Genomic DNA, 288,358 nt, shown 5'->3' with positions numbered 1-288,358 from the left:
CATATTTCAAAAGGGATATAAAATTAAAATGATAAAAAAATGATAAGATGTAACGGGAGTTTTGAATATTTTGAGTATTTTTAAACATAATAGCTGAAAATTGGGGGGGGGACTGATTTTAAACTAATTTTAAAAGTTAGCTAATAGGCAAAAAACCCTAGCCTGGATGTAGGAGAAGCTCATGCAGTCTTACCCTTGAGAAAAAGCTACAGGAAATTGATGCCAGCTAGGGGAGGGACGGTAAGTTTTCCTCAAGAATGTTCCAACCCAAAAGGTTATGCAAGGTCAGATAGATGGCCCCACACTTGGACATACAGAAGCAGCGCTGTGTGGACTAGGTGGATTGAGGGGAGGGAAGAGAGAAAGAAAGAGGATGCATGACGTTGGGGACAGCAGGGGGAGGGACAGGAGAGGGAATAGGATGTGCACTGATCAAAACACAGTGTGTGTGTGTGTGTGTGTGTGTGTGTGTGTGTGGTTAGATTCATAGAATTTGGAGAACTGTTGAATATGTTTTTGCCATCACAGCTGCACAATCAGAGGATCCCTATGCAAAACTGATGTTGTTGATGATGTAATTCTCTACAGTTTCGTATATTTCCGTACTCATCATGGTGAACGATGATTAGGAAGAAAAGAAATACCCTAATTCTCCTGTCAGCCTCATGTTCAAATTTCACGCAAACTACATAAAAAAACACATTGCTAATTACAAAAAAAAAAAACGCTGATTTAATACTAACTAAAATAAATAATGTGTATTCGCCTATTTTCAATGCACAGTGGGTTTTAACAGCTATTTATGTGTTCCCCATTTTACAGTCACCACTGGCTTTCACATGACTTTGGCTTGCACGTGTGAATTGCATGTACGTGTTGAGGCTTTCCTGGACAGCACACCTGCACCAGGTGATACTCAGCAAACAATAAGACCTACAGAGAACAATACTTTTTAAAACATTATAACTGAAACACTCCCAAATTTGATGAAAAGTATCAGCCAACAAGCCCAAGAAAGTCAATAACATCATGTGAACACAATTATATCAAGGCATATATGATGAAACTGAATGGCGCAATCATTTATTTGTCAGGGACACACTCACGGCAAAGTGCACATGCGGAGGTCAGAGAACAGTTTGCAGGAGTGAGTTCTCTTCTTCCATCATGTGGATTCCTTGGATGTTACCTAAGTCATCATCAGTGCTGTTGGCAAGCACCTTTACCCACTGGGCTATCTCAGTAGCCCAAAACCATTTGTAAAAGCAATCAAAATGCCCTAGAAAAACTCTTGCAGTGATGTGTGTATTTCAAAGGAAGAAACATTGCTACTGTGGAATTGGGGACCAAATACAGCAACTTGCATACAACAGGCAATCCTTCCATAACTGAACTACACCACCATCCCTCATGAAGACAGTGTCTTACCATGTAGCCCAAGCCGGCCTTCTCCAACTTTCACTCCTCCTGCCTCTGCCTCTGAATGCCAATGATACAGACATGTGCCACCATGCCTGGCTGAAAATACAGGAGAGTTTGAAGGGACAGGTCCCAGACACAGCACAGCCTGTGTTCATCTTAATCTCAGGTCTTTTTTGTTTGTTTGTTTGTTTTTCTTGTTTGTGGGTCTTTTATTTTTGTTTGTTTTGTTTAGGGTCTTTTTTGTTGTTTTTTTTTTTATTTACAGGTCATTCACTTGTATCCCAGCCGTAGCCCCCTCCCTTTTTTTTCCTCCCAATCCCACCTTCCCTCCCTCATCTCCTCCCTGCTCCCTTCCAAGTCCACTGATAGGGGAGGTCCTCCTCCCCTTCCATCTGACCCTAGCCTATCAGGTATCTTCAGGTATCTGCAATGTCCTTATCTGTGGCCTAGCAAGACTGCTCCTCCCTCAGGGGAGAAACGGGGAGATCAACAAGCCAGTCATTGAGTTCATGTCAGAGATAATGCTTGTCCCCCTTACTAGGGAACCCACTTGGATACTGAGCTACCATGGGCTACATCTAAGCAGGGGTTTTAGGTTATATCCATGCATGGTCCTTTGTTGGAGAAACAGTCTCATAGAAGACCCCTGTGCCCTGATATATTTGGTCCTCGTGGAGCTCCTGTCCCCTCTAGGTCATAATAACTACCACCCCCCTTCTTTCATATGATTCCCTGCACTCTGCCGAAGGTTTGGTTATGAGTCTCAGCATCTGCTTTGATACACTGCTAGGTAGAGTCTTTCAGAGGCCCTCTGTGGTAGGCTCCTGTCCTGTTACTTGTTTTCTCCTACTTCCAATGTCAATCCCCTTTGTTTTTCTATGTGAGGACTGATCATCTTACCCCTGGTCCTCTTTCTTGTTTATCTTTTCTAGGTGTACAGATTTTAGTATGTTTATCCTATCTTACAGGTCTAGTACCCACTTATAAGTGAATATATATACTTTGTGTGTCTTTCTGCTCCTGGGATACCTCACTCAGCATGATCTTTCCTAGATCAAGTACACAACAAGGACATTTGCTCACCCATGTTTGTAGCAGCTTTATTCATAATAGCCAGAACCTGGAAACAACCCAGATGTCCATCAACGGAGGAATGGATACAAAAATTGTGGTACTTTTACACAATGGAATACTACTCAGCAATTAATCTCAGGTCTTAACATCCCGTCTTTGGTTGCTCTATTTTGCCTCCACTCCTGTGTAACAGAGAAAACACACTGTATAAAACCAAATAACACACTGATGTTACCCGGAGAGGTGACAGCAGCCCTGGCTAAGAAATCAAAACAAGCTCTTTATGTTTTCATTAAGTGTCTTACCACTCTGAGCATGTTGCTGAAACATCCATGGAACCAGGTTTTCAGCCCCTCCACACACATGAGGCTGGACTGGACCATTTCTTTTGCTTACAGATATGTACTGTGTGTGTGTGTGTGTGTGTGTGTGTGTGTGTGTGTGTGCGTGTATGTGCTTACAGGTACATGTGTGATCCATGTGGAGGCCAGAGATCAATGGCAGGAGCATTTCTCAATTGCTTCTTCACCTTATTTTCTGAGACACAGTCTCTCACCAAGTCTGCTATGCCTACCACGTGTCTCTGTCTCCCCCACTGCTAAGATTACAGGAACACACTGCTTCACCTGGCTTTTAGATGGGTGTTGGAGATCAAAATTCAGGTCCCCACTTTGCCAGCTGAGCCTTCTCCACAGAACCCCAGATCATTTCTTAAATCCTTTTAGCATCCATGATTTCCTGTGACTCAGATCATGGACAATGCAGAAAGCCTTCTTCACCTGATGCTGATTTTAGAGTAGTCGGAATACATCTGGACACAGCTGAGTCACCCGCCACCGCGAAGGAAAAGAAAAATCAGTGAACACAGAAAAAATGTCTGGTACTGAGTCCCTAAGAGGTGATCCAAAAGGGAAAGAACCAGCCTGCAGATTGTATCAAATCAGCACCATTAAGGCCACAGTAACAAAGCGGGCAGTTCTGCTGCCATTCTGGATGAGACACACATGCCCACAGGGCCAGCCCAGGGAGACTCGCTCTGAATCACAAATGAGGGCTGTGGACTAAACAGTCTGTGGAAGCCCTCCTTCCCACTCCAACAGTCTGCGATTTGCATTTTTATTGTAAAATAAAGATTAAAATGGAAACAGATGAACATTTTTCACACCCAGTCCTGGTTTAACGGGAAATGTTTCTGCACACACACACACACACACACACACACACACACACACACACACGCAATGTTGAATTGCTTTGTACAAGTCCCTAAGATGATGGAATGCCCCTTCCCTCTCTCCAAATGTGTATGACTATTAACTCTGTTGTACAATACAGAAAACACACAGTTGTAGGATAATCTGGGAACTAAGTGTAATCAAGGATGGGACAGTATCACTGTTTCCTAAGCCAGAGAGCAGCACCTGAACGTTGCTGTACTCATCTCTCCTGTAGACTTCGGCCTTGATGAGAAAAGGAGGGTGGAGACACTCTTTCAGACCTGTCCGTGATGTATTTATTAGTGGATATGACAGATATCCCCATGGTTGTGCCCATCTGCCCTTCCTCTCCACCTCTCTGACCTCATGAAAGGTTAAGTACTTTCCCATTCTGTCCCTGAAGCCCGGAGCAGCCATGGGACACACACAGAAGTCACACAGGGGTTCTGGGAACTTTTGTTTTGTTTACTTATTTGTGTATGTTTGTGTGTATATAGTTGTGTACATGTGTGTTTGTGTGTATATTTGTATACATGTGTGTTTTGTGTGTATAATTGTGTATGTGTGTGCATCAGTGTATGCATGTGTGTTTGTATGTATTTTTGTTACACATGTACGATTTGTGTGTATATTCATGTACAGGTATGTATATTTGTGTACATGTGTGTTTGCCTGTACATGAGTGTGTCTTTGTGTGTGTGAGTGCACTCACCAGCCATGTGCACGTGGAGGCGAGAGGTTGACAACAGTTGCTTTCTCTACCATCCTCCCTCCATATTTTGTGGATTTATTTATTGTTCTGATTTATTTATTGTGACTTTATGCATGTGGCTCTTTTGCCTAAATGTGTGTCTATTGCACACATGTGCAGCACCCACAGGTCCCAGGAGAGAGTGTCAGATTCCCCAAATCAGCCCGGTGTGAGGCCACCATGCAAGTGCTGTAAACTGAACCCAGGTGCTTCGGAAGAGCAGCCAGAGCTCCGAACCACTCTCCAGCCCCAGGGACTCTCATGCCTTTCTCTTTTTTAAGATTTTTATACAATATATTTTTTTCTCTTCCCCAATTCCTCCCAGAGACCTCACCTACTCCCATACATATGATGTTCTTTCTCTGTCTTAAAGGCACACAAAATGATAGATAGATAGATAGATACATACATACATACATACATACACACATACATACATACATACGTATGTATGTACGTACGTACCTACATACATAACATGGAGTCTGTTTTGCGTTGGTCAGTGATTCCTGAGCATGAGGTCTGCCCTGGGTATGGTCACTCCATTAGAAGAAAATTGACTTTTCTCTCTTCCAGCTGGTATCAATTACAAACAGTGTCTCGGTTAGGGGCAGGGCTTTGGCCTGCTTCTCCTTCATGCTGGGATTTTGTCTGCCTTGACCCTGAGCAGATCCTAATGTGTGTGCCCTGAGTGTTTAGTCATGTGACTACGCCTCCTAGACGTGAGTGGGGATGTAAAACTGTACTATCATTTTGTCGCATAATTCTTTTTCAGGCGGGGTCTCACCAGGGGGCCTAGGTTGACCTTGAACTCATAATCCTCTTATCTCAGCATCCCTGCTCCTGGGATTTACAGACGACTATGCACCTCTACACTGAGTTCACATAGTTCATCCTAATAGTGCGGTCAACCAACTGTTGATGTGGACCGTTTCATGAATCAGTTGCTCAAGATTTCTTAATTCCTTCTCCTTTTTCACATTTGTGTGTGCATGCATGTGCGTGTGTTTGCTTGTGTGTGCATGTATCACAGCACACATGTGAACATCAGAAGATAACCCACCATCTGGGTTCTGGAAACCAAACTCATTCTATCTGGGTTGGCCCAAGCATCATGATGCGCTAAACCATCTTGCTATTTATCCATTTCTTAGAGAGAAAAAATTAGCCTCATTTCCTGAACAAAAGGCAGAATTACCACCAATGCACACTCTAAAACCACACTGGTACTGGCAGCTGATTATTCCCCCAAAGCTGCGTCCACAGTACAGAGGCCTTCTCTGTGTCTGTGCATTCTTCCCCAGGGCCTGCCCCATCAGGGGCTGTGTTTCTCATATGCCATAAAAACTCTGGCATGGTAATGCCCTACGGCGTGCTGGGTTGGCACATGATTTTCATCAATCCCTTGAGTTTCATCTGGTCACTAGAGAGATTTAGTCTCTTCTCTCTCTCGTAAAGAAACGAGCAGCACTTAAGCATTTCCACCGCGCCACTGCTCTGCCCTAGGATTGCTTCCTGCTGCAGCCCCTTACCTGACCTCAGGGCCTGGGGAGGGAGGCTGTGCCAGGGCCAGGCGCTGCAGCTCAGGAGACTTGTCAGCCTTTCTGGGGGACGGTAAGCTTTGAGCTTGGCCAGTGCCCGTCCGACCTGGGACCAGGTGTTTGCACAGAAAAGTGCTTTCTCCAGTGCTTCCTGCCACATTCACCTTAATGGGGCCTCAATGAAGACCGAGAAAAATTCTGTTACTGTAATAACTTTATTCACTTGAGAAACTGACCAATTTTTACCTCTGCCTAGAAGGATGTACACACAAGAGAGAAATTATACTCCCAAAGTGCCTTGTTTTCTCTGATATAAATATATTTACAAGGACATATTCCAATAGGTTCTTGGGTGTGTTTCCCACGTCAAGATAATATAGTCTAAAAATGGACCCTTTTCTCCTGAATGTTGGAAAGGAAAGGGAAGATCTGAGCAGTGAAATAAGGCCCTTTCTTCTGCCCTTCTCATACAGGTAACAGAATATCCACAATATTTTTTGAGGCAAGGTTTCGGATAGACCAGGCTGGTCTTGAACTTACTATACACCTGAAGATGGCCTTGAACTCCTAATCCTCCTTCCTCAATCATGCCTGGCTAGGATAAACCGATTTTTGTTTGTTTGTTTGTTTCAAGTCTGTTGCATTTGCTTCACTGCCACAAATGTACCACAAATGTGTCACATTTGTACTCTAGTGACCAGAAGGTTCCATGTAACTTTTACGTATACACGTGGATACTGTAAATGCCAACATTGCCAATAATTTGATAAAGTGGCCAGTCACCTCAAAAAAAAAAAAAAAAAGAACTGAGCAGCAGTGGGTGTGTGTTTGTGTCTGTCTGTCTGTGTGTCGTATGTGTCATCTGTATGAGTATGTCTGTCTGTGTGTGTGTCTATGTGTGTCATGTGTGTGTATCTGTGTGCCTGACTGTCTGTGTGTGTGTCATGTGTGTCATGTGTGTGTATCTGTGTGTGTGTGTGTGTGTGTGTGTGTGTGTGTGTGTGTGTCTGGGTCTATGTCCATGTGTACTATGCTAAGGATTGAACAGGGCCTTTGAACATGCAAGACAAGTCCTCTAACACTAAATGTTAGCTCAGTCCAGGACATGAAGAGGTTTTTGGGCTTTTATTCGAAAAAGCATTAGGCTAAAGAACATTGTTCCTTCATTCATTAGCAAAGAAACAGCATTATTTATTAAATTAAAACACATGGCTTCTTGTCTTTTGGGGGGGGTGAAAACATAACACCAAAGAATGACCAGGCTTTGTATCCTCATGCTGCTTTTATTAAATCTAGCTTCCACACCTTTGACATTGATAATTAACAAAAAATTGTCGTTTGTGATCAAATACTTTCTATTTGCTAAGGAGACCGAGAGACCGGTGTGTTAACAAGAGGCCCGACCAGCAACAGCCCACCTGACCCTGCCATGTCCTTCTGATTTACTGCCCTATCACCCTGACATAATTCCCTTCTGGAACTGGAGTTCTGCCCACGTTCCCATTATTTTTGGCTAGAGTCCTATTACATGAAGGTGACTTTGATTTCTGGGGTCAAGAAAAAGACTTTAGGATAGCTAGGCATTGTGGGTAGTGAAAGCTTTGCTGGCAGCCTCTGCACATAGCAACACTCTGAAAAAGATCGTCACGTGTTTACTATCTCACTTCATGTTGTCATCCTTCACTCCCAACGGTGCACAAACAGTGCGCAAGTCAGGTGTTTTACCACAGTCTGACAGATAAGATCTGAGGCTGGGGGGGGGGGGTTTTCAAAGAACTCGACCAAATTTCCTCTGCTAACAAAGAAGTGGAATTCCTTCCAGTCCCTGCCCTGCTCTCTCAGTTCCCGTTCATTCTAGAGCTTCCCCTCAGAAGTCTGACTCATTCTCCAGTGTCACAGCCTGGGGCTGGAAGGAGCACCTGGCAATGCAACTGACCTCTGTATGGACTTGAGAGCACCCGATGCTACCCCACTCTTTCCTTTCCAAGACGAGACTGGGAAGAGCCCAACTGCTTATTCCAGGCCAGGCGCCTTGTCTCTGAGCAGCGTCTCCCAAGCCTTGTTCCCATATTCTGGTGGATAGAGTTCATTCCGCCATGGCACCCCAGTGTTTCTAAATACCCGTAACACCCAAAACATATCTAAGCAGCCCGATTTATTTCACTGTAGTCTTCTCATATTTGCTTTTGTATTTTGCGTGTATGTCTGAGTATATGTGCATGCACGCACATGAGAGCACAAATACCGACAGAAGCCAAAATATGGGACCTAGAGCTTGAGTTACAGGCAATGGTGTGGGCACTGAGTACCCGCCTGATGTGAGTACTGAGACCGGAACTCAGGTTCTCTCAAGGAACACTGAGTGCTTTTAATCACTGAGCCACCTCTCCAGCCCCTGATTATAAATGTCTCCACGCAGAGAAAAGAGCATTGCTCACATTTTCACTTAAAAATTAAGGATTAATTGTATGGTATGATTTTTATGCAATTAAAGGTAATTTTTTTCTAAAACAGAATGTTCTGAGCAATTTGTTTTTGTTTTTTAATAATTCCTTCTGAGTGCTAGGTCCTGGAAGGCACTGTGTTCTGCGCAAGAAAACACACTGAGTTTTCCTTATGAGCTAAAACCTCAAGCCCTGCTCCCAAATCCAGCCTGAGTGAACTGGATGGTACGTTTCTATCAGCCACGCCTGTGAGAGAGCTCCATTATATAATCCGCATAATTAGGGCACAGACTTTGCCAAATGATGAAATTGTTGTAGTTGCCTTTTATTTCTTCTCCCCTTTCGTGGTACCCTGTCCCCTGGCACCCTATCGCTGTCATGTGTCACCAGACATGCCCACAGAGACTTGATAAACTTCAGGCTGCTCTTCTTTTCATCTTGTCTCGGTCAAAATGACCTATTCAGAGTCTCATTTTCCTAGAGTCATATGCTCTGTGTCCACCCCAAAATAATCCTATCTGTTAAATGGTGTAATTGTGAGTGCCTTAGTTATCTGCTCTCAGAGGCAGCAAATTATCGGCTTGTCTTCCAGGAATAAAGGTCACTGGTCAGAAGAAAGGGAATGGAGGGACAATGTCAGCTGACCCCAGAAGCACAGAAGGAACAGAGCTTGGCAAATGACCAGATGATACGGCAGATACAGATGGCAGCCTTCCAGCACCCAGGGATTCTACTGTCAGCTAATTGACAGGATAAAACAGCCAGGCAGGTGGCTGGAGGCATACACCCCTCCAACTAAAGGGAGGTAAGGCACAGGGTCAGAAAAGCAAAGAGAGAAAGCTAAGAATGGAGGAATCCACGGAACTGAGTAACTCAACTCAACGTGAAAGACGAGCTTACAGAACCATTCTCCTCCCTAGCTTCTGCAGTCTTTCCCCAGTGTGGTTAACAATAGGAATCCTAAGAACGAAAGGGTTGTGATGGGTGGAGAAGAAAGCCCATGGGGCAGTGTCTGAAGGACTACATCGCTGGGCTGATAAGGGGCTGAGCTCCATGAGCAAGCCTCGCCTGCCCATTCTCTCCAGAAGGGAAACATTTCTGACACAGCAAGAATGGCAAAAACTTAATCCCTACTAAACTCAAACCCAACCCCATTGTACAAGGAATGGGACACAGAGATTGATATCACCTCGCACGCAGCAAAAGCTTAAACAGGAATGGGGACAGACATGTCCCCAAGAGACATTGCACAAAGGAAATTATATTAGAGCAGTGGTTCTCAACCTTCCTAATACTGTGACTCTTTAATACAGTTCCTTATATGTAGTGACTGTGACCATAAAATTGTTTTTGTTGCCTGCTCATAGCTGTAATTTTGCTACTGTTATGAATTGTAATGTAAATAAATACCTGATATGCAGGATATCCGATATGCGACCCCCAAAGGAGGTCAACCCACAAGTTGAGAACCTCTGCATTAGAGCTTGCAAATACAGCACAAAAAGAATACAGTCATGTGGGAACAGCATTCTAAATTGGGGTGCAAGGTGGACAAAGGAGCGTGAAAGTACACTTCCTTTTTTTTTTTTTTTACTGGAGAAACTTCTTTATCGCATCTTTCTCGTTGTTTTCTATTCCTAAATGAAGCTCAAAATCATGAACTATTGGCAACTATTCAGAATGAAGTACTGTCTTACGTATCTAATAATTTTCATTTTGCTCTAGACACTTTTGAATCTTATCTCAGATGACAAATGTATGGATACAACATCTAGAACCTCGCTTGTTGTTTACATCCCAAGCAATTAAAAGTGATTTTTCAAAGTCAGTTTTGACTGTGTTATTTTCAGTCTTTACCAGCAGGATTATGATACAAATTCTGTTAATTTTCTGCAAGGCAAATTTCACCGGGCAAGTCCAGGGTTCCCATATGACTTTCAGTTCTGTTCTCCCATAGAATTTACAACTTGTTAAAAGAAGATGGTTGCTACCTGTGGCCAGCCATTCACTTTCATAGTTAATGTGAGCTTTCATCTCATGGTAGATGGTTATCCACGTGAAGAAATTGTTTATCAGTGGAAGCGCAGTTCTGTTGAAGTGGGTGACACAAGATCTTGGAGGCTCTATCAGTTTTCATTTGTTGGATTGAGGAATACCACTGAAGTAGTGAAGACAACTTCTGGTAAGATGCTCTTGAAGAGCATTTTAATTCACACACAAAGTTGGCAAAGTTGTTTGATGCACATCTGTAAATGACAGTCAGAAAGATCTCGGAGCAGATAAATTTCCTAGACAAAATGATACCGGGAATTCTAATAGAAAGCTAAATATACATGTGAAAGTACACTTCTTACACCCGTAAATTATGCATTGTCCATTGTGATTAAAACATAGATAATATAAGAAAAGTAAATGTGATTATATATATTTATATATATACACAAGTATGTAATTTCTGTACACATGTTTACATACCTATATCTACATTTACATATTAATTTATTCATGGTTCTCTAAAGGAACAGAACTGATAAAATGAACATATAGGGAGAGAGAAAGTAAGATTACAAGAGTAGTTTAAAAGCTATTCTAGCCAATCCAGCAACCTAAGAATCCAGGACTTGTTCAGTCCGCAAAGCCGGATATCTCAGCTGGTCTTCAGTATATGCCAAAATCCCAAAGAAGAGGGGCCTAGTGCCAGCGAAGGGGTGGACTCACCAGCGAGAGCGAGAGCAGGCAAAGAGCAAGCTTCCTTCTTCATGTCCTTTCTCTGGGCTGCCAGCAGAAGGCGTGCCCAGCTTAAAGGTGGATCTTCCCACCTCAAGAGATCTGGATCAAAGGCAGCTCTTCCTGCTTCAAATGATTTAATTAAGAAAAATCCCTCACAGGTGTGCCCAGCTGCTTTGGGTTTTGTTAATTCCACGTGTTTTCAGGTTGAAAAGCCAAGAATAGCCATCACACATATCTATTTATATACCCATAACAGACAACCAACCATGTTGTCAAAAATTGTTCAAAAATTGCATATACACTGAACATGTACATTGTTCTTGTCATCATTCCTTAAAGAATGCCGTATAACAGCTTTTTACATCGTACTAAGTATTGAAAGTAATCTAGAAATAGTATAAAGTCTCCAGGAGGATATGCCTAGGCCATATGCAAATACTATGCCATTAGATATAAGGGACTTGAGCATCCATTAATTTTTACCTCTTTAGGGGACTAGGATTAACCTGTGAAATACAGCAGAGGCAAATGAACATGCATATATGCACATATATTTACATTCGTGCTTATCTGTGTGTACACAAGTATGTATTCAAACAATTTATAATCGTATATAAATTTTACAATTGGATCACAAGCAGATTCACATACGCACACAATCCTGAGGAATAGAATTCTGTCTTCGGGGAATATATTCAAGGATTCTAATCAGGTAAAGTCAGTTGGTTATAAAAATACAAGCCAGAGAGAGAGCACCTAGGCCTAAGAACATTAGAGACCATCACAATAATCCACCCAGAAATGGCTGGACCAATGGATGGAGAGGGCAAAGCATATTCAGGAGACTTTGAGGATGCACTCTAGCAAAATGTCTGAAAAGGATGAAGGGAAAGAGGAGGACCAGCGTGACACTAAATTTGGTGGCACACAGTAAGTTAATCCATAACTACACAAGTAACTGCACAGACATTAAAATGAGTGTTAGCCGACAGACTGTTAAATTTCAAACAGGAGCAGGAAGGGAGAACCTGGGGGAGATCGGTGCAGATCCAGCCCTGATGTGTAAATCCTCCCACACTTACAGAGCCAACTTGCCTGGTCATGCCTTCCTGGAAGAATGAGAAAGGAATAATAATCTAGTGAGAAAGAAAAAAAAATATTCTTTTCAAGCTGTTGGTATGCGGTTCCATGCCACTGTGCTCCCACAAACACTTGCTCTGCCTTTTACTTACATCTTATCTATAGAATGCTGTTGCGGTTTGGTGCAGGCTGTCAGTCATGCAGTCAGTAAGGAAAATGCACCTGTGAACAAGGCAGCCAGTCTGCCATTGAAACCAGGTATCCGGCCTGGACAACAAATTACTGGAAATTCATTGATTCTGTTGTCGCCAAAACACTCCATGTAAATTAAGCCTTTGGGTTCTTTACATTCTTCTTGGTTGAGATGTAGTTTTTTGGGGTATTCACAGAGCAAATGATCATGATAGGAAACTTGAAGTTTGACCATATTCTCCAAAAGTTCATTGTCTGCAGTAATAAAACTGATCAAGCACTGCAGATGTGTTCTGTAAACCCTCAATTATTATGTAAGTTAACCATTATTAACAATACCATGTCTTTGGAGTTTTCTGTGTGGTTAATGATTCATGATTTAATGGCAAAGTGATTTTCATCTCATTTTCACCATCACTCACAAAACAGATAGTAAATTAACCAGAAAAAAAGATGTATGACATTGTAACAAATTTATATTTTGCAAAAAAAATCATAATTAAATAAATTATACACATTAAGATGACACTCCTATGAATATAGAGGGAGTTTGGAGTTGTCTCCTTAAAGCAGTGGTTCTCAACCTGTGGGTCGAAACCCCTTTGAGGGTCAAATGACTTTTTCACGGGGCTCACTTAAGACCATCAGAAAACACAGATATTTACAAAATTAAAAAATTACAGTTAGGAAGTTGCAACAACATAATTTTATGGGGGTCACCACAACATGAGGAACTGTATCAAAGGGTCACAGCAATAAGAAGGTTAAGAACTCCTTAAACAGATGTGCTTCGCCTATAGACTGTAAACTTATGTAGGATCCCCATTAAAGCTCGGTAAAGCAAAAGGATGTTAGTTACATTGTTATATTCTTCCAGGTGAAAGGATCAGAGCATTATTCCAGAACAAAAAAGAAAAGAAAAAAAAAAAAAAAAACTTGTTACAAAATGATTACCTATCGCTAGACAAACGCAGGAAAGCAGTTGTTCCAGACTCTGTCCTTTAATAAAAGCAGCTTGCCATGAGGGAGAGAACTCAAGTCCTTGAAACTGCAGTTCCAACATCTGTGTAAAAGGGGCTTGGGTGGAAAGGAAGCAGGGAAGGATACTGCTCAATGTTTAACCATTTTAAAATCAAAACATTCTAGCTCGTGGAAAACATAATGGTGAAACTAGTGAGTTCCAAAGAAAATGAGGGATGAAGAAAAAAATGGCAGTCAGGGAAAGTGAAGTAGATGTGGATTTTCACATTTCTTGGTCATGAGCAGAAACAAGACAGTTGAAAGTGAACTTGACTTTATAGGTAGCCTAAGTACTTGAGGCCAGAAATGTCATTTCTTGAAATAATTTCTTTTTGAGACAGTGCTATTATTAGATGTTTTCTGTGAAGAGGAAATGGGATTAAAACGCAGGGAGAGACAGAGCGAATCCTCTCCACCCAACAGGAAAGATGTGAAATAATACAGAGGTGCTGAAGAATGGGAGCATAGACCAGCCCTATTGCTCACAGTACTCAACTTTGCCAGGAACTTCACAGCCATTTCTTCCTACAGAGGACTAATAAGACAGCACATGCTGAGTGGGATGGCCATTAGCAAGGAAGTCTGCCAGGACAAGAATAAATCCCAGCTTTTTTCTTATGTGACCACAGGATAATTTTTAAGCACAAATGTTTTCTTTGATTTGGTGTTATGGCATCTAAGCCCATTATTTTAGAAGCTGAAAATGCATGGTTATATATTTACACCTAAGCACTCAAAAGGAAAGCAGACAGCTATAATTCTCAAACAAAGTAGACTTTTCTTTTCTAGGCCACACATCATGTTAAGTGGGGGCCATCAGGCAAATGAGCCCAGATCTGAGACACCACATTCTGTCAATGGATTTGCCTCCATTCAAGTTGAAGGCAAACTATCCTAAAACAATAGTATGTGATTCCACACAAGAACAAAATTATGGAGCTGAAAAAAGCAAATATTCCTTCCCATTACAACCAACTACTAAAGGATTCTGCAGAGGAAGTGCACTAAAATGAATTAGATGTGGAACTGTTGCTCATACATTAAAATGATTTAATAGCTCTACAAATGTCACGACATTAGCATTTTACACGAAGCTGTAACGGGAGCATGGGGAAGCCCTCAGCCGCCTCTGAAAGTCATCATTTGGAGGACAGTGTTTATGAGGCTACATGGTCACATTATGATACGAAATGGCAGTATCACTAGGGTAAATGTCCCTGGCTAGCTGGGTTTTTTGGAGAAGGCCATTGAAACACTGAGGCTGCCAAATTCATCTTTTGTTTGGATGGGCTTTAACAACCCATTTGCTGCTGGCTGACTCATCCTAAGTTGTCTCTAAGAAGAACACAACTTTTTGGAATTTCGCCTTAAGAAATTATTTAGTTACAATTTTTACAATATGTAAGGTGCTCCTGCCAGGACTACTTAAAAACTTCTTTACAGCCAGGTGATAGACAGACATGTCAAAGCAGAAGCCTAACAAATGAGTTTTGTAGGAAAGACAAGGACCATACATGAAATGCTTAGTCTACCAAGAGTCCACTCCAGCCTCACAGCTGTAAAGAAGCAAAAGGTCTTTTCATTCTCAGCAGAAGATAAATGGCCAGAGGCAGATGTTTAATAGAACAAGCACCTACTGATATTGTTGTTATTCATATTAAAAATGATTTAATGGTTAATATGCCACCATAAAGCTTTAAGAAAATAATGCTGTTTAAGAAGAGATTGGTTGAAAAATGCCACCACAACCAGTGGCTGGTTAAGTTCCCTCCCAATTTCTCCCTCATGCCCCTTTCCAAGGCTACTGATAGGGGAGGTCCTCCACCCCTTCCATCTGACCCTAGGTTATCAGGTCTCATCAGGATTGGATGCATTGTCCTCCTCTGTAGCCTGGCAAGGCTGCTACCCCCTGGGGGGAGGGAAGGTCAAAGAGCCAGCCACTGAGTTCATGTCAGAGACAGTCCCTGTTCCCCTTACTAGGAAACCCACTTGGATGCTGAGCTGCCATGGGCTACATCTGTACAGGGGTTCTAGGTTATATCCATGAATTGTCCTTGTTTGGAGTATCAGTCTAAGAAAAGACCCCTGTGCCCAAATATTTTGGTTCTGTTGCTCTCCTTGTGGAGCTCCTGTCCTCTCCAGATCTTACCATCTCAAGGAAATCATGAAATTTGCAGGCAAATGTTGGGATCTAGAAAAGATCATCCTGGGTGAGATATTCCAGAAGCAGAAAGACACACACGGTATATACTCACTTATAAGTGGATACTAGACCTATAATATAGGATAAACATACTAAAATCTGTATACCTAAAGAAGCTAATCAAGAAGGAGGACCCTGAGTAAGATGATCAATTGTCACTCAGAAAGATAAATGGGATGGACACTGGATGATGGAGAAAAAAGGAAACAGGATAGGAGCCTACCACAGAGGGCCTCTAAGAAACTCTACCCAGCGGTGTATCAAACCAGATGCTGAGACTCATAATCAAACTTTGGGCAGAGTGCAGGGAATCTTATGCATTTCTTTTGATGAAGGCAAACCACAATGAACTTCATTGAGGCAGCCCTGTTAATCCAGGGCTCAGCCTGTGTCTACAGTAAAAAGTACCTCTTCTTGCTGGTCTACCAGTCTCTCAATTTTATTTCTGGCAAGAGGCAAGCCAAGCAGCTCTCTGTACAGGAAGATGGGAGCTTCAGGGTTGTCAGTTCAAGGACTCCCAATGAAACGGAGGATGTGTTCCTGTCACTGGATGACTTCCCTGACTCCCGGGCTAAAGCAGATCTGAAAAATGACCAGGCATTCAGTGAACTGTTTATCATGCCCCTTCTGTCCATGACCCTGGTGGCCCCTGATGAATTGGAAAGGAACAACAGCCCCTTGGATAGCTGTCAGGGAGAGCTCTTGGCCAGCCGGAAGGATTTCAGGATGAACACATGTACCCCCACCCCCAGCCCAGAGGCTCCTTATGTTGGATCCAGTGGGGCTGTGTCCTGTGGAGCCTGTGGATGTATACCCCATGACAAGCCAGAAAGATGCTGAGGAGCAGCCAATGGAAATGCATAAGAATGGCAATTCAGTTCCTGTACTCAGCATCTCCCAGGAGCCAGAAGGCTCAGTGTTCAGCGGTAGAGATTAGGATGCAGAGGAAGTAGCAGAGCTTCCCGAGGTTGCTCTAGAGCCTGCAGAGCCCAGGACCTCATAGCAGAGTGTCACCTTGACAAGGAGATACATGCTGAGGGAAAGACAAGGGGCTCTGGAACCTGTCGCCTAACTACAGGAGACCCCAGGGCCCTGGCAGAGCCTGGACTCTTTTGACTCTCTGGACTTTAAGCTCTTCCAGAAAGGTAAGCCCTATTCTGTGCCATCCTGTGGAGGAGGCTCCAGGACAGAAGCACAAGAGTAAGGGTGTCACCAAGCTGCAGGAATTCCACCATTGGTACCTACCTGCCTATGCTGAACATTCTGATGGCAGGAGGCTTTGGCAGAAGGGCCCAACCTTTGCAGACACGGAAGTCCTGTATTGAAAACCTGTAAAAGAACAGCTAGAGACCCTTCAGAAGCTGTGGAAAAATAAGATGACTGAGAGATGGCTGCCCAGAGCCAAGGAGGATCTATGACCTGTAGAGAAGGAACGCTTGGCAGAGTCCCTAGAAGAACTAGGGTTAGCAGCAAGTGACTTTCTAGAGCCTGAAGACATGTTTTCCACAGCGGCCTCCAGTCGCGAGAAGGCCAGCGTGGAGCGGCACACCCCACAAACAGACTGCCCAGTTTCAAACTCTGCAAAGGGACATCACTCATTGAGCTGGGGGAACTGTGAAACTGACGGGTCCCCACAGGTGTGGATATCAAAGGGCATGTGTTGTTCCTGCTCTCGGAGATGGCTTACGCACCAGACCTACGCTGCCCCATCCATGGTCCAGCCTTGAGCACGGAAGGCTGAGGCATGGTTGGAAGGAGGTACATATGTCGAAGTCCTGTGCCCCTAATGTGCTGTGGGGCCGTTTGCTCCAGAGCTGCCTCCTGGCTGGCCTAGCCTAATAAAGTGGTGTTGCTACCCTAAAAGAAAGGGACAGATTGCAACAGGAAATAAGGAAATGCCATTTTTCTGCATTCCTGACATTATTTGCTCGTGATAGTCTTCTCTTTGACTCACATTTTCTAACATCAGTCCATCCATAGAAGGATGATATAACAGGGAAACATTTAATTTGGAATATTAAGATCCAGGTTGGAACTCCAATCTGAACCTAAGAAATTAAACATAGCATTCTAAATCTAGCGACTGGGTGCATGGGGTGGTTTGGGAAGATTTCCCCAGTCACACAGAAGAGCACAAAATCACTTGTGATTTGCCTTGAATAATGTCAATAGCAGTCACGGGGTATACAAAAGCTTCTGCATGATCCTTTAGCAGCCAGTCATTGTTGATAAAGAAATCTTGTCACGATGGATTAGGAACAGACCTTTCTGGCCCTTGTGATCTTACACCTATAATAAAGTAAACTTCACTCGTTGTCTTATGGTTCTAAGTAATACATTCGTATGGTTACTTTTAAATCCTATATTCTATTTGTGAGCTGTGCCAATACCTCTACTCCTTTGGTATTATAACATGAACTTTGAGTAAACTGAAGTTCATGATCTCATTACAAAGGTGACGGTAAAGAAGTCAGCCACGTATGCACAGTGGTTCTTAAACACAGTGCGCACAGCCACTCAGGAAGCCCAAGTGCAAGCTCAGACCCCGCCCCCAGATTTACAGACAGATCTGGGGATGCCGTCAGCAATATGGATTTTTTTTAGTAGCTTTTTGGGAATTCTGTACCATATGTTTTGATCATATTCACGCAGATTTAAACTACGTTGAGACTTCATCTTTACCCCAGTCAAATGGCTAAGATTGAAAAGAGAAGACAAATGTTGGCACAGATGTGGGAACAGAGAGACGCCTTTTCATTTGGAGGAGGGGGTGTCTCCATGGGAACCACAATGGACACTCCTCAAAACACTAAAACTAAATCTACCCCATTTCCCAGCATTGCCACTGTTGGTTATAGGCAAAGGACTCTTTACCCTACTATAGAGACACCTGCTCATCCGTGTTCACTGACGCTCTATTCACAGTAACCCGGAAATGATAATTACCTAGATGTCCATCAGTTGGCAAATCACTGAGTATGTAGTATCTTTCTACGATGATCTACAGCAAACCAGCATGAACACAAGTGGTTCTAATACAGAGTCTGATGACCACACACCAAGAAACACCTGGAAATGAGACATCCTGCTCTGGGTCTCACAGTAGGATTTGTCCAGTTCCAGTCTTGTGTAGACATGGAAGCTTCTGTGCTCTCATCTACAGACTGAAGATGATAGTAATACCTGCATGTTAGCCAGTTGTGAAAGGTGCTGGCCCTGTTATCATTAATGTCACTGAGCAGGAAACCGACCAGGTGCTAACTGGCTTCGCAATGTTCCTAGAGCTCAGAGGACAAAGAATTCCGGATAACAGAGACATGAAGAGCTAAACTAAGTCTGTTAGTTTTTAATCAATGCCAGAGACAAGAAGAAACTCCAAGCAAAGGAGAAATAACATACAAACTAGCAAGGACGTAGGGAATAGGTTGTGTGAGGCCATTAGGGGAAGTGGCTACCGAAGTGGGGAGTTGAGTCAGAGGAAGGTGAGAAATCTGACAAAAGACCGAAAGACCGAGAGCCTCACAAACTCGATTCTTCTGCCTCTCGGCTTAAAGCATCGTTTGTCTGTTTTGTTTGCTTTTGTCTTTCCAAGATGCTACTGATGGAACCCAGGTTCCCACACCTGCTAGGTATCCACGCCGACCCCCCCTCCTCTGCCCTTAAAATGCCAGTTATAGAAGGCAGCCCCGTTAGATCTGGCCCCACGAAGAAAAAAGATATGAAAAGACCAATTTATAGTAACCGTTCCTATTACAAAATGATTGTTTACAAATCAACTCACCGCAGGAACCTCAATTCATTGAGGATGTTGCTACACTTTCTTAAACATTTCAAGCGCTGCTGAGATGGCTCGGTGGGTAAAGTGACTCTCCACCAAGCTCAACGACCTGAGTTCACGCCCAGGATCCACAGCCTGGAGGAAGAGAGTAAGCCTACAGGTTGTCCTCTGACTTGCACACACGCCATGGCACACACATGCACACACAAACAAATGTAGTTTAAAAATCATTTCCAACTTGCTGAAAATACTTCAAACTTTCCATAAAATAACAGTCAGCTCTCAATGAAAACAAAGCAATATTTGCTTATTATAGAACCTCTGATTCTTGTACAGTTCCAGGAACAGATTAATAGCTTCAGACAGAAACTGGTTCAGTTAAACAGATATGTGTGAGTTTGTGTGTGTGTGTGTGTGTGTGTGTGTGTTTTCTGATTATAAATAGAATCTCCTTTTTATAAGAAGTGAACGTTGTTTATTAAAAAAGAATATGTGAATGACAGAGGATTGAAATCGTTGAGACTTTTACTTTCTTTTATTTTTTTTTTTTGAGATTATAATATAGTTACAACAGTTCTCCCCTTCCTTTCCTCTCTCTATCCTTCCCATGTGGCTCTCCTTGCTTTCTTTCAAATGAATAGCCTCTTTTGTTATTACATGTATATACGTATAAAGATGCATATTCCTAAATACATCCTGCTCTGTATAAGGTTTCTGTATGTTTGTTTTCAGGGATAACTATTTGGTCTGGGATAATCACACCAGTTGGTGTGATCTTCCCTGGAGAAGATGAATTTTCCCACTCTCTGCATTCCTTAGCTTTCTGTAGTTCTTTGTATAGGGCCGAGATCTCCTGGGCTTTCTGCTGTCCACTTTCTGCTGTCTGTGGTTGTCCTTGTTCACTTCACATTAGGGCGGTCGTGTTGATAAGGCTTTGTGGCTTTGTGAGTGTACTTTCTGACATTGCTAGGAAACACAATCCCACAGCAGACTTCCCGGTCCTCTGTCTCTTACAATATTTCAAGTCCTCATCCACAATGTTCCCTGAGCCTCTGGTGCAAAAGTGTTTTGAAGATGTATCCACCAGAATGGACTCCACACCTCTGCATTTTGGTTGGTTGTGGTTTTCTGTAATGGTCTCTGACTATTGCAAAAGATGAGTCTCCTTGATGAGAATGAAAACTATGCTTATCTGTGTGTATAAGGATAAATATTTAGAGTGTAATTAGGGATTGTGTTTATATAATAGAGTAGCTGTTGTAGGTTCCTCTCCAAGTTGTGTAATGTCACTCTCCATGGGTGACTGGCTAGGTCTGCAGTAGCAGGAAACGCTTCCTTCTTGTTGAGTGGGTTGGATATCCATTTTGTGAAAATGCTTTGCTTTTGTTTTCAGATGAAGCCATCGCTCCGAGAGTCCAACCAAAATCACTGTTCTTGTTTATAGTGAATGACCAAATTATACAAACAAAAGTTAACTAAACACTGTACATGTTACTAGTCAGCTTGGATCATCTGAACTTGAGTAACTTCACTAAATTCACAGTGTAAGAGCTGAAGAAAATATCACAAAGCGCTGACACACTAAAACCTATCTTGTCTGAAAGGAGGCTTTCAGACTTCTGTGCCTGAATCCTTACAGGTCAACCGATGCTCCAGGAAACATGGATGTATCTAAATCCAAAAATAGAAGTAACCTAAAACTATTTGCCATTGGCCATTAATTTTTCTGCTGATATAGGATTTTTATTTTCTTTTTTGGAATCTTTTGAAATAGTTTTGTTAATTCTTTGATAATTCCATACAGTATATTTTGACCATATTTGCCTCTTTATGTGCCCACTAATGCCTCCAAAACCCACCATTACATCCCTATACCTCCAACTTCCTGTCTCCTTCTTGTTAATAACTCACGGAGTCAAAATTGTACTATTCATATACTTCTGAATATGGCATGTAGTTGACCTGCCAGTGACAACACTCTTAAAGAAAACTGATTCTCCCTCCCCCAGATGCCGTCAGTTGTCCACACCTTTTCAGTAAAGGGTGGAATCTCATTAGCCCCTTCCTGCTCCATGCTAAAATGGTGACTGCCCTTTTTGTGCAGGTCTTGTACAGGAAAGCACAGAAGCTGTGAGTTCATGAATACAATGTCTTATCATGTCCAGAAAACACTGTTTTTTTCCAGTCTTTCCTAACCTCTGGATCTTAAAATCTTCCTGTCTGCTCTTCCACAATTGTCCCTGAATCCTGGGGTGGTGTAGTATCCCAGTTTTATGGCTACCACACCACTGACATTTATTCTCCATACTTTGATCAGTCCTAAGTGTCTGCATTACCCATTGGCAACTGCAGAAAGAAACTTTTCTGATAAAGTCTGAGAGCTGCACCAATCTCTGGGCAGAGAGATACAAATTAAGAGAGTAGTCTGATACTATGTTAACTTACCAGAGTAATAGTAGTGGGTTCACCTTTGGGGTCTGTGAGCCCCCAACTATTGGCTCATTGCCAGATTTACAGTAAAAGGCAAGTGTTTCTTCCTGTGGCCTACACCTCAAATCCAATAAGAAAACAGTGGGTCACCCTCATTACATGTGTTCCACTGTTACACCCATAAACATATCTGGCCACGATGGTCATTATCATTGTTCACAAGGTCTGCAGCTGGATAAGACTGACAAGTTTTTCCCAAGCAGCCTACATAGCACCATCCAGTACGTGGAAGCTACTCAGCAAGGACCAAAGTTCCCGGTGAGTACCACCTTGAATAGCCTGTATTGTTTCAGTGTTCTCCAAATACACCTCTGACCAACAACTTAAGGGGAGGTATTTACCCCTGGTACAGGGCTTTTTATTGGGTAACCCACAGCTTCAGGGAGGACCATTCTCCCAAGAGTAGAGTAATTAAACACTTGTATATGAATCAGATGTATGTGTGTGATTTTATATATTTTACATATTATATATTATTTTATATATTATTGTATTATATTACTATATATTATATGTTATATATTAAATATTATACATTATCTATTGTATTATATGCTTTATATATTTTATATTATACATATATTTATTATATATTATAAAAGAATAGGTTTTCGTACAACTTTTTAAAACTTCCTTAATGTTATTATCCCTTCTACCACCTCCTTTTTCTGCCCTACCCTTCCATCTCTCTCCTCATTACAAATATCACATGTTCTCACTCATATTCGGGCCTTAGAATCAAAACTTTAGACTTGTGTATTTAATTTGGACTACCTAAAGAAGTCAGGAAACTAAAAAGGGACCCTTGCTGGAAAGGGAGAGAAAGACCTGAATGCGCAGGGATATTGAAAAGTTGATTTTTCAACTTTTCTTTCCTTACCTTGAGAACACAGCACTAAGGAGCATATGACATACTTCATTTTTCTTCTCTGACTTCTGAAATCCTGTCCCCAAACTTACCTCATCTCATAAAGTTAACAGCAAAACATTCAAAGGTTGTAGGGGAGTTCACAGCGAGGCACCGACCTCATATCCAGAGAGCTGGCCATCTCAGAAGATGAAGGAAGCTGTGCTTATCATGTATGTAGCATGAAATAATACAGATCATGAGATAAGTCCCTCGGGGATCGCTAATCTAGGCAAGGGAGAATGCCCACATGGGACATTAAAATGCTAGTTGCATTAGAAAAGATTTACCCCAGAATAAAACATAGAAGAGAGGTGGGAAATCATTTGAAATATTTATATATTACTATGCCAACCAAACAAAAACTACATTGAAAACATCACACTAATAGAAGTGTTGCTCTCTGCCTATAGCCATATAACACAGGATAAACATACTAAAATCTATAGTTCTAAAGATGCTAAACAACAGGGAGGACCCTAGAGAAGATGCTCAATCCTCATTGAGAAGGGCAAACAGTATAGACATCGGAAGCAGGAGAAGGCAGAGAAGAGGACAGGAGCCTACCACAGAGGGCCTCTGAAAGGCTCTACCCAGCAGGGTATCAAAGCAGAGGCTGAGACTCACAGCCAAACTTTGGGCAGAGAGCAGGGAATCTTATGGAAGAGGGGGAGACAGAAAGAAACCTGTCTTTGTTCCCACTAGCATTCACTCCTTGCTTTTGCTAGGAATAAAATGAGCAGCTTAAGCTTCACTTCACAAATCTGATTCCAGCTAATGCCCCAAGGGAAGCTATCAGCATGTCTCCTTCAGTTGCCTCTAGGAACAAAGGAGAAATATTTGGCCTATTAAAAACAATGGCTGCACTGTCTTCTGTACTGGCCTGGTCAGGACCTGTGCTTCCGTTTACAACTGCCCAGTTCATTCAGTTCTTTGATTACCTTCTTTCAGTACATTCAACACCAATTCAAGCCATGATTGGGAAAGAATTAAATCTAGTGAAACAAGATCAGCTTCCAAGGTCATACCTGCCCAGTGTCACTCATTCCATTTCCATGCACGTAGGATTAACAGTCTACCAGAAACTTAAACTTCCAGCAATACAGAGTTGGCAGCCAAAGCTAAGGATTTGCCTCAAAGTGAGCCAAGACTAATTTGTGTTCCAGATATTACACTTATTAGTCAGTCAGTCTTTAGTGTATGGCATTAAATCTCTCTAAACTTCAACCTATCCATCCGCAAAGACAATAGTGCATATTCCATGAGTATTTAGACACAAAAAGCCTTCTGTGTGTGTGTGTGTGTGTGTGTGTGTGTGTGTGTCTTGTACTCAGCCAACTTTACTTTATAAACATCCCTTTAAAATGTTTAAATGAATATAATTTAGATCAGCTTGGAGTTAAACTATAGAAATGAAAAACCCAAGTAAAAATGGACTGAAAAATTAGAGAGTTTTGTTTTACACAAACTAGTTTTTTCTTAAGTTCAATTATGATTATAATTTGGTAAAAAATGATCATATAAGAAACATTGCATAATTCCACTTGCTTAGAAAAATCTACAATAGAAGCAGAGAGTAATATAATAATTGTCAGGTCTGTAAAAAAATTGAGAGTTTACTGAGTCCAGAATTTCATTTATGCAAAATGAATGAGTCTGGGGATCTTGTGTACACATACTCTGCCTATAGTTCGCAACACTTTCCTGTGCGCTTGAAACAGTTGTTAACAGAACATAGCTCATGTTAGCAATCTTATGCCAACAAAAGCAGTGCAGGAAATTTTGGGGGTGACGAACATGTTTATGGTCTTGCGCAGTCTCAGCAAACTGTAATATCAATACCGCCAGGTTTGTTTGTTTGTTTGTTTTGTTTTGTTTTGTTTTGTTTTGTTTTTACATCACCCAATAAAGATTTTTAAGAAGGAAAATAACTTAAGATGCTTAAAACACTTTATAAATCCTCTACACCACTGCCATCATCAAGCACAGATGAGCGCACCATGGCAGGATCTGGAGTTACCACTTGCTGCTTCACATAACTCAAAAGAGCCATTTACGGTTCCCTTGCAATTCTGCCTTCAATGATCAGCTTGGCCATCGTCTCCTCACATCGGTGTCCTCAGGACCTGCCAGGTGCAGTGTCTTACACAGGGCAGATTGCTGGAACCTTCTCACTTAAAAGGCAAGCGGCCCCAGAGTCCAGTGCATGAAGTCAGATTCTACCTCTGCCTCTTACCCACAGGCCTTTTCCAATGTGTGGCTCCTCATTAGAATCCTCTCATTATAGAAAACGGCATAATGATGAAACAGAAAACCAAGAAAGGCCAAGGTTGTGTCTGCATTCGTATTGACCATCTCTGCCTGCTACTTTTCTACATAGACAGGAGCTCAGGAACAACTTGACAATCCTTTGAGTAACCTTTTTTAAAAGGAAAATCAGGCGTCTTTGCTCTTACAAAATACCTTAGAAATAGTTGTACATTGCACTTCCACACCACATCATACCTCACAATACCCATCTGTAAAAGAGGTGTTTGGGGGTGTGGTGAGGGGATGAACTAATATTCAGGTTGGATATTCAAAGAGAGAAGGAGATGATCTTCCAAACCCTGCATCCTGGTTCAAAAACAAGAAGACCCATAGGACCGAGCGAAGGCCCCGAAGGAAGAAAGGCAAAGCCCTGAGCATAAAATGTCTATGGAAGAGTGTAATCTGGGCTAGTGGCCTGGAGTCAGAAAGCCTCAGACTCAGCATTTGTGGGTTTTGGTAACAGAACATACATTCTGATGCTAGGAGTTTCTCAAGACAAGTTTCTCATACACAAGGGTATGAACTGAAAAAATAAGATCTTAAAGTCCTGTGTTGGCATCACAGCAGTTGGAGCAGGAACTTAAATATTTGCCATGTTGCACAGGGAAGCAGCAAACGCTCATGTGGTTCTGTAGGGTCCATTTTACATGTCGATACCATGTGCTACTGTGAAGTGGTGACCATGCTTCCCATTGTCCCGTAAGTTTGCATTAAAAGAAACAATGCTTGTCAGTTTTGACAGGCAAAGTTTGGAGTTTCTTGGAAATCTTTAGGTGAGAGTAGGTGTTTCAAGGAAAAGAATACACATCTTCTGCCTGCAATCTTATGCAATTCACTTAGCAGAATTAAGGTGCTGTGGACACACTGATACTGTGAGCCAAGACATCTACATCCATTGTGTTATTGCAAAGAGAGGACCTGTGAGGCTTAACCTAATATGGAGCAGGTAGATGTAGCGCAGAGAAAAGACACTGAGCACCAGTGTCTCAGCGCAAGGATTCTCACCTTCCAAAGCCAGCTACTCAGTTTATTATCTTCTGTCTTAGAATTCCAGGAGAGGTAACATAGCGTGCCCCTATGTCCTGTATCACACCAATTTAAATTCATCAGAGAAAAAACGTACATAGAACTATGTGGTACCTTCACTCAAGAAACTCTAGGATATTCACAAAGCATTACACAGAGGGAGCCAGACTGAAAGGAAAGGTCGCTGCTCCCAGAGTTCTCTTGTGTACTGTACAAATTTTCCTAAGAAGCAGTGCGGATGACCTCGATATAACTTACTGAAAGAAGCAAGCAACTGAAGAAGGCAAGGGGCTCTGTGAGGGGCTCACACTTCGCATCTAACTGTCATCTAAGCTTTTGGGAAAACACAGCCTCTGAGAGGTCGCTCCTCTCAGAGATACTTACCCTCCCAGTTCACATTGAGAGGAGACTGCCAGACCCAGCTAAGGGCGAGAACATGGACATGGCCTTGGGAGCAGCTCTGGGATTGTCCTTACCGAACCTGAGCACCATAGAAATAAGCATGGCAACTAGTTCCCAGGGCTCTCCCACCCAGGATGCTGGAAACTGTGTGGAAAACTCTGGACCACTAACCTGTTCCCCTTCCTCTTTCTTCTTTAGATATTCCTAAACATGAGCTGAACAAGTGCTACCACAATACACATGCCAAAGTGAACAGAGGAAAGACCACTGGACCTCAGCCATGCACAAAGAGCTACAGGCACCTGAGGAATGCTAAGAGTGGGGGAAATCATCTTCCCCAGGAAAGAACATGACCAACAGTTGCCTAATACCAAATAGTCAACCCTGAAAATATGTGTGCACATACCATTGTGCAGACAAATTAGAACGTGCTGTATATATTCATACACACACACACACACACACACACACACACACATATATATATACATGTAACAACAAGTAATGGGGAGAAGAGGCCATGAATTTGGAAGAGAGAAAAGAAAGATATATGGTAGGGTTTACAAAAGAGAGAGAGAGAAGGGAGAAATGGTGGGTGTGGTAGCTTCTGTAGTCTCAGAACTCAGGAGGCAGACATGGGATCAAAGGACAAGCTGGGGAGCTCAGGTTCCACTGAGACCTTGCCTTAATACACAAAGCAGAGAGTGATTAAAACATCCAGTGTTAACTTTGGGCCTCCGAGTGTGAATACATCCCCCCCCCACACACACTTGTGTCCATAAACATATGCACGGGAAAATAAAAACAAATAATAAAAAGAGAGCAAATACATCAAATGCTGGAATACAGTATCAGCAAGCCGATGACTCATTTAACCAGGAACGTTACAGAGCTTGATTTGAAATGGGTGCTACTGCTTGGCAGATAGGTTTTCTCCTCTTTCCAATGAAAGCACAGCCTTATTGGGCGGAGCATACAAAAAAAATTGGGCCCTTCTCTGCATTCTGTCCCCACCATAGACGCTGCCCTGGCAAGCTTTGGCTCAGTGTGTACAAGCTGCGTGGTACACGTTGGAGGTGACACCAGACAAGACTGTGGGTTGAATGCGTCCCCTAAATGATCAAGTCCTTGGGACCTGTGGATATGATCTTATTTGTAAATCAGGTATTTACATCAAGTTAAATGGAGTCTTTAGGATAGGACCTAATCCAGTTTGATTGGTGTCCTTATCAAAAAGGAGAAATTCAGACCCAGAGGCAGACACTTACAGAGGAAGAAGGTGGAGAGGATGCCACATGTATGCCAAGGAACATCCGAGCTACCGGACACCAGTGGAAAGTCCTGAAGCAGATCCTTGATCAGAGCCCTGAAAAGGAAATGACCTTGCCTGCACCCTGAATGCAGATTTCCAGGTGCGAAAACTGCGAGACACTAAATTGTGGCGTCTAATCCAGCCAGCTTATTACGTGTCTTTATGGTAGTCCTGGGGAACTGAGACACCATCAAATGAACAGTGTTGGATATGTGTCTTGGTGGAAGAGCACATGCTAAGTGTGCAAAGGGCCATGATTTCAATACTAGTGCAAAAGTAGAGGGAAAACATCGGTTTAAAACTTGGTGTACAGGTCAAAACGAGACCACAAACCAAAGGGAATATGTAAAGAAAACTAGGAACTCCAGATAGAGTGTCAGAGAAGGTGGAACCCAGACAGAGAGGAGCAGAGAACACTGAAGGACTGGGGAGACAGGGCTGCAGTGTCAAAGCAGGGGTTAGCTGACTCATGAGCATGGCTTCAGCACGGTGCTTTCAAACAGAGTGGCACAGTGGCTTGCAACCTTCCTAATGCTCTGACCCCTCATGTTGTGGTGACCCCCCAAAAAAAACAAAATTATTTTTGTTGCTACTCCATAACTGTAAATTTACTCTTATTATGAGTCATAATGGAAAGAGCTGATACGCAGAATACCTGACATGTGACCCCCCGTGAAAGGGCCGGCCAACCCCACAGGGGTCCCGATGCATGGCTTGAGAACCGCTGGTGCGGCAGGTGCTCAGAGCTATCTGGGAGCTTAGGGGAGTCTTCCTGGAAAATGCAGCATCCGACGTCATTGGTGAAGACGGAAAACGCCGGCAGGATGTGACAGAAGAGAACTGCTTCCGTGCCTTCTCAGTACAAGACAGGTAGTGTATCTAAGAGGATGCGCTTTCAAAGGTTCCCACTCACACACGCTCGAACATACCGTGTCAAAAGCGTGACTCTGCAGCAAAAGAGATGGCTCAGGGGTTAAAGCCTCACACTGCTCTTCAAAGGAGTCAGGTTTGATTCCCAGCAAGCACCTAAGTCAAGAAGTTCCCAGCCTCCTATAATCCCGATTGAAAATGATCTTCCTTGGGCCTCTTCACTTGCATGCCCATACTCACACGTGGACGCAGACATATTCGATTAACAATAATCTCTCTCTCTCTCTCTCTCTCTCTCTCTCTCTCTCTCTCTCTCTCTCTCTCTTTTAAGGGTGGTGCTTCTGGAGCTGGAGAGCTCACACAGCAGTAGTCATCAGAGGCAGTCGCAGCGGCAGGACAGAACAGTAGCGGCCCGCGGGAACTGGCTCTGGAATGCGGAGACCTGAGAGCAGGCCGGGCAAGGCAGATGCCGTGTACAAACTGACTGTACTTTTCTCAGTGAGAGTGAGACACCGCACCGCTGGTGCTCTTGAGGATGAGCAGGAAAAGAGGATTTTGCAGGGGTTTGCGACAGCAGATGGGAGTCAGAGCCAGAGAAATAAAAATTTAAATAAGAGTCTCAGAGGCTTGCTGCGAGGAACCCAGAACGAATGAATAAAGCCAGGAAGATCTATCACCCCATCCTGTCTATCAACATTTCGTCCAATCTGCACTCGCGTTTATCTTATCATCTTGTGTTAATTTGTCTTCATTATCACTTACCAATATTCATTTCTTGAAAGCAACCTATTTTGGGAGTGATCGCTTCCTACCCACAAATGAGGCCGCTTTAATGACTCCAGCGAGTGGCAATCTAATGGGGCCGCCAGCGGCTGCTCGCAGGAGCCCAGACAGATGCACGCCGACCTCTTTTGTGTGGCGGCGCTCTGCTAATTGGGTCTAATGGAGTAGTTGGAGGCATTCTCCTTCTGTTTTCCCGATGATATTAACGTCTTCATGAGGTTAATGAAACCACTAACACCAGCCAACCGCGAAAGGTCTCCTGTATAATATAATCCACCTATTTGGAATCTTACACAAACACGAGTTAGTCTTGTCCTGGTTTTGCCTACAATGCGTAGTATTGGAATATTTACTTTTCATTTCCTAAAGACCAGAATAGGAGTGCAAAGGATTCCAAGATTAAGATTGTGCCAAGATTTGACCATAGGCTTTGTGGTCTCTACCGCCCCCTCCTGGCCAGATGAAGGAGGTCTTCAAGACCCCCTTGGGAGTACCAGAAGAGAAAGCATTAAGAGCCATTATTTTTATCTGGTTTTGTCTCTTTTTAACTACTTCTATTTTTTTGAGACTGTAATATAATTGCAGCATTTTTCCCTTCCCTTTCCTTCCTCAAACCCTCCCATACTCCCTTCCTCACCCTCTTTCAAATTCATGGCCTTTTTTTTTTTATTTTTCTCATTAGTTACATTTTGTTAATTCTGTGTCCCAGCTGTATTTCTCATTCCCTCCCCAATCCCACCCTCCCTCCCTCATCTCCTCCCTGCCCCTTTCCAAGTCCACTGATAGGGGAGGACCTCCTCCCCTTTCATATGGCTCGGATGTGACCCGTGATAGCTCAGTAATCAATTGGTTTCCCATAGTAAGGGGAAAAAGGACTATTTCTAACAGGAACTCAATGACTGGCTCTTTGACCTCCCCACCCCCCAAGGGAGGAGCAGTCCTGTTAGGCCACAGAGGAGGGCTTTGCAGCCAGTCCTGAAAATACATGGCCTTTTTTTTTTCCATTAATTGTTCCTGTATGTGTGTGTTTGTGTGTGTGTGCATGCATGTGTGTGTTCTTATATACATAAATACTTCCTACTTAGTCTGTATAATGATACCTACATGTATGTTTTCAGGTCTGACTATTTTGTATTGCATAAACAATTTGTGTGCTCTTCTCTAGGGAGGACTATTTCTCTCATCTTGAGTATTGCTCAGTTCCTTCAGTTTTTTGTATAGGGTTGAGGTCTCCCGGGTTCTCCCCCATCCACTTTGGCATGTCTATTGTTGTTATACTTGCTCAGCTCATGTTTAGGCAGTCATGTTGGTGAAGCTTTATGGGACATTCCTAGGAGACACAATCTCACAGCAAACTTTCTGATCCTTTCTTACAATCCTCTTCTTCAATGAGCCCTGAATTGTGAGAGTTATTTTAGATGTATCCATTGGGACAGAGATCCATAACTCTGTATTTTGATTGACTGTAGTTTTCTAAAATGCTCTCTGTCTCTTGCAAAGATAAGTTTCCTGATGAGGGGTGAAGATTACAATTACCTGCAGTATAAAGCCAAATACTTAGAGCATAGTTAGGGATTATGTTGGTTTGATAAAGCCCTGGTTGCATGACCTTTTCCAACATCCACAATTTCACTAGCCTCAGCTGGTTGGCTAGGTCAATGCTAGGCATGATTTCCCTCTTGCTACCAACGGCTCTCTAACTGGATTTAGACTGTTGGTTTCTGCCACAGAACACATGTCACTGCTGCACCTCTTGGGTTGTCATGCCATGATGTGTAGTTGAGGTTCATGGGCATCATAGCTGGGTAGGACTATTGGTGGCTTCCCTCCTTTGGAAGCTTCATGGCACCTTCTGGCATTATGAAAGCTAGTCCTCAGGGAGGATGCTTTCAGGTCACATCCAGCTCAGAGACCTCTGGGCCCTGGGTCTCAACTGCCTGGTGTCTTCAGCAAGAGTAACGGACTTTCCACCTCTGGGAGACAACCCAGGGCAATAATAATAGTCTGTAATGTTCTGAGAGTCTGTCTGACAGTCCTGACCAACATCTTGAAGGAGGACTTCTGTTCCCTGATGCAGGGGTTTTTGTTAGCTGGTCTTATGCCTTATGCTATGTTATTAAGAAGACATCCTTGCTATGTCTTCTTGACTAATAGTTACAGCATCTCTGTTGGGGGGTGTCTTATTGTTGAAGAAAAGTATGATCAGAGGACTTTTGATTTTAATCTCCTCTGTGCCATATATATAAGCTGATGTCTTCTATAAAATGTGAATCATTTAGACTTTGTAGGACTGTAGTGAGGGGTTTAACAGTCATGAAAGCATACTAGAATACCATGGCTGCCCATCAGACATCAGGTGCTTTGTGAAGTCAAAGATGGGAAATATACAAGATAATAGCCCCAGTGGTTGCTTTCATTCAGGTCAGCAGGAGGTTTGTAACTAGAAATCCAGACTAAAAAACAATACTAAAATGCTCAAATAATAATGGCAATACATCTGCATATCACTTACAGATAATTTTAATGTACATTTTATTTGATGATCACAAACATGTACCCATCCAAGCATAACATGTAGGAACATACTGAGCACACAAAACACGTGACTGGTTTACATCGTGACTGGTTTACATCGTGACTAACTTACTGTTACTTTCCCCCACTGTCCAGTGAGTAAACTGAGGCTCAGGGATGCTAAAGAACTTTTCCTGAAACACAATGTGCCAGGCAGCAGAGCTAAGACTTACAAGCTGGCCCATCAGACCAAAGTAATCATTTCTCTCAACCATTACCTTCCAGACATAAGCAGGAAAAGTGTGACATTTTCACTGTGTACATAGAGATGCTTGGACTCATATAAAAGTGAATGCACTTTGCTCAGAGACTCACAAGTGGTACTTAACAAGGTAATAAGTGGATTGGAAATTGACATGTTAAGACAAAAAATTGAAATGTTTTATCTTCAAACCAACATTGCCATGGAAAATGTCCAGGTGATAACTGAAGACCTTTGTGAAATTAGCTAATGTTCAAAACAGTTAAACCCAAAGATAAATGAGTAACAAGAAGAAAAGGACAATTGCTCTGTGCAACTGGAAGGAACTGAAGGGGGAAATGTTACCTTTGCAAATCTAGTTCAGAAATGACATTATAAACTAAAATCTATCCTAAATCACCTAAATGCATTGGGTAGACATCCACAGCCAAAATTACATTACCAAGAAACCGCATATTTTAGATTATTTTACAATTCCCTAGAAATCCCCTAGAGAGATAGTATTCCTTTCCGAGAGTTTAGTAGATTCACTTCTTATGTAAAATGTTCTAGAGAAGAAAAGCAATGCCTATATTCCTTAACCCTCCTGAATACAAAGCTCTTTCCATGAACTGGGGGGAAGGCATCTCCATCTTTCTCTTCAGGGACGGTCAGTGCCACAGTGCCCAACATGCAAAGACATACCTCGACATAAGTGTAACACGTAAATGCTAATTTAATGAGCTGAAGACCCTAGTCAAATTTGTGAGCATTGCGTAATAACAAAACAAATTTCAGCCATTATTAAGAAAAACATGAAATCAGAGGAGAAAGCAAGGCAGATACTGTGTAAAACTGTAAATGTCTCCTCGGATCATGTGTTGTAGGGTTAGTAACCAGCTCGTTAAAGCTAAGGAGTGCAATCTGATCTGGAGATTAACCCACTGCTAGCGTTACTAGGAAGTGGTAGAACCTAGCAGGTAGAGGCGACCTTAGAGGATGGGGGACACTGGATAGATGCCTGCAAGAGCATCATGGTCCCCATCCCCTTCTCTTCTGCTTCCTGGACACCATGAGCCACTCTGCTCTGTTACATGTTATGTGCCATGATTTTCTTCCTCATGGTAGTCCTGAAGCAATGGAGGCAGCTGATTCATGGGCCAAAACTGAGCAAAAGTAAATTCTCATCTCTTAAGAAGCTCATATCAGATGGTTTATGCAAAAGACACAAAGGTCTTTCTTAAACAGAAACTTTCTCATCTTTATGAATAGCTTAGGCTGCTGCTGTCTATCTTCTGATGTGCTTTGTATCCAAAATGAACAGTAAAAAGAGTATATATAATGTGTTCAACAATATTGTGTCTTTCAAAACTGAATATTAAATTACTGAAGATGTTATTTAAAATAAACCTATAAGCTAGCAGATAAAGGTACTTGCAGTCAAAACTGAGGGACCTGAGTTCAATCCCAGAAACTACACTGTGAAAGGAGAAAAACCAACCTCAGATTTTCCTCTGAATTTACACACACATACACACACACACACACACACACACTTGTAAAAATTCTAAATAAACTACAATTTAGCCTTCTCTTTATAAAGTTAAAAAAGTTTATTGTCAGTTCTCACAGCATTTTTAATCCTTTTATTGTAGATATTTTATTTCTCCAAATTTTTCTTTAATGTGAGAAAACACAATTTTGAGTTTGCCTCAAGCTGAAGCTTGCCTGCTTTGCAAAGATTGCCTTGTCTGTGACCAAAGCGTAAAAGGAGACATTCTTGGCCACTCAACAGCCCCGGGTTGAGTTACACCACTTATATCTCAAAAAGTCCATGGGTCACTGCAAGACCACAAGATGAGAATGCAAAGTGTCCAGAGCGGAGGGGGAAATACCCAGTCCAAAGTGAGCTGCTTTTATCGTGGGGGAAAGAAAGAAACCATCTCAACCAACAGCAGATACCCCTAACCCCTACCTTCTGCTCACTGAGCTGATGCCACCTTCTGATCAACCAAGCTGAGCAATGCCTTTCCTCACTCCTTGTACTCTTCTCCCCTCGGCTTTTGTGCCAGCTCTTTCTTGTTCCTGTTGATGGCTGCTGTGTGAGTCTTTCTTCAATCTGCAATAGCAGGTGCCTTTATTAGGAAGCCAATAGAGCTATATTTCCCTCTTGCTTGAAGTGTATCGAAAGCAGGAGTTGGGAGCATGTCTTTTCAGATGAGCCCAGAGCAGAACCATACGCCCTTCCACAGCTTAGGCTGGACGGCAACTAAGAAGGCCAGTGTCTCATGGAGGCCATGTGTCAGGACAAACCTTCTCACACATGACAAACATGCAGGGGGGATCTTGACAGCCTCTATCTAGCAGGCCAGAGAAAATGCCACATGGAAGGTTAATTTGGGTATTGCAATGTGTGCTTTTGATCTATGTGAACAAACGTCTTTCTTCTGGGAAAGAGAGAGAACGGAGATGGTATGGTTTTAGAAATCCTTAATGGGGTAAAAATCAACACGGCGGCAGAGAGAATTCTATAAATCAGATGCTAACGCTAAGATTTCATTGCAAGCAGGCTGAGAACTGGGAAGAAAGTGTGTCATGGGTTGTGTTGCTCCTTCCTGGTCTTGTACGGCAGGAATGCTCTGGACAAACCTCGGAAGGTTAGCTTCCGCTTCTGCAGACCGCAAGTCTAACGGGGAAGGCAGTGTGCTCTCCTGCACCGCTTCAGTCTACACTTATCAAAAGGACTTGATGCTCCTTTCCACTAATGCTGTAACGCCGCCATGCAGATGTTGATCACCACCTGGAATGAATGCAAGAAGACTTAAAGGGGAAATGACCCAGACTCGTGGTGTGCTGTGAAGATGGGACCTGGATTTGGAAGACCTGGCTTCCTACCTGTCTCCATGCTCCCAAGCCACCTCCTCCCTCACTCTCTCTCTGGCTCCCAGCTAATTTGCCTGTTGTTGTTGTTGTTGCTGTTTAAGTGGAGACTATAAGAGTGTCAAGCCTCTGGCTGGACACTCGGTGCTCCAAAAGTTGGCTGTAATCACTTTTCGATGAGGTGTGTGTTCTCTGCATGTTCAGGATGGTGTCTCATACCTGGTTCTCCTTTGCACATTTCTAATACACATTTAGCTCACGCTGAAGGTATTTTCATTTGAAATTACAGTGTCTCTGTGGATCTTCCCATGTCTTCAAGAACAGGAAAATCTAAGACCTGGTAAAGGTTGGCATCAGCTTAAGTAACCACTTTTCCTTCTGTGTGGAAGTCTCAGCTTGAGCTGCATCTAGAAAGTAAAGAAAGGCATAGAAACAGCTGGGAGGAGGAGGAAAACAAAGTGGAGCTCTATGAGGTATCGAACCGTGCTCTACAAGTGCAAGCCACTGCTAGAAATACTAGTAAGAGAAAGGACGACAGGGTGAGGGGCATGGCCAAAGACACACAGAGAGGATGTGTGATTCTCCCAAAGACCTCATTGCTTTGTCCTAAAAACTGGAGGGAGATGGGAGCAGAAGAAAGAGGTGTAGAAAGTGTTAGTCTGTCAGACTTCTAATTTAAGAACGATTCTAGTAGTTTCGCCATCGGGCAAAACTGTGCTTGCTTCCTTCATGAACCGGAATAGACCAAAGGCCAGATGCTGTTTGCATATGCAAATCACCGGAGAAGCCTGGCAAGAGCTGGCAACCTAGCCTTCCCGCTCCAAGCGACGTTTCTGTTTAATTAGTAAGGAGAGGTGTCATATAAAGTGAGGAGGAGCCAAAAGCAACCACTTCCTTTGTATTTTTAGAAACCAAAATCTGAAGCTCTTTCCCTTTAATAATTTTTATACAGCGTATCCATCTTCTCCCTGGAGTAGCACAGAATTATTTCAGACCCGTATTTACAGTTTCGCACCATCACCTCATCTAGATATAGAAACTTACCAACACCTTGAAAATAGAGGAGAAGCCGGTGTAAAGTAGGTCAGACCTGCTCACTGAGCCCGCTAAATAGCCTGGACAGAGAGGGAGATAAAGCAAGGCCCTCTCGGGGAAGACCATATTAGTTGCTGTCAGGAGGGCGCCCTCTGCTGTTTAAGAAAATGTAGACGCGGTTGAGAGGAGACGGGAAGAATCACTTCCGGCAATGACAAAATCTAATCTTGAGATGAATTGCTCCCTCATAAGCCAACAGCTGGGCTTAGCAATCATAAAGAAAGTACTCCCGCTCCATAGATCAATCTGGAAAGGGCTTCATTCGAAAACGATCCAGAGACATCAATCTCAGTTTTCAGGATTGATTACATCCAATTCAAGCCACAGGATCATTAGAGCGACCCTGAAATAAGTCTCCACACCCTCGGCTTAGGTGCTATGGTTTCGTCACGTGACCTGACGTTTAGCCTTTGTCTTCTTTCAGAAGTGAGAAGAAGGAAGTCCTACCTCAGACATAATAAAGATTTTGAGCTTGCTGCTGAGCATGCACTGCTCTGGATGCTTGCTTGCTTGCTTGCCTGCCCCAGAAATCATAAAACATTTAGGGACTCCTGGGGCAAGCTCATCATAAAATATTCAGCAACATCTGTGTCATATTATTTACTGACAGAGTAGACCCAGAAAATACGTGCCTGAATCACAGGCTGGCCTGCGTGATGTGGGCCATTAGGCTGGGACTGGAAGGCACTAGTTTATGGTCCTTCGAGTATTCTCTCTCTCTCTCTCTCTCTCTCTCTCTCTCTCTCTCTCTCTCTCTCTCTCTCTCTCTCTCTCTCTCATCTACAAACATACAAACACAACACCTAAGCCAAGGGGAAGGGGGGAAGGAGACTAATAATGATCCCGTGGCTTGGACTGGATGTAATCAATCCTGAAAACCGAGACTGATGTCTCGGGATTGTTTTGGAATGAAGCCCTTTCCACATTGATCTATGGAGCGGGAGTACTTTCCTTATGACTGGTAAGCCCCAGCTGTTGGCTTATGAGGGACCAATTCATCTCAAGATTAGATTTTGTCAGTGCAAACAGTGAATCTTTCTGCTCCCTGTCTATTCATAAACCATGTGTTTCCACTTTCTCCCTCTCTCACTCTTTCTCTCTGTGTGTGTATGTATGTGTGTGTGTATATCTCTGTGCTAGTGTGTATATATCTGTGTGTGTGTGCGTGTGCTCACAGTGTGACCACAGAAACCTAATGTCTCAGCAAAGAAGGTAGAAACTAGTTTCAAACTATATGTTAGTGTCTGTGTAGATATGTATCCGTAACACACAGTCAGGTTTCAACTGCTTTGTCCCCAAACCTACAGAATTCCATAGAAAGATTTTATTTTTATTCACCTTACATCCTTGCTGTAGCCCAAATCCCTCCTCCCCTCCCAGGCCCATCTTCCCTCCCTCCATCCCTTCCCCCTCTCTTTTCCTCGGAAAAGGGAGCTCCCTTTCCCATCTACCCCAGTTCATCAGTTGCATTAAGACTGAGCACATACTCTTCCTCAGAGGCCTGGCAAGGCAGTCCTGCCAGGGGAGAGTGAACAAAGAGCTGTCAAGTGAGTTCATGCCTGAAACAGTCCCCACTTCCCTTCCTAGAGGACACACATGAAGCCTAAGCTGCCCATCTGCTACATCTTTGTAGGGGGTCTAGGTCCAGTTTGTGCACGGTCCTTGGTTGATGCTTCCGTCTCAGCAAGCCCCTCTGGACACTGGTTAGTTGGCTCTGTTGGTCTTCTTGTGGAGATCCTGTCATCTCCCAGGTAATTTTCTCTTTCCCCCCACTTTTCTACAAGACACCCTACGAATCGCCCAAAGTTTGGCTGTGAGTCTCTGCATCTGTGCTGAGGCACCACCGGTGGGTAGCGCCTCTCAGAGGACAGCTCTATCAGGCTCCTGTCTGCAAGTTTATCAGAGTTCCATTTACAGTGTCAGGGGTGGGCACTCTCCGGTAGGGTGGGTCTTTGGTTGGTCCAGGTATTGGTTGGGCATTCCCTCAGTCTCTGCTCTATCTTTATCCCTGCACAGCTTGTAGGCAGGGTGAATTTTGGGTCAAAGTATTTGTGGATGGGTTGGTGCTCCCCTCACTCTGCTAGGAGACTGCTTTATTTAATGAGTGTCCTCTTCAGTCACTATGGCCTCAGCTTATAGGAGTATCTGCTTGGGTGCCCTTGCTATCCTCCCAGGAGCCTACCCTGACTTAGGTCTCAAGCTTATCACAGAGATACCCCCACATCTGTTTCTCTTTCCTCAATAGCGCTTCTATCCTCTCGCCCCTGCTCCCCCAAGGTCTGATCTCCACCCTCTTAACTCTCTGTGCCCCTTCTCCTACCTTGCTTCCTCTCTTCAGCCACTACCTCTGCCTATTCTATCGCCCCTTCCCAGTGAGATTTATGCATCCTCCCTTGGGTCTGCTATGATACTTATCTTCTTTGAGTCTGCACCTTGTAGTATGCTTATCCTGTACTATAGGGCTAAAATCCACTTCTAAGTTAGTATATATCATGTGTGTCTTTCTAGGTCTGTGTTACCTCACTCAGGATGATCTTTTCTAGTTCCATCTATTTGCCTATTTCCATGATTTCTTTGTTTTTAATAGATGAATAGTATTCCATTGTGTAAATGTACCACAGTTTCTTTATCCATTCTTCATTTGAGGGACATTTAGGTTGTTTCCAGATTCTGGCTATTGTGAATAAAGTGGCTATGAACATAGTTGACCAAATGTCCTTGTATGGTGGACCATCTTTGGAGTATATCCCCAGGAGAGGTATGGCTGGGTCTTGAGGTTAAAGCTATTTCTGAGAAAGAGCCAGATTGATATACAAAGTGATTTTACAAGTTTACACTCTCAACAGCAATGGAGGAGTGTTCCCCTTTCTCCACACTCTCTTGAGCACATGCTGTCACTCAAGATTTTTATCTTAGCCATTCTGACCAGTGTAAGATGGAATCTCAGAGTTGATAAGTGCTTCTCAGCCATTCGAGATTCCTCTGTTGAGAACTCTCTGTTTAGTTCTGTGCCCTGGTTTTTAATTGGCTTATTTTGTTTATTAGTGTTTGATTTCTTGAGTTAATTAATATTTTTTATTAGTTCTTTGTCAGATGTAGGATTAGTGAAGATATTTTCCCAGGCTGTAGGCTGTCATTTTGTTCTATTGACAGTGTCCTTTGCCTTGCAGAAGCTTTTCAGTCTCAAGATCTATTTTTTTTTTCATTTCCTTAGTGTCTGTTGTTATGTTCCCCTTTTAGGTTCTAATTTTGTTAAATTGGATACTCTCCCTCTGCCTTTTAGTTAGCTTGGCTAAGAATTTGTCTATCTTGTTGATTTTCTCAAAGAACCAACTCTTGGTTTCACTGATCCTTTGTGTCATTCTCTTTGTTTCTAATTTATTGATCTCAGCCCTGAATTTATTTCCTGTCATCTACTCCTCTTTGGTGTGTCTGTTTCCTTCCTTCCTAGAGCTTTCAGATGTGATAATAAGTTACTAGTATGGGATCTCTCCAATTTCTTTATGAAGATACATAGTCTATGAACTTTCCTCTTAGCACTGCTTTCATAGTGTCCTATAAGTTCAAGTATGTTGTGCCTTCATTTTCATTGAATACTAGAAGGTCTTTAATTTCTTTATTTCTTTCCTGACCCAGTGATCGTTGAGTAGAAAGTTGTTCAGTTTCCATGAATTTTTAGGATATTTGTTCTTTCTGTTGTTGTTCAGTTCCAGCTTTACTCTATGGTGGTGTGATAAGGTACAGGGGGTTATTTCAATCTTCTTATATTTGTTGATGCTTGCTTTGTGACCGGGTACATCATCAGTTTTGGAGAAGGTTCCATGAGATGCTGAGAAGAAGGTATATTCTTTTGTGTTTGGGTGAAATGTTTCGTAGATATCTGTTAAGTCCATTTGATTCGTGACATCTATTAGCTTCTTTATTTCCAAGATAGTTTCTTCCTTGGTGATCAGTCCATTGCAGAGAATGGAGTATTGAACTCTCTCACTATTAAGGTGTGGGGCTCAATGTATGATTTAAGCTTTAGTAGTGTTTCTTTTACGAATGAGGGTGCCCTTGAGTTTGGGGCATAAATGTTCAAATTGAGGCAGTCTTGGTGGATTTTTCCTTTGATGAATATCAAGTGTCCTTCTCCATCTCTGTTGATTAATTTTGGTGAAAGTCTATTTTATTAGATACCAGAATAGTTACTCAGTCTTGTTTCTTGGGTCCATTTGCTTGGAAAACCTTCTTCCAGCCCTTTATTCTGAGGTAATGTCTGTCTTTATTGCAGAGTTGTGTTTCTTGTATGCAGCAGAAAGATGGGTCCTGGTTTTTTGTTTTGTTTTGTTTGTTTGTTTGTTTGTTTTTATCCATTCTGTTAACCTGTGTCTTTTTATTGTGGAATTGATACTATTAATGTTGAGAGGTATTAATGACCAAGTGTTATTACTTCCTGTTATTTTGATGTTAGTGGTGGTGTAGTGTGTGTGTGTGTGTCTTTTGGTTTTGCTGATGTGGGGTTATTTATTACCTATGTTTTCCTGGTTGTAGACCGCCTCCTTGGGTTGGAGTTTTTCTTCTAGTATCTTCTATAGGGTTGCATTTGTGGATAGTAATGTTTAAATTTGTTTTTGTCATGAAATATCTTGTTTTGTCCCTCTATGGTGATTGAAAGTTTTGCTGGGTATAGCAGTTGGGAATAGCATCTGTGTTCTCTTAGTGTCTGTAAGATAGCCGTCCAGGCCCTTCTGGCTTTCAGAGTTTCTGACGAGAAGCCAGGTGTAATTCTAACGGGTTTACCCTTATATGTCACTTGGCCTTTTTCCTGTGAAACTTTTAACATTTGATCTTTGTTCTGTACATTCAGTGGTTTGATTATTATGTGGCAATGTGATTTTTTTTCTGGTCCAATCTATTTGGTGTTCTGAAGCTTCATGTGTGTGTGTGTGTGTTTATGTGTGTGTGTGTATGCTTCTCTTTCTTTAGGTTTGGGAAGTTTCCTTCTATAATTTTGTTGAAAATATTTTCTGGGCCTTAGAGCTTGGAGTTTTCTCTTTCCCCTATTCCTAATATTCTTAGGTTTGTTCTTGTCACAGGATCCCAGATTTCTTGGATATTCTATGTCAGCAGCTTTTTAGTTTTAACATTTTCTTTGACGGATATATCGATTTCTTCAATCATACCTTCTACCCCTGAGATTCTGTCTTCCGTCTCTTGTATTCTGTTAGTGATATTTGTGTCTGTAGTTCTTGTCCTCTTGTCTGGATTTTTCAGCTCCAGGATTGCCTCAGACTGTGTTTTTACTGCTACTAGTTCCATTTTTAGGTCTTGAACAGTATTATTCATTTCCTTCTCCTGTTTAATTGTCGTTTCCTGTATTCTTTAATTTCTTTAAGGGATTTGTTCAATTCTTTCACCTGTCTGATTGTGCTTTCCAGTGCTACTTTGAGAGCTTTATTTTTCTCCTTTAAGGCCTCTATCATTTTTGAACCTCAGATTTAGAAATTTTGAACCTCAGATTTAGAAATTTTTCTTGTGCTTTGGGTGTAATAATATCTCCAGGGTTTGCTGTGCTAGGACCACTGGTTTCTGGTAGTGCCATGTGGTCTTGAATTTTGTTGCTTGTGTTCTTATGCTGACCTCTTGCCATTTGGTTGACTCTGGTGTTAGAAAGATCTGCAAGCTGAAAGCTGGTCCAGCACTAAACAGGTCTCCTCAGGATGGAGGACAATGGGGATTGGGTCCTGTACTCAGCTCACCTCTATTGGGCTCTGTGTCTGTGACTCTGGTGGCCAGGCAGATGGGGAGCAGGTGGAAAGATCTCCAAGCAAAACCTAGAAAGAGTTAAGGCAGTCCTTTAGAAAGTACCTCGTCCTCAACTTCTGTGTCAGGTCCTTGCTGGCCTCTGCCACAGTGTGCTGCTAGCACATCTGCATCAGAGTTTTGATATGAGACAAGAAGAGAGTAGATGGCCCCTTAGCAATCAGTAAAGAGAAACATTAAATCCCTGCCTTATCCAGTCCCACAGCTGCCCATCCACATCACTCTCAGTGCCCACCCTAGAAGCTGCATGCTTACTCTGAAACAGTCCCTCATAGAACATGGCCTGTTCCCTTTGAGACCCACCAACTTAGATGCTTGTGAAACAGAGAAGCATGCATCTGGTTTATTAGGCAATGTCACAATTTGCACCCAATACCCAGCTATTTAATTAGTCACACCTCCTCTCACTCTTAGAAGCACCCTAGTTTGGGATGTAAATCACGTGGTCACCCTTGCACAAGCCCTTGCAGAGTCACCGTAACTTCAGTGCATCCTCACAGAGGATTTAAGAGCTTCTAGAGCCTTCCAAACAAAAACCTCCCCGATGATTTTGAGATTCCCAGTTGTAATATCACAAGGCAGCAGCCAATCTTGGAAGCCCGTCTCCTTCTAACAGGAGCATCAGAGTCTCTAGTGGAAAGCTGTCTCCATCTCCAAGGACACCAGCCATGGGTGAGGCCCAACACACAGCATCATCTGCATTGCTCCCTGTTCTATATTGGATATAGAATGGGAAGAATCCCACACACCTCCTTGAGCTTTAGACAGTCAGGAATCTCAGAAGCAAAGACAGGCAATTCCTAGAAGCCTTTCTTGCAAAACTTCTTTTCTCAGTTCTCATTGGCCCTATTTGGGAGGCCGCAAAATGGCCCACAATCAACCAGTCCCAAGTTCCAGGTGCTTCTCGGGCTCACCATGTTGTTAGGGGCCTATTGCTTTGTTTTTAACATCAATCCAACGTACTGAATCAGATTTCATATCAAATTGGTGACATGCTGAAGGATCATTTGAAAAAGACAGATGTTAAACTGTCCAGAATTTTGTGAGTGGATGTTAGATGTAACTATAAGCTTGCATTGTGTAAGTTCTATTAAACTGCTTAACTTACATACTTCATATATTTTACACGTAGAAAATACATACGCAGAATAATAAACTCTCTTAAAAACAGAGGCAATAATTAGATGTCAGTGATGATTGTACAACTGAGTCAATATGCAAAATTCATTAACTATCCAATGAGAATGAGTAAAGGGGAAATTTTACAAATTGTACATTTTATTAAACTGTATCAAAATAAAAACTTTGAAATTTTTAACTTATCTCTTGCTTATTACTTTAGTATTTACGTAAAGTCATTTACTTCTATTGTGGTCTGAGGGTGTATATAGTGTCTGGTGGAAGGGGACTGTATCCACAGGGGCCAAAAGGGGCCGCTGGGTGTCATTCGAGTTCCGGGCCCTGCTGCCGGAACTGCACACTACTCTTGGAGGTTCAGGTGTTGCTGGCTTCCAAGATGGGGAGGTGAAACCTGGGAGTCTCAGGTTCCACTTCTCTCAGGGGCAGCTAGAGCGCTCAGAGAGGTCCACGCGCAAGATGCCAGGATCTCACCAGGGGTGTGTAAAAGTTTTCCACTGTGTTACAATTACCTCTTTTTAATGAGGCTTCTGGTACCAGATGGCAGTGGAAACTCGGGCGTTCTAAAGCTGGTGATGATGCCACATGTCACAGCCCTTCCATTAAGCTGCTGTGCTAATGGCAGAGGATAAATGCCCATGCCGATGCCAGTGCCTTGTCAGTTCATGGCCAAACAAAGTCCGACTGCTGCTTTGTAGGCAGTCACTGACAAACGCTCTAAAAGATGGGACAGGCTTCAGCGGTGACTGAGGTAGCTATGGGTGCCTGACTAGAAGTCAAGCCCCAGGAGTCCAACAGTGAATTCTTCAGGGAGGAGGGGAGCCCTTTCTTCCCCAGAGTAAAAGATGAGTCTCAGGCAGTCATGGTGAGTAGATGATGGTTGCCTGTTTAGTTCATGTTAAACAGGGACTTATAAACCTCGGGAAGTGGGAAGGATTCCAGGGGTGAATGTGTTTGATTCTGTGGGCCTAAGGGTGCTTCATTTACATGTTGTAGTTCCCCTTTCTTAAGAAGGGGAACACAGTGCTTTTTTAAATAATTTTTATTTTTTTCTATTAATCACAGGTTATTCACTCTGTATCCTAGCCGTAGCCCCCTCTCTCATTCCCTCCCAATCCCACCTCCCTCCCTCCCTCCCTGCCCCTTTCCAAGTCAACTGATAGGGGAGGTCCTCCTCGCTGTCCATCTGACCCTGTTTTATCAGGTATCTTCGGGACTGACTGCAATGTCCTCCTCTGTGGCCTAGCAAGGCTGCTCCTCCTTTCGGGGAAGGGGGTTGGTCATAGAGCCAGCCATTTAGTTCATGTTAGAAATACTCCCTATTCCTCTTACTAGGAAAAACCCACTTGGATACTGAGATACCATGGGCTATATCCAAGCAAGAGTTCTAGGTTATATTCATACGTGGTCCTTGGTTGGAGAAACAGTCTCATAGAAGACCCCTGTGCCCTGATATATTTGGTCCTTGTGGAGTTCCTGTCTTCTCCAGGTCATACTAACTCCCACTTCCTTCGTATGATTCCCTGTACTCTGCTCAAGGTTTGCTTATGAGTCTCAGCATCTGCTTTGATACACTACTAGGTACAGTCTTTCAGAGGCCCTCTGCAGTAGGTAGGCTCCTGTCCTGTTACTTGTTTTCTCCTACTTCCCATGTCCATCCCATTTGTCTTTCTAAGTGAGGATTGATCATCTTACCAGGGTCCTCTTTCTTGTTTATCTTCTTTAGGTATACAGATTTTTAGTATGTTTATTCTATCTTATAGGTCTAGTACACACTTATAAGTGAATATATACCATGTGTGTCTTTCTGCTCCTGGGATACCTCACTCAGGATGATCTTTTCTAGATCCCACCATTTGCCTGCAAATTTCATGATTTCCTTGTTTTTAATTGCTGAGTAGTATTCCATTGTGTAAAAGAACCACAATTTCTGTATCCATTTCTCAAATGAGGGACATCTGGGTTGTTTCCAGGTTCTGGCTATTATGAATAAAGCTGTTACAAACATGGTTGAGCAAATGTCCTTGTTGTGTACTTGAACATCTTTTGGATATATACCTAGGAGTGTTATAGCTGAATCTTGAGGAAGCAGTGTTCCTAATTGTCTGAGAAAGCACCAGATTGATTTCCAAAGTGTTTGTACAAGTTTACATTCCCACCAGTAATGAAGGAGGGTTCCCCTTTCTCCACAACCTCTCCAGCATGTGTTGTCACTTGAGTTTTTTATCTTAGACATTCTGATGGGTGTAAGGTGAAATCTAAAGTCCAAATGGATCAAAGACCTCAACATAAAATCAGATACACTAAATTGGTTAGAAGAAAAAGTGGGGAAGAGCCTAGAACTCATTGGCACAGGAGACAACTTCCTGAACAGAATACCAACTGCACAGGCTCTAAGAGCAACAATCAATAAATGGGACCTCATGAAACTGAAAAGCTTCTGTAAAGCAGAGGACACTGTCATCAGAACAAAACGACAGCCTACAGACTGGGAAAGGATCTTCACAAACCCAAAATCTAACAGAGGGCTGATATCTGGAATATATAAAGAACTAAGAAGTTAAAAGGCAATAAATCAAGCAATCCAATTAAAAAATGGGGTACGGAGCTAAACAGTGAATTCTCTGTAGAAGAATATGGAATGGCAAAGAAACACTTAAAGAGATGCTAAACATCCTTAGCCATAGAGAGATGCAAATCAAAAGGACCGTGAGATTTCACTTTACACCCATCGGAATGGAAACACAGTTCTTCAATTATTCTCCAGGTACATTTAAAGGTCATTTACTGAAAGCTAAGGTTCATTAGCATAGGGTGGGGTATTGCCCCGACCCTCAGGGCTTCAACAGGGTTCCTATGGTGGGGGGTAGGGACAAGAGACGCAGGAATAAAAGCCAAGTCTGTTTGTCTGATCAAGGCTTCCGTTTATTAGAAATTTTTCCCAACTTATATAGGGAGAAGGCAGGAAAGGGGGAAGGTTAATTTACTGCTGCAGGAGATAGGAAGAGTGCTTTCATGGGTTGAATATTGCACCTACAAGATGCCATAAGGATGTTTTCTTAAGCTATCTCACAGATGCTCTTAAACTAACAGACGGATGTTCTCACAATCTATCACCCATGATTTTGGGTCCTAGGTAACTCTTCAACTAAATAGCTTTAGGTCTCCTCTAAATGACCTTTGCTCACTACTTGGCTTTGGCTTCAGTAAATAGCTTTGTCTCCACTAGATAGCTTTGGCTCACTGTTTGACTTTGGCTTCAGTAGATAGCTTTGGCTCCCGGCAGGGTATGTCCAGGAATCCCCAGGTGCTTCCTGAACAAGTTCTACTGGGAGAAAGGGAGTTGGACCTGTTTTTCCCTAAGGACTACCTGACATTCCTCAGGTAGAGAATGTAGAGGTTCAGGCTCCCCAGATCAGGCAGAGGAAGAGCCCTGCTGACAAAGTGAGTCTGTCATTTTTGCAGCAAGCTCAGGAGTTATCTAACAATGCCAGACTTCAACTCTAACAGTAGGGTCCCACAGTCAGGACCCCTAAAACTGGAGTTATAGGTGGTTATGACCCACCAGTGGGTGCTAGTAACTGAACTCAAGTCCTATGCAAGAAGTCCTCTCAATGCTGGGCCTTAGAGACCAAAGAATTAAAAATTAGTTTGTTTGCTTTTTGTTTATTTGTTTGAGTTATTGGTTTAAATTAAAGCACAAGCCTGAACAAAGGCTAGATTGGTGGAGACACGTCCAGCAACCTGCTGGGAGGAACCAGCCTTACTGGTTACTTCTTTTTCTGCTCACTAGAGATACAGTTGCTAGGAAACCGACCCAGATTGCCCCTCTCCACTAGAACAGCCAAACAAGGGAAGCCAGACTGTTAATGGTTTTGGCACCTTCCTATAGCCAATCAGTTTAAAATGCAACATCATTTTTTTGTGTGTGTTTCAACCAATAGACACTCATCAGGCTGGAATTCCCCTGTTTTGAGCATGCTGGGAAAGACTGGGATCTTTAAATCTCCCACCTACCCTTGCGTACGCAGATCAAGAGACCCCAAAAGATCAACAGAAGTCAAGTCTGTTGCAAAACACAGATCTTTTTATTATAAACTCAAGCTAGGGTCACAGCAATCTCCCTGGTGAAGAGGAGGAGTGCAGCCCCACAGTTTAGGGGAACAAGGTTTTTAAAGGGCAAAACTGCAAGCAGGGAATTATATACCTTGGCATTACATGATTGGGTGAGGGAAATGGACTTTTGAAATGATTGGTTTACTTTAGGTGCCAAAACCATAAAAGGTTCTGGCCTGGCCATCTGGACTGGTTTCCTAGCAACCGTATCTCTAATGGGCAGGAAAGAATGCAGCAAGGCTAGTTCTTCCCCTCAGGGCATTGAGGCTAGTTCTTCCTCGAAGGTAGATAAACATGTCTCTACCTGGCTGGCCTTTGTTCAGGCTTGTGCTTTAAACTTTAAACCAATACCCAAACAAACTAAGTTTTAATTCTTTGGTCTCTCACCCTGAGCTCAGGACTCTACTCTCAACTGCTGTATTGGTGAGAGTGTGCGCCCAAGCTCTAGCTTGTAATAAAGAGACCCCCTGTGTGTTTTGCATCAGACTACTGTTACTAGTGGTCTCTTGGGTCTTATGATCTAGGCATAATAAGCCAACTTTCCAGCTTCTTGTTCTCTGATTTTGGCTGTCTGGGTTTAAGAAAGCAGTGGGGGAAATATTAATAATGACTACTAAATTTGAAGGTATATCTTACCTCAAATGTTAACTAGCACAAAAATCCAAAAAGCTGTTCTTCCAGGACTTGAAAGCTATTATCCATCTGAGAAGAAAAGAGGCTGCCTGGGTCATTTATAACTGAGTGTAGTTACATGAAGGCTGCCTGGTGTTTTCATTTATCAAAATGAAAACAGAACAAGGACCTGTTTGGAACTATACCCACCAGCAAGCTTTTGTTCACATCAGGTCAGGCAACTGAACTATATAAAAGTTGACGGTGGATCCAAGAATGTAATATATGCAAAATGTGTATGTTATATATATGAATATATATGTATGTAAAATGTATGTGTAAATGTATGTGTATATGAACATACATATATGTCAAATGTATATGCTACATATACAAATATACATGTACGCAAACATTGCTGTTAAGCACTTACCAGGCACATCCTTGACAAAAGTTTTCATTTCCAGGCTTCCTTTTAGTATAAACCCAATACTATTGCCCATGTGCCCACCTGGTAGCTGAAATTCCTGGAGCTACAGTAATGTGACTGTCTCCCTCTGGAGGAAAACTGGTCTCCAGCATAGGCCCCACTGCCTTCTGCCATTTCCCAGTGCCCCTCATGTTTTGAGCATTCTCTAACTCCAGTGAACCTCTGAGTTTGAAGCCCCCCTTGAAGACCTTCTCCATAGGTACAGAAATTCCATCTGGAAACAGCACAGACCTGCTGGAGTGGTGTGCTGACAGAATGCTTCTAAAGGTGCCTACCATCAGATATCCCACCCCAGGCACCTGTGACTGTGTTGTTTGCCTGGGGAATCCAGCTGTGCCGCTGTTGTCAAGTTAAAGATCTATTCCTGGGGAACAAAGCATGATGGCCTATCTTCATGCTTGATGTGATCACAAGATCCTCCAGACTGGAAGGTGAGAGATTCAGAGTCAAAAAGAAGTAAGGTTAAGATGGAGGAAGACACTGTGAGCCAAAGAACACCATCCTCCTCAAGAAGCTAAGAAAGGCAGAAACTCACTTTGCTCTGGAACACCCAGAAGGACCATAGCTCTCCTGACACTGAGTATAGCATCATAAGAGTCATTTCGTATCTCCAGATCTTTAAGATAATTGGGATAATTGTGTTGTGCTAAGTCATGTTTCCACTAATTTGTCACAGAAGCAATAGGAAATAATAGCCCTTCTAATATGCCTATCCACGTTTTTGTCTCCCTTTTTCACCAGCCACATCCCATCTGAAGTTTATAACCAGGCTCTTACTGTGATCTTGCTTAAAACATGGGTTTCAGTTGTTTAATGACTGGAAGCCCAAGCGAGATCAGGCAGGGATCCAAATCTGGAAAACGCCCCCACTCTCCAACCTACCACCACCTTTGGTACTTCCCATTCTTTCTCAGAAGGAGAGTGGGGTTTCCCGAACCTCAGTTTAACCTGTCAGTACCTCTTTCTTCCTTGGGCTATCCCAGTTCCAACTCTTACCTTTTTTTGCCAACCCAATTTGGATTCTCCATCTCCTTTCTAATTTTTCCAGGCCAACCAACTCTCCGATTTAGCCTTTGGCAGTAGCTCGCTTCTAAATTCTCCTTGCCATAGTAGCTCCAGGCACTGGTAAGAAAGACTTAAAGCAATCCTTGGTCTCTCCCTGGAACCTCTCCCTATTTCATGAATACTCCCCCTAATCCATTTCCCTGGCAACTCCTCAGTACAGCTACAAAAATGTGCAAGTGTTTAGACGCCATGAAAATGAGAAATTGCTGAAGTACATCCTCTTTCTGAGTAGAGACGTTTGAGAATTAAGATCCCCATAGTAGTTTGCCTGTATCCATAACATAAATAACAATATACCTTCTCAGTCCATTAAATTCATTATGTGACTATAACCCAGTGGAAAATTCCCTGTTTCAAGAGCACAGACTACTGTAGATTGCTAGGCTCCAGGTTGGCACAGGTAGAATTGTGAAGTGTGTTAAATGATTTCTTTTTCCTATCCCCTTGCACCACATCTCACCTGCCCTTGTAGATAATATGAATTCTGCATATTAACCACCACTAAACTGTATACTGAACTGACTGAACTGTCCCATGTGGTAGCCACATGTGGCCACTGAGTGCTTGGAATTTAAAGAGTTTTTTTTTTTTTAAGGCAGATTGTTTTAAAAACATAAAATAATTTCATTAGTATTTTATACATTAACTAGGTGTTTTATTTATATCACTTAAGGCATGTTGAGTTAATAAAACATGTGTTAAAGTAAACCTTACAAAATTTTGTTTTGTTTTAATATGGCTGTGTAACAAAGTAACTCCTTCAGAGAACACATAATCTCTTAAAGGTGACAGAAAGTCTTTATTCATCAGCCAACAGGCTACATGGGAAACTTGTCCAAATCACGTAGCCGTGAGCCTTGCTGTCCTTGACTTTCTATGCATAGAAGCTATATAGGGATTGGTACACTTTAGTTAGAAGAACAGTCAGCAATAAGCAGAGCTACAGAAACCCAAAAATAAGCTTAAGACATTTAAGGACTTTCTCAGAACTATGGACTATAATATATTAGGTCTTTGTCTTATTTTTGCCGGTGTTGGGGTCTACATGCTGGGCTCTTAGGTTAGGATTATGCCTTGGTACCTCTAGTATAATGTCAGTTGTACTAGGGCTGGGATGGGGCGTTGCTTAGCATAGTTACAGCTGCTAGAAATAAGAGGATTAAAATAATGGACAGTGTTGCATTTGTAGCTCATGTTGAATTTCTATTGAGCACCAGTGCACTGGGCCCTGATACCCAAAGTGATCAGCAACTGAGTATCGTCTGGAACAATCTGAAAGCAGAGTATCAGCATCCAACCCAGGCTTTCGAATTAGAGTCTGCAACTTGACAACGTTCATAGGAGTCTCCTGTGTATGCTAAAACTTGAAAATCACAGCTCAGAGAATAAATATGTTTGACTAGTGGTGAATAAATATTTTTGACTAGTTGTGACACCACAATGTTGTGTCACCACAGTAGATTTTGGTGTCATCACACTGCTGCCCTGAACCAATACAGTGGTGAGTTGTAACATCCAAATCCTCAGTTGTTTGATCACAATGGTGCGCTGTGCAATCCTAGGACTGCATTATCACCACAAGGCTCCATCGTGCCACCACAATGCTGAGCTGTGATGTTCTACCACCATATCCACTGCCATTGCAAACTTCCATTGTGCCAACTCAATGGTCCACTGTAATATCACAATGACACGCTGGGACACTACAAGTGTCCATTATGTCATCACATTGTTACATTATGACATCATAATGCTCCACTGTACCATCACAATACTCCATTATGGTGTCCTTGTGCCATGTGACTCTAAAATGCTTCACTATGTCCCCATGATTGAGGGCTGTGACATCAAAATGCTCCATTGTTTCATGAGACTGCGGCACATGACATCACAATGCTATATTGTGTTATCACCATACTTCATTGTACCATCACAATGATGATTTGTGACATCACCATCCTTTGTGACATCATAATGCCTCATTGAGCCATGGCAATGAATTTTTGCCATAATAATACTCCGCTGTGACACCACAAGGCTGTATTTGAACATCACATTGCTTCAGGGAGCCAACACAATGCTGAATTGTGATATGGCACTGCTAAAGTGTGCTACCATGATGCCTTATTGTGCGTGCCATCGTAACATTTCCCTATGCTGGCACGCTTCTGATTGTGCAATCATATCACTCCATTGTGCCATCAAAATGAGGCTTATGCTGTCACAGTGCTCAACTGTGAGCTCATGGTGTTTGGAACATGTCATTCCAGTGTTGAAATGTGTCATCGTGAGGCTCCTCTGTGTCATCGCCATAATTCACTGTGGCCACTGCAATGCCGACTTGTGACATCAAAATGACCCAGTGTTCCTTCACAATGTACTTTTAGCTATCACAGTGCTCTATGGTGAAACAAAAGTGCCATGCTGTACCTTCACAGAACTGCATTGCCACAGCATAGTGCTCTAGTGCATCAACCCAGCACTGAGACATGTGACACTGCAATAAGGCAGCCCAGCGCTGAACCGTGCCGTCACGGTGCTGGTTAGTGACATCACAATGGTGCCATGAGTCAACACAATGTTTCCATTTTCCCTCAACAATGATGAATTGTGGCATCACAATTAAGAATTGTAGCATTAATGCTGACTTTTAATATCACAATAGTGATTTCTGACATCACAATGATGATTTATGACATCACAGTGGCCAACTGTAACATCAAACTGACCCACTGAGACTCACAAGGGTCCATCGTGCCATCAAATTGCTTCACTGTGATACCCCAATGCTCCATTGTACCATCACAATACCACAGTACATCTGTATGCTACTTTGTGGCCTTACAATTATATCCTTACAACTGTGAATTGTGATGTCACATTGTGCCGAGGTCCAGCCCCAGGTGACGTCAGGGCCTGAAGAAGGGTAGATACAAGAATGACAAGGAAAGAACGAGTCCGACACGGGGATGGGGAGTAGTTTTACATCCTGACTGACTGGCAGTCTGGGTATGTCTTTATTTATACAGAATTTAGTAGGCAGGGATAGATGCATATTGGTCCATATCATTTTTGTTCCCAGACACGTTTAACTTCCTCTCGGTCATAAGTTTCATCCATTGTAAACCTTGACAGAACAGAATTATCTTCTACAATCAATTTCCCTGATCAATCACACAATATTTTAGTTTCAAGGGCGTATTTTGCCAAAGCATGACAGCCTGTTCTCAAGCTGGTAGCTCCTGCAGTTTCAAGAACACTAGTAAGAAAGAAAATCTTCAAGTTGGCCTGGGCAGATTGTCATCTCCCAAGCAGTGTATTATCAACTTTTAATAGTCAGAGTGATAATTGTCATTAGGCCCAAGAAAAGTCTTCAGGCCAAAGCTGCTGCAGTTATTATTTAATTTCTGTCATTTATATTTTATAAACTGTAGAAATTATTTATATGTCTAATCTTGGTATTCTTTTCTTTTTTGGCCATACGACACCAAGGTGGCCCTATGTGAGTTTACTTTTTCTTCTTAGAATTCTTAGGGAAACTTTAGTATTTTATTCTTCTGTCATTTATCCACACCATTCTTTGTCCATCCATAGTAGGAGCTTTTTATTTTATCTGCTGCCAACCTCTCTAGCCCACCGAATATTGTTTACCTTTTCCAGTTTACTTTGTTGTGATTATCTTGTTCCTGAGTACGTGCAGGGGCAGATGTGCCAAGAGTATCTTTGATCCAGAACCTCATAAGGAGGTCTCTGGCATAATTATTTGAGTCACAAGTACCTCCAGGGTGTAAGGAAGACATTCAAGAAGGCCCAGATAAGGATGTATTCGTAAGAGCAGGAGGGATAGCATAGTCAGGACATTCCTGGAGAAGCTTAGAAGCAATACTCCTAGGAGGAGGCATAAATGATTCGTAAGAAAATTTCCATCGACCAATACCCCCAAGTTGTACAAATAATAAAAGAACCCCAAGTATGTGACACATGGAGATCAAGGCCAAAAGAGTGGGAGACTGCACCACAGCGACTGCATCACTCAGCTCAGCTTCACTGGATCTTGGTCAAGCAGCTGTGATGCCTTTATGATTTTCACTGTCTCCATCAGAAATGGCTGTGCCAACAGTGTTTCACTGTTCCATCAGAATGTAGCATTGTGACATCACAGTACTGTGTTGTCATGTTACTATGCTTCCCTGCACCATCACAATGCCTCATTGTGCCACTCAATGCACTTTTTGCCATAATAATGCTCCACCCTTCCATCATAATTCTCCATTATCTTGTCCCAATGCTGAATTATATCAGTGCTCCATTGTTCCATCATAATTTTGCCTTGAGACATCACAATTTTCCATTGTGACTTTGCAATGTTGCCTTATATCAGTATGTTGCATTTTTACCTCACATTAATTCATTATAATATTGTGGTGGTTCCATAATGCTATTTTGGTGACCAGTGGAGTAATGTGTTGTCACAATTTAGTAGTCAGACAACACAAATAATTCAGCATGGTGAGATCACAGTGCTACATCGTGATATCACAGTAGAGCTTTGTGGTGTCAGAACGAAGGCTGTTACAGTGCAACAAGGCATTGTAGTGGCACGTGGTACATTTTCCTGGCACAATAGGGCATTCTGATAAAACACTGAAACATTTCACAATGTAGAAGTGTGGTAGCACCTGAAGACTTGAGACATTATAACTAGGCATCGTGGTGGCACAAAGAAAAAGCATTCTGACATCGCAATGTAATTTGTGACATCACCATTCAGCATTCTGACTTCACAGTGCTGTACTGTGCCCTCCCACAGAGCTTCGCAATGCTCCATCACAGTGATGCAATGTGACATCAAACTGCTTCATTGTGACAGAATAATGTTCCATTGTTCCAAAATGCTGCATCACAATGATGAATGATAGTTTCATGTTACTCATTTGTACCATTCCAATGATCCATTGTTATATCACAAGGTTGCATTGTGACATCATGATACTAAATTGTGCCACCATGATGCTGAATTGTGATATTACACTTTATCAAAATATAATGAATTCACCATGCTGCACAGTGATATACAATGATCCACTGTGCCATCACAGTTTCACATTATGACATAACAGTGCTCCATTGTGCCATCACAGGGCTGAACTGTGACTCACAATGCTGAATCACAACATCACAGAGCTGAAGTGTGACATCACATGCTTCACTTTGCCATCACAATGCTTTACTGTGCCAAAACAATGCAACACTGTGACAACACAATAATGTATAGGTTCATTAAAATGCTGTGTTATGCCATCACAATGGTTAGTTGTGACATCACATTGCTCCATTTTGCCATCAAAATTATGTGCAGAGATATCGCAATGTTGCATTTTGCCATCACAGTGCCTCATTGTGACATGACATCACATTGTTCCATTGTAGTATACAGCATTTTTTGCCATCACAATGTTCATTACATCATAGTATTCCATTATGATATCACTGTGTTGATTTGTAAACCCACAGTGCTGCTTTGTGCCATCACAGTGTACAATTGCTCAATTGTACCATCACAATGCTGCATTTATATTATTAAAATGTTACACTGGGGCCTGAGATATGGTTTAGTCAGCAAAGTCCCGCATCCAAGTTTAGCCATCTGCGTTTGAGTCCTGGGACTCAAATGATAGAAAAAAGAAAAACAAAACAAAACAAAACAAACAGCTCCTACAAGTTGTCTTCTTCCCTTTACATGTGCTACCATGAAAATTTTCAATATTATTCTGTGTTGTTTTTAACTGGTGAACTCTGTTGTTATATATCAATGACTGGGTGTAACCATCTTCCCTTCAAGGATTATTACAAAAGTGGCCATACCGAAGCTAGTGATTTCTAAACCTGAATTTGTTGACAATGCAGAAGCAGCTGGTTAACACACTCTTTCCTGGGCCAGCCCCACCCTCAGTAGGCTGAAGGTAGCAGGCTCTGGAAATTTGCATTAACCAAGCTTCCAAGTGATTCCAATGCTACTGGAGCAAGGACCACACTTTGAAAACCACACTGTAAGATAACAGCTTACAGTTCAGCTTACAGTTCTGGCTGCCCACCTTCAGAATCATGGAGGCGTTTTTGTGTTGTTTTTGTTTTTTCTTTTGCTTTTTTAAGCACCAGTCCCTGTATCTCATTCAAGACCAATCACATCACAATTTGGTGTGGGCCCCAGGGGCATTGATGTGAGGTCCACAGTAATTCTAGTATGCAACCAAGCAATCTTTACATTACAGAAACACAGCTATTCCTTAGGTGACCTTGCCAGCGACCTTCGAACACGTGTTAGATGTATTTATAAACTAGCTTGCAACTCCTGTGAAAGAGCTGGTGCACCTGAACACACCCAAGACTTTTTTCAATGGAATTTCTATTACATTCTCAAATGAAGAGAACACATAGAGAGGCTAACCATGCAGGAACCGTGGAGTTAGCCTGGCCTAACTGCCTTAAGAGGCAGTCAGGGGTTGTTCATGTTAAAGTCTATGGATCCTGGGGCACTGTGTACCTTTTAGTTCCTGAGAAAACAAAGCCTGATATCAGGGTGTTGAATGTTTCTCTGTTCCTTAAGTAGTTAAGGAAGCATGGACACTTGACAGGACGATTGGTCTTAGACATTACTCTGTGTGCCCTGTATAATTTCCAAACATCATTGTGTTAGTATTTGGGCAGCCTGCTTCTGGGTTGCCCAGCAACCTATGATGTCATCATGTGTCACCTGCCAGGTAGGTGGTTATGTTGCTCCTTAAAGGGACCAACCTGCCACTTTGTCTCTCTCTCGGCTTTCGGCTCTTGCCCTCTCCCCTTTCTCTGTCACTCTTCCCCCATCCTGTCTTGCTCTCTCCTTCTCTCTCTCTTCATCTCCATCTAATAAACCTCTTTCATATAAAATCTGCTATGCCCATCATCATCATCATCATTTTATTTGGTCCTAACACATTGTATACTAGCAGCTGCAGCTGTATTGATCCTAGTGATTGTCATTATTCCATAGATGGCCAACACAAAAGGAACTCAATGGTATTTGGAAAAATTTTTTTGTCTCATATTGTTTTGTTTAGGTATTTTTTTTTAACATCACCGATCGTTTGCTTGCATGTAATAATTTCTGTGTTACTTTGTTTTGTTCTTATTTGGTATTTTCTCTTTTGGATTTTTGTTGTTGTTTGGTTTTTTTTTTTTTTTTGGTTTGGATTAGTTGGTTTTCATTTTTTTTGGGGGGGTTGCTTCTGTTTTTGTTCTTTGGGGTTTTTTTTTGTTTGTTTTTGTTTGTATGTTTGTCTGTTTGATTTCCTAAAAGAGAAAAAGAAAGAAGGCATGGAGTTTGTAAGAATGGGAACATAGGGAGGATCTGGGAGGAAATGGAGAGGAAAACATTATATATATTTTTTAAATATTCATTTTCAACTTCATGTCCAAACCACAATGAAGCATCATCTCAGACTATGGAATATGATAATAAAAGAGAGTCCTATGCCCTCACTATGGCCATGGCAATTCACACAGGAAAGGAGTGTGTAGGCTGCTCAAAATCTTTTAAGTGGAGCTACCTTCTGATTCATCTATCTCATGTCTAGGTATATATCAAAAGGAACTGGAATCAAGATCTTGACAAGATGTATATACTCTCATATTCCTTGTGGTATCTTTCATACTAGCTAAGATATAAATGCACCTGCTGATAAAGACATAAAATGTAAGAAGTATGGGGTGTGTGTTCATGATTCAGCATTACAAAATCAGCTCCTCCATTTTGTGGCAATGTAGATGGAATCAAGTCTATTCACATTGTTTCAATATTTTTCATGGAAATTAACCAGACACAAAAAGGTAAAACTACTTGATGATTTCATTTATATAATATGAAATGTAAAATAGTCAAACTCAAAAGCAGAAACTTTGTTGGCAAAGTCTAGTGTACACTTTAGACTTTTCAAACACCAACTTTATTTAGGGTTCTTAAATTCCTTTACCTCCTTTCCAACCCCTAACCTTAGGTAGGAGATTAGTAGGAAAAGGGGTTGTAGACCTCTTTTACCTACTTCCTGTTGATAAGGGTAGATGGGTTCTTTGGGGATTACCAAACTCAGTCCTCAGGATACCAGCAGTCTACTCAAACAACAAACCAGCAGCAGCAATGCACATCAGCAGCAGCAGAATGATTCAGTGGAAGCGGCTAGACTCCCACCCTAAGGGCATGAGTCCACCAAAGTGGCAAAACTCCACCAAAGCAGCCCCAGAAGTTTTCTGGAGTAGTTTTCTTTGCAAAGCCCAGCAAAGGATGTGAACAGTCGCAAAGAATAGCAATGCAAAAGCACAGAGAAGCAGAAAGTGTTGTCTCACTGTCTGTGAGCTTCTGCTTATCCCTTCTCAGAGTCCACACAAGGATGTTTTCCCACTCACAGAAGCCATGCCCCTTGCACTAGGCAGTTTTCAGCTGACCGACATCACACACCTTTTCAAGGGTGGCTGTTTTCAGCAGGGGCAAAACATCCCCACATCCCACACTTGGCACTCAAACAAAAAAAAATATAGTCACATGACACAACTGATTCCCAAAGAAACCAAAAACTTCCACTTTGGTCAGGGGTGTGATGATTGGCGGGAGGTGTCAGTTAAAAGCAAAGAGTTGGGTAATACTCAAGAGCATACCACCTGTAGCAAATGATACTCTGTTGTATTCTTGAAGTTTGCTAAGGGGATAGATCTTATGTTACTCTATTCTTACCACAAAAACAAGTAGCTAAATAAAATAATGTTAACAGTAACAAAGGGAATAGGAGGAGCCTTTGGGAAGTGGTGAATACCTTCGCTACTGACATAGTGGAGAGGAATTCATATGCACACCTATCCCCCAAATCATACGGGAGTATATTTTAAATTTGTAAAGCTTTTTTATAAGTCAACAGTGTCTCAATGAAGTAATTTAAGAGAAAAACATAAAAACATCACTCATTTTCTCTCACATGCAGATTGTGTGTGTGTGTGTGTGTGTGTATGTAAAGAGAGTCATGAGAGGAGAGGAAAAGGAGACTGTTAGGGGTGAGAAGGAAAAGGGATAACCAAATATAAAGACAGAGGAACAAAAGAAGTGCAATTGAGAGGGGATCAGCAGGAATGGGGCAGTGACTGGAGGAGGGAGTGGAGGAGAATAAGAATGAGGTATTCGCGAAAACAACACAATAAAACCTACTATTTTGTATGCTGCTTTTAAAAACTAATTAAAAATAAACGGTGGAAAGTTCCCTTTCCATTGCACAGAACATACTTTGGTTACGCTCACTCCCAATCAACTTAAAAACAGCTGTAGAGTACTAACTGTTACTTCTCTTCACTGTGTTCATTTTCTTGGAGAGGGTGTCATGTGGATTCCTGATGAATTCACAATTACTCACCCTCTCCTTCTCTGCATATCTCTTATTTGCATCACAACTCTGATAGGTATATGTCATGTGGGTGGTAATGAAGAAGCGATGAAGCAACCCATCAGAGCAGCCAGAAACCAGAAGCCTGGGTTGAGAACAAGCACACAGCGTATCAGGTGTGCCCAGATTTCAGCTGTCCTGCGGAGAAGTGAATTGGGAGGGCAGATAGCATTCACTCTATGACTGTTTGAACAAGCAAAGAGAACCTGTCTGTCCCCTTGCCTGCTTCCTCCCACACCATGCAATTTGTGCTCCTGTTTTATGCATTTTCCTTTGCTTACCTAGATGATGAAAGGATATGCTATTTCTATTCTCCTCTTCTGTGCTTGTAGTGCAATTTTAGCTCCATCAGCTGGCACAGTTTGACCAGCATCCGAATTCAAGAGTCCCTTTTTCACTTTGAGCTTGTAAAGAACCATTTTCTAGGATCTGATAGGGCCATCTGAAATCAATTATTCTGTCGGAAAAGGAGTATTTTGCTCAAAGTTCCACAGGCTACGTGGTAGCATGTTGCAAAAAGAAAATGTTACGCTGGAAGGAACATGGGGGGCGGGGCCTCCTCAAATAGCAGGAACTGTCCTAGAAGCCACACATCTACCTTAATGCGCGTAACCCTTACTGCTCTGAAACACAGTCAACCGCCCATTGCAAAAATTAGGGAACTAAGACACAGACGGCTTCAGTTAAATTGTTCGAGGTGGCACAAGAGTAAACCAGGACAAAAACTAAGGTCGCCCGCCACTACAGTCCATCACCTTCCGCGTTGTAGTGACTCTTAGAAATCATCCGTACAGCAAGGACAGCCACCACCCAGAAAACAGGAAGCGTGGGGGTCACATCCCTGTGTTTGAGAGCGGTGTGGCTCTCCGTCTTTACTACCACATATAACTTTGTAGAATCCACGTGCATCTGTAGATATTGTGAATATTCAGTCGTGCAAAGCTCTCCAGGTATTTGCACTGATTACATCTATTCAAGGTGAAATTGCTGGCTCAAACACTATTTGGTTTCTTTCTAGCTAATTCCAGATAATTCTTGAGAATGGTTAGTTCAGCTCCTAACCCCACCATAGAGAGCCCTGTTCGCTCACAGTTGAATCACTGCATATTATCTTTTTAAATCTTTTATTTCACTTTAACGAAGAAAGTAAATTTTGTCATTACTTCACTCATTTGTATTTCCCACATGAAAAGTCACAACAGGCAAGCTTTGTTGTAGAAATCCCTTATTCACACTATTAACCTCTTCATCAACTCTACATTAACATATCTAAGTATTGCAAACCTTGCTTATATTTGAAATTAAAACATGTGTATGCCCCTTTTTCTTCTTTCAATTTTAATAAGACAATTTTTAATTACATGTGTCTTCTGTAAATATAAGTAATTAGATTATATTTGCTTTGCAATCAGAAAGGCTTAGTCTCTTTTTTTTTTTTTTTTTTTTTTTTTTTTTTTTTCAATGCAGTTTATTCAGGAACATTGAACAATCCTCGGACCCCGGGGAAAGCCAGCCCACAGCTTAAATAGCCTCTGGGTAGCCAATCCAGGCGTGCCACGGGGGCAATGCAGATAGGTCCACATACATGGAAGCAAGCCAGATCCTCGGCCTTAGCCAAATGTGGAGTTGTTCGTGACAGAGAGCACTCACCATCGGGAAGGTGGAAGGCGGAAACCAGCTCCATCTTTAAGGCATAGCATTCCGCAGCTCTCTACAGTTCCCCCTTTTTGTTTTAGACGCATCAGGCAAGAGTAGAGGTCTGATCTCTGATATTAGAAATAAATTGGGACTTTGTACAGATGTTCATTTAGGTGTCATCCACCCAAAGAGCATCAGACCGTCCGATACCTTTTTCTCAGAGGCGGGACCTGGGGCATCAACCCGCATGCAATCAGACATGCTCTTCTCTGGGTCCAAAGCGGCTGACCCTGAGTGCAGTGCTTAGCCTCGCATCCTGAGCGTATCATTTTAGCTTTTTATGGTATCCAACCATGCTTGGGGAGAATGTCCTGCTTCAATGGCTGTAAAGGCCTGAATGATCATGGCTGCATCACACTGTTGTGAGACTCTAATCTTGCATATATACCACAGGCAAACCAAGGAGACCAACACCAGAAGGCCTGCTAACACTCCCATGCCCGCCCATTCCTTCAGATGATTCATGGCTGCAGCAATCCATGTTGATAATCCTGTGGCTAGTCCTGCATCTACTCCGGTAGAATTTACTGTGACAATGGCCACTCTCAGCTGCTCCATTGTAGTATCGAATTCTCCAGTCCAATTACCTAAAATATAGCTCGACAAATTGTTTAGACAGATTTGCAGCACAGGAAAAATTCTCATGTTGTATGCTAGTGACACAAAGTCCAGCATACTTTCATTGACAGCCAGGTTGAGCGATTTGCCATAGGGTATCAATTTGCTCCTGCAAGAGGTCAATCCTCTGATTGAACACCATCAAGCTTCCTTGTAGTTGAGCATTAATTCTTTTATGTACAACTAAGGCATGAGCTACATTGGCTAAATGATTATTCAGGGTCTGAGCAGTCTGCCCAGTATGACTCATGGCTAATGCCCTGGTGGTAGCTCCAACAGCCGTCAATGAGATGGTAGTATCAATGGTGGCTGTAGTTCCAAGATCCCTTTTCTGTCTGAAGAGAGTCATAGCGTGAGGGGCATCAATGGGCATAGGCACCCAGTGAGGCATGCGAGTAACCAGGGCATACCTAACTTTACTAGCATTCCAGCATTGGGCAAAAAAGCAAGTATCATTACCACAATTACTTGGCTCTATCTGGCTAATAATGAATAAAAATGGGGGATATAGACAAACAGGTGTGGGCTTATAGGAAATATTATGAGAAGCCTTAACCCCTCATTGGAACATCCTGCGTCAGTTCTAGAACTAGCAGTGGTGGTGTCCGAGGTCTGAGTAGGTTCAGGAGACCATTGCCCCCAGGGGCGAGACGTGCTCCATGCCAATTGACTAACTCCATGTTTTCCTCCAATTTTGAAAGTCATTTAAGGTTCTTAAATTATTTTTTCCCTTTTTTCTTAAATTTTTCATCAATTACACTTTATTCATTCTGCATCCCCCCATAAGCCCCTCCCTCCTCCCATCCCAATCCCACCCTCCCTCCTCCCTCTGCATGCATGCCACTCCCCAAGTCCACTAATAGGGGAGGTTCTCCTCTCCTTTCTGATCTTAGTCTATCAGTTCTCATCAAAAGTGGCTGTATTGTCCTCTACTGTGGCCTGGTAAGGCTGCTCCCCCCCCCCCCCCAGAGGGAGGTGATCAAAGAGCAAGCCAATCAGAGTATGTCAGAGGCAGTCCCTCTTCACATTACTATGTAACTCAATTGGACTCTGAACTGCCCTGGGCTACATCTGTGCAGGGGTTCTAGGTTATCTCCATGAATAGTCCTTGGTTGGAGTATGAGTCTCTGGGAAGTTTCCTATGTTCAAATTTTCTTGTTCTGTTGCTCTCCTTGTGGAGACCCTGTCCTCTCCAGCTCTTACTATTTCCCAGTTCTTACCTAAAATTCCGTTCACTCTGCCCAACAGTTGCCCATCAGGCTCAGCATCTGCTTTGATAGTCTGAAGGGCAGAGGCTTTCAGAGGCCCTCTGTGGTAGGTTCCTAGGTTGTTTCCTGTTTTCTTCTTCTTCTGATGTCCATCCTCTTTGCCTTTCTGGATGGGGATTGGACGTTTTAGTTAGGGTCCTCTCTCTTGCTTAGTTTCTTTAGATGCACAGGTTTTAGTGGGTTTGTCCTATGTTGTATGTCTATATGAGTGAGTATATACCATGTGTGTCTTTTTGCTTCTGAGACAACTCACTCAGGATGATCCTTTCCAGATCCCACCATTTACCTGCAAATTTCATGATTTCCTTATTTTTCATTGCCGAGTAATATTCCATTGTGTAGATGTACCACAATTTCTGCATCCATTCTTCAATTGAGGGGCATCTGGGTTGTTTCCAGCTTCTGGCTATTACAAATAAAGCTGCTACAAACATGGTTGAGCAAATGTCCTTTTTGTGTACTTGAGCCTCTTTTGGATATATGCCCAGTAGTGGTATGGCTGGATCTTGAGGAAGCGCTATTCCTAGTTGTCTGAGAAAGCGCCAGATTGATTTCCAGAGTGGTTGTACAAGTTTACATTCCCACCAGCAGTGGAGAAGGGTTCCCCTTTCTCCACAACCTCTCCAGCATGTGTTGTCACTTGAGTTTTTGATCTTGGCCATTCTCATGGGTGTAAGGTGAAATCTCAGGGTTGTTTTGATTTGCATTTCCCTAATGGCTAATGAGGTTGAGCATTTCTTTAAGTGCTTCTCTGCCATTCGGTATTCCTCTACAGAGAATTCTCTGTTTAGCTCTGTTCCCCATTTTTTAAGTGGATTACTTGGTTTGCTGCTTTTCAGCTTCTTTAGTTCTTTATATATACTGGATATGAGTCCTCTGTCAGATAAAGGGTTGGTGAAGATTCTTTCCCAATCTGTAGGTGGTCGCTTTGTTTTGATGACGGTGTCCTTTGCTTTACAGAAGCTTTTCAGTTTCATGAGGTCCCATTTATTGGTTGTTGCTCTTAGAGCCTGTGCTGTTGGTGTTCTGTTCAGGAAGTTTCCCCCTGTACCAATGAGTTCTAGGGTATTTCCCACTTTTTTTTCAAGCCGATTTAATGTGTCTGGTTTTATGTTGAGGTCTTTGATCCACTTGGACTTCAGTTTTGTGCAGGGTGACAAGTATGGATCTATTTTCATTTTTCTACATGTAGACATCCAGTTAGACCAGCACCATTTGTTGAAGATGCTATCTTTTTTCCATTGTATGGTTTTGGCGTCTTTGTCAAAGATCAGGTGTCCATAAGTGTGTGGGTTTATTTCTGGGTCCTCTGTTCGGTTCCATTGATCCACCATTCTGTTTCTATGCCAGTACCATGCAGTTTTTAAAACTGTTGCTCTATAGTACAACTTAAGATCAGGGATGGAGATACCTCCAGAAGATCTTTTATTGTAGAGGATTGTTTTAGCAATTCTGGGTTTCTTGTTATTCCATATGAAGTTGAGAATTTTCCTTTCCAGGTCTGTAAAGAATTGTGTTGGTAATTTGATGGGAATTGCATTGAATCTGTAGATTGCTTTTGGTAAGATGGCCATTTTTACTATGTTAATCCTACCAAGCCATGAGCATGGGAGATCTTTCCATCTTCTCATATCTTCTTCTAATTCTTTCTTCAGAGATTTGAAATTTTTTTCATACAAGTCTTTGACTTCCTTGGTTAGGGTTACTCCGAGGTACCTTATGTCATTTGTGGCTATTGTGAAGGGTGTTGTTTCCTTAATTTCTTTCTCAGCCCTTTTGTCTTTTGTATACAGGAGGGCTACTGATTTTTTTGAGTTAATTTTGTATCCTGCCACTTTGCTGAAGGTGTTTATCAGCTGTAGGAGTTCCCTGGTAGAGTTTTTGGGGTCACTCACGTATACTATCATATCATCTGCAAATAGTGATAATTTGACTTCTTCCTTTCCAATTTGTATTCCCTTGATCTCCTTCAACTGTCTTATTGCTCTAGCAAGGACTTCCAACACTATGTTGAAGAGATATGGAGAGAGTGGGCAGCCTTGTCTTGTCCCTGATTTCAGTGGGATTGCTTTAAGTTTCTCTCCATTCAGTTTGATGTTGGCTATAGGCTTGCTGTATATTGCCTTTACTATGTTTAGATATGTGCCTTGTATCCCTGATCTCTCCAATACTTTGAACATGAATGGATGTTGGATTTTGTCAAAGGCTTTTTCAGCATCTAGGGAGATTATCATGTGGTTTTTTTCTTTCAGTTTGTTAATATGGTGGATCACATTGATGGATTTCCGTATATTGAACCACCCCTGCATACCTGGGATGAAGCCTACTTGGTCATAGTGGATAATATCTTTGATGTGTTCTTGGATTCGGTTTGCAAGTATTTTATTAAGTATTTTTGCATCAATGTTCATAAGGGAGATTGGCCGGAAATTCTCTTTCTTTGTTGAGTCTTTGTGAGGTTTAGGTACCAAGGTGACTGTGGCTTCATAGAATGAATTTGGTAATATTCCTTCTGTTTCTATTTTGTGGAATAGTTTGAAGAGAATTGGTGTTAGCTCTTCTTTGAAGGTCTGGTAGAATTCTGCGCTGAAGCCATCTGGTCCTGGGCTTTTTTTGGATGGGAGACTTTTGATGACCGCTTCTATTTCTTTGGGGGATATAGGTCTATTTAGTTGATTTACCTGGTCCTGGTTCAGCTTTGGTAAGTCAAATCGATCAAGAAAATTGTCCATTTCATTTAGATTTTCAAATTTTGTGGCATATAGACTTTTGAAGTAAGTCCTAATGATTGTTTGGATTTCCTCAGTGTCTGTAGTTATATCCCCCTTTTCATTTCTGATTTTGTTGATTTGGGTGGTGTCTCTCTGCCTTTTAGTTAGCCTGGCTAAGGGTTTGTCGATCTTGTTGATTTTCTCAAAGAACCAGCTCTTGGTTTCATTGATTCTTTGAATTGTTTTATTTGTTTCCAATTGATTGATTTCAGCCCTGAGTTTGATTATTTCCAGCCGTCTACTCCTTCTTGGTGTGTCTGCTTCTTCTTTTTCTAGGGTTTTTAAGTGAGCCATTAGGGTGCTTGAATGAGCTGTCTCGAATTTCTTCTTGAAGGCACTTAGTGCTATGAACTTTCCTCTTAGCACTGCTTTCATTGTGTCCCACAAGTTCGGGTATGTTGTGTCTTCATTTTCATTGATTTCTAGAAAGACTTTAATTTCTTTCTTTATTTCTTCCCTGACCCAGCTGTCATTTAGTAACAAGTTGTTCAGTTTCCATGTGTGTGTAGGCTTTTTGTTATTTCTGTTATTGTTGAGGTCCAGCTTTATTCCATGGTGATCAGACAAGATACATGGGATTATTTCAATCTTCTTGTATCTGTTGAGGCTCGCTTTGTGACCCACTATGTGGTCTATTTTGGAGAAGGTTCCATGAGGTGCTGAGAAGAAGGTAAATTCTTTTGTGTTTGGGTGTAAAGTTCTGTAAATGTCTGTTAGGTCCATTTGATTCATGACCTCTGTCAGAGACATTGTTTCTTTGTTTAATTTCTGTTTGGTTGACCTGTCCTTTGTTGAGAGTGGGGTGTTGAAGTCTCCCACTATTAATGTGTGTGGATCTATATGTGCTTTAAATTTTATCAATGTTTCTTTCACAAATGTGGGTGCCCTTGTATTTGGGGCATAGATGTTCAGGATTGTGATGTCTTCCTGGTGGAATTTTCCCTTGATGAGTATGAAGTGTCCTTCCCCATCTCTTTTGATTAATTTTGGTTGAAAGTCTATTTTATCAGATATTAGAATGGCTACTCCTGCTTGCTTCTTGGGTCCGTTTGCTTGGAAAGTCGTCTTCCAACCCTTTACCCTCAGGTAATGTCTATCTTTGTGTCTTAGGTGTGTTTCTTGTATGCAACAGATTGCTGGGTTTTGTTTACGTATCCATTCTGTTAATCTGTGTCTTTTTATTGGAGAGTTGAGTCCATTGATGTTGAGAGAGATTAATGACCAGTGGCTGTTAGATCTCTTGATTTTGATGTTGGCTGTGGTCATCAGGTTGTGTGCTTGGTTGCTTTTTGTTTTACTGAAGTGAGGTTATTTATTTCCTGTGTTTTCTTGAATGTAGCTAGCTTTCTTGGGTTGTATTTTCCCTTCCAGTGTCTTCTGTAATGCTGGATTTGTTTGTAGGTATTGTTGAAATTTGTTTTTGTCATTGAATATCTTGTTTTCTCCATCTATGAGGACTGAGAGTTTTGCTGGGTATAGTAGCCTGGGCTGACATCTGTGTTCTCTTAGGGTCTGCATGATATCTGTCCAGGCCCTTCTGGCTTTCATAGTCTCTGTTGAAAAGTCAGGTGTGATTCTAATGGGTTTGCCATTATATGTTACTTGGCCTTTTTCCCTTGCAGCTTTTAGTATTTTTTCTTTGTTCTGTATACTTACTGTTTTGATTATTATGTGGCGGGAGGATTTTCTTTTCTGGTCAAATTTGTTGGGTGTTCTGTAGGCCTCATGTATTCTAATTGGCCTCTCCTTTAGCTTGGGGAAATTTTCTTCAATGATTTTGTTGAAAATATTTTCTGGGCCTTGGAGAAGGGAGTCTTCTTTTTCCTCTATACCTATTATTCTTAGGTTTTGTCTTTTCATATTGTCTTGCATTTCTTGGACGGTCTGTGTCAGGAATTTTTCAGATTTAACATTTTCTTTGACAGATACATCGATTTCTTCCATTGTATCTTCTACACCTGAGATTCTTTCTTCCATCTCTTGTAGTCTGTTGGTTATGCTTACCTCTGTAGTTCCTGTTTTCTTCCCTAGATTCTTCCTTTCCATTATTTCTTCCATTTGTGTTTTCTTTAATTTTTCCAATTCTATCTTCAGGTCTTGAGTTGTTTTGTTTACTTCCTTCACCTGTCTGATTGTACTTTCCTGTTTTTCTTTTAGTTCCTTCAACTCTGTTTCTTTCATTTCATTCAGTGTTTTAAGCATTTCCTTTCTAAAGGCCATAAACTGTTTGGCTGCAGCTTCCTCTATTTCTTTACGGATGGCAATATTCTGTTTGAGTTTATCTTCCTCTATGTCTTTACGAATCTTATTTGTTTCCTCTGTTATCATCTTCATGAGCATACTTGTTAGGTCATCTTCTTGGATTTCAGTTATGGTGGGGTGTCCAGGGCTACTTGCCCCTGGGTAACTGGGTTCTGGAGATGCCATATTGCTCTGTCTTTTGTTGCTTGAGCTTTTACGCTGGCCTCTACCCATTGTGTTATCTTAGGAGTTTGGGGTTATTTTCTGGTGGTTCCTGGGGATCCTGTGGTGGAGAGAATCCCCTTTGCAGAAAGCTGGATTTTCCTGAAGGATGTCTTCTCAGCTTTTTGGGTATAGTCCCTGGATGGCTGGTGTTTTTTCAGGAGTTGCTCACCTCAGGGATATAGACCTGAGTGGTAACTGTGGTCTTTGTTAGTCGAGAGGGTTCTCCTCTCACCCAGGGAAGTCCTGAGGGCAGCTGCCCTGTTTCTGGGTTTCTTGTTGCAAATTTAATGATCAGCTGCTGTGACCCAGTTGGACATCAGGCGCGCCTCAACTGTTTGTGCTTGTGTCTGGAGCACAGCTGAGTGCTGGCGCCTCGGCCCCACTAGACTGCTAGACTTTTTCTAGGGAAGGATTGGGTGATTTAGATCAGTACAGTTTCCTTCCTTCCCCGTGGATTCTCTGGAGACACGGACTCCTAGTGTCTTTTTTTGCCCTGGTGCACACTGCTCAGTGTCCGCCAGCTGGCTGGCCACAGAAATTTGCCTGTGCCTGGAGCACAGCTATGTGATGGCGGCTCAGTCTCTGCCAGCTGTCTGGTGCGCAGAAACTGCCTGTGTCTGCCTTTGTGGCTTTTGGGAGTCTGAGTGGCTCCCTAAGCTGGGTAATTTTCCGGGGACCTTTTCAGGTTGGGGGTGAGCTGAGTGCTCTGAGATCAGACCCGCCGTTTCTATCTCTGGCGGCGAATCAGGCGCGCAGGCAGGCAGGGCTCTGTGCTGGAACCTGGGTCCCCGGCTCTGGCTCCGGGCTGGCTCCTGGGGTGCCCGTGGAAGCCGCCCGAGTCTTTTCCAGGGGATGTCTGGGTGACCTAAGGCTGGTCCCAATCGTTTCCTGTACCCTGGGGTTATCTCTCGACTGAAAATTCCAGTCTCTGATAGTGTGGTGCCCAAGGTTCAGTCTGGGACCGTGACCAGAGACACTGGCTTGTGGCTCTGGGCTGGGGCTGGGGCTGGCGGCCGGCAGCCAAGTGTCTGGCGGAACCGGGATCTCTTCCGCGGTTTAGCCGGGTGAGTTAAAAGCTGATTGAATCCCCCACCGTGGAGTATCCTCTCACCTGGGAAACACAATGACTGTGTTTTATGGCCGAGAGTTCTGATTGCTGTTCGCTGTGCTGATCCTGCTGTGCTGCTGCTCAGAATGAGAGTCCTCCCGGCGCCGCCATCTTGCCCCTCCCCGGCTTAGTCTCTTAATAGGGAGAGTTTAGCCACTTTCAGTCACTCTTGGACCTGGCATGTGTCTTTATTACATATCCCCTGGTATTCTAGAAGCACTGACGGCATAGCTACAATAGTGTCGTTTGTATTTTCTAAAATATTTTGAACTGAATTTCTCTACCTATAAAAATTTAAATGATTAACTATCCTTAGAGTGAAGCCAGTTTAGACATACTTAGTGCAAATTATAAACTTTTGCTTTCCTGATGAGCTAGACTTTCATTCTTGGTATTTTTCAACTGCTACGACTTTCTGCCCTATTCTTTTTTTTTTCAGAAGGGCTATTTTGACTTTTGCATCAGGTTTGATGATCTGGCTGTCTGTTTTCTGTGCCCCACTATGCACTCCTATCCTTCCTCCTGCTCCCACAGAGCAAGCAGGGAAACAGGAGGCTGATTAAGGAAGCTAGCTGGCTTCATGCTTGCTAAAGAAGAAAGGTCGGTCATTCCTGAGGAAATCCTTGGGATCTGCACAGGATGAAGGGGCTTAGCAAAGGGAACTTTGAGAATTTGGGGAGATGCCTGTCCTACAGCTGTTCCAGGGCAGAAGTCACTGAAAAAGGTCTTGACAGGAATGAGTCTAAACTTATAATCAAGAAAGTTAGGGATATATAGGTGCTCTCTTCTTGGCAATATAATGGTTAGTCACTGAGAAAATGGCAGGTGATCAGATCAATCTGTAGATCTGAATGAGCTGTTTTCTTTCAAATACCAGGGCTCAGTCCTGATCTTAATAACTTTAGACACTATATCCCTGAAGATTATTTCGATTACCACAGAAATCTTAATTTTTACTCCAACTATTTGTGGTTGGTATATGCCTTCTGAAATTGTTGGAAATGAAGAATGCCTTGTGGATTACTGAATATATGACCATTATCTTTTCTTATTAACCCCACCTCATGTGGCATTTATACTGGGGTATAAATTCTTTGTCATGGCCCTTTCCTAATCTGGTAATTATTAAATTCAGTTGTCCAGAGATAGAGGGAAATGTGTGTGTGTGTGTGTGTGTGTGTGTGTGTGTGTGTGTGTATGTGTGTGTGTGTAGGGGCAAAAGGCCAGCCTCACATGCCTTCCTCAGTCACTCTCCTTCCTGGTTTTTGACACAAGTTCTCTCAGAGCCTGGGGCTCACAGGTTCGGCTAGGGTAGGAGAAGAAAGCTAGGCTAGACGCAAGGATCCTCCTGTCTCTGATTCCACAGTGTTGGGACTACAGATACTCACCCACATCACTGCAATTGCCTTCAGTTTTGCTTTGTGTGGTATGTCAGAATGGAGATTCGAATTCAGGTCCTTCTGTTTGGGCAAGCACTTTTCTTACTGAGACATCTCTCCAGCTCCACATAACAATGTTTGAATCCATTAGTTACTGTTATTATTATTTCCTGAATACTTGAAAATTTATTTTCTTTTTACTTTCGAAAACTTTGTTGTTGCACAGTTTACATACAGATTTTTTAATACTATTTGAAATACAAGAGGCCATTTATCTATATACAACTGTATCTATTCAACTCAGAACATTTTAACCATTGCTGTTCTATTTGATATGTTTTCCTGAACATACACCTGCAATTCCCAGATTCACTTATCAACCTGTTTGCTAATTCCTTCCTCTTCTGCTTCTCTCATCTTGCTCTTCCCCTTTCCTAAGCTTCTGTATTTCAATTGTCAGTAGCAGTTACTTCTAACTGCCTTGAAGACAGCAGCACACAGGCAGACATGGCACTAGAGAGGTGCCTGAGAGTTCTACATTGGTATCTGTGGACTTCGGGAAGACAGAGCAACACTGGCCCTGGCTTGAGCACCCACCCCAGCGACATACTTCCTCCAGCAAGGCCACACCTCCTAAGCCTTGCCAAGTAGCCTCACTTCGCTAAACATTCAGATCGATAAGCTTCTGGGGGCCATTCATTCAAACCACCACATGGTGTAAGGCATAACGTCATGGCAGGGAGGGTGCAATGGAGTGAAGTGTAGCACCTAATGGTGGGCAGGAAACAGAGATAAACAGGAAAGAACCAGAGACAAGATACTCTTCAAAGCAACACCCAGTGACCTAGTTCCTCCAACAAGCCCCTCCCTATTAAATCTCTACTCCCACCCAATAACACCATTGAATAATACTCCATCAATGGACTAGCCCACTGCTGGGGTAAGTGCCCTCAACTCCATCAGGTGGCAACCATGACTTTTTTTTTTTTTTTTTTAAAAGAAATCAAAGCCTTGATTTATTTTTTTTTTAAAGATTTTATTTATTATGTATACCATGTTCTGCCTGCATGTATACTTGAATGCCAGAAGAGGGCACCAGATCACATACATTATGGATGGTTGCGAGCCACCATGTGGTTGCTGGGAATTGAACTCAGGACCTCTGGAAGAGCAAGCAGTGCTCTTAACCTCTAAGCCATCTCTCCAGCCCCGGCAACCATGACTTTAACCCATGAACTTTGGGGGAAATTTCAGGTTCAAACTATAATAGAACCTTGTGCCTAATGCCTTGCTTTAGTAGGTGGGACATTTTGCAAAGTAGTATAAAGTGAGCTGACTTGTCCCTCCTACCATATGTGCATGAAAGGGGGGAGTCATTCTGAACCAGAACAAATCCTCACCAGACACCAAATCTGCTCTTTACCTCAGACTGCCTCACCACAAGAATTGTAAGCAATTATTTCTAATAAGTTACGTCGCCTGCATTTTTTTAGCCCAAATGGACTGTGAAAAATACCCACTACATGCCAACACTGTGCAGGGCCAGTCTCAGAGCCACACAATAGTTCTGCAAACAAACAAGGTTATCTACAGTACACATGAGAAAATTAGACTCAGAAAGAGCAAACCTCTTTGCCAAAACTGTTAAATGGGAGAAATAAGATTCTATCCCCAATCCATCTGTTTCTTTGCTTCAGGCAAGATACCCCTACCAGCACCTGTCCTCTTTTTCTAAATTCATAGTTTCCTAGAAATTATTTGTGTGGACAGTTAAAGAAATATGCAATAGTAAAAGAGTTTTCTATGGCCATAATAAAAATCACTTTTGTAGAAATGTCTCTCAGACCCTGGATCTCTATGATAGAAGGGTCTCTATGATAAGAAGGGTCGTGGTATTTTCCTTGATTTCTGTTTCTCAAATAAGGTCTGTTTCTTGAGACCTGGAAGCATGCCCATCAGAAGGGAAAGTGAGTGGGATCATTTCACCTACCTTCTATCAACAGTCTAAGTGTAATGCCTTTTCAGGATGTTATTTTGTACTTCCTCAGTCAATTTTCCTGCAAACCTAGGAAAGATCATGTCAGAGGGCTGTGGATCTGATGTTATTTTTAAGCATTGCAATTTTCCAGAATTGGGCCCAATTAGGAGGTCTGTGAGTGCAAGGAAATACAGGCGACCCTGCCCCTCGTTTCCTCACACAGGCTTCACAAGCTACAGAATCATAACCAAGAAAATCATTAAATCAAGGAAGACGAATTGGCTACAGGTGTGCAGCCATGATTTCTAAACTACTCCATGCATTAAGCTGAGGTTAATTGGAAGAGTTGGAGGACACCAAACTCCTCTGAGTAAAAGAAATGACCCCTAAGAGTGTGTCATCAAAGGTGACAGAGGACTGATGGTCACTCATCCATGTTGTACTTGCGGTTAAAATTGTGTCTATTCATGTGTGCTCTCGTGATTTTCTAACTGAACCACAGAATTTGGAGAGAAGTAACTAGAATCCAAAATCAGCTTTCCCTTTCAAACATGAATACATGCATCCTTCAGATATTTTTCCTAGAGAAAATATTAATTGAATAAAGAGACTACTGAAAGATCAGACTATAACCTGAGTTGTAAATTAATAGCTTAGACCATTAAAAGAGGAGGTTCATTCATTAGTGGGCTAAACACTAAAAAGAACATATTTCATTTCTTCCTAGGCACTTGATGAAATATTGATACTTGAGCATGCTCTGAGAAAGAACACTTCCTTAACTCAGCCCTTTAATAACTAAGCACACTATTTAATTCCGAGGAGTCCTGTGATCTGCCCTTTATGCTCTTGCTCGTCACAGTTCTGCACTTGAAACTATAAGTTACTAAAAATATTGATGGCATTACACAGCTGCTCAGAGCTGAAACCCTCTGCCCAGAACCTGCAACTGGCCTGGAAATCTCCCGTCATCACTGTGTCGGTCATTTGTGTGCATGTCTGCCAGGGAGCAGCCATCATTTGGTGCCAGATTTAGCAGGTGCTCAGCTCTTGTTCCAAAGTAGAGAGAGTCTCTTTAAAAATATCTATTTTTCTTGTTCACCAGGCACCGCATTATTCTGGGAATGAATGCATTTCTAGTGACAATAAGAGACGTGTGTATTTGTTTATCTTTGCACCATTTCATGCTCAAAAAAAAAAAGATAAAATGATTTGTTTATGCCACAGCTTGAGGTGGAAAATACAACTCAATGTCTGAGACACTGTAGTCCACAGATGCTGGAGGGATAGAGTCGAGCGAAGCAGCTTGGACTCTTTCCCGGGAGTTACACTGAAAAATCCTCTGTGCCCCAGGCACCTGGCTTACTTTTAAGTTTCAGGCATTTCTTGGGCATGCCTATTTATTTTCTTGACACTCTTCCTTACCTCAGTATCAGACAGGAGTAATTTGTCACAAATTTATTGAAAACTGGATCTTTAGCTGGAGGATAAGTGTAATTAAGAAAGTTTTTTAAATTAAATTATAAAGTAATGGTGTCCATATTTGTTATTCATACATGATTGATTTCCCTACACTATCTCTTCTCCTTGTCCTTCCCTGCCTTCTCTACTGTTCCCTATTACCTCCTCCATTCTTCCCTCCCTCTTTATTCTATAGTCTTCCCTTCATCCTCTCCCTTAGAAACCTCTTTTTTTTTTTCCAGTTTCATTGGCCCCTTCTAATTTCCTAGTATTTTTCCATAACTACTCTGCCTGGTCACACAATTCTTACAGTTACTAGAATCTGCCAACCAAGGACAATACATGGAGAGAACCTAAAACCCTGGCTCAGACGTAGCCCATAGACTCAATCTCCAAGTGGGTTTCCTAGTAAGGGGAACAGGGGCTTTCTCTGGCATAAACTCAGTGGCTGGCTCTCTGATCACCTCCCCCTGGGAGGTGCAGCCTTGCCAGGCCACAGAGGAAGACAATGCAACCAGTCCAGATGAGATCTGATAGGCTAGGGTCAGAACTAGGGGAGGGGCATAGGGGGAAAAGAGGGAGGGAAGGTTGGATTGAGAGGAGATGAGGGAGGGGGCCACAGCCAGGATACAAATTGAATAAATTGTAATATACTATAATATTAATAAATCCAAAACTCATAAAAAAAAGGAGAGAGAGAAAGAGAGAGAGAAAGAACATGAAGTATTTGTCTTTCTCAGCCTGGGTTCAAATAATGTTTTCCAGTTTCATCCACTTGCCAGCAAGCTTCCTAATTTTATTTTTCTCTGTAGCTGAATAAAATCCCATTGTGTATATGTACTACATTTCATTATTCAATCATCATTTGATGGACATCTAGCCTGGTTCCATTTCCTGGCTGTTGAGAAAAGAATATCAATAAGCATGTTTGAGCAGGTACATCTGTAGTATGTTGGAAAGTCCTTTGGGCATATGCCCAGGGATGCTAATATCCAGGTTAGGTGATTCTTTAACTTTTGAAAAGCCTCCATGCTGATTTCCATAAAGCTGCTACACTAGGTTACATGCCCACAGGTTACAGGCTCGTTCCTTTCTATTCTGTGGAACAGTTCTTTTTTTTTTAATTCTCTTTACATCCTTGTTGTAGTCCCATCCCTCCTCTCCTCCCAGTCTTGCCCTCCCTCCTTCCTCTTTCCCCTTCCCCTTTTCTCTCAGAAAAGGGGGCTTCCTTTCCCATCTACCCCAGTTCATCAAGTTGCATCAGGACTGAGCACATACTCTTCCCCTGAGGCCTGGCAAGGCAGTCCTGCCAGGGGAACGTGAACAAAGAGCTGTCAAGTGAGTTCATGCCCGAAGCTGTCCCCACTTCCCTTACTAGAGGACACACATGAAGCCTAAGCTGCCCATCTGCTACATCTTTGTAGGGGGCCTAGGTACAGTTCATGCATGGTCCTCGGTTGGTGCTTCATTCTCAGCAAGCCCTTCTGGGCCCTGGTTAGTTGGCTCTGTTGGTCTTCTTGTGGAGCTCCTGTCACCTCTGGGTCCTTTTCTCTTTTCTCTGACTTTTCCACAAGACTCCCAAAGCATCGCCCAATGTTTGGCTGTGAGTCTTCGCATCTGTTTTGAGGTGCTGCTGGGTAAAGCCTCTCAGAAGACAACTCTGTCAGGCTCATCCTGAGTGAGGTAACCCAGACCCAGAAAGACACACAGAGTATGTATTCACTTAAAAGCAGATTTTAGCCATTTAGTACAGGATAAGCACACTACAAGGCACAGACCCAAAGAAGATAAATAGCATAGAAGATCCAAGGGAAGATGCATAAATCTCACTGGGAGGGGGAGCTAGAATAGACAGAGGTAGTGGCTGAAGAGAGGGAACAAGGTAGGAGAAGGAGCACAGAGAGTTAAGAAGGTGGAAATCAGACCTGGAGAGCAAGGGTGAGAGGACAGAACAAGGCCTCTAGAGAAAACAGAAACAGATGGTGGGGGTATCTCTGTGACAAGCTGGAGACCTAAGTCAGGGTTGGCCTCTGGGACAATATGAGGAGGATTCAAGCAGAGACTCCTAGTAGCAGAGCTCTTTGAGGCTGAAGAGTACGCCCTCTAACTAGACTAGTCTCCTGAGGGAGGGGAACATCAACCACCCACAAAAACTTTGTTCAAAAATTTACCCTGACTACAAAATGTGTAGGGATAAAGATAAAGCAGACAGAGCAGAGAATTGAAGAATGCCAGCCAATGACCCATCCTATTGGAGAGTGCCAACCCCTGGCACTACGAATGATACTTTGCTAAGCTTGCAGACAGGAGTCTGTGGAACAGTTTGAGAAGTGTTGTTATTAGGTCTTCCTTGACAGTTTGGTAGAATTCAGCACTAAATCTATCTGTTCCTGGACTTTTATTTATCTGCCTTCCTTGGTTGTGGCAAGCCGTGGCTATTAGGCTATTAAGTTGCCGCGCCTAAAAGATGGCGCCTGCCGGATGTACTGACTGCTGATAAACAAGTCCATATTTGGTCAAGGCGAGCGTGGCACTGGCCCATTGGCTGCCTGCTGCAGGTCTGATGAGTGAGCGTGGTTGGCTGTGATTGGCTGATGCGGTTGCCTATATAATTGGGAAGTGCCCGGGGTACAGGGGGAGAAGAAGCTTACAAAGGCCTGAATAAACTGCTTGAGGAAGAGCTGGTGGTTGCGTCTTCCTTGCTGGTCGAGGAGGGTGCGACGCTTGGTCACCCAGACACTGCGTTATTGTAGGAATGAATGCATTTCTAGTGACAATACAGTACTGTGTGTTTGCTTATCTTTGTACCATTTCATGCTCAAAAAAAAGGACAAAAAGATTTGTTTGTGCCATAGTGTGGGGTGGAAAGGTAACTCAATGTCTGAGATACTGTACTCCACACATTTTTAAATGGCACTTTTAATTATTGCTTTAGTTTCATCATTTGTGATGGTATAGCAATCACTTTCAAGGCTCATAATTTATCATTCTATGCATTCCTAGCTTGCAGGGTTACCAACAACAGACAGATCTGATGAGGCCATCTCAGCCTCTGTATGCTATTTGGCAATTTTCTTTTATAAATTTTTGTATTTTTATATTCTTTGTATTTTGATATCTTGATTCTGATATATTAGTAAGAGATTATTCTCTGGTCACATCTTTTTGAAGTACTAGATGCTTTCTGTATTTTGATTTTTTTCTTCCAGCTTTGGAAACATCTTGGCTATAATTTCAGTGAGAAGTGTGTATGAACTATTATCTTTGGGTCATCTCTCTCTTACATCCCATGAGTGAACCCAGACTTCTTGGAGCTTTGCTGGTGTTCATTAACTTTTTTCATATGTGTGTATCTATGTGTGTTGTTGTCTTGACCATGTCCACTATCCTGATACTCTTTCTTCTGCTTGGTCTTTGTTGATGATATTTTCTGTTGTATTTTTTACTGGGTCTTTTCCAGAATTTCCCGAAATTCTGCTTAGCTACTTTCAGTGTTTCTCTTTCCTTGATGAAATTTGCCTCCACACTTTTATGTTTTTCCTGAAGAATACTGAATCTTTCATTCACTTTGGTAACTTTCAGGTTTCTCTTCCATGTCTTGGGTTATTTGAATCCTCTGGTTGGTCTTTGAACCTTTTTTCAACTTTTTTAGTAGTTTATTTATTGTGTGTGTGCATGCATATGGAAGTCAGAGGACAACCTAAGGAAGGCACTTCCCTTTCTACCATGTGAGTTCCAGGGTTCAAACCTGTATCCGCAGGCTTATCACCCGTGTCTTAACCCACTAAGCCTTCCCACCCTCTGTTCTTAAACCTTTAAAAGCTAGCCTTTTGGGCTGGAGAGATGGCTCAGAGGTTAAGAGCATTGGCTGCTCTTCCTAAAGGTTCTGAGTTCAGTTCCCAGCAACCACATGGGGCTCACAACCATCTACAATGAGATCTGGTGCCCTCTTCTGGAGTGCAGGTGTACATGCAGGCAGAACGCTGTACACAAAAGAAATAAATATTTTTTTTTTTAAATGAGCTAGCCTTTTGCTAGCACTTTAGTTGTTGCATCATCTTTGTTTTCTGGTGTTGTGAAGCTGTCAGTTTGTGGAGCTGTCATAGTGGAGAGCTGTGTTTTGTCTTTCTTTGCTTTATTTCCTACAAATGTGGGCTGTGGATGTCCTCTGGTTTGTGTGGTTTCCCCCTTTTCCCCCACAGTTATTGCTTGTTTGTTTTGTTTTATATGAGTCCTCCAAGTGGGTTTTCTTTGCTTGGATTTATATTCTGGGGGATATTGACTCTAATAAAACTATCATGGTGGCGGCTGGAGAGATGGCTCAGAAGTTAAGAGCCCTGGGCTGTCCTTCCAAAGGTCCTGAGTTCAATTCCCAGAAACCACATGGTGGCTTACAACCATCTATAATGAGATCTGGTGGTCTCTTCTGGCCTGCTGGCTCACACATAGACAGAATACTACATTAGTAAACAAATAAATCTTAAAAAATAAAATAAAACTAGCATGGGCTGACAAATGCCTCAGTGTTAGCTGTGATAAAGATACTATACTCCTGTGCCCAAGAGATTTGTAGGCAGATACACTGGAGTCATGTGGGTCTGTCTTGGTTGACAGAGTTCTATTGTTCTATTGCTCTGAGGTTCCTAAGCAGTTTGCAGCCAGTTTCCAGCTCAGCAGGAAATGACACCAGCTCCTGCTTCAATGGCCCTCTGAGCAGCCTGCTCCCACTTGTCTGCTCTCAGACCTCCAGTCTTGTTCTTGGCCTGCTCACTGTCAATTTCACCATTGCCCAGTGGCCCTCCTGGCTCACCCCCAGGAGACAGTATCCATATGGCTGTCACTTGACAGTAGTTTTGCAAGCAAAACTTTCTATGCCAACACAGTCTCTTAGCTTCTGGCCTGCCATCCATGCCCTTCTGAGCATCCTTCTGCACAATCCACCTCAATGGCTTGGCCACTGCTCAAGCCATTTCATCCACGACAGATTGAACTCCTCATCATTTTACAACAGTCTGTCTCATTTAAATCTCAACTCAAAAATCACCTCTGTAGTGTGAACTTTTCCTGAGGAGATTAATAAACATCTACCAACTCCAGATAGTGTGCTAGTAACAGACCAAAATGATCATTTCATACACACTCGGTTTGCTGAAGCAATGAGTTTAGACTAGTCAGCAAAGACAGATTACAAGCGGCTACACCACCGAAGGAAAAAAAATCTCTCTCACAGCAACAACTAACTGGCACTAAATTCTCAAGGAGGAGTGGAGCCACCTGAGCCCCTTTCCACAGCCGAACATTAACGGTCCCAGTTGTGTGCAGGTGTTGTGTGAGTGAACGTGGCTACTGAGAGTTCAAGAGGGCAACAGCCATGTCACCCCCAGAGAACAACATTACATAGCAATCCACCCCCAAGAGACACTCATCTCTCCCTATTTACCTTCTCTCCTAAACATGTATACACAAGGTCTGGGCTGGGGGGGTATTTCTAGTCTCCTTCCTTTTTAGGTGCTTTGATGATCATGTTCTGTGTCTTTCCTTAATTGCAAATGTCTTCATGACAGCACCTGTTCTGGCTTTTGGATACACTCCTTTCTCTGCCCCTTGTTAAGGAAATTTGGCTCTTGAGAAAACCAAGCAAGATTCAGAAAGTTGGAGAATTCCAGCTTTTTGTTTGTTTGTTTGGTTGGTTGGTTGGTTGGTTGGTTTTGGTTCTTTGTTGTTGTATGTTTCTTTGTTCATTCGCTTTTTTAGACAAGCTCTCACTATAGCTCTGTTCTAAAACTCTCTATATAGGCTTCAGACCCACAGGGAATTCAATTTTATCTGTGTCTCACTAACAAGCTTTGGGATGACTGAATACCCAGGAAGAGTCTGACACCAACCTGAAGCTTCTTACATCTTTTATGGTTTGAGCAACAGTGTTAAACTCTCCACCCATAAGACCACCTGAGCGTGTCTCTGGGTCCCATGACTGAAAAAAGGTTTTATTGCAGGTTAGGCATGTTTACAGAGGCAGGTATTACAGGCAGCCATTAGGACTTCCATTCTTTAGTAAACGGGGTCTCAGGGTCTCGTTGTTTAACCAGACGGTGCTGTCAACCATTTTCTAAGACAGCTTTGTAAGCACTTGTTTTCTCAAGATAGGAGGAAGGAGGTTAAACAAAAACATGAAGGAGAAACACAAGAAGCATAACTCTGTATAAAAAATTAGAACCCCTTGGCCTCTACTTGATTCTGTAGCTCCCAGGCAGAAACTATTGAACTATCGTGGTGCAAGGCAGTAGCTAGACTACATTAAGTGCATACAACACTATTAACATTCAGCGTGTGGACTTCTTCCCTCCTTCACCCTCACAGCAGCAGTCCCCTATATTCTCTACAGTGAGAACACAATGGACACAGCAAAGCTCTGAGACATGTTTCCACAGCATACCCTCCAAAGCTCAAGGCAAGTTTTGTTCTTCCCATTCCGTCAGGAAATCTATTCAGCCCTCTGATTCTCTGTCTTTTCCATCACGCATTTTACAAATATAAATTTTACTTAAGGGCACAAACCACACTCTGATGAGATAGTCCAAACACTGGTCTCCTATATGGCCTTCTTGGAAAGCACAGGAAATAATTTTGTCAGAGAACCATGCCTGCATATTCTGTGTCTCAGGCTTCGCTCTGCTTTTCCAGTGCAACAATAGGCTCTTCAAGGGAAAGATGTGGGTTGGTAAAAACCAACCATGATAGGATGTCTTTGTATTTTATCCTTGTACAGAGGAGAAAATCAAACACCATCCTGCTCCAGGTTCTCAAATACTACTACTAAAAGAACTCAGGAAGAGCTAAATAAAGGCAAGTAGTGGATGCAATTTTCCTCCAGTGTAATGGAAAGCCAGTAGAGTGCTTTAAGCAAGGCCAGGGCTTGCTTAAGAGCCACTCAAGCTGTTAAGTGGGGAGCACACACTAGGAGTAGAGGACTGTGAGGGCCTGCGAAGTGACCCACACAAGAATGACTCAGACCATAACAGTCTTTACCAAGAGAGTGTTGAGAAATAACTGTTAAGACTATACAGGTGGAGAATTACAAAGTTAAATGCATTTTTTTTTTAATTCAGCCTTGGAGAAAGCTCTTAAGAATAGAACTGAACAGAGAAACCTCCACATTTCTGTAGTATTTGTGTTTGAGAAAACCGGGCAATATCCATTGGATCTAAAAGAGCAGGTCAGCTTGTGTTTCCGTGCTCTGACGTTTGGCTTATGTCCTTATAATGATGGATGGGACTCAGGGGAGCTCCTTATCTATTGGGTAGGTGGCTGGCTATATGTCAAGGTTTCTCCCTGAACAATACCAAGCTGACAAGGCAATTTAGAAGCTAGCAGAGTTTTCAGCTCACACTCGGTACCTGTCACTCTGAAAATACAGGGATCAACTGTCTTTAAGAACAAGCTCCCTTGTGGTCATAAAGCATCCTTCCATCATCGGTGTTAACTACCCAAAATTGGCTGTGTCCATGAAGCTAACCACATAACATCCTTATACTGCATATGTTAACAACCCAAAATTTGGCTTAAGGTATGTAGAGAAGAAATTTTTTACAAAGGTAAGGGAAATAATATGTATTGATTCTCAAGCCCTGGGAGTTTCATACTTTAAATCCATTTTTTGATTTCTTCAATTGAGTCCACAAGTCAGCTGAGTGTACCTCATTTCATAGAAAGTAAACTAAACTAAAGCCCAGAAGAGCTAGAGGCCTACTGCTAATGAGTAGCAGGAGCAACATTTGATTACAAAGCTTTAATTTTATAAAAGCCAGCTAAATAACATGGTTTTGATTTTTCTCAAGGAATGTGGAACAGTTGAGGCTTGTAAAAGTGAGCAATTATACCTTAAAGTAAAATAGCTTTTTACAAAATATTTTAAATGCATGTTCATGTACATAGGTGTCAGGAGCTTGACCCAGGTTGACCCAGGTGACCTAGGTTGACCTTGAACTCATGATCTTTCTACACTGGGATTATAGGTATGCATCATACCTGATTATCCCTCCATATCTTTACCAGTTTCTAATTGCCATCAAACCCATACACAATGCGTTTACCCAAACTATCAGTCAGTTCCATGGATTCAAAATATGTTTTAAATCAACATATGTGAAAGAGATGGGGGAAATAAGAGTAACATGAACAGGGGAAGGGAAAGAGAAGAAGGGTGAAGTTCAGTATAAAATCTTTAAATGTGACAGGAAATGTTTGTTTTCACATCATGAGAAAGCAGCAGGATGGGAATTTGCATGCATCTGCTCTATAAATTGTCTTATTATACATCTGTGTACTCTGCTCCAGGCAGAGAGCTGACTAGAATTTTCTCCTCTTCTAATAAACTAATAAACATTCTACAACTCTTAGTCCTGGTTTTCTCCAAAGCTGTTCCTGCATCCTTCACCTTGCCTTCTAGCTTAGCATCACTGGACAGAATTACTCCTTCTTCCATCTTCCACTGACCTGAACTTGAGCCTCTGAAGGATCCACTGTGAATATGTGAGTTCATATTTCTCTCCTCTACTGAATCATAGGCCCCAAGACAGCTCCATGGCTTATTAATCCTTAAGCCATGAGCACAGACATCCTGGCACAATGTGCAATATAACTCTGGAGCAAGAAAAAAAAAAACAAACTTGTTTATATATTGAATAGAGAGACGGTGCAGTACATAGAAAGTGGTCTGGAGTGTAGCCACATTCCCCAGGTTCAAAACCTGCTGCTCCCTTTACTGACTGTAACTTGGACCTCTCCATTCTTTTTTTTCCTCACTTGTAAAATAAGATATTGATGGCATCTACCTCTTGGTATAAGAATGTGAGGAGAGCAAGAGAACCAAAAGTCTGGGCCCAGGGGTCTTTTCTGAGACTGATACTCCAACCAAAGACCATGCACGGACATAACCTAGAACCCCTGCACAGATGCAGTCCATGACAGGCAGTCTCCAAGCGGGTTCCCTAGTAAGGGAAACAGGAGCTATCTCTGACATGAACTCAGTGGCTGGCTCTTTGATCACCTCCCCCTGAGGGAGGGGAGCAACCTTACCAGGCCACAGAGGAGGACAGTGCAGCGAGTTCTGATGAGACCTGATATACTAGTGTCAGATGGAAGGGGAGGAGGACCTCCCCTATCAGTGAACTGGGAGAGGGGCAGAGAAGGAGAAGAGGGAGTGAGGGTGGGACTGGGAGGGGATGAGGGAGGGGGTTACAGCTAGGATACAAAGTGAATACATTGTAATAAATAAAAACATAAATTAAAAAGAATGTGAGGGTTTAATGAGGTAGCATTTCTAAAACCTAAGAACGTTTAAAATTAAATACTTAGAAATGGCACCAAAATGCTCATTTAAAGATATTTATTGACAAGGTACATATTATTCAACCACATATCAGTGCCATTCAAGAGAAGAAATACTAGTCTATCTTCCCCCAATTGTTTCCACCAGGTGTTTGTGTGGTCAGTCAAATGGACCACTGATGCCATCTCTCCTGCAATCAGGGACTTGGTGACTGGCACTCACTTCAGAGGTCACTCAGTGACAGTTGCTCATTGAATGGGTGGGGAAACCAAGGCTAAATATCTTCCTGAGGGCACTGCTTATACATAACTGCATTCCCTTGCCAACCCAATGCTGTTTCCACGTTCTTGGGCAGCACCAGAAAACCTGAGATAAAGTGAATTAGCAGTTGTTCTGTGCAAAGCAGACTCCATTATTTCCTGACCGAAGTCGTATTCTGTTCATTCTCGTTCCCTTCTTGGACAAAATTACCACGAGTTTCAGAAAATGCTTCTAATTGCTTAATGAGTGACAGGAAGAATTACAGAAAGTTAAATTGCCTCAGTGTCATCTGGGGAGAATTTCTTCCATTTTATTCTTTCCATGGGAGAGTAGAGATGATTGTTAGTTGTTGCAACAAGCCCGGGGGTATTATGGAGTAGAATGCAAAATGTGCTTGCTCTCTTTTTAGATTCCAACCGGCACCACAAAGAGATGCCTGGCTTCTGAAGAGGGTGCTGCAGGCCGTGCTTCCTTCCTTGGGAGACCAAAATCAAGACCCTCTGTGCTTGGGGGCACCTCAGCAGAACATTTTGGCATAAGCCTTAGGTTATCTGATAAGAACATGTAGAAAAATGCCAGAAAATATGCTAATACTTAAGCCTGCCTGAGGACTGGTGGGAGACAGGTCCTGAAAAATAACCAAGCCATCATTCTTTAAACATGAACTATGAAACATCTTGCTGCCAAGATGGACAACCTAGTTATCTACAAGCCTACATGGTGCAAGGAGGGGCAACTCTGAGAGCTGTCTTCTGACTCCCAAAGGTGTTCCATAGCACACAAACACACACTCGTTACTTAGTCAATTAAACTTAAAATAGAGGTCTTAGTTATGCTCTGTATCACTGTGATGAAACACCATGACCAGAAACAACTTGCAGAAGAAAGGGTTATCTCATCATACAATCCACACTGCATCCCTGAAGGAAGTGACGGCAGGAATCTGGATGCAGAAACTGAAGCAGAAGCCATGGAGGAATAGTGCTTATTAACTCATTCCTCAGAGCTCGCTTAGTATGCTATCTTAGACAATCAGAATCACCTGCCGACAGTTTACTCCACCCACAATGGGCCAGGTCCCCCCCACACACACACATCCATTACTAACCAAGAAAATGCTTTACAGGCTTGCTAATCTTCTGGTGATATTTCTCAATTGAGAGCCCCTCTTCTCAAACGACTGTAGCTTGTGTCACAAACTTAAAACTACCTAACACAATAAACATAAAACATCACTAACATTTTGTACTTATCTAATTAAAATTCCATCTCATCCAGGCTTTATTCATTTGTCTCAAGACTACGGTGCTTGTCATTCGGCCATCACCATTCTAAACAATACCTTATAAAGCGCTAGGCGTGGTCCAATGACTTTAGAAGTGACTTGAGAGACTTCCAAGATGGCAGTGACCAATGTGTACATTATTTAGGGAAGATCAGAGCCTGTGAAACTGGTGAGTAAACAGACGGCTGCATCCAAGACACCAACTTTGGTGCTTCCTAGATGGGGTGGGACATCCCAGAAGATGAGGACAATCAGATCCAGACTCCAACCCCACTCCTGGCCATCTCAAGGGTTCAGGAGTCACAAACTATGAGCTCCCTGCCCTTTCCACCTATTCAAGCAAGTACAGGCCCCCAGTTCCAGAAATCCTCTGCTCCAGCAATCAGACCTCAGATCCCTCCCACTCCCCTGACGGCAGCATCTGTATTCCAGAAACATCATCCCAACCTCCAATCCACAGTTCTACTGGCCCCCCCTGTGGAGACCAAGTGGTGAATAAAATCATAGGGAATCCTGGATCCAAGATGTCAGAATCCAGACGCATCTGAGTGCCAGAAGCACAGGGTCTGCTAGGCCTATAAGCCTCAGCTTAGCTGCCTTCCAAAACTTCAGCACCCCTGCTGCTGCCTTCTGAAACACCCACGCCCCCATGACTGCCTTCCAAGATTCCCACATAAGCATCCCTGCCCTTTGAGACACCTGTGACCGCACACCTGCCTTCCGAGGCACCCACATCTGAGACCCTGCCTTCCAAGACTCCTGCTCCCATTCCCCTGTCCTCTGAGACACCCATGCCTGTGCCCCTGCTTTCCAAGACACCGGAGCTGCCTTCTGAAACATCCATACCAGTGCCAGTGTGGCTGCCTCCAAAACGCCAGCACCCTTTTGTGTTCCTCTGGACCTCTTTCGCCATCCTGAAGACTACTCCAGACTCCAGAGGTGAGCAGATCCAGTCTTAGGTGCAGCTCTACTAGTTGAGGAGACTAGCAGGAGCTCACCTGATCGTAAAGGCCAGAGAAACACAGCAGGTTCCAAGAACAATCAGACAAGGTTACCGACAAACAGATGACTAAAGGCCAGTGTACAAACACAATCAACAAAACCAGGACATCACAGCTCCACCAGAAACTCCAAAAAATACCGTATATTCTAATGCAGCTAAAACAGAGGGAAATGACCTTAAATCTATGCCCATGCAGTGATTACAGAAATATAAAAAGGAAATGAATGAACTCCTCAAATATAGATAAATACAATCAAATATATAAAACATATAAAAGTCATCAAAGGACATACAGGAAACCACAATCAAACAGGTGAAGAAAACAAATGAGACATTTCAAGACCTGAAAATGGAATTAGAATCAATAAAGAATCAAAAAACTGACGCAGGAGATTGCAAACTTAGAGAAGAGATCTGGAACCATAGAGGTAAGCATCACCAACAGAATACAAGCGATGAAGGAAAGAATCTCAGGCATTGAAGACACAACTGAAGAAATCAATACATCTGTCAAGAAAATATTAAAATGGAAAAATTCATGACATAAAACATCCCAAGAAATCAAGGACACCATGAAAAAGATGAAAACCTAAAAACAATGGAATAGACAAAAGAGAAGACTCCAGGCTCCAAGGACCAGGAATATTTAAAAAAAAAAAATCATAGAAGGAAATTTCCTCAACCTAAAGAAAGAGATGCCTTTAAACATACAAGAGGCTTACAGAATACCAAATAGACTAGATCAAAAAACAAATTCCTCCTGCCACTTAATAGTCAGAACACTAAATTTACAGAACAAAGAGAAAAATTAAAAGCAGCAAGGAGAAAAGGCCAAGTAACATATAAAGGCAGACCTATCAGAATCTCACCTAACTTCTCAGTAGAGACTATGAAAGCCAAAAAAGCCTGGGCAGATGTCATGCAGACAATAAGAGACCACAGATGCCAGCCCAGAATACTATACCTAGCAAAGCTTTCAATTACCATACTTGGAGAAAAGAAAATATTTCATGGAAAAAAAAAAACTAATTTAAACAATATCTGTGTGCCAGCCCAGGCCTAAAAAAGATAACAGAAGGGACACTCCAATCCAACAAGATCAACTACACCCCAAAACACCACAGGATATTGGTAACTTCACAACAACAAAACCAAAAGAAAACAAGTACATAAAGCACACTATCACCACAACACCACAACAAAAGGTTATAACAATCACTGGTCACTAATATCTATAAACATCTATGGACTCAACTCTCCAATAAAAAGACACAGGCTAACAGAAGCAACAAAGGTAAACATTACCTCAGGGTAAGGGGCTGGAAAAAATATTTTCCAAGCAAACATACCCAAAAAGCAAGTGGGAGTAGCCATCTTAATATCTAACAAAATAGTCTTTCAACCAAAATTAATCAAAAGAGATGGGGAAGGACATTTCATTTTCATCAAAGGAAAAAAAATCCACCAGGAAGATATCACAATCCTGAACATCTATGCCTCAAATACAAAGGCACCTGCATTCATAAAAGAAATATTATTAAATCTTAAATCAAACATCAATCCCAATATATTAATAGCAGGAGATTTCAACACCCTACTCTCATCAGTGGACAGATCATTGAGACAGAAGCTAAATAGAAAAATAATGAAGCTATCAGAGGTCATGGATCAAATGGACCTAGAAGATGTCTACAGAACTTTTCACCCAAAAACAAAAGAATATTTTTTTCTCAGCACCACATAGAACCTTCTCCAAAATTGACCATACAGTCAGTTACAAAGCAAACCTCAACTGATAAATGAAAATTGAATTAACCCATTGTTTTTCATCAAATCACCATGGAATAAAGCTAGAGCTCAACAACAGAAATAACAAAAGTCTGCACACTCATGAAAAGTGAACAACTCCCTACGCAATGATCAGTGGATGAGGGAGGAAATAAACAAATAAACAAAAGACTTTCTAGAATTCAATGAAAATAAAGGAACAACTTACCTTATGCAACACAATGAAAGTAGTGCTAAGAGGAAAGTTCATAGCACTAAGTGCCTTCATAAATAAATTGGAGAGATCCCATGCTCGCAACTTAACAGCTCACTTGAAAGCTTTAGAAAAAAAGAATGAAACACACCCAAGAGTAGCAGACAGCAGGAAATAATCAAACTCTGGGCTAAAACCAGTAAATTAGAAACAAGAGAATAATCCAAAGAATCAACAAAACCAAGAGTTGGTTCTTTGAGAAAATTAACAAGATAGACAAACCCTTAGCCAAAATAACTAAAAGACAGAGAGAAAGTACCCAAGTTAACAAGATCAGAAATGAAAAGGCAGACATGACAGCAGACACTGAAGAAATCCAAAGAATCATTAGCTCTTACTATAAAAGCCTGTATTCCACAAGATTGGAAAATCTAAAAGAAATAGATGGTTTTCTTGATAGATTTCACTTACCAAAGTTAAATCCAGATCAGGTAAACAGCTTAAACAGCCCTATAATCCCTAAGGAAGTAGAAGCAGTCATCAAAAGTCTCCCAACCAAAAAAAAAAAAAGGTCTTAGTGCAGAATTCTACCAGACTTTCAAAGAAGAGCTAACACCAATAGTCCTCAAACTATTCCACAAAATAGAAACAGAAGGAACATTACCAAACTCATTCTATGAAGCCACAGTCACACTAAAGACTCAATAAGAGAAAGTGAATTGCAGGCCAATCTTTCTTGTGAACATTGATGCAAAAACTACTCAATAAGATACTTGTAAACTGAATTCAAGAACACATCAAATACATCATCCATGAGTAACTGTAAGTCACATGACCTAGACTCTGCCACATAGCATTCTTCCCCTGTACACTAGAAGGGGTTTCAGATATGACCACGTGGCCCCAGAAGAGCCGGTTTAGGAACTGAGTACACAGATTCTTCCCCACCCACCCTGAGGGTCATCTGTGAAAACCTGAAGCCACAGGTGGCCTGCTTTGTGAGGAGACAGCCTAATAGCAACAAAGGAAAAGAGATGAAAATGGGAAAGGAGACAGAGACCTGCTGCCATCACCCGAGCTCCAGTGGGATCCCCTTGCCATTTCTTTTAACCAGCTCCTTTCGGCTTAAGAGAGTTGAAGTTAACTCCAGTTGTTGATACTGTATTTTTCTTGTTTTTTTTTTTATTTAATTTTATTTTTTGTATTGTTAGTTACATTTTATTAACTCTGTATCCCAGCTGTATCCCGCTCCCTTATTCCCTCCCAGTCCCACTCTCCCTCCCTCATCTCTTCCCTGCCCCTTTCCAAGTCCACTGATTGGGGAGGATCTCCTCCCCTTTCATCTGACCCTGTTTTATCAGGTATCTTCAGGACTGGCTGCAAAGTCCTCCTCTGTGGCCTAGAAGGACTGCTCCTCCCTTGGGGGGTGGGGAGGTCAAAGAGCCTGCCATTGAGTTTATGTCAGAAATAGTCCCTGTTCCCCTTAACTATGGAAAACCAATTGGTTACTGAGCTACCATGGGCTACATCTGAGCAGAGGATCTAGGTTATATCCATATATGGTCCTTGCTGGAGTGTCAGTCTCAGAAAAGATCCCTGTGCCCAGATATAGTTGGTCCTTGTGGAGCTCCTATCCTTTCCACGTCATACTAACTCCCCTTTTTTCACATGATTCCCTGCACTCTGCGAAGGTTTGTTTATGAGTCTTAGTATCTGCTTTGAAAAACTGCTAGGTAGAGTCTTTCAGATGCCTTCTGCGGTAGACTCCTGTCATATGTCCAATGCACATCCCATTTGTCTTTCTAAGTGAAGTTTGATCATCTTACCCCGTGTCTGCTTTCTTGTTTATCTTCTTTAGGTGTATAGATTTCATTATGTTTATCATATCTTATAGGTCTATATAAACGAGTATATACCATGTGTGTCTTTCTCCTTCTGGAATACTTTACTCAGAATGAGCTTTTCTAGATCCCACCATTTGCCTGCAGATTTCATGATTTCCTCGTTTTTGATTGCTGAGTAGTATTCCACTGTGTAAAAATACCACAATTTCTGTATCCATTCCTCCATTGATGGACATCTGGGTTGTTTCCAGGTTCTGGCTATTACAAATAAAGCTGCTACAACAGTGCTAACTCCAGTTCTCTCCAAACTATTCCACAAATTAGAAACAGAAGGAACATTACCAAACTCATTCTATGAAGCCACAGTCACCTTGATACTTAAACCACACAAAGACCCAACAAAAAAGAGAACTTCAGACCTATCTCTCTTATGAACATAGATGCAAAAATACTCAACAAAATACTTGCAAACCGAATCCAAGAACACATCAAAGATATCATCCACCATGACCAAGTAGGCTTCATCCCAGGCATGCAAGGGTTGTTCAACATATGAAAATCCATCAATGTAATCCACCACATAAACAAACTGAAGGAGAAAAACCACATGATCATCTCTTTAGATGTTGATACATGGTATTTTGTTTTGTGGTGATGGTGTTCTTATTTTCATTTTTTTTTAATTTGGAGTCTTGTCTGCATGTATGTACAAGCACCTTAGGGGTGCTGTGGTGCCTGCAGAGGCCAGAAGAAGGTATTAGACCCTCTAAAACGCCCTAAAACGCCATGTAAGCAGCCATGCAATTGCTGAGAAGCAAACCCAGGTCCTCTACATACACAGCTAGCCTCTGCTCCACTTCTCTTCCCCTCCCTTCTGACCACCACATACACACACACTGGGGTAGCCACGTGACTGGTGGGCTGTGGGTGACATGAGAGGATTCATTTTTAATATGTTTGTCCAGCAAAAAAAAAAAAAAAGAAAGAAAGAAAAAAGAAAAAGAAATTGTGCATTTCTCAATTTTTTCTACTTGTTATTTTCAATGCCCAAACACACACACACACACACACACACACACACACTTTGCTTCCGCTTTACAAGAGCTCTAGGGACAGCCTTGCAAAAGGCTGATGGTTTCCTAACCTCTTGCGAGAAAACCTGCCTACCGGCTCAGAAAGATCTGAATGCTCACACATGCAGCTGATGAACCAGCCAGTCTCCATCTTACAGTGAAGACAAACTAGGCTCACTCCTGTTTATGATTAAGTCTCTCAAGGATTGGGCTGTGCCCCACCTGTAGCCTTAACTACACATGGCTCTGTAGTGCCTGTTCTAGGAAAGGGAAACCATGTCTTTGCTTCAAATGTTGGTATGACCTCCTGTTCTTATGACTATTTTATGTCTGCCTTGAAATCATGTATTTGCTTCAAAGGGTTGTTATGACCAAGTTATTATGCTAATGTCCTGTTTCTATAACCCAGTCTATACAACCTCTGCCATTTGGAAACCCCCTACCCCTGAGCTATAAAAATCTTATGTTACCAACATACAAAGCTGACCTTTTGAACCCCATCTAATGTGGAGGCAACCCATGTATATGAATAATAATAATTTTAAAAGTCTACTTTAACTAATCGCTTGCTTCAATTAATTTGGCCATGATAATTTGGGTAGGTGATCTTTCTCCTCCCATTTGATATTATATCCAAAAGAAAACAAAAAAACAATGCAGGATCTCTTGGAGAAAAAACTCCTGCTCTGCCATGTCCATTTTGACAAACATAATGTGTGAGTGGGAAAAAGCTATTTCCACAAATGTTTCATCCTCCCTCCTCCAGGCACCGCATCCCTGAAACATGAATTATGACGCTTGGCCATTGGAGACCCTTCTCTGAGTGCATCCTTTCTCATTTGCCTTCACAGGAGTGCCTCAGATGGTAGGAGCCCATGAACAGAACTCACTGCCAAATAAATACCCCTGGCTTCTGCATTGGCTGAGCAATTCTAGCCTGAAAGTTTAATCAGCTATTGATTTACTTTTTTCTCAAAGCCATAATGAACAGGGTTTTCATTTCTATTCGGCAGCAAATATGGAGAAATCCTACTTCCGCTTTTTTTTAATAATTTATTTTTATTGTATGTGCATTGATGTTTTGCCTGCATGCACATCTGTGTGAGGATGTCAGATCTTGGAGTTACGGACAGTTGTAACTTGACATGTGGGCGATGGAAATTGAACCGGTTCCTCTGGAAGAGCAGTCAGTGCTCTTAACTGCTGAGCCATTTCGCTAGGCCCTCCCCTTCCACTTTTAATGCTTGCTCAGTGATCAGCTTCTGTACCCATTGTGCTACATTTAAACTCAGATATATAGATATATCAACATATACTGCATTTGAATATATATGTATATATGTGTGTTTGTATGTATACACAAATATATATTTACATATTGTATACATATATGTATATTTATACACATGTATACATATATGCATATGTAAATATACACATAATGTGTGTATATATATTTATACTGACTTTAAACATATGTCAAAACACTTCAGATTTCCAACTTTTTTTCAGCTTTATTGACTTTTTTATGGATGGGCTCCACTCCCTGTTAGCAGATTTCCTCAGCAGATACCCCACAGCTCTGGCATCTCCAACATTTTGTAGTCTCCAAGGCAATCCGGCTTCACCTTCACAGCTTTCTACAATGGTTTCTTTAGGCCTCCATGCCGAGATGCCCCTAACATGTGCCCAGCCTCAATGGCTTTCCTTAGTCACAGAGGAAGCTTCCATAAGCCCTTTCCTGAATCCTTGACTCCAGAGCCAGAACCATGGCAGAAGCTGCCAAGTTCTGCTGCTTGCTGAAGCTGGAACATGGACCTCAATTACATCTTCACCAGCTATTTTTGATGGTTTCCTTCACTGCCTAAGCTTGGCTGTCCTAAAACTTGATCCGCAGACCAGGCTGGTCTCAAACTCGGAGATCTGCCTGCTTCTGCCTCCTAAATCATTGATTAAAGGCTTGTGCCACCCCATGGCCTCTAAACTATTCTTTAATTCCTTTCCACAAATTGGAAGCTTAACTGAACTTAATCTTGCCCTGAGATCACCTCTCCATTTATTACACTTAATATCAGTGGAATTACTCTGTTTCTCTCTTTGAACGAAGGACTTAGCTCCATTCTGCTCACTGGTGCACCTTTTTTCCTCAATCTATACATTTGTGGTTTTACTTGCTCAGATTTCTCCTTTTCATCATAGATCTGCATCAGACTGAACACTAATAATCACATGACAGAATCAACACTAGGCTGTTTTGAGATTTCCTCTGCCAACTCTTCAATTTAGCCCCGGGTAGATTTTTTCAGACAAGGGCAAAAAGCAGCCACATTCTTAGCTAAAATATTACCAAGAACAGTCTCTAGGATGCATGTAAATATTCTTCTCCTCTGAAACCTCTTGAGCCAGTTGCCATAGTTCACATCACCCTCAGGACCACTGTCTTCCATGCTCCTATCAGTACAGCCCACTAAGCCTCACCTAAAGCATTCAACTGCTTCTTTTTCAGTGTTTGTAAGGTTTTATTTTATGTTTTTCCTCTTTTTGAATTTTTTTTACATCCCAACCACAGTTCCCCCTCCTTCCTCTCCTCCCAGTTCCTCTCAACTGCCTTTCCAATCCAATGTTTCAAAGCCCACATTCCTCCAAACAAAAACACGGTCAGGCTTATCACAATAGCAACTTCTGTCTTAGTTAGGGTTTTGTTGCTGTAAAGAGATACCATGACCACAGCAACTCTTATATAGGAAAACATTTAATTGGGGCTGGCCTACCATTCAGAGGTTTAGTCCATTAGTATCACTGCAGGAAGCATGGTGGCACACAGGCAGACATGGTGCTAGAGAGGAAGCTGGGAGTTCTACATCTGGATCTGCAGGTAGCAAGAAAAGACTGCCCCTCCAGGGCCTAGCTTGACCATCTGAGACCCAGTGACACGCTTCCTCCAATAAGGTCACACTTACTAATAGTGACACTTCCTGTGAGCCAAGCATTCAAACCCCAGAGTCAATGGGGTCACACCTATTCAAACCACTACTATTGCCCTACTTCATAACATAGAACCATCCACAAAAGCCACTTTGTTTATTGAAATGTCCTCACAATATACTTTCATGATACTTATGAAGTTCAAATCACTGAGGTGGGGGGAAGAGTCATCTATAATGAAGCCCCCTTTATAAGATAAAGCAAGATGCCTTCACCCTGAGGAGATGGCACTCCCAAGGATTCTGTTTCTCCTCCTAGAGCCCCAGCCCAGCTCATCAGCCCAGTCAGCCACCCGGCTCAAAACTGTTCTCTTCTTCAATATCTTAACTCCATACTCAACCTTTACCGGCCTAAGTGTTTATGTGTCCTCAGCCCCACTGCCAGCGTGTTGATCTAAGCTGCCACTATTTCTCCTCAGTGCTGAAGCTCTCAGCTTGGCTCCCCAACCAGAACATGGCCATCCCCTAAGAACTTTTCAGACTAGCTAGTTCTTAGACTTCACCCCAAAACCCCTGGAGCAGGTCCCAGAAATCTGTGTCCGACAGGCTCTCTGGGAGTTCTGATATCTACAAATTCCAGGGTTGTTCTCAGTACAATGGAATCCTGCTACCCTGCCTCTTTGTTGCCTCCCTCCTCAATACATATGCTGTGTATGAGCTTCCTAAGGGAAGCAAGCATTGCTTAGGTCAAATGTTTATCTCTTTCTACTTTAAGATCCTGGCTTCTCAGAATAGCATCTGAGTTCTTCCTACTCAGTGACTCTCCTCTTCTTCTGCAATTGCAGCCCCCCTCTGCATGTCCTACGACATTGGATATCTGGAATATGTCCATCCAAGTGAATGTGGTCACCACAGTTGCAGAAGACAGCATGAACAAAGTGTTATGAGTTCTTTAACTGGATCTTAAAACAAGGGAGATGGGGGCTACTCCACGTACATGCTGACAGATACATGGGCTACTGAGGCACTACTCACAGGCCTATTATATAAAGGACTCCATAATGTCTGGGTTCTAGAATCCAAAATCTGGGTTCTAGCCGCTCTTATAAGGCAAAAGCTCATGGCCAAAAGTACGCCCAAAACCAATAAGTCTATTCAGTTAGTGCTTTGTATTCACAAATGTTTGTTAGTGTCTTCTATGTGACAAAGTGAAGGGAAGTATAGAAAATTTTTGGGAAGAGGCCTTGCATGACTAGGAAATAGTACAACGTATAGAAGGGAGTTGGGAGCTAGCAACATCTTCAACAGCTTGTCAACAGGAGACGTTACTGGGTAATTACCTCTGTGCCTCTGCTTCCTTATTTATAAAATGGGAAAGGATACCAAGTATATATGTGTATATAGATATAGATATATCTTTCAGATTTGCAGCAAATAGGAGTTGTGATTCTGAATGCATATTATTAAGCGTAGCTTGGCACACAGTAAGAACCCTATAATTAATAACCATTATTTCCAATAGTGTAAGGTCCTCCTGTTGCTACGGAGTGTATATGTGGGGGAAAAAGAACCTAAATGGGACTGAATATACTGTGAAAAATCAAAGGACTATATAACAAGATTCAAACTTCTGGGTCAGCTAAGTTTTTGCACTTTTTCCCTATTCATCGCACATAGAAATTTATTGGAATTCCTCACTTATAAAGCTGCCCAGGTCTCAAAGAATTTAGTCCAAAAATTTGGGAAGATGACAGATGTCTTAGGGCTTCTATTGCAAGTTGTGGAGGAAAGGGTTTATTTGGCTTACACTTTCACAGCACTGTTCATCATCAGAGGAAGTCAAGACAGGAACTCAAGTGGGACAGGAACCCGGAGGCAGGAGCTGATGCGGAGGCCATGGAGAGGTGCTGCTTTCTAGCTCGCTTCCCATGGCATGCTCAGCCTGCTTCCTTGTAGAACCCAGAACCACCATCCTAGGGAAGGCATCAAGTAAGATGGGCTGGGTCCCCTCCCATCAATAACTAATAAGAAAATGCCATACTGGCTTGCCTACAGCCTGATCTTCTGGAAACGTTTTCTCAATTAAGATTCCCTCCTTTCTAGTTTGTGTGTCAAGTTGACATAAGACTAGCTAGCACAACAGGTAAATTTTTCCAAAAATTTTATACAGTGCAGCAGTTAAAATGGAGATAAAGGTGGGCCTAGTCTTTAATGAGAGCCAGTCACTGAATGACACTTTCTATAGAGTTACATCAAGTACAATGCGACCGATGGGTTCTATCATTAATAACTGACAAAGCCAGAAGCATTTCAATACAAGTAAGAGGTTGTATTGGTTATTTTCCTCATCATTGTGAAAAACACTTGACAAATGCAGCTTATTTTAGCAGGTAGCTTGAGGGTACAGTGGCACCAAAAGCAGCTGGCCACGCTGCATGCACATGAAAAGTAGAGAGGTGACTAGGAGGAGAGTGAGCTATAAAAACCCAGGGCCCACTTCCTCCAGCTGGCAAAAATGGCCCTACCAGGTGGTGTCCAAGTTTTCAAACACATGAGCCTATGATGGGCATTTCACATGCAAATCACAACAGATGTATCCTGTCTTTAAGTTCCTCTAAAGCAGTGGGATCTCTTTACAGACAAATGACCCTTTCACAGGGCTCGCCTAAGATCATCATAAATATCAGATATTTATATTACAATTCATAACCATAGCAAAATTACAGTTATGAAGTAGCAACCACCCTGAAAATGTAATAATTTTATTACATTTATTAGGATTTACCACAGTATGAGGGTCACAGTATTAGGGAGGTTAAGAACCGCTGCTTGGAACAATAACCTAGTTTGACAAGGCGCACAGCACAACTGAAACCAAATAAAACCACTCCTCTCCTAGCAGCATGTCTTGGGAATAAATCCTCCATAATAATTAACCATAGTGAAAAGCATTTCTCCAAAGGAGTTGAAGTTTCACTCTACTCATTTTAGGGTGTGTGTTTCCTGTTGGAGTCTATAATTTTGTGGTTGAGAAACCCCTAAGTGATGGAAATGGAGCTAAGGCTAGTAATTGACATAACTGAGCTATCTGAAAAAGAATTTCTGTCAGTATTGTAGGAGCCGTAACAAAACCCATGACCTAGGAGCAGCTATAACCCTCTCCCTCCTCTCAGGAACAGTGTAGGGGTCTTTGTGTGATTCGTGAATGCTCACTATGAATTTCCATCTACCCCTAATTGGGTCAAATTACACACTTGGCTTCTCAGTAGGATTTGAATTGCCATAAACATAAATCATCCTTAGCCATAGCGGAAGGGAACTGGCTTTGAAAGAAGGGCCTTCTTCTGCACTTATGGAAAGTCTCTATGTCCATGGTAGCAACTAGCATTTGTTAGATACCACATCTGCTCTACAAATCACGTTAAATTACCTTTGTGGATTCTTTCTTTGGATCTTTCCAACAAAGCTACAAGACTTCTATCAGTACTAGCACCATAATATGAAGAGAGTGGTATTTAGAGAGTTTTAATTTGGCTAGAGACCAACCGATGGCCACTGTGAGATTAAACAGTCAGACGTGAGCAGCCTAGTTCATGGAGCCTCAAATTTGAATCATTGTGCTACCATGTTGGTTCTGAAAGCCTGGCATTAAATCTAGAGCCTCCTATCCCCCAGAACAGTGAGAAAAAAACTTGTATCTTGTATCATTTATAAGCCATTCAGCCAATGGTGGCTTATTGCAGCAGCTAAAACAGAGCAAGAATATACAACAAGAAACCTTAAATCTTTTTTTATTATTATTATTTCACCTTTGTAGCTAAGAGAAAAGAATTGAGACTTTTCTTTTTACGTCAATTGTCCTAAAAGCTAAACATTAGAAATTTTAAAGTCTGATTCTCAAACGATGCCCTTCCCTGTGCCCGCAGACATCCTGACCAAGAGACTCAGAACAGTGCTCAGGGTCAAAACTCTAAGGACTTCCCTGGAGAGCTACCTCACCCTAGTTCTGTGTGTCTCTCAGGAGCACCCTGTCTCCTACTCCCTTCCTACTTATTCCTCTTATCTGACTCTCTAGCCTATAACTTTTTCAGATAGAAAAATGATCAAATGTAATTCTTTTCCACACATTTTTAGTGACAGCAAAAGAAAGCCAACATCCTTTAGTCGATTTAAATGAACACAATCCTTCAGTAATTGAATGATCATCAAACAGTAGTTTTGATAACAAATGGTCCCACTTGCAGTCTGTCATTAATCCATCATCAGGTTCATTAAGCTAGGATTGAATTTTCCAGGTTCTGGCAGAGCCTCCACATGGTGATCTATGGGGCTGCCCTTTGATTTTTTCCTAATCCGAGAGCAGAATTGCCATATATTCTGAAGGTACCCGCATGGAAGCAAACAGCTCCATTAAAACCTGAAACACTGACACAGTTATTCTGAGCCAATAGGGTCATTATGTACACAAAACAAGATGAATGGTCCGGCCTATGAGGCCAAGCTTCCAATGAAGGTGAAGAAGACACCTGATTTACTGCAAACGCAAAGGGGCAATTGTCATTCCGTGATAGAGTCACTGGTCTTCACTGCAGACGATGAGGGAGTGATTCAATCATGTTAGCTGGGCGTTTTTACTTTTACCATAATAATTATTATTGACAGATTCATTTGGGGTAAGAAATGGTCTTTCTGAAAAACACCGGGGATGGTAGCCGAGCCCCGGGTGGGGGAGCAGATGTGCACCACAAAGCAATATGCGGTGTAATGAGAAAAAGCCTTCTTCCCTACCCTATTAATTGTGGACGCTACCTAGTAATCAAGAAGTGCTGACCCTTCCAACCCCCAGCCAGCAGATATCCGTGTGCCGTAATGCACCGTGGCCCAAATACGAGCCCACGTGAATGTACTGTTGAGAACTTGCGTGCCAATGATTCATCTGAGCCCTACCTGTCCACCTCTGCACTGTCTGAGAAGAACTCGTCTGCACTACACAGACACTTTGCACAGGTGAAGGTTCACCAGGTGACACGATGCAGCTGATAAACAGCTGGGGCGAAATTTTAATCCACAACCGTGAAGATGACTTTTAAAATATGGGAAGCGCTCCCATCGTGAGATTACATGATCACAGAACACGAAACTGTCAGACGTTAAAGATATATAAGAATGCAGCGGGGGTGCGAGCGAGGAGGCACAGGCTAGCTGTTGTACTGATGGGAGGATGGCAGGTGATTTATTTTTAATGTCCTCCAATGTTCACATATTCTTATAATATGAATTGTTTTTTTAAATCAATCCCACCACCTCATGTGAAAGATCTACCCCTCACTGTAAAATCCATAGACTAAAATAAACCGTGCATTGGATAAATGCTGAAACATTTTTTTTTTCTAAGTTCAAAAATAGTGCTGGATTCTGCTAAGGAATGGGCTCACATTATTCAATGTCAGATGCATTTACACTCATATGTATTAGTAATTCCTTTGGTTGACTTTGCCTCGCTGTTGTCATGACAACCATTTCCACTGCCATTAGTACCTCTAGGGCCCAGGACTGTTCACTTATTTTTAGGCCATTTCTCTTCTAACAAAGCAATTAATACTGTGGTGTGTCTGTATTGAAAGCTCTAGTGAACTGTTCTGCCTTTTCGGCTGCTGAATGCGCACTTTCCTTCCCTCCGCCCTGAAGGTGCTCTTGTTTATATCCTTGTGGTTCACTTTGGTAAATAAGTTTTTATCGCTTCTAACTATAACATGTTTGGATTTACAGTTTCATTGTTTTCCCATCATGCTACCTTCCTCTCTTCATCATCAGCGAAAGGGCACATGTTCATTAGTGGTTACTTGGGACTGCTGCCATAGAAGAAAGTCAAAACACCTTAGGGCAAGATTCAAGGCCTTCAAGGCATTCTGTACCGGTGAGACATGGTTATGTAGTCTGGGCCTGCCTGTCTCCAATTCCAAGAGGGCCACAAAACCTCAAACACCCCCCTGTATTTTCTGGTATTTGGAGTCATCTAATGGTCCTTTGGGGCTAGTGACTACCTTTTGTATATGTCAAGTTAACTTTTAAATAGTAATGTTTTATATGGTGAGGTTTAAATAGGAGGTGGAATTATTCTTATGTTGTTATCTATATGAAGGGATATAAATTTGTGCAAATACTCATTAAGTAATACCGGGTTCTCTGAAAGAGCAGAACGCACTCCAGCCCTCAAACTTACTTTTATAAAATTATCGCCCCTGGAACCCATTGAAATGGCTCAGTGGGTAACAGCAGTTGCTGTACAACCTGAAGATCTGAGTTCAAATTCCCAGAACCCATATAAAAAGCCAGACTTGGCTATGCTGGAAACCAGCTCTGTAACAGATGAAGACAGAAGGAGCTTGATGGCCATGAGCCGAGTTCCAGGTTCAGGGACAGTGCCTGTTTCAAGATAATTAGGTAGAGAGTAATAGAGTAAGGCACTGGCCATCCTCCTCAGGCATCTATGTGTGTGCATGGACACACACACACTCAAACATACATGCGTGCAAGCACTGCATATGTGTACACCACACATATGTACACACACACACACACACACACCACAAAAGAAACAAGAAACTACCAAAACCCCTCTCCCATAATGACACTAACTTGTTCATGAGTGCAACACTCTTTTCCACTTATTTATTTAGTTTGTTTGTTTGTTTGTTTGTTTGTCTGGACGAGGTCTCACCATTGAACTCTGGCAGGTCTAGAACTCACTACGTAGACCAAGCTTGCTTCAAACTCACAGAGATCTGCCTGCCTCTGCCTCCAGAGCATGGAGCAAGCACCACCAGGCTTGGCTCTGTTAGCCTTATCACATCTTTAAAATCTCTCCTTTCAGCTCTGTGGCTACAGCAAAACCTTTCCGCCTTTCTAAATACACAGGCTCTTTAAATTCTGCCATCAAAGCCATTTAAAAACTCTAGTAGGGCATGGTAGCATGTGCCTACAATCACAACACTTTTTAATCTGAGGAACGTATATGAGCTCAAGGCAAGCCTGAACTACAGAGGAACACCATGTCACAAAACAAAACAAAACAAAACAAAAATCAAATTTAATCCACACTGACTTTCTAAGAAGCTGCAGTGAGCAACTGTCTAAGTGTGGACTGCCACTGTACCTGACAGACATTTGCTGGACCCTGGCTGTACCTATGTGCATGTGAGCTTGTACGTCCACACATTCACAGGCGCCTAATAATTAGACTCAGGATGGGTGTGACCAATACTCAGCAGCATGTGTGTATATGTGTGTGTGTGTGTCAGAACATTGTGCAGAATGTCACATGCCAGCTAGAATTGCCTGGCATTGTGGGGCTATCTTTTATAGTATTTTTAAAAGCTTCAAAATTGAAGTTTATTGCTAACAGATAAGAGAGTAGCAGTTTTCTAGCCTGGTAGATGGGGTGGGTTTCAAAGGATATTTGTTCTGCTTTTAAGGCATACTTGCAAAATGCACCAAGAGAGAGCATTTTTAAATATTTCTTTTTGATAACGGCTGCCCAATATTAGCCTTCCCTCTGCCAACGCATACACAGGGGAGACAAACTCAGCAGCCTATCAAAGCGCCAGCTGTCAGGAGAGGCCGACACATTGCAACCTCGGTTAATTCAGCCATGAAAATGCCTTCACTTGGGCATCATGCTCTGTCCCTCCCTCCTCCTGTGGCCAACCCTTCAGTGGCACCAACCATTTCCCCTGGCCCCGCAGTCCTTTTCACTTGGTCCTTTACTGTGTTTAGCACATTTCCGTCGTGAGGAATATTCAGACTCCCAGCCTCAGCATGTCAGTGTCGGACATGCATAGTTTCCCCGAACCGTTTGTAGGAAAATTCCCTCGACCAATTCGTTCCAGGAAAGGAACTTGCCCTCACGTCCATGTCCCTAGTTCCCTTAATAAGCTCTGGCAAGACTACAACATACATTATATCTCCAAATGCCTTTTCTCACTGATTCATCATAGGGTTACTAGTCCATACTATCTCCATGGCTCAGGTAATTGAATCGTGCTGACTGACTTTATCCCATTTCTCCAGAAAAACTGAACAAAAAGTGAGATTAAATCACACATGAGAGGAAATCTAGAGACAAAAGAAATTTTTGAGCATATATGGTAATAAGAATGGCCTCCAAAGGTTTGTGTTTTTGAATGCTTAGTGGAACTGTTTGCAAGGATTCAAAAGGATTAGGAGGTGTGGCCTTGTTGGAGGAAGCGTGTCACTGGGGGTGGTGGGCTTTGAGGTTTTGAAAATTCACACCCAGCTCAGTCAGCCTCTGTCTGTCCTTCGGTCTCTCTGTCTATCTCTCTCTGACTCTCTGTATTTCTGTCTCTATGTCTGTCTCTCTGTCTCTCTCTCTCCCTCTCTGTCTCTCTCTCTCTCTACCTCTGCCTATGTATCAGGACAGACCTCTCAACTATTTCTTCAGCACCAAGCCTGTCTGTTGCCATGCTCCCCAAAATGATTATAACAGATTCACCTCTAAAACTTTAAGCAAGCCCCCAATTAAATGCTTCTTTATAAGAGTTGCCTTGGTCATGGCAAATCTTCACAGCAATAGAATAATGACTAAGACAGCATATAAATCAGATGTTCCAACAGTTTCTGTGAAGGCTGCAGGATACCAATCTTCAGAGTTCTTCAAAAAGGAGTCACTTCTCCCTAGACACCTACCTCCTCACAGTAGTGATCATAAATTAATGACCTCTTGATTTTTCCCTCACAGAAATTCTGTAACTAGAAAGTATGAAAGCAGGATGTGCTGCTAGCTGCCTTTCCAATGTCCATTCTTTCCTTTTCCCTGGATAACAGGCCATCTCCATGCTGGAAGAGAATGGCATATAAACTGGTCAGTAAGATATAAGTAGAGGTGACTAGGAGGAGCTTCTAGAGACTTCTCAGAATGTGAACCGCGCACGCACACGCACACGCACACACTTTAAATAGGCATCTGACGTGTTTTTATCATATTCATTCTCCACTCCCAACCCAGTCTTTCCCCGGATCCACCTCCACCCACCCCATGCCATTTTGACTTCATGTCCTTTTTTTAAATTTTAATAACCCGCCAAGTCCAATTCGTGCTGTCTAGATGCCCACAGGTGTTGGGCCATTCACTACCCTCCCCCAAAAGCCATCAGCTGTCTAGCACTTCTCAGCTAGGGGTGGGTCCTCGTGAGCCACTCCCCTCTCCATGCTGAAATACCACCGCAGTGACCCTGTGCAGGTGTTGTGCTTGCAACCACAGCTGCTGAGAGTTCGTGCGTGCAAAGAATCTTCCCTCTGACCCTCCCTGTTCTCTGGCTCTTACAATCTCTCTGTCCCCACTTTTGTGATGCCCCTAACTTTTGGCTGGGGTAGAGGGAAGGCTGCAATATGGGGATTCTTTTTTTTATACCAAAAGGTACTGGCGGAAGGAAGTCACCAACAGTCTTATTCAGCTGTGAACTCGCTGAATACAGTAACGACCAGTGTGGTAAGATCTCCCCATGGGTGAAATAATAGCGTTATGGGGCTAACCATCCACTTTCTGCTTGGATTCTAGCCTGTTTCACAGGAGGAAACACATGCCTAGTACTGAGCTCAAAGGCCCTCCCATTTTGCTAAATGGACAGAGTATCAAACTTCCCTGAAAACTCCTATCTCTGTTAAAGTTTCCTTGTGCAGAGGACAGCAGCTAACAGATGGACCCTCGCCTGGGCAAGTGCAGGGAGTAAGTGTCTACTGAGCGCACTATTGCAAGTGGGCCACCTCCCTGGCTTTTCTCTACCTAAAATGCTCTCCTGCTCTCCTTTCCCAGCCTCGAGGTCTTATCTCAGCTGTCACCTGCTCAGGGATCCTGCCCTGTATAAAGCTGTTGTTCAGTCATTCAGCTAAATCTCTCCCTGTTTTAATTCTTTGCAAGACACGCGTTCTTATCTGGCATTTTCACTATGCGCTTATTTTGTTTTCGTTCAGGAAAACATAAAAGCCTGGACAGCAGGGAGCTTGTTGTCCTCTTTGTTGCTCTATGCCCAGGTGTTTGAAAACTGCCTGACACAAAGTAGGCATTCGCTCAAGGTTTGTTTTCTGAATGAAACATTTGCTGGGACCTGCCTTTGTGGTCTTTGTGGTTAGGAGTCGCCCTCCTCTAGACATCAGTACAAGAGATTTTCCTCTATCATTACACACAACAAGTCAGCGGCATTTCATTTCTCTGTTGACTTTTCTGTGTCCACTACGTAACAAAAAGGCCTCAAAAGTGGCACTTAGGAGACGGATACAGTGAATGACTGGGGCATTTCAGGAAGTCACTTGTCATGATTGAATGAATAAAGTGAGCAATTAATAAATCAATTAATGAAATCACAGACAGTAAGAAGAGAGTGTCTTGCCCTGTCACGACATCTTCCATCTTCATAGAGAGTCAGAAAAAGATGCAAATTGAATCACCTGTAGCAAACACATGTCAGAATAGGCTGGGCAAGCCTGCAATGGATGAGCTGCTCTGTGACTTTGCCTTTCCACCTTGACTGGTCCAATAGTCAGATAGAGTCCACCTGAACTTAGAATCAGTGTAGAATAACACCCAAAAGAGTATATACTTAAAACATCACAGTAAAGATAGATGGACATAGTGGAGTTGCATGAGCATTTCTATAGTTAACATGGTAAAGAATTTGCTTGGATGCAGAAACTCCATTGAGTGTTTTACATGAGACATATTTTCATTTCTCCTGTTTTACAGATAATGTTAGCCTAGGAAATTCAAGCCTATAGGGTTATATTATTATTATTTGATAATTTAGCACACACACACACACACACACACACACATATACCGATTTGGGTCATTTACCGACATTACCCTTGGATCCCTTCTCTCTCCACTGAAGTCCTTCTTTCTATCTGCCTGCTATTGTGATTTACTTTGTAGCCCACACATTTAGCAATGGTTGCTTGCAGAACATGAGTTGGGAGCTACTTACTACAACATGAGCAGCCTGCCCGTGGCTTCAGTACGGAAGAAAAGCATTGCCCCTTCCCCAGCACCTATTAGCTCCCAAAAGTCCCCCAGGGATGGGTTGGGAAGTGCATGAGATTCTCTCCCATGCATGCTGAAGCGGTGCTGGCTCCAGCCTCGTGTTGTAGGTCTTATGCTGGTAACTACAGCTGCTGTGAGTTCGCGGGTACAGTGGCCAGATCAGGTCCAGAAGACTCTGTTTCTCAGCGCTCTTCCCCAGCTTCTGGCTCTCACATTCTTTCTGCCTTCTTTTCCTCAATGTCCCCTGAGCCTTGCAAGAACTGAGAAGAATAGTCACTTCTTCTCTGCACTTTGGCCAGCTCTGAGTCTCTGCATTAACCACTGCCTTGTTGAAAAAAGAAGCTTCTCTGATAAAGTTGAGAATAATAATAATCCATGGATGTAAACACAAATTTAGAAGACAGTTTTACACTCTCTTCATTTAGCAAAACAACAGTATCAGGGTCTTCCCCAGGGCCTGTGAACTCTCCACCACAGTCTTTTGGCTAAGTATACAAAAACTGGTCATAAATTACCTCCTGTGTAGCAGACACAGATCCTATCAGAAAGCTCTTGGTTGCCCCAATAGCCAGCTGACATGCTGCTATCACTTCAGTGAGCATATCTCGCCAGGCAGGCCATCATTGTGGCCAGTGATACCCACAGCTGGGCATGGCCATAATGACTTTTCTATCCAAGAAGCATGCATAGCTATGAAAACTAGCACTGGGAAAGCTAGCCAGCAGGGAAGAACCTTCCAGCTTAGCTCTAGTTCAATTTTTTTTAATATCCAAGAGCTCAAGTGTATGGAACCATCAGCAATAGAGTCTAACAATCTGCTTCTGACGGACAACCAAGGGCAATGTCAGAATCTTATAATGTTGAGGGCCTCTGAGGTCGCCTTGATGAACAATTCACAGAAAGGTAGCCCACATCTGAGACTGAGTTTTCACTTAATAATCTTTCACTTCTTAAGATTTCGTTACCCATCTATGAAAGGTGCCACCATTCAATTTTTTCTCTAATTTTTTTTAATAGCTGCACCAAACAGTGCTTTTTTATGGGTCTTTTTCATACATTATTCACTTTTGTGGATGCTTCCTTCCAAATTCTCCTCTCCCGTGCTTTCCAATTCCTGCTTAAACTTTTCAACACCAGTATTTCTTTTTCTAATGTGTTTTTTTCTTTGAGAATTCCATGCAATATATTTTGATTCTATTCATATCCCTACCCTAACTCTTCTTTGATCCTCTCCTACCTCTCCCCACCCTCCCAACTTTCCTTTCTCTCCCTTAAACATGCACACACACACACACACACACACACACACACGCGCGCGCCATGTAGTCTAGTTTATAATTGCCGACTACTCTTAGGCATGAGGGTTGCCTGAAGTCTGATCAATATACCAAGTGCTACTCCACTGAAGAGAATGACTTCCCCTGGACCAGCAGCAATCAAATGCCAGACATCAATAGCTCTTTGACTAGGGGCGGGATTTTTGCCCACCTTCCCTCCTCCACGCTGGAACTGTGGTGAGCTTGAGCTTGCACAGGCCTTGTGCATGCTCTCGGGGTCTCTTTGAGTGTATGCAACCTCAGTGTTTCCCCACCTCTACGCTCATACCCCGTTTGTCATATTATCACTTTGCCCCTTTATGGCCTCTTCTCTCAAACCCATGGGTCCCTTTTAGTTTCTTGACCTCTACAGTCACTCCAAATTGAACACATAAATAAAAAGATTCAAAGCTAGCATCCAACCAGGAGAACTATTACTGAACACATGTTTATGTGCTTATTAGAGGGAAGTTGTGAAATATAAACAATGTTATTCAGATTCCTGAGCCCATATATCAACTCTTCTCTGCGTGGTGACATGCCCAGCACAGCCTGTTCTCTACTGGGGTAGTTAGATATTTTATGGTTATTCTGGAACTCTTAGTACCAATATTTCAGTCTCTGCCTTGTTTTACCACATCTTGTGGTAGTTTCAATATCAAATGTCCTCCACAGATACTCACACACTTGGTCCACAGATGGTGCTGCAGTTATGGAAGTGCGGCCTTGTTGGAGGAAATTGTTCACTTCAGGCCTGTTTTGAGGCTTTGTAGACTGGTCCTATCTCCTCTTTACTCTCTGCTTCCTGACTGAGGAGGCAACGTGACCAGCCACCTCACACTCTAAGCCACCATGGTTTCTCCCACGGTGATGGTGATGCCTTAAACCATCAGCTAAAATAAAATTTTCCTCCCTTGAGTTTCTTCTTTTCGGGCATTTGGTCATAGCAAAAAGACAAATATCTAATGCATCTCCTGAGTCCCTGGGCATCTGGATTATTCTCCCTCCAACAGGGTCTTGGTAAACCTGGAACAGATATTTGAGACTAGAACTCCATGTCCCTCTGAGGTGGGTTGTCTGCAGCTGGGCTTCCCAGTGTGGGTTTTCTAATGTGGCCCCTTCTCTGTAACTGAGATCTGGCAGCAAGATTGCATATTTCAAAGTTCCTTTGATATACCAGCTTGAGGTAGAAGGTTAAAATGATTCCTTCAGAGGGACTGCCTCTGACATAATCTGATTGGCCTGCTCTTTGATCACCTCCCCCTGAGTGGGGAGCAGCCTTACCAGGCCACAGAAGAGGACAATGCAGCCACTTCTGATGAGAACTGATAGACTAAGATCAGAAGGAAGGAGAGGAGGACTTCCCTTATCAGTGGACTTGGGGAGGGGCATGTGTGAAGAAGGGGATGGGAGGGTGGGATCGGGAGGGGAGGAGGAAGGGGCTTATGGGGGATACAAAGTGAATAAAGTGTAATTAATAAAAATAAAAAAATGATTCCCTCAATGGACAGAAACAAGAAAAGAATAACATTCTCTTTAAGACACTCTCTAACCCCATGTAAAATGTTTGATTATTCTACTCCCAATTTTTCATGTGTTATTGTAGAATACTTTAATGAGAACATATTTCTTAAATCACATCTTCTCGTTTCTAAATCGAAGACACTAATAGACAAAATCACGCATTTCTTAATCATTTCAATCTGCCACTCTGAGAAGAAGCCTCACTGTGCTTTTTTCCTTAGACCATACTTCCCTGGAGCAGACGGTATTACGTTTGTATTGCTTTGTCATTTGGCCACTTACAAGCATAAAGGCAAGGATGACAACAATCATAGGCGGAAACATGAACTCATGCTAACTTTTCTCTCCCAAAGGGAAGATGACTCGGCATGGTGGCACGTGCTTGTAATCTCAGCGCTGGATGGTGGGGGCAAAGCAGAAAGGTCATGACCCCAAGTCCAGCTTGGCCCACTTATTAAGACTCTATCTCAAAAGAAAACCAAAAATGGTAAATAGTAAATAGTAAAGGGCTGAGGATGTCCAGGAAGTGCAAAGCCCTGGTTTTGGTCTCTAATTCTGCACACTTTAAATGTGTGTGCACACACATGTATGTGGTTAGTGTCATACATCTTTGCTTTGGGCCCATGACACTGAGGTATTTAAAAAGCTCCTGGGAGAATTCTAACAGAAAGTTGCCAAGTTGAGTCATAGTTATCAGTTGTGTTTCCAAGCATTAATCAGTATTTTTTTTAATATCAAAGAAAAGAGCATGTGACTAAGGGATACACTGAAAAGCTAGAAGCAATGCATCTAATACCCACGCCACTAAAACCTCCTTTTTTACCAACTATAGCAGCAAACTTCTGAATAAAGACTCTGACTAGATGAAAACAAAGATTCTGACATATTAGAAACCTAGCTAATCACAACTGTCAAAACAACTCATGTCTAGTTTGCTTAGTGTCCAGTGTTTATGTGCAAAAAGAAATATCAGGGCTTTGTGATTCTCAGCTCCTCACAGCTGTCAGAGGCCAATTTCCTTATCAGTCCAGCAGGAATGTGTAATTAAAGACAATAGCCTGAGCAGCTGTATTGGCAAAACAAGTCATTTGTCTCCCCTTCCCCCATGCCTTCTGCACACAGATCATCAGCTCCACTCTCAAGGCTCCATTAAAAGGCAGAGCAATAGAAAACACAGATCCACTTCCCACTGTGCGTTGCAAACGTCAAAGAAACAATGTAAGTGAGTGAGAGCTGGATATTCAAAAGTTCCTGAGATACGGAAGTGTGGGGGAATAATAAAAATTATCCTGAGACAGTGATGGACTGAAATATTTAACAGTAGCCTCTGCTAGGGCAAAGCCCAATTTAGAATATTTTCCAACTTGGGTAGTTTGCATCCTCCCACAGAGATGATTTTTAGCTATGACTGTACATGTGTACACAGAATCTGAAGAGAGTTGGGAAGAGACATACCAGGATGCTATGACAGAATTTCTGCTACACACACACACAACAGACATGAGTAATCTCGTGAGCACAGGCAATAGCAAAGAATAGTAATTGAGGAAGCTATGGTTTTGAATATTTATTGCCTCTGTAATACAATGTAATTTATTAAAATTTTATATCATTTAATTTTCAGTAATAGCTAGGTTTAATTACCACTCTTCAGAATTCCTGAAAGCAATCATCTCTCACCCTGGCTCCAGGCCACCACCGTCTGTCTGTACTACACACTGGCTGCCGTGTCACTACAAGTAACAAATGGCATCCTGGCTGTTAACAATGAAAGAGAATGCATAACAACATTCAGCTCTCATGGCAGAAAGTGTTCAGTTCTTTAGTAACTCTCCTCAGAACTACCTTCCCAGAATGATCTCCCTGAAGCCAGTAAAAGACTCATTTAGAACATGTGTTGTTATGAAAACAATGAAAACCCAGGTTCTTCTCATAATAAGAAATGTTATTTTTCAACCCTTTCTTCACATATGTGTAACCAGATGCTAATAGGAAATTTGGCCAAAAGCACTGAGACAATAAATTCAGAGTGAGGTAAAGGGGGTACTGGGAACTTAAAAAAAAAAAAAAAAAAAAAGATGTGACCTAAAAATAAACAACCACATATGCTTAAAACAACTGTTATCCAGGCTCCAGTTTCTGGAAAGATGAAAATGGTGTCATGCTTATCCCTGTCATCCTAAAACAACTAAAAACTCTGGCAACTATCATCAAAGGAACTGAACTGAAAAATAGAGAGACAGAGAGGCCAGAGAATGTGAGCTGGTTGGCTGCTTTTTCACCTCCTGTGTCTCAGGGTGAGAGGTGAAGAAGCAGCTGGCAACCCTAAAACCAGTGAACACAGACTAGACCATGCTCTGGTGTGAACTGTCTCAGCAGAAGATGTTGGGGTTGATCTGATGCTTTATTCTGGCCCTTAAGATCTGGTCACTCCCCAGCACACCTATCCTTGTTGTGTAAACCTGCCTAAGACATTACACCTGATTGGTTAATTAAATGATCTATATCTGGACAGGGAAAAATGAGATAGGCATGGCTAAGGTTCCTGGGCTTTGGGTTCAAGAGAATCACAGCAGATAGATGGATGGGAAGAGAGGAGGATGGAGGATGTCACGATGGGTTATGATGGAGAAGGGGCCATGTGGGCTGGAAGGAAGGACTCCAAGGATGGCATGGATGGAGAAAACACCAAGATAAAAAGCATAAGCAAGTGTTTATAAAGTTATGGATGGAAGGTCGCCCAGCTGAGGATGTTTAACGCAGATGGCATTGGATGGGAGCTGGGAGGTGAATGGTGAGGTTATTGACACAGCGTAGGTAGAACTACCTGCCAGCCCAAGACAGTTATAAAATCTGACAGGTGTCTGTGTCTTATTATTTGTGAGAATGGGTTAAATAATACCATCGCAATAATTACAGGGCTAATAATAGTAACATATAGCTCACACTCATTTTTTTAAGATTTATTTATTTATTTATTTATTTATTTATTTAGTATGTATACAATGTTCTGCCTACCTGCATGCTTGTCATTCTAGCCGCCATGTGGGTGCTGGGAATTGAACTCAGGACCTCTGGGCGAGCAGCCAGTGCTCTTAACCTCTGAGCTATCTCTCCAGCCCCCAACACTCATTTTTAATTACTACCACAGGAAGACGCGGTGATGTAATGCTGTCCGCCATCTTAACTGCATGGATGTCAACATGCTAGTAGCCATGCTTTGCCTCTGCAGTCTTTGTCTGTCTATTCACATTCACGTCTGTTCTCCCCCATATTGAAGGGGAGCGTGCGCACATGCGTTTGCATGCACCTGTGTATACAGGTACAGGGAGGCCAGAGACTGGTGTTGGAGTACTTCCCTCAATGGCTTCTTCTCAGCTGTGTTATTTAAGACAGTGAGATCCCAGGAGCCACCCGCCTCTGCCCCCCACCCACCCGCAGCATGGGGATTACAGGTGCGTGCAGCCGTGCACAGCTCTTGCATGAGTGCTAAGGATCCAAACTCAGGACCGAGTGCTTACAGGTAAGCCCTTCTCCCACTGAGCCCTGTAGTGGAAACTCTCCTTAGCCTTTTAAACATTAAAATAATTTTAAATGTCACGTAAAAAAAACTATTAAAAAACTGTTCAAGTTTAATGGAGTAACATTTGGGTTTCTGTGGCAGAGATGGACATGAAAACATAGAAGCCAGAAGTTCCCCTGAAGTGTGCTGAGAACACCGAAGCCTGCCAGACAGTACATGCTTTTTATTACAGTGAAGTCTGCAAGGTCTAACAACACACTGAGGCGTTGGGAAATGTCACCATGTTGGTCTGGAAAACAGCTCTGTAAAATTCATATGTCCTGGATCCTAAGCACAAGTTCCCAGAATCTGTCATGTGGAAAGTCTGCAAAGCTGGGGCCCTGGATGCCAGCTCCTGAATGGGTCTTCTAAGGGGCTGAGTGGACAGATGATCTCCTAAGAAAACCTGCCTACTTGGGAAGGTCACACTGGAGGGAATGGTGAAGACCAGGGAGGCAGAATCCTAAACTACACTACAAAAGATGTTCTCTGAGAAAAATGTCCAGATACAGTATCTCTGAGATAGAAAGAAAACCAGGCTTCTGAGCTGGGGGCAACACAGGCTCCTGGAGGCTGAGGTGTCAATAGAGTGAGGAAAGGCCGGACAGGTGAGGGTGGGGTCTGTGTGATTCCCTGATACACCCACTGGCTAGCACCTCCTTCCAAATAAAACCCCATCACAGAAACTCAGACTAGGTGGGATTGGATAAAATGTGACATCTGAGTACAGTGTGCCTGTGTCTTCAAAATCTCTAATAACGGCTCCACCTAGAACAATTAAGAGGAAAAAATGGATACATTCTTTAATTATAACTCATGCTCTCAGATATTATAGAAAAAGGCGAAATGTAATTGTTAACTGCCCAGTGCTTGCCTAAGGCTGATTAACCTCAGGAAAACACCAGACAAGATATTAATGAGGCCATGGCCAAGGGATGAGTTGTGAAGGCTGTTCACAGTCACTGTTTCAGGACGTACACCCGATCCTCAGTACAGCAAGGCAGGAAGACAAAGAGAGGAAGTAGCCCCATAAAGGAGTTACACCTCCTTCATAGACAGAGAAAACCAGGATTAGGACAAGGCTGACATTTAATGAGTAATTCAGGCACATGTCGTACAACTTCATACAGTGTGATTTGACGTGTTTCTCCCTTCACTGCCACACTGGACACATGGACATTTCCTGTTTGCATTCATGGTTCTCCTGAAAGATGAGGAATTAGCGAGTGTATGCTTCAGAGAACCACACAGACACCACCCTTACCTGCCCATGGTTCCCTCACTATACAGATATCTGCCTTCTCTGCCTGCAGAAGCATATTTTGCTCCAAGTCAGGAGAAGCCCGCTTTGCTTTCTTTCTCAGAGATACTGTATCTGCACATTTTCTCAGGAAACAGCTTTTGTACTTCAGTTTAGGACTCTTGTCTCCCCAATCTTCACCCTTCTACTCAGCGTGACCTCCCTGAGCAGACACAGTGTTTTCTTAGAAGATTTCCTGTTATCCCTTGAGAAGAGGAAAAATAGTGAATCAAAGCACCCCATATGTCTGTTACAAAGTTGTATGGCTCCTCTGAGCTCCTCTGGCAACCGTCCTCTGGGTAAGAGACAGTTCCGGAGATGGAGATGACAACACCATTCCATAAACACTCAAGCTGTCTTTGAAGAGGAGATGGAGGTGTGTGAAGCTCTCTATAGGCACAGAGGACAACCAGAAGCAGAGTATCACCATGACACGAAGGTAAGGGCAGGATCCATGTGATTCTGTGATTCAACCATCCTTTATCCCATCAGTATTGCAGTAATGAGGGGAAGACAGCTTGCTGGTTTGAATGTGAAATATTAAAGGGATAATCGCATCAAATTACTAAGTGAGGTTTGCAAAATATATTAGGTGAAAGCCAGGTAGAGATGAAATACAATTTGTGAACAAAAGGAAAAGGTATGCTTAAATATTACTTGAAAATGCTTAAAATACTCACAGGATATGCTATAAGCAAAAAGCATAGGAATACCTCCCAAGAAGGTGAAACCTGGAAGATCCTCACAAAATAATTTCTTCTATGTTTTCTGTAGTGATACATTTGTGTCTCTTGACTCCCCAAAAAACAGCTTTGATAGACCTCATACATCACTCTGTTGTGACATCATTTAAAACTGTGAACGTAACTTGCTGTCCTACTGTTTACTCAGTCAATTAGTTTAACCTGCTGTTAAGAAAACAGTGTAACCAACCTTCCTCTGCCTGAGTTCTCATAAAATCAGCTTTTACAACTAAGCTAATGCATAACTTTGATCCCATGTACTCTGCCCCTGACCCAGAATAGTGTATGTGTGTGTTTGTGTGTGTGTGTGTGTGTGTGTGTGTGCATTCTAATCATTTGCTGTAGACAGCAAATAGAGTGAAAGCAGCCTTAAACAATAAATATCCCATAAATGTTGGGAACAACACGTGGCTATAGCTTGATATATTGATATTTGTGTGTTGGCTATTCTGTGTCAGTTGGGTCAGGGAAGTGACTTCCTCCCTTGAAACCTGCTAAGGATTCCTGTAAAGAAGCCCTCAGTCCTTTCTCTGCCATGCTTTCTGTGCTGATCAAAAAGTACAGAGCAAAACCCTTTGCTAGGCACACACACACAGGACCAGATCAGACAACACACAACAGACAGGCACAACTCACAGGCATCAGGCACAGACACACACTGCAGACAGCTCACAGACAGACCAGTAACTAGTAACTACAGACACACAGAAGACACTGGGAGAAGGGTGTAGAATTCAAATCGAGCTTAGTCTTAGTCAAACAAATTCAAGAGGAAGTTACTCTGCTTTCATTCCTTAGTGAGACATCAGTGCTCCCTCTGCTGCTATCTATGTCGCGCTAGCTAACTGACTGGCAGGGTTCTGGAGATGCACCTTTCCTCTCTTAGGCCCTCTCCACATGACTATATTTATTCATTACTCAGGAGACATGGCTTCACAGCAGACAGGCTTTGGCATGAAGACTCTGTAGAGATCATCAAAATCTCTATCATGAGAATAGGACCATCCTCCCTTACACTCACTTCACTCTGCGCCCACCTACCCACTGAAGGACCATGAGCTTGAGGTGTCTCTGGCATAGATGACATAAAGAGACTCTGAACTAGTTTCCTTCTTTTCTTCCTTCCCCTTCCACCCCACCCCTCTTCACACAGAGCATTTCTCTTCTTAAAGCAGCATTGTGTGGGGCAGCAAAATGGCAAAGGAAGTAAAGGAGCTTGTTGCCAAGTTTAATGACCCGAGTTCAATTTCCAAAACCTACATGGTAAAAGGAAAATGACTGATTCCTGCAAGTTGCCCTCTGACCTCCACATACTTGCTATACCATGAACACACACTCACACATACAAACACACACCAATCATTTAAAATAAGTAAAGTTTGAAGAAAGTTCCTGATGAATGGTTACTACCTTGTTGATTATTAAATTGGATTTAAAGTATATTAAGAAGACGTGATAGAAACATCTGACTCATCCTCATGTTGATCTGGTCTAAAATTCTACTTGTCAGGATGATGGCATTAGGAGATGATGTGGTTTGGGAAAATTATTAGATCCTAAGACTACGCGGGTCACAACATCTGGTGCCGAAACCCGGGACGCCGGGAGCCTGCCATTGCCGGTGCCGAGGAGACCCCCCGTTCGAAGGGAGGATTCAGAACTGCAGCATCGAGGTAAGTTCTGAGAGGTATGTTTGGTCTTGATTTATCTCATCTTTTACCTCAGCTAGCAGGGGCCCTTATTGCTTTCCCTGTTGTGACTGTTGCCCTCGTCCTTTTTCTTTTGGTTTTGTACAAGCTTGAGGGCGATCTCGAAAGGGAAGAGATTAACGGAAAGCTAAGAGCAGGCACTAGGTCACTGTGGCTTTTGGTTAAATCTTGCTTGGAAGATGAAAACTGTCGTTCCTCTATTAAGGCTGGTCAGGAAGTGTTGGAGGAGATACAAGACAGCATGTCAGAAACAGAATGGGATAAAAGGTTAAGAGCTCTTACAAAAAAGGAAAAGGGTGTCTCTAAAGATGTCCCTAAGGATAAAGACCCTTCCACGGATGGTAAAGCCATGGGAGCGAAAGGCAAGGGAAAGGACACCCTGGGAGAGAAACATGATAAGGAGAAGAAAAAATCTAAAAAGGAGCCTCTCTATCCGACAAATGAACTAGAGGCTTTAGAAATTGGCAATTCTGAGTCGGAGGAGTTAAGTCCCTCCGAGGAGTCAGATCTAGAGGAGGAAGCAGCCCGCTATGAGGAAGAACGATACCACCTGGATGAGTGGCCACTACTGAGAAACAGGAAGCGTGCACTTTCTCAGTCGGCCGCTCCTGTTGTCCCTAGTGCTCCTCCTCCTCCCTACATCAGGAGGTACTGCCCTGACTCCTTCTTTTCAACAAAAGATAGACATAAAATTTTTCAGACTTTTCCAGTATTCAAAGACGTGGAGGGAGGCCGTGTCTACGTGCCTATAGACTACCCCCTAGTCAAAGAACTGGCAGAATCAGTTAACAAGTATGGGGTGGATGCTAATTTTACAATCATGCAGCTTGAGAGGCTGGGCTCTACAGCAATGACCCCAAATGATTGGCAGACTGTAGTAAAAGCTGCCCTCCCCAATATGGGAGTGTATTTGGAACGGAAAGCTTTATGGCATGATGCCTGTCAGTCCCAGGCTAGGGCTAATGTTAATGCAGAGGACAATCAACGAAATTGGACCTTTGACCTACTAACAGGACAAGGTCCACATGTTCAGCGACAGACAAATTATGATTGGGGAGCGTACAGCCAGATTTCTGCCGCTGCAATTAAAGCATGGAAGGCCCTTTCAAAGAAGGGTGGGACCGAAAGCCATTTAACTAAAATTATCCAGGGTCCTCAGCAGTCATTCCCAGAATTTGTGGCCAGAATGACAGACACAGCAGGCAGAATATTTGGAGACCCGGAACGGGTCCGACCAATGATAGAGCAACTGGTGTATGAGAATGCTTCGCCAGAATGCAAGGCAGTCATTATCCCCAGAAAGAGCAAAGGACTAACAGATTGGATTAAAGTTTGCCGAGGACTCGGAGGCCCGCTTACCAATGCTGGCCTGGCAGCAGCCATATTACAGAGCAAGAACCGCCCAAGTTCTGGAAACAATAAAGTTTGTTTTAATTGCAGCAAAAATGGGTCATTTAAAAAGAGACTGTCGTATGTCTGCGCAAGCCGCTCCCTGTAGAGCCTGATAGGCCTAAGGAAATGGTCAAATGGAAGGATGTCTTGACTGGTTAATGGAAAGGCCCGGATCCTATCTTAATAAGATCCAGGGGAGCTGTCTGTGTTTTCCCACAGGAAGAAAACAATCCATTCTGGGTACCGGAGCGCCTCACGCGAAAGCTCGCGGCAGCTGAAGATGATCTTTCAACGAATATACCTGCAACTACTTGAAGAGCTAAGGGCAGCGGTGGTGACCATTAATTCTACTCGAGTGGATTTATCGCTCACAGATGGCTTATTATCCTGGGTTTCTTCCGCCTTTTCTTATTTTAAGGAATGGGTGGGCGTTGGGATGTTTGGCACTGCCCTGTGCTGTGGTTTAATATTTGTCCTCTGGTTGTTCTGCAAACTCAAAACCCAACAAAAATGTGACAAGGTGGTGATCGCACAGGCGCTAGCCGCTCTGGAGTAAGCCACCTCCCCCAATATTTGGTTATCTATGCTGAAAAATTAATGTTTGACAAGGTTGCCTCTGTCTTTGCAGGCACATGCCACAATCTGGATTTACAGCCCTTGCACTCCCTGGGGATCTGTTTCCCATTGCACGGGGATGGGTGTAAATCACAATTTTTCTCTTGCCAAATGATCTGGAAAGTCAGTGACGGAAGAGTGCAAATAAGTCTTCACCGACCTAAGACAGGACAGCCTCACAGTGAGGAGGTTGCTCCAATGACGGGCAACGGCTGAAGCATTGCCTTCCACCAGGCTCAGACGTTGGCTTTCTGGCATAATGCTGTATTGACAGTAGGAAGCTTACTGTTCAAACAAAATAAAAAAGGGGGAGATGTGGAGAGCCGGGGTTTGGTCGCCATGGCGCTGGCTTCCACCCTCAAAACTGGTAAACAAGTCCTAGAGCGCATGACCGTTTGGCAATAGTGCACCATATCACGAGCCCAGCCCAGGGCGTCATATGGGGTGATGGGTGAGCAGCCAATCAGGGAATGATATGTCATCTCACACCACTCTGGTGCGAGCAGGGCTTATATAAACAGCGCCACTTCGGGGCTCGGGGTCTTCCTCCTTTCATCACTTGATTGCAATAAAGCTTGCTGCAGAAGGATCCTGTTGTCCACGTGCGTTCTTGCTGGCGAGACGATTATGCGGGTTGCAACATAAGACTGAAGGCCTCATGAATGGAATCAGTGTCCTTGGGTATGAGAGATTATTTGGCTCCTACAATGAACAGACACCCACCCACAGCGCCAGAATGCCAGCAGTGTCCAGGCCTAAAATCTGCAGATGTCACCATCCATCCTCTTAAACTTTACAACTATGAGGAAGAAGTATGTGTTCATTATAAACCACTCAGTTTATGGCATTTTCTTATAGCAGCTCAAATGTTAATTATTGTATCTTATTACTAAGACATATATAATTATTAATTAATATTAAGTTATTATTAATATTTAACCACCTATGATTTAAATATCCCCCCAGTGAGTAAACTGAAGACTTACTAGTCTTCTTTAAGAAGGCAAAAGACAGTATTTTGCATGTAATGTGCCTCCTCCATCAAGCACTTCCCAGAGGAAAATATGCATCCTTGAGTTTAGGAAGAACAATGTGATCTAAGAATCAGTCGCTACAGCTCAGTCTCAAACTCTGATGCAGCACTGAAAAACCTGCTCCTGTAGTAACTAAAAATCAACTGACAATGTTAAGAGCAAAATGAAAACGTGAGAACGAAGCAACAGTCAATACCTCATATTTCTGAAGAGCTGGAATTGACATTAAAATGTGTTGTTTGCTTTGCAGCTCCAATGCAGGCAACTGTTTACATTCTTCCTTGCAGAAGAGTTAATCCTCATAGTCTGCCTTGACCTCCTGGAGGCAGAGCACATCCGCCTGCCTTCTTTAAAAAAGAGTGCTGTGATCTTGGTAGGAGATGTATTCTTGGTAGGATATGTCTTCAGTTTGGATTCCAAAATGAAGATTCATGGAAAAGAGCCCAATGGAGCAGAGCCCCAAGGAAACCCACAACAGCAGGGGAGGCTGGACCCATCCATGGAGGACCATGGAGTTGCTGTAGGCCAAATTTTGTTCTAAGAATTTTTTGTGCAATTGTCCAACTTGATGCCTGAAATATCTTGAGATGGATCCAGGAAGCAAAACCCCAGGGTTCTGTGACCTTAAGAGCTGGCCTGTCACAATTCTTTGCTAGAACCTTTCCCAGAGATAAAGCCCACAGCATTACAGCATCACCTGTGATTGCCGCACTGTCAGAGGCATCAGCTTGAGCTCCAGGTTTCCATGACACTCATAAGAACCATTTTCCAAGCTGACTACCTCCTAGTTCTCCAGTGCCTGAAGCTTACTTTAGAGAATGAGCCGATTTTTATCTCCTATTTCCATCAACTTATCATTATCTAGATACTAAGAACCTTGGGTTCTCCCATTTTTACAGGCAATCTTCAATTAAAATGTGATTTCCTTATATACTATCATGAATTTGATGATGGTGCCTGTGAGTATAGAAATATTAATATAAATCTGATCATTTGTCTTTTCCACATGCTTATCAGTATGAGGAGTTATTATCAAAGGCCCTCAAGCCTTCAGAACCTAAAATCATTAAAAATCAATATTGTCATCTTTAATGACACATGGTCATTCTCCTAAGAAGGAGACTACATCTGTAGTTTCAGTAATACATTTCAAAGGAAAAGGCAACTAATCAGTTGAATGTAAAAGGAAGCCTTTAAAGGCAGGAAAGTCAAATGCAACCAGCTGAACAAACTTCTTTACATCTTTTCCTGTTTAAAAGAAAAACACTGGTAAAGGTGTCTCTCACCTTTCCAATGATGTTAATGTTTTTTAAATATCTTAGATGACATTTCATTTGTATAGTTTTGGGAAAGAATAGGAAATCTATAAGCATGTAAGTCATTTAAATTTTATAATAAGCATAAGAAGTGGGACCAGAATTTGTTAATGTGGTATTAAAATTAATAATTTCGGGTATTTTGTAAAGCATGCCAAAATTCAATGCTATGAGCAATTACTGCACACAAGTTTACCATTCCATCTGTACATGAAACAGGAATACAGATTAGAAACTTTTCCAAGTTTAGATAAGATAGTCACAGGCAATGTTTTATTATTGTTATAATAATATTTTAAACAATGACCAATAACTGTTGGTATTAGTGTCCTCATTTATAAGCTAATGTGGATTGCCTGGATATGTTATTGACTTCAAAGAACTACGAAGTTAGTACGAAGTTGTAGGAGCAAATCTAGGCAGAAAGGAAATATGACAGACATAATTCTATAATTTACCATCCTGAAGACAGCTTGCTGATTCTGAAAACGAAGACGACAAATGAGAGGACAAGAAAGCGAGCACCGTCCTCTCAGGGTTTAAGGAAATAAATATTTGAGTTCAAGACTGCCCAAGGCTCCCTGGTAAATACTCAGCATTTTCTGTGGAATTCCACACAAAGATGGATGGGCAAAAAGTGGACTGGCCTTCACAGGGGCTAAAGCCCAGAACTGAATCATCTCAGTTTCTGAGAGGATTGAGTTGATCTGTCCAGATGAGCTGTTCAGAGAAGCTAAAAAGAATCTTGCTCAAAAAAATAAAACAATGTCCAGAGCCTCAGATTATCTTTAAGATTCTTCATGAACAACAGCTGGCACTCAGTGAAGAAGAAGAGGAGGTGCATGGTAGCGGGGAGAAGATGAGGAGGCTAAAAGGCAATTATAAGGTGAATATTTGCTTGAAAAATTGAGGGGAACTAATAGAAACAAATTAGAAAGAAATTTGAATACTGAAGAATCAAAGGCAGGTAAGTCAATTAAATAGAAGGCAGAGAATTGATTTGAAAATCAGGAAATAAGTTAAATAAAAAGTCTAGATCTGAAAGACAGCACACAGAGAGGTGAAACATGAAAGATGAGTGAATGAAAAGAATAGATGAGCTACAACCTAACAACAGATAATTCCCGAAGTAAAACCTCAGAAGAAAACATGTAGGCTGATGAACACAGACTCAGAATAATGGAAAGATCCAGAAAAGACAAAAGTGTAAAGTAGCTCAAGAAAACAAAAAGAAGGAGAAGATAAAGCAGAAATAGTATTTGAAGAAATAATACACAAGTTTCTCCAAAAACACCAAAAAGTACAACAAGCTCTAAAAAGAACAAATAAAAAACAATCGATACCTGAGCATGTCACAGTCAAGCTTCTGAGTAACAATGACAACGAAAACCATAAAATCAGTCAGGAGATATAGTCACCCCTCCTTATTCAAATGTTCCATGTGCCCAGGTTTGATTGTTCTGACTACACACAAGATACATTGCAATAATACACTGTATGGCATTGTATCCGTCAGTACTAGGAATTTAGACAGACTGATGCCTGCAGGCAAATATGTGGAGGTTATATGCAATTGTTACAGAAATAAAACATATGAGACTTGGATAACTTCAGGTCCTGGTATGTGTGGGGATCCTGGAAGCAATCTCTCCACACACTACAAGGGACAGTTACATTGGCTTGAGCAGAATGGCAATTAAACAGCAGCTGACTACTCAACAGGAGCAAAGAGCAGTAAATCAAAGATAGATCTTCAAAAGGCTGAAAGAAAGTAATTCCCAACAGGAATTCTGTGTCCACAAAAAAATGCCCTTCAAATATTAAGGCAAAGTACTTTAATATCAAAATAAGAGCATTGCTGATCAGCAGAAATAACACTAGTATGTACAGCTATAAAAGGAAATCCCTCAAGGAGGAAAATAATTTCAGGAAGAAACCCTGAGATGCATAGTGTGATACCTAACAGTGGGAAGGAGACAGCACACAGCATCTGTTGGGCCTGGTCATCCAGGTCTGTGGTCCCAGCTACTCTGGAGATGGAAGCCAGAGGGTCTTAAATTCAAGGTCACCGTGAACAACCTAGTGAGACTTTGCCTCAAAACTAAGATGACCGGGGACTTAACTCGTGTGGTACAGTGCTTGCCTAGCATGCACAAAGCCTGGGTTCCGTCCCCAGCACTACATAAACTGGGCATGGTGGTGTATGCCTACAGTTCCCAGGGCAATATAGACTGATCAGAAGATTCCATCTCAAAATGGTGGGAAGTATAAAAACATAAATACCTCAATCCCTAGAAGAGGTAGGCTGAGTGAAGCTGAGAGTAGTGAGAGGGAAAAATTAATATTGGCCATGTCAACACAAACCAAGAGAAGCTGATGAACCTCCACTATAAGACAAAGCAATCTTTAAGTATCGAAGTATTGCTAGAAACAAAGATGGAAATTTTATCAGCTAGAAAGGGAAATTTTTGAGAAGAAAATATGAGGTAGAGTTTGTATCATTCTAAGAGCTCGATGACCTGACTGTAAGCTGACCCCTGAACACGCTATCCAGCTGCATCATTACCCTGGCTCTGAGCAATGACAGGATGTCCAAGAGGAAGAACAGCTCGATCTTGATTGGACCTCCTTGAAAGAGTTCTATGATCTGTGCTGCGTCTGGAGGCCATGTTGGTATCTGTGGTCTACTGCCCCAGGCTATGGTGAAGCCAGAGGTTCATGAGGATGATCGAGGTGTGGGCTGCCACTGAAGGCCAGGTGGGAAGCTATTTTTGCCAATCTGGTGGGACAACCCTAATTTTGCTTAATCGTGTTCATAAAATTAATAATTAATCCTCTTTTGTGAAAATCCTTCAAAGTCCTACAAAAGCCCTGGCAAAAACATGAAATTGTACCCAATTCAATGAGACACAATAAAATAGAATATCAGAGCTTGAAAAACCAGAGTAACAAAAGACAGGCAAATTACTCATTCAGCTGTAAAATGGGTGTAGGATTTAGTCTCTGTTTTGACAAAATGGCTTTGTCTCTTCTAAGTACAGCTGCAAGAATCCAGGCCCTGGCTCTCTTCAGATGCCACAGGCATAGAGGCATCTTGATAGCAGCATTTCTCAAACTTATTTTGCAGAGAATCCTGATGCAGAGAATCCAGAACATATACATTGTTTAAGACTGGCCTGGGAAACATCATCTGACATTAATTCTGTAGTATTTGATGACATGCACACAAATTGTCACCAAGGTCACAGTCAGCTATTTAAGATATTAACAACAGGCTGAAGAGATGGCTTCAAGGCTCAGAGCATATACTGCCTTTGCAGAGGACCTGAGGTCAATTCCCAGCACCCATGCACAGCAGCTCACAATCCCCTATAACTCCAGCTGCAGGAGAACCAACACCTCAGGACGCCTCAGGCAGCTGCACTCATGGGTACATACATACCCACAGACATGCACAAATGCACACAACTAAAAATAAAAACAGTTTTAAAGACAGTAACAATTGCATGTCTCATATATTTGAATTTAATATAAAATAGAGTATGTATTTTGTCACCACATCTATACATGCAGTCAGTCTTCATTGTTCGTGACTTCCACATTTGCAAATTCATCAATTTGTGATAATCCAGGACTTGGCCTTCCTCAGTCATTCTCAGGACATAAGAGCCATGAAATGATTTTGGTTTGAGTTTTGTTTTTGAGACAGGCTCCCACACTGCAGCTCAGGCTACTTTAGAACCCACTCTACAGTCTACACTGGCCTCAAGCTTGCCTCAGCTGCCTAGGTGCTGGTGTTCTGGGCATGAGATACTACATCCAGCTCTTCAGTGGCAAGAACTGTGAGCCCTTCCACATGCACAGTTTCTCTTTATGTCAAACAAGATGAAATCTGTCTTTTATTGTACCACAATTTTTTAATTTTTATTTTTATTAATTACAGTTTATTCACTTTCTATCCCCCTGCAGCTCCCTCTCTCCTCCCCTCCCAGTCCCACTCTCCCTTCCCCTTCTCCACCCATGTCCCTCCCCCATTTCCACTGATAGGGGAGGACTTCCTCTCCTTTCTTCTGATCCTAGTCTATCAGATCTCATCAGGAGTGGCTGCATTGTCTTCCTCAGTGGCCTGGTAAGGCTGTTCCCCGCTCAGGGCTAGGTCATCAAAGAGCCAGCCACTGAATTCATGTCAGAGACAGCCCCTGTTCCCATTACTATGGAACCCACTTGGACACTGAACTGCAATGGGCTACATCTGTGCAGGGGTTCTAGGTTATCTCCATGAAATCTGTTTCAGGTTTTTATTCTTGGGATGTGTGTGCGTGTGTGTGTGTGTGTGTGTGCGCGCGCGCACGCACACGCTCTGAATGAGCATATCCCCCATAGGCTCACAGGTTTGAATATTTAGTCTCCAGATGTAAGAACTATTTGGGAAGAATTAGGAGGTGGGGCCTAGCTGGAGGAGGCGTGTAACTGGAGGCAGACTTTGGGGTGTGGAAAGACTCCCACCATTCCTATTCCCCCTCAGTTCTCTACCTCGTGGTCATCTCAAGGTGTGAGCCCCCAGCTGCTGCTCTAGCGTCACGCCTGCTGCCTGCTGCCATGTTGTGCACCAGGGTGGTCATGGACTCTAACCCTCTGAAACTGTAATCCCAAATAAGAGTCTTTTAAGTATAAGCTGCTTTGGTCATTGTGTCTTATCACAGCGATATAATAGTAACTAAAACTATGTGTGCGTGTGTGTCTGTCTGTTTATATGCATATGATCAGCCTTAAGCTTAAGCCATTAGGCTTAAGCTACATTTCTACCATGAGTTTGATCAATGTTAACATATCAACAACAATATTACATACAATGTCTCGGAACAGAAACACATAAATTAATTATATAATGACATGGATAAAGAAAAATGTTACTAAAGACCAACAGCCTACCCCTGTATTTCCTCTGAGAACATAGCTCCATATTGACTAATTCAGAGTTCACCTAGCTTCATCGACTACAGCTAGTACAAATGATAAGAATGAGATAGACAGGCAAATGAGTCAGACATTTATGATATTTGCTTTTTAACTATTTATTAAGATGTTATCTTATGTGATAATTGTTTTGCCTGCATGTTTGCATGTTAGCCAGCCACGTGCGTAACTGGTGACCGCACAGGCCATAAGAGGGGATTAAATTCCCTGGAACTGGAGTTATAGACAATTTTGAGCTGCCATTTAATACCAATTAAATATTTATTGGAATACATTTTGAAGCTGGACAGGCAATATATTTGCCTAGCAGGTGCAAATTCATGGGTTTAGTTGCTGGTACCACACGCTAAACCATCTATATCTCGGGTTCTTTTTTTTTTTTTTGTCTATTATATCTCGGGTTCTTACGGTGTGCTGGATGTAGGGTGGTGTAGAGACACAGAAAAACAGTAAAACATATGGCGCTTTGAATGTTATGTGCTCCGAACCAAAACACATCCAAGAGTTCCCAAGAGGCACAGCTTCTCTCTCGCCTTCTCCTGCCTTCCATCCCCTATCCCTCACACTCACCCAAAGCAGTTACCAAAATCAGAACTTTGCTTCTCCCAAGGATTTTTAAGACTAAGTCCCCTTTCCCCAAAGCAAGCCATAAAGACTAAAATTGTTATTCTAACCATCCCCAGCTGTGCCATAAAGAAATTCTCTGACCTATCTTTGCCTGACAGTAGATAATCAGACTCATTCTAGGAGCCCTGCCCATACCTACGAGACAGAAATACTGTGCAGTAAGGGCAGAAGAAATCTGAACAAATAGGCCTTGTTGAGTTCCCCATCTTGGCCTGTTACAATAAGTCATGTCCATTTTGTCTAATTATATTTCTGCATGAATGCTTATTCTTCATCAAACCTAAGCATAAAAATGTCTAATCTTCCCTAAGTCCTTGGTTCTTCGACCTAAAAGTTGCAATGTCATATAAAGAGGGAGGATATAGACACATATAGTCAAGGCTGGCCTTGAATTTTGTTCCTTCTGCCATCACCTCCCTGAGCTCTGGAATCACAAGGATCTGCCACTGTGAGTAAATTTCCCCCATTATTAATTTCTTTCTTGTCCTCATAAGGCAGATAAGGGGCAGGAAGTATCATGGAGGCCCCTACATTGCAATGCAACTGCAGACATCACTCTGACTTCCCAGCTGTACTGGCTGGTTTTGTGTGTCAACTCGACACAAGCTTGAGTCATCCATCACAGAGAAGGAGCCTCAGTTGAGGAAACACCTCCATAAAATCCACCTTCGAAGCATTTTCTAGATTAATGATCAACTCAGGAGGGCCCAGCCTTTGTGGGTGGTGTCATCCCTGGGCTGGTAGTACTGAGTACTGTAAGAAATCAGGCTGAGCAAACCATGTGAAGCAAGCCAGTAAGCATCACTCCTCCATGGCCTCTGCATCAGCTCCTGCCACCATGTTCCAGCCCTTCTTGAGTTTCTGCTCTGACTTCCTCCAATGATGGACTGTAATCTGGAAGCATAAGCCAATAAACCCTTTTCTCCCTAACTTGCTTTTTGGTCATGGTGTTTCATTGAAGTAATAGAAACCCTGACTAAGACACCATCCATAGGCCAGTCTGAAGGACCCATGATTTGCCTATTCTGTATTGTGTCTGGTTGGAGTAGTGAATACAATCTTAACCAATAATCACATTAATTAATTAATTAATTAGTTAGTTAGTTAGTTAGTTAGTTAATAGTCACAACCTGGATGAGCAGCTGACAAAGAAGCTCTGCAATTTAGAGGAAGATGGGACACAGGTTGTTCAGCCCAAAGGTAGGAACAATGGCAGAATGTACATTCTGTAGAAACAGAGGCAGAACCACTGTACCCAAAACAACAGATAGAAAAGACAAACGGCCCAAGCAGCCAGAGAGGCAGGGAGGCAGCAAGCCAGCCCCAGCTTTATAAGCCAAGAAATGCCGGGCTTATTCTGAACAACCACTAATGAAGGGTGATTCGATGGTATTACCTGAAAAAGAGCATTTTGTAGCAGCATTTAGAGAGAGGGTGGTCGGGAGCTGTGCAGAGAGAGCAAACCAAGTCCTTGGGGTGTCCTCAGGATAAGGTCAGGCTGACAGCCTCACAGTTGTCTGGAAAGCCTGACCTGGCACAGAGGAAGGACAATGATGAAATTCGCATCTCTTATTCTAACAGCTAAATTCCACTGCAATACCGTGTCTTTCCAGTTATAACCCCGACTTCCCTTTCAGATGCTTCCTTAATCTTTTCCCACTCGATTCCCTCATTTTCAGAAGCTATAATTAAGTCTCCCTTTGAACTCATACTTCATCATTCCCCAGACGACTTCCAGAAAATCTGCTTACATCACTTTTTGAACGTATGTTACACAGATTCATATGACTACAAGGACACCCTCCTCTGTGAATACAAAAATAATTTCTAGGAAGCTAGAAGTGGTGAGAAGCTTTGAACTAAACCCGTGGATTACAAGCAATCTACTCCAGGCCAGCAAAATGACTAGTGTAAAGGCACCTATCGATGAGTGAAGTTGGGTACCCAGGACCCACAGGGTGGGAAGAAATTATTCCTGATAGCTATTTCTGACCTCCATATGCTTGCCATAGAACACATGCGCTCACACAAAGGCACACAAGCAAATGAGTAAATGAGTGATAACATAATAATGTTTTTAAGTGATCCACCCAATTCAAGATCTGACGCATCTGGCTTAGGGCTGTGGATGCTCGCCTCTCACTTTTCCATGGCTTATAAATCCATAGAAACCATTCAAAGAAGACGGTAAGAAGAAGAAGTACAGCTGAGGAGAAGGGGAAAAAAGGAAATGCCTATAGAACTCTATGTGGACCAGCAACTGTAAACAGACATTTTTAAAACTAGAGAATCTGAATATGTATGATAGGATGCTACAACATTTTATATAGGTCTGAAATATTAGTGATAGTTAAATGCATGTGTATATAAACATCATTAGAAAGTATTCAATTTACCTACAAACTGGCATAATGCATATAGTTTGATAGATAAATAGCTAATAATTGTTGAAGCTGGGTGATGGGGCACAGGATTTATTATGTTTTCCTCTTTTCGTGAGCATGTGCAAATGAAGGAGACATGCTAAATTACAGTGAGCAGAGGAGAGACAGAAATGCTGTATGGCTCTGCCATGCTGATGTCTCCCGTGCATTGTATGAAGTGCCTGGAGCCCTGCAATCCTGCAGATGCAGACAAGGCTGATTGGCAACAACGAAGGTGACTGGTCAATGTGTAACGGTGCTTTTGAAGTCCCAAACACAGCATAGGGACGCATGCAAGCAAGTGTTCAGTGGGATGAGCATCCAGGTACTAAAAGGGAAGGTCCTTCCTTGAGGCTGGACAACCAAGGAGCCATGAAATTAGACATGCATGCAAGAAACAGCAGACACAAAGCACTCTGTGAGCTGAGGACTACTTTCTTTAGATATGCCAATTTAACTCTAATCAAACAACACGTAAATATTCTGATCCTTAAGTGAAAAACTAAGGAACAAAAAAAAAAATTGTCACTTGTCCAATCAAGACAAGAAGTTAAAAACCTAGAATTCAAACCCAAATAATCTAATTCCAAAGCCTATACTTTTTTGGTTCTGTTTTGGGTTTTGTTGTTGTTTGTTTGTTTTGTTGTTGTTGTTGTTGTTTTGGTTTTGTTTGGGTTTTTCAAAACAGGGTTTCTCTGCTGGATTCAATTTGTAGACCAGGCTTGCCTTGAACTCACAGAGATCTGTCTGCCTCTGCCTTTCCGAGTGCTGGGATTACAGATGTGAGTCACCGAGCCCTGCTCAAAGCTCATGCTTTTCCCTCCTGTTCATTAATTTCTCTCTTCCCTCTCTCTCCCCCTTCTCTCTCTTTTTCACTCCTTCCTCTCCTTTACCCTTTGTGAGTTGAATATTTCCAAGGTATAGCTTTACTTTTTTAATCCATTAATATTAAGTAAGGCTGCCTCCTTAAGACCCCTCAAATTACTGAGTTGGTTTGTTGTTGCTTTGTTTTGATTTTTTTCCTTCTGGAAGTGCGTTTGGTCTGAGCTCAGGAAAGGACACGGCTGAAACAGAAAGGAGTTACAAAATAGAAAATGTGACCATGAGCATGAAGGTGTATTAGAAAACCCCCATGTGGTTAGAGACCACAGAATAGGCAGATGAGATGGGCAGAATGTGGCCAATTACAAAAACGACCAAAGGGATTCAGGCTGCCCAAGTGCCACATATTACCAGGAGCAGCTTTTTCTCTTAACCTGTCTCCTTCCACTTGGGACTGGTCAGGTCTCAGCCCAGTCCCCACAGATATCCAGTCATATTTGACACAAAGTCCCAGGGCCAGTGTCTGACCACCTGGGACCCCCTATTTTCTCTTGAGACCCGGGACCTGTCCATAGTGCCAGGGAAAACTTGTTCAAGGCTATTTGAGCAAATTGTTGAAGACAATGGACCACAGCAGAGAAACAGAAGATCTGGATAATTGCAATCTCAATCCAGACAAACAGGAAATCAAGATTCCAATCTTTCTGTGAATTAACCTCATCCTGAATATTGTAAACTCCTCAGCCAAAACTTGAACAAAAAAAAAGAAAAACTCAACCAACAAACTTACTCAAGATGCACAAATCTCAACATAGAAATAGAAACATGAAAAATCAAAATAGCATGTCGCCTTCAAAAACTAAAAGCCCAATAGTAATGGTTCCTAATGGGGGAAATGTTTATGCTATTGTTTTTAATCCCAATATCCACACCCCTTGGCAATAAAATGGTATAGCCCTCAACCACACACACCCTCCACCAACAGCCAGCACTGAAAAAAAAAAAAAAAAAGAAAAGAAAAAGAAAAAGAAAAAAAATAAATTCCAGTACTCAAGAGGCTGAGATAAACAGTGCTCTGTGAATCCAGGGCTACATAGAGATACCCTGTCTCAAAAAATAAAATAAAATAAAACAAAAAAAAAATAAGAAAAAACAATCTAAGCCTGTTGTGGTGACACACACCTATAATCCCAGCCTTCAGGAGGTTAAGACAGGATTGGGAGTTTGAGGGCCATAGAAAACCCTGTCTCAAAAAATAAAAATAAGTCAGAGGTGAGAGGAGAGGAGGGGGCATGAAAAGAAGCTCTTTACGGCCTTCCATGAAGACTTGTATGGATCTTAACTTGGCTAACAACACGAAGGTGTGACAAAAGCAAACCGGAAAGCCCCTTGGCCCCTAGGACTTGCTCTCTGCTGCTCTACAGTCCTTAAGATGCTGAGTAGATAGACTGAGAGAGGCCTATTTGAGATGAGAAACCACACAAAGAAAACTGTGGCTGTGACTCTGCCTTGTGGACAGCCAATAACCACACATGAGAGGCCACAGGCCACAATTGCATGAGAGCTGGGCTGGACCGGAACTTTCCTGCCAACCCAGCAAATCATGAACCACAGAAAAGTTTGTCTAAGCCACTCTTGCTTTGGTGGAGCATGCTGCATAGCAAAGACTCACAAACGACTGACTCTTACCTGTTGTTCTTAAGCTAAATGTGGTTGTGTGGTGTTACCAAGAGCCGTATTCCATCCAAAGGGCAGGTAAAGGCTGAACACTGCTTTCTTTTCTCTTTGTTCCATAATATCTTAGTGGATTTGTGAATGCCTCGTTAGGCACCTCATCGCACCCACTTTCCAGTCATCACAGGTCAGCACCCCCACCTCTGTGGTCTCCCCCAAGAAAAAGAAGAAAGAGGGGAAGGAAAAAAGAAGTTTTGTGTTGCCCATCACAGACCACCAACATGGCAAGACCTGTGTCTTTGTTTTCACCAGCACCAACCCAGGTAAATAGCATAGGCAAAGGGCACATTTGCTACAGGAAGGGAAAAATTAGAGAGCCGCTCATTACACAGACAGCAGCTAGCCTCCTGGTGTGATAGCATAAACTGTGATAACCACAAACTGGATCTCTTCTCTCTTTCTCACAGCCACTGAGACGTTCTTGCTTTCCAAACACCACAGAAGACACTTTTTCTATGCATGAACATCTGACCAAACGTAAGGGAAGTCCCAAAAGGGTTTTCTTGTCAACTTGATCTCTCAGTTTAATCACTAAAGTTTTTTTTTCACTCTCTTCAAATGCTAAGGCTCCTCTAGCTTCCTCCCTTCCACCAGATAATGTCTCCTTCTGCCACACAAAGAAATGGCTTAGACTTGAAGTCAGGAGGTTTTTCCACCTTTGTTTTTTGTTTTGTCATTTTGTTTTATTTTGAGATAAGGGTCTCACCATGTAGCTCTGGCTGTCCTGGAATTCATTAGGTAGTTCAGGCTAGCCTCAAACTCATAGGTATTTTGTTTTGGTTTGGTTTCTTTTGTTTCAGTCTCATGTCTTAAATTTATACAGATAACTGCCGCTAAGATTACAAATTCACAAAAAAGACTTTGTAAAGACATCTTTACACTTTAGGAACTTGTTATCATTGTGTGCTTTTGATAGGTGAGTATGGGCACATGTATCAAGGTATACATGAGGAGGTCTGTGGTGGTTTGAAGAACAACCTTCAAGTCTCTTATATTTGAATGCTTGGTCAGCAGGGAATGACACCATTTGAAAGGATTAGAAGGATTAGGAGGTATGGCCTTGTTGGAAGAAGTGGGTCTTCTGAGAGTCGGCTTTGAGATTTCAAAAGCCTGTACCATGCCCAGCATCTGCATCTGCCACCATGTACTTCAGTACTTCATGTACACCAGTACTTCAGTATCTGCCTACATGCCACCATGCTTCCCTCCATGAAGAAAATGTGCTAAGCCTCAGAAACTGTAAGGCAGCCCTCATTTAAATACTTTCTTTTATAAGAGTTGCCCCGGTAATGGTGTCTTTCCACAGTAATAAACACTGACTAAGACAAGGTTATAGGACAACCTTATGGAGCTGGATCTCTCCCTCCTCCTTCACATGGGCTCTGGAGCTCAACCCTTCCTCCTGCTGCCAGGCTTATGCAGAACTCAGGTTTCCAGGCATGTGAGGCAAGAGCTTTTTTTTTCCCCCCATATCTGATAAACCTTTATTAATTAAGGAGTTTATTTATTTATTTATTTCAATTTATTCACTTTGTATCTGAGCTGTAGTCCCCTCCATCTCCTCCCAGTCCCACCCACCCTCCCTCTTCTCCCCCTATGTCCCCTCCCTAGTCCCCTGATAGAGGAGGGCCTCCTCATCTTCTATCTGATCCTAGCCTATCAGGTCTTGCCAGGACTGGTCGCATTGTCTTCCTCTGTGGCCTGGCAAGGCTGCACAACCCCCCACCATGGGGAGGTGATCAAAGAGCTGGCCACTAAGTTCATGTCAGAGACAGTCCCCGTTCCCCTTACTAGGGAACCCACTTGGAAACTGAACAGGGGTCTAGGTCCTCTCCATGCATGGTCCTTGGTTGTTGTATTGGTCTCTGCAGGACCCTCCTGAGCCCAGGTTTTTTGGCTTTGTTGGTCTCCTTGTGGGGTTTCTGTCCCCTCCAGATCTTTCTATCTCCCTCTTCTTCTATAAGGTTTCCAGCACTCTGCCCAAAGTTTGGCAATGAGTCTCAGTATCTCCTTCAGAGGGCCCCTGTGGAAGGCTCCTGTCCTGTTCCCTGTCTTCTCCTACTCCTGATGTCTATCCTGTTTGCCCTTCTGAATGAGGTTGAAGCCTCTTCCCTAGTGTCCTCTTTGTTGTTTAGCTTGTTTAAGACTATAAATTTTAATATTTTTATCCTATATTATGTGGCTGATATCCATATAATATAATACTCATATAATATGAGTATAACCATATGTGTCTTTCTACTTCTGGGTTACCTCACTCATGATGATCTTTTCTAGCACCCACCATTTGACTGCAAATGTCATGATTTCCTTGTTTTTAATTGCTGAGTAGTATTCCATTGTGTAAATGTACCACAATTTCTGCATCCATTCTTCAGGTGAGAGACATCTAGGTTGATTCCAGATTCTGGGTATTATGAATAAAGCTGCTATGAACATGGTTGAGAAAATGACCTTGTTGTATGGTTTGGCATTTTTCGAATAAAGGCCTAGGAGTGGTATAGCTGGATCTTGAGGAAGCGCTATTCCTAATTTTCTGAGAAAGCGCCAGATTGATTTCCAAAGTGATTGCACAAGTTTATATTCCCACCAGCAAGGGAGGAGGGTTTCCCTTTCTCCACACCCTTGCCAGCATGTGCTGTCACTTGAGTGTTGGATCTTAGCCATTCTGATGGGTGTAAGGTGAAACTTCAGGGTTGTTTTGATTGAGGCAAGAGCTTTTTACCCACTGAGCTATCTCACTGCCTGCCCCCCACTTTTTGGAAATAGTCTTGGTAGTTAGTCAAGGCTGGCCTCAAACTCATAATCTTTTTGCCTTAGCCTTCTGAGTACTAGGGTTACAGCCATGAGCCATTTAACTACAATAGTCTAAAGGGAAATCTAAGAAGATATGGCCAAGAATATGGCTCCTGAAGAAGGTATGACCAATAATATTTTTCTTGATACTGTCCCATGCCCACTTTCCTTTCTTGGTAAACAGAAACATGCTATTCTAAGGTTACTCTGAAATAAAAGGAATATGCATATCTGAAAGGCCAGCAAGTGTCTTATAAACATATATACACACACTAAATATACCTAATAAAAAAAGAACATTTCATATAATAAAAGCTGACCTGCAAAAATTTTACAATTAAGAGAAAAAGAGACAGCCTACCTGGGTTACTTTGGTCTTGTTTGTTTGTTTGTTTTAAACCAATACTCTGAGAGCTAAGAATTCTCTTCCTGGCAAGGACCTTCCCACAAGGGTACAACCATCATTTACATAAATAAGGAGAGTCTAGCAGGGTCTAGCTACACTGTCTGTGTGAGCTCCAGAATAATTAACTTGTTTCTTGTTTCTCTGGTTTCGTAAGTGTAAAAACACTTAGAAGACTATAAGAAACAGCCACTCTCTTTACTCAAACGGTTTGGCAGGAAGATGATCTGTGTGGATTGTATTTAATCATGTAAACCTTACAAAGTGAGTTAACACTGTCCTGGCTGAGGCAAACCTGGGAGATTATATGCTCATAATTAGACCGCAGAGCTATGCCAAAAATATTCTTGAATGAAAGGTAAATAGCTACTGGGCCTTTGATTTCCATCTTGATAAATGAAGCAATTAGTCAAACAGCCCTGCTCTGGGAAAGCATGCTAAGAAACTACAAGAAGTCACATCACATCATGTCTGTTTTGTTCTTCCCTTAAAAGCTGAGAGGAAGCCAGCTGGCCAGGTGGCTCAGTCCCTTAATCCCAGCAGAGGCAGAGGAAGGCAGATCTCGGTCAGAACTGTCTGCCCTGCAAGCTCCAGGAGATCCAGCGCCCATGAGAAAAACCCATGTCCAAGAGCCCTCAGCAATCTGTACCATCCTACCCGAGCATGTACACTTCTCAGAAAGAAGTCACACATCTTCTCCTCAATCTTGCCAAATTAGCTAAGTGCTGATTAGATATTAAGGCTTCCCAATGGTTTCCAAAAATTTAGACCAGATAATCCCAATTTTGCAACAGTAAGTAGTATTGACTCTGATATGATCTCTGTCTTGACTGGACACTGTGGTGGTGGCAGCCCCATTTAAAATTTGTTTACAAAGAAGGGAAGAGGCCAGATTTGTCCTGGGCCGCTTACTCCACCTTCCCCTCCAGAACTTATTCAGAGCAAAGCCTGGGGAGCAGCCACGACACAGCCATGTATTCTGGTTCCTTTGCAAACCAGAGGTCAGAGCGCTCATGTACTCCCTAAAACTCATGTCTAAACAACGCAATGCCCCTTGGTTCTCCAGGGAGTCTCTCGCTTTGTTTTGCTTGCTAGTATTCCTAACTGCTCCTCAGTAAGGGAAGCAGTGGAGGGTGAAGGCGCCGTTTTCAGAGAAATTTGTGACATTGGATTCACTTACTTCAAAGGGATGTTCTTCTGGCTCAAGCCATTTAAACCTACACCCCTAGATTTTTTTTCCTCTCTCTCTCTAAGGAGACAAAGCGCCAGTGTGTCTCAGCCTGCCACCTTGTGGCAAACTGGAGCATGGCTAAGGATCACAGGAGACCAGGACAGGAGGAGCAGGTGTGAGCTTTGTGACAGGTGTTGTTAGATCCTGCAGCCCACAGGGCCAAGAAAGCCGCAGTCCCTTGCTTCACATCGCTTATAGCTCATAAAGGCGGGGATGGGTATCAATCCAAATGATTATCGACGCATACATCATGCTCCGGAAGTGTGTAAAAGAGGAGATGCAACGGAGGGGTGTAACAGAAGGGTTAAAGTGAAGCCGGATTGAGAACTGCAGGAGAGAAGGAGAGCGAAGATGAGTGTGGTAGCTCACGCTGGTAATCTCAGCACCTGAAAATCTGAGGAGGATTGCCATGGCTACAGAGAGACATTTCATCTCAAAAAAAAAAAAAAAAAAAAAACACTGAGGGAACGGGATTCTTGAGAATGATGTCTGTAAAACATCGTTTTAGATCTGATCAAGAGGGAGGACTCTTGCTAAAATGCTCAATTCCTATCCAGAAAGGCAAAGAGGATGGACATCAGAAGAAGGAGAAAAGGGAACAAGTCAGGAGTCTGACACAGAGGACCTCTGAAAAATCTCTGCCCTGCAGACTATCAATGTAGATACTGAGACTTATGGGCAACCTTTGGGCAGAGTGCAGGGAATCTTAGGAAAGAAGTGGGAAATAGTAAGATCTGGAGAGGACAGGAACTCCATAAAGAGAGCAACAAAACCAAAAAGATCTGAGCACAGGGGTCTTTCCTGAGACTACTATTCCAACCAAGGACTATGCATGGAGTTTTTGCATAAAGACTAAGACCTCTGCACAGATGTAGCCCATGGCAGTTCAGTATCCAAGTGGGTTCCATTGTAATAGGAACAGGGACTGTCTCTGACATGAACTGATTGGCCTGCTCTTTAATTTCCTCCCCCTGAGGGGGAAGCAGCATTACAAGGCCACAGAAGAAGACAATGCAGCCACTCCTGATGAGACCTAATTGACTAGGATCAGAAGGAAGAAAAAGTAGTCCTCCCCTATCAGTGGACTTGGGGAGGGGCATGCAGGCAGAGGGTGGAGGGAGGGAGGGATGGGGATGGGAGAAGGGAGGGAACCACGGGGGGGGGGGGATACAAAGTGAGTAAAGTGTAATTAATAAAGAAAAAAAAACACATCGTTTTAGGAGTAGGAAGGAGAGCGGGACTGTGATGTGAAAGGAGAGGCCAGGAGATAAAAAGGAGATAAAAACAAGCAAAAGTGGGGGCTTTTCTTACCCTGTGAGCAGAGCGGGGTAAAACAGTAAAGCGGTCCTGAGGAGGAAGAACAGACTCACTTCAAAGTAGGTCACAGTGTGGATCTGTAGAGATCTAATCAGGAGTCAGACACTCAGCAACAAGTTTAACCGGGAAAGTTCGGGAAAATAACCACTAACAGGATTGGAGTCGTAAAGAATTCAATCACGAGCAATGAAGAAAAGGAAACAGAGAAAAAGAATACAAGATACAAGAGTCATCCACCATCAAGGCGAGCTTCCCGCTCCCAGACCCAAATCATATGCAGTTGGTGAAATCGTGGCCAGGATGGCAGAGAAGGCTCAGTAGCAAAACTTCCAGGGCACCAGGGAAAGCCACTCCAAAACAGGTCGCTCTCTGGAAGCATTCTTTATACCCCAGGAGAAGGAGGCCCTTTGCAGCTGCTGTCTCTCTAGAGCCCTCTACCGACAACGTTTAGTATAGTCTCAATAAAATATTCGTAGAGCCCAGGCAAACAGTCAATGGCAGAGTAGATTTGAAGATGAGAGACTATAAATGTATTTAAAATACGAAATAAGAGCCTCCTCCATTACAAAACAGAAACAGGTCAAACCTGAAATTTTAAAATTTAGCACTGGTTTTTTATTATTCTTAATTGTATGTGTCAGTGTGTGTTACGTGTTCAGGAGAGCACATGTGTGCACATGTGTGTGCATAGGGAAGCCAGAAACCGCCTCAATTGTCATTCCTTGGGATCCATCTTTTTGTTTTTTTGAGACAGGACGGCTCTCTGGGACCTGACCTCCCCACTGGTCGAATGGTGAGCAAGCCCCAAGCATCTGCCCGTCTCCACTGTCTCAGTGCTGGGGTTACCAGCGTCAACAGCCATGCCCAGCTTCTTCACCTGGGGCTGAGGCTCAGACACAGGTCTCCATGCTTGTACAGCAAGCGCTTTGTCAAATAATCACCAAGCCCATAAATGAATTTTTACAGTACCTACCACTAATGGTTCAAATTATTAGTTTATCGTGGAATTTCATACATGGATTCAAACTCAGCTTGATCATAGTCACTCCCGTTTACCCTTCTTGTCTCCTGACAAATTCCCCCGGCTCCTCTTCTTACTACACACACACCATTTCTTAAAATCTGTATTCTCCACATGAAAGTCGGTCCTCTTTGACTTTCTTACCTTGCTCAGCATGCTGACCTTCAGCTCCATCCGTCTTCCTGAAACAGCACGATTTTGCTTTCCTTTACAGCTGTGTAATGTTCCATTATTTATACATTTCCCTCACCTACATATCTGTCGGTGGAGGCCTTGACTCTTTCCATAGCTTGGCTCTCTCGAATAGTGCCAACATAAAAGTATTCAGTGACCTTGATTGTGGGCTGATTTGATTCCTGTGGTGGTTTAAGTAAGAATGGCCCCCATACGTAGTGTGATTTGTTTTGTGTGCCTGGCTCTCTAAAGGATCCCCAGTTGACCCTATGACACTGTGTTGGTTGACGCTTGGACTTCTGGGAACAGGAGAGGCTATAAAAAGCCAGCTAGGCTGGGGGTAGGAGGAGAAGTAGGGTCCAGATGGCAGAAGAGGAGGGTCAGAGAGCAGAATGAGAAGAGAAGCCAGTCGGTACAGGAAGAAAGACGATGGAGCAGGGCTAGAGAAGAAAGGAGACAGAACAGGGTGAAAAGAGGAGACAGCTGAACTGAATTGGGCCAGCAGAGTGAGAAGACAGCTGGTAACCGCTGAGCCAGGAGAAGCTGAGCTGAGCAGATAGGCTAGACCAGCTGTTAGAGTTTGGAGCTGCTAGTATTGGGAAAACTGAGAAGTGACTGTTTAAGAAGAATGTTGAGGGAGGAACGGTTGGGAGAAATGTTTGAAGGGGCTGGGCTGGGAACTGGGAAGAGGGCTGGAAGGGGTTCAAGAGAACTGGTTATAGTTTGTAAGAAAAGAGAGTAAAAGAAACATTTTCTTAAAACCACACATTTTATACCCATAAGCTCATATATTTGAATGCTTAGTCACGAGGGAATGGTGCTATTTGAAAGGATTAGAAGGATTAGGAGGTGTGGCTTTGTTGGGGGGAATGTATCACTGGAGGTGGGCTTTGAGATCTCAAAAGCCCATGGCAAGCCCAGAGTGTCTGTGTTTACAGATCAGGATATGGCTCTCAGATACTTTTACACAGCATGCCTGCCAGCCATGGTGATAATTGACTAAGCCTCTGAAACTCTAGTAAGCCCCCAATTAAATGTTTTCTTTTATAATGGTTGCTTTGGGATTGGTGTTTCCTCACAGCAATAGAAGAGGGACTAAGACAATTCCCTTAGGCACACTTGCAGAAATGACTTATCTTGATCATATGATAGTTCTATTTTGACTCTTCAAGAAACCTCCACACTTAACTTCCATAGTAGCTGGGCTATTTTACATTGCCATTGACATTATGTGAGAATGTCTCCTATCCCTGCCCTGCACATTTTCACCAGCATTTATTGTCTGGTTTTTTTTTTGTTTGTTTGTTTGTTTTGTTTTTTTAACGATAGCCATTCCCAGTGCCTTTGAGATGGAATTGTATTGTAGTTTAGATTTGCACTTTGCAGATGGCTAAAGATGTTGAATACTTTTTATTGAGAGACCACACATTTTTGACCAGCACACCTTGACCTGTATATGTGGAGAGCTTTGTGGAAGAGCAAGAGCTGCTGAAATGGACCAGTATGGGTGCATAAGTAGACCAGGAGAGGTTGGGAAAATCCACAAATACAAAAAAGATAAAAACAGTAAACAAAAATACCCATACACTGCAAGTCCCTTGTGGAATGACAGAAGGACACCAAATAGCAAGGTTCATGTGCTCATGTCCCTGGGCTCAGTGGACTCACTGGAATAGCTTCCTCAGAAGATGTGGGTAAAATAGCAAGCTGGGTCAGTCGTCACAACTCCTAAGACAGGGGATTGAAAGCAACAGCTGTGCAGTCAGTTCCTGGGATAGGAAGCACACAGGAACAGAGCTGCTCTGAAAGGCTTAGCAGCCTTATCGAGGACATCACATGCAGGAAAGCTACAGCCACCAGTCCACACAAACTCTGCCGCAAGCAAGTTTCCAAGGGGGAGAGATTGTGCACCTCAAAATTTTCTAAAGTAAAGATAGTTAGTGACAATTTAACATGCTTTCAAGTTTTTGGCAATTTCTTAAAAAAAAAGCCAGCCTGGCTTTCTGCAACTTTGTGCTGGCCTTAATTCATCCGCTGTTTCAAGATAATACAGGAGCAGGGTCCAGGTGAGGAGTAGTGACACAGTGCATGCCCCAAAAGGCCCCATCCTCTACCTACAAAATTGAGGCATCACCAGTGGTTAGAACTTGAGCACCTCAGGGTTGAAGCAACTGTCAGCAACTATGACTCACTACTTAAGCACAAAACAGGACATTAAAATGCTCTAGGTGAGCGGAACTATAGATGGGGAGTGGAACAGGGCAGGTAGGTGACTGCTGATGATCTGATACGTGTGTGTGTGTGTGTGTGTGTGTGTGTGTGTGTTCCACATTGTATATGCACATGTTCATATGTAGAAAATCCGAAGAAGGACACCAAGTATCCTGTTCTCTAACTTTATCTTATGTCCTTGAGACAAGGGTCTCTCTCTCCCTGACCCTAATCAGCAATCGAAGAGCAATCCTCTTATCTGAACCTTCCACAGTGTTGGGATTACAAACACATATGCAGGCACAGAGCTTTTCACATGGGTGCTGGAAATTTGAACTTGGGTCCTCAGGCTTGTGCAGCAAGCACTCTCACCCACAGAGCCATCCCCCATCCCTGACTGCTGCTCTTTAATAAATCTTCTGCTTAGATTTATTTATGACAATAAATTGTCATAATTTCTGTGCAGTTTAAAAACTACTGAAAATGCCAGTTGTCATTATGGTTGGTGGTGGCTCACACCTTTCATCCCAGTACTCTGGAGGCAAAGGCAGGGGAATCTCTGAGGTCGAGGCCAGCCTGATCTATAGAGGGAGTTCCAGGACAGCCAGGGCTACACAGAGAAACCCTGTCTCAAAAAAGAAAAAGGAAGGAAAGAAGGAAAGAAGGAAGGAAGGAAGGAAGGAAGGAAGGAAGGAAGGAAGGAAGGAAGAAAGGAAGAAAGGAAGAAAGGAAGAAAGGAAGAAAGGAAAGAGGGATGAAAGGAAAAATAGAAAAGGTTTTTATTGGGAATAAAAGAAAGAAAACATTCAGAGGCACCTGGAGGAGTCTGGAGTATATAAACTGATGAATGACCACTCGGTGTATGGTTGTGGGTAAATCTTTTATTGTAGATATGGGGGAGATAACAGCAGGGACATCTGGAAGAGTCCAGAGCAGAGAGAGAAAGTAGTAGACTAAACATGGCCAGCAGACTGGGCCTGGCCATGAGAGAAGCAGGGGGTGGGGACAAGGAGGAAGGAGATGGAGAGCAGAAGATAAAGAGTGAGCAGAAAGACCAGGGTTAGAAAGAGGATGAGTAGCCAGGGGGGGCTAAGTTTTGGGGTTTCTTTCCCATCGTGTTAAATTTAGGCCGAGTGATGATGAGTGAAGTTTTTCTAGGCCAAGTGAGTCAGGGGCAGCATGTGGGAGTGGTGGCCATTTGGAAAAGACCTTTTCTTAGGTGGCTCTCTTCCTGGAGGTGAGGAGACCTCAGCAGAGGCACTGTGACAGGAACAGAGCAATGGGCCCACCACACCCCAACTTTCAATGTTCTTCTGGGGTCTGGTGGGGCTCACCTATGTATATACTTCAACAATGAATGTTCCCAAATCATGTATCAGGAGGCTTTCCTGGTCAGAGCACTGGAAAGGAGGACAGGAAAATGTCCCTGGATAAACAAAATTTGAACTGAAATCTGAAAGGTAAACAGGACTTAAGAAGTCTGTGGATGGGCAGTGCAGGTAGAATGCAAAGGTCCTGAGAATTGGGGGATGAAGCTGTTAGACCAGCAGGCCTGGAATGCAGAAACAGAGTGAATAATAAGAGATCAAAGTGGAGACACAAGCAGAGGCCAGATCACATGGAGCTAAAGCCACTGAATGGTTATAATACCTATAGACCATAATAACATATCAGAGCCAAGTAGACTTTACAATTACAGCCCATCAAAACAGAGTAAACGGGTCGTATTGTAATAGATACAATAAAATGCCTTCAATTCTGCTGATGACAAAAACAAATTTTCACATGGATATTACAGTAGATGGCTCCTCTAGAGGTTACCTGTGTCTCCTCTAAAAACTGACATCCATCTGTGAAAGCTGAATAAGAACTACTGTGTTGCTCAATTTGCATCAATTACCTGCCTTAATAAAATACCCTTACAAAATGGATTCTAGAAACGAAATATAAAGAATGTAACTTGTCCAAGTTCTCTGAACTAGTAAATGGCTGAAACGTGAATCTGGGCATCCAGCTGCAAAGCGAAAGTTTTAAAGGTACAAACACCTGAATACTGGGCAAAGAATGAGCCAAACACATTGTAATCTCCTAAGAGAACCGGGCAGTCCGGTCCTGAATAAGGGTTAGGACGAAACAGACATATAGACAACAATCAGAGTGTCCACTAGATGTCAGACTTGAGTTGCAATGGAGTTTCCTAGACCAGAGAGGCAGAACCAGCGCGCTAATTGAAACATGAATTCCTCACAAATGCAAATACTAAGTCAAGGGTGGCAGTTACCTTTCTGAATAAAGCAGTGTGATTTGTTTTTTCAACAAGTAAAAAGGCAGCCGGGTGCTGTGGCACACGTCTGTAATCCCACCACTCAGGGAGGCAGAGGCAGATGGATCTCTGTGAGTTCAAGGTCAGCCTGGTCTACAAAGTGAGCCTAGGACAGCCAAGGCTACACAGAGAAACCCTGTCCCGAAAAACCAAAAACCAAAACAAAACTTTACAAAAAAAACAATAAGCAACAAACAAGACTATGTCACTGCTCTGTTCAACCTGAACCCTCATTTAAGAAGAAAACCCAAGTCCATAAAAATGCCTCAAGCATCCAAGTCCAGGCACCTCAATCTTCACTCTCTTCAGCCACCTGTTCATAAATCCCCTCGTGGTCGACACAGACCTCAGACATGGTAGCCACAGTATCAGAATAACGTTTCAGATACCATAAAACAGCCATAGCTGCTCCTCTGCCCATAACGCTCTACTCTCTTACTCTGACTTAAGTTTTCTTGGTAACACTTGGAAGTTCAGGTAACTGTAAGCTACATTGCTTCCTGTTACTCTCTGGAATCAGTTGTCTGGTAAGTACTGTGTAGAACCTCAGACAGTATGAGGGCTATGGGTGCTTGTCCTGTTTTCTTTCTTTTGTCATGATAGCAACTCTTAGCAAAGGTGACTTGGGAGAGGAAAAGGGTTGGTTTCATCTTACACTTCCAGGACACCATCGGTGATAGAAGTCCAGACAGGAACTCAGGCAGGAACCTGACGGCAGGACCGCTTGCCATTGCATGCAGAACAGCCAATCTGCTGATAACTGCCTGGGTCTGAGCAGTCCCTCAACTGCAGCTCTATTATCAGGCTGAATTGGTGAAGCTAACTAGGACAGAACTTAATATCAATGTAAAAATATTAACTGTAAAGCAAAGATGTTTACAGAAGACACTAGAATTCAGAGACAGAATATTTACCTAATATAAAAAAGACATTGAATGCAGGGAAGTAGAAGACATTATCTGTGATTAAACAATGCCCCCATTGCTCTGAACCCCCAGAATCTTAGTGTTCGCACAGCATCTTGTCAAAGGTCTTACAAGTTATGTGATCATGGGAGTCACTGCAGAAACACTGTGGAACCAGAATGGGTGTGTCATTCATCTGAGCACCTCACTCATTTACCTGCCTCCAAAGCCACAATTGTTCAGTCCTTAAGACCTTTGCCCCTGCCCTCCATCCTTCCGAACTACAAACCTATTTTCTTTTGTTCTCAATGACAACAGAGACCTCTCAGGCTTCTCACAGTAGCAAGGCATTTGAAATGCTCCTGGCATGGAACAGTTAAGTTTTCTGGGGTTTTTTGTTTTGTTATGTTTTGCTTTTTTGTCTTGTTTTGTTTTAACTGACTTGTAAACTTAACCATATGACTAAGATTCATGGTGGGGTTTTTTTATTTTCCTTTTCCATTCTCCTCATTTCTGCATCTCATCAGAGCCATTGATTTTTTTTTTAATTTAATAGTTATCATCTCTTTTAAACAAAAATTTTGAGCAAGTCAGAGAAAATAATCTATTGAATGCATTATAGACTGGTTTCCATCAAATGTCAGGCTTCTGTGGACCCTAGTCAATTTCTAGTTCCTCTACCCTCTCTGCCTAGAAAGGAAAGGTAAGCCTAACCAGATTCTCACCAAAAATTATTTTTTAATGTTTTTGAGATTGTAATATAATGACATCATTTCCCACTTCCATTTCCTCCCTGAAAGCCTTCCCATATCTTTCCTTGCTCTCTTTCAAAGTCCCGGCCTCTTTTATTGTTGCATTGTTGGTCCTCCTCCTAAGAGTCCAGCCCTTGGGTGAGGACAGGGGAATCAGGGCCAGGCAGTGAGAGGCACAGAGTCGTCACACAGACACCTGGAGTTGGGTGAATGCAAACCGAGGACAAGTGGCTGCAGACTCGCTTATTCTGGAAGACAGATTGTGTTATATAGCTTTGGGCGACCAATCAGGTTCCTCCACATCATCTCCAAGCCTGCCATCGGTTGTTCGTTGGTCTCTGGGCCGACTTTCCCACATCAGGTCACATACTCTGTCTGACTACTTGGAAAGTCAGTCAGCAGAAGCTGCCCCAGGCCATGAGCCCTAATGGCCCTTTGCTGGGAATGCTCACCTTGTAAACAGTTACTAAGGAAAGAGCTTGTAGTGCCAGTTATGAAGTATAATGTTGATGATATTGGGTTTTTTCTTACTCTTTAATGTGTTTTCCCTGCATGTATGCGTGTGTACGATTAAGAATGCCAGGTGTCAGGTCCCTGGAACTGAACCTCTAGGTGCTCATTGGTCCTCTGCAGAAGCAGCAAACCAAGCCATCTCTCCACCCTGTTATTTTCATGTGTGTGTATGAGTGGGTGCCGGTGTGTGTGCAGTGACGTCCTTGTGGAGAGCAGAGGACAGCACCCAAGAGCGGCTTCTTACCTTCTGCCTGCTTGAGGCAGGTCTAAGGAGCTGCTTCTCATCTTCTGCCTGCTTGAGGCAGGTCTAAGGAGCTGCTTCTCACCTTCTGCCGCATTGTGCATGCCAGATTAGCTGGCCCGTGGCTGTTGGGAAATTCTCCTGTCTCTGTCTCCCAGATCCCGGAAGGAATGCTGGTATTTCTGATGCAATCCGGCACAGTCGGGTTTGCGTGTAGGTGGTACAGATCAAACTCAGGTCACCAGGCTACTGCAGAAATTGTTTTTAACCCAGAGACATCTCCCTGGCCCCAGATGGTTTTGTTTGTTTGTTTTAACTATGAAAAGTAAGCGTGGGTCATTTACTCTTAAAAGCAGATTCCCCTGAACTACTATTGTTGTTTTTAATTTTAAAAGATGAATTTCAATTAGAAAATATCTGGTGCATTTTCCTCATGAATTCACAACCCATGGCTTCATTTGGGTATTTCCTATTAAAGATTTATTCCTATATTTTGACGGTTGAAAAGCGCATCAGCATTTCCTTTATAACCTTTCCCTTCACTTTGACCTCAACTTGTTTCTTCTCCTTGTGACTGTTTCAAAGGTGTTCATACAATTTTTAAAAAGCCACCCATTTCAGTCTTTTTTGTTTTATCCTTAGAAATGTATCTATACAGCTATGGCTTGGCAATTGAAAGCTTGTTCTGACTGCTATAATGGAAGTTTTGGTTTCCTTGTATGTTAAATAAAGATGTTTTTGTTTTAATCCCAAGTGTGGGATTGTAGTTGGGTTATATTTTGTCCACACCTGTTAATTGTCACATGAGGAGCTATTTGCCATCTGGTAACAGCCTCCCATGTGCTGCATGGAGAGGGCCGAGGTCCAGAGTACCAATATGAGGGCCCAGAAAGAGAAGCTGGAGCTCTAGAGTGGCATTCTGTGTGGTGGTCGGTGTTGGCCTGTGGCGTGGAGCAGTTTGGAGAGACCAAAGACCAGAGACCGTGTGGAGGTTTGGAACACAAAGACAGAGAAAAATCCTTCGGGGCACAGCGGCGTGGAGGAGCCAGCTAGCTGTGTCTGCGGCTGATGGAGATTGATATAGAACCCTAAGAGAGTCCCGTGGCCCTAACTAGCCAGGAGAAGTAAAGAGGTCTGGGCCTCTTCTCACCACTAACCTTTTCTCTCTCCTACTTAGGGTTGGGGGTTGGTGGAAGGGAGGTAGAGGCTTAAACACCCCAAATAAAGTAGCTTTTTTTTTCTTTTTAAACCACGGCAGGTGGCTTTCCGCTAGACTGTAGGTCTAATGAGATCCTAATAGATGATGAATATTGACCCGTGAGCTCATTAGGAACTTGGGTGTTTTACAATATGACACAGTGGACAAACCAGCCAGGAGTGACTCCTGCATGGACCCAGCAAACCCTGCCCACTGCGGCATCTGTCACACATCAGGATCCTCTTGACATAAGTTTGGGAGAGGGAGCGCCATGTCCGAGAGACCCCTTGCTCTTCCAAATTAATGATGTAGAAGATAACCAAGGCTCTGATTTCCCTGAAAAAAGAACTCAGTTTGGGATTTTGTCAGCTATGAAAATCCCTTCCTTTTTAAACTGTCAGAATTTTCTGATGAAAACCCACCACTTCACCTTTTTTTTTTTTTTTTTGTCAGTAATACACCAGGCTAGATATGTAGCTTGGTTGGTAGGGTGCCTAGCACATGTAAGGCCCTGGTTGGAAACAGGAAGATCAGAGATTCAAGGTCATTTTTGGCCACATATGTAACAAGTTTGAGGGAGCATGAGAAACCAACCCCCCCACACAAGAAAATGTGTGTCTCCCAGCCTCTCCTCTAAGCTTTGCCCCCTCCATCGGCCCTCACTTGAGATCAGCACTTCAGTTCAGTGTGTCCAAAACAGACCAAAATAAAGGGTAACAGCCAAGTTCACCGGGCCTCTGAATATGTTTGTGCAAACAGGTGCCTACGAAGTTCAGAAGAGGGCACTGGAAACCAAACACTCTTGCAAGACCCAACAAGTGTTCTTAACCACTGAGCCATCTCTCCAGCCCATAGGTGACATTTTTTAACTCTGCACATTAGGACTCGAATCAGGCAGTGCCTTCAAACTGAATCCTACTTTCACGTGTGGTGGTGCCCTTGTTCCAGCCTCACACCTTCTGACTCCTTAACACCTCCTGGGGGGCCTTGGGTTCACCTCAGAGGGGACACTTTCATTCCAGCTCTGAGTGACAGGCCTGTAGGCCTCAGATGAAATGGGATGTCCTCGTCCAAATCTTGCTTCCTCCTGAAGCTACACTAGAGCATGAAGTTCCCCCAAGGAGACACAAAGGTCTACCTCCTGTCATGGCTGCATGCTACCTTTGCCAACAGAATTTTCATATGCCCTAGATTCGGAAGAGTTCCTGCACATACACAAAGCTTGTAGTAAGGACGGTCTCCAGTTTGCTGCTTTGTGTGGAAAGCAGGAAAGGGGAAGAATAGATTGTACAAATGCATCTTAAATCCCTAATACATTCTGGTGCCTTATGCTGATTCAGATCCAAGATGACAAACACCAAAAGATGATGGTGAAACGAAGGGTCTTGTGCAACCAAGGCTGAGCTGAGCAGCCACGTGTAGCTGGATAACCGGCCCTGGCCAGCGTGGTGGGTTACGGTGGCTTTTATTGAAGTCAATGGAACAAAGCATTGTGTAGGCTGGGATTTTCGGGTGTCACACCACACACAAGAAAGCCCCCCCATGTTAAGAATCAGGAGCTGCTTTTCTTTGGAACACACAAGCAGGCAGAACTCTGGCCTTGAACAGTGAATAGATTGAGGGCTGTGGCCTTCCCTCTATAAGGCAGCTTGACTTCTCAAGGGCACGGCTGTCCTAGAGGGAGGGCAGAAGAGTGAGGAAAGAAGCCCAGCAGCAGCATGGGTAGGCGAGCCCTAAGAGACTCAAAGGGAAGAAGCAGCTGTTCTAGATCTCCCAGCACTGCCTGATTCTGATCTAAGAGGGGCGGCATAAGTGCTGGGGCATCACCTACTCAAAGAGGTCACAGGAGTGACCCCAAAACAAAGCAGGGAGCTCCTTCACTATAGACCACAACACACCTCAAAGAGGAAGAACTGAGGATGGAAACATGATGATCCTTCCCCTTATTTAAAGATCAAAACCTCAATTTTCTTACTAGACTTCAAAAACCAGAAGCTACAGAAAACCTGTCCCAAGAGAAAAAGAAAAGGGGGTACAGTGATTTTATTTAACCAAAGTGCAGTTCACATGGTTCTGAGGAGCAGTTTGCATAACATGACCCATGACTTTAGCAGCTAAGAACCACAATGAGGGGTTGAGAGATGGCTCAGCAGGTAAGAGTACTTGCTCTATAACTGTGGGGATCAGAGTTCAAATCCCCACTCACAAAAGCAGCTCCCCTGTGAAAGACAGCAGAGATACAAAGATCGCTGGAACTCGCAGGAAGAGACCCTGCCTCCAAAGACCAGGTGACATGATAGAGGATACCTGATGACCTCATCTGGCCTCCACACACGTAAGCATACACTCATACACAGACATGCATAAATAAGTCTTTTTAAAAAAATCACCATGATGACCAGGCCTGTTCCAAACCAACTTCTTTAATGTGTACAAAAGACAAAGAGTCAAGTCAAAATGGTTATATTTTTAATTTGGCTTATATCTTGTCATTCATGAAAACTTGCTTTTTGGGAACACACACAAGTCTGCTCTTGGCAAGGGGAACGTCCATGCACACTAATGTTCGATTCTCTAGCCTCAGGACACCTGGATCATCACAGGCAGGAGACGGGCCTGCATTTCCCCGTCTACCCTGGAAGAGTTTCAACACCAGCTCCCCACCCCTGGTAGCTACAGCTGTTGTTCTGCTCTGTCTCGTTACGAGAAGGGAGTAAGGGTGTGGGTACATTATTTAGAGGTTGATATGTGTAATTCTGCACTGCAAATGAGCAAGGAACCTGGTGTTTCCCCAGTGTTCATCAAAATAATGAACACTGACTAGAATATCACTTATATTAAATGAATGTGTGAATTTTGCAGCCCTTTATCTTCGCACCATGAAAGCAGGATGAAGGTACAAGAAATTATGTGTGTGGAATTTAGGAATATCCTAAACACAGAAAGACGCTGATACATATTTACGGCAGCGGGAAAATCCTGGCAGTGAGAATGAAGTACAGGATTATGGTGAGCCTCCAGCAACAAGAGACATTTAGTGTTTCTGGGGTCACACAAAGTCTAGCAAGACGAAAGCTGACCCGGTCCTAACTGCTCCTCCATCAGACTCTAACACAGCTGCAGGAGCAATGCTTTGTAAGATGTCCAGGCTGAGTATTAATGAGTCAATAAACAAAAGCCCTAGATATTTGCAGAAAAAATATGTTGGCCAACTGAAACAAACTGAAAACAAACAACTGTAATTTCTCTATTTCTCCTATCCCTCGATTTACTACATCTGTAACTTCTCTGTCTTCCTCCTATCCTTGGTTCACTATATCATCCTTCATTTGCATATTGCTGTTTCCATTCATCACTGGTTTAAAGATTTACAACCATAACACTGGCCTCACATTTCGCAATAACATCATTTTACATTCAAATTTATTCTTGGACACACAATCTCCTTCTAAGCTGTTATAAAAATGTTTTTGGAATTATTCTTTCAAAGTTTTATTCAATGCTGCACATGCTTTAGTTTGTAATATAAAAAAATAGCAAGATGCCGAGTGGTGGTGGCACCTGGCCTTTAATTCCAGCACCAGAAGCAGAGGCAGGCAGATCTCTATGAGTTCGAGGCCAGCCTGGTCTGCAGAGCGAGTTCCAGGACAGCCAAGGCTGCACAGAGAAACCCTGTCTTAAAAAAAACCAAAAAGATAGCAAAATGAACATGTATTCAAGGCTGAGTGAAAAGAAAACGATGCCGAACCATACGGATGAAGAGAATCCATGCTTATTTAACTCTGCTTGTGAGTGCTGGGGCAGCAGGCACGCAACCCCATGCCTGCATATGTGTAACTACTACATGATTATTAAAAAGCAAACTGAACGTGAGTGGAAAAAAAAAAATCAAAATTTCTACCATCGCTTCCATCTCAGAAAAAAAAAAGAAAGAGACTGGAAGATTTCAGTGTGCTGGTGCACAGAATCAGTGTAACCGGCCCTCAGCAGTGGTAGCTGCTTCTTGGCTGCACAGATCTAAATCTGAGAGCTAAGTTGTCTCTGAGGTCCTCCGAAGCGGCTGTGACAAATGTTTATGGGCACTGTTCTGGACATGTTAGCCCTAAAGGGTTCACTCTAGAAAAACAGGAGTACTGGAGGTCACTTCTATGCCCACCACATCAGGGCAAACTTCAGAAAAGCCGTTTGACAACTGAGCCTGACTTCCGCCTCACGCTGTGCACCAAAACTGTGCTTGTCTACCCCACATCCAAATCTAAAGGCAAGCAGAGACGATGTTAGCTCGCGGCGAAAGACCCAAGGGTTGGTTCCAGCTTTTAATGAAAAGGTGCTCATCCAAGCATTTATTTTTCACTCCTCACTCTGTGAAAAGACTTGTGCAGAACAACTTCAGCTTCTGCTCAAGTCTGGCTTCACTGCTCGGACCAACGGCTTCTTCACAGCTGAAACTGTTCAGCTCTGGTTTTGAGGGACCAGTGTGGTTCGTGCTTATCCACTGGATGTGTGCCTTGTCCTCACACACTCTGTGATGTACCCCTCAGATCTCAAGTCCTTCAAGAAGTACAGGGCCAGCAAGCACCCTCCCCCGCCCCCAACAAATTTCTATCACTGGACGAGTATCTCACTAGCAATAAAGTTATAATGCCACAGCTAAATGCTCAAGCCCAAAACTTCCGGGATTTCCCCCCCTCACAAAAGAGCTTCATAAGGGATATATGGCTACTGCTTCACTAATGAATATCCAGATGTGAACATCTGGGTAGCACAGTGTACTCACTAGCTGCTCCCTCTTGAGACTGGACTTGCTAATCCTGACCCAAACCGACAGTTTGTTGCTGAATGATGGACACAGATTTGTCCTTCCTAGAGACCAAGCATCTAACTGACCTGAGCCACACAATTATTTTCTCACTGGACAAGAGTTGCTCCAAAAGACTTGACATAAGAGAAAAAAAAAAAATTCTGTCAGAGTCGTATAATCTCAGGAAAATAGAATTTCCAAGGAAATTATAAGAAAATTGTATATATATATTTCTATAATCTTTAAGATTTTAAAGGTAAGAAATGAAGCTTTTATACCGACTGCCTTTCTATTGGACATGAACATAAATGACTACACTATTCAAACTATGACCACCTGATTTAAAGTGATTGATGCTCACACTTAACTCCTCTCTACGAGGACTGCTTTAAGTCCAACAGGAGGGACTCATCATCCTCTACTCTCACCTGGGGTTTAAACGTCACCTTCAAAGGCTCAGGAGTCTGGGGGTCCCCTCCTTCTTGGGGAATGTACCCTACCTTGGCCACCTCCTTTTCTGTTTCACTGAATTCATCAGGGTGGAACTCATGGATGGGCCCCAGCGCCAGGCTACCTGTGATGATGTCCACACCCATCCCTCTGTCTCCCTCCTGGCCTTCCACCTTGGGATCCTTAGGTTTCCTGAGGCTGCGCATCTTAAAAGCTTCCTTTGAGGGGGCAGCATTTGAAATCGACTTCTTAAATCTTTCCCCTGACTGCTTCAGCCTCTCTCCCGACTGCCTCAGCCTCTCTCCTGACTGCCTCAGCCTCTCTCTCCTCTCAGGCGTGACTATTCTAGTTCTGATTCCACTCACTTTCTTGTCAAGATTCTGCCGTGTCTTCTGCATGTTTTCTTTGGAAAACGCCTTCTTGATATGATCAATGTGCTCCTTGCCTGACTTTCTAAACCTGGCAGATCTGCTTTCTTCAACATAGTATTCTTCATCCGATGAGAGCTCTATTGGGGGATCAAAGACTTCCTCGACCTCTTCCTGGCTCTCAGGCAGGCTCCTGTCTTTAACAACAGACAGGGATGAAGGGCACCGAATATCCTCCTGAAGGAGAAAAAAACAAGGCATGTAAGTGTTTCCTGTGTGGCAGGCATCAGCCTTTACTTCTAGCCACACCTTACAACCTATCTCCATGCTGTTTGTCTCCAGCCTGTATTCCTCAGGGTCTCTCTCTCTCCTTGGCCTTTCTCTCACAATACTGTATCTTCATTTCTCCACTGCAAACATAACAGATTTCTCCATGTAGATATAGCACAGGCACATTTCAGTTAGAGGCGCAAACCTCAGGCCCATCGTCATCCTGTCCACTGACATTGCCGTTCCTGTCCCTCACCCAGATACATCCTCACCCTCTTGTCCCATAGTCAACTTGGCCCTAAGTTCTAGCAATAACAGTGAAAAACATTGAGTCTGCTTCCCACTCCTCTATTCAAGTCTTAATCAGCTCCTCATCACCTCAGGTCTGAATGTGGGCCATCAGTCTCCTCCAATCCCTGCCCTTCCGGACCATTAGCTGAGAATTTCCTGAGAAATGCTTCTATAGCACAGTCTGGTTATAGCCCACTGAAGACTTCCGAGAGCCCATCAGTGGTCACAGAGGAAAACTGAACCTTGCAGGATGCTTAGAAAGCTCTTGACCTGAACCTACTCTCCCCCTTCCCCAGCCCAGAGATGAAGACACACAGTATTGAAGTTCTTCAAACACAAAATATTTTGAACCCTCTAACAAGATAAGTCCACCCTATAGCTCCCTGGATGTAAATCTCAGGATAGCTATGGATGTGTCCCAACAAATTTGCAGATGGCAATGTCATATCTCTGTGTCAATGTCAGATAACCACATTCTACACCTTTGTGTATGTGGCTGATTCTCTCTCCCATGCCCCTTTACCTCATTTTTAGCTTTACAAATGATAGCTTTTTTAAAGAATCAATTCCAATGCCCCAACTCCCCCCAAGTAGAGGTAAGGAGGCCAGGTCAAGAGGGGTTCTGTGGCGAATAGTGAAGACAGTAGTTATGATTCTGTCAGGAAGACTTCTCAAGGTTTTGAAGACAACGGTGACATGATTTGACTCATGCTGTGTAAGAGTCACTCTGCTGAGGGCAAGCCTCAAAGGTAAGATGAGCGAGGAGGATGACAGAACAGCACTGAGTTTAAGCTAAGGGAAGGTGGACCAGGCGGTTTGTGGACATGGGCAGGGGTGAGAAGTCTTCTAAGTGCAGATCTGCTCTCAAGGTCAGAATCCATAGGACCCATTGCTAGAGCAACAGAGGGAGGAACCTGTCAGGCACAGAAGCAAGAGGAGGAACCTGGAGGGGAAGGGAGAGACACGGTCTTTGAACTGCACACTGGGTATGCAGGCAGAGAGGCTGAGCAATGAGGATTCAGGAAGAAGGTGAGGGATGGAAATGTGTACTCAAGAACCATTAATGCAGGGATGGCCTTAAAGGTCAGGAGACGCTTGCACTGGAGAGATAGCTCAGTCGGTGAAGAGTTTGTCACACATGGGAACCTAAGTTCAACCCCCAGAACCTGCATGATAAAAAGCAAGGCATAGCGGAAGAGTTTGGGCTCAGAAGGTGAAAACGGGCCAAGCAAACCTGATGACTGGAGTTCAAATGGAAAGAGAAAATCAGTTCCCATAAACTGTCCTCTTGATTCCATATACATGCTGTAGCACACTTGTGTCCACACTTGCACACTTGCACACACACACACACACACACACACACACACACACACACAGCAAAATCAAGAAATCAGAAGACAGAGTAGTGTTTCATTCAAAACTCCTCAAAGGCAAAGGGTACCTCAAAATTCAGAATGAAATATACTTTGGAAATATCTACCATGGATATTATGTATTATTCCCAGAATGACTTCAGGTCAAACAAAGTCTCCTATCAAATGAGTTATTTAAAAAGTTTTATTTTGCTTCCATGGTATTCCATGCCTATACCTCCAGTTCTTACGAAGATGAGGCAGGAGGATCACAAGTTCAGTACCAACCTGGATTACACAGTAAAACCCTGTTAAAAGAAGAAAGGGAAGAAGAGAGGGAGGTAAGCAGGGAGAGAGAGGAAGAGAAGAAAGAGAAAGACAAAGAGGGAAGGAGGAAGAGGAAGGGAGGGGAAAAAAGATGGAAAAAGAAAGAAAGGAAGAAAGAGAGGGAGGGAGGGAAGGAAAGAAAAACATTTAGGTTTTGGTTTTTTTTTTGGGGATTCATTGTTACAAAATCATGGGTTTTGAATCTGTACATAAGAAAAGAAAGAAAGAAATGGAAAATGCCATCTAGTAAAAAAGCCAGGAAGCAGGACCCTAAAGGATAAGGACAAAGCAGCTTAAGAGAGAATCAGCTCTATCAAAGGTGTCAGAAGAGAGCCAGTTAGAGACAGGGCAGCTCAGGGCACAGGTAAAAGGAACCCACTGTGCCACTTAAAGATTATTCTAAAACACAACAGGCAAGACCTAAGGAATTATGAGATTTTTAAAAACCGGGCCATAAGTTACAATTTCTAAATGAAACAGTATTGATACTTGAGATCCACGTTGATTCCACTCAACAAAGATTCAACAAATACACAAGGAGGACGTTTGCACATACTTTGAAACATAACCAGCCTGATAGTCAAGAAGGCGTCCTTAGAATGGAATTCCTTAACTCAAGTGACATTTTTGGCTACAGGATCAGCGTGCTCATGAGCCTCCTTCTCCCCAACAGAGGAGGCAGAAGTGGGTGTCTCATGACTCTGTGATGAATCAGTTAGAGGCAGTAAAGTTATTCCTCTCCCTTCCTGACACCTGCTGTGGGGAGCAGCCTCAGCATCTGAGTGGGCTGGGCGTGCCTGAGAAGGTATAATTAGGACAGGAAAGAACCAAAGAGTACTACTTGGTAGGCAAAGATCCCTACAATCTTCAGTGAAAGCATCAGACACAGGGAAATGGGAAGCACACACCCTTCTCTTCAAACACGCAGACAGTGCAAAATCAGGCTTACCCACAAATGCCAACAGGGCAAGGGTGGAAAAGGGCCTTGCTGGGGAGTCTATCACAGCCCCTCTGCGTCAGCGCTACTGTGAGGTAAAGGGCAGCACACTGTTAATAATGCAAGGCTGGAGGGGTAAATTAGAGCTGGCTTCTGATTGCAGTCACATTTGTGTATGAAAGTCCAGGTAAAATTAGCTTTCTGTTGTTTTGGGGGCAGGGTCTCACATAGCTCAGGCATGTCTCAAACTTGCCATGTATCGTATCTAAATTCCCAATCCTCCTGCCTCTAGACCTCACAAGTGGTAAAACTATTATAGGTGTGTACCACCACACCTGGTTTAAAGAGACGTTTTTGTAACAGAACGAATACTATGGGTCAGAGTTAAGTGGGAATTGGTATAAAACTAACACAGATTGGGACATTTTGGATACCCAGAAATCTGGGAGTTATCATTAGAGGATGTTCAAATCTTACTTGTGGTTACCAAGTCACTGGAATTACGAGAAGGTATGCTCATGCCATGCACAATGAGAGGAGCCACTAGGGTGAACAAGTGTTCAAAGAGAATGTCAGACAATTTCTAAATACCAACATCCTGAATTTGGTAAAAGTTTAGACATATGCAACTATAGAAAATAGGATACCAATAAAGATTATCAACAAAAGATATGCCCAGGAAAAACTTAGGAAAAAAAACCTGAAATGGAATTGAAGACATACTTTAGCTCGGCTTAAAAATAAAATTTAGAAGGGACAATCTTCAAATAACTATGAGAATTATAGATAATTTTAACTACTAAAAATAACCATGTAAATGTCATACACATCTATATACATTCTAACATATAACAAGTACATAAATCTGAGTCCAGTGTACACAACATGAGACTTCAAAATTTCCCTGTAGGCTTATAAAAGATAGCAATTGTTTTTTTTTTTCTGACAAATTGGTGCATAATTTGAATAACTTAATATCATGTAGTCTTCAAGATATCCTATCTTAAAAGAGGTTTATCATTATCTTTCAGTTCCCTTATGATACGACAAGAACAAAACCCAGAGGGAAACTACTAGTAGGTTACAGGGCAGAGAGACAAACAGAGAATTACATGAGCAGAATTACATTACCAGTTGGGATTTTTCTGTTTCTTTGCTGTAGCTTCTGTGAATCCTGAGGGAACCCCAGTCCATCGCTTTACATATAGGTCCCCAGACACATGGGACCCCAAGTGCACTTCCTGACATAACACATGAGAGCAAAGGGTGAGCGCCCAGGCCCCGGAGGGTGAGTGGATTCATTTTCCAGTCCCCTGCCCAGCTCACCACTGTCTGCACCAACACTGGAACTGATACCTCAAGTCCGGTGACATCTTTAAGCCTAGAGAAAGGAATCTGGGAGCCTGGAAGGAAAGGGTGATGGGGAAGGAATTCTAAAGACACAGGGCCACTCTTCTATCTTTGAAATAAGCACCGCATCTCTCTCCTCCTATTTTTTCCTAAATAACCTGTGTACTCTTAAAAACAGATCCAAAAATACCACTCGCCCATTCCAGTGTAACTTGACCACTGGAGAGAGAGCTCCAGGACTGACTAATGCGCAAGGACCGTGAAGGCTACGGGCCCTGAAGTTTCCACCAACTGTGTCCTTTCGTTTTGTTTTTATTCTTCCAGGTTCTATGCACACGGACCTCCACTTTTAAAAGTATATAGCTGTGCATATGTACTGACGAACATTCCCACCCATGCCTGATTTTATGTTTAGAACAAAGTCTCTGACATGAAATTTGGAGGCCAGAAGGTTTGGAGATTTTCAAAGTTCATAATACACACTATCAAAAATGCCTTTCAAAATGTTGTGCCAACTAATTCTCCCGATAGCAGAATAAGAAGGGCTGTCGTCTCCAACCTTCACACTCTGGATTTAAATAATAGCTATTTAAGAATTTTGTTCTTACCTTTTTTGCTTTTATAAACGTTCCAGTTATCACTATTCTTTCTTAATGTGGGGAAAGAGTTCAACTTGTCCATTTTAATTTATAAGAGTTTAAAAAAATATACTATAGACATTATGCATTTGCCATAGGTATATTCCAATTTTTAAAGTATTGAGCAGTTATAAGAATGCAGCAAAAAGAAAAAAACAAAAGAGGCTTTTCGAGTAAGGAATCATCCAAGGAATTTCTGAATTATTAAAACATAAAACTTAAATTGAAGTTGTGGTTCTTATCTATAATCCTAGCTCTTGGGAGGCTGGGGTCCTCCATAGTTTGAGGAGGACCTCCATAGTTTGAGGACAGCCTGAACTACTACATGGTGAGGATTACATCAGCATGAACTACAGGCTAGATGGTCTCACAAAACCAGGAAAAAAATGTTTAAAATAAATAAATGGCAGATTATTCACTTAGAAGCAGGTAACGTTACGTATTGTGATTAATACAAGAAAATGATGGACAAATTATATTCAGGGTAGTTTTTGTTTTGCTGGTTGGGTTTCTAGGCTGCCTATGGCAAGAATAACACCATGAACATGCAGGGGTGCTGTTTCCTTGTTTTCTTTTAGGAGGACGTTGTGTATCAAGCTCTAGCCTCAGCCACGTGGGCGAGTGTTCTACCACTGAACTGCATCCCCTGCCCTTCCCAGCAAAGACAGTTTTTAAACTTGACATTTCTTAGGACCCTTTTGGTTCCAACATTCTAAAGTCTACTGGGTCACTGTGCTTAACAGGATTCAAAAGCTGAAAGAACCTGATGGTATTAGGTTTCAAAGGCAAGAAATAGCCCGAGCCACAAGCCACAGTTCGCATTACATGACCAGTAAGAAGCTCGAGAAATGGATGAGAGCGTCAGTTAACGAGAGATGGCTCTTTCCTGGAGCGACGACTCAGGGAGGTCCACATTACCATACACCACGGCAGAGATGTGACGGAGCAAACCTCTGTGGCCTGAGGACAACGGATGAAAGATTATAGTCACCAAGCTGACCCCACGTGCAAGCTTACCTGGAATATTACCACGCGGAATTTGTTTTTCTTCATTATTTCTTCTTGCTTGGTTGCAACCTTCGTTACGTGAACCTGTTGCTTCTCCACCCGGGCCTTCACGTCTTTAATGTGTGCACTGACTTTCCGGGTCTTCTCAAACAGCTTGTTGACAATGTGGCCTGTGTTGCCGTGAGACTGTGAGAGCTTCAGCAGGTCGATCTGGACGGACTTGATAGCGTTTTCCATCTCCCGGTGCCTCTCCTCTATTCTCCTCTGGCTGGCCTGCACACTGTCCACCACACTGGCCACCTTGTCCAGCACGGTCACGATGGTGAGAGCAGCATCTTGGTCTTCATCTTCAGTCACACTCGACAATCGATTCTGGTGGCTTTTACCAGGGTTTGAAGCAGACCCGTTGTGCTCCATTTCACTTCTTTCTCAGCAGAAGATGTCCTATAGCAATGGATTAACCCTACACGTGAAGCCAGCAGTCAGGTTGGTAGCAGGCGACGAAGCTGCTTTCAAGGCTGAAAGCGGCACCTGGAGAGTGGTCAAGTATTTATAACTACAAATGCCCATACGTGACTGCCCTGCAACACGAGCCCTTGCAAAGCACCGGGGCGGTTCCAAGCATGCTTGCTGACTGACTAAGGGCCTCAAATAGGACTGTGTGGGTGGCAGGGAAAGCTGTCGGAAGAAGTTCACTAAAGCCTCTGTGCTGCTCATACTAAGCCCACAAGCCAAGGAACTGCAAACACTGAGCAAAGTTTTTCTCTTTGGATCATTTCAAATTATAATGTTTAAGGGAAGAAGAATTCTTGAACTGCAATCTTCAGTACTAATAGACCAATATCAAAGAATACAATAAATAAACACACAAAACATACCATTTAGTGAAAACATTATATTATAACATGCTTTACCAAATCAAATAATTAAAATTAATATTTAAGTTTAAACATAGTATTTAAATTCTACATGCATAATTTTGACGGGCTAAACTACACGTTAAACACCTCAATACATTCTACTCACATTTCAGACCTTTAAACACCAACAATCTATTAATAGAGCTACTACAGGACAAATTTGAGTTAGAGGTCTTAGGTCATTTTTAAGCTCACTCTCAGAGCACCAGTGATTAACAATTATTTCTGCATTGTATTCACAAACACTGATACAATTTGTATATTTATATTAAAACAGATACAATGTTTGAAAAATAAATGTGTATTAAAGTCATTTAACTGATACTGTAGGTTTTATTCCAATCTGCTTATTAAACAGCCTTCTTGACAATATCTAAATCTATGCTCAGTGATCTTTTCCCAGGTGCCTTTCCAAATTGTTGAGCTACTACAGGACAAATTTGAGTTAGAGGTCTTAGGTCATTTTTAAGCTCACTCTCAGAGCACCAGTGATTAACAATTATTTCTGCATTGTATTCACAAACACTGATACAATTTGTATATTTATATTAAAACAGATACAATGTTTGAAAAATAAATGTGTATTAAAGTCATTTAACTGATACTGTAGGTTTTATTCCAATCTGCTTATTAAACAGCCTTCTTGACAATATCTAAATCTATGCTCAGTGATCTTTTCCCAGGTGCCTTTCCAAATTGTTTATGTCTCCAAAGAGAGAAATCCTCAATTCCAGTCCGAACAGCTTATAAATCTGTTACGTCTAACACACACATAGCTTTGCAGCTCATGCAACGGGGGCAGGTGTCTAAAAAAATCAGGTACTAAATCTCAGAAACATTGAAATATCTATTTAAACACAGTGTCCTCTAGATTTTTTCTTTTTTTGTAAGAAAAGTAATCTGTAAACATCTTTAGTTCATGCTTTGTTGTTTGCTGTGGCCACTGGGGAGGGAGTACAACATCACAACCCTGGGAAGCGGGTCCATCCGTCTCTGCAAAAATATTACACTCCATGGGTAAAGAGCGGGTCTCGGTATTACCATGTGGCACAATTCCGTGAAATCAATTTCTGTGTTTAAAAAACATAAAACAGAGACTACCGAACAGTCCAAAACTGTTGTAGCTAAATAGTCTAAATACGAGCCAACAGTACTACACTAAAAATGTCCAAAAATAAGGCCTCTGAAATAAATATTTCCATTCTTTAAAAAAAGACATAATAAATGTACATCACATGGTCAGTGTGCATATAAAAGTCAGCGGCTCAAACCATTCTGGATGAAGTATCTGAAGTAAAATGACCTAGGTTTTGCTTCTGTCGACGTCCTCTGTTGTTCTTGGGGCATTTCCTGTTACATGAAAATGCAGAAAGAAAATAATTTTGTTAAGGATATTTAAAGCATGTTAAAGTAACACACAGTTCTCGCACTGCACCCAGTTAGAAGAGGAGACAGGAGACAGTTCAGGGCAAAATGAGGGCAGCGTAGTGGTGGGTTGCTCTTTGCTGACAGCCGGGAGGGAGCTCACGGTGGACTAGAGGCAGTGCCCACACTGCTGAGACATTTCTGAGAGGGACACCTGCCTCTCTGGCCTGCTAACTCCTCAGTTCAGTGACTGCTCACTGTGACGGTGGAAAGGATGCTGACCTGGGCACTTTTCCTTAGCATTATCCCAGCACCAAAACTACAAGAAAAGCTTAGCTGGAGACCAAGAAGCACAGTGCTGAGAAGCACGGTGCAGTCAAGTCCTCTCAAGAAAAAGATTCCGAAGGAACTGGTGTAGAGCCAGCTGCAGAATGCCACAGAGCCACACCGGAAACCGTGACCCTGCAGGTGAGAGGTTCCTAGACTCTACTCTTAGGTTATGATAAATATGGCCATGGTGTGGAACAAATGTCAGGACGGTGTAACTGCCCCTCTCCCTACCTACCAGACTGCACACTCAGCTTGTGGAAGGGAGCGTGTTAATGCAGAGTGCAGGTGCTGAGATGAATTCTGGTCCTTTGGAGTTTGGATCCTCCGGTCAGGATTAGCCACTATTATTAGCAGTACCCACCTGTGCAAGTTCAATATTCCTGAGTGGAAACAGTATCGTTGGAAGACACTGTATTTGCTCTAATGTTCCACATTTTCACTCCATTTTAAAGAGGACTGCTTTGCCTTAACTTAAAAGCCTTAATGACAACGGTTTCTAATCCTAACGTTTATAATCCTTATAAAAATAGTCTGATGTAGACAGGGCTGGGATCATATCCATTTCATAATGAGGGAGCAGGCTGACAGGCAGAGCACCCGGCTTTAACTGCCACTAACCCACCATGACCGGGAGGAGCTCCAAGTTCCGGGGACAGGGTTTTTTCTTCTCTACAGTAAAGAGTTTGGCACACACGTGTTCAAAGTCCCTACCAATCTGTCATTCTAGGAGTCTGAAAACATAAAAGAAAAAATATGGCTCACAGATAAGTGGGGCAGTAGGAACATCCATTTAAAGGAAGATCCTTCACAAGCAAGAGCCATCATGAATGAACAGCTGTTCTCTAATGGACTACATGGGAGAGGCGTGCCTTAAAAATTCAATGGTGTGGCCCATAAACAAAATATTCTACATATAAGACAGCAAGCCACTCAGGGGCAGGAACGGGGAAAGGCTGGGTTTCTTATATTACAGGAAATGTGGCCCTAATGTGGAACAAATGTCAGGGCAGTGCAACGGCTCCTCTCCCTACCGCACTGTGCTTTCCTCTATTAATGCCCTAAATCCCCTCTTATCACACAGCTGCCCTAGTCCAATCAGTTCTGCACATCACGTGCAGTATGGTTCAAACACTCTAAACCCTAACAAAATCAAGGTTGGTCCCTGCCCCATGCAACAGTCATATTTGACTGACCTAGTCCCAGCACAACTCACATGGCCCTGTCTCTCGATGGTTCAGTAGAAAGAATCAAACAGCAATGAATCCAAACACAGGCACTTCCCTTTGCTAGCTGAATGACCACAGGCGAAGCAGTTAACCTCTGAGCCTGTATTAAACGGCCACAGCCATCCAGGCTGTTAAATGTTTTTTTTCTCATTTTCTTTTCCTGTTGTCATTGTTTGTTATGCTGTTATGTCCCTACTTTGATCTACTGCCCAATTTTATGCTCAGTAATCTTGCCTAAAGGCAGCTCATCTGTTCTGTGGAATAAAGCATGCTGACTTTAGTGCCTAAACTTCATGAAAAGTATCAGCTACTCAGAGAACATTTTTCCATCATTTCTAGATTTATCATTTTGGCTCCAGGGTGCTAGAACTACTTGAAGGTCTTTTTCCAGGCCCTGGATAGAAGGCCTATGGCCTATACATCCAATTAGCTTGTCACTATCTGTTTGATGTGCTATGACTCTCTGCCAGAAAAACAAAAACAAAAACAGAAGAATACAAATATAATGCTTTGGAACATGAGAACCAATCCTTAAAGGAGATAGAAAAAGGTGAGGAAGAAGCAAAGACAGGGGATGGAAAGGCAGGACAAATCTACTCTGTTTTGTTTTGTTTTGAAATTCCATTTGAAAGGCATCCATTTATTGTCAGTAGTTCTGCAAATAGATCTCTTAACATATGATAAATCCATATATTTATTCAGTGCATGGTGTGTGTGTGTGTGTGTGTGTAGGGCAGAGGACAACTCTGGGGAGTTGGTTCTCTCCTTCCACTATGGGGGTGCCAGGGATCTAACTCAGATCATCAGGCTTGGTGGCACAGGCCTTTACCCACAAACCATCTCACTGGCTCTGTGCTTTATTTTTAACACAGCATTTTAAAGTCTTTCAGTTACCACTAATAGGAAGTAATGCTAAGTCAATGATACAGTCAGAAAAGGTTGTCTTTAAAGATGATGGCTGCTTTCTTTCCTACCACACTTACTATGGGTAACGTGTATTCTGAGAGCATAAAACACAGCACAATTCTGTAAGACTTCAAGTGCTGTAACATAGCTTTTCTATGAATCTTCCAGAAACTCTGCTACAACCATTGTCCCTGAATTTTCAGACTCAGTACACAGTTCTAAAACCCCTAGCCTCCCTGATTTCATGGACTGTTCTCACACCTCCTCTACCTTTAACTCAGATATGTCCGCTAGCTCTGGGAGTGAGTCCTATACATACTCTAAAGAGGTGGAACAGGGAGAAGTGAGACCCACGTGGAAATTCTGTCTAGTTGAGCCAAACATTAGAACTGGGACTGATGGATTAGGACTGATGGATTGGCCCCTAGCACAAGAATTATGCTTTAAGTCTTCCTCTGATTTACCACTGCCAGTGTCTAGTTCAAAATCGACATTCTCAGTTATTACCCACCTTGTTATGCACATGACAATTGCTACTATAATGGCAATCTGTACAGCTCCAATAATGGCTGCGATAAGAACATGAGTGAGCTTCTGCCTGCTTGGTACTACATAGAGAATACTAAAGTCCGTCTTTTCACAGTGCTGTCCAGTGTAACCAGATTCGCATCTGCAAGGGAAAAAAAGCAATCCAAGTAAGAATTACATCTTTAATATACTACCTTTATTCTCTGAGAATTTCATACATGCATACAATGTATTTTGATCATATTTACCCACCCATACTCTTCTCTCTAGCTTCTAGATCCACCCTCTACCTCCTCCCAAATTCATGTCCTTTTTCCTTTTTTCTCTCTTTTTTATTAATAATCCACTGGGTTCAATTTGTGCTGCCCATATACACATGGGCATGAGACCATCCCCTGGCACATGTTTAACTTCCCAGGAACCGTTAACCTCTAAAGAAAACTGACTCCCCCTCTCCTAGTAGCCACCAACGTCAGCAGTGCTCAGTCAGGGCTGGTGGCTCATGAGCCCCTCCCCTTTCTATCCTGGGATGCTGACTGCACTGATCTTGTACAGGTCTTATGCAGACAATTACAGCTAATGTGAGACCACAAGTGCAATGGACCAACCATATCCAGAAGACACTGCTTCACTCAAGTCTGTAGCAGCCTCTGACTCGAACAATCTTTCTACCCTCTCTTACACAATGCTCCTTGAGCCTTGGGAAGAGGGTGTGACAAAGATGTCTCAATTATGGCTGAATACACCACAGACACATGAGAATTTTTTTTTGAGATGAGGTCTCAGAATGTACCCTAAGCTGGCCTAGAACTATTGATTTTCCTGTTCCCACCTTCCAGGAGCTGAGATTATTAATACGTACTGTCACACCTGAAAGAAATTACAATTTTATAATAAAATTATATATTATACTATATGATATACTATATACTATATAGCTTATATATTTATTTATATACTATATGTTATATTATATACTATGTATAACATATATACTATGATATAATTATATTAATATAATATATAGTATATTGATATATTATATATGTGTTGTTCTATTATATATAACTATATTATAAATTTACATGTTAAAAATTAAAATGTTTATATTTAAACTAAAATACAAAAGACCAAATGTTTCAGAATATTTGATCCCATTGTGAACCCCAAGACTGTGGTTCATAAAAGCCTGTTTCTTCTTTGATGTGGCTCAGCACTAACACACACTTTTAATCCAAGAACTTTCTGTTTATTGTAAACAGGTGGTTATGCTGTGGCTCAGCCCCAGTACACACCTTTAATCCAAGAGTTTTCTGTACAGAGACTTAAATGAAGTTAACCGTAGGTCAAAAAGTGGAGCAAGAAACCAGCTGACAGGGAGTAAACAGGAGGGGCTTTGAGTTGAGGGTATTTAAGACAGCGTGGAGAAGAAGGGGCTTTTGGCTTTTTCCTTCTGAGATGTGAGCTGAGTAAGAAGATCAGCTGGGTGCTTTCTCTGCCTCTCTGAGCTAGCAAGTTTTCACCCCAGCATCTGGCTCTTGAGTCTTTATTGGTAAAATAGAATGGTTAGGATTTTACTGTTTTAAAAGCAACAAAACAACAAAACTTAAACAGGAGTATAAAAATCACTTCACTGCCATTGGGAGAAAATGCTGTGTTTTTTTCATGTCTGTTTTGAGTGCTAATTCCATCATCCAAATTAATCACTTCACTTTTGAAGTTAACAAACTTGTCTTTATCACCATCATTTAAACCAGAATCACAATCATGGAAGAACTAACTTATCCATTCTGAGCTCATCAGTTATCTCCAGGTTTCACACTTAAAAGTAGGATAAAGTAAGAAGCCAATGAATGTGCACTTTTCCATTTAGAGCTAGGAAAGATACCTGGGAATAAGGCTACAGAATAAAAAGGAAGAAATATTTACAGGTCTCTGGACATAACACCAACTATACTCAAGACGCCTTTCAGTGTGAACATCATAAGCACTTAATATGCAAGGGAGATGGAAACAAGTTTTAAACAAAGCATTCAAGTGGATGGCTCATCTCAGAAACTACCTAATTCCAATCAGAAGCAAATATAAAGACACCATCATCTGCTGATGGTGGTGGTAATTTGATAAGGAAACACTTAGGATATTTAACTGAAGAAAGATTCCTATTTTAAACTGATAGGAGTGGGATGCATAAATTAGCAAGACTTTGACCGGAAGCCATGAATAAAGCATATGCCATACGGACACGATTGTGCTCTCCGTGGTCATCAGTGTGTATTCACAGTCGTCTTGCAATCTCAATGAAAGGTTTAGAGCAGTGTTATCAAAGTGCAAACAACAACAGAAAAGAACCCTGGGCACAGGGCAACAGGGGAAGCCAGGGTAAACTGGGCTTGCACATTCACTCTCCAGGGCTCTTGGACTCCCTCGCAGGAAGTCTGAACTGGGTTCTTAACCTGTGGCTACCCTCTGTTTGACAGAGGTATTAGGGTGAGTCAGTAAAGAGGGAACCGAGTCTTCAGAACATGATGCTGAGAAACTGGGGTACAAGCAGAAGAATGAAGCTGAACCGCCTCCTCACAACAACCCCCAAATTAACTGCAAGAGGTTGCTCTCTTAGTTTTTGTCAACTTGACAGAGGGTAGCCTGGGAGGGGAAACCTCAACTGAGGAATTACCTCCGCTTGACTGGCCTGTAGACAGGTTGTATGGCTTTTTCTTTTTTAAACTGTTGATCGGTGTATGAGGGCCACTGTGGGCAGTACCGTTCCTGGGCAGCTGGGCCTGGGACGCATAAGAAAGGTGAGCCTGAAGACAAGCCAGTAAAGCAGTGTTCCCCATGGCTTCTGCTTCGGCTCCTGCCTCTGCATCCCTCCTTAGCTCCCGCCTGGACATTCAGAAGCCCTCTCCTCTACAAGCTGCTTTTACCACAGTAACGGAATACAAAGTAACAGCAGTGGAACACAAAGTAAGACAACGAGTCCCAGGTCTGGATCTCAAAAAAAGAGCTAAAGCTACAGAGAAAGTGCTCACAAAACAAAAACAAAACAAGAGACAAGGTTTCACCACCCCAGATCGGGCAATAATTTCTTAGACTTGACACCAAAACAAAACTGTAACTGCAGCAAATAATAATAATAATAATAATAGAAGATAAAACTGAGATAAATCAAAATTAAGATTTTCATGGTTAAGGGCATTATCAAGAAAGCAAGGAGACAGCCCATACAAAGGAAAACAACAACTGCAAATTATGTACTTGGCAAGAGATGTGTATTCAGAACACATAAAAACAAGTAAGGGGCTGAGGAGATGGATTGTCAGCTATTGCTACATAAACCTGATGATCCAGGTTTGATCCCTGGGGAAAAGGCCAAGTGCAGTGGTTCACATCTGTAATCTGTCATACAGGGAGATGAGGGTGGAGGGAGGGACAGGGACCGGTAGAAGGGATAGTCCAGAGCTGGCTTGGAGAGCAGCAGCAGAAACAAGGTGGAAGTCAAGAACTGACACTGACACACACACACACATACACACACACGCCTTTTTATAATTAAATAAAATATATTTTTCAGGCGCGGCATTACGCAGCTCTCTACAGTTCCCCCTTTTTGTTTTAGACGCATTAGGCAAGAGTAGAGATCTGATCTCTGATATTAGAAATAAATTGGGACTTTGTACTGATGTTCATTTAGGTGTCATCCACCCAAAGAGCATCAGACCCGTCCGATACCTTTTTCTCAGAGGCGGGACCTGGGGCATCAACCCGCATACAATCAGACATGCTCTTCTCTGGGTCCAAAGCAGCTGACCCTGAGTGCAGTGCTTAGCCTCCCATCCTGAGCGTAACAAAATATATTTTAAAGCATACATCCTAAAAAAGCACCCAGTAATTAAGAAATGGTCAGAGAATATACACTCCATTTTCCAGAGAAGATATACAACTTGCCAAAAAGAAGAGTCAAATATGGTGGCACATACCTGAAATCCCACCACTCAGGAGGCCGAGACAAGGATTTCAAGTTCAAAGACTACCTGTGAAACATAAGACCCTGTCCCAAAACCAAAAAAAAAAAAAAAAAAAACAACAAAAAAACAAACAGAAACAAGGACACACAACGGGCTACCACCACATACTCCCAGCTCTGCCTGGATCAGAAAGTAAGGGGACTACAAATGCTAGTGAAGATTGTGCAGAAGATGGGAAATAGGAAAAATGCTTTGAAAACAGACTGGCAGTTCTTGAAAACTTAAACAGAGTTAAGCGTTTGACCTAGTAATTCCACTCCAAAAGATTTCCCCCCATAAAGCAAAGCACGTGTCCACACAAAAACACCTGCTCAGGGTTGCAGCACTCAAAACCATCAAATAGTGTTCATCAGCTGACAACTGGATTTAAACATGGGATCCAATTCCCAGAGCAGAGTGCTCCCTGGCTAAGGTCAGCCTGGGCTACATAAGACCTTGCCTCAAGACAGAGTAAGAAATGTCTAGAATAAGTGACTTACAGAGACAGAAAATAGATTACTGGTTGCCTAGGTTCGGGTCAATAGGAAGATTTGGGAACAATGGGAATTTCAGCATGGGATTTCAAAAATGTGCTAAAATTGATTGTGGTAGTGATATATTAAAACCACTGGATTGTAAAGAAGGGGGAGAAGGAAGGAGAGGAGGAGGGAGGAGAGGAAGGTAGGGAAGGAAGAGAAAGTACAGGAGGAAAGGAGGAGAGGAAGAACAGGGGAGGGACAGATGAGAGAGGGAAAGAGTATGGACACAAAAAGCAATCTCCATAAAATAAAATCAAACAAGTCATTTCAAAGGAGCAGTAACTACTGTTATTAAACTCCGGGGAACTTCCCTTCTCTGGTCCTCATTTAAAGGAGGCACCTTCTGATATAGAGACTATCGTCTCAACAACACAGCGGCAGTAAATCCAATCCTGTAATGAAGACCCATGGGACTTTTAAAATAATGTCCTTCATGGTAGGCTAATGGCTCAAAGTCAAAGCTCAGTAAAATCAAAACAGCTCCACAGAGAGCTATAACAATGCCCTAGATGTGTAGCTCTCAGACAGTTTGGCTTAATTCAAAGATGAAAATCAGAATATCAAAAGGGACTTTTAGAACACATTCCAGTCAAGTCATCCCCCTGGATATTACTTTCCACGACTGACTTTTATACTCTCCAGCATATAGAGTATGAGGTTCTAATGCTGTTGCTTCTTTTGTTACTAATGGCAGATCCAGGGGTTCCGCCCACCAGAAATCTCATTCAGTCCCAGGGCTTCACACCCTGATTCATTCACTCATCTTACTCAGCATTTACTGTGTGTCTGCCAGGTGTCAGGTACCGCTGAAGGAAATATTCAGGAGAAAAGGCACCAGAAGAGCAGAATCCCAGCTGTGGAGATGGCTCAAGGGTAAAGCACTCGCCATGCCATGCGAGCATGGAGACCTGAGTTCATATTCCCAGAACCCATATAAAACCAGACATAATGACCCCTCAGAGACCCTGTGGGGAGACAGGAGGCAGAGGCAGGAGGATCCCCAGAAGCTGCAGGCCAGCTGGTGTGCCTACACACCAATGAACGATAAGAGACCCTCAAATCTCAAAGGAAATAGAAGGTAAAGATGAAGGAGATCTGAGACTGTCCTCTGGCTTCCACTTATGGGCCACAGCCTGCATGTGCCTACAAATATTTTTAAAAGATACTTATTTTTAGTAGAAGTCCAAAGGCATAATGAGTAAATGGTTATGTTAAAAGCTGTGAGTTTGTGTGTGTGTGTGTGTGTGTGTGTGTGTGTGTGTGTGTACATGCAATCGCATCTATTCATACATGCATGCATACATAGAAGGCTGTGGTTCCTGCGCTGAGGATGGCAGTTGATAAAATTTAGTAAGATATATTCAGAAATAGACTAGCTGAGAGGACTTCCCATATCTAAAAACTATAGGGAGACCATGAGAAAAAAAAGAGTTGAAAGTAAGGTGTGCCTGTGGTATTCTGTCAAGTGAAGAGACACAGCTGCATCCCGAGGTGGAGAGAGCTGTAGGTAAAGCCAGGGCTGTGGTGGGCAGGGAAGCAGATCTGTTTTTGCCCAGGTGAAACTTGGCCAGATATCATAGGAAATGTAAAGGAACCAAAGACTAGAGTCTCAAGAGATTCAAGAGAAAGTACTAGAACTTATGTAAATTAGGAGCCACCTACAAAAGACCCAGAGACTGAATCCAGTCACTGGGGAAGAGCAGAAGATGGAATCACGGTGAGGTCAGGGAGCAAAGGGGAACCAAGCATGAGTGGAATGTCCAGTGAGACCAGAGAAAAACAAATTTCTGTCATCTTAGAAGCCAAGAGGATGCACAACACATGGGAAAGGCTGCCAACAGCTTGAATGTGATTTTAACAGTAAGACTTGACCACTGACTTCAGCCGTAAAGAACAAGCTCTGTAGGATGCTGAAGAAGAGAGAACAGACATGACAACTGGAGACAGAGCAGGCAACTCAAGTTCTTCTGCAAAAGAAAGGAATGCAATGGAAGAGATAAAGTACTCACAATATATTTATAAACGTGTAAAATACATTTATACCAAGATATGTGATGGAGAAGGGAAGGCTGCTTGGGTGACAGTGACAGCCTGTGGAAGACCTTGTCGTACTGCTCCAGTTTTCTCAGTTATCCTTGAAACAAGATCATCAGCTGCCAGTGAGGAAGAGACAGGGAGTGCTGACAGTTCTCTGAGGAGAGGAGTGACTGCAGCCATCTCAGCAACTACAGTTTTGTCAATGTGATGAAGCAAGAGAGGAGCAGAGGTGATTCAGGAGATCAACTACAGGGAATGATGGATGCAGAGGGCCTCGTGGGCAGGATTGCTATATGGACGTTAGAGGGAATGTGCTAGAGATGAAATTATTCTCAGCCTACTTCTCCAACTTGTATCTCCCATGAATTTTCAAGTCAATTATCTTGAGCAGCTTAACAGACATCCATAAATAGAGACCCCATAGGCAAACCATCATGTGAAACTGAATACATCATTTCTCCAAAACCTCTTTGCTCTAAAATCCTCCTGTTCAATTTTGTAATAGCCAGAAGCCTTTCTCCTTCTTTCCTCAGCTACCTCTATGTTTTGTGTTGTTTTGAAGTCCCAAATTGTCTCATGCACATGTATGGATGACAGCATTGCTCATTATATTTTGGTTAAAAAAAATTATTTTCTGAAGACAAGATCCTTAGATTCCTGTCATACGTAAGCTTAACATCCTAACACCATAGAATCTGGTAGAAAGAATAAACCAACCTATCAATGGTGGGATAACACTAGATTTTAGTCTAATAAAAGGGTTATGGTTGATACTGGCTAATACTATAGACACATAATAGTTTAGCTTGCTTCTTACAAATGCTGCGAATACACAATACAAAGATATGAGCTGCTTCCTAGGAATTATAAATACATAGGGAAGAAATTCTTTACCATTTCTGAAATCCCTCTGGTCTGGGGAAGATGGGAAAGCTGATAATTATCACATTATTAAGAAACATATTTACTGCAGACCTAGTAAGCTAGGTACAGAAAGATAGTAATAATTAACAAAAAGGAGTCCTTGATATAATGGGTTTATATTATTGCTATTTATTAAATAACAGCACAAACAAAATGCTGTGAAATAAACATCTAATAGATGCATCTTGTTACCACCATTGTGGTTTATTGTTGCAGGCTTTTGAGAGAGCATCTCACTACACAGCCCTGTCTACTTGGGAGCAGCTATGTAGCTTAGATTGGTATAGAACTCATGATCTTCCTGCCTCATCTTCCCAGGAGTAGGATTACAGACAGCACCACCACATAGCTTCATGTGGGAATCTTAAAAGATGGCCCATCTTACACCACGAGAACCTGAAGTTCTATGAGGATTTCTATACCACTGTGTGAGAAACATAAAGAATTCATTGTGTGCTTTGCATTGCTTGCATTGTGTAGTCTTTTGTATAGTTGTTGTTTTGAAACGTTTGAGGAGGGTACAGGGAAGTTATCTCCTTCACAGACAAGAGAACTGCCAACGGGGGAAAAAGACAATGGTTTTACAAAGAGCTGTTCAACCATTAACAGTGAAAGCATTTGCTCTGCTTTTCACCTTATGAAGGAGAAAAGGGGAAGCGAGCTAAAAAAGAGGGATGCAAGAGGCCTGGGACCAATAGCTTCCTTTTACACCTAGAAAAGAAAAGAATCTCCACCCTGCGAGTAGACAAAGAAAAGGCAAACTATAACGACTCAGTGCGTTTCGATGTTTTGCCTAAGAGAGGGAAGCAGAATGTCCCACCTTGTTGTCTACAAGCAAACCGGACCTGGCTAAACAGACACTCAACAGCCTACAATTTGTGACCGCAACAGCAACACACACACAGAGCAAAAAGCACTGAGATCCTCAGGTTGTGACAGACAATCTGAGGTCTAGCTTCTCCTCAGGTCAATTTCCAACTTGCTGTTGACCTTGAACAAGTTACATAAAGTCTCTGAAATACAGGAGTTGAAGGAAGACTTACACTCTTTCCACTTCCCTCTCACAATTCACACCTGGCTCTTCATCCCTACTCCTTTATTTTTAGACATCTATTTTAGTATATGTTGTATTTGAGTTATTTCTTCTCTACTCGTAATATATTCTTCAGTCGTTCAACCACCTTGTGACAGATTGCCGAAAGATCAAAATAGCATTGGAATAAGGCAAATTAATATTAAAATGCCATCCTAAAGATGTTAAGCTCACAGCCTCCAAACGCTAATGCAGCCTGTTTCCCATCTTTCCATATTTCTTGCCAGGGTTTGGGAGGATAGATGGATGATTGTTGGCTTATTTTAAATTTATTGATTGCAAATAACACTACTTATTTGGTACTATTTAGTCTATAAAGCAGCAGCCACTGATAGAAAAAAGACCCTCAGCCCTGCTCATGAGCCACCAACTTACCTACAAGAAGCCTTCTGAGTAGAGTAGACAAATTCACACTTCCCGTGGATGCAGTACCCATTAAGGTTTTCAGGGCAAGGCATGTGGCTTCCAATATAAACATCTTCCCTTTGATCACCTGCATCTTAAAAGAACACAAACCGGGTCACTGAATACTGAAAAGAAAAATGGAAAATACAAATCTTTTCAAAGGCTCAGAAACAAATGAATTCACCGTGTCAATAACCAGCTGGGCAATTTAGAAAAGGAGACTTATCAGAGAGGGTAAGTGAGATCTGAGGTCCCTTGCAAAACCCACTATGCCATAACCATAGCAAGCAGACAGAGGAATTAAACTGAAAGCACACAAAAACAGTTGCAGAACATGACCACTATGAACTACTGCTATATTAAAAAGCAATCTGAAAAAGAAAAACATCTCCGCTAAATTATACATTGCAGGTTTAGAAGGAAATTCACCCTGAGTCAGAGATGGTGTACATGATAATGTCTTTAGAGAGGTGAAGCTACTCATTTACCAAGAGCCTAGGAGACTGACGATCAATGGTATTGGGAGAGAGCAAGTTAAGGGATTCTGAAACTTTAAGATAAAAGAGTTAGATGTTTCAAATGATAACAGCTATAGCCAGGCATGTTAACAAACACTTGTAATCTCATCCCCAAGTTTAAGGCCAGCCTATGCTACACGTTAATACCCAATCTCAGAAACAAGGTAGGAAAGGAGAGAAGAGAGGAGAGCTGGGAAGGCGAGGGACAGGATACCTTTGCTAGGTTTTTTAAAGTAAATGTTCTTTGTAAAAAAGTAAAATAAAAACAAAAAAACCTTTAAATAAAAATAACAGAATGTGACAAAATGTCTTACAGATTCTGCACATGACAGCAGTGTGAACTTTATCATTCTACTCTCCTTAACCATAGAATTCCTACCTGTGAAATCGGGATAACATAGCCTATACTTCATGTAAATTTGAGAGGATTACATAAGATAAATTACAATGCCAATAAAATAACCAGCTACTTACATGACACATCAGAGAACACTAAGGGGCTTATCTCCCCCAAAGCACAAAGTGTAATAAAATCTGAAGAATGTTAATAGAAACGGATTAGGAAGGATCAAAAAAGGAGGCTATAGGAGCCCTCATCCCTATGTCCTAGTCTCTTTGGTGTGGGAGGGTACTCTGCAAACTACCTACCAAAAGCGGAACATGGACACCAACTCAACCACAAAACCTTTAACCTACAATCTGCTCTGCCTGCAAAATACGCTAGGACAATGGCAGCACAGGACTTGTGGGAGTAACCAAGCAATGTGGGATTTGACTGAAGGCCCGCTCCTCAGGAAGGAACCCATACCCACACCGCTTGGGTAACCAGAACCAGAGACTAAATAACCCAGAGACTACGGTAAAACCAAACAAAACTGGTCAAAAAATAAAAAACAGTAAAATGATTCCTAATGATATTCTGCTGTACTCATAGATCAGTGCCTTATCCAGTCATCATCAGAGAGGAAAAGGGGAGCTACACATGTATGGACATGGGAAGATAGGAGGAGGAGTGCCAACTGTTTTTGAAAATACAGATTTGGGGGGGAGGATTTATACGTCCTAATTTAACTTATGCAAGAAAGAGAACTGCGTTAGAATCCAGGCATAAATCCTCAATCTTAAACTCATCTCTCCTGCTCTGTAAACTCAGTCACATCATTTATTCTCCAACAGATACACACGATGAGACAAAGATATATTTTCATTTTCTATTTACCATTAACCATGTTCTAATGTAAAAAGAAACATAAATCAATATTAATCGTACAGTTTGGTGAATATTAGCGTTTCAATATATCAATATGAAATTTGAGGCACCTTACATTTGTTTCCAAGACCTCAATTCAGTCTAGCCCAACTCCAGTCACAGTAGAAACAAATGTCTAGTGGGTACTGCACTGCATTGAACAGTCTAGAACTGATGGCTAAATTTGTTGATCTTCTACTGACCTTCCACAGGCCAAACTTGATGCTAAGTCTGGGGACACAAACACAAGACATATCTTGACCTGCAAGGGGTCCCAGGCTCTCCTGCAGCTCCCTCACGACAGTTCTGTGTGGTAGAAGCAAGCAGCCGCTTTCGGGATGCTACGGACTGAGCACCCCTCCCGGCGACACATGCATCACAGCGTGGAACAGCTGTGCGGACGTTAATCTCAGGAACCTAGATGTCCTCAGTGTCTGTCGCTGTGTAATTTCAGTTCTGTGAAGGGAGATGTGCACTCTACACATCTGGTCACAATACTCCCTAACCCTATGACCCACAGGCACAGCCTTCCACTTCCTAGTCTGAGAAACAGAGATAACTCAGTCCGCAGGGTTGATTCGAGGCCTGGTGAGGTAAGCTCTATCGTGTTAATACTAGTAGGTGAGTTTGTAAAAACTTTCTTTCTCTTTCAGAGTTACTTGTGAGAGTTTTGCTGGCATGTGCACTCTGGCGAGGGCAGAAGAGGACACTGGGTCCCCTGCAACTGTAGTTATGTGGATGAGTGAGCCACCATGTGGGCACTGGGGACAGACCCTAGGTCCTTTACAGCAGCAGCAGGTACGCGTAACCACGGAGCCAACGCTCCAGCCCCTTTTATGGAACTCTAAAAACAGTCCCTGGCAAACAGTAAGTGCTTAATGAATACTACCAGCTGTTACTGTGTGCTTAAAGAACACTGTGGGAATGACCCACAGCCTTCACGTGCTGACACACTGTGATGCGAGCACAGCTGGCTGCGTACAACGGGAATGTACTTCAGCAGCAGGTTTGAAGTTCTGGGTTCATTCCCCGCAACAGAAATGAAAAAAAATAAAATTTATGGATTGAATCATCTTTGATTTCCATTTTAAAAACTATCCTAGCGACAATATAAAAGATTTCCACTTTGAAGCTCCCGTTCGGAAAGAAGCTGCCTTTAGCAGTCATGCCCCGGGTCTCCCAACACAGGCTGGAACTTAATTAACAGATTGCTTGTTTACAAACACTTGTGATCAAAGCAGAAGGCATGCCTCAAGCAATCAGCACTGATGAGAACTAGTTGAACAGAAACCAACTACGCTAAAACAAATCTACTTTTCCTGCTTCAGTCTGCAGCTAAAAGTGGGGTTCAGTGTTCCCACGCAAGGGTTAAGTGTGCAAGGAAGGCAGCCACTAACTGCACTAAGAACACGGGACATCATAGTGGGACACCATCAAGTACGTATTCATGAGACCAGAGTGAGATGCAAACCCTGTATAACCCTAGGTGTATAACAATAGGACCGAGTTGCTCTGTAGAGGTTAGGCAGTGTCCTAATCAACCATAAGAAAGCCCTATACATTGCACCAGTTGTCAGGAATGATGGAGAGACAAAGGCTGTCAGAAAACTCAACTACATGAGAGCAGTAAGAAAAACTAAAGGGCGTTTGAGAAATTAATGGACAAAGGGTGACACTAATAAACACCAATTACATAGATCCATGAGAGAAAGTGGGCCTATGCTAAACTCCAAGGGAAGCTGCAGAAAACAAAGCATATCTAATAAGGCTGGCTGGCAGACAAATTCAGTTTTCCACCAGGGCCGAAAGTACCAACACATTCTTCTTCCAAGCTCTTTTGTACACAAGGCCCAGCTACCCAGAGAATGCCAAGGGGAAGTGAGCATGCCCAGGCCTTCAAGAAGCTTACCACCAACTTAAGGAATGAGCAGATGCATGGAAAGATGACCAGCAGCCAGACCAGGATGGCAGCTTATAACTAAAAGAAAATTCACAGCCAAAGCCCCGGAAAAGGACCTACAAAGTTGACTGGGCAGGACTGAAAGTAAGGCCCAGAAGTGTAGAGAGCTTTGGACGGTGAGATACGGAAGTCACAGAGAAGGTGCACAGCAGAGCAGCCTCAAAACTCCAGTCAAGAGCAAGGACTGGCTCAGACTGCAGAACGGTACACATCAAAGCAAGGGAAACCAGGTGAATCCAGATTATGAAAAAAATGGGAATCTCGTGTAAGGCATGTTCTTTAAATCACGAAGATGAGGAAAACACCCAAGTCGTAACCGGAAGGCAGAGCGGTGAAAGCTGGCTGGGGCCTCTGTAAAATTCACCTGAGCGTGGCTGCCTTTGGCTGGTAGTGAGGGGGAATACCCAGTGACCAACCGCTCATAGGCCTGAAGTTTCTCTTGGAGCAGTGTTCTCAGCCCATGGGTTGCGAACGCCCCCTATGGAGGTGAAGCGACCCGTTCACAGGGATCACCTAAGGCCATCGGAAAACAGATATTTACATTATGGTTTATAACAGTAGCAAAATTACAGTTATGAAGCAGCAACAAAAATAATTTTTATGGCTGGGGTCACCACAACGTGAGGAACTGCGTTAAAGAGTCGCAGCCTTAGGAAGGTTGAGAACCACTGCGTTAGAGGTCAATAAAAGCGAGATGTAATAATTGCACGTATACTCAGCACCTGAGAGGTGAAGGCAGCATGATGGAGCGAGCGGGCAAGGCCGACCCGGTTTACCCAGCCAGACCCTGAGAGCTAGGTAACTGCTCAGAGCCGTTACTTGGCACACACAGGCCTTAGATTCCATCCCCAGCAAACACACGTAAGTATTAACAATATTATTCCAACTTGGAATGAAAGCGAAGGCAGAGATGTGCAGGAGGAATAACAGAAGGACATGCCCCCACTTCTTTAGTCACAAGTGCACACACAAGTAAGGAAATCAGTTCATTAATTAATCTGGACAGTGCTCAGACTGGATAAGCCAAGACTCCCCGACCTGAAGGGTCCACCCATTGGGGACACCTGGCCTGATGCAGGACCTTGACCTGAGAGCTAGGGAACACTCCCAGAGAAACTCGTCACAATGCAGTAAATTCTGCTCCTGCTGGCCCTTTTTCATGTAGCATGAAATCTCTAACCCTGTACACATTTCCTTATGTCCACTCACTCAGTACTGCCTACCGGTGTTGTACTCCTAAGGTCAAACCTCCCATCACTATTTGAATAAGTTTAGTTTACAACTACCTTGAGAGTGGTACCCAGGGGCTGGAGAGATGGCTCAGCGATTAAGGGCAGGTTCAATTCCCAGCACTGGCATGGTGGCTCACAACTGTCTGTAACTCCTTCCAAGGAGACTCAATGCCCTCTTCTGGTCTCCACAGGCACTGTACCCATGAGGTACACAACATCCACGCCATAAAATAGGAATAAACATTTACAAAAATAATGGTACCCATTGCTAACCCAGTACATTACCAGAACAGAATCAACCTCTTTACTAATATTTTCTTAACGGAGCATGATAAGTAGCTATGAACCTGAGCCCAGTGATGGGAAGTCCATTAGAAAGACACCAGGAAGCTGAATTAAAACATCTGTGGTCATTCCAAAAGTGCTTTTTAGAGGCTTGCCGTGTCCTGAGCACCGCGGTAGTTTCCTGCGGGGCTGTTGTGAGGACTCTGTGACCACTCAAAGGCACAGGAACACACAGTAGGGCACTTGCTTAAAAGCGGATAAATGGCTACTGATGCCAGTCACGAGCCATGATAGGAATCGGCAAGACAGCTGAGCCCACCGATGGTGAGAACAGCAGCACAGTCAGCAACTGAGCGTGAAACCACAAAGTGCAGTGTCGCTAATAACCATATATCAAAAATGGGGTCTGAATTTTCAGAGTGATGCCAGCCAAGAGGTATAACTGTCTCCCGTGCTCACCGAGGCTCAGAGAAATTGGGTCTCACAGCCTTGAGTGTAGCTCTCGGCTATTAAACTGGCTTCAGCAGTGCCCTGGGAGATGTGTAGGAAACGGACAGAAGCATAATGTTCAAGCACCTGCTCTGTAGACTGAATAAATGAGGCCGCTCCGAAAATGGAAAGATTAAAAAGCTTTAAAGGCCCGATAAAGCATGACTTCAGACACCAAAGCAGAGACGCAGCCTTGGCACGGAGAAGTGGGCACAGAAGGATCCTGTCTGAACAATGCCCTTAGGCAATGGTGACAGGCTCCAACAAACAACGGCGTCAACTGTGGATATCTGAACAATGCTTGAAGTATGTGCGGTACATCCAGGACATCTGGCCACCCAGTGACTCATTCCATCCACAGAAGCCTCCCAAACAAATCTGCCGCCAGCAGCCATGTTTTCACACACAAAGGACAGGGCAGTCTGAGTAATGTCATAAGAAACAAGAGCAAGTGGCCTCTCTGCAGAAAGCTGTCCCACGAAACATCTGGCTTACTCCTCACTGGGCAACCCCAATAAAGCATGAGGAGCTGATCTTAGCAACAGAGGCGTGTGCCTGCCTCTGCAACAGAGGGTTCCCTGCCTCTACAAACAGAGTTTACAATTTTTTAATCTCATGTGTTGCCTCCCAAATTGTGCCATCCTGCACCCCAAACTTTACAGCACTCACACAGTCCTCTACGGACTTCCCTATCCCGGGCTCCTCAATCTGGAACTGAGTAAGTGTCTACCTAGTAAATACATTCCTACCTGCTCTTTAAAGCCTCCCACACACTGTTAGGAATGCATTGCTCTCCATCTCAACACAGACTCTCCTGCCCAAATTTGCCAGGGAAACGATTTCTAATGTATACACACCCACCTACCTCCTCAACTATTCCCTTAGGAAGAATCCGTCCATCTTCCTCATATACCACACCCATTCTACCTCTTACGTCCCTCTCCTTCCATCCTCCATCTTCCACTGTCCCCTGACAGGCAGGCCCTCTACTCTAACCCCACAACAAACCTCCCCTTCTCAGGAGCCTTTGAACAACCCCCAAGATTCTCTATCTGCACACACACACACACACACACACACACACACACACACACACACACGCTGAGGCTCCTCTCAGTGAGTCTAGCACCTGTATCATTGACTCACTATCCTTAAAGAGCACATCAAAAGACTCTGGATTGAAATACATAAACAGGCTTCAGGCAAATGAGACTCATGGTGATGGTATCTCACTATTTCTAGTGCCCCTGGCCAGCACAGACCAGAAGACTAATGAGTCTCAAGAATAAGCTCAAAGATGTGGAGAGGGTTGACTGGAATGAGAAGTGTGGGTGTCTTTCTAATTAAAGCACCACAGTTCAATTGAGGCTATAGGAAAGTAACTTTGGATTATAATGTCAAGATCATGAAGGAACTTCCTGGGTAGCTAGAAATACTGTCAATCACAGTAGGGTGTGAGGTACAGGGAGTATATTCATTTCAGGCTGGAAACTGTGTCTCAAAACCTGTAAAATTAGACTCATGCTGTACACTGAAGATAAATAAATCTGCTAATAAAAACTGACAGTGGGGCTCAGTGGTTATGAACATGTACTGCTCTCTTGCAGAAGACCTGAGTTCAGTTACTAGCACCCACATTAGGCAGTTCACTACTTGAGTTTCAGAGGGATTCCACACTCCTCTGGCCTCTGTGGGCATCTGCACTGGAGTCAGACACACACACACATAATGAAAGTTTTGTTTTTTTTTTTTTAAAAAAAGGCTTCCCACTGGGCATTCCCCTCTAAGTTCTGTGTGTTCCTCCTGGTACAGTGTCCCTGCGTTCTGCAGCAGGCTCCATGGAAGCACCTCCCACCCAGTCTTGGCTGTGGACAGGCAGACACAGGTATTCACCAAGGATTCCTATCAATGCTGCAAGAACAGAAAACAAAACAACGGAGCTACTTTTCAACGTATTCCCTTAATGTTAGAATACTGACAGTCTGGCCTCCGTGTCAACCCTATAGAACTTTGCTCCAATGACCTTACTGTCTTTAGTTCAAGACAGCTGACTCCTCATCCCAGAATGCCTTTCTGCAGCATGTTAAACTACTGGCCGTCTTTTCTAGTTCTCAGCTCTGGACCAGACATTTGTCTCTAGGTTTATGCCAAGCAGTCTCCTGAATGAATTCCATATCAGGTCAAATTCCCAAATGCAATTAATCACCTTAACTAACTCCTTTCACCCTACTTCAAACACCTCTCCCTCCCAGCATATCATTTCTATAAAGGGAACCAACCATCTAAGTTTTGAGTTTAATTCTCAGTATTTTTAACTCTCACTATTCCACATCGAAGTAGACGTCTCTCCCTTTAAAGTCTGCCTAACTCACCTCTCTGGCTTCGCCCACGTATACAATAAACTTGGGGTTCCTGCAGGCATGGCTCACTCAAGTGGTTAACATGGGAGACTTGTCTTTTTCATTTATTTTAATGTAATGACCCCTGTCTTAGTTTTTGTTCTAGTGCTGTGAAGAGACACCACAACCATAGCAACTCTTACTATAAAAAAGCATTTAATTGGGGCTGTCTTACAGTTTCAGAGGTCTGGCCCACTATCATCATGGGAGACAGCATGGCAGCACACAGGCAGACATAATGCTGGAGAGAGAGCTGAGAGTTCTACATCCAGATCCATCCACAGGCAGCAGGAAGAGACACGGAACCTAGCTAGGACTCTTGAAACCTCAAAGTACACCCACAGTGATACACTTCCTCCAACAAAGGCACACCTACTCTGACAGGGCCACGCCTACTAATCTTTCTCAAGCAGTGCCACCCCCTGATGACCAAGCATCTGAACATCTGACCCTATGGAGGCCATTCCTATTCAAACTACCTCATCAGTATGGTTCAAAATAAAGTCTCAATTCTCCAAACAGGACAAAATCTGGCCCCAACCTTTCTTTCCCACCTACCTCCCTCTTTCCCTCTAAATCCTTCAGCACTCTACAGTACACCCTCTCATTACATTTGAGTCTGCATTGTTTCTGATGATCTTTTAGCCTCCCTAGACACCCTGTGTGTCCTAGCCAAGTTCTGACTGTAGGTCAAGTTTTGTGCAAATTCTATCTTCTCCATAATTTTCTCACATCTTCATGCCCCCCCCACCCGACAATCCATCTTTTCTAAAGACAATTTACACTTTCTAACTCTACTACAATCATGGCAATATTTGATTTCTACATTGTTGGAAGTGAGTTAAGCTCATGCCGTATTACAGGGCACACCCAGAAGATGCTTACCATGTACAAAATTATCTTCCCTTCACAAATAGTGTTGCTAAAAGGCCTGGCATAAATTAAACCTATAATAAAGAAATACCTTCTAATTACAATCTCATTTAAATTATATGGCAAGCCATACAGGTACAGAATTTTCAGGACCTCAAAAGTGGCACAGCCAACATTATCAATATGTAATCATATTATTATATGATTTTATGAATATCATGTAAGTGTTTGGGGTATACACAATTCCCCAAATTGCCTTAAAAATGAGCTGCTAACTACTGAAAAAATGGTCTTCCTGATGTAGTTGTATATATCAGACAGAATAAAACTAGAGCTGGTCTGCTATGGCTCCAGTGGGAACACAGGTGATTTTCTATTTTAAATACAGCACTTTGTATCAGCAGAGAAAACTGCTTTTCAGGGCCTCCTGGGTTATAAGAAATTCAGGTTTAATATCATTCAAGTAAAGAAAGTAACATATTATTCAATTACAAAAGTTACTATTTACTGAGCACTTACAACCATGTCAAACTCTGTTCTCAGCATTGATGAATAATCTTCTTTAGCACTGATGAAATTCTATGCAACAGGGACACTTTTAAAAATAAACATATAATGAAGATAACTTTTTTCCCTATTGTGGTCTATGGGTCCAGCAAGAATCCAGGGTTGCCAGGGAAGTGCTCTGATGCTGAGCTACATCCTCAGCCCTTGGTGTTTGAGACAAGGTCTCACTCCATAGCTCAGGCTAGCCTGCCCTGCACAGTCTAAGTTGGCCTTGGCCTCATGATTCCCCTTCTTTGGCCTCCCAAATGTCTTGCATATCATACATGTTTTACACTCATCTTGTTAATTTTTTTTAAGGATATTATACAGGAATGCTGCACTTACACTATTTCTGCCCTTCTCTCTGTCCCTTCCAACTCCTCTCATGCTCCCCCCTCTCAATTTTTCCCTTTTTAATAACTTTTCCTTCTTTAATTACAAATTAGTAGACGGTGTACTTGCTGTGATGAGGCAATTATACACAAGTTGTGACTAGGAATCCAGTGATGTAACTCCGCTTTACTGATTTAACTCATTTTAATAATGTCAATATCATTATTGACAGCATCATAACAAATAAACAAAATAATGCATGTGACCACAAGATGGAAAAGAAGGATAAAACTTAAGGTCAAGGAACATGTCTCTTCTTTGGTCTTTACTCAACACGAGACTTTACGCAAATAAATAACGTGGCTTCTTTGATTCACATCCATTCTCTTGATGAGTATGGAATAGCTATTTTCAGACTTTCTGCTAGAGTTCGAAACACAAAGACAGCTTATTTTCAATCCACACAGAACGCATGATCTGAGACGCCGATGGAAAGGGAATAACTGTAACAGTGCGGCTAAGTGCTCAGAAGGGAAGGGGTAAAGGCATCTAAGCCAGATTTGGGGATCAACGGACAGCTCTCAAAGGAAATAATTCCCACATTGAAACTGGAGAAGATGAGTAAAAGTTAGACAAAAGAAGTAGATAGTTCCAGATAGAGGGAATGAGGGTCAAAGATGTGGGCATGGGGGAAAAATGTTAATAGTAGATTCTAGAGAACTTCATGTTGTAAAGAATAATTTTCACCAATAAAGAACATAAATGGGAGCACTCTCTAAACTGAAAGGAACCTGAGATGTTTCAACAAATACTACTAATCAAGTGTATCAAGGGATGACATCAGAGAGCAAAGCTACGCTGAAACAGAACCATGAGGGACAGCTAACGGCCAGATTTGGAGATTTGGTACAAATCTAGGAAATCATAATTCAGTACCTTTCACATCTGGTCGATACTGCAGCCCGTCATCCTTCTTCCCCAATAAGCTCGTGTCGTCTGTGTCTGTAAAAAAAGCAGTTGTCAGGTTAACCACACCTGATGCTGAGGTCACACCATGGATTCACAATGACCCAGCTGCTCTGGCTCCTCCAAACGGTCTACCTGTCCTGCTCAGGTATGTCCTTTACCAGCCTACTCTTCCAACTGACACAGAGGACTACATCTATCATGTGCAAGAATATTATTTTGACATCTGTAGAACCGTAGGAAAATTTCCCTCTTTCTCATCAGCGTTTCTGTCTCAGATCACAAGTGCTCCCAGGTCGATCTCTTCATGATGAACAGATTTCATTTGGATTTCAGCTCAAATGTCACCTACTTTAAAAGTCATTCCTGTGTAAACTGAAATAACATCTACCCCTTGGAGAAGCTCTCTCTCCAGAGAACCACTGAGCTCAAGATTTACCTCTTCCTACCACTTTTATCTGAAATATGAGATCACAATCAATATGAGATCTCTGCTATATTGTCAAACAACATTTAGACCCTTTTATGTGGACTGCACTGGACTGTGAAGACAAAAGGGAATCATTAACTCCTGCTGAGAGGTATGGGCTTCCACCTCCAACTCCCAGTGAGAGAAGCAATGGGAGGCACACTTAGATGTGGATAGAAAATTATTGAAAGGAATAAAATAAAACTTAAGCCTCCACCACTCCAAACCTGTATAAACTTCTAATAAAACTCTCCAGTTTGCCTACTGCCCTGAACTGGATATTCCAGGAAGGACCATTCAAACATCCAACCCAAGCTCTAAATGCTATTGCATGAAATAAACTAAACTGTATTTGAAGACCAAAGCCACGAATGTCTACCTATGGTGGGATCTCTCCGCCAGGAAATGGCTTCCTCCATCGTGCCCATGCCTCCCTACCTGGAAAGTTTCTGTGGACCTTCTGGAATCTGCTAGCAGCTCAGAACCAATATGGAAGTGTGACAAAGACAATTCATTACTAAGACAAAGTAATAAACTCGTCTTTACAACCTTTTTTGTCTTGGCTCAGATAAAGCACATACCTGTAGTGAGCCCCCAAAGAACAAAAGTAAAGGGAGTAGAACAGCAAAGCAGCAAGGACTATACTCCTAGTCCACAAGGATAGGCCTGGCCCCATGTATTACTAGCTCCATCATCCTAGTTGACAAGGCATTACTGAGGAGAGAAGCCTATGTCACTGGCTTCAGTGACTGTCAACATTTCTAAGAGGAGGAGAAAACAAAACTTATTCTTATATGGTTCATGTTTCCTTAAATCATCATAAAAAGGAGGAAGGGCAAATGGAATTTTCCTTTATATTCAGTGACTTTACACTAAAAACTAATTGCACGTAACATGTTTTAGGTGAGGTGGGGGACAGAGGAAATTATGTGAGAACTCTTATGTTATAGGGGGAAGGAAAGACTCTCTCTATATATATACACACACAGCAAATGTATAGTTTTACTACAATTAAAATAGTCTAAATTCCAGCTATAATTGAATTTGAGATTACTTTAGAACTATCAATACATCTCATATTGATACAGATACAGTCACATCAGGCAAGGATAAGCTCAGTAACCAAATGACCAAGATGCAGTTTATGTCTGGAGAGGGTGAAAATAAACAAATGTCTAAACTGATAGCAGATGAAGCTTTAAAATGTACAGTAATAACAAGACAAAGCATGAAGGCTTACTCGTGTCACAGGGCTGAAACACTGCTAAGCAAGAGTAACAACACGTGATATTCGAGAGAGGTTCCTGGTGGACAGGGGATTTACCTGTACAGTGGCCAAGATGCCTTATGTCGATCTGTTCTTGCTTTATACAAGATGCTTCTCGAACGAAACAGGGATTGTTATAGGAACTCCCATCGGAAGCACACACGGGGTTAAAACTGTACCCACTGCAGTCTATGTTACACACACACCTGTTGAGAAAGACAACAATCACCTACACTGGACAAGGAAAGAATCACCGTGCAGCAAAAGCAAACAGCGACTCCCGTCTTTCTTGTTGCCCTCTGCAACACAAGGCAGAGTGAGGCTGCTAGGTCACCTGTAACCCAGTGAACGGGATGCCCAACTAAAAAGGTATGGATTTGGAAATCAGGTCTTCCAGATATCATGTCACCCCAGTCAGTAGTCTCTACAATTTTCATTTTTAGATCAAACCATGAGCAGCTCTTCAATGTCAACAACATTAACTTAAAAACAAAATGGTACCACGGGAAGAGCATAGACCAGCGTTTTAAACCAAAGGTCACTCTTTGTATCCAGCATCTTCCTCAAAGTCTTATTCTACCCACCTGTAAAATAGATAATAATATACCTTATACCTACACCAAACAGTTGGGATGATTTAAAAATATAATAGATATGAACTAGATAGAAAGTGCTTTCTATCAACACATCTACCTGAGCACCCAGCCATGGCACTCCTCCCAAGAACAATGGAGTCCAACAGTGGGAAGGACACACAGTCTCTAGCAGTACTATGGCCTAGCAAAACTTCACCACCCTCCTACTGAAAACAAATAAGGGGCAAAGCACTTTAAAACTTCCTCTTGGATATACCCCAAAGTTGGTGTGAAAGCCAGGAATGTTCAAAACATAGTTAGTGACATGAAGACAGAAAGTCCCGGGTTTCACCTTAAAGGAATTTACCAAATGGGCAGACCCAGTTATCAGCTTTTTGGTTTTCTGGGGTTCTGGGAACAGGAGACATATATAAAAATGACCCACCTAAGGGAGAGAATACTGAGACCTCCAAAAAGCTTCAAGCCTTGCCATGAGTTTCAATATACCACAGCTTTTTAAACAGGGCTGTCCTGAGCACTGAACACTGGGAGAAAAACATCGCCCCTGAGAATCCACAACCAACAGCCAGTTCTCTATTGCAATTTAAAATATGATTGATTCTTCTGAAGTCCCCTGTCCAGAACTGAAGAGGTTAAGGACTGGATGGAGTCCTGGGCAAATAACAGAAGCAAATAGTACCTCCTCGAGAGAAGCCCAGTTTCATCCTAGGACTTTGTGGTTCTCCACAGTGCAAAAGTGAGAAAAATAACACACACGTATGTGCAGGCACAGGCACGCTTGAATATACGCACGAAAATGCACACACAGAGAAAAGTTTTTTCAAAAGAACTAAACATCAACTTCTATGAATAAACAATGGTTTAGTAAGAACAAAAGTTTCAATAGCTAGAGATAAGAGATAACAAACCAGAGGAGAAATGGAAAAACATAAGACCAGAAACTGCTCAGACCATATCAGTGGCATGAAAAACAGGTTAAAAAACACAGACAGGAATCCAAAAAGCTCATGAAAACCCAAGGGTATACAAGGATGGAAAAATGAAGTGGGCAATGTGCCCAGTAATTTAACTTTAAACTTTCTAAAACTAAAAATAGAAATTTATCTAAGCACCTACAAATCCCAAAGCAGAATCTGAAAGTGGAGAATCTACTAAATAGTGAAATTTTGTTCACAAAGAAAAGACTAAAAACAACTACAAATGAAAAAGATAAAAAAAAAAAGTCAAGAATAAAAAGAACTGATTGAAGAGTCATACAGAAGCCAAATTAATTTTAGCCAAAAGAACATGAGATAATATTTATAATGTTGAAATTGAAATTAAGCAGAATTCTATATAGAGAAAAACACCTTTTTTTTTTTTTTTTTTTGGTTGGAGACAGGGTCTTGTGTATCCCAGGCTAGCCTCTAATCACAAAGTAGCTAAGAACGGCCTTAAACTCCTGCCTTCGCCTCTGAGGTACTGAGATCACTGGCATGAAGCCCCCACACCCAGTTTATGCAGTTCTGAGAATCAAATCCAATGAGAGCTTCATCGACACCAGGCAAACCGTTTACCTGGAGCTACACTGTGGTCCCCCAAAAAATGCATAAAAGAATAAGAGAAAAATAAAAGCATCTTAAGAAAAAAAAAAAGTCTTAAGTGTCAATTCTGTTCATTGTTGAAAGGAATTCTAAATACAGAAAAAGAGGATCCTAAAAGGGAGGTCGAGATACTAACATAACTGAGGAAACAAGGTATAATGAGTGTGAGTAATGCTAACAAAATATTGAGTATGGAAGACAACAGCGGTGTCTTCCAATGTCAGCTCAACACGAATAGAGAAAGAATTCAAAATGGCAGAAAGAAGAAAGGCCAGACAAGATGTACAAGTCAACAGGTGGGTACACACACACACACACACACACACACACACACACACACACGCACGCCTGAAATGCATTTAAGAGGACTACATTTTACAATTAGATGGTAAAGACAGGCCTGATAAAATTACAAAGCAGGCTCCATGCTGCCTACAGGATAACATGCTAAGGCTCTGGAAAGCATGCCATTGCAGAGAGAGGGCACTGGATCAGTTCCCAATACCCACATCCGTGGTTCTTAACTGCCTAGAACTCTGTGGGGGTCTGGTGCCCTCTTCTGGACTCCACATACACACACCCACACCCACACCCACACCATACACACATAATTAAGAGACATATGTTAAGACAAAATGATATAAAAATTGAGAAGAGAGAATGAAGAGTGAAGGAGACATGTTTGCTATGGGTAGAGTTAGAATCATATAGAAAAGACTTCAGGATAACACAGAAGTCCTATAGTAATACTTACAATACTAAAACATTTTATTATCAGGAATATTGTCTAACATTCTAAGATAGTCTCAGAATCTGCAAAGCAAATATTGACAAGACCACTGTGAAGGCTACATCACTCAGTAACTCATACAGCAAACATAAAAATGCCAGCAAAATGAAACCAACACCTCCCCCCAAACACACAAACACACTGAATCTGACATTGGCTTAAAATATCTCCCACAAAAAAAAAAAAAAATTAAGAAGAGAAGAAAAGATAAAACAAACAGGCTTTTGAAGCTGAGAGACGGGTACATGGGGAGGGGCCCACTTTATTATGTCTTCCTTTCCTGTGTGTTTGAAGCTTCCTTCAATTCCTGACACTCTACAGACCAGATGTGAAAGGCAGAACTAAACACTAAAAGAGTTAGAAGATCAAAGGTAAGACACTGATACACCTGACTTTGAAATAAAAAAGGATAATTATAGCCCACATAACCAACAACAACAAAAAATTAGTATCCAGAATACATAAGTATAAACTAGTTTCTTAAAGGATATATAATCGATGGGGAAAGAGGGGAGAAAAAGCAGATGAAGAATGGAAGAAGCTTAAATAAGATATCATAAGGAGGTGCAGCCTAACGGGGTTTATCTTTAGTGACCATAAGCGGGAAACTAAGACCACAAACACGGAATCAAAGCCACAAAGCTGCTAGGGATGAAAACAAAGGCAGCACCAAGCCCGGCGAGGATGAGCAGCGGGGGCTCGGCTCGCGGGAGAGCCTACCGGAACAACCACTTTGGCAAGTATTCATACCCTGTACTTGCTCCACAATGTCACTCTTCAGTGGACCCGAGAGTGTCTTACAGGCGTGCAAGGAGACATTAAGCACACTGGGTTTTTCACGAGAAGGCTGTAAATGACCCAAATGACTATCTACAGTAAAATGGGGCCACAAAAGCATGTGGCGCCGTCAATCAAATTTCAACACACGGAGAAAATGAGTGGACTCCAGCTATGTATTACTCGCCCTACATGAATCTCAAGAACAGTGCTATTACATAGAAAAGGTCAAGAATGCATGCAGACGGGGCGATGTTTGTTTGCTTGTTTTTGTTTTTGTTTGTTGTCAACTTGACACAAGTCTCTGGGTCATCTGGAAAAAAAGAACCTCAGTTGAAAAAAATATTTCCACCAGACTGGCCTATAGGCAAGTCCTTGTACAATTTTACTTATTAATGACAAACCCAGAGAGATGTAGGCAGTACAACCCATGAGCAGATAGGCCTGGGGGTTATAAAAAAAATCTAGCCAAGCAAACCATGAGGAGTAAGCCAATAAGCATTATTCCATCACGGTCTCTGTTTCAGTTCAAGTCTCAGCTTCCCTCAGTGATGGGCTATGATAGAACACGTAAGCCAAATAAACTCTTTTCTTCCCCAGTGTACTTTTGGTCGTGGTGTTTATTGCAGCAATAGAAAGTAAGCTAGGACAATGCACACAGCATCATTCAATTGCATAAAACCAAAATAAATCAAAGGAAGAGAGAAATGGCTCAATGTCTAATGGCTCTATCTGACCTTCCAGAAAACCTGGAAGGTCTATTCCCAGCACCCACATGGTGGCTCACAACCATATGTAACTCCATTCCCAGGGGATCTAATGCCTTCTTCTGGCCTCTGTAGGTACACATGGTACATATACATGCACACAAAACCAATATACACAAAACAAAATTCAAAGAGGAAGAAAGTAAATAAATCAATAGCAAAATAATATATACTTTAAGAGATACACCACATAAAATAAAAGTATAAAGAAAGCAAGAAAATATTTTACACAAAATGTAGTCTACTAGGTGAATGGGAAGAGTCAAAAGGAGCCCTGAGTTCTAATAAATGATATGGTTTGAATATAAGTGACCTCCAAAAGACTTGTGTGTTGAAGCCTTGGTTCCCAATACATAGAATTCAGAAGCAGAATTTTTGGGAAGTGACTGAGACCAAGGAGGCTGTTTTCATCAATGGATTCACCCATCGATGGATTCATAGTTTGAGAGCGTCACTGGGTGACAGTGGGAATTAAGACATAGGGCCTACATTGAGGAAGCACTAAAGATACATCTTGGCCCTAGCCCTTCCTGTCAATCTGCTTCACATTCACTTTGAGGTTGAACTGCTCAGCTCCATTATGCCGCATCTGCAGGCTACTCATGTTCCCATAGCAACAGGGGCAAGTGACCATGACCATCAACCTCTGAAGCAGTGAGCAAAACAAATCTTTCTAAGGTTACTTTTCTCTGATGCTTTATCAGCCATGAGAGCAACACTGTAAAATTCTATTCCTTGGTTGGGAAGAAAGATCATAAGATTCATGAAAGCTCATCTTATTTTTTTTTACTACTCCAAGTATGTAAGTTTTCTTTAGAGCAAAAGAAAAAAAATCAAATTCATAAGAGCAATATTCACTAACAAGTAAAATAATAAGAACAATCAGGTACTGTTACTTGGTTTCTGAAATACAGGAACTGAGAGGAGAGCCAGAAAGTGTCCTAGAAGTTTAGCTAATCAGAAAAGGTTGTTTTCAGATGAGAGAGGGGTCTGGAAAACCCAGGGAACTCCCGCCATCAACTATGTGTGTGTGAAAATATCTGCACAAACATTCAGTTTTCTTTCTCTTCCCTCTCTCTTCTCCCTCCCCTCCCATCCATCCCTACCCCAATGGGCACTGTAGAAAGCCAATGAGGCAAAGGACATTAGGAAGCCACCTACTCCCAATCCTGCATCTAATGCAGGGTTCCCCTGAGCAAGATCTGATGTTCCATCACACAGCCTGCCAGGGCACTTCCAGTGATGGTCAGCTTCATCTCTCATCAGCCAGTAACTTTCATCGTTGACTAGTTTCTCCCCTGGAATGAGCCCAAAACCTGCATCCCAATGTCCACCTATTGATTCTCTGATATGGTTTGGTTATGAAGAGTCCCCCACAGGCTCCTGTGTTAAACACTTAATCCCTACATTCTGACACTATATTGGATTTGGGGAGTTGGTATTAACTCGGGGGGAGGGGGCGGAGCTTGCTAGAAAAAGTGGGATACTCTCTCTCCTGCCCCTTCCTGAATGCCATAAAGGGAACACATTCCTCCTCCACAAACTCCTGACACTATGATTTTCTACCCAAGAATAAGAGGCTAAGCAACCATGAACACTCTGGGACCAAGAACGCCCTCTAAATATTCAGAAATAATCACTGTATTACATGTAAGTTCTCATTTCTGTAATCTGGATCTTAAGTTATGCATCACACACCAATGTGATAGTTTTTAATTTGGAACGTTTTTATAATAAAGTTGAAATTTTAAAAAAAAATTTATTCAACAATTACTCATTATTATAATTTCCAACATCCCATCCCCCATTCAGCTTCAGTATCTTATGAGGCCTCAAAAAAGAATGTATCCAGTATAGAAATAATTACCATAACTATTCTAGATACTGTAAATAACACAGGGAAGACTGCATCAATTTTTCTAATGATTACCTTTCACCTTGATCCATATCAAGGTTCTGGAGCTTGTTCCTTTCCACATATATAGCTCTCAAAGCATGTAATTGTTATCTTCTGGAACCCAGGACTCCAAGGGTCTCTATCAATTTTTAGGTTATCTCAGAATGCTAAAATAGCTTGGGCTCTAATTCTATCACTTAATATCTCTCCTAGATTGGCAGTCATGAGTTCAACAATTAGATCATCTTTTTACTAAGTCATCAATAAAACACTGATAAAGATAGACTCACATATCTTATCATTGGAAAACCACCTTCATAACTTAGAGAAAAATTAGCTTGCCGCTGAATGCCTATGGATGTGGGTCAGTTGGTAGTGTAGTTGCCTGGCATCTACAAAGCCCTTGGTTTGAGTCCCAGTCCTGCATCAACTAGTGATGGTACACATCTGTAATCCCAGCACTGGGGAGACACAGAAGGACCTAAAGTTCAATGTCATCCTCAGCTACATGGAAAGTAGCCTGAGCTACGTGAACCCTGTCTCAAAAAGGACAGGAGTGGAGAGCTAGGACAGCACCTATACCTGCCTTTCTGATTCCTATGTACCTCAGGCTGGAAAACATCTCTTGCTGAGACTTTCAGATACTGCTGTTAAAGGCTCTGCTCAGTCCTGATACAGGAAATATTATTGTACCACCAAAAAAAGAAAAAGAAAGAAAATGAGATTAGCTGTAGCTTGACTTGTTCCTGGTAAGCCCACGCTGTTACTAGAAACCTTGACGCGTGCTCGGAAACAATGTTAAAAGGAGTCCAGTGCTGAAAGTCGCTGGGGCTCAAAGATCATGACTCAACCAGAACCACGCTTTTCCATTAAACAAATGTCCAAGGTCTTTCCCACTACTCAAAACCTGGTGTATTAAATTCATTAGGATGCTATTTATCAAGCCAAGGGTCCCACTCCCCTCCCCGCTTTTTTCCCAGTTTCTTCTCCTTCAGGCTTAAGCAGGAGCGTGGTGGGTAACATCCATTAAGTCAGATGCCTGACTGTTCGCACAAATGCAGAGCCTGATGTGTTCATATTGCAGCCTACCACTGCCCATGGTCCGTTCCACAGAAAACAGGTGTTTTATATATGAAAATATGACAAGACTCTCAAATACTTCCCAAACTCAAAACCTCTTGTGCATGTGCTTATTCTTCAAGGCGAAGAGAATGCCTTTTCTGTAGGCCGGGGGCTATTGCCACACACTGACGAGTAACAGGGACAGGAGATCACGCCACCAAGAGAACAGACGAAACTAATTTCAACAAGCAATCTCAAGAATTAAAGGATTTTCTGGCAAATTCCTATTCGAAAAGGAAAGTGAGTTAAGGGTAATAAAAGGAAAGATCAAAAAGGGAAGCTCGCTCCCTTCAGTGTGCCCCCTCCCCAGGAATGAGGGACGTTTATAGTAGAAAGAAAACAACTGAGAGAAGAGGCGAAGTACATTAGAAGTGAAGAAACCAAGGGAAGGGATGAAACAAATGGCTCTGCCGAGCAAACAGATTTCCTGCCTGTAGGACAAAACAATGGAGACTATGGGCAAAGGACAAGAAAGGGAAGAGAGGGAGAAAATATGAAAACTAAGTGCGAGAGGGAAGGATGCACAGCTAAAGCAGAAAGTGAATCACGGTCATCTTCATTATGTATTAAGTATATTCTTAGAATGCTGGGAGTATAACCTAGTTTGAGTTCTTGTCAGGCGTTCACAGATTCTGGGTTCAACCTCCAATACCACATAACATGTGCATGCCTGTAATACCAGCACTAGGGAAATAAAGTCAAAAAAATCACAAGTTCTAGGTTATCCTCAGCTACATACAGAGTTCAAGACCAGCCTAGGATATATGAGCCTGTCCCAAAATATCTAGATGGATGGATAGTGATAGATAGATAGATAGATAGATAGATAGATAGATAGATAGATAGATAGATTCTAATCATTAGAACATCTAATAGATAGTTCAAAACAAGAGTTGCCAAACTATAGCAAAGGCCCAAGGAAGACTGACGCTTGTTTTTATATATACACAAGATAATAAAATATGTGTGTGTGTGTGTGTGTGTGTGTGTTGTGTGTGTGTTATGTGGGTGCCTACAGGGGCCAGAATTGGGTCTTCCCTGGAGCTGGAGTTACAAGCAGTTGTAAGCCATCCAACACGGGTACTGAAAACCAAACTCTAGTCCTCAGGAAGAACAATTGTTCCTACCACTGAGCCATCTTCCCAGCCCCTAAGAAGGGTTTTCATATTGTAAATATTATATGTTTATATTTTTATCCATAAAGGAGTTATAATTGAGCATGTGTAGCCTGCAAAGCCTGAAGGATTTGCCATTCAGCTCTTTGCAAAAAATGTATGCCCCCCACTAGTTTACAGACAGAAAATAAGGCGAACTTGAAAGAGAAATAAAATAGAAACTGCACCAGGTAGAGAGCGCTGAAGACCTGCTCAGAACCATGAAAAGGGTTGGCAAAAATGACAACGCATTGTGCCAATCTTGTAAGAAGCAACAACTACTCCTCTGACAAGTGGCATTGTTCCTGGCGGGCACTGGGATCAACCAGGAACTGCCTTCAACAAACGTCTGGCAGAGACAAGTGCTCCTCAGTGGGATGGAACCATTGCATCTACTTCCAAGAACTATGAACAAACCATTGCCACTGCTTTCTATGGCATCCGGAAAAAAAAAAAAAAAAAAAAAAAAGAAGAAGAAGAAGAAATGAAATTAGCATCTTAAGTAAAGGCCAGCTCAGTGAAGCAATGAGCAGAAGAGGAAAATATTAAATTGCAAAGGCCACAGACACAACTGATTATAATAACTAAAGATGTTCCCAGACTGCCAACAGTTGTGGGGTGGGGGGAGCATGATGCCCACAGACAAGAATGTGCAAGGCCGGAGCAGAAACTCCAAACTGAAAGAGTTTGTCAGCCACAGGATGCCCTTACTGTGCTGGGATCTCACAGCCACGACATTTAATCCTGGGATACAAGTGTTAAAAGGAAGCCAAAAATAAGACACTTTAAAGCTCAAGGAAAGGCGTGTGAGATGACTGTTTCTCTATTCATTTGTCACCTGACGTGACCTTAAGAGCATGGACACTGTTCTCATGGTCACATTAGGAAAAGTCCTTCCACCAAACCACCGCCTTTTTCTCTCTGACACAGCAGGGGCATTCCTTCCTCCCGCAACCCTTTTCCACAGAAATCCCCAGCTCAGGGCCCACCTCTATGTCTCTTCTTAAGCCACAAAATAATGGATGAAAAGGAAATCACTGTTACAAAAAGTTGAGTCAGGACTGGGAAAATGGCTCAATGGGTAAGAACACTTGCTACCCAAGGATGAGGTCCTGAATTCAGATATCCAGGACTGGGATTGGCACAGCCCTAAACATCTGGGACCCTACCACTGGCAGGAGGGGCATCACAAGGCTTGCAAACCAGCCATCCAGGAACGGTGGAAAAAACTGCCTCAAGAGACAGACATGCTGGTGATCACAGACACACAGACAGATACACACATACGAGCAGATGCATGCATACGTGGACATAGACACATAATACACACACATACACAGAGAGAGAGAGAGAGAGAGAGAGAGAGAATAAAAGAATAAAAGAATATAGGCCACCCAGCACAGTGCATGCCAGGAGTGCACACAGCTGACCATGGACAAGTCAGCTGCCAAACAGTTTCATTACAAAGTCCTGAAGGCCCACTGCGGGAAGCTCAGCAGTACTAGAGACCCTGGCCAGGCCGAGAATCTTCAACCACGACCCAGAGTTCAGCTGTGGCCAGTGTGGGGAGAATCCTGGGTGGGCATTCCTACGCTTAGACAGGAAAGAAAGTGGCTGATAGGGGATACAGCCAGACCAAAAACTACAACTTCCAGCAGCCTGGCTTCACCTCGGAGACTGGTTCCTTCACAGCCTTGGTATGGAAAGCTACAAAGGAGAGAGAGGCATGGGGAAGGCAGCTGCAAGGGTGGGTCCTCCTTCGTGGTGCTCAGAAACTTTCCAGCAGGGAATGCTGTTAGCCAGGGCTTCTTTCAAGGAAACATCCCGCCTCCAAAGGAGTAGCTCGGCAAATGTAATGAGACGGGGAGACACATACATGAAGTGCCTAGACAACAACAAAAAGGCAGAGTGTCTGTCCCTGTGGGTGTATGTACTCGTGTGTGCACTTGTGAACATCTCTCGTGCACGCACTCAAAAGACAGCTGCCCACGGGCTCATTCTGATTAAAGGATGGCATCTGAAGCATTTATCCAGAGGGTTACCTAGGCCACAATTGCTCAGATTTGAGTAAGATTAATTCTGACGTGTTTTGCAGTTATTCTTGTAAGCAGACTTCTTTTGTATCTTTCTTCTGCTATCCATCCTCGAACTTTGTGTATTCTGAATATTTGCCATGCTGAGAAGTGAGGGCATTGTACCTGATCTTCCTGCATTGCAATCTCCTTTTGGTAGATTTTAAAGAGTATTAAAACTCCCTTTAAAATGCAAAGTTACAACGGAAAAAAAAAATCAATAAAGCCAAAAGTTGGTTCTTTGAAAAGACAGGAAAACAGGCTGAACAGAGAAAGACAAAGGAGGGAGGGGAAGGGAAGGAAAGGGAAAGAGAGGGAAGAAGGGAAAGGAAGGAAAGGGAAGGGAACCAGTTGGGGGCTGGAAAACAGGCTCAGCCTTTAGGAATGCCTGCTGTTCTTCCATAGGATCAGAGTCTGGCTCTAGGCACCCACACCTGGCAGCTCACAACCAGCTCATAACCCCAGCTCTAGGAATCGAACCCCCTCATGGAGCTTCTGCAGGTAGACACAGACACATCACCTTTTTTATTAATCTTTTTAAAAGAGTCTGGAGCAGAGGCTTGGAGAGAACACTCATTGGTTAAGAGCACCTGCTGTCCTTTCAGAGAACCCAGATTTGGTTCTTGTCACCTACATTCAGGCTTACAACTATCTTTAACTCCAGTTCAATGGGATTCAACTTCCTCGTCTGCCCTTCACAGGCACTTAGCACATGGTACACAGACATACATGTAGGTAAAACACCAATGCACATACAAAAATTAAATAATAATATTTTAAAGGATCTGAAGAGATGGTGCAGTGAGCATCTGCTGAAGAAGACCAGAGTTGGTTCCCAGCACCTACACCATGGCTCACAACCACCTGAAACTCCAGCTCCAGGGGGTCCAAAGCCCTCTTCTGGTCTCTGCAAGCACTTGCACATACAGACACAGACACACATAAACGAAAAAAAAAATCTTTAAAACTTATCAAAAAAAATGCAACTAAGAAAATGATTCAGTCCCCAGGACCCACAAACTAAAAAGAACCAATTCCCAGAAGTTTCCTCTGAACTCCACATATGTACAATGGTGAGATATATGCATTTATACGTGTGTGTAGGCTCTTCATCCACACATTAGAATCCTGTCAGGGGCCTAAAAAAATGGCTTTATAGTTAAGAGCACTGCCAGCTCCTTAAGAGGATCCAGGTTTGGTCCCCATCACCTACATGGTGGCCCCCGACTGTCGGTAAGTCTAGTTTCGGGAGATCTGATGCCCTTTTCTGTCCTCCACTGGCACAAGGCACACACAAGGTGCACAGACATACACACAGGCAAACACTCACGCCCATAAAGCAAAATTTATCTTTTTAATTTTTTTTACATTTAAACAATTTTTTAAATTAATACTGTCAGATATCTCAGTTGCAGAGAGCTTCAACAATAATCCAACTTCTTTAATGTCATAAGAAGCAATGTCATAAAGTCTCCAAAGCCAAAAACCAGCCTCTGATTCAGAGGCTCTTGGTGGTTCCTGTCCTGCAGGCTTAACTGGTAACACCACTGCCCTTCCAGTTCCCTGATGAAGCTGACACTAAAGTTGTAGTATTTTAGTTTATACACTTTATTTTAGGGCGAGGTACATAGGAGTTCCCTAAATTACACGTCTGCGTTAAACACTTCTGGGTATAATATAGATGTTACAATAAAAAATTTAAGCAAGGCACAGACTGTGCCAAGATGTACTTCCATGACTTTATAAAAAACAAATGCATGTCTGTATCTGCTTACACATACGTAAAACGCCCCTGGAAGATTAAACAAAAACCAATCACAATGATTGAAGACACCTGAATGACTGGGAACACAAGTGGGAAAGAGACCTTCCCCTGTGCCGCCTTTCAAAGCGTTTCAATTTTTAACACTGTGACTTTCAAAGGCATAAATGCATGCATACATAAGCAAATAAATGACTAAATAAAATGACTGCTATGATTTGGGACTATGATTTTGGTAAATTGCAGCTTCCAGTCTTTAAAATTGAAACAATACCTCCGAACAGTGCTGACAGAAGCAAATAAGATTGGGAGGAGGGGCTTTGAAATATTTCAAATGGTATGCATCCTTGAAAGGTCCCGTTGTTACTATCACTCAAACACATATAACCTTTTGCGTTCTTTCTTCTAACTCTGCACAGAAAGTACCATTTCATCCCAATGTAGTTTACTTAGCAGTTAGAAAAACAGACTTAAACTAATTCAGGTGAGTTTAGTTAGATTTAACAAACACCTAATCAAGCCTGTCACAAGTTCAATACATTAAATCCTCCCAAGTAGATCTAAGTGAATAACAGATCCAAACCACTGAGTGCTATTAACTTAATAATGAAGAATCACCCTAAGCCTTCAGTCTGTAGTGGTTTAAAAGAGAATGGCCACCACTGGCTCATACGTTTGAAGGCTTGGTCCCTGGTTGGTGGAACTGTTTGGGAAGGATTAGGAGGTGTGGCCTTGTTGGAGGAGGTGCACCAATGGGGGAGGGGACTGAGACTTTGAGGTTTCAAATCCCCACACCATTCCCAGTTAGGTCTCTCTCCTCTGTCTCTCTCTCTCTGTCACTCTCTGTTTCTGTCTGTCTGTCTGTCTGTCTTGTGGTTGTGTCTCAAGCTCTCAGCTACTGCCCCAGTGTCTTGCCTGCCTGCCTACTGCCACCTGCCATGGAACTAACCCACTGAAGCTGCAAGTCTCAAATAAATGCTTTATTTTATAAGTTGCCTTGGTCATGATGTCCTATCACTGCAATAATCTTACAGTAAAGTGCCTGGTCTCAAGGACCTTAAAACCTGCCAGTGACTCCGATATAAACAAATAGTGTCATGTCTGTGTTATTCCCCAAGAACAAGAAAGAATTTATAGAGACCATGGAAAATGCTTCCCAGAAGAGTTGGTGACACTCTACCTAATTCACATTTCAATCTAGAAGAAATATTAGTTAAAATAGATAAACATGTATGGGACTCCGGACAAAGAAAGTACTAGGGGCAAAGTGAGGCAAGTGTCCTGGGACACTATAAGAGGACATTCACAAAACAAGAGGCTGTGGGAGATGAAGGTCTTTACCTTAAAGACAAATCTATCAAGAGAAACCTTTCCTGACAACCTTCAGAGTTACTTCTAGAAAAGAACCTGTGCTTTCTAGGATCCAGATTACCTGCACATAAAACACCACTGAGTAGTACTTGTTTTCTATTACCAGCAGAGAATAAACTTAAAATTATTTTCTATTATAGCCTAAAGAACTACAGTAGAAATTTATTAAACTAATTGATTTTAATTTTTATTGTCTGACAACTTCATATATATATACAATGCATTTTGATTATATTTACCCCCTTACCCTCTCTTACTCTCCCTCTCATTCCCTTATTCTGAGGAGGCCACCATCCTTTTTTCATGTCTTTTTCTTCTTTTATTTTTGGTTGTGACCCTAGCCTTTACCAGCTGAGCCATCTCTCAAGTACTAGGTCTTTGTCTTAATGAGCTGCTGAGTGCAATTAGGGTTGCTTGCATGAGCATGGGTGTGGGTTATTACTGGATCATGGGCAACTTACCAAAGGCTACAACCCTGAAGAAAACGTATTCCCTCTCCCCCAGCAGCCATTAACTGCCAATAGCTCCTCAGCTAGCCGTGGGGCCTTGTGACCCACCTAAATTACTTTTTAAGTCTACTATTTTGTATGTCCAGAATCAGACAGTAGCAAATGACAGAGTCATCACTGTCATCTCTATGTGGAGACAGAGCAGAAAAGTTAAAATTAAAAGAAAGAAAAAAAAAGCTTTCAAAAGAGAGGGGTAGCCATAGCACTGCACTCTTACAGCAAAAGGGAAGATTGCATTGCACCTAGAAAGGAGAGAACCATCACACTGTAACATTGCCCCAGAATCTGCCAAAATAGAGTCGGCAGCGCGCACACACAGATGTCCATCAGGTGCTATCGATGCTGTCTGCTGCACCACACACTGTGCAATTCTCTGAGCAGCTCTCGGGTACTTATGTCACTCCAGGGTAGAAAGGAAACAGCTGCCCCAAAGAGCAGATTGTATCAAATAGGCAGAAGAGCAGAGGCTATTTCCATAAAGCAGAGCACACAAAGCTCAAAGAGAACCATTTGGATATTTTTATAGCTGCCTGTATTGCCTCCAGGCCTGGAGAGTCTACAGATGCCTCAGACCATTGGTGGGCAGGGATTTGGGTCAGGTACATGAAGGCAACGAAGGGAAGGAGTCCTATCATTAGTAACCACACTGCTCAGAGAAATGCCTGGTAACTGTCTTGCAGCAACAACTAAAGCCTTGGACAAATTAGAAATGCCGCTGAGAAAAGGGAGGTGGGTAGGGGAGTAATCCTAAGCACACATGGTTTAGAAATATAACTTGCTGTGAAGGGCATGCTGATTGCAAGGTTTAAGACTGAGGAGGCCATCTAAGAAGCCCTACACTTCACAGCTCTTGCATTGGAGTACTGAAGCCTCACTTACAAGGGAGCTGCCGCTTTTGGAACCTTACCTAATACCTCCAGATATAAATTCAAAAGGTGAGTAGTGATGAACGCAGCCACCAAACCCCATGCAAAACTCACAGCACCCCAGAAAAAAAAAACAGTCTGCCTCAGGACAAGGGAAGTTACCTCATTAAAGTCATTTAATTTATTTTTATGTTTAAATTGTGTGCACTTGTGTGTGTGCCTGTATGTGGGTATGTGCATATGAGTGCAGATGCCTGCAGACACCAGTAGAGGGGGTTGGATCTCCTAGCACTAGAGTTACTGGTGGCTGTGATCTACACATAGTAGGAATTGAACTTGGCTCCAGTGCAAAAGCAGTAAGTGTTCTTAATTGCTGAGGCGGAGCCATCTCTTGCCCCCGTATTTTAAATTATAAATGACTGAAAACATCAAGCAGTCGAGAAAGAAGGTACATGCAATAGAGATCACACACATTTCTGAGAAGGAAAAGCATACACTTATTTGACATTTAAGTTATTCCTAAACTAGAAGCTGTCCATAGACTGTCTTGTTTCCTGTTTGGGGAGGCAGAGAAGCAAATCGCAGTCAAGTTCATTGGCAAGGCACACTGGCAATACCCATAAACAGCAGCTAGCAGCCTGCCAAAAGAGAAGAAAGCTTTCTAGGTCGGATTGGTTTGGGTGGTTGGTTGACTGGCCTCAGATTCACTGTTTGACTGAGAATGACCCTGAACTTCATATCCTCACGGCTCCCATTTCTTAAGTGCTGGGATTGCAGGCATGTTCCACCAAATTCTGCTTATGAAGTACGGGGAATTGAAGTTTGGGTTTAGGCAAGGACTCTACCAACTGAGCTTTCCCAGACCCAGAAACATGTGTGTGTATGTATGGGTATGTATGTGTATATGTGTGCAATGTACGTGTGTGTGTGTGTGTGTGTGTGTGTGTGTGTGTGCTGCGCAATGTGCGTGTATATGAATATGTGTGTGTGTGCAGGTGAGCAGGTGCACAAGCACCTGTGCACGTGGAAGTCAAAGGTCAAGTTCAGGTGTTGCTCCTCAGGAGCTAGCCACCTTGTTTTTTGAGACAGTCTGGTTCTGGAAACCGGAGCTCACGGATTGGTCTGCAGTGGCTAACCAGTCAGGCCAGGGATCTACATGGCTCCACTATCCAGGACTAGCAATAGAAATATGCACCACCACGCCCAAGTTTCCAAGTAAGTGTTACAATCAAACTACGGACAACACAGTAGCACATCAAGCACTTTATCAACTGAGCTATCTTCCTATTCCAAAAAAAAGTATTAAAAAAAAAAGCACAAAGCAGAGTAGCCACAGCGGAACCCTCTAAGAACAGCCAGGTATTACAGCCCAGTATTAAGACACATAGCACAAAGGAGAAATTCTTTGCCATAAACCTGCTAACAGCAAGCCACACAGGTGCTTCTGGGTTCACACTCCTGTGGAAAATCAGGACAGCACTTCCCTGCCCTCCTGAAAACTGCCATAATCAGGTAAGAAAATTCAAGAATATGCTAAAATGTACATACTCTGCCGGAGAAAGCAAGGGAAGCCAGATATGATGACCCATGCCTGTAAGCCTAGCACTTGGGAGGCTGAAACTGGAGGACTGGGAGGTTAGAGGCTAGGCTGGGCTACATGAGAAGACCTTGTCTTAGAAGGGGAGGAAGGAGGCTGGGGAGGTGGCTCAGTGGATACAGCGCTTCCCAAGCAAGTATGAGGACCTGAGTTCGAATCCTAAGCACTCTCAGAGAAGCACGCATGGTAGCCCAGGGCTGTAATGCCAGTGCTCCGTGAGGAAATGAGCAGCAGAGACAGGAGATTTCTAGAAGCTCAAAGACAAAGGCAAGGTAGCCAGCACATGCAGGAGCAGAAAAACAGAAACCCCTGTTCTCAAGCAAGGTCGAGAGCGGGGACTAACACCCCAAGCCGTGCTCTCTCTGACTTCCACGTAGGTCAGGGCATGCACACATCTCATAGGAAAACAGACTTTAAAAGGGTAAAGGGCATGGCCGGGAAGAATGGCTCTGTGTTAAAGAATGCTTCTGCCCTGACAAGAGGACCAGAGTCTAATTCCCAGCACTCACATCAGGCAGCTCAGGACTATGTGCACCTACATCCTGCAACTCTGGGGGGACCCAGCATTCTCTTGTGGCCTCGGAAGACACCTGTACACACATATGCACACACACACACACACAAACATAAGTAAAAAATACATAAATCTTTAAAAGAAGGAGATAAAAAGGGAGGAAAGGATTTACACAGAGTAATTAAATTTCCATTAAGCAGCTGAAATAAAAAAAAAAAAACAACAGCTCTTGCTCTTAATAACAGAAGATTAATTTCCACGGTACCACTATTCCTTCTTGCAAAGCCCTGGAATTCTTTTAATGTATAGATTAACAATAGAAAGGACCTTAAGTGTAAGAAGCTAGATAGATTATGCAGCATTTCTTCTGACAGAAAATATTTTTGAAGTGAGAAAAGATAAAACATTTTAACAGATACCCGTATTTAAAACTATGTAAGAAATGTAGCTGTGACAGTCACGTCTGAGAGCATTATCTTTCAAACCGTAAGTCACAGAAGTAGTGTATCATATGAAGGCAATTTGTGGGCCACTACACTATTGGTTACTTTGCTCTCAGCTACAGCAAAATGCCTGACAAGAGCGTAAGCAAGGAAGGTGCGATGCCTCAAATGAGAATGGCTCCCACAGGCTCAGATATTTGAATGTCTGGGCCCCCTTCGGTGAACTAGAGGTGTTGGAGGGGATGTGTCACTGGAGGTAGGCTTTGAAAGCCAGGCCCAGTCTCTCCCCCTCCTCTACTCACCCCCATCTGCCTTGACTGACTCCCTGACGCCAAGTCCCCGCCATGATGGTCACAGATCGACCCACTTAAACTGTGAGCAAGCCCCCAACTGAGTGCTTCAGTCTTTAAGTTGCCTCCTTCACGATGTCTTTTCACAGCAACAGAGCAGTAACTAAGACACAGGGTTTATGTGCGTCACAGCTGATGGTGCAGTCACTCACAGTGAAAAAGTCCATGGTAGTGGGAGCTTGAGGCAGCTGGCTGATCGCATGGCACCCTAAGCCGGGAAGTGTGGAGAAATGACTGCTGGTGCTCAGCTTTATCTTAGCTATCCTGCCCACAGAACGGTGTCACCACATTTAGGGCGCGGCTCCCACCTCAGTTAACTCAGTCTAGACACTCCCTCATGTACGTGCCTAGACATTCTTCCCCTCTATGACTCTAGACCTTACCATGCTAACCTTCACAACACTATCTTAGTTACTTTTCTATTGCTGTGAGAAGACACCAATGATCAAGGCAACTCATAAATGAACGTGCTTAGTTCAGGGCTGACAGTTCCAGAGGGTTAGACTCCATGACCATCATGGTGGGAAACACGCCAGCAGGCAAACAGGCATGGCGCTGGAGCGGTAGCTGAGAGCTTAGATCTTGAGACACAATCATGAGGAATATCATGAGCTTTGAAACCTCAAAGCATCCAGTAACATACCCCCTCCAACAAAGTCCCACCTCCTAATCCTTCCCAAATAGTTCCACCGACTGGGACCCAAGCATTGAAACCTATGAGGCTGTGATGGCCAATTCTCATTCAATCACTACAACCACCACCATCTCTTAAGAAAACAAGACTGAAACTATTAGAGACATTTTTAAAGGCACTACGTTTAGTAAAGGACTCCACAGTCCTTTAAACATCCTACTCAAGGTGTCTAAGTACAATGTGACTATGTAAAAGAAGAGTGTTGGTCAACAAGGTCCGTGTATTTCCTTTTTACCTTTAGATTTGTTCATTTTACATGTACACGTGTTTTGCCTGCAGATATGCACCTTCACAGGCCCCTGTTGCCCATAGAGATAAGAGAGAGACATTGGATCCCCTAGAACTACAGTTACATCTTTAAGCCACCATGTGGGTGCTGGGAATCACACCTAGGTCCTGTGTAAGAGCCAGTGCTCTTAACCACAAGCCATCTCTCCAGCCTGGTGAATTTCCTAAATAAAGTGGTTAAAAAAAAAAATCTGAAAGGTGCCCCAAACATAAAAGCACATAAATCTTAGCATTCTGGAGGCTGGTAGGGGGAGGGGAGATAATATTGAATGTCTAAAGCCAAATGGGGCTGTATAACACAAATTTGGAAAGTCACTGATAGAAGCGTGTTTCCTTTTCAGATAGCTTAAGTTCCCAGCTGCAGCCAGGGATGATGTGCCATAAATTCCAGGACTTAGGAGCCTAAGTCTGAGAGATTATAAGCCTGAGACCAACCTGAACTACATAATTAAGACCCAGCCTGGAAAATAGTCAACAGACAACCTAATGGCTATATTCCACACACCCCTGTCTGTAAAGTCCATGCTAGAGCTCTAGAGCACATCAGGGACCACTTCTATCCCAATTAACCTTTTACATATATTAAGAAAAGACAAGCGTACAACCCAGGCTCTTGACATAAGGAAAAGACAAGGTGATGGGAATGCTGATTACCCTGGTTTGAACAGTACACATATGTACCGAGGCAGCATACTTTATACCCCTTAAATATGTGCAATCACATGGAAACAATAATTTATACGTGGGTGGCATATGTGCATACATATGCACGCCTGCAAAGGCCAAAGAGGATGTGGGGTATTTTTCTTGTTTTGTTTGGTTTTATGTCATTGGTTGGTTGGTTTTCTTGTTTGTTTGTTTGTGACAAGGTCTCACTAAGTAGCCTTAGATGTTATGTAGACCTGACTAGCCTTGAACTCACAAAGATCTGACTGTCTCCGCCTCTCAGATGCTGGAGTTAAAGGCCTGTGCCACCATACCTGTGGGTATTTTTGTCTATCAATCTCCACCCTATTCCTCTGAGACAGTCTCTCACTGAGCCTGAAGCTCACTGTTTCTATGAGGCTGCTGAGCAATGAGCTCCTAGGATCTGCCTTGCCTCCATCCCTCATCCTGAGGTTACAGAAACACGCAGCCATCAATAGCTTTTCAGATGGGGATTCAGACTTAGGTCCTTAAACTTACAGTAATTCTCACCCACTGAGCCACTTCCTAGCCCCGAAAATAAATTGAGTGATAATGTAATAGCCTGATAAATTAAGAGTGATAAATAATAGAGGGAGAGTTGACGGCATCTGTGGGAACCTGCTCTCACACCAACACAGACATACCGATATACACATAAATTTTTTTTAAAAACTCAAGGCAGTAGAGCTAATGTCATTATTTCTGCATGTCTTTGTTTTCTGTACCTGAAGTTCTCTGTAGCTGTCTTGTTGGAGCTACAAAACCTCTACAGATAGCTTTCTTGGAATGAAAGCCCATTTAAAAGTAAATTAGAAAAATTCAACCCACAATCAGCAGCAGTGCACAAGCTAAAAGGTTAGCCTGTAAATAAAATACCCTTTTGCTGCGTATCTATAGCAGCATCAAGTATTTTAGCTTCACCACTCATTTTCTGGACGAAAGTGTCAATCATCTCCTCAGTGTCTTCCGACCTAGCCACCGTTTCCTTGCCTGATCTTGGCTATTCATCTCAGACCATGTCCTCCTCTGCCTCTGGGTAAGCCCTTCCCTGTTCAGTACCCACCCCCTTTGCTGAGAGCTGTTTCCTACAAAAGCAGTGTCTGCAAAAATTGCAGGTAAAAAGACACACACAAAATTAATTTTCTCTGAAGGGGAATGTGCTACGTCTTAGGGGGGAGGCGGTTGCAGAAAGATGTCTTATTTGGAGCCACTTTTGAGTCTAAATGGAATCAGCTTTGGTTCCAAATCTTCTATCACTTTCTATTTAAGCATGAAAAATGACAGCTGAGAAATGTATAAAGTAGGGCTGAAAAGAGGTATTGTTAAAGGAATCAAAACAGACCAATATACCCAGCCAATCAATCATGGGCAGCCATGTAGCCTATGAACACTATTATAAAACTGTCCTAAGAAAAGTAACGAAAAAAGCAGTTACACACACACAGGCACACATACACACATACAAGTACACAAAAGCACACATACACACATACTCACACTTCTGTTCCATTATGCCTTTTCATTAGTGACATCAGAGGAAAGACAGTACTTATTCTAAATGTGTGTATCATTTCTCTCTTGTCCTATGAACTGCTGTCTGCTTTGGATTATAAAATAGTTCCCCCACATCAAACCACTGTAATGAACAAAAACACTGGCCAATCCTGGAAACGATGTGTAAAAACAATACATTAAGCTTTTCTAAAGTTGCCAGGCAGTGGTGGTGACTGCCTTTAATCCCAGCACTAGGGAAGCAGAGGCAGGTGGTTCTCTGTGAGTTCCAGGACAACCTGGTCTACAGGGCAAGTTCCAGAACAGGCAAGGCTACACAATAAAAAACCTATCTCAAAAACAAAAAAAAAGAAAGAAAGAAAGAAAGAAAAAAGATTTCTGAAGTCACTTCCCTATCTCCATTTATCCTATACATGCTAGGTAAACTACCAAGCATTTAATTTTACCAAATGCCACCCAAACAGTTGATATTATGCCATTAATACTGAAAATAGAATGGTGTTGATTTATAAACTCACTCTGGGCATTAATGCTAATTAATACAGTTTTGATAAAAAAGATTTAAAGTGCTGAACAAAACATAGGATCTGAAAGTACACACCAAAAATATGTACAAAAGGAATAAAGTAACGATCTCCAAAAAAGAGTGTTTCTGAATATGCACTAGAGGAAACAGAGGAAATGAAGAAGATACAGTTAACTGTCAGGTCCTGAAGTCAGCATCAAAGCTTTGAAAATCAAATATGCACAAATTAAGCACCATAGGAAAATGAAAGAGCAAGACTGGGAATAAGTAAACATAATACTGATGAAAGGAAAAATCAAATCTGACTGCTGATAAGTGCCAGTGTTATTACTATTCTACCAAACAAACACTTCTTCCAGGGATCAGGCAGAAAACTGGCGGAGTCTGTTAGCCATTAAACTCACTGTGGTGAAAGTTGAAGTGGATAAGAAAAACAACATCAACTATACAACTGAGATTTATAAGAATATGTTTCAATTATATAAAAGATGTAGTTAAATTTTTGCAAATTTAAATTTTTTTTTCTCAGTGCACTGAAACACATTAGGTTTTTGCAAGTGTGTCTGAATTTGTACCACAAGAAGAAAAAACTGCAAGAGAAGAAACAGAAACTGTTTACTATAGATGCTTACAGATGGGACAATGTAAGATGACAGTTTTGATGAATAAATCATAATTAGTATAAACAAAATTGTTTTTTAAAGAACACAGATCAAACTCAAAAAACTATAAAGGGATTCTCCTTCTGAACATATAACTCATTTGAACAGTCATTGTATTACATCAACTTAAAAAAAGAAAAGAGAAAAGAGCCAGCCAGACCATCATTGAGAGTTAAAACGTAAGGAGGCATGCACAGAAGCCCCAGAGCTGAGTAGAAAGCTCTTCCTGCAACGCCACCAGGGAAGAGACCTAAGAAGCAGTTAGTCCCACGCCCCACAGCTCACCCAACGTTTTCCGCATCCTCGTCACACTCAGCCTTGTACTTGCACGGTCCACACTTGGAATGCTTCCTGTGAGCCTCTGCTCCCGAGCCTTCCTCCTCTGTGTAAACAGAAAAGTTGTTCTTTCAACCAGAGCTGGAATGGAGCCTTTCCAGATATGCTTCAAGTTTTCAGGAGCTGTTATCTTATTTTGGAGGAAAACGCACCCAAGCTTCTGGAGGTAATCACTTCTAAAAAGGCCTCAGAGCTGGCGTCCAAAGCTGCTGAAACTACTGAGCAGCATATGCCGTGACACAGCACTGTTAGCAAAACCATGGCTTAGGCTGTGTGTGCTGGAACAACACGGTAGGTTTAATAAACTGCATTTCTAAAGAATTACCATTTAATACTGAGTGGGAGAAAATAAAAGATGAGCAAAACTCCTATCTGTGACTATCCTCGCCCTAAAGAAGCCAATATAGGCTGATTGGCAAAGACATGCAGGAACACAAGAGAACATCATCACCACCTTCCCTCACATCAGCCCCACACCCGACTTTTGAAGCACATAAAAACTAACTCCAGAGTTAAAAGAAGTATTTGTCTCCAATTTTGGAAACAAGGAAAGGGGTGCCCTCTCAAAGCCCCCTTCTCTAGTTGGCCCACTTAGCACAGCCCATAATACTGAGATGGAGAAATCTGTGAGTGTATTTCCCAGCCACAAAAGAAGCACATATCACTGACCCCCGGAAAAAGAAAATCACAACCCCCAAACAAAGGCATCCTGTATGTGTGGACCGGACAGTCTCTCCAAGAGGGCCAGGAGGTCAGCTGTGAGGAAGGCGCTCAGCCTGGAGGGACCTGGTATATGACAGAATTCTGAATTGGGGGCAGCGCAGTCAACGAAGACCTTATCAAAACACAAGTCCACAGATAGCACCTAACTTTCCAAGCGTATGCTCTCTGCCTATTATGATTGGAAACGCTCCTCAAACACGATGAAGCCCAGATTGCAATGATCATAATAATTAATAATTCTGAGCTCTCAGAACCATCGTAAGATCCAGACTGGCTCAGCAAACCACTAAATTTTTCCAGTGCATGTTCCCTTGAGGGCTGAGAACAACCTACATTCTCAGCAAGGCAGCTAGGGCTGTATTATATTAGCAGATCTTGGGAACATCTGAGTTTCCTAACGGAACAATGACCACAGGGACCAGCTCCCATGATCTCTTAAAATCCTTTCCTGCTCTCAGATCTAAAATTCATGAAGTTAGCTTTCACACATGATTACAAAGCTGCTGCTGAAACACGTCCATTTAAATCAAATCCTATTGTTCAGTTGCTTTTATCATCTTCTGTCTGGCTGAAACTGCCATCCTTGAATTCCTCGCCATAAATGATCTATTCTCTACAGTCCTTCAAAGTCCCTTCCAACTTGGAAACTTTGGGACTCTATCAAATACAGAGGAAAGAGTAGCCTGGCACAGGTTTCATGTGATTAGGATCAGAGCTGAAGTTTATATTTGGCCTGAATTTCCCCAGTGGGTGTTCCTGTAACATATCCTCAGGGTACCTCGAGTATTAATGTGCAAGGAGTAAGATTTATAGCTTCATTAAACTCATCCTCAGTTCTGGTGCTTCAATGCTATCACCAAATATGACATTTTTAAACATCAGAAATAATTTTTCTGTGAAATAGAATTTAAAACACAGGACATTTTAAAGGTTTAAATTTAACTCTTAATTCCACCAGAGTTGTTTTGCGAGCTTTCTCTTATCTAAGCATGACTTACTCTAGATTTTTAACCTTGTTAGGCTTAAGGAAAAAAAAATCCTTATGGTAAAAAAATTGGAAGCAAATAAAAGAGATGTAAAAGCTCTGATTCATGATAAAAATCACTTGTGTGAACAATCCTGGTGGAAGCTGGCTTGTGCAACCTAAACTTAACAAAGGCTACGATGGGTTCTGTTTAGTCTGACAGGAAGCTCTCATTAAAAACTATGTGGAACAAAGACTGTCTGGGGTTAAGAGAAATACCCAAGGTGGGCATGGTGGCCAGGGCACAGGGCTTCTGTAAGGTTGTTGGTGATGAGGAGTCCCTGAATCTGTATACCCTAAAAGTCATTGTGCTTCGAACTTGAAAGGAGGGAGCCCTCTGGCGTGTGATTTATATCTCAGAGCTGGCAAATAGCAAAGGAAAACAAAGGCCTTAAGAAGTATTTGAGCTGGGCATGGAGGATCACGCCTGGAATCCGTGAGAGACTGAGACATGAGGACCAATGTAAGTTCAAGGCCAAACCTGTGTTATGTAGTGAGTTCCCAGGCAGCCTGGGCTATGGATGAAACTCTCTCAAAGTAGCAACGTATTTAAAACTCACCTCCTTCTCCAGATCCAGAGCCATTATCTGAGAAGAGAAACAGCAAATTTAAACATTTCTCCGGGAAATTCCATCTTTTCAAATAGTAACATTTCTTATCAAAAATAAAACTGTGGCATCCACGGTCATATATCCTCTTCTCAAACTTTTGACAGCTAAGTTTATTTTCATGTCTACTTTAGGCTCTACAGAGTAAGTAACCTAGGCACAAAGCCATCAGGAGTTCTTATATACTAAATATATTTCTTATATTTCAGAAGCCAGCCCAGCAGGAAACACCCAGATCCTATAGACTAAGACTAAAAATACTATAAATAGCTAAACAGAAATGATTAGCCCATTCATTTAGAAGGTAAAAGGAAATTTTAATTTTGTTAGGGTTGGAGAGGAAAACTGAACAAACTGCTTCTACTAGAAAGATAAAAGCTGAGCCTGGCTCCAAAAGTCTTCTTAATCAAATTTGTGGATACAGACCAGAGGCCAAAAGGCTTTAAAAAAAAAAAAAAAAAAAAAAAAAAAAAAAAAAAACATGATTTAGCAAGGAGAACCTCAGGGTTGAATGTGCATAGTAATGATAAAATTAGCTTCCTCTAGGAAATCTATTCAGGATAAATCTCAGAGAGAGAACAGCCTAAAATGTAATTAATGTACAATTTAAAATTTTGGTAGTGCTGGGCCTTGTAAATACTAGGCAAGTGCTCTACAAGTGAGTCACAACCCAAGCCCTAAATTTTTATTTTATAGTGCTGAAAGAAGCCAATATATACCACATGGTGGAAATAGGGGATTCTGCCATATCATCAGCATGGAACTGTAAAAATTTTTAAAAAGAGATGGCAGATGAAGATATTGATACGTTAGCCAAACTCTCCAGGGGTGATATCTTGGCCCCAGGGAGTTAGTTCTATTCTTCAAATGTTCGCTAGAATGGAAGATAATTCTGAATACTAGAACAATACCAGCCCCTTCCCACCAAACTCCATGAAGCAATAGTCAAATCCCCAGACACGCAACAATAGGGGGAATTAGAAGGCACGCCTATACAGGCAGTGCCACGTGCATAGGCTTGTGTGCTTTGTGGAGAGTTCTCAGTTGCATTCAGTTTTGGTTTAACCACTCACCTAAGGCTGTCTCCTGAAAGGAAAGAGGGAAAGAGCAGGGAAATGGAAAAGGAGGAGAGAAATGGGAATTGAATTTGTAAAAACTTATGACCATATTTTCTTAGGAAAACTAGGCTTTCTTCCTTTTATTAGATATCCATTGATTGGGTATATATTAAGTGCCAAGCAATGTGATAAAAGCTGAGATTACAAATAATAAATAAGACATGTACGTTCCTAGTACATGAGACACTCACCCCAAACCTTTTTTCAAACTGTGTCCAATTTTAATAGATACTAAAAAAATCTTACAATGTCCTTGGTCATTAAGACTTCCTAAATAAATCAAATACTATTGAACACTCTGACAATATGGTAGTTTTTGTTGCAGAATTTTATCAGTAGTATACACATTCTTGAATCCATCGTAGCTAGAAGAAGGTGTTATGCTTCCCTAGACAAAGCATACGGCCTCCTGGTGAAGAAAGCTCTTATGTGGTTATAGGCACGTATGTCAGGTAAGTGAAATACTACGTTACATGCATTGGTACATAGAAGGTAAAACAAACTTCCCAGAGATGTCAGAGAAGAAGGACTTTAGAGTAAAGCCTAATAGGATTTTTTTTTTTTAATAATTGAAAGAGGAAATATTTCAAACTCTCAGGACACCTTTAAAGACCAAATAACATGAATAAACAATGGGTCAGCAAAAAACAAAAACAATATGACACCTCAAGGCCTTGGTATTCCAAAGCTTAACAAACCCAGAAGACTGATACCCATGTAAAAATTTAGAGAGATGGTGACAGAGTCTAAGATACAGGTTACATGGTAAATAAAAGCTGAGGTAACTTTAACGTGAGGCCTTTCGGCAACCTGCCCCTCTACCCCCTGTTTAACATTCACTGCCTACCAAAGCAAATGCTCCTAACAAGTGATCAATCAACATGGCATCGGAAAGATGTTACCACACAGGCTGAGGCTTTGTATTAATCCTTAATTATTTTGCTCCCTGAGGTCTGCTTGCTGTCCTTTACCAGCAGACAATCATGAACCCCAGGTAATGCTTTGTAGCCTTCCTTCCAAAATTATCCCTAATTGGCTACATAAAAGGCCAACAGCACACCTGGGCAGGGCAAATGTGAGAGGTAGAGCTAAGGTTCCAGGGGGGAGGACAGAAGGATCATGGGAAGGAGAGAGACAAGTGTTAGAGGAGAAGAAGGAATCGGGGACCGCCATGGGTTAGGGTGGACAAAACCATGCAGCCAGGAGGAATTTACTCAAGGCAGTGCTGGAGAGAAGTAGCTCAGGTGAAAAGCCTAGGTATTTATGGAATTAGGAATGGGAAGCGGCCCAACTAGGAATGATTATAGCAAATGGCATAGGATGTGGGGCTGGGAGGCAACAAGGTAGCTTAGGGGGTTGTATCTGCCCATCCTCAGCTGATTTAAGGCTTATTTACAATTCTATCGGGTGTCTATGCCTTTTATTGGTATGGTAGCCCATTAGTAATAACCACTCTAATAATTACAGGCTATTAATAATAAACATTAATAGCACTTTTATTTTCTACAACAGAAAGACTCCCCAAATTTTCTAGATCAAGCCTTTGAAGCACAATGTACTTAGAGAAGCTCATGAGGACATCACGTGACAGCCCAAGAGCACAATACTTTCAGCACCTAGTTACTTTGTGTACAGTAAAAACTTTCTCCTTGTCCAAAAAGATCAGACACTTCACTGCTTCTGTGCAGTAACTACGTTAGGAGGAAGTTCTGCAACAGACGTGGAGGGGGACAGCCACATTTCACAGTGCGGTGTGAGGGCTAGGCACAGCGGCCAGAGCAATCCTGAGGGTCTGACTGTGGGCCTCCAAAATCTGTGTAAGCAGCCTGGTGTGGCAGCATGCTCCTGTCACACCAGCACTGGGGGGCAGAGACAGATCCTGGGAGCCTCCTGGCCCGCCAGTCTACCTACGCAACAGTGGTTGCAGATGCAGTGAGGCTGCATCTCAGGGAAATACAAGTAGAAGCTGGAAGATGATTCAGTGGTTAAGAACATTTGCTGCCGTTACAGAGGACCTGGGTTTATTTCTCAGCACCCACCACTCTAGTTCCAAAAGATTCAGCACACCTCTTCTCACACGCTAGGGCTCTGCACAGAAGTGGTACACTTATAGACAGTAAGGGAAACATCATACATAAAAATAAAATAGCAATAAAGGGAGGTAGCAGGTGTCTATCTCTGGTTTTCACACATGGAGGCATGCACCTGAATACATGCATGCCTATATCAGACACTCATACGCACAAAAGAAATGAAAAGAAAAAAAGGTGAGTTGTGTGACTTAGAATGAAAGCTTTGGGGTCACTCGGATCTAAGATTCTAAGATCCCGATTCTAAGATCAGCAACATCCCACTTCCGTAATGAAGCTCCTATAAGCCAGCACTGCAGCTCAGCTTTCCCAGCAGACAGCACTCTGCAAGGAAATGACGCTGTCCCTGACTCCTCAGAGAGGACCTCTCCCAGAATCTGCCCTATGCATCTCTGCTTTGGGTGATTTTAACTGTATCTTTTCCCTTCAATAAATCATACCTGTAATAGCTTTTAGTGAGTTTTATGAGCCCTTCTAGAAAACTATACCTGAGGACAGTTTGGGGAACTTTTTGAACTCTAAATGGTAACATAAGGGAGAGCAGCATTGGGGCCTATGCACACTAACTTATAGCTGGCCATAAACCCTTCACATTTAGTGAGAGGGGGAACTTTAAACACTGTAACATACCAGGAAAAGGAAGTAAATGAAGACAGTATCAGTCTCTGCCTTTACCACTGGCTTCCACACAATGACTGTAGTTACAGTGACCTTCACCTCCACCCTCAAACTCAACACAATTAAGAAACTCACATTGAGACCTCCCAAAACCAAAACTACCATTTCAAGGAAGAAGAAAGTAAATAAGAGGGCTGGAGGTGTTGGGTGGAAAGGAGCAAAGAATCTGGAAAGAAATACAACCTGAAATGTTCATAGAAGCTTTCTAGAGACAATCATCTCAAAAACATAAATAAATGAAGACAAACTTATCCCATGGCAGTTCCCAACTCCAAACTGTACCAGGCAAAGGATCTGTGACATTCCCACACAAGACATACAGTCAATACAGGCATACAGTCAATACAAAAATTACCTCGAGTTAAGAAGCATAAGATGAAACATAGACAGACCTCCCTCAGTCACCACCAATCAATCCCTCCGCAAAGTGAGCCAAAAACTTCCGACTAAATTCTCCTTTCGGAAAATATGGGGGAACCATTTCTAACAACATACATACCAGAGTAGCAAGGTCCCCGTGCCACCACTGTTATGTCTTTCTGGTGCTTGCAAGCAGCTCTCCTGAGAAAACATTCATTCTGATAAGTGTCCCCATTTGATCCACAGACAGGAATGTAATTTGTATGGCACTGCAAAAAAACAAAAATACACTCAGAACGAGGCATGAATATTAATGGCATAGCTCACACTCGTCAACACAAAAGGAGAGTATCATGACTTTACTTCTAGAACAGGTTGTCCCTGGATATAACTTTTAACAAAGAGGACCTGCCTCTTCTTCAGACATTCTTCTCATGTCAGTAACAAAAATAACTACCACTTGGCCCTGAATGAAATGAGACATCCCTGTGCAATCTACTGTGTTTACTTGCTAAGAAAAGCCATAGAAATATTAAGAGGGAAGTCGTGACAATGTTTGTAAAGAGCTACTCAGATGATGACTTCACCATTAAAATCTATTTACTTAATACCACTAGTCGCAAAGTCCCCACCGAAGGAACAGAGAAGACACAAAAAAACCCGCACAACCTCCATACTCAGAGATGTTATAATCTTATTAGACTAGAAAAAAAAAAATGGCAAAGTTAAATTGTGTTCCAAGTCAGTCGATCAGACAAAGTACGATGCCTGATCTCCACTGCTACAAGCTAGAGTTTGAGGAAAACCTCGTCAGAGAAAGTGGGCTTCTAACTGAGCACCGAAGGACAAACAGGAATGAGGCAGATGAAGATAAACGGTAATGAGATTTTGAAAAGTGACGCTGGTTCAACATACTTTAAAAGAACTTTAGAACTTCTACATGTCAAATATAACACAGATGGGGGGCTGGAGAGATGGCTCAGCAGCTAAGTGTGTTCTGCCCGTGCACAGAACCAGAGTCCGTCTCCTAGCACTCACACTGGGTGGCCCACAACTGCCTGTACATCGAGGACCTCCAACACCTGGACTCCATAGACTCCTGCACATACCCACACAGAGACACATATGCATACACATAAGTTTTAATTTAAAAAAAATTTTAAGAAGCATAAATGAAGTTTGAAAATCAAGGGAAAATATTATAATATGATATAAGCTATCATCTTTACTTAAATAAAAATAGTACAGATGTTTTTTAAATGGTATTTACAAAGTACTCACAGAAAAACATTAGTAACAGCCAACAAATACATAAAAGTAATTGACCTTCATTAGCAATCTGAGTTGTAACTGAAAATAAGAATTGAGGGGTGGGGGATTCTTTAGACAGGTAGGTACTGTGTAGACCAGGCTAGCAAGGAACTCTCCCTGTCTGAATTCACCTAACCACTGCAAAGATTACAGGCATGTGCCATCATGCACAGATTGCCATTTTTTAAAAATATTGTTTGTCCATGACATTGAATGCAAATTATTTTAAAGACAATATACAATAAAGCATAGTAAAAAGACATTTCATTAAGTCTAATTTAGAAAATATGGATAAATTCTAGAAGAAGATGTCAATACATTTTTCATATGTCCAATTTTCTGTATGTCTCAATTTTTCTGCAATCAACAAGATGTACTTTTACTATAATCTACTTTTTTAAGTGGTCTGTCTCAGTGTCTGAAGCATCAATACAGCATATTAGCACAGCTTAGCAACTGCTAGCTAACAAAGTTATTTTATAACCAAGCTGACTTTACTATATATTCAATATCAGCAAAATATTACACAAACTTTTATTAAAATTAAATTTTTATTTAAAGAGTTTTGTATATGAAAGTGAATATGAGTATTTTTAATCTAACTGCATTATAAGTAGATATAAGCACCTGAGTACTATATTGTCTTCTAAAATAATCATTCTAAAGCATGTAATAAATGACCTTTATTTTTCTTATATATTAAAATTAAAATTACCATATTTATTTCTCTAACCATGTGTTTCTCTAGGCAACATTATAAATTTCATTTAATGGTAATAAAGACATGGAACGTGAGCTATTGAAAGAGTTTGATAGGACTGGAAATCTTAACATTTATAAAACAGTATCTCAGTAAGCACTAGACAGCAGCTTTAAACTAACAACCAAGGAAGCTCATGGCAATGCCTGAGCCAGGGCTCTGAAGTCAAACACTGTTAGCTCTCAAACCCCGGGCCCACCATCCCTATGAAAGCAGCACCGCCTTGCCCATCTGTCTACAGCTAACTGTCACAGTCCTCTCAAAGAATGTCGTTATGAGGATTAAATAAAGGGAGATACCTATGGTGTTGCTATCTGGCCAACGACAAATTCTTAAATATCAGCTGGGACTCCTGTCATTTCGAAGTCTTGAGTACTTGTGTAGAAGCACAACTGCTCCCGAGTGATGTCCTTTACACCCTGCACACAAGTCATTCAGAGTCTCACCCATGAGTCACTTGATGGTGAGCAAGGGTCCTTATGTCCCTGCAATCTGTCTCATCAGCACAAACCTCAGAGGGACCTTGAGATGAGGAAGTAGATCTGTGGTTCCTTCATCATTCTTCATTTCTAGGGTCTCTCCTGGAAGCCACCCAGAATGTTAATGGATAAATGCAGGAATCTGGGCAATTTTACAACATTCAGACTAATCACTGACTCCGGACGTGATCTCTGATGTCTATTCTGCCACCTTTGATGAGGAATAGAAATCTCCTCTATCACTTATGACTGTGATGATACTGCCAGCTACATGAAGCTGTTTGAAAGATACAGCACTAAACAATTCTGGAACTACAGCCATTCAAGCACTTGCTGTATACCTACTATGTGCCACGAATTGTTTGGAACCCAATAAAATAAGAAAGTAAGCATGTATTGTCACTTGAGTTATTCATTTTAGCCATTCTGATGGGTGTAAGGTGAAATCTCAAGGTTTGTTTTGGTTTGCATTTCCTAATGACTAAGGACGTTAAACCTTTCTTTAAGTGTTTATCTGCCATTCCATATTCCTCTATTGAGAATTCTCTGTTTAGCTCTGTACCCCATTTTTTAACTGGATTGCTTGATTTGTTGCTGTTTAACTTCTTGAGTTCTTTATATATATTGGATATTAGCCCTCTATCAGAGAGAAGGTTGGTGAAGATTCTTTCCCAACCTGTAGGCAGTCGTTTTGTTTTGATGACAGTGTCCTTTGCTTTACAGAGCTTTTCAGTTTCATGAGGTCCCATTTATTGATGGTTGCTCTTAGAGCCTGAGAAAGGGGAACCCTCCTCCACTGCTGGCGGGAATGTAAACTTATACAACCAGTTTGGAAATCAATCTGGTGCTTTCTCAGACAATTAGGAATAGCACTTCCTCAAGATCCAGCTATACCACTCCTAGGCATATACCCAAAAGTATACAACAAGGACACCTGCTCAACCATGTTTATAAGCAGCTTTATTTGTAATATCCAGAAGCTGGAAATAGCCCAGATGCCCCTCATTTGAGGAATGGATACAGAAATTGTGGTACATTTACACAATGAAATATTACTCAGCAATAAAAAAAAAAAAAAAAAAAAAAAAACAAGGAAATCATGAAATTTGCAGGCAAATGGTAGGAACTGGAAAAGATCATCCTGAGTGAGGTATCTCAGGGGCAGAAAGACACACAGGGTATATACTCACTCATAAGTGGATACTAGATATATAATATAGGATAAACCTACTAAAATCTGTACACCTAAGGAAGCTAATCAGGAAGGAGGATTCTGGCTAAGATGCTCAGTCCCCATTCAGAAAGGCAAAGAGGATGGACATCAAAGGAGAGAGAAAACAAGGAGCAGGACAGGAGCCTACCACAGAGGGCCTCTGAAAGGCTCTACCCTGCAGAGTATGAGACAGATGTTGAGATTCATAGCCAAACTTTGGGCAGAGTACAGGGAATCTTATGAAAGAAGTGGGAGATAGTAAGACCTGGAGAGGACAAGAGCTCCACAAGGACAGCAACAGATCCTAAAAGTCTGGGCACAGTGGTCTTTTCTGAAACTGATACTCCAGCCAAGGACCACTCATGGAGATGGCCTAGAACCCCTGCACAGAGGTAGCCTAGGGCAGTTCAGTATCCAAGTGGCCTCCATAGTAATGGGGACAGGGACTGTCCCCGACATGAACTGATTGGCCTGCTCTTTGATCACCTCCCCCTGAGGGGGGAGCAGCCTTACCAGGCCACAGAAGAAGACAATGCAGCCACTCCTCATGAGACGTAATAGACTAGGATCAGAGGGAAGGGGAGGAGGACCTCCCTTTTCAGTGGACTGGGAGAGGGACACAGGTGGGTGGGATTGGGAGGGGAGGAGGGAGGTACAGGGGGATACAACGTGAATAAACTGTAATTAATAAAATAAAAAATAGTAATTATAAAAAAAGTAGGGGGGAGTTAGTATGACCTGGAGAGGACAGGAGCTCCACAAGGACCAAATATATCAGGCACAGGGGTCTTTTCTGAGACTGTATCTCCAACCAAGGACCATGCATGAATATAACCTAGAACCCTTGCTTGGATGTAGCCCATGGCAGCTCGGTATCCAAGTGGGTTCCCTACTAAGGGGAACAGGGACTGTCTCTGACATGAACTCAGTGGCTAGCTCTTTGACCTCCCTCCCCCTCCTGAGGGAGGAGCAGCCTTGCTAGGCCACAGAGGAGGACATTACAGCCAGTCCTGAAGAGACCTGATAAGTTAGGGTCAGATGAAAGGGGAGGAAGACCTCCCCTATCAGTGGACTTAGAGAGGGGCAGGGAGGAGATGAGTGAGGGAAGCAGGGATTTGGAGGGAATGAGGGAGGGGCTACAGCTGGGATACAAAGTAAGTAAAATGTAACTAATATAAAAAATAAAAATGTCATTTTAAAAAAAAAAGAAAGAAAGTAGGTTCCTGGGATAGTTCATCTTGATTGTCAATTTGATTGATAGATTGATAGGTACCTAGAAGAGCAATAAATTATATGTCTGGACGTGTCTTTGAGAGGATTAATTCCAGTAGAAGGGCTAGCCCTGCATATTGGTAGTAGCACTACCAACCCACGGGAGACCTGAGAGTAGGGAAGGAAGAAGAAGCCCACAAACACCGGCTCTCCTTCTCTCAATTTCCTGCACACCATGATGGACTAAACCTCTGAAAACGTACACTGAAATAAGCCATGTATTCCCCCCCACCCTGTGTAGTTGTTTTGCTCCAGTATTCTGTCAGGAAAAGTTGGACTAATATAGCTGCGATAGTTAATTTCATGTGGCAACTTGACTAGGCCCTAGGGTGTCCAGATTAAAAGATATTTCTGGATATATCTGTGAGAGCCTTTCCAAACAAAATTAGGATTGGAGTCAGTGAACCAAGTAAAGCAGACTGCCCTCCCCGGGGTGAGACGCATTATCTGACTTGTGTTCGCTTTTATTTTTAATAATTTGTTTTTAATTTATATATTCACTTTACATCCCAATCATAGGCCCCTCTCCCTCCTCTTCTCCAAGTCCCTTTCTCCTACCCTCTTCCTCCTATCCCCCCTCCCCTAGTCCTCAGAATATGGAAGTGCACCCCCAAACCAGCTCACCCCAGTACATCAAGTACTGAGCTCTTCTTCATCAACTAAGGTTAGGCAAGGCAGCCCCGAGAGGCGGAAATGATCAAAAGCAGGCAAGAGAGGCCATGCCATAAACAGTACCTGCTCAACTTACTAGGGGACTCACATGAAGACTGAGATGCCCATTGGTTACATATGTGTAGGGGGCCTAGGTCAAGTCCATGCATGCTCTTTGGCTGGTGCTTCCATCTCTGTAAGCCCCCATGGGTCTAGGTTAGTTGATGCTGTTGGTCTTCTTGTAGCATTCTTGTCCCTTCCAAGTCCGTCTATCCTTTCCTCCCACTCTTCTACAAGACTCCCCAAGTGCTGCCTAATGCTTGGCTGTGAGTCTCAGCATCTAATTCAATCAACTGCTGGGGGGGGGGGTCCTGTCAGAGAATAGTTAAGGTTAGGCTCCTGTCTGTAAACACAGCAGCATATTATTAATGGTGTCAGGGGTCGGCTTTCTCTCATGGTCTGGGTCTCAAGTTGGGCCAAGCATTGGTTGGTCATTCCCTCAATCTCTACTCTATCTTTATCTCTGCACATATTGTAGGTAGGGTAAATTTTTGGTTCAAAAGTTTTGTAGGAGGACTATAGGTCCTCCTGGCTAGAGGGTGGCCTCCTCAGTCTTGTGTCCCTGCTGCGAGGAGGCTCAGCTAGACATTCCCATATCCTCCCTGTAGCCTGCTCTGTCACAGGTATTGAGCTTGTCTCAAGGAGGCCCCTGCCTTTGGTTTCCCTTTTCTGTCCAGGCCCTCAGACCTCCCCTCCCCATTCTCCCCACATCTGACAGCCCCACCTTGTTTCCCTCTCTAACCTCTCCTACCTCTCCTATCCAGTTCCCTCTCTACAGAAACCGACTAGAACAAAATGAAGAGATACTGGTCTTCAGCCTTTAGTTTCCAACAGAGATGTACACCACTCCATTTCCTGAGTCTTCATCCCTTAACAGACTGTGGGATTTCTCAGCCTCTACAATCAAATAAGCTAATTCCTCATTAGTCTCTTCTTCAGCACTCTCACATAGTGCATGTACTCTGCTGTTTCTATTTCTAATACAAAGTTCTAGTAAGAGTGAGAAGGCCATGGAATCTGGTAAAAAAAAAAAAAAAAACAGCCACAAATACAGGAAGACAGGCCACAGAACTCTAAATACAACAAGGAAGAAAGAAAATAGAGGAAATTCAGAGGCACTAAGTTTTAAGGGGAAGATGTAGCATTAATAATTTTTCTATGCATATAATTAGTGAATGGCTTTGTTTATATAACTAGCAAGATAATGGCTTCTATGAGCCAACTAACAAAATTTGCAGTTATGTACAATCCCATTTTCTGTGAAAGTGAACCTAACTCATGCTCCAGAAGCTTGTATTAGCACTGAAAGCATGCAGAATTATAAGCAATCTTTTCAAGCAATTTGATTATCACTGTTAAGATTTACACAGAAGACAGCTGTGCCTAATGTAGATATCAAGTCACTGTTTTTAAGCTGCCAATAATTTGGGTTTTATGAATAGATCTATAATCTTGCAGGAAGACAGCAGCGCGATCAAAGGAAGAATTGCTCAGCAGGAGAAGCAACCAGGCTATAAGCCCCTGGGCAGTTTGCCCCTACAAGGCAAGGAACCTGTCCTTAAACATCTTAGGATCCAGCGTAAGACACAGGAACCAGCAAGCCCAGAAAAGCATCTACTGATCTCACTTCCTCACTTACATTTCTCTTCCTGCTTTGCCACAGGTTAAGAACCAAAAGATTTAAGACAGATGATAGAAAAATATTTTTTAGCTGTTCAAGGACATTGAAAAGGCTGCTTTTTTAATATGTAATCTTAAAAATACCTCAAGGGCTTGGAAAAAAAATGAAGGAAAACAGAATCTAAAACCAGCTCCATGGAAATGAAAGAGCCCCATGGAAAGGCAGGCACAGAAGGAACTGATGTCCCCAGCCAATGGGCAGCAAGGGTGTGAAGCCGGCCAAGGCAGTCTAAGCAAGCCGGGAAGAAAGTAGCTATTGTGGAGCCTGCCTCACAGAAACACCGCTCTGTATAAACGGATGAAAAGTCTCTTTGACCCTGAGAACCTGACGGGGCGGTCAATAGCAGTGTGCCCAGCTGCCCATCCCCATTGCTTCCACTCTCTATTCCTTTGCATGGAAATAGGCGTCGTGACGCTTTATGGTATTCAAAGAAGGTTCACACGCAAGTGCTCTCTCCCTGTGTGTTCTTACTACATCTTACAAGTACGGCATGTACCTTTGTTCAGATCAAATACTAGTGAGGAAGTGATTCTTGGGGAGGTCACTAGGTTACCTAACTCTCCTAGGTCATATGCCCTGTTTCTGAGCCCCTTCCTCTCCTCAATATTCAAAATGGCAGGCTTAGTTAGAACAAGACTGTCAGTGAAAACCAGACAAGCTCCTTCTATACTCCTCTCCAATTCTGAGACAACATCTACAGCTAGATTATAATTTAATCGAAGAACACAGACAAACAGGAACAATCAAGAGTGACACCCTCCACCTCTCTCGGCCTTTCAGACAGTAACAGCACAACTAAAACCCAGAAGGAAATGCTAAGGTGCCATACTCTTGGGCTGCCACTCTAATTCCCAGCACATCTCTGACTCTGATTCCCTGAGGCTCTAATTCATCCTGGCTCTAAAGAGCTACAGTAGCAAGGATGGAGGAGGGGAGCAGGAAAGCCAGGTTAACAGGAAAAAAAGGGAAAGATCATGCCAACCTGTCAAGTAAGAGGCTCTCCCAGAGCACCCACCCTTTCCCTTCCTCTGCAAAGGTTACGCATGGATATTACTTTAACATTTCCCCACGCATGCTCACATCTGTCATGGTCAGTCTGTCCTCTTTAATTTCTGAAATGAAGCACAGAAGGCACAAGTAACAGGACTTGACCTGGCAAGAAAGAACTAGTGGGCTGTGAGCTCAGTTCCTATAGGGCCTCAAGGCACTATGTGCTCTTTATTTGAAGAGTGTAGAATTATAAAATGGGGAAGGAGGGGTTAAAGTTCTCTCACCTGAAATTGGCATGCACATTTCAAACCATCTCCATCTTCTTTGCAGACACCTCCATATTTACAGGATGATTCATCACATACTCTGATATCAGATTCCCTAACATTTAATTCTGCAAGAAAGGAAAACACAGTTGCACATGAATACGCAAATATACACATATACCACACACACACCACAATGCATACAGACACCACACATACACACACAATGTATACAGCTTAACAAAAGAACAAATGTAGTAGGCTCTCATTCACTGGTACGATTACGAAACAATATTAAAAAAATCAAGTCATGGGTGCCAGAGAGATGGCTCCGAAGTTAAGACTACTTAACCTGAGGACCAGAGTTCAGATCCGAGCACCTACACAATAAGCCAGGCATCTGCTATCGCTGTCGCCCCAGCATCCAGTGCCACAGAGACAATGGGAATTGATAGAAGTCACCCAGCGCCCTCTTCTGGCTTCCACATGAAGGTACCAGCACAGACACGAGTGCATATACTCACACACATACACACAAATACATAAATCTTCAAAAAAGTAAAAATAGAAAAGCAAGTTCTTGTAAGACTCAAAATGTCCGGTATACCCAAAAGAGTATCTTAAGCTATATCCGTAAAAGGAACTTCACCCCAAAAGAACCTCAAAATGCTAGGTTTTAACATAATTTCCAAGGATAAATCTATGGAATTTGTCTCTTTGGGCTTGCTAAACACATGGTAATTTTGCTATTGTCTGGATAGTTTAGACTGTTGGTCTGGTAAGTAACTTAATTCTAAGGACAACATATAACAAAGCTTAACTCATCAGTATTCATTCTAGGCCAACATTTTTCAGTTACAAAGAATTATAAAATTAACTTGAATTTCACACAATAGGGAGGTATGGAATATTTGTGAACACAAAATTAAGGAGCTTCACCTTTTCTCTCCCATTAAAACTTCTAAGTGACTAAGTTGATTTTACCACAGGAAGAACAGTCAAGCACCAAATTTGTTTCTACCCTGAGACTGTCACCCCTGCACCTGAAGAAGGGCATTAAACTTCCTCAGGAACCAGTCCATGGCTTCCAGGTTACTAGAAGTTAGTCAAGTGGAACAGAGCGAGAATTATGGGATGCATTTTCCTACCTCCCCACTGGGAACTGGGGCTACAACTGCAAAGGCAAACCGTAAACAACTGTCTGTGCGCATCCAGCCAGAGGCTGCAGCTCAGGGGCTGATTAACTCCGGAAGGCGTACGGCATGTCCCTTGCACTGCCCATCATGGTAAGGTAGGCCCTGGCAGATCCACCTCCCCAACCACCCACCACCCCTGTATATGTTCTTTCCCAGGTTTTCAAAGCAGGACCCCTGGGCTGAGCCAATGTCCGGTGACAGCCACACTGGTGGCATCTCACTGGCTTTTGAGTCATTTGTCTGCACCACTCTGCAAGGGTGTCTATGGTATGCCCCTCCCAAGAGCTGGCAATTGGGACACGGAGTCGACAGCACTTACATGAAGCAACCCTTGAAGCACCAACCAGTACATTAACGGTAAGAACAGTTTATATATCTGCGGGTATCAGTTACTTTTAAATAGGTCTCAAGATCACACAAATAGGCTAAAGGTTCAAAATGCTGCACTTAAGACAAGACAGCCAATACAGCTAACTGTTCTGTTCTACAAACCCGCCTTCGGAAGACGGGTTCTAAGTCCCTTCCAGCTGGAGCTCTAAAGCTCTCGGGTTCTTGGCTCCTCTCGCGATTGTTGCTTGCCCTTCCTTCCCTCCTTAAAAATATATGCAGCTTTCAAGACTCCTTAGCGTGGGCCTTTTTCCCCCTATATCTAGTCAATAAAAATTAATAGCAGGTCCAGTTCCAAACACTATCGAACACACAGCCTCAGACCTTAAGAAGATCCTGTTGTCTATAGTTAGAACTGCCACCACACACTCAAAGATGAACACCATCAGCTCAAGATGCCAGCAGAAAGAAAGCCAGGTGCCAAAAATCATGAGGCCACCATGCCACACTGAGTCTGCTCCCTTAGATTATTATTGTAGGAAATAAACCAATGAATACATCATTTTTAATTTATTTACCTTTATTTTATGTGCATTGGTGTTTTGCCTGCACATGTGTCTACGTGAGAGTGTCAGATCTTGAAGTTACAGACAGTTGTGAGCTGACATGTGGGTACTGGGATTTGAACCTGGGTCCTCCGGAAGAGCAGTCAGGGCCCTTAACCACTGAGCCATCACTCCAACCCATGAATACACTTTTTAAAACAAACCCACTTCGTATAAGCCAGGTTACAGATGCAAACCAATATCCCAATAATTCATTAAGAAAAACATCTTTAAGCAAAACGTTTACATCTTTTGTGGTTTCTCATGCATGTATGAATTTGTCATGAGCACCGTAACTTCCAGTGTCTCTACCTCCTAACATGCTTTCCTAACAACCAAAGCCTTAGCTCAAACTCAAAAGAGGACCCTCTGGGTGTCCTTTTCAGGCATTCTTCACAGTACCAGGCGAGAAGAGGGAACTCTGCTACCTGTCCGTGATGATGACGATTACACACCTGCCTTCCTGAGCCCAAAATGGAAGTTCAGCAAAATGGATGAGCCATTACTAAGACTCATAAAAAATAAAAGTATTTTACACACACACACACACACACACACACACACACACACACACACACAGCATTCAGAAGAGTGGCTCAAAACAAAAATATTTTGCTCTGGTTGCCAATCTGCCCATCATTCAGTTCTCATAGTGTGAAACCTGTCTCAGGGCTCATTCACATTTCAAGGCTGGGAAACAATGCACAGGAAGGGCAGAACCCCTGCTCAGGAGGAACCAGCCCTGCAGGAAGTTCAGGTTGTTGGCACCTCTCACCAGAGCCTGGGGCTGCAGTTCAAACCAGAACTCAGCAGCCCTCCACAGGTATGGCAACCACCTTTCCAGCACACAGAAAGAAAAAAAAAAAAGTTCTGTTTGGCTAGCAGTCACAGAGAACCAAAAGGGAGTCAATTCCTTAATGTGACCACAGAATTTGGGGGCTCCTCAATCTGAGCTAGATATTTGGGGGAGATTGTTGATTGTCACTGAGCTACCTTGAGCACCGACAAAAAAAAATGTCGAGTGACATTTCTGGCCTCTACTCCCCAGGTGCCAGGGATCACTCCGGCTGTGACAAGCAAAATGCCTTCAGACTTTAAAATGTCCCCTGGGGAGACAAGATCACTCCCAATTGAAAACTACTGTGAAAATGAAATCAATGGCGTTGCACTTTATTGTTCCCTAACAAGGGTGTCCAACCCTTCAGCACTACGACAGGATGTCGTCTATAAACCACGCTGGGCCACTTTCATAGCTATCCTGGGGATGCCTGCGGCCCAGGATGAAACACAGTCACCTAAGCGGGAACCTCCAAGATCTTAGCATACCACTAGAAACACTTCCTATTTCAGAAGAGGGACCTACACACAAATTTCTAGCAAGCTAGGGTTCAAGCCAGAGGTCCCAGAGGTAATAACCCTTAACCCTCAGTGGCGGTGGCTTCCTCCACCTCTCAGGCACCTGACTTTCTCTCCCTTCCTGCGAAGGCATTTTCTTCACAGTCAACAACTCTCACTCTAATGCTATGACAACTTTTTTAAAAGTCTTCCATTTTTGTTTGTTTGTTTGTTTGGGGGGAGAGCACACCACAGTACACATGAGGCGAGAAGACGACCATCACATGGGTTCCAGTATCGAGGGCCCTCCAACTCTTTTCTTGACCCTTCTATAGCAGATGGCCCTGTTTCCCTCCACTTCTAGAATAATCTTTACTATCCTCCAACTCCAACCACTTCTCATCTGATCACTTCTTTTTCTTTATATACTGTCAAGTCCAGGACAACGTACTATTCTTTCTTTTTCCCATTAATTTTATTCATTCACCTCACATCTCAATCACAGCCCTCTTCCTCTTCTCTTCCCAGTCCTGCTCTGCCACCCTCTTCTCCCATTCTCCCATTCCCCCCTCCCCTTCTCCTCAGAAAAGGGAGCCCCCCTCCCGTACCAACCTGCCCCAGCACATCAAGTCACATCAGGACTAAAAGTAACCTCTTCCACTGAGGCCAGACAAGGCAGCCCAACTAGGCGGAAGTGATCTAAAAGCAGGCAACACAGTCCATGTCAGAGACAGCCACTGCTCCTCTTACTAGGGAACCCACATGAAGACCAAGCTGCCCATCAGGTACATATGTGTAGGGGACCTAGGTCCAGTCCAGGCATGCTCTTTGGTTGGTGGTTCAGTCTCTGTGAGCCCCCACGGACCTAAATTAGTTGACTCTATTAGTTTTCTTGTAGGGTTCTTATCCCCTCTGGGTCCCTCTCTCTGTCCCCCAACTCTTCCACAGGATTCCCTGAGTTCTGCCTAATGTTTGGCCGTGGGTCCCAGCATCTGTTTGGACCTGCTACCTGGTGGAGCCTCTCAGAGGACAGTCATGCTAAGCTCCTATCTGCACGCATGATGGTATAGTGTCATTATTAGTGTCAACGGCTAGCTCTCTCCCATGGGCTGGGTCTCAAGCTGGGCCAGTCATCAGTCGGCCCTTCCCTCAATCTCTGCTCCATCTTTATCCCTGCACATATTGTAGGCAGGGAAAATTTTGGGTTGAAGTTTCTCTGGGTGGATTAGCATCCCCCTCCTTCCACTGGAAGTCCTTCCTAGATAGTGGATAGCCACTTCAGTCTCCATATCCCCTGCTGCTAGGAGTCTCAGCTAGAGTCACCCCATATCCTCCCTGATGGGAGGGGAATGGAGTGGGGATCAGGTGTGGGGAGAATGGGCAGGGGAAAGGAGGGGAGAGGGCTGAGAGAGAGAGAGAGAAGGGAAACCAACTGAGGTGGGGGCATCTCTGGGGCAATGCATTCTTTTAACTAACCAGATTAATCAAAGTATGCCATTCTTAGGAGCCTACAGACTATAGACTACAGTCTATGGCACAAGAAATCCTCAAGGCTACAGTCTCCTTTAGCTCCCATCACAGGAGCAGGTGTCTTTATGTCACAATGTCACCTAACTTAGCCAAGCCCATAGAACAACTTGTTATAATTATGTTGCTTCAACATTTCATAGAAGTGAAAATCAATTGTTCCCATGAAAGCTAAACTTGGAGAGTGGGAAAAGGTGAGCCACTTCAAAAGCAAATGGACTCACATTTACAATTCTGCATCTACAGTCCTTAGGTTCCTTTTCAAAGGAATAAAAAATGGAATCTATAATTAACACATTATAAATATGCTTCATTCAAGAAGGAGTAAACTATTCTCAGGGGAAATTCTATGCCTATTTTCAAAGCATCATTTAATAAATATGTATTTTTAAGTTAAAATAAAACATACCATGCATTTATGAATCATTTTGTGATTCCTCACTTAATGTAAGGTTCTCAAATAGCAGAACCCTCCCGAACTATACAGCAGAGGGTTCTTACCACATACAAACTTCTGTCTTTCGTGACCCATCATGCATCTTCTCTGGATCACTCCCCGGCAGCATTCTCCATCACACTGCTAACTTCATCATGGCATTCACAACCTTATTAAAGCCAAATTCACCTGCTTTCTCCCAGCTCCAGTCTGCAGAGCACTGCTAGAGAGGTCCTTCCCATGAATATTTCCTGAGGCCTCATAACAGAGAAAGTTTTCATTCCCCTCTGGTTGAGTCCCAGCTGATTCCTCACAGGCCATGTTCGCAGATATTACCTCGTCTTCAGAAACACAATTTCAACAGCATTATAATCACTGTCTACGTGTTAACTTGAATTTGGGGAAAACATCCCTTTTCAGAAAAGCACAGCCACTCAAACAACAGGACCTTGCTGGGTGGCTTCATTCCCCAAATGATATTCTGGAATATGTGCCCAGCTGCCAGCTAAGCAAACCCTTGGCCCCAATCTATGCTGAAAACTATATGGAGATTTACAATATGCCCCACCTAAAACATCGTGGTATAGAATCGGAATATTATATACCAATTGAAAGATTCATTTTGTATAATACACAAATATTTCATGACTATGTGAATGTTTAAATGAAAAAAAGAACATAAAACTATATATACATGTCATTATATTTTTATATGCACACAGAAAAACCCCAGTTATGAAATGTTTTCCACCATTTCAACAATGAACCACTTTTCCTCTTTTCGGGTCTCTATATTGGTTATTATTTAATTGGAGGGGAGGGGTGGCTCAGTGTGATTTCAAACCAAACCAGAGGCAGTTTGCTACATCATGGGCAAAATAGGAATAGGGGCCAGGTGTCAGCGAGAGCCAAGTTCTCATGCTCGGCCTTTTTGATTCAGTGACATAATGTGTTCAAAGCAACAATGCCTAGAACAAATAGACACAGTACACAGCAAAGATCTGCGCCCTCCCTAGACATGACTTCAACTCCTAACCCATCTGACAGGCACCTCTCATGACACAATGGCTGAAAATATAAGTCAGTGTCAATCCAGAAACAGATGTAACTGTTAACTTCAAGTTCCAGCAAATCGGGAGAATTAGAAATTAAATTTTCTTCAACTTGTTGGTTAAATTAACATTATTACAGTATCTATCTTCTATCAGGACATGGTGACAGAGAAAATGAACTTAGTATTCTGTAATGCAAATGCAGTCTACACTGATAATAAAATGCATTAGCAACAGAGATGACTACCACTTCCCTAAGCTATATTTAAATGGAAGGAGCTGCACACGTGCCATACAATTATCTGTCTCCGGCATTTGTTCATCCATCCTGCATGCTGCTGCCAAACTACCTTTGTTAAACAACACCTTGATGCTATCAGTCCTCCACCTCCACACCCTCATCTTTCCCTGCTGCCTGCTTCAGTTCTAAATGCCAGTGTCAGGATGCTCCAGGCAAGGTGACAGGGAGGACATGGATGCAGGTTCAGATGGGAGAACAGATCGTGATCCTAAGATGAGCAGTGAAAACAGAATCCCAAGCCGAGTAATAAAAACACCAGGTCCTGGCCAAGGATGCAGGATAGCAATGGTCCCTCTTGTTTCTGATGTCCAGGGTACTGACACCAAGCTTGGCAAGCCTGTGTGTTTTCCTCTCACAGATGCATAAAGTGAGTCTATTATGGTGCTTATTAGAAATTTTGATGACAAATCTCCACATTTCCTGACACGATACATTAGCCTTTTTTAAAGACTTTTTTGCCATGTGCATGCGGAGTAGAAATGTAGCTCAGTGGTAGTGTGGTTACGTAGCACGCACAAAGCCCTGGGTTCAAATTCCCAATGCCACCAAAAAAGCACAATAACTAATTATTTTTCTAATCCAACCTTTTGTACTGCCTATAAAAAGAATTTTCAGGGGAGGGGGATGGCTCGTTGTTAGACAATGCACTTGTTAGGCAAGTCAAGACCTGAGTTGGAGCCCCCAGAACCCATAAAAACCCAGACACACAGTGTAAGCCTCTGTAACCTCAGCGAAATTCTGCATGGTGACAGGAGATAGAGACAGGAGCACCTCAAGCTCGAGGGCCAGCGAAACAGTGTATACAGTGAAGAACGACACATGAGGTTGTCCTCTGTCCTCCACAAAGGAGCCACACCACACATGAACAGCTGTGCGCTCACACACAAATCTTGAAAGCAAAACAGGAAGTACAATTCTTCCTCGGGGGGAATTTGGAGTTTATTATTTACCTGAAATATTATTTTTAGCTTTCTGATGACCTTATGTTACTTTTCAAACGGGGAAGCCTTGAAAATATAGTGAGAGGAGCCAGTCGGTGGTGCAAGCCTTTAATCCCAGCGGTCAGGAGGCAGAGGCAGGCAGATCTCTGTGAGTTGGAGGCCAGCCTGGTCTACAGTAAGAGTTCCAGGACAGCCAGCGCTACACAGAAAAACCCTGTTGAAGAAGGAAGAGGGAGAGAAAGAGGAGGAAAAGGATATACACTGTGAGGAAGAAGCCAGGCACGCGCGCGCGCACACGCACACACACACACACACACACACACACACACACACACACAAAGCCACAGAATACAAGATTCTATTTATATTAAATGTATAGAATATGGAAAGTCACAGATGCCATCTCTCTGTGGCTGCCAGGGGACAGGCGGGGGTTAATGGGACTGGTGATTCATGATTCCAAGTATGATTCAGATTTATTTCTGAAGTGATGGACATGTTCAGAGCTACAAGGTAATGATGACATTGGGTGGGCGTATAAAACCCACTGAACTGCAGGTTTCAGATGGCAAAGAAGATATCACCTCTTCTGTTAATCAGATTAAGCCATCACTCTACTTAAACTGAGAATCTGAGACAACTAACAAACACGCACTCTAACGCGGTGTTTAAGGCACCACCTGGTATGCCATATCCAGTAGTCGCCTGGCTTTCCCACCTATCAGCTGTGTGATCATAGTAATTAGCCAGTCTCTACTAGGGAGACAGGATCTCTCTTAAGATGTTGGTGGAGAATTAAAGATATGGAAAACCCTTAGAGCAGCATGTAACATACAAATGTCATGGTAGTCAGACACTTTGTTGTTTTCAGCATCTGCGCTGGAAAACGTATGAAAAAAACGAGCATCGAGCCAACTGTGAGAACATCCCAGCAAATCTCTCATGTCTAAATATATTAAAATTTTGTCTTTATTCTTTTACCAAAAAAATTCATTTCTACGAAATTATGACAGAAAATAAGATACACAAAACCTTTTCCACATCTATTCTTTCTATTTTTGTTTTGACAAAGTGTGTAGCTATATTCCTAAGACTGTCCTGGAATTCTGAGGCTCAAGTGATCCTCCAGCAACAGCATTCCCCGTAGCTGGTCCCTCTGCATGTGCCTCCACATCAAAACATGCTCGTCTTTCCAAACACCAGCCTAAGTATCCATCCATTAGGAATTAGTTAAATAAACTATGTATCCAATTGTTAGAAATTAACTAAATAAATTATTTAGTTATTGAATACGCAACTATTAAAGTCTGTGAGAGAAGGCCAGTGGGCTGGAGAGACCAATGGGCAGTTGAGAACACTCACTGCTTTTGCAGGGGTCCAGAGTTCAGTTGCCAGCACCCACGTCAGGCACCTCACAATCCGTAACTCTACCTCTAGGGGATCTGATGCCCTCTTGTGGCCTCCTTGGGAAAACACAAACACACACACACACACACACACACACACACACTTACACAGATGCACACAACACACATAAATAAAATAAGTCATTAAAAAGAAGACAAAGACCCCCATAAGGTTAAAAGGAAAAGAAGAGCAGAATATAACGTGGAATGTCGTTGTACCCTCAGTTTTTCTTTGTGTGTGCATTTGCTTACATACATGTTTTAGAATTTTCCAAGTGCAGTTACTATACAGCCTCCATCACACACTTTTCAAAAGTTAATAAATCCCAACACACAAATATTGGCTTCTGGTTCTTTTTCTAACCTATGTCCCCTAGTGCCTGTAACACTCAGTAGAATAAGAGGTATCCAGAAACCAAGAACTCACCCACTGAGACAAACAAATACTGACAATGGAGAACTGGTATTACTTGCTTTAAAGGACAAAAACACAACTTTTGAGACAGGGTCTTACTATATAGTCCCACCTAACCTGGGACTTGCTGTGTTGACCAGGCTATCCTCATCATAAGAGATCCACCTGCTTCTGCCTCTAGAGTGCTAGAACTAATCACTTCTAAAAATAAATAGATCTGAATTGGTATGAAGCTTAACAATAAATGAAGTCACCTAAAAAACAAAACAAAAAAATATATAGACTGAAAAGAGTTTACGACTCAAACATACAATTCTAAAATGCAAGCGAGCACTATGCCAAGTTCATAAACCCCTGATCTCTCTCTGGAGAGAAGGTAATAACAGAATTAATAGTAACGCATAAAAATAGTTCTGTTACAAGCCTTTTAACTTTGTATTTAAAGATGTCTCAATGGATTGAAGTCACCTCCTCACCAAACTTAAAAAGAAACTTAAATTTAATTCATTAAAGAATCTACATATGTAGGGAGAATGAAAAAATGACAAATATCAAATTGAATGAAGATGGCTGGTTGTAATAGAAAAAAAGGAAATAAAAATATCGGTGAAGAAGTGGAAGACGGGTGTGTCACACACTCATTACTGCTTTGCTCATCCCCAACCCTTACCTTTTGCTTGCCCTTTCTATAAAACAGAAAAGTGCCTGTTGGCCCCTCAAAACCATGCCCCAGGCCCTGAACCTCTGTCTCCATTTCCTGGTGTCACCAGGCTGATTAATGTTCCTCTGCTCAACTCCTTAAGGGAACTGGGCTTTTTTCCTAAAATTCCAATAACACTAAAAAGATATGAAACTTCTCTGGGGAAGACAAAAATGATGACAATGTTTACATAACCTGTGTTTATATTAAAATCACTTCATTGCATAATTTTTTTTAAAAAAGAAATAAGGAAAAAGAACAAAGATAGCTTGGCGTAGTTGTGCTACACTGTGACCCCAGTCCTGGATACCTGACGTCACCCCAGCCTTGCCTGCTAGAGAGAGCGTGCCTCATAAATGTGAGTCGGTATCACGGTGCCTTGCCTTCAGGGCCTTCATTCCTATCCCCAGCACCACAGAAGCACAAAGTCAGAAGCACACACATCATGATTACACTATTTGTGAACAGGACAAAGGCCTAGGAGAGCAGAATGATCCATATCCTACTGGAAAACCAATCCCAGCTCTGAAAAACTAGGAAATAAATCCAGAAAGGGTTGGCTATTGTAACCTGAGAAAAAGCTTTAAAGTGCCCTACAGAAAGATTTAAGGTATAAACAAAGGCAAAAAGTACAACAAATCATGAGACAAAGTTTAATGCACATTTCCTAAACAGAATAACAAAAATTCCTGCTGAAAACCTATGTCATATTTGGAGGTTCAGTATTTTATTAACAGACAACAAAATAAAAATTAAATGCACAGGGAGGCTAGGGAGCTGACTCAGTCAGGAAAGCGTTATGAAACATGAAGGCCTGGCTTTGGCTCCCCAGCATCGCCCTAACAACCAGGGAGGAAGTGGCTCTCTGTACGTCCAACACTGGAGATGCAGAGCTGAGCAGAGATCCCTGATCTGAGTGGATCCCTGGATCCCAGACCCCACTAGCCTCACCAGGGTAGTCTCACCAGTGATCTCTAGGTTCAGTGAAAGACTGTCTCAAAAATTAGGCAGAAAGGGACTGAGGACGACAATCCACATGCACCTCTCGCCTCCACATGCAGGCTATACATCCACACTATACACTACACGCGTGTGCGTGTGCACACACACACACACACACACACACACACACACAGCAGCACATTAAATGTTGGTTAAGAGCATACTCTGTTTTCCCAAAGGACTAGAGTTCAGGTCCAAGCACCCATGTCCGGAGGCTTACAACTGCCTGTAACTCCAGCTCCAGGGGCTACAGCTCCCTCTTCCGGCTTCTGTGGACACCTGTATGCATGTGCACAGACACAACCACACATACAAACAAGTCAACCTTTCTCTCTGTGAAAGCAGTCAGCGTGGCAGAGCCAGGTTCATAAAGAAAGGGGGACAGAGGGGCAGATAAATGGGAAGGAAGTAGGGAAAGAAGCAAACACACAAAGTCAGAGCAACTATGGGAAGATGTCTCTACCTCAGGTAGAGAATGTGGGTGCACTCCTATGACTCCCTCTTCTGAAATTAGAAATTTTTAGAAGATTAGTAAAATAAGAATTAACACAGAAAATGAAAAGACAAGGAGCTTCTTTCCCTAGGGCATAATGTTTTCATAAAATTTGTTCAAATCATGTGTCAATATCCACCTACTTTTAATATACTCAAACCTGGAAAATCTATACAACACGTTCTCAAACCATAACACAAAACCACCTGGCAAACTAACACACCTAAGTCCATGTGCTTTGTAACCATGATGGGATGTAACCACAGATGCCTTAGGATTTTTTTTTTTAATGCATATAACAAACTTAGAAAGGAAAAAAGAAAAGGCAAAGTGTAAAAAAGAGGAAGTGTCAAGACAAGATGAAGAAAACGCTGGGAAAATAAGTATGATAAAAATATCACTGGGGAATTTCAAGGAAAATGCTATAACCAGATAGTACAGTAAGTTTCAAAGACAAAGAAGAGGTGGATTCAAACCAAGATGTAAGGACAGGACGAAAAAAATCCTCAATGAAGCAGCTCTAGCTGTTGCTTCCCTGAGAAAACTACATGGGACACTGACCACTCCCTTCCTTGGTAAGGAAGGAGAGGACACTAGCCTAGGGTGAAGGGAGCAGAGCCCAGCACATGGGCAGTCACACACTGGCAGGAGGGTGTGCACACAGCAGCAAAGCTGGGCATTGGAGGCAGATCTCCATCCAACCCGATGATGGTGATGAGAAGAATGGTCCGAGGTCTTGGTCTCCTCCAGACCCTTCATCCCACATTAAATGTGCCACAACTCATAGATCCAGGGGCTAGGGCAGAAGACACAGGAAGCAGGCTAGCTGCTGGAGGACCAGAGGAGCAAAGAGCCCATGCCTTACTGGACACTGGCTCATTGTGGCCATGTGAAAATGAGGGCTCTAAGCTGCCAGTGTCTCCAAGTCTATAAGAGGCTGAAATCCAGATTTTGAAGTGAAGCCTTGAGACTCACAAGCAATGCAACTTTTTAAAACACCTTATAGCTGACCAAGAGTCTCAATCTCCACAGCATTTTTCAACATACTGCCAAGTTCTCCATTTCTTCCTGGCCAAGTCCAGGTTTTGCTTTCTGAAACCACAAGGCCATGTGACCTTTCTAATGAGGCTCCCATGTCTTCAGAACGACTGTCAACCTTTCAGATTGGACTTGAATGCCTGCAACCAACATGGTGGCAACCTGTGCCTGTCCTATCTCCCCCCACATACCCCAACAGAGGGCAGTGTATTAGTTACTATCCTGTTGCTATAACAAAATATCTGACAGAGCAACTTTAAGGATTTATTCTGGCAGATAGTTAAAGCATTCGTTCCATCCTGGTGAGGAAGCCCAGGCAGCAAGAGCTTAAGAGAACTCTCCACATGCATCCAATCAGAAGCAGAGAACCATGATGGCTGCCGCTCAGCTCCCTTTCTCCTCCAGGAAATGGTGCCTCTCTCCTTTAGACAGCTCTTCCCACCTCAAGGAACCTAGTCAAGATAATCCCTCACAAGTGTCCACGGGCTCCCCTAACCTAGGTAACCCCTCACTGTTGCCTAGGCTTGTCATCACAGGCAATACGCCTGATATCCGAGCTTCACTTTCCCACCTTTGTGCCTTTCCTACAGCCACTCCCTTCACCTAGACTCACTCTTCCAGTTCTCTTCAAATGCAGTGTTGTTACATCATTCCATAAATAAATATGCAATAGGCAACTAACTATGCCAGGTGCCATTCTAGGCACAATGTTATCTAAGTGAATAAAGCAGACAAAAACACCCTTGATATGGAACTTGTGATGTGGGCTACATGACTAGGACCAGAAGGTTCCAGGCAGGAGTATAAATGGCAGCGGCCCCAGAGAAAGGCACCCCTAGTGATTACAGATGTCCTTCTACTACTCCTCAAGGTCTGGCTCAAGTACCACTTTATTTCTCACGAACAGGGAGTTTCATTCCCCAACTCTGTATGCACACCTTCCTCCAGGCACTCTGTAAGGAGACCCCCCCCTTTCTGAATGCACACAGTGTGAATGGTGGGGCAGAACTGGGAAGGTGAAGGAGGAAGAAAAACTGTAATCAGAATATATTGTACGAAAAAAATCTGTCTTCAATAAAAGAAAAAAAAACAAAGATTGCAGATTGTTTACAAATAATACAGGTTTGTGTTAACCATTTTAAGTATATAAACATGTTTCACTTCCCGATGTCTTACCCTGACTTTTTCTTTGTATAGGGCTATGGCGGAAACAGTTCCCCATTTCCTTATACAAACCACACTCACAATTCAGTTGCCTGTGATGCCTGTGCTCCTTTCAGGAAAGCAGTAGTCTGCAAAATACCTGAAATGTTTTCTGCGGAATCAGTGTTGCCCCACTGTTTCTGTCATCTTGATCTCAATTGAATTCATTCAAAAGCAATTCTTCCCATCTCTTTCCTTTATCCAGTCTTGCATTTCACAAGATAACTTTTCATATCTATACTTCTCAATCTGAGGAATACTTATTAAATTATACTCACAAATACTGTGGGTCTAAACAAGTTTGAGAACAAACAGAACTGATTCTTGGTAAATGGCACACAGGTAAACTGCAGCTAAGGGAGGAGTTTTATCACCTAAATGTGTTGTGAGTCTTCCTGAATACGGAGACTGGCTAACTTGAGATGTCAAAATCAAGGCCAAGAGAAATTTTAAAGATATTTCCATTCACCAAATAAGATTTACACATGACCAGTAGGAACATAAAAAGATGTTTCAGTCATTGGGAAAATGCAAACCAAAGCCACTCTGACACACAAATTGACACCCTCTAGGATGGATGTAATAAAAAACAGACACAAATTCTGGGAAACAGGTGGAGAACCAGGAACCCTCATACATTGCCAGTGAGAATGTAAAGAGCACAGAAACTTCGGAACACAGTTTGGCAGTTCCTCAACCTGTAAAAGATATGAGTTACCAAGTGATCAACTGACTCCATTAAGTGTCCACCCAAGAGATGACAACAGCAGGAAAGGATGCAGAAGATATCACCAAAGACATACAATAGAATGTTAGTCAGCCCTAAAGAGGGCTGTGGTTCTAACACATGGAAGAACGTTGAAAATTCCATATTAAGTAAAAGAAGTCAGATACAGTGGACCTCGTAAGGTGTGACTGAACTTCCTTTGTTATGTCCAGAATAAGTAAGTCCATAGTGACACAAATGAGGAATAGAAGCAGCCGGGCTCAGGACAGGACGACTGTCAATAGCAGGTTTCTTTTCAGGGTGAAGAAACGTTATAAACTTGGTAGTGATATTCAATTTTGTTACTATAATGTTCTTCCTGTGCTGTTTTTTTATTCCAATCAGTGTTAGTGGTCAATAAATGCTTATTCACGGGGGGGGGGGGGGGGCCAGGAAGATCCAGACATACTAGGCAGGAATTTCCGTTGTACATATTTTGTAAGAGGATAATCATTCCTGCTCTGCCTATAAGGTCTCTGAAGGCGAGGAGGACCTCTCATATATTTCCCTTAATATCTGGTATGTTAGATTACACTACACAGGCTCACTCAAGGTTCACTAAGTAAATTAGTTAATAACCCTATTTTACATATCAGAGACCTCAAACAGTGCTTTGACCACAATTTTCCACATTAACTAAAATCTCATTGTTTATTTCCCAGAACTCAAAATTGCCACTCAATCATGCTCTCCTGTTAACCTGACATTTGCACCATCTATTTATAAGAGTCTTACCAATATGTATTATCTGTAGGACCCACTTTCAACTTTTCTGACATTTTTAAAACCCTGTTCAAAGTCACCATCTTATGTCTATCACTGAAGTCCACTTGCTGCTCTGTGCTTTTCCTATCTCTTTAATAACATTCCCTGAACCAGAAATGTTTCGTATATTTAACCTCATCTGTTCTTCTCAAATACCCCAAAACCCCCAAAGCCAAAAAGGACAATCCAATCCTACCACAAGTAGGGGGAAATATTATCTAAGGTTATCAGGTCTCTTAAGCTTAAGCTCATCTTTACAAATGTCACATAATTGTCACGATATTTTTTTTCTTTTTAGATAAACAGGGAGCTTCCTCACAAATTTAGATTTTAAAAGAGTAACTATAAATTAAAAAATGTAAAATCAAAAACAAAAAAAGAGCATCAGAAGCCTAAAGTCCGGAATGAGTGGAATACTGTGAACACCACCAATAAAAAGGGCATACGTAGATGACAGGAGAAAAGAGCTGCTGCCTGGGGGAGACTCTGCCACAGCCAGAGGTGAAAGCGCAGCACAGACCCCTCAGCATCACTGCCTTAAAGGCACACGCTCTCCAAACTAGGACTCTGATAAAAGGGAAAACACCTAAGATAACTGCCATGCACCCTGAACAGCTGCCAACAGTGGAGCCGACTCCAAAATACACTTCCTGGCCAAACCAATTGCACTTGGCGATACAGAACAACTCTCAAATCATACCTAAAACCTACTGCTAAATATTTATCCTTTTCTGACAAGGAACCAGAAGACCTTAAAGAATACACCCTCGGTTTAGAAGAAAGAGAGAGAGAGACAGAGAGAGACAGAGAGACAGAGAAAGAAGGAGGAGGAGGAAGGAAGGAAGGAAGGAAGGAAGGAAGGAAGGAAGGAAGGAAGGAAAGAGGCATGAAGACCCAGAAAATAATCTATAGGTAAACTTGTGACCTAGGTGCTGAAATTTTCTGGAATAGGTGTCGGGAGGAGGGCAGAGAGCCAGAGAGAGAGAGATTAAATTCCTTTTAATCTCTTATGAAGGCATGCTCCATAGGGCATGTGCTGTTCCACTAGAATGGGAAAAGAGAGTGATGCAGCCTAGTGAGATGCTCTGACCATATCTTTTAAGGATAGTCTGGTGAAGAGGATGGGAAAAGGCTTGAAAATCTATTAAACTCAATTAAGAGGATGCACAGCTTACATGTCAGGTTAACTACCACATAAACAAACTGAAACACTGCAGGACTGACCACAATCTACCTAACTTCTAGTGATAAAGGCCTTAGCTCATCTCCATATTTACAAATGCCACAAAGCTCTGAGTAAGCCAGCACACACACCCAGCCTGCCAGAATCAGACTCCAGTAAAGATCACAGAAGTCTAAAATAACAGAGCAAAAGATGACAAAGGGGAGTCAAGGGCAGTACTTAGACTTTACAGCTCAAATATAGCCTTGTGTTAACTTCACAAGGGACTTGCAATCTTACACTCTCAAGTTGTATTAACACGGATGTATTACGCGCCTGTACTGGATTACTACAGTTCTCAAACTTGTCAACTAAAATGTGCATTTTTCTTGTGAATCTTTTCTTCATCCCATAGAGCTGTAACAAAAATCTACCAATATGCCCTGAGAGATGGCTCAGCCATTAGGAGCACTCAGGGCCTGAGTTCAGTTCCCACAGGATGGACAGCTCAGTTCCAGGGGAATCGTCCTCTCCCGCCCTCTTCTGGCCTCTGCAGGCACTGCACAAATGTGATGGACATACTCCCAGGCAAAATACATAAAATAAAAATAAAATATTAAAGTATACCTTAGCCCTTAGAAACATTTAAAGCCTAACTTATTTGCATTCATTTTCAGTGACAAATATTGCCAAATATTCCCAAACATTCCAAAGGAAGGCTAAATCCAGGTTTGTTTGACTTGAGGAAACTAAGAAAAATCAACTAACTTGCCCCAAACCACAGCTATGCAGCAATGGCTATGGCCTCCAGATGAAACCCCTTCTTCCCACCCCGTGTGAGTGCCCAGACCTCTGTGTCCTTTCTGAACACTTGTCCTATGAACTAAAGAATCAGAAAAAGTATACGATGACAGCCATCAACAAATACTATGCTTTGCTAAGGACAAATGAGGTTAGCTACCCCCACACACGTGCACACACACAAATAGCCATAACACTTCACCCAGTAAAATATTTTGACATGGTGTGGTCACCTACAAATGATAACCATTGTTTCTTAACCCCCCCAAAAAAAGCCACTCTGGTATACAAACAGCTTATACTCTTAAATAAAGACCGATTGCTTACTAAAGCATTATCTCATCCCAGATTACTATTAGAAAAATGGAAGAGATTGTAGGGATGGAAACGCTTTTAATGGACACACCATTGTTAACAGCTCTCAACACCCCCCACCCCCGCAGTCCCCCTCTGCTTCAACCCTAGTTAAAAGAACAAGTGCTGGACTGAGAAGTGATAAAAGCCCAAGTGAGCAAGAGCTGGCTTATGACCGGTCTGCTGAGCCAGCTGAAGTAGGACCTACCCTCCCCCCACATGGAACCTGGAAGCCTCTCCTCGCCCCAGGGCCTGAGTCCCTGGGCTCCTCTGGGACTCCTTCAGAAAGGACTGGGGAACTTTACAGCCTGGTCCCCTCCTCCCCTGTCATCCATAAAAACCCCAGCAAGCTCTTTGTTTCCAACAGCTGTGGGAGGGCAGGCGGCCTTGGAGAGAGGGGAGAGGTCACTCACTCCCTGGCTCCCCTGGCTGCCAATCTCCAGGACCTCCAGGCAAAACACACAGCCCCATTCCCCCTCTTTCTATGCCACTTTAATTAACCCGGGGTTACACTAGCTACACAGGGCACTCTCTGAGACCTAATTACCTTTCATACCCAAATCCCACACAAGATGACTCCCTAGCTCCCTCCCTCTGTGAAACTGGGTTCTCTTCCCCCATGTACACATATGAGGGGTTACCTGAGCCCCAGGCTTTGTCGACACACAACATATAAAACACTTCCTGGGCCCTCCTGGGACTCGCTAGTTCCCAGACTCGCAGACCTGTGAACACTAGAAGCCCTGAACCCAAAGGACAACATAACCACTCCTTCCTTTTACCAACATGACCTCTCTGAGACCAGGCTACTCTAAAGAAGAACACTTCCCCATCCCCGCCGCCCCCTGGTCAGTCCCCTTATCCTCGGCCCCCCAGATTCCCACCACACACACACACACACACACACACACACACACACACACACACACACCTTGAAGCCTGGCCGTCCTCCCTCCCTTGAGGCTTCACAACATTTACCACGCGCTTCCACGAGCACTGCTTCGTCTCGCGGAACCTCACCTGCTCACCACGCCGCAGGGCAGCCCTCGCCCGGGCCACCCGGCACCCAGGGGCTCCCGCACGGCCACTCCCCATCCTCGGCTCGGGTCCCCAAGCCCTCGCCGCCAACTCGTGCCCTGCCCTCCGCCCAGCTCCCGGGACTCCCCGGGTCCACACCGGGTCCTCCCGCGGCCCAGCGCGGCGGAAGGGAGGAGCCCCGGAGGCGGGCGCCGGCCGCTCCTACCTGAGCAGTTGATGCTCTTGCCCCTGCCTCCGGGACAGTCCCCGCCGCCGGCCGCCAGCTGGTTAGACGCGCGGCTTTCGGGCAGGCAGAAGGCGAAGAGCAGAAGCACCGACGTGAAGCCGCAGACGGCGAGCGGGGGCGCGGCCGGCAGCCGGAGCGGCGCCTGGGCGCCCATGCTGTCGCGGCCGCACGGCGGGGAGCGCAGGGAGCGGCAGGCCGGGCGCACCGGCCCCGCGCCGCCTCCTAGCAGCCGCGCCGCCGCCCGGGGCAGCCCCGCAGCATCCCCGCCAGGCCCCGGCCCTCCGCGCTCCGGACAGCCTCGCTGGGGGACCCCGGCGCGGGCGAGGGGCGCGGGCGCGCGAGGGCAGGGAGCGCGCCGCGTGGGGGACACGGAGCTGGGGCGCGCGCGGGGGGCGCGGGGCGGGGACCGGCGCAGCCTCTCGCTCGCAGGCTCGCCTTCCCTTTGTGTCCGCGCGGCCGTCGCCGCCGCGTCACAAAGACCCCGGCCCGCCCGGTGAGGGGCGCGTGACGGAGCCGCGGGCGGGGAGGGAGCGGCGACCCCGCCCCGCGCACACCCCCGGCACCGAGCTCCGCCCCTCCCGGGGAGCCATTGTTCCCGAGGCGGGCGGGGGCGCGGGCCGGGGTCGCCGATCCCTCTGGCGGGCGGGACGGCGCCGAGGATGCTCCAGAGCGCCCCGGGACCGGTGTCTTAGGAACCCTTTGTGAGCCTTTCCTACGTGCCTTCTAAGCGTGTGCGAGCTCAGGTGGTCTTTCGTGTGCTTTTCAGGTGGAGGTAGAGGCAGAGGTGACTTGTCCAAGGTCAGTCACACCCCAAGAAATGGGCAGGATCGGGATTGGTACCCGAGTTCTCACTCCAGCTGTGCACTTCTCAGGGGGAATGGCTTAATCCCCAAGACTCTCCCCCTCCGGGTTCCTGGATAACTACATCCCACGGCTGAATCTTTAAAGTGTGTTACCCTTTCCGCGCATAATAGCAAAGATTTAGAGCGGATTTGATATATCCAAAGCCTAGAGGAAGCTCTTAGCCTGTATTCTCCCCAGTTCTATTTCACAGCCCTACAAAGGAGTTTGCACTCTGATCTTCTTCCCCAAATGAGGAAGTTGAGACCAAGAGTCTGGCGCCCATTACGGTGCTCTGGAAGTCCTCGCCTTGCTGGGTAATAACTTTACCCAGGCTTTAAGATCACAGACCGAATTCTTGGAAATTTTCTGCTTTTTTCAGTCTTTCGTGTTGCCTACTTCAGAAGGAATTTTAGAATCTTAATTGTAAAATTAAGAAGCATGCAAAAAGCCACTCTAAGAAAGCTACAATTTAAATATAAGACAAATACTGAACATAAAAGTAAAGAGGAAGCTGACGAACAGGGAAATTGCAGGCAACGGATACATGCGGAAGGTTTACAGCCTGGACTGAGCTCCTCAGCTGAGAGCACTGGCTGCTCTTGCAGAGGCCCCAGATTGGATCCCCAGAACCCACACAGCAGCTCACAGCAGTCTGTAATGACAGTCCCAAGGGAACCGAGATCCTTCTCTGGCCTCAGAGGGCAGTGGAGGCACGTGGTACAAACATGCATGCAAGCAAAGCACCCATATACATTACAAAAAAAAAATTTAAGATTTAAGCCACACCCAAAAAAATCCCCTTTGGATGATCATTAACAAGAGTAAATGACAAACTTAGCACTATTTATGTATACATTTAGGAGGGAGAGGCAACCCAAGTATGGGGGGAGGGAAGACTTTAAATTTGTTTTCCTGACCATATCGATGTTGGAATTTACGCTTTAAAGATGGTCCAACAGGACACAACAATGAACAAATGGTGTTCGTTACAGCCTAAGCATCATAGTAAAACATAGCCCCAGTAGTCATCAGTGGGTCCTGAAGTTTGATTGTCCTTGTAGGTCTCTGCGTACAGCTTTTGAGAATGATTAGGTTGATGTTTAATAGTATAGAAACAGGAATACTAATGAGCGTGCATAAGAAAATCCTGGGGACTGGAGAGATGCTTTAGAGTTGAGTGTATCCTGTGCTCGCGGAGGACCTCGGTTTGGTTCCCAGCCGCCACATCAGGTGACTCCCAACAACCTACGACTCCAGTTCCAGGGGTCTGAAGCACATTAACGCATGCGGGCAAACATTAAAAAATAAATAATCTCTTTAAAGAAAAAGAAAATCTTGCTTTTTAAAAATATGTGTACGTACCAACCCAGAGAAGGTAAAGACTGTTACAGTACTGTATTACATCACCACTGACTCTGGAAAAGAGGATTGTGGGCAATAGGTACTTGCCTGTCATATTTTTATGTTGAATTTTTTTCAATGAAAAAAAAATTGTTGTCGTAAGTTTTAAACTATTTGCTTTTAAGTGCAAAGTTCTTTCATGCTTTTTTTTTTTTTTTTTTTTGAGACAGGATTTCTCTCTGTAACCTTGGCTATCCTGGACTCCCTTTGTAGACCAGGTTAGCCTCAAGATCACAGAGATCCACCTGCCTCTGCCTCCCCCAATGCTAGGATTAAAGGTGTGCACCACCACACCTGGCTTCTGTCCTGCTTTTCATGTAAATAAATGTGCATCTAGCACCTCTAGTGTTTGCCTCCAGCCTCTGTAAGGGTGGCAAAGCCTGGTGCCCTGAATCAGGAATGATCCCAACCCTTCTTGTGCAGCCTCAGCAGAGACCTCCTTCCAGGCCAGCCTCCCAGCAGCCTCTCTGCTAAGCTTGACATCATGGATGCTTCTTCCATGAACAGTGTCTTTCATGCTCCCAGCCCCAGTATTCTGCCTTAAATTTCCATTTGCCTGCCCATCATAGCCCAGGCAAAAACACTACGAGAACACAGCCTTAGTTTAAATTGAAAGCAAATAACCCTGGGTCATAAATCACAATTACCATCTGGATCTTTCTCCAGATTAGGTAAGGAAAAAAAAATTAATACATGGATTTCTCCAAAGTACTTACACTGAAAAAGTCTGAGAGAGGACTCTACTCCAGGGAGAAAGGAATTCTCTGGCTTTAATCATACAGTATCAGAAAGGATTTCTCTTCTTATTGTGTGGTCAAAGAAGGAAAAGATTTTTAAGGTTACATAGAAACCCCATCATACATGTTAGTATTTGTGATTCCCAGATAACAGATAACAAAAGGATGTGAGACTCCTGTGTGAAATCCACCCAGAGAGTTTAAAAGGAATGTAGATTTCTGAGTACCACTCCAGACAGTCTGGAGAAAGTTTTAGTATCTATTTCTTTTAAAGTTCTCTAAATAACTCAGACGCACTGCCAAGGTTAGGAACCCCTGACCTAACCTTGATCAATCAGCTATTATTCCTTAACAAACAACCATAAAATGCCAGCATAGAGAGGCGAGAATCTCTTCTCATGGGTCTTACAGGGGTTTGTGCTATGATTCGTCTGGTCCAGAGCAGCCCTAGGTGCATGGCTCTGCTCCAGCTGCGGATCCATCAGGGCCAGCAGGCCTTGGTGCTCCCGCAGGCTAAGCTCTGGGTCACCCCACCAGAATGGATTCTGGGACCCTGGTTAATGGACTAGAACATTCCAGAAGGATTTGTCAGTGTTGAAGGTTGTGTAAGCAGTTTTCCCTTTTGCTGCCTGTTCCCCTCTGATAACTGGCTAAGGCCAGTTCCCCCAAATGAAAGCCCCAAATCAAGGAGTAGGGAAGTCTGGGCTAGGTGACTCAGTCTCTCTCTCTCTCTCTCTCTCTCTCTCTCTCTCACACACACACACACACACACACACACACACACAAACACAAAAGTGCAGTGAGACCTGGTACCCCCAGAGCTGACGATGCGTAGAAGCAGGAGAATCTGCTGGCCTCGCTAGCTAGCTAGTCCAGCCTAGAGGCTAAGTTCAAGAAAAGACCCCATATCAACTAAGGCGGAAGGCTGGGACGGGGGGGGGGGGGGGGGCTCAGTGAAGAAGAGTTGTTGATGCTCAAGCATGATGAGGACCTGCATTCAGATTTCCAGCACCGGGTAAAAGCCAGGAGTAGTGATGGGTGCCTCTAACCAGGACAGCCAAGGCTATACAGAGAAACTCTGTCTCGAAAAAAACAAAATATAATAAGAATAATAATAGTAATAATGATGATGTAGTTACCAGCGGGGGAGATACTAGAAGTCAGCCTCTGGCATATACACACAAACACACAAAAGGAAAGAAGTACGGAAGTGAGCCCAGACGTGTGGAATGGATATTTTTGAACAAAAACCTGTCAGGGTTCCTGTGCTTGAATACCTTTTGTTATGCTTTGAAAGAATGTTTTCAGCTCCAAGTAATAGAAAACCCAAACTAACTTAAACAAAAGATGGGGGGTGGGGAGTCAGGGTTTTGTTTTTATTGTTTAAGAAGGCACTGCCTTCCCCATGCATTGGTTTTTGTCTTCAGTCCTGAAGCTTGACTCATTTGACTCACGGAGAACAGCTATTTCTTTAGGAAACCTTTGTGAGCACTCTTTGCATGCTAGGCACCACAGCAGCCTCTGAGGGCAGGAGATAACCCTGCCCTTGCTGTGTGGGGGCAGGGAGACATCTGAAAATTAACAGTTACAACCCAATGTGATAAATGCTAAATATAAACGTGGTTAGGGTGGGGAGTGAAGAAAATAGCAAATCCTATTCCAAACTCCCAGCCCTGCCAAGATCCCAGCTTTGCTGGACCTCCTGCTGGCTGGGCTAGCTGTATAATGAAGTCCTGATAAACGTAATGAGACACCTTGGGGCTGACTAATTGGCCCTGGAAGGAGACAGTCACAATGCTTGAGCCAGAAACAGGGAGAGGGGTGATTTATGGTGGAGCACCGGAACAGCCTGAGATTGGCATCTAATCCAATTTGAGAGTCTAGACCCCACTTCCTAGAGAAAGGGTAGGCAGAAGTCTTTCTAAGAAGCGGAAAGTGAAAAAATATTCATTTAGCAAATCGGGACTGAAAGCCTCTCAGTCTCTGCTAATCCAGTGTCCCTGTCCTTAGGAAGTTTAGAATCAAATATTGATAACACAGTTAACATGAAAATAAAATTGCAACATTGCTAACAAATGCTCTGAGGAGGGGGCAGACAAGGGGTCACAAGGAGAGTGGAGGAGCAGGCTAAAGAGCATGGTTCCAGGCAAGCAGAGAGCCTGTAAGAGAGCTGAACGTCAGCCACGGTTGAAAAGGCCTGAGAGAGCAAGATTCAAAAGGTACTTCCTGAGAATCTACTCTGCTTTAGGCACTGCTCAGGGAAACTGCAGTGAAAAAAGACAAGGTCAGTGCTGCTCGTGGCCCTTATGGATGGGTGAGGAAAACCAGATTATAACAAAAATAGAGGAGGAAATTGTTGGGTGGAGAAATGGTGGTAACTGCAGTTCACGGGAGACACGCTACATCCGAGGCACTGTGCATTTGTTGTCACTAACCTTTCACCACCTTGTTTGTGTTACTCTCATCGATGAGGAAGCAAAGTCCTAATGAGGTCAAATACCTGAGGCTGCAACAAACAATGAGTTAGAATCATCTCCAGCCCTAAAGCCTCACCACACCACAAATCTGACGGACTAGAGAGAGCATCATTGCCTGATACAAGATGGAGTAAATATAGCACTATCAAGATGGCAACCAGACTCCTAGCAATAGCTAAGAGACATGATCAACCTAGGTGCCATTCAGATAAATGATAAAGAAAACACATATGAGCTGGGCGCTGTGGTACATACCTAAAATCCCAGCACTCAGGGAGGCAGAGGCAGGCAGTTAGAAGCCAGCCTGTTCTACAAAGTGAGTTCAGGACAGACACAGATGCACAGAGAAACCCTACCTAACCCCCCCCAAAAAAAAAACAAATAAAAAAGAATACATATATATTCAATGAAGTGTTATTTAGCCTTAAAGACAAATGCAACCTTTTCACTTGCAACAAATATTTGAAACTAGAGAACAACATGCAGAGTGAAATAAGTGAAACAGAGAAAAAAATGTCTCATGTGCTCTCCCATATTTGGATGGATGCTTAAACACATGAACCTTTAAGTTGAATAGTGATAACTAGAGGTTGAGAAGAGAGCAAGGGTCAAGGAGGGTCAAAGAGGGTGGTTGGTTATGACTAATGCATTCTAAATGCATGTGTAGAAATAGTGGCACTCCATTGATATGTGCAATTAATATACATTATTTTTTTAATAAGACTGCAGACAAAGCAATTCCTAGCATGCTCAAGAAGCCCCAGCATCAACCTATTTTTAGAATTTTAAACTATGCCACCAAAGGGTATGCACAAGCCATCCTTGGCATGCTACAAGTATGTCCGAAGATTTTGTTAGGATTCTTCTATTGCATGATTTGGCGAATCTTTTCAATACTCTGTATAGACACCAGTGAAATGTGCTATTATTGTTAGCCATATTTTGCTAATGATCCTCATTCCTGTAGATGGAGGACAGGAGCCAAGGAGGCATTTGCAGACATCTGAAGAGAAGATATTATAGGAATCCAAAGACCTAGTCTAGTCCTGCCTGAAGATCAGCCTCCCTACTGTAAGGCTGTCAGTCTGACAACCTTCTCACCCAAACAGTCCCATGAGTGGGTAGAGAGGGAGGAGACATCCCTAGCTTTTCCTACAGGACTTGCTGTCATCCAATTGTTCAGCACCTTTCTAAATACAGAATTGAGGTTTGTTTGTTTGTTTTTATTTCTATATCTTTCAGCAAACAGATGATGTCAGCTGCAATTCACACATTTCTCCAATGAGTTTAGCTTATGAAAAACTGTCCCCCTCCCCGCCCCCCAAAATGGCTTCTCTTGAAAAGACAACCATACCTAAGTGGAAGTAGGAGTTCCGTGTGGTAATTAAAGGGAACACACTGGATGCGAGCCATCTAGGTTTGTTTTTAGCTCTGCTAGTTCTATGACCCCTTGTTCTGTGACAGCAGGTTATTTAGCTGTTCTGTGTCAATTCAATAATATGCACAGTTCCATTCCTGTCTACTTCACAGAGCTGTGCTAAGGATAAAGTCATGTGTGCAAAGTGCTTAGAGCCTTGCTTTGTGCATCCCACATACTCAGCAATTAATTGTCTAGAAGTAGAAATGGTATCATAGCCACATGATATATATTAGCAACTAAGCTGTGGTTATGTCGTAGGCTAAGAGCTCTGTGTATATTATCTTATGTAGTACTACACAAAGCCCAAGCAAGGCACTGGTATCATCCTTATTCTAAATATGAGAAAATGGATTTGGAAGGGAAAAAGAATTCACACAATACGAAACAGGGTGAGAGCTTGGTCTGTCTTACTCCATAGTCTATACTCTGAATCAAACCCCAAAGAGTTAACAGTCAAAAGAGCTCATCTGGGCTGGTCCCCCACTAGAGAAGCATGTAAGAGGGCAGTCGTCTGGTGACTGGCAGAGACAGCCAGCCAAGCTGTTAGGAAATAAACCTGCGACAAATCACCAGGTGGGTCAGAGAGAAAGACGAGAGCTGAGCGGTATGGTACACACTACTAATCCCAGTGCCTGAGAGGCAAAAGCTGGAGCATAGAGAGAGTTCCAAGGCAGCCAGGGACACACAGTGAATTCAAGGTCAGCCTGACTTCTGATACATAGAAAGACTATTGAGAGACAGAAGGAGAGAGGCGTACACAGAGGGCAGGAGAGAGGGAAATAGGTAGGGACAGAAGGAGAGACAGACAGACAGAGAGACAAAGTTTATTTCCTATCCAAAGCCTAGGAACAAATGAGAACAGCATCCATTAAACTCAGAATCCTGAAAGGAACCACAAGAAGCTAGGAATTTGTGTGGATCAAATGCCACGAAATAACCCTGTTTTGCCAGTGAATGTGTTTAAGTATGTCAGCTTGCCTCTGTATGTACACATATGTATTGAGCATATGTCATTTGCCTGTGTGCATACATATGTAAGGAGTAGTATGTCAGCTTGCTTCTGTGCATATGCATAAGTGCCAAACATATGCCATTTCACTCTGTATGTACATATGTAAGTAATAAGTATATACTGGATTGCCTCTGAGAAAAGTATACATGTATGCATGCATGAATACTTGAGTGTTACAGCTGAGCCCCATGCTCACACGCGTACATGTTCACTTATGCATACATAAACATATAAACCTCATCTTGTATTGCACATGAATGTGAATTAAATCAGATTTAAATTTCTTCTTAGCTCCCAGTTGAAAATTACTGCCTAAAATCTAATAGCCTAGAGAGTTGGCAGGAAGGTCAACACAATTGGACTCAACAGTCTGGATTCCCAATTAAGAAAAATGCAAAGGTGAAACGGCGCGTTCTGGACAAGTCCTCTCAGCACAGAAAAACAGTGATAGGATATAGAGCAACTTTTAGCAGTGGTGACTTCAACTATGATGAGAGCAGGATCAGGGCACGGAGCAGGGTGACAGTAGCTGCATTCATCATTTGAGTTGGCCTATTATGTGTCAGACGGTCACATGAGACAGGGAAGACGCAGAGGTGGACAAGATAGATGCAGGCCCTGTCCTACAGCCTAGTAGACAGACAGGCGCAGACCCTGTCCTGTAGCCTAACAGAGGAGTCAAGCTTTAAGCAGTCACAGGCACAAAGGACTGACAAACCATCAGACCCCTTGGGTACCAGGAGTTGGAGGTGTGACAGAAACCTTCCCCAGAGTGGCATTTAAACTGAGACTGGAAGACTAATGCAGAGTTAGAGGAAGGCAGAAAAGAGAGATTATTCTATGAAGAAATCCAAGAGATTCTAGACTATGACAAATTCAAGAGACAGAACAAAACAAATGTACTGTCTCCTGCATATGTGAAGTCAAAAAAATATTGAGCTCGTAGAAGTAGCAAGTAGAACGGTCTTTACAGAGAGTGGGTTAACTCAGGAGTGGGACATGTTGGTTAAAGGAGATACAGTTCTAGTTAGATAGGAAGAATAAACTCATGAGGTCTGTCAGACACTGTGGTTGCTATAGTTAATGATCCCACCTGCACTGTGTGTGTGTGTGTGTTTGTGTGGTGGCAGGGGGAGAGATTCTGGAGACTGAACACTGATCAGTGCCTAATGTGTATCACTGTATTCTTGACAGAAATGCAAAGAAAGTGATGCTAAATGTTCTTGTCCCCAAAATGGCAATCTTATGCTAGTATGTGTATGAATAAGCTAGATTTGTCCATTTCACAACACATGAATACTTCACAACATCGTAGCACACACAGTAAATGCACATGACTTTATCTGATCATTTGAAAGGAACAAAGGGCAGCTGTAACCCAAAATCTAGAGTGAATAGCACAGAATGAAGCTGGGGACTCTAAAAAGCAAGTGGTAGACCCCAAAGGCCCTCTAGGTAAGAAGACACATTTAGGCTTGATTTTAAGATTCTGACCAGGCATCTGGGACTGGTGGCTTATGCCTATAATTCCATGTATATGTGAGAATAAGACAAGATGATCACTGAGGCTATACCAGGCTATAGAGAGAATGGGGTTGCTTGGATTACATAGTGAAGCCTTAACACATACACACACACACACACACACACACACACACACACACACGAGAGGGGGAGGAGTGGGGGGCAGATGGCTACTGCAGTGTAGGAAAGATAGGATGGATAAATAAACTAAACGGATATGGCAGAGAAAAGCAATAGAATTTGGTGACAGACTAGATGTAGGAGGAGAGGGAGAGGAGGAAGTGTCAAGTGGTGATTCGGTGGTATTTATAAAACAGCCAGCCCTGGAGGAAGAGCAGGTTTAGAGAGGGGGTGGTGGGTTTAGTTCTAGGCATACACTGAGGAGGGGTCAATGTTGCAAAATTCAAGTAGCCATTAGATTTATAGGTCTTCGGGCAAGAGAGATTTGCACTGGGCATGTATAAATGAGTTATGAAAATGGATATAATGACTTACTATCAAATAAAAGGGTCTGTACTGCTACTGAGAAACTCAAGTGGAGGGGACTGAATAGACACTGCTGGAAAATTTGAAGAGTCAGAAAAGGACAGTGTCATGGTGACCAAGGAACAAATGTGTGTCAAGAAGTAGGCTGTAGCCAACTGGTCAAATGCTGCTGAGAGGTCAAGCAAATATGAATACTGAATGGTTTCCAACTGAAACAGTCACAAGGGATCACATCAAGGCTACTTGGTAAAGGGGCATGGGCAGAATCTAGATTGGAGTTCCATGTAACATGAATAAGCAGTAGAAAATGAAGACAGAACTTTTAGACAGTTTGACTAAGAAGGGAAAAAAGCAAACAAGAGTTGACTGTGAGCAGAGGAAGAACTGTAAAATATTCAATTGATTATGATAGGGATTCACTGAGAGGAGAGGGTCAGACATACAGTAAATGAAAAGGGATGATCAGTTGTGTAAGATTCTTGAGAAGAAAACTGGAATTCAAAGTACATATGGACACTTCCTTCTTTATAACAAGTAGGAAGGATAGAACGGGGGCTTATACAGTCTGTCTTATAGATAGGGTGTTTAGATGCCAGGGACATTTCTGAATCATGGCTTCTGTGTGTTCTGAAGAAAAAGGGGCACAGGGATAAAGACTGTGAGTGGGAGGAGTGGAAACGAAGTTTTAAGCCCACTGTAATCTCCATCCACTCTCAGCCTCTCTACCTCAGTCCTCATCAGCACCTTTAGTGCGAGCAATTGAATTTCTCCATCTTACGTAAGATGTTACTTTCTAAAACATCCATAATATGCATTTTATATAAGTGATACCTCTTCAAGACAAATATCCTGGCACCTCCTTTCCAACCAGATTGCTGCCCCAATCTCTGCAACACAGACATCCTGAGCCAGACTTGATGAGTGTAAAAGCTATGCCATGCTTTGAGGACAACCGATGAGAAAGTATATAATTTTCCCTAGCAGCTACAATCAGTAATGTCCAGAGAAGAGTCTGGGGCAAGACGCTTAGGAGAAGGTAATTGGGAGTCCTCCTCCCTCTGTGGCCATTTGTTAGCATAGTGTGGAGCAGAAGGAATCCACCTCTGTGTTCCTCAGTTCCAGCAAAGAAACACCAAGCAAGCCAGAGATGGTAACACATGCCTGTAATCCCAGCATTTTCAAGATAAAGGCAGAAAATTGGGAGTTTGAGGTCATTTTCAGTTACATAGTGAGTCTGAGGCCATGAGTCTCTTTCTTTAAAAAACAGGGGAATGGCTGACAGCAGGAGAGAAAGAGGGAGAGAGGTAGATATTTTGTTTTCTGTAGTCAGTGGTACTAGGTCCCTTAATTTAGATTTTATCAAATCCAGCACAGCTCCATTCTACATGAATGCTGAAAAATGGTCAGTGCTGATTCAACGGTCACTTTGAAATCCTGAGTGAAAAAACTGATTTGGATAAAATATACTGTGGCAGCATACACAACACTTGCACAAGCTCAAACCAGATAAAATGCCAGCACGGAGCTGGGAAGGTGGGCACATGCCCCTCTAGCTTCTGGGAGAGCAAAGGTCAGTTTTCTTCCCTGGCCTCCCATACACAAGGGGCCACACTCCACACTCCAGGGCAGGCCCCACTCCCAAGAGCAGATGGTTCACCTAAGCCAGGGCTCAATGGGAAGATAAAAGAAAACTCATAATTGAATGGTAGGGAGATGGGAAGGAGGAGATGTGGGAGGAGTTGGGGAAGAGGGGACAAATATGATAAAAATACACTGTGTGAAACTCTCAAAGAATTGATAAAATTATCATTTCAAAAAGGGAACCTTCAAGAAGCTAAAACCGTTAGATAAAAGGTTATGTGGAGACGGGATATTCAGAGTCTTAAATTGTCATCCAATAGATAAGCATGTAATTCTACAAATGGTCTGGCAGATACAACCTTCACAGGGCGATCAAATTCAGCATTACTAATGGCGGGACAAGCTGCCAATATGCACCTTTTGCAATGATGCAGTGAGAAGGACATGACATTCATCTACGTGGTCCTCTTCTGGAAGAATTTTGACCCAAATCTAATCATGAGGATGTAATCAAATAGATCCAGCATGTGGGGTGCTTCACAAAACTTGGACTGGGAAAGAAAACCACGTCACTAAAATGAAGAGAAAGGTTTGTTCCAGATTATTTAAAACAGAGGGGAATAATGACCAGATGTACCTGAGAAAATATGCAGCAGTAGAAAACATTAGTATAGCTGGAGAAATTTGAAGGTAGATCACATACTGGTTTATTGTTAATTTTTCAAGGTGTGATCATGGGATTGTATTTGTGGAATAACATTACATGCCGGGTACATATGTGCTATAGTACTTATGGATAAAGTGCCATAATGTCCAAACACTAGCTACAGAGAACAGGAAGGGGGGCGGGGGAGAACAGTTAAAACCCAGAGCAGTCTATTTCTTAATATTCCACCAATGATTTTCTTGTGGCTCTTCCTATGGATGTTTTTATGCTTATAAACATAAAACCCACAGCTTAGCATGTTAAATTAGATTGAAATCTCCAAAGGCATCATGGCAAGAAAACTGCTCTGCAAAGCTCTTTAGACATAAAAGGTCTTCTACTTTGTGTAGGAGTACACGTGAAGAGTTGGTAAAGTGGGTGAATGAGCCGCTAACAAATAAATAAATAGGATGTTTCTTGAAATGAGAAAACTGTGGGGTCCAACACAACAGGATTGGACATGTCTGTTTTTGCATCTGTCGGGGCACAGGGTTAAGAAAAGCCCTTCTAAACTGGCATTGTGCAGGGCAATGGAGTGATGGAGTCAGCATGCAGTGATGGCCTGTTTGTGGCAGTTCTCAAATGTTACTTCAACAGCATGGAAGCTCGTTAAACCTCTTGATGCCAGTGTGGCCTTCAGAGATCCTGATTCAGCTGCTGGGATGTGGGATGGAGCCCACATCTTGGCTTACTGAAGCTTCCTCAGATTCTACCGTACTGCAAGTGGTCTGACACCCCCATGGAGAGGTAGCTTGGAGGAAGTTACTCTTGCCTAAGTCCTTGCGACCTAACAGCTGGTCCATGGTTCAGTATTGTCACCTGGGGGTTTATTAGAAATGAGAAATCTGACTCACTGAATCAAAACGTGCTTTTCTAACAAGATGCCCAGGGGTTTCTCATGCGTGTTAATGCCTGGAAAACACAGACCTAAAGGCGAGGCTAATTGGCCAGTCTTTTGACTTGGTCACTGTCCTTAGCTTGCCACCTTTGCTGCTGCTGACACCTTTCACCTCACTTGACTCTTTGCTCCTCTGTGCTTCTGACTCCTGTGTCATGGCAGATCTTTTAAAAGCAAGTTAATAGACTGAACTAAGTCGTCGTAGCACTTTTTCCCCACGCCATATACACAGCACACACAGCATCCTGGCTTGAACTGTACATCTAGGTGAACTCTTCACTGGGTATGTATTTTTTTTCCTTTTTCTTTTTAATTGTGTTGAAGTGTGACATCTGCCACTTTAACCATTTTAAGGTTATAGTTCAGTGACATGAACTACACTTCATTCGCCACTAATCAGCACTACCCATCACCAGAGCTTTTGGTACTTGGTTTTGGATAAATCACTCTCTCTCTCCAAGCTTCATTTTCTTATCTACAAAGTATGGGTGATGTTATATACACCTGCAAAGTATTTGTGGCATTAAGTGAAATATAGAACAAGCCATGACCCATAAAAGGTGTTCCATAAATGCTAACACTATTTCCTCATTTTATAGTAAATATCATCTACTAAAGTCAACTAATGAGAACTGTATGTGGGCATGCATGCTTGTGTTTTGCACATGTGTAGTGTATGTGTGTGTCTGTGTGTGTGGAACATGCATGTGTGTATAAATACATATGTCCTAGTTTGCTTTCTATTGCTGTGATAAAACAATGACAAAAAGCAACTTGAAGAAGAGTTTCTTTGACTTACATGTCCCAGCCATGGTTCATCATGAACAAAAGTTGGTGCAGGAGCCCAAGGAAGGAACCTGGATGCAGAAACTGAAGCAAAGGCTAAGGAGGAATGGTGCTTACTGGCTTGTTCCTCCTGGCTAGCTCACAACCCAAGACCAGATGCCCATCTACATTAATCAAGAAAACGTCCACAGGCTTGCCCATAGGACAATATGGTGAAAGTATTTTTTTTCAGCTGAGAGTTCCTCTTCTCAGATGACCAGGCATTTGTTGACAAAAACTAACTAGCCCAATAGGTGCACATACCCGTTCAAGCAAGCATATATGGAGGCTGATATTTGGGTATCTTCCTCCATTGCATTCTACACTTCAAAAATTTTATTTGTGTGTGTGTGTGTGTGTGTGTGTGTGTGTGTGTGTGTTAGAGAGAGAGACAGAGTGAGTGAGAGAGATAGAGTGAGAGAGAGAGACTCACTGAAACGTGTGTATACTGATTCATCGAGACTGGCTGGCCAATGAGCTCCAAGGAAGATGCCTCCACCCACCCCTTAGCACTGATGTGGTAGTTTGAATGAGAAATGATACCCCCAGCCTTGGGCATTTGGATGCTTGGTCACTAGATAGTGGTGCTGTTTGGGAAGACTTAGGGGGTGTGGCTTCGTTGAAGGAAGTGTGTCACTAGAGGCAGGCTTTGAGAGCTTAAAGACATGTGCCATCTCTAGTTTGTCCTCTCTGCTTCCTGTTCGTGGTTCAAGACCGTGAGACCTCAGTTTCCGATCCAGCTACCGTGCCTGCTGCCTCCACTCTGCCGTCATGGACTCTACCCCTCCTGAATCATAAACCCAAATAAACTCTTTTATGTTGCCTTGTTCATGGTGTTTTATCATAGCAACAGCAAAGTAACTGATACAAGTGGGGATGCAGGTGTGTGCTGCCACCCCCAGCTTTTTCCGTGGGTGCCAGAGATAGAAATGCAGAAAATACCTTACCCCCTGAATCATCTCCCTAGCCCTCAAGAGGTTTTTAACTATACAAAAATCAACATATTCTTGGCCTGTCACTGCCTGAGAACAAAGTTTGTAAATAGAGGAACTTTAAAAATTTATAGAATTAGGTCTTTAAAACGAAGAGTGGTCATTCAGATTTTACCAAGAAAGTAACATTTTGGGAAGCAACAACTCATTTGTTTCCATTATATATAAATTACTTTATTGAATATTTAGAGTGTTTTTGTTATAAATAAAAAGAGTGTTGGATTATATAATGTTTATTATTAGTCCAAAGATTATCATGGCGGTATTATTTAACCTGCTATCACAAATAATAAGACACAGACACCTGTTAGCTTTATAATTGCCTTATTTACCTTGGGCCGGGCAGATATTTCACTTACACTGCCTCAATAACCTCACCATCCATTTCCCAGCCTCCATCCAATGCCATCTGCCTTAATCATCCTCATCTGCTCTACCTTCCATACATAATTCCATGGTACTTGCTTATAGTCTTCATCTGGGCCTTTTCACACCCTGGAGTCCTTTCAGCCCATGTGGTTTCTTCTCTATACTAACCCATTGTGGTGTCCTCCTTCTTCCTCTCTTCCTGTCCATCTCCTTCCGTGATTCTCTTGAACCCAAGCCCAGGAACCTGAGCCGCATCTATCCCATTCTGCCCTGCCCAGGTATAGGCTGCTTAATCAACCAATGAGGTATGTTTTAGGCAGGTTTACAAAACAAGGATAGGTGTAGCCAGATCTTGAGGGCCAGCATTAGGAAATCCCCCAAAAGACTCTGTTATAAACAATTTAAGAACCACCATTATCCTAATATCAGCAACATTCACAAATGGTGCTTTCAATCTTGGGACTGATTCACTTGGGTGCAGTATTTGAATTCCATTTATGTATACATTATCTTTTAAGGAGGATACTAAATTGAAAATGTGGGTTGTATGCACTAAATTGAAAAGATTAGTTCAACTCAGAATTGAGCTAATCAGAGCACAGGGATGAGCTCCAGACATCATCTTCTCACATACTCTTGTTTTACAGAGTCCAGGTTCCAGGAGTATGTCCTAGTGTTCAGTTGACCTTGCAGAACTTGTAACCTTTCAACAGCATACCTGATGGGGGATGCAGAGAGGCTGGAGGCAGCAAGAGTGATGTCACAGACCCTGGCTGTGGCACTGAATGAGGTGTCATTATGGATGATGATGGTCTTGATGTCTCTTGTGATGCAACGGATCAAAAATTAGGTGCAGTGGTTATTTTTGGTTTTGATTTTACACTCTGAAGGATGTTTCCATACATCTATCTTATATAATACTGTAGCAATCCTGAGTGGGAATTTACAGGCAATTACCTACTACCCAGGAGGTAAATGTTCTTTACAAATCTAAACATTTGAACTGAGGCCCAAAACAGGAATTCTGCATATTAGACTTCTTAAAAACATGAGGTCTAGAGCCCACATCCTCCAGTTCAAATCTTTGTGTCTCCATATAGAAGCCATATGCCTTGAGAAGCATATACTAAAGTTTACAGTCTATTATGGGGCAAGCACTTTTCTAAGTATAGAGACAATGTATGACTTTTAATACCTCAACTCCCATTTCTTTTGTAATTTATTTTTAAAATTATGTCTATGTGTATGTGTCTATCTTGAGGAGGGGGTGGTATGTAAATGTGAGTGAAAGTACCTGAGAAAGCCAGAAGAGAGTGGAGTTACAGGGGGTGGCAAGCCACGTGACTGAGAACTGATATAGGGTCTCTTGGGAAGGCAGCGGGTATTTGTAACCACTGAGCCATTTCTCTAGCCTCCAACCACTGTGGATTTTACTCTGTGATGCTGCAAACATGACTATCAGTCTATACAGACTATACTTCCAGTTTGAATTTTGATCTTTTTTTAGGCTAGCCATGTTGGACAACAACGCTGAGCCCACAACACTTTTACCTCGTGATAGTTTCTGCTCTTCAAGAACCTTCCTGGCTATAATGCCATTGTCGGTAAAGGATATTTGTATCATTCACTTAAACCAGCAATCCAATGAAATACAATTTATTGTTATTACAATTTCCAGTCCCCACACCCTAAAAAAACAGAAAGGGAAAACAGAAGAAAGAGGTGTTTCAGTAGAGGGGGTTGAGAAACGCAGTTTGCAACTAGATTTTCTGCTCCTTGATTTATAACATAATCTCAGCTCCCTGGTGTCCCCTCCCTTTTGTAATGCTATGATAGATTGAACTATTGTTCACAATATTCACCTCCTCCCTTCACCTTCTGGGGAGGAACATACTTCCGTCTCTTGACTTTGGGCTCGGCCACGGCATAGGCCAAGGACAGCAGAGGCAACAAACAGAATATGGACTATTCTGCAGTTATGCATGGCTTCTTGTACTTCTGCCCTGAGAATAACATCGCCTGGATGGCTCCACCCCCTTTTCGCTGAGATTCAGGAAACCACAGGACAGCAGATATACCCCCCTCCAAATGTTCCAGTGGCTGAGTGCCTGGAGTAATTCACCCCCCAATTCTGCAGAACTTCTGCTACCAGCACATTCAAGCACACCAACAAACAAGAACCCCTTTGGAGACTGGAGGATAAGAATCTACATGCAGAGCCTGCAGTACAGCTTAAGGGCGGAGTTCCAGCTCTGTGCTCTCCCAGAAAACCTAGGTTCCTCTTGGCCTTGCCAGCAGAGCAGCAGCCTGCTTTCCCTTCTCTGTGGTGCCGGTTCCTGAACTAAACAATGGGGCAGAAAAGGTACCAGAACCTCATCTTCTGCTGCCAACTCACACGTTCTATTTCCACTACAACAAGAACTTTGGTTTGGGTGTTTAGGTGTTTTTATTTTTGTTTTTTTTGTGGGGTGGGTGGTGGTGAGATGAGGTCTTAAATAGCCCCAGATGGCCTCAGACTTGTTATGTGGTTAGAGATGGCCTTGAACTCAGGCTCTGTCTCTGCCTCCGCAAAGTTAGGATTACAAAGATGTGAGCCACCATACCCGGCTTTATAGAGCCTTTTGATTAAACAGAATCAGCCTTTAGATTAACAATATTTGAAACCCCACCCCACCTCACCCCCAGCAAACTTATGGAAGAGAAAACTCAGATAAGAATTGAATAAAATACGTTAGCCAGAGTTAAAAAATGTGGCTCAGGCTTATGGCTAGAGAGCTCCTACCACTCCCTTGGTAAATACACTTGGTTTTGCCACCCAAACTGCTGTGTTTAAGACATTCTTTGAGCAGAACTAGAAGACTGAATCCCAGGCAACAGGATTACCATGTCCATTCACAGTGGTGCTGACAGTGAAGGGACCTTCACTCACAGCCTAGACACTTGGATAATGTGGCATTTACAATTTCATCTAGGCCTGTGGTGTCAGTGAGTGGTGGAGCCCTGACCTGCAGACGTGAGACTCCAGGTTTGAGCTCCAGTGCCACACAAACATTTTCTATCTGATGACAATAGACTACACTGTTAGGTAATAACCAGATTGTAAACCTGTAATTGTACTGGGTAATGGAGAGTCAACAGCTGTGTTCTTTAAAAAAATATATGCATAAATCACATTTCTATAAATTGAATCATGCTATAAATGCACCAAAGGCCTATTTAAAGAAATATAAGCTTGAAAGTTTTCATACAAAAAATAACCAGGGGGCTGAGGATGTAAATAGGTTGGTAGAGTACTTGTCTATTAGGTTAAGAAGGCTTGAGAGTTCCATCCTTAGTACTGCCTAAGCCAGGCACAGTGGCACAAACTTGTAATCCCAGCACTACTGCTTAGGTCCACTATCAGGCAGATTATCCTCTCTACAGTAGGGCATCCATGACGACAGTAATGTTAAATGCTTGAATCATTCTTTATTTCAAAAGTGCTTTACCAACACATACTAATCTTCACAACATCCAAGGGAGGTAGATAAGTATTACATCACTTTCACAGATGGAGAAACTGAGGCAGAGATTAGTAAACTGTGTTGAAGAGCATAATAATATGGCACAATTGGAAAAAAAATTTTTTTTTGTTTCGGTCACAGGTTCATGGTCACCTTTCCCATGACTTCTGAGTCCCACGAACACAAAGGTAGCAACAGCAGCGTGGAAGCAAGTCAAGTGATCTGGCCTGAGGCTGCCTTGGTGCTGAGGGAGCTGTCCCCTGAGCATCCCCAGCTAGAGCTCATCCCTTCCACCTCTAACACCAGAAGATGGAAGCTGCTATAGCAGCAGAAGGGGCTGGGGAAATGGTACTTGGAGAGAATACAGATAGCGAAGCCAGGACAGGGAGGAGGAGAAGGGCCTGGGAAGAGGCCCAGCAGGAAGGAAGGGCAGAGCAGAAGTGAAGTGCCATCACTCTGAAAAGCTCAGGCGTCCAGAAATGCTACTAAAAGGGTAATTCTTAGCAATGACATTACAGAGCCACTCCTCATAGCTTTGCCAAATATAATTATCAGGTCCTTGTGACATTCCCGGGAGGCACAATCATCCCTTTCCTCTGGTCTAGACCAAGTGCTGATGTAATTGACCTGACACTGCAGACACTGTTGACAACTCAAATGTACCGTCCTACCATGCCATGTCTGCCTCCTCCTCATCTTTTCTGAGGCGAAACAAAAAGAAAATGCATTGAAAGACTGTCCTGGCAACCCCCCCCCCTTGAAACATTCCTAAATCATGGGCCCATTGGGTAGGATCCTTACTGGGTAGGATTCCATACTTGATTCTTTTTAAAAAGGCTGTGATATGCATACATGGAAGTCACCACACTTCTCTAGGCCAGCGGTTCATTATTCAACATGGGACAAAACAAACAAACAAGAAACCCTTCAGATTGGTAGGTGCCAACTATCTAGAGAAACCTACAGTCCATCACATGAAACAAAATCTTTCTGTGGTCATCGTAGTGCAACCCAGTGTAAGAGATATTGAATGTGGTGCCTCTAGTGACAACGGCAGTGTTGGTGACAGAGGCAGTACAAAATGAGTTGGGTGACCGAGGACCTAGGAGGCCTAGTTTAAGTGAACAGGTGGAAGGAATTACGACAGGTGAAGAAGAGGAAGTCTCTGTAGAGACGGAATAGCATGAACTGGGAACAAGTGCCAGTGTTTGTGCCTACGCACCTCCAGGACCAGTTAAATGTCCTAGAGGATATCTGCATCTTCCCTTCATTTCAGTCATCAGTAATATTCTCTCAGGAGTCTTAGCTTTGAACATTTTCCATCCCACTCCAACAAAAACAATCACCGACTCTGAGTGCACCTAGTCAAGACACTACCTCCTCTAAGTCCTGCCTTCTCAACATCCCCACCCCCACCCCCGAGCCAGGCCCTCCTACCTGTCGGCCCAACTCCAGTCTCCTTCTCCTCTCAGTTCTGTCTTCTAATTTCCCTCCTGGTGCACAGTTCCGATACCTTTTGAAAACTCCTCTCCACTTCACTCTTCTCGCACCCATTCGTGCGTCATCTGGTGATGAGCAAATCCCTGCCTGCCAAAATGTCAGCTCTGAAGACTCAACCCAAACGCCACACCGCTACGACTCCTTTCTTCACTTTTCTGAATTCTTTGCCCTCAACTAAAAAGAGCATTTGAAGATGTGCACTGGTTGAGTCTACAGTTAGCTGTGTCCGAGCCCTCTCTCTCTCCTGGGCAATGTCCGTGATATTGAACTATGTCTTAATATTTTTTATATGTATCTGCCCCGCAATTCCTGTCAGGAAATGGTTATTGCATTTCTACCCCAGGTAATAAAAGGCTCAAGAGCAAAATGAACTGGGATGTGCTTTGTTTGTTCGTGAACGAAGCTGCTTCAGCAACAGTATCTGAGTCTCAGGATAAAACAAATCCTTGATACGATTCAAGAGGAAGGGTAAAGACAGCTGGGGCTGTGTGTTTCAGAACCAAGAGATCCAGCCCGAACTTCTTCTTTGCTATTTACTAGCTGCCCACCTGGTACCAGGTGGGTTCTTCTCTGAGCATCAAGTCCTTACTTCCCCATGGCTTTGCGGAATTAAATCAACTGAAATACATTCATAAACTCCGCACAAAGTGTTTCTCAATCTCAACTATGCATCATGATCAACTATAATGCTTCCAAACATACTGAACAGCAAGCCCCACCCCAAGTCAACTGACTCAGAACCCTCTGGAAGTGAGACCCAGTGGGACTAATTATTTATAAAATATTATTTCTAACGCATAGCCAAATATTGCAAGCTACTATTGTAAACTCATAAATACCATTAGCAGTACAGCAAGGGGCTTTAGGCTCTGGCTTAATTAGCCTGTATTTGTTCAGTTAGGAATCAGTTCAATGCTTTTATAGCTCAATTAAAATGCACTGCGGTTTTTCTGTTATTCTGTATTGTTGTTTGTGAGTTTAAGTCATAAATTCTTTTAAAAAATCATAACCATCACATTGCTGTCAACCAAAGATGCAAAACTCCCTTGAATTCCTTGTTATTCTGAGATGTGTGGAGCAGACCATCAGGTCAGGCGTGACCTGGCAGCTTGTAAAAAAGGCAGAATCTCACGCCTCACTCTGGGATGTACATATTAATAAGATGTTTTGATAGATCAGTAGGCGAAGCAAAGGCAACCCTCTTCATCTTACATTTGTGTTTAGACCCCTCCATCCCTGTCTGGATCCTGAAGGGGGACACGGGGAGTCAATTTCTCTCTTCCATATACCATCTGAACTTGAAACTTTAAAACCCTCATTCTCTGAAGGATCCATCCGATAAAAACTAAAAACAGAAATCCTCATGAAAGGATCCTACTTCGATAGATCCTTGCAGGATATATCTAAAATAACGGACTAATTCCTCTAAAATATTTAAAATAGACTCAATGTACAAAATTGATATCTGTTTGTGTTATAGGCAGTGCACAAATTGGGAGTCTGTGTGAACCGTACAAAATCCAACAGACCCCAGGACCCAAATTCCAAAGCTTGGCCGCTTCTGGAGGCAACTCTGTGTTGAGCCATGCCCTCCAGGCTGCCATGATGTTAACAGTATGCACGCCGGGTAGCACAGGCCACGCCATAGCTAAGGAGCTGAAACAGGCTCCAGAGAGTGCCTAGCTCAGCTCCCTCATTCCGTGGACAGGAAGCACCAGGTCAAGGTTTTAGGGAGTTAGCCAGAGTCACACAGCACCTTCAAGCACAGCCACATTTAGAACACTGGCCCCGACTGCTACTCTTCCCCTGCCAGCCCCCACCCCCCACCCCCGTACAGGATCTCATTCTCAGAAGTTGCTCATCTGCCTTGGCACTGAAATGTCACTCTGCTGCTTCCAGCTATTATTGTCCTCAACTCTAAAAAAAAAACGTTTTTGTTTTTGTTTTTTTACATTAGGCTATGGCAGAAGCGTCACAGCTCCATCAGAACACACAGTTATCCATCCACAGTTCCAAATATGCCGGTAGCACATCCACGTAACTCCCAGTCCTGACGGGCAGTGCAATGCTGGCAATACAGCATTCCCAGCAGCTAAGACCTTGACGAGCACGGCAAAGGCAGGGCCTTTCCTAAGCAGTCAGAGACTAAATCAAGTCAGGGCGATAACTCACAGGCAACCATTCACTCAGTAGTAGAAGGTTGGGAGGGATCTGGGCTGGGATGGCAGCACCTTTAAAAACATACACAGTGTGACTATAAAATTTTAAGACATTTTTAATAAAACAAACAGGATGTAGGAACCTAAAGGAACACTGAGCCCTCAACGCTGTCACATCCCTACTTCTACTGAAACCACCATTGTTGGAGACGCTACCTGGAAAGCCTCTTTGGGGAAAGCCTTAAAAAGCAGTTGTGTGCCACACTGGGAAATACCCTTCCAAAGGCTGGGCTTTTCAAACTCCCGCACTCAGAGTACACTAAGCAGGTGGAGAACAGCCACACACACGCAGCCGCTACAATGGGTGGCCTTCACACCCGCTATAAAGCTCCGCTGTCGGCTGGAAAAAAAAAAAAAAGAAACACTAAAAAAATAAAGTAAAAATCACCAGCCATACTCCTTTATCATCACACTTGCGTTTCGTTAAAAAAAAAAAAATACAACACTCACACATGGTTCTTCTATGAATTCTAATTAAGAAACGTTACATTCAGAATTATAGCACGCATAGTGGCGATTTTTAGAAGACTGTTAACAGCTTCTTGGCCACTTGAGGGGTGCACGTGGTGCAGCTGTTTACCTGAATGTATTCTTAAATACGTGACTACTACCACTCTAATTCACCTAGCCACAGGTCTGTCACAGGCTACTGACCACAGAGGTCAGATCCCAAACCTGCCTTGCCAACAGAGATTAATTACAAGGGGGCCGTCCCCCAAGTCTTAGGGCGAGCTGGGAAAGGGCCGGTTAAATGAGGAAACAGGCCATTCCTTGGTAAAAGTCTGTAGTTTTCTTTCCCAATACATCTTCTTTTTATTGAGGACTTCCATTTTGATCCTGTGTTCCTCCTCTGCCATCTCACACTCTCGTTCTATCTGCTGGATTTTGGCCACGTGCACCTCATTCATTTGGATCAGCTGCAACTGTAAGATGGACATTTGTTGATGGTGCTCTTCCTCATGCATCTTTTTTAAAGCACCTTCCTGAGATGTTTTGCTCCTGTAGTTTTTATTGGCGGTTATTCTGACGGCTGAACACGAAGGTTCAGGTTGTGAGGTCCCCTCACACACTGGGAAATGGACGAACTCCTTCTCATCGTCGCACAGTTCTCTATTTGAAACAGCAAAGGATTCTGGAAACAAAAACAGTAGCGGAAAACATGTTAAAAGATTTTACAGGCGGGAGAGAAACATCAATCCCATTCCGAACAAGAGTCCCCACAGCAGGATGAATATAAACACCGTCTTGCATTTGGCCTTATGGCCCAGTCCTCTGACCACACCTGACTTTGATCAGGTGTTTCACTGTGTCAAGAGCCACACGCTGGGATGTGGTCGGGGAAGATGCTTTTTGAGAGTCAAACATCCTGAGATGGTGATGAAAATTCCAAACTGACATGCGGCTGACTCTGAGAAGCACGAGGTCACATGAGGAGTGACAGTGTGAGTTGTTTTGTTATGTTCCCTGTCTGCCTGATCACTTTCTCTATCAGCTGTGAACCTTTCGTTCTATCTGGAGAGTGCCATGCGGCTTCCTGCCCACCGGAGTCAGCCTTAAAATCTCCTCCTCAGGGATGAGTCTACACTCACTGGCCTAGCTCCCCTTTGGCTGTCAACTCCAGCACTGTGGGAAGCAGGCCTGTCCAGCTCCCAAGGACATTTATTATTATCTCTCTTACCCTATCTTCAGAGCTTGACAAACCTTGAAATCTCCTTCCCCCAATAGCTTCTGACTCACTGCCCTCCCCTAAGTGTTCTCATGGCCACCTTCCTCTCTGACTATTCCTCCACCTTGTTCCATCCACCTTGAGGATGGAACACCTGGGGTCCCCATCTCTGGCTCTGCTCTCAATTTAACCTAATAATGCGTACCTGGCCTTGTATCCCCCTTGTCTTCTCCTCAGAATGTCCTGTATGCACCTCACCTCAGTCCTACCGCAAACACACACTCTCTAAATCATGCTCTGCTCGTAACCGCGTCTCACTATTCCCACAGCTTGAAGTCAGGCTCAGTGCTCATCCCCTCACACTCTCCCTTTCTCAACCTCCTCTGACTCCTGCTGGGTCAGGGCCAACATTGCTTGTTCTGAGACCTCAGACCTCTCCTTCCTAAGTGTTCTCCTTAACAACACTCAGCACACAGTGTTATATTTTGGCAGCAGGCCTTGTTCATTTGATTTATCCTTGGGTACAATTACTTTCCTTGCTACCCAGTGCATGGCTAGTAACACTTCCTGGCTGAAGCCTGGAAGACACTCGGAAAGGAGCACATGGATTCGAAAGGTTCCTTTTTGGCAGGTGCAGTGCTTACACTGGTATTTTTATATTGGTATTAGAAATTTTCAATACAAAACCCACTAACTCCAACAGCTAGCTCATGGAGTCGTTTGTTTGCTAGTTTGTGGTAGAGCCTCTAGCCCCGGCTGTCCTCCACCTCACTGTGTAGGTGAGGACAACCTTGAACTTTTGATACTGCTGATCTGCTTCCCACCCCACTGCCTACTGCTAGAATTACGAGCACACACACCAGCACGTCTGCTTCTGTGTGATGCCAGGAACTGAACCCTGGGCTTTCTCATGGCAGGCAAGCACTTTCCCAACTGAACTACACCTCCAGCCCTCCCCAAAGAGCTTTCTAGCTAGGACTCCAAGACTTTCTTGAGAAGCTCTACATTCTCAATCATGAGAATCTTCTCCTTAAAGAAAAGTAGTGTTAATTTATTAACAAAACTGATTACATTAGATGTTCATTACATTATTCTGGAGGATGGGATGCTGGGGCCGTCGATAGCTGCTGGGGGAAATCTAATTCTGAATGCTCTGTTAACGAAAGGAAAATGGTTCCTGTGTGGATGGCTCCACTCCGAGGGGTAAGGTAACAAAACTATAAGTGGTCTCTAATTAAGACTAAAGCACAATACAGACATCTGAAATACAGAAACCACTGGTGGAGAAAAACATTTCAAAAGAATGCTTCGGTATCATCTAGGTAATGAGAACATCTCCCCAGCACTCTTGCCAAGTGCAATGGCTCTCACCTGGACTGTGTCCTTCCTGTAAATTCTTTCTGTCTTCCCAGGCCAACACCTGCTAGAGTTTAAGCCAGGAATTATTGTACATGCCTGTCTCCCAGCACTTAGAAGACTGAGGAAGGAGGGTCACCTGTTTAATGTCAGCTTGGAGACAGAGCAGACTTCTGTCTCAAAAATAAATATGAGGCTGGAGAGACTTGCTCCTCTTCTACAGCATCCAGATCTGATTCCCAGCACCCTGATTTCAGTTCCAGGGGAATCTGATGCCCTCTTCTGGCCTCTGTGGGCATTACATGCACGTAGTGTATAGAATTATGTGCAGGCAAAACTTACATAAAATAAAAATAAATCTCTAAAAATAAACAAATATCTAACCCCCCCTTAAAAAAAGCAAAGAAAAAAGTGATTGTTTCCTCCCCTCAAGTCTTCAGCTCTTCAGAGACAGAAACTGCCTCTCACTTCACCCTCATATGAAGTCCAGCAGAGCCCGGGACAGCTCTGAGCACTAACAATGCATATGGGTTTCCAAACAATAGGCTGAGCTTGGGAAGTCTTGTGTTAGGAAGGATAGAGGGAGTCTGAGGGGTGAAGACACCACAAAAACACCTACAGAGTCAACTAACCTGGGCCCCACGGGAACTCACAGAGACTGGGCCAGCAACCAAAGAGCATGCATGGACTGAACCTAGACCTCCTACACATAGGTAGCAGATGTGCAGCTTGGTCAACATGTGGGTCCCCTGACAATAGGAGTAGGGGCTGTCTCTGACTCTGTTGCCTGCCTTTGGATCCCCTTCTCCCTAGCTGGGCCACCTCGTCACGCCAGAAGACACATTTAGTCCTTCGACTTGAGATGCCAGCGTGGGCTGGTACCACTTGGGGGCTCCTCTTCTCTGAGAGGAAGGGGAGGCAGGAGGAGGAATGAGGGTGGGGCTGGGAGGAGAAAAGGGAGGGGTCTGAGATCAGGCTGTAAAGCAATTAGATAGATAGACAGACAGGCAGACGGACAGACAGATACATACATACGATAGATAGATAGATAGATAGATAGATAGATAGATAGATAGATAGATAGATAGATAGATAGATAGATAGATAGATAGATAGACAGACAGATAGATAGGTAGATAGGTAGATAGGTAGATAGGTTAGAAAGAAAGGGCAATGCATGTGGACTAAACTGGCAGCAGTGGTTCCGTCTCTCCCCATCTGACACACCTGAGGGGCTGAGGCACAAGAAGACATGGGAAAGAGGGGACAGAGGCCTCAGATGTGAGCACCACATTCCCTCCCTCATTTCCTTTCTAATCCTAGATCTGAAAAGGGTTGTTTTTGAAGACGGAAAACACTTTTATTTTGACACCTCTGCCCTCACAGCTTTGATTCCACATCCATTCACAATGTAAAGCTTTCTTCCAACTCGCAGATGCTCACCCTTATCTCAACAACGCTAGGCTTCAAGGACATGGTGGTGACCGTGACAGCAGCTGCCATTCATGTGCACCACAACAGGTACGAGCACTTTACAATCCCTCATCCAATCTTTACAGCCCTTTGTGGACAGCAAGAGTACAGAAAGCCAAAGTAGTATCCAAGGCCAGTGGCTACATGAAAATCTAGGATTCGGACCCAGGTCCACATAACAACAAAATCATAATGTCTGTAAGAAAAAAATGATTCCTTTTAAACTACCCCTATTAAAATGTGTGCCAACGTACACATTACAAAGAAAAATAGCCAGACCTCTTCAGACTGGCAGAAGACAGGACTTAAAGCCAGAAAGAGTAGTAAAGTGACCTTCAAACAAACATTAGCATCATTGCATAGAAACTAGTACTCAGATAGGCTGATGATCCCTTAATTGGAAAAAGACTAGCTGGGAATAGCAACCTGCAGCCCACACACACCCTATCATCTCCCTCCCAGGTGAAACAATGCCACCGAAGTAGAAAACAACCCAACTCTGCGTAAAAAAGAGTAGCAAGGCTTTTCTGGGACTGAGAACACAGCCAAGAGAGTGTTCTGTCACTTGGGTAATTTGAGTAAATTTAGCATCTGCGGGAAAAGCCTACTACAGCAATGAAAAGATGAGAAGAAAACTGTGCAGGACAATCTCCAGTTCCTCTCATCAGAATGAAGGAAAGAGATGGCTGAGAAAATGAGTGAGGTGTGGTGGATGCATACGGAAGGCGTTTACTTAAATACAGTAAAAGCTGGGTTTACACACAGTAATGGAACTAGAGCTAGTCTAGGTGAGAAAAAGCAAAAGGAAGAGCTAGCCACAGCACAGGTTTTAGCAAGTACGTGTGAGAGAACACTAAAGCATGGCACACCAACCTGGGTGTCATACCCGAGGATGAGAGCAGGAATGAGGCTCAAAAGTGAACACACAGAGAACTAACACACAAGAGGAGCGCTGCACAGACCAAGGATGCAAGTGTGGCATGACAGGAAGTACACCTCAGGCCTCTATACCTAAAAGGACAGAGCGGGGCTCTACAGTGATGAGGGGGCTTCTAAGGAAATGTTCACAGGATTTAATTATAGCTGCATCATAGAGATACAATGCATACAAAAGAAATACAACTTCTCCTAAAATGCATGGCTATTCAAAATGGCTATTTCTCTTAAGTGTACAAGGTGCTAGTTAGACAGCTCAATGGGCGGAGGTCCTTGCTGCTGCACTGATGACCGGGTCAAATCCCCAGATCCGTGTGGTGAAGAAGAGAGACCACTCACCCTACTGTCCTCTGACACCACACACATGCTTTGGCGTGCACACGCACAATGAAATAAACGAGTAATCTTAATGTATTTAATCTGTCGCCCTGCTTACTCAGCCACCCTTCTCCACACCTGTTCCTCAAAAGGGCTAATCAAAGTACCAGAGATCGCTAAGTGTGCACACCGGAAACCGTTTTCAAGGAGACAGTACTTACAGGACTGGTTTTCTTATAAATATGCTCCTAAACTGGGCACAGTGGCTCACACCTGTAATCCCAGCACTCAGGGAGGCAGAGGCGGGTGGACCTCTGTGAGTTCAAGGGCAGCCTGGTCTACAAAGCGAGTCCAGGACAGCCGAGGCTACACAGAGAAACTGTCTCAAGAAATCAACTATATATATATATATATATATGCTCCTAAGTACATTCCTTAAACGGCAAGACCACTGTGTTCAAACACTGTTGAACATGCTGACAAAGTCTCTGACAAAGGCGTGAGCATCCGGGGGCACAGTGATACCATCTCCCACCAAAATGTAGCTACAGGGAGGCCCCTAGCGGAACCTGTTAAACTCCACCCTGCTTACCGTTTTATAATAAACCCCAGCACGTCTCTGGAAACCTCGTTCTGGGAGCAGGCCAGTCGCAGGGAGTCAGCAGCTCCGCACTGACCAACAGGGCAGAGTGTGAGCTGGTGACCAATTCTGAAGGCTTACACCCACATTACAAAAGCTACACTGCTTTTGTGACACATTTTAATGCCGTGTTATCTAAAAACTTATTTAAGCACATAATTAACGTTAAAGTATTGATGAGATTCTCTCGTGGTGTGTGTGATTACAGAACATCTCGGCCTTGTCTACTCATCTTTCGATGCCTTATGAGCCTCCGGCCCCTTGTGGCTGCTCTATTACACACCGCGGTCCTGGAAGTACAAGAGCAACACAGCCATGTGTCAAAAACACACAAGATATTCTACCGATTTCCAGAAAGGATTATTGGCAATCTTATCCTTTTTTCATCTTTTGTTTGTTTAATTTTATTACTTCTTGTGTGTGAGACAGAGAGAGGACGGGAGGGAGAAGAGAGAGGGAAGTGGGAGGGAGGCAAAGAGGGAGGGAATGAAACAGACAGAGAGTTGGGGGCATAAGCACATGCAGGCTTCCTCTGGGCCAGAGAAGGCATCAGGAGCCCTGCTCCATCACCCTGCCTTACTGCCTTGAGGTAAGGTGTCTCCCTGAACCTGGAGCTAGGTTGGTGACTGCACAGACTCCCCTGCAGACCTGAGGCGACACTGGCTTTTTACATAGGTGAGCCATCTCTGCAGCCCCTCCTCACTGACTTCCTGAAAGTAAAGTGAAAGGTAAAAATGTGTAAAATCCTCATGGTCATTCTGAATCGTAGAAAGAGTGTTGGTGCCCCAACTGTGAGTACTAACTTTGGGCACACTTCCAAACTGCCTGGGCACCAAGGCTTACTGATTTCCAGGTCTGACAACAGAAACAGGAGCCTTGGCTGTGTTTTAATGAGCACCAGCAAAAAAGAAAGTCTCCAGTGTTACCTATGTACAAATCTCTAATTTTACATAAATTGCAGAGATGGCTCAGCAATAAGAGCACTGGGGTTTGGTTCCCAACAACTGCCTGTAACTCTAGTTCTGGGTTTCTCTGGTCTCTGTGGATAGCTGCAAACGTATGCTGTACACATGTACACTAAGCCACACACATGTGTATAAAATCAAATAAATCTTAACAAGGGCTACATAATGAGACTAAATCTGAAATAGAGAAGGAAGGAAGGAAGGAAGGAAGGAAGGAAGGAAGGAAGGAAGGAAGGAAGGAAGGAAGGAAGGAAGGGAGGAAGGAAGGGGGTATTGGTACACATCTTTAACCTAGCAGAGGCAGGTGGATCTCTGTGAGTTGGAGGCCAGCCTGGTCTACAGGGTGAGTTCCAGGACAGCCAGGGTTACACAGAGAAACCCTGTCTCAGAAAGAGGTGTGGGGGAAGAAAAAAGAAAGAAAAGAAGGGAAGGAAGACAAAAGATAAGGTCCATATTTTATTTCCTTCTTGCTTGAAATTTCTATTTGAGTAAATGAATTGCATTTTTTTTTTCCAAAGGGAAGAAAATAAAATGTCATGAGATGAAATCTCTAGACCCTACCTTTGATTTTAAATGTGTGGAAAAAAGATATTTTGTTCCCCAAGTACAACCGTGTAACGGCTGGTGAGATGGCTCATTGTCACCAAGCCTGACACATGAGTACAATCCCCAGGATTCACAACAGAAGGACAACTAATTCCCAAAAGTATCCTCTGACCATCACATGTGCAATGCCCCCAACATAAATGTAATTTATAAAAATAAAAATAGCTAGAACACTGGCACACAACAATCTAGAACACTCATTTACTAAGTAAATGGCACACACATGAGTATCTTCCTCAGCACAGGGCCCAAGGGAAGTTGGCCAGGTGACAAGCAACACCACTCTGAATACTCTGTGGCCACGACAGAAAAGTGACAAAAGCCACAAAGATCAGCAAAGGAAGCACATGCCCACAGAATCAGCGGGGGAGGGGGAGCTAAGAGAGCTGGCAGGGCCCACAAAAACTGTATCTGCCAACAGTTAGCTTGATGTGGGAACCCAAGAATCGAAACAAGTCTCCTACCTTAGGAAATGATACATAAGGTCCATGACACAGACCACAGTGGTCACCCAGCCTACTAGCCTGGACTTAACCTTGACCAAATGATTAGCAATCAGTTTTGTGCCATAATTTAGCTTCCTGGGATGATCTGCCCATAGGGGGAAAGTATTAATCAAAAGTATATGTTTGTCTCACGTGGTAATCACCTTTCTCACTCTACACCACATTCTTGGCTTCGGACAGTTTCTTATGCCCTATTAATTAACAGAAGCCAGTCCCTTATTGCTCCACCTGCTCTGGGGACCCTGGATCCAGTGTTCTGTAAGCTAAGAAGCTGATTTCCCAGGCAAATGCTTGCTGGGACCTTGGAGCACCTCTCTGCAGCCTGGAGCACCCCGACCAACCTTCCACTCTCTGCCTGCCTGGAGACAGGAGGCACTCCTTGATGCCAAGCACTTAACACTACAAGTTACCACTGTATCTTCATAAAAGTCTCTTCCTCCCTTAAGAATTATGTGTGACTCTTTTTTCTCTTTTTTTTCACAAGAGTATGCTAGAATTTAATTTTTGTCCCTAGAATTTCTCTAGACCCCTAGAATGCCACAAATAACAAAAACTTTGGATCACAATGATCACAGTAGGTGAAAATATTGGTGTGAATCTGAGTGAATGCTAAAAGGGTGCTTGCTTTATTAGCCTCTATAATTTTTGATGCATTGCTTTAAGGTTTTTATTTCTTTAATTTATCTTTCTGTGTGTAGGCCTCTATGTGGCTATGCATACGAGCAGGTGGGTGACTGCACATGCCAGAATATGGTATTGATCCCAGAGGCTGGAGTTACACTGCCCAGTGTGGGTCCTGGGAACTGACCTCTAGTCCTCTGCAGAGAGCAAGTGCTCTGAACCACTGAGCCTTTTCTCCAGCCACTAACCTCTGTGCTTTTGTTTTAAAATTGGAACTAGTTTACTCATTTAGGATGGCCTTTTGGATGACTTAGCATAGTACCTGACACTGTAGGTCCTCAAAAATAACTTTTTAAAAGACTGAGTGAATGAATAGAGATCTCCATCCTTTAATAAACTGAAGGTAGTTTGAGCAAAGCAACAGAGTACCTCATTAATGAGCATGATACATAGTCAGCTCTTTATGGTTGAGCAGTAATCATCTCTAAGGGAGACAGCATAGAAATGAAACCATGTGCTTCTGCTCAGGATGCCCTATGTAACAGCCCAGTCTGATATCAACTTTTCTTACAAGTTCCGTAAATGCGAAGCGTTTTACAATTCCAATGCCAAGCTGTTGCAGCCTGTGCAGCCCCCTGCACGGGGAGGGGTACCTTGGGCGGCAGCATCCGGGTGGTATTCGGGCTCCTCCTCGGGTGGGCTCTGCAGGAAGTACAGCTGCTCCGGCAGCATGCTGCCGATCTTCTCCTTCCCCAGGACGTGGGTACTCAGCAGTGGGCTCCCGCTGCGCTTCACTTTCTCCCTCCTCTCATGGGCCATAATTTTTTTGGTCCGAGCCTTGATGTTCTCCCAGCACTTCTTCAGCTGTTTGAAATCCCGCAGCGACACGCTGGGCTGAGAGTTGTACTCGTGCGCCAGTGCCTGCCAGGTACGCTGCTTGAGGGCAATAGTTCGCGCGTCGCTTTTCTTACATTCCAACACATACTTGTACTTTTCTACTAAAGCAAGCAAGATGCTCTTCTCCAGCTCTGAGAAGTATTTGGCAGGCTTAATAATTTCGTTGTTTTGCATTTTCCACTCTATTTCTCCTGGTCGCTAGCTAGCCTGCAAAAGGAAATTTGAAGCAGGAATTAGCAATTTTAGCAAAAAAAAAAAAAAAAAAAAACCCACAAAACTGTCACATCACTGAGGCTTCATCCCTAATTCGGTTCCCTTCTTTAAAGGGAGGCAAGTAACTTCTTTTCCACTAATGCTGAGTCACAGGAAAACATTCAGAACCTTACTGAGCAGTGGGATTTCATATTCAAGTTGATTTCCCAGGAGTCTTTGTGACACCTACATAGCACTCTAATTTCCTAATTTATCTCTGCTTAATGTAAGGAACTGCATAGTCCCCAAATGTCAGGCAGCTTTGGAAATAAACAGCTCGCTCAACTTATTTATTTTTCTTTAGCACAGATGAAGGAAAGGGAGGCCACTGTCTAAATCAGACAGATCAAGTCATATAAAAGCACTTCCAAGATTTAGGAATCATAAAGAAATTGTTCCTGGATATCTGATATGTTTTTACAATTTTATTTCACTTCATCTACTCACTTTACATCCCGATCATAACCCCCTCCCTTGTCTCCTCCGGGTCCCATCCTCCCTTCTTCTTCTTTCCTCCTATACTCCTCCCTTAGTCCTTAGAAAAGGGGAGCCCTCCTCCCTTACCAGCTGGCCACAGACTATCAAGTCTCTTCAGGACTGCCTGCATCCTCTTCCTCTGTGGCCCTGCAAGGGCATCCCACCAGGGGGAAAGTGATGGAGGAGCACGCACCAGAGTGCATGTCAGAGACAGCCCCTGTTCCCTTTCCTCGGGGACCCACAGATATCTGATATTTTTATTTTAATTATTTTTTTAGATTTATTTATGGGTGTGTTTTTGTCTGCATATATGTCTATGTACCACTCATGCCTGGTGTCCAGGGAGGTCAGAAGAGGGAGCTGGGTCTCATGGATTTACAGACAGTTGTGAACCACCACGTGGGTGCTGGGACTCAAACCAGGTACTCTGCAGGAGCAGGCATTCCTAACCATTGAGCCAGCTCTCCAGCTTCATCCCTGTTATTTTTTGTTTTGTATCCTTGGCCTAGGTGATGCACCGGAGGCAAAGCCAGGTCCTTCTTCAGAATGAGCTGTGGAAGCCAGCTACAGTAGCTTACACCTAGAACCCACTATTACTAAGGAGGCAGGTAAGGCAGGCGGGCTGCTGGGAGTTGGAGCCCACAGTGAGTTCTAAACCAGTCTAGGCTACAGTGTGCGAGCATGTCCCAAAAAGAAAAGACAAAAACAAAAAACGAGAGGTGAACTCTGTGACCCATCAGGTCTGAGGCTGCTTTTAAATGTCTACAGTCTTACATAACAAGTTCTTTAATTTCAGAATTGAGTCTGTGTACTTTGAGGCAAAGTACACTGCTCCTCCCAAGACTGAGGGAACCAAGGGCCAAAAAGCTGACGTGCATAGACTGTCCAGGGCACAAAGACAGCGACACAGCAGGCGAGTCTGGGATCTTTTTGTCCCAGAAGGCTCGTGTCCTCAGTGTTGTTCTGTGATTACTCCTTGGACCTTGGGCAATTTCAGATTGCCAGGACCCATTAAGTCACCTCGCCAGCCTCTAAGATGCTGAGTAAGCACCTTCCACCCTCCAGTACTTCAGAAACGCCTTACTGCCCTGACGTGTGTGAAGCCTACATGGTTCCCCCTTCTTCTGCTCGAAAGAAATTTTCTGTAAGATGAATCCCTCACATAAATGAGAGCAGATATAAGCCACAGCAGGGACAGGAACAGCAGCACGGTGATATTCCCCTGCTGGAGAGGACCAAAACAACCCTGGACTGTCTTACGTTCACTAAGCCTCTGATCTTTCAGAGTAATGGGCAAGCATCAAGGTATTGATTATTTAGTCCATTAGAAATGCCCACTTCTCATCAAAAGAACTGGACCACCTTGAAAGCGGCCCTGATAGAGAGAACTGACGTCACCTGAACACCATGAGTGACACCAAGTTCATTAGGTTGTTTTCTCATTATGTGTGTTTGAGATTTCATATATATATATACACACACACACACATATGTATACATGGAAAAGACTGTGGCTTTTTTTCCCCCTGTTTTGATGCAAGGTCTCATGTAGTCAATGGCTTTTTTTTAAATCACATTATGCGGACTGGAGAGATGGCTATGCAGTTAAGAGTGCTTGATGCTCTTCCAGGCTCAGTTCTCAGTGCTCAGCAGCGTTCAGTTGGGGAGCAGCCCACAACCAACTATAATTCAAGCTTTAGGTGATCCAATGTCCTCTTCTGACTTCTACAGGCACCAGCACAACATGTGGTACATACATCACACACACTCAGACACACACACACACACACATACATGCTTTTTTTTAATCTTAAAAACTATCCTATAAAAATCGAAATTTAAGCCACCTTTTCACACACGATACCTGCTGAGGGTTTCCTCCAGTTGTATGCGACTGAGGCTGGCCCAGACCAGGCAGATAGAAAGCCTTGAAACTGGGACTTGAAACGAGGGCAACAGAATCTGATCAGGCCCTGTACAATGCTCTACAACTCGTCCCCAGGCAGGCTTGCAATGAGAACTACCGGGAAGGGTTAGGCCCTCCCCAGCACGCTTCCCTCTTCACTGCCACATGGGGCACAGGGGGTACCAGAGTTACAAAGACAACTCAACAGGTGTCAGAGACAGGCTGGCCTCAGACCTTCAGCAAAGCCAAATAAGGGGATATTTAAGTGGCCCCTTAAACTTTCAAGCCTGTGCTTTTGATTGTATCACTTTCGTAGCTTCCTAGTGGCACCCTAACCGACTCCTTCTTCCCCCACAGGTTGAAATTAATTCTTCATCTTCATCAGTGTGTCTATTTACTACAAACCAATGCTCCCCCAACTAAAATTTGCCAACACAGGTCTGGGATAGCTGCCCTTGTTCATATCGCCTCTATCTTAAAACAAGCCTGTGTCCAGCTTTCTGTTTATCATAATATATATGTATACATATAATTTTAGAGCTTTTATTATCAAGTCAGTGGGTACAATGTATGTTCGTCTAAAAAACTGACAGCTCCCAGAGCCATTCTGCCTCCCCACACCAATGCCTCTGCCGCAGGAGACACAATATGTCTATTTTCCAGCGTGTCCCCCACTGTTTAAGAACTGCTGCTCTAAGGAGTAAGATTTCTAATTCACAAATGAAAAAGGTTTCACTCCCTGTTTTGTTTTTTTTTTCTGTTAGGTGGAAAGCTATTTTACATGCAGCATTTATGTGTATATGTATTCTTTCTAAACAAATATTTCTTTTACCTTGACTATTTCTTTTTTAAAATCTCTAGAAAATAAATTGCTGCCTCAAAGAATGGAAGCCTCCAGAATGCCTCTGTAATCTGCGGTGTTGACTTACATCCCTTAAACAGTGTGCCAGCACAGCTGCCTGCTCACTGCCTCTGCTCTTGTTGCCAGCACTCTAGTTCTACGCTGGCTGTGGAGGCAAACAGTCCCTTCTTGCTTAACGATCTCAGCTCTCCGGCGAACAAACCACGCTCTTGAGGTTCAGTCCCTGTGACACTTGGTAGAGCTGACATTAACTGTCGAGCAATTTGAGGATTCTTCCTTGCAATGTGTGCACGACCACAGGCTGCCATCAGGTGGTGATGGAAAGGGGTGGGTTTGGTGGTGGGGGTGGGGGTCTAAATTTCACAAAGACTTCTGCCATAAGGGTGGCCAGCTGAGCCCCAATAAGAGCAGATAAGTTTTACTGAGGTCTTTCTGTGGGTTAGACTGTACACCAAATGCTTTATGTGCCGTATATCATTTCATCTTCCCCTAAATCGCTCTTGAGAGCTTCATCCGTTGCACTTCAATTTTTCTGTTAAAGAAAAATCTAAGTACCAGAAGAAATAATACAACTGCTCTCAAAAGCAAATACCCAGAATTACCAACACCTGGGGACCATTAACAGCCTATTAACTAAACTGTTATTTAATCACTAGCTAAGTACAACCAGAGTTGCTAATTTACTTTGCTTAATTTCGTAGAACACCAGGCCTCACTGGGCCATGTGGTTATGTTCTACAGCAAGCTAAAGGGGATTCTGGTATAAGCCCAAGATTTTGTACCCCAAAGTTTCCTTGTGGATTTCAAACAGTCTTGTAAAGTAGGCTGCTTAACTCTACAAAGTAATTATTATTTCTATTTCCAAGATAAGAAAACTGAGGCCCAGGAACCTGCCATGATCACAGACAAAATAAGTGGCAGAACCAAGAGTCAATGCCAGCACATGTCCTTAAGGTCCACACCCTCTGCTCTGCCTCATTCTCTCACTTCAGATCTAGTGATGATCTCTACTCCCGGCTAAAATGATATTACTTAGCAATACAGTGGTCTGCTACCAAAAGTCCAATGATAGGGCAGCTTGAGGGAGCTGTGTCGGCTTTGCCCATCTCCATTTGTTGGCTCTGCTCTCTTTCACTCCCCTTGCCCATTGCCTCCTCTCTCTCTCTTAAACTGAGGACCCACACCCTCTCTCACCGAAGCACTCCTCACTCAGTCTAATCACAGCTATGAAATAATTCCTCCAGCTGATCTGATAAGAAACTGTCTGGTACAGCTTACTGTACAGAAATAATGTAGAGCCTCAGAGTGGTCCACACCCCAGGGGTAGGCTGGCATCCTACAGGAGCACCTGACTGACAGTCTCATCAAACAAACAACTTCCCAAGTAAGAGATCTCCCCGGCAAAGCTCATCACTGGAATTACTGAGACCCCCAAAGCACAATATAGCTTAAAACTATTCCACTATGTCCATAATACATTACAGATGGCAATACAGCAAGCCTTCTCTGATGCATGAGCTTCTGCTGCCTTCCCTGGCCCTGCTCTGCTCGGTAACAATCCCTCCTTATGGATGCTGTTCTGCTGGTATAGTACTCATTCTCATCATGGCTGTAGTCCAACAACAGCCCAGTGACCCTCACAAGCGGGCCCCGGTGGACAAAAAGTGCATATGTACATTTTATATAGGTCTAAGACTACCAGCAACACACAGAATATATATATATATATATATATATATATATATATATATATACATATATATATATATATAACAAATCTGTGTTAAAGCACACTAAAAGCTGCATTAAAGTAAAAATGGTCAATAAAACAGCAAAATCCAAATGCAGTGAAAGTTCCCCTGGGGCTTGGCAAAGATCTGAAGACAGGTCTAAATAAAAGAGCACAATTCTAATATCATAAAAGAACAAGGAGGAAATGATTAGCACAATTCCCAAAACACTAACATTGACTAAACCATCAGAAGTTGATGGCCAAATACTGGTTCATTCAATATTCACCTTAAAAGGAAAAGGCAGCTGTTTTGAATGACTGTATGTTACCAAACTTCTGCCAGATCCTAAACTCCAGTGGAGCTACACTAGGGATTAGACATTTAAAGAATTAAGATTAAAGGAGACCCTAAGTATGAGCCGTTGGTCCACCAGGGATAGTGCCCTATTACGAAGAGATATCAGAGACCTTACACATTCTCCCTTCCCCTGTGGACAAAAAGGGGGGCAGGTGAGCGTACTATCGCATGGCCACAACTGACAAGCAAGACAAGGGCCTCACAATGCAACCTTCCTCGCTAACACCTTAATCTTGCACTTCTCATCCTCTGGAAATGTAAGGGAAAAAAAGTCTGTGTTCAGCTCAATCTGTGGTGTTTTTTATGGCAACCAAAGACTGATATGACAGTCTGTGATTTTTAAGGTGAAACTAAGTCTTAAGGCCTGAGCAAAATCTAGAGAAATGGCAAAGATTTTGTTTCCATTGCTGTTTGCAGTGGGGGAGGGGGAGGTCACTCTCTGAAGTTAATCCTTGTAACTGAAGAGCTGGGATGGAGACCTCAGGCAGGGGTCAGCACAGTAATTAGCCGGCTCCTGTGGTGAGGTGAAAGGAAGCAAGATAGAGGATACAGAGAATCCAGGCTCATATCCTGACCAACATTCAGGCTGTGCACCCTGGGCAGGCCAGTGCATCACGTGTGAGAAGGATTCATAGCCCTGAACCCACACTAAGGCCAAAAGAGTGAGTACACAGCAAGTCCAGAGCTCCAGTGCACTGTGGTTCTTTCTCCATTTTGCGCCCATTTCAAACGGTTTCCAAAGTAGCATGATCTATATACTGTATACACAAACATGTTTACCAGCTTATTTCACACAGAAAAAAAATTAACCAGTACAGAATGCACTCCTACAGAAGGCTGAGCACTGCTCTAAAATAATCTATGAGAGATACATGCTTCAGCTGTAGTTTAGACACAAAGCTAAGTGGAACCCCACACCTTGGGAAGACAAGCTGATGCCTGAAAGGAATGGCTTTCAGGAACAGACACCATAACAAAGGACCATGTGCCTTGGCTGCTCAGGGGAGGGAAGAGTGGGTCTGCCCTCTCTCTGAGTTAGACCTCTAAGATAGTAAAGGATGTGAACACAAAGACCCAAAGGGGGTAGTTCAGATTCTTTAAAAGAAAAATCTGCACCCTTACAAAGGACTATGTTAAAGGATGCGCTGTGTCAGCACACACACAGGGTAAGTGAGAAAAAGAATGCAAAGGCACTGAGATGCATGTGGCTGAAAGAGCAACAGTCCTGAGCTGGCAGCAATGAGAACGATGCCCCCGAAGGTGGAGAGACAGCAGTCCCACAAAAATGTAACAGAGCACTGAAATCTGTGGCACAGAGTGGTGACAAAGCAGTGTGAGAAACAGTGGCAGAGAAGTGCCCAGGACTCTACCCCAGGACAGAGTTGTTCCTGCAATAAGAACCTTAACGCCTACTAGAAACAAATTAGCATCAGAACAAAACAGGATCACAACTTGGGAGACATAAAGAACTACTGCACTATACGTGGAAGCAGTGGGTGGTTCAGGGAATTCCCTGCTCTTCCCGTGGAGGCCTGTCCACAGGTTATCATCTGTCTTTAAAAGCAAAAGCTATTTCTTATTACCATTCTATCTCCTGATTCAACATCTTGAAAATAATCATTCTTTGAAATAACACACATCCTAGCATATCAAAACTTTAGAAAGAAAAGGACCTCATCCAATCTTTCTTTCTTCACAAATGAGAAATCTAAGGCTTGGCACAAGTAAGGGCTTCTTGGGGACCAGGGAAGGGAAAGCCTGCTGCTGAAAGTTCATGGTTTGTTTCCAAGCTCTTTCCCCACATCTTCCTATTAAGGTGTCCTTCTCTGTGAGGTATCCTCAACCCTTCCCCCGCCATGCCAGCTGCCGTGACTTGGATGTAAGTGTTCTCCAGAGCTTTTTCCGTTGAAGCTGGTGCCCAGCTTAACATTCTCAGGAAGACTGGAACCATTCAGAGGTGGAGCCAGTGAAGTGACTTCGGGACACAGGCAGTGTGCACCTGAAGGTGAGAGGAACTCCAGCCCCTTCCTCATCTTCTCTTTGCTCCCTGGCCTATGATAAGCAATTTTCCCTTGACATACTCACCTACCACAGTCCCAAACCAACAGGACCAACTGAATGAATGAATGAAGACCTCAAAAAGCATGAGCCTAGCCAGATGTGTGGCACACGCCTTTAATCCCAGCACTCAAGATGCAGAGGCAGACGGATCTTTATGAGTTCAAAGCTACCTTCATCGAAACAGCAACTTTCAGGCTAGTCAAGGCTACACAGACTCTGCCTCAAACAAACAAAAAATATAAGCCCAGATAACCTTTACCGCCTAATTCCTAACTTCAGTGCTAGGGATTAAACCCGGGGCTTCATGCATGCGGGCAAGTGCCTGCTGCTCAGCTACACCCCCAACCCAGGCCTTTTTCTTTTTATAAACCAATTAGCTCAGAGTTTAGGCACAGTGACAGAAACCTGACTGATGTCACATCTGAAAACTTAAGGGCACTCTGACACTTATTTCAAGACACGCAGCAAGGCCTCCTCCCTCCCTGACAGGTCCTCTTCGCTAAACCACAGCTACAGCAGGTGTTCCCACTCAGGACTGGCAGTCCAGGTGAGAAGCCGTTTCTCTGCAACCTAATTTCCGCAGCCCGCCACCAAAGACACACAGGTGGCATTTCTTATTATTCGTAAAGCTAGTAGGGCTTTGGACCAGTGAAATAAGATACTGTACAACACAATGAAACGATCCTGGCACGTCAAACAGTCCTTTAAGACCATACACGGGTTTAAGTTTATGCATGAAGTGCTTCCGGGTGAAGCAGGTAAGGCCAGTGGTCAGTTCTCCGGAGTCTCGTAGACCGTCCACCAAGCCGCAGGTCCTCGATAAGTATTTGCTGACTACATGTTGCCACACAGCTGACTGCCACTGGTATTTCCTCTCTTTCTTTTTAACTAATCATAGCTACACGTTTTACTATCCAAAATATTTCTTTTTGATAAGGGATTAAGCAGGAAATTACAGTTTTCTGGTTTCTTGAGAATACCACAAAAGCCCTAAAGGAAGTAGAAATGGCAGTTTTTCAGGGGCCCATGATAACTATGGCTGTCATCTTATGCTCAAACCTATCTGCCCAGGATAGCCACTCACCAACACCCTTTCCTCCCCTCTGCCCTCTTTCTTTTTCTTTTCTTTTTAGAGGGCCTGGCATCAGCACTGACCTTGCTCCTTCTAATGTGTTGTCCCTTCCCCCACTCTCTCCTAGAATGTGTCTCTTTTTGCCATCTATGTCTGAGTGTGACTGAGAATGGACCCAGCCTTGTGTTTAAGGCAAGCTCCCCCACCCTGTACTCCCACTTACATAAACCCATCTTTAAACCAGATGAGGGTTCTTAAAGTGCTGACTCCTTCCTCCCTCTCTGCCACAGCTCCATCCTACACCAGCCCCCGCCCAGGCAATCCTGAAATACCTTTAGATTCATTACTAATGCCTCCCCTTCGGGAAGTGCTTCTGACATGCAGAAGGTGCCCTTCTGGGGTGCCTCATGCCATCCTGCTTGTCTCAGCCAGGACACTCTCCTTCACTCCCACCAACCACTTCAGAAGACTGACTCTCAGGTCTGCTCTAGCCCAGGGCTATGGAGTAGTCAGCTCTTACCACTGCGCCTCCGAACAATTTCTCCACGCCAAGATCCATCTGCTCTGTCGAGGGGGAACTACACTTTGTGGGCCTCTTTCACACACAGTAGATGCTCAGGGTTTGTTCAGACATATTGCTATTTCTCTACCAACTTCCTCTATTGCTGTCCCATGTGGGTACTTCAGAAATTACCAATTCTCCAGAGAGCTAAAGCCATACTAATTATTCCCCCCCACACACCTCCTAGTCTCATGACGACTAGTGATTTCAGCCATACCCAGAACCTCATAGGGTATGAGCCAAGAACCTCAGCATGTTCTCCAACACGTACAGGTAGCGACAAAACTCATCCCACGGTCAACTTCAATGTCCACTTCCGGCTCCCCTGTTCTCACTGCTCACATCTTCTATTAGACCTTTCCCTGGTCTCCCAGATGTCCAATGTGTCTGTCCTCTACACAACCGCAGGAGAGAGAGTCCTAAAGTACAGTGCTCGTGACACACCCCTGCTTGTACCCTGTGGCATCTCTTCCACTTTCTAAGTAATGAAACAAGCCCAAACTCCTCACACAGCACTCAGGGCTTTTCTAGATCCCGCCTGAGTATAAGCACCTCCTCCACCGGCCCCACCTCGTGTATCTTTCAACCTAATCAGCCCAAACTCACCTTTATGCTCTCACATTTTCTATACCTTCTCTTGACTTGGTTTATGTTGGACTCCTTCTGCCTGTAATCTTTGCCCCAAGCTCTGTTCAGTTCCCATTTCATTCCTCACACCCAGCTCCCATGTAATTGTTCTAAAGCCTGCTGGAACTAGTGCCTACATGCTTGCTCATACGTAACATCTGTCCTTCCCAAATGAGTTTGAACAGTGTGACATACATTACACTGCTTAACTGTCCTCCCCTCTTTAAGCTTGGGGGAAGCTGACTTCAGGAGTGGGGAGGCCCTCCATTGTCTCCTCCAAGCAGGGAGCTCACTCTGTAACAAGCAAAACAGCAAGCCACATTTTATCCTTGAAAACAGTTAGGAGATAAACAATTTGTAACCAAGTTAACTGAACTTGAAGCTAGAAGTTCATCTGGAGAATGCTCATCCTGGAGAGGATGCAGAGGACCCTCTAGCCTAGGACTGTCCCATTTGGGAACTCCAGCTGACCGCCTCAACTTCCACAATTAGTTTCTGCTATACAGTTGTAAGCTCCCGGTTTGATTATGTTCTTTATCTGCTGCTGTTTGTTCTTTTACCTGAGGATATGATCCCACACCACCTGGGACTTTTGCTTGGCAACTCTAGCTGACTACCTCACTGAGGCTTCCCTGGTGGATTTCTGCTGCGCATCTGCAAGCCTAGATATGATCTGGTCTTGTGGCTGCTCTCTCAATTGGTCCACATCCAGTCATCTCTGCTGGATGCTGCGATCCCCAGAGCCGATGTTTCGCTACCTAGCTCTGGCTTTTCTTCATCCCCTACTCACTATTCTCTTCCTCTTGCTAGCTATCTATTTAATAATTCACTCATTCAACACTGAAAGCATGACTACTGTAGAACATTCCAGACTCTACCGAAAAAGTAGCTTACAAGTTATATGTACAATACAACTGTCTTTTTAAGGAGAATGTCACAGCTGAAACTTGGAAGCATGAATGAGATAAAAGGCAGCAGGTCACGGAACACTCAGAATCTGCTGCCATAAGGGCTCAGACTCATCTCATTGAAGCACACTGGCCCTGCGTCTCTAGAAAATGAGCCCACCCTCCTGCAAACACGTTGTTAATCGTAAACGTCAACCAGTAGCATTTCCCACATAGCTTGTGATTTGCCCTTTGTGGCCATCTCCCTCTCTGAGATGGGAAACTCCTAAGGTAATATATAATTTCTGAGTCATCTGCATCTCAGCATGTAGCACATGACTCAGCAAAGGACTGGCACTCCGGAGACATTTCTTTGAACGAATGTCCTATAGCCAGGAAATACAGTGAAGTGCTGTTTGAGTTTCCTGCCAATTACTTGGGGAAAAAAAAATCATATTCTCTCTCACACACATATATCATAATCACACAGGTGAGAGATAGCAGGTAAATGGATGAAGCCAAGCTATCTCCCCTAAAGCACTTCCTCTTTCCACTACCGTAATTATCCGTTACACTTGCCACCTCTGTGTACCTCCAAATCCTCCCCCAGGTCCTAGTTTAAAACAAAACTCCTTTATCCAAGAAGTCTGTCCTGCTCACTCATAGTGGCACTGGGTAAGAAGTTTGGAGAGGGCAGGGTGCTTCCCTGGTGGCTGAGAACAGGCCATGCTTCCCGCAGACAGTGCAAGGGAGCCCAGCTCCATTCCTTACTGCCCTGCCCCCTACTGCAGCCCTGGACATTTCCTGTCTTCCTCGGTTTTTTTTTTTTTTGTTTTTTTTTTTTTTCACTCAGGGTACCGACCCTTTCAGTTCTCCCCACTCCAAACTGAAACTCAAAACTTTCTCCAACCCCACTGTCTCCGGTAAGCAAGTGAAGAGCAGAGGGAGCTCCCCTTCCTCACAGCAGTTAGGCTTCGGTATTCTAAGCATCTTATCAACCTCGAGGGTTGCTTGGTCCCTTCATCTCCTGCAACATCGACTAGGAACCATTGCATCCTAAGCCGTGCAACGCTTTGCCAGGCCTAAGGCCAGCGCCTGCACGTCATCTGAACACGCTCGCCCGGTTGCAGGAGTAAAGAGAGACAACTTCTGATGTTTCTTCAGGACCTCTCCTCTTCCCCCCTCAGAACAGACCTTTCTCAAGATGCAGCTTGAGGCAGGACAGGAAATGGACGACCTCCATCTATCTCCAGGTTTTGGAATTCTTTTTCTCCATTCCTTTTCTTCCTCTCTGGCCTCAAACTCTCATTGCTGTCCTCAATCCTAACTCAGGAACTATTTTATTAACGTTCAACAATTTCCTGTGTAACCACACACTCATGGTCTCTCCTGACATGCCAAAGCCCCCACACAACTCAGGCCCTATTATCCCAGCTGCAGTTTCAAATGTGTGAAAATACGTCTCTAGCCTTGGGCCATTCTCCTAAGTACTGCAAAACATCCGTACTGTAAATGTTAGAACGCCGACGAAACATCCATGCTCTATAATCAGAACAGGAGGCTAAATTCTTGTTTCTTAACTCCAATATAAAAATTCTTCCTGTAATTTACAGAGCTATCAATGCCAGAGCAGTGATTTAATAATTCATGGCAACTGTTTAGGACCTAGGGCCTGGGACATGAAGTGCTTAAAATTAGCTATCAGCAGATACACATTATCTCTCACAATAGTATCTGGGGGTGGGAATTACATCACACCCTACTCCCCCATTATAAAAACATCAACCCAGCAGCCTCGTAGTAAAGGAGCTTCCCCAAGGTCAGTCGGGCCGGGATGTGATGCGCTCTTTCTTCCTAAGATCCTCCGAAGGAGGCACCCAGCCCATTATATCTCCGGACCGGACCGGAGGCAGGGGGTCTCAATAGAGACAAGTACGGGAAAGCGGCGAGCGCAGTTCCCCGCACAGTGGGGATGTGAGGACCAAGGCACCGCCGGAGCAGCTGGGTCCCCCCCAGCCCTCCGGCGCCTCCCGGGCCCAGGGCTCCGGGGCCCCCTCCCGGAGCTCCAGCGCGTCTGCGAGGGCCGCGCGCGGGCGCTTTGTACGCGCAGGCCAGCCGGGCTCCCGGGGCACCGCGGCGCGCGCGGGCGGCCGTCGGCCTGCAGGGAGGAGGAGGGCGCGGCGGCTCGGCCCGGGAGCCCGCCAGATCCCCGCGCTCCCGCTCCGCCCGCTCCCCGGGGCCCGCCGCGGCCCTCCCGGCCGCAGCCTCCTACCTGCAGCAGCGGCGCGGCGGCCGCGGGTCCCGGGGAGGGGCGCGGGAGGCGCGGGCGCGGCGGCCTGGGTCGCTCCGGCGGGCTGGGTGGCCGGCAGGGCCGCGGGCTCCAGGCGCCGGGCGGCCGCGCGCCCCCGGCCGGCCAGGCCCCGCCGCGCGCACCGCGGCCACAAAGCCCCGCGCCGCCGCCCGCCGCTCCCCGGGCGCCTCCGAGGGCGGGAGCGCGGCCCCGCGCAGCCCCCACCTCCCCGAGCCGCGGGCCCGCCGCACTGCCCACCTTGGCCCGGGAGCGGCTTTGGAAGGGGCCGGTCTCCGCCAACAACAAAAGAAAGCATTTTCCTGCACCGGGGCTGTGGCAGTCGCCCGCACGAGTTAGCGCAAGCCTCCTGACTGACGTGGGCCCTCTTCTTCGGGAACTCCACGATGCCGGGCACGGCACCCCCTCCTACTCGGAGTTCACCGCCAACTTTTGGGGTTTTAATCGGCGGGATGTGTCTCCTAAGTGGGGGTGTGCGCTCTCCCTCCCGCAAGCACCCGGGCTGTGCCCACCGACCTCAGACCCTGTGTGCCGACCCAGAAGGACCCGAGGCACGCTGCGATGAAAGCACCGCGGCTTAAACAACTGCGGGGCAAAGGCCCCTTCATCGGACAAGGGCCTTTACCCCTCCCCCAAGGATGAGGACTAGCGTTTCTTTTTGCTGTGGATCTGTTAAGAAGATTCCAAGCCCAGAGAAGGGCAAACAGGGGGTCGTTAAACTTTTCCTTTTGAAGCGAGATGAAGCTCAACAAAGTATAAAACTTACCATTTAAAAACAAACAATTCATTGGCGTTTATTACACTTAGAATAGCCAGCAATAACCACTTCACCTCCTGATTCTGAACGGTTCCATCAGAAGGAAACCCCTGCGCCAATTAAGTAGTCACTCCTTTGCCTGGTCCCTGAAAACCATCTCTTTTCTGTCTCTATAGATTTGTGTTTCTGTGTATTTCATATAAGTGGAGTCATGTGCCTTTTTGGAGGGGCGGGGGCAGGTGGGGGAGAGGTTCTCACTAAGCTGCCCAGGTTGGCCTGGAACTCGCTCTGTAGCCCAGGCAGTCTTTGAACCTACAAACCTCCTGTCTCCCTAGTAGCTGTGATCACAGGCCTGCTCCAAGGAGCCTGGTCTTGTCTGGGTCAAAGAATCCAGACAAGGCTGGTCCAGGTTGTAGTATGCATCACACTTCATTGCTTTCTTTGGCCATGTAGAGATGTTCTACAATTTGCTTATCTGTTCTTACGTCAGTTGGTGGAATCTGGATTATTTCCACCTTCTGAGTAATGTGAGCTGGCTCTCTGAACATACCTTATAAATGCGTATGTCTAAAGAACCTGTTGCCAGTTCTTTGCATACTTAGGAGATCTTGTAGGCCTTATATGGTAATATGGTAGTATGTGTGACTTTTTTTGTTCTGTTGCTTTTTGGAACAGGGTCTTCTCTAGCCCAGGCTAGCCTCAAACTTGCTATGTAGCAGAGGATAACCTTGCATTTCGGATCCTCCTTCTTCTTCCTCTGGAATGCTGGGATTACCAGCGTGAATATTCCAGTTAGTCAACCTCAGTCTTTGAGTAGGTGATCATCCAGGTTTTTGACTGTAGGAAATAAAATAGTAATAGTAAAAATAATAATAATAAACAGAGACACACTCAAACATTCGTTGGTGTGGGAGCAGAAGCACCTATAAAATACTCTAGACTAAGAATTATAACTGCTTTTTGTTCCTTATTTTAACAATAACTTGTCTGGGGACTGGAGAGATGGCTCAGAGGTTGCAAGCACTGGTTGCTCTTCCAGAGGTCCTGAGTTCAATTCCCAGCAACCACATAGTGGCTCATAACTATCTGTAATGAGGTCTGGTGCCCTCTTCTGACCTGCAGGCACACATGCAGGCAAACTACTGAATACATAATAAATAAATAAATCTTAAAAACAAAACAAAACACAATAACTTGTCTGGTGTCCCAGGACATTAGAAATTGCCCAGAGAGCCAGGAAGCAGAATGGTGGGTGATGAGGATTCTATTGGCAAAAAATAAATAAATAAACAAATAAATAAAACTTTATGACACACCATTTCAGAAGTCAAAACTGCACAACATTGCACTTACTCCTTTTGTTTAAGGCTGTGTTAGAAGTCCTTAAAGACACTATTCTTAAAGGAGGATGCAATCAAAGGAAAACTATGGAGCTATGAAATTAGAAGATCAATTCCGA

At 43.1% G+C, this 288,358-nt stretch overlaps 2 protein-coding genes, 1 long non-coding RNA gene and 2 pseudogenes across 6 annotated transcripts; 2 read left to right on the top strand and 3 right to left on the bottom strand.

The window, feature by feature from the left end:
* Window positions 1-15,993: 15,993 nt before the first annotated feature.
* LOC110539669 (condensin-2 complex subunit H2-like) lies at window positions 15,994-17,401 on the top strand (annotated as a pseudogene).
* Window positions 17,402-32,101: 14,700 nt separating this feature from the next.
* On the bottom strand, window positions 32,102-36,371 carry LOC110539670 (uncharacterized). The gene is made up of 3 exons (XR_002475898.2): window positions 36,232-36,371; window positions 35,407-35,594; window positions 32,102-35,107 (listed from the first exon to the last, which is right to left on the bottom strand). It is a non-coding gene; the product is annotated as an uncharacterized LOC110539670 (long non-coding RNA).
* Window positions 36,372-147,073: 110,702 nt separating this feature from the next.
* On the bottom strand, window positions 147,074-157,182 carry Cavin4 (caveolae associated protein 4). Its single transcript, XM_021654115.2, has 2 exons — window positions 156,457-157,182; window positions 147,074-150,508 (listed from the first exon to the last, which is right to left on the bottom strand). Exons 1-2 carry the CDS (start codon window positions 156,862-156,864, stop codon window positions 149,828-149,830), a joined length of 1,089 nt encoding a protein of 362 aa, XP_021509790.1. The 5' UTR covers window positions 156,865-157,182; the 3' UTR covers window positions 147,074-149,827.
* A 140-nt stretch (window positions 157,183-157,322) lies between these two features.
* Window positions 157,323-286,577, bottom strand: LOC110558928 (myb/SANT-like DNA-binding domain-containing protein 3). 4 transcript variants are annotated; one of them, XM_021654111.2, is made up of 10 exons: window positions 240,541-241,067; window positions 221,491-221,600; window positions 212,929-213,058; window positions 208,496-208,522; window positions 206,138-206,234; window positions 183,371-183,519; window positions 181,548-181,613; window positions 170,698-170,815; window positions 161,706-161,864; window positions 157,323-158,717 (listed from the first exon to the last, which is right to left on the bottom strand). In XM_021654111.2, exons 1-10 carry the CDS (start codon window positions 240,713-240,715, stop codon window positions 158,633-158,635), a joined length of 1,116 nt encoding a protein of 371 aa, XP_021509786.1. In that variant the 5' UTR covers window positions 240,716-241,067; the 3' UTR covers window positions 157,323-158,632. The 4 variants fall into 4 exon arrangements, with proteins under 4 accessions (XP_021509786.1, XP_021509785.1, XP_021509788.1 ...); XM_021654110.2 differs by having other exon boundaries at window positions 170,698-170,821; window positions 240,541-241,063; XM_021654113.2 differs by lacking the exons at window positions 157,323-158,717; window positions 161,706-161,864; window positions 170,698-170,815; ... (5 more) ...; window positions 221,491-221,600; window positions 240,541-241,067 and adding exons at window positions 263,091-264,186; window positions 272,795-273,245; window positions 286,383-286,577.
* LOC110558929 (Golgi-associated plant pathogenesis-related protein 1-like) lies at window positions 193,431-193,841 on the top strand (annotated as a pseudogene).
* Window positions 286,578-288,358: the final 1,781 nt, after the last annotated feature.

This window comes from Meriones unguiculatus, chromosome 3 (assembly GCF_030254825.1).
Source record: "Meriones unguiculatus strain TT.TT164.6M chromosome 3, Bangor_MerUng_6.1, whole genome shotgun sequence".
Taxonomy (NCBI): Eukaryota; Metazoa; Chordata; class Mammalia; order Rodentia; family Muridae; genus Meriones; species Meriones unguiculatus.
This window is presented reverse-complemented; position numbering and strand designations above follow the sequence as displayed.

Bases quoted from the DNA above. Each gene is read 5' to 3' on its own strand.
- Cavin4 (XM_021654115.2), bottom strand. From the start codon at position 156,864: ATGGAGCACAACGGGTCTGCTTCAAACCCTGGTAAAAGCCACCAGAAT. The intron at 150,509-156,456 runs GTAAGCTTGCAC...TTTCTCCTTCAG, and splicing joins TCCGCGTGGTAATATTCCAG to GAGGATATTCGGTGCCCTTC.
- LOC110558928 (XM_021654110.2), bottom strand. From the start codon at position 240,715: ATGGGCGCCCAGGCGCCGCTCCGGCTGCCGGCCGCGCCCCCGCTCGCC. The intron at 221,601-240,540 runs GTAGGAGCGGCC...CCTTTCTTGCAG, and splicing joins CAAGAGCATCAACTGCTCAG to AATTAAATGTTAGGGAATCT. The intron at 181,614-183,370 runs GTAAATCCCCTG...CTTTTTTTACAG, and splicing joins GCATCTTGGCCACTGTACAG to ACACAGACGACACGAGCTTA.